The sequence below is a fragment of the Salvelinus namaycush genome, chromosome 13, assembly GCF_016432855.1.
Source record: "Salvelinus namaycush isolate Seneca chromosome 13, SaNama_1.0, whole genome shotgun sequence".
Classification (NCBI taxonomy): Eukaryota; Metazoa; Chordata; class Actinopteri; order Salmoniformes; family Salmonidae; genus Salvelinus; species Salvelinus namaycush.
This window is the reverse complement of record NC_052319.1, coordinates 14,929,552-15,195,465: the sequence shown is the minus strand read 5'-3', so window position 1 is coordinate 15,195,465 and position 265,914 is coordinate 14,929,552. Positions and strand designations below refer to the sequence as shown.

Below are 265,914 nucleotides of genomic sequence, written 5' to 3'. Positions count from 1 at the left end.
TTTTCAGTAAAGCCCGGGCCACTTCACTTCCTCCGCACCGACCCTATGACTGTGCGATCAACCTTCTCCCAGGCACCACACCGCCCCGGGGATGACTGTACTCTCTGTCGGGTCCAGAGACCAAGGCTATGGAGACCTACAGTTGAAGTCAGAAGTTTACATACAGTCATTGAAACTCATTTTTCAACCACTCCACAAATTTCTTGTTAACAAACTATAGTTTTGGCAAGTCGGTTAGGACATCTGCTTTGTGCATGACAAGTAATTTTTCCAATAATTGTTTACAGACAGATTATTTCACTTATAATTCACTGCATCACAATTCCAGTGGGTCAGAAGTTTACATGCACTAAGTTGACTGTGCCTTTAAACAGCTTGGAAAATTCCAGAAAATGATGTCATGGCTTTAGAAGCTTCTGATAGGCTAATTGACATAATTTGAGTCAATTGGAGGTGTACCTGTGTATGTATTTCAAGGCCTACCTTCAAACTCAGTGCCTCTTTGCTTGACATCATGGGAAAATGAAAATAAATCAGCCAAGACCTCAGGAAAAAAATGTAGACCTCCACATTTCTGGTTCATCCTTGGGAGCAATTTCCAAACGCCTGAAGGTACCACGTTCATCTGTACAAACAATAGTACGCAAGTATAAACACCATGGGACCATGCAGCCGTCATACCGCTCAGGAAGGAGACCTGTGGGCAGAACTGAAAAAGTGTGTGCGCGCAAGGAGGCCTACAAACCTGACTCAGTTACACCAGCTCTGTCAGGAGGAATGGGCCAAAATTCACCCAACTTATTGTGGGAAGCTTGTGGGAGGCTACCCGAAACATTTGACCCAAGTTAAACAATTTAAAGGCAATGCTACCAAATACTAATTGAGCGTATGTAAACTTCTGACCCACTGGGTATGTGATGAAAGAAATAAAAGCTGAAATAAATCATTCTCTCTGCTATTATTCTGACATTTCACATTCTTAAAATAAAGTGGTGATCCTAACTGACCTAAGACAGGACATTTTTACTAGGATTAAATGTCAGGAATTGTGAAAAACTGAGTTTAAATGTATTTGGCTAAGGTGTATGTAAACTTTCGACTTCAACTGTATCTATCTTTATGTGCTAGAGCTAAATAGCTGCAAATTGCGCTGTGCTGTAGTTGCTCGCCCCCGCCTGGCTCATGCAGCAACGCTGCTCAAAGAACAAAGGAATGTTTGGTAGGAAAGCACTGAGTGTTATGCTAATTATCGCCATCTATGTATACTGGGAGATGTGAATTGCAGAACAATCATCACGTGCTATGTGATCAGGTAGAACACATTAGCAATAACCATTAGTCCAATCAAAGAAAATATGTTTCAAAGTTGATACATGTGCATCCAGGTACACTACCGTTCAAAAGTTTGGGGTCCCTTCAAAATTTCCTTGTTTTTGAAAGAAAAGCACATTTTCTGTCCATTGAAATAACGTCAAATTGATCAGAAATACAGTGTAGACATTGTTAATGTTGTAAATTACTATTGTAGCTGGACACTCTAATGTACTTGTCCTCTTGCTCAGTTGTGCACTGGGGCCTCCCACTCCTCTTTCTATTCTGGTTAGAGCCCGTTTGCACTGTTCTGTGAAGGGAGTAGTAGACAGCTTTGTATGAGATATTCAGTTTCTTTGCAATTTCTCATATGGTATAACCTTCATTTCTCAGAACAAGAATAGACTGACAAGTTTCAGAAGAAAGTTCTTTGATTCTGGCAATTTTGAGCCTGTAATCGAACCCACAAAAGCTGATGCTCCAGATAATCAACTAGTCTAAAGAAGGCCAGTTTTATTGCTTCTTTAATCAGAACAACAGTTTTCAGCTGTGCTAACATAATTGCAATTGCCACGCCCTGACCTTAGTTTTCTATGTTTTCTGTATTATTTTGGTCAGGTCAGGGTGTGTTTTTGTCTTGTCTAGGGTTTTTGTTTATCTATGGGGATTTTGTATGTCTAGGTAATGTAGGTCTATGGTGGCCTGAATTGGTTCCCAATCAGAGGCAGCTGTTTATCGTTGTCTCTGATTGAGGATCCTATTTAGGTTGCCATTTCCATTTAGGTTTTGTGGGTTATTGTCTATGTGTAGTTGCCTGGTTCAGCACGCTTTGGTATAGCGTCACGTTTAGTTAGTGTGTTCTGTGTTATTTCTTCATTAAAAGAAGAATGTATACATATCACGCTGCGCCTTGGTCTCATCACTACGACGAACGTGACAGCAACAGGGTTTTCTAATGATCAATTAGCCTTTTAAAATTATAATCTTGGATTAGCTAACACAACGTTCTATTGGAACACAGGCGTAATGGTTGCTGATAATGGGCCTCTATACGCCTATGTAGATATTTCATAAAAAATCTGACGTTTCCAGCTACAATAGTCATCTACAACATTAACAATGTCTACACTGTATATCTGATCAATGTGATGTTATTTTAATGGACAAAAATGTTGCTTTTCTTTCAAAAACAAGGACATTTCTAAGTGATCCCAAACTTTTGAACGGTAGTGTATACTCCGAGTCACAATTCACATCAATAACAAGTGGTTCAACCATCTGCACCCATTCAATTTATCCTAGATGTACGTAATTATTACTTCTAAACAAAAACACTTTTTGGGGTTCTCATATACTTCCAATTTTTGATTATTGCTTGAAAGGTCGCTAGGATAATAATATTTGGTTGTGATCATTGCACAATACATATTTTGGATGCAGCAGTTGTTAGCTAAAATGCTAGCACCCGTTGACATAGACTGTAGCAAAGCTACCTAAAGAGCCATTTTACTGGTTGAAGTTGAAGCGTTGTTTAAGTATAATGCAGTTGATTTGCGACGATGATACAACCATTAAATTAAGCAGGACATTCATACTAGCCTTACAATCCAATTATTATCAAATAGTAGTGTGATATGCACTCCTAGCAACATGTAAAAAAAACATTTTTGCTGGCAGTCTCAATCAATCAAATGTATTTATAAAGCCCTTTTTACATCAGCCAATGTCACAAAGTGCTATACAGAAACCCAGCCTAAAACCCCAAACAGCAAGCAATGCAGATGTAGAAGCACGGTGGCTAGGAAAAACTCCCAAGAAAGGCAGGAACCTAGGAAGAAACCTAGAGAGGAACCAGGCTCTGAGGGTTGGCCAGTCCTCTTATGGCTGTGTCGGGTGGAGATTATAACAGTACATGGCCAAGATGTTCAAATATTCATAGATGACCAGCAGGGTCAAATAATAGTAATCACAGTGGTTGTGGAGGGTGCAACAGGTCAGCACCTCAGGAGTAAATGTCAGTTGGCTTTTCATAGCCGATCATTCAGAGTTAGAGACAGCAGGTGCGGTAGAGAGAGAGAGTCAAAAACAGCAGGTCCGGGACAAGGTAGCATGTCCGGTGAACAGGTCAGGGTTCCATAGCCGCAGGCAGAACAGTTGAAACTGGAGCAGCAGCATGACCAAGTGGACTGGGGACAGCAAGGAGTCATCAAGCCAGGTAGTCCTGAGGCATGGTCCTAGGGCTCAGGTCCTCATAGAGAAGAGAGAAAAGAGAGGAAAGAGAGAAAGAGAGTTAGAGGGAGTATACTTAAATTCACACAGGACACCGGATAAGACAGGCCCCCCAACACATAAACTATTGCAGCATAAATACTGGGGGCTGAGACAGGAGGGGTCGGGAGACAAATCAAATCAAATTAGTCACATGCGCCGAATACAACAGGCGTAGTAGACCTTACAGTGAAATGCTTACTTACGAGCCCCTAAACGACAGTGCAGTTTTAAAAAATGCGGATAAGAATAAGAGATAAAAGTAACAAGTAATTAAAGAGCAGCAGTAAAAAATAACAATACATACAGGGGGGTGCCGGTACAGAGTCAATGTGCGGGTGAACCAGTTAGTTGAGGTAGTATGTACATGTAAGTAGAGTTAATTAAAGTGACTATGTATAGATGACAACAGAGAGTGGCAGTGGTGTGGAGAGGGGAGGGGGAGGGGCAATGCAAATAGTCTGGGAAGCCATTTGACTAGATGTTCAGGAGTCTTATGGCTTGTGGGTAGAAGCTGTTTAGAAGCCTCTTGGACCTAGACTTGGCACTCCGATACCGCTTGCCGTGTGGTAGCAGAGAGAACAGTCTATGACTAGGGTGGCTGGAGTCTTTGACAATTTTTAGGGCCTTCCTCTGACACCGCCAGGTATAGAAGTCCTCGATGGCAGGAAGCTTGGCCCCAATGTACTGGGCATTTCACACTACCCTCTTAAGTGCCTTGCGGTCAGAATCCGAGCGGTTGCCAAACCAGGCAGGGATGCAACCAGTCAGGATGCTCTCGATTGTGCAGCTGTAGACCCTTTTGAGGATCTGAGGAACCATGCCAAATCTTTTCAGTCTCCTGAGGGGAAATAGGGTATGTCGTGCCCGCTTCACGACTGTCATGGTGTGCTTGGACCATGTTAGTTTGTTGGTGATGTGGACACCAAGGAACTTGAAGCTCTCAACCTGCTCCACTGCAGCCCCGTCAATGAGAATGGGGGCGTGCTCCGTCCTGTTTTTCCTGTAGTCCACAATCATCTCCTTTGTCTTGATCACGTTGAGGGAGAGGTTGTTGTCCTGGCACCACATGGCCAGGTCTCTGACCTACACCCTATAGGCTGTCTCGTTGTTGTCGGTGATCAGGCCTACCACTGTTGTGTCATCGGCAAATTTAATGATGGTGTTGGAGTCGTGCCTGGCCGTGCAGTCATGAGTGAACAGGGAGTACAGTAGGGGGCTGAGCATGCACCCCTGTGGGGCCCCTGTGTTGAGGATCAGCGTGGCGGATGTGATGTTACCTACCCTTACCACCTGGGGGCGGCCCATCAGGATGTCCAGGATCCAGTAGCAGAGGGAGGTGTTTAGTCCCAGGGTCCTTAGCTTATTGATGAGCTTTGAGGGCACTGTGGTGTTGAACGCTGAGCTGTTGTCAATGAATAGCATTCTCACATAGGTGTTCCTTTTGTCCAGGTGGGAAAGGGCAGTGTGGAGTGCAATAGAGACTGCATCATCTGCGGATTTGTTGGGGCGGTATGCAAATTGGAGTGGGTCTAGGATTTCTCGGATGATGGTGTTGATGTGAGCCATGACCAGCCTTTCAAAGCACTTCATGGCTACAGACGTGAGTCTTTAGGCAGGTTACCTTAGTGTTCTTGGGCTCAGGCACTATGTTGGTCAGTGCATGCTCGCAGTACACGTCCTGGTAATCCGTCTGGCCCTGCGGCCTTGTGAATGTTGACCTGTCTAAAAGTCTTACCCACATCGGCTGCGGAGTGTGTGATCACACAGTCTTCCGGTACAGCTGGTGCTGTCATGCATGTTTCAGTGTTATTTGCCTCGAAGCGAGCATAGAAGTAGTTTAGCTCGTCCTGAAGGCTCGTGTCACTGGGCAGCTCTCGGCTGTGCTTCCCTTTGTAGTCTGTAATGGTTTGCAGGCCCTGCCATATCCGACGAGCGTCTGAGCCGGTGTAGTACTACTCAATCTTAATCCTGTATTGACGCTTTACCTGTTTGATGGTTCATCGGAGGGCATAACGGGATTGCCGGGTTAGAGTCCCGCTCCTTGAAAGCGGTAGTTCTAGCCTTTAGCTCAGTGCTGATGCTGCCTGTAATCCATGGCTTCTGTTGGGTTATGTATGTACGGTCACTGTGGGGACGACATCATCGATGCGCTTATTGATGAAGCCAGTGACAGATGTAATGTACTCCTCAATGTCATTGGAGGAATCCCGGAACACATAGCAAAACAGTCCTGTAGCTTAGCATCTGCTTCATCTGACCACTTTTTTTATTGATCTAGTCACTGGTGCTTCCTGCTTTAATTTTTGATTGATGAAACTATGGTCAGAACTATGGCCCCGTCCGACGATACCCCCAGACAAGGCCAACCAGGCAGGATATAACTCCACCCACTTTGCCAAAGCACAGCCCCCACACCACTAGAGGGATATCTTCAACCACCAACTTACTACCCTGAGACAAGGCCGAGTATAGCCCATGAAGATCTCCCCCACGATACTAACCCGAGCGGGGTGCCAACCCGGACAGGATGATCACGTCAGTGACTCAACCCACTCAAGTGACGCACCCCTCCTAGAGACGGCATGGAAGAGCACCAGTAAGCCAGTGACTCAGCCCCCGTAATAGGGTTAGAGGCAGAGAATCTCAGTGGAGAGAGGGGAACCGGCCAGGCAGAGAGAGCAAGGGTGGTTCGTCGCTCCAGTGCCTTTCCGTTCACCTTCACCTTCCCTGGACCAGACTACACTCAATCATAGGACCTACTGAAGAGATGAGTCTTCAATAAAGACTTAAAGGTCGAGATCGAGTCTGCGTCTCTCACATGGATAGACAGACCATTCCATAAAAATGTAACTCTATAGGAGAAAGCCCTGCCTCCAGCTGTTTGCTGAGAAATTCTAGGGACAGTAAGGAGGCCTGCGTCTTGTGACCTTAGTGTACGTGTAGGTATGTACGGCAGGACCAAATCGGAAACATAGGTAGGAGCAAGTCCATGTAATGCTTTGTAGGTTAGCAGTCTATGAGAACTCCCCCGTGTTTTCCCAGAAGGTGGGGAAATTGTGGGTGTACTTATGTGGGTGAGTCAACTTATTTGAATGACATTATTTCATATGATTTAATACATGTTATTACTGTTATTAAGTCTGCTCCATTTGAAGTAGAAATCGAATATAAAGTTTATTACATGAAACAAAACGTTTAATCATTTTTAGACTACAGGAAATAGGCTGAATTCTGTGTTAAACAACTGCAGTCAGGCTGCTTTGATTGTCAACAGCCTTGTGGCTATTGTAGTTTTTGACTGTAGAAAAACAGGTATCTCTATTGTTGCCCCAGTTGAGGCAGGCATGTGAGAGAGGGGCATCTGTGATGGCGCAATGAACTGTCTGAGCAGGGGAACATTCTGTTTATATGTTCATGATGATGATGAGGATCATCGTTTTGATAATTTTGATTGATTTTTAACAATGGTACATCATTGTTTATCATCAGTAATTATTTCACCTGCTATTTAAAATGACAATAATTCAAAGAATGATCACAGGACCACCTGTTTACTTTTCTTTATCAATCGACCTTTCACTTATCTGAACGATATGATTCGGCTCACAGACAGACGTCAGTCTCATAAAGATAAAGACAAGATGGAGTTTTCCTTGCTTTATCTCAATGATCAGTCTCACATTTTTTCAGACTCAAAGGTCATGTGAGGGTCTACGCAACAAACGTCCTGTATCACCACCAGTTTTGAATCTTGTTAGAAACACGTAATAACCAGCCTAAATGCACTTAATCACACTCTCTCTCTGTTTCTTTGATTGCAGACCAGCACAGCCCAGTGATTAGGCCTGCCATGCAATCTCACTGATACTGTAGGGTAGAGTAGGCATACGCATGTCTGGTGGGCAGAGAATGAGGATGAGTGATATAACGTACCTTTGTATTTCTTCGATTTTATTTTCATCTGATAAAGCCCTCAAACTCAACTCTGGACCTCGAAGCTCGTTCCACTGCATTTTCTAATCAGGGACCGATTTAGACCTGGGACACCAGGTGTGTGCAATTAATTATCAGGTAGAAGAGAAAAACCAGCAGGCTCCGGACCTCGTAGGTTAAGTGTTGAGTACCCCTGTGATTTACCATGCATGTTTTTTTGTCAGAAGCAATATTGTAGTTTATTATAATGCCTATGTGTCTTAGAATTTCCAACACTGTATGTCAAAGACTGTCAAAGACACACACGCATACCCAAACAACAACGTCATTAGGTTTATCTGTGTCTGTACTTTTCCCTGATAAACTTATTCAAAATAATGATAGTATACCAACTCAAATCAGGTTAGTGTTACAGCATTCTAATGGTATATCTTTTAAAACAAACTCTTCATCAGGTTAATCTGTATTTGAACAATTAGTGACATGGGAAGGGCATGTACTGTAAGTCTAACCAGGGCCACCTCTCAAAAGAGACATAGAGCAAAGTGTATATTATAAATGTGATGGCATACGGACAGTGGTGTGTGTGTGTGTGTGTGCAGTGTCAAAGCAAAGTGAGAGGGAAGGAAGTGGATAGGGCAGAGAGAAGGCACACTGACCCTGAGGAGCAGGGGTGTTTATTTTGACTGGAGTACATCGCGTTCAGCAGCATTGGTTGGAGGAGGATTAGGAAAAGTATCAAGGGTCGGGTGCACTTTGACAGCCGCAACACCACAACTTTACTGGTGGGTCTGGTGACAGAGTGGGTCGAATGGAAGGACTGTGTTCTTAACTTCACTGTCCCTGTATTAGCCTTTGCAGTCAACATGGCAGAATGGAACTGGTGCCCATTGATTTGTATCTAACAGACCTGGGTTCAAGTACTATTTCTAATATCGCAATTACTTTCACATACATTCAAAGTAAGTATTCAGATGTATTTTATTTGAATAGACAAGTAGTTGAATGTTTCAATGTATTTGGAAATACACTTGGAAACTATTTGAAAATAGTCAAATACACTGACTCAAATACACTCCCATGCATATTACCCAGGTATTTGAAATTAGTATTTGAAATTAGTATTAGAAAATCATCTCAAATACAATTTGGTAGACTATTTGGTTTTTACAAATAACCATTCACTCAAATAAAAGTTATTGTTTTGGGCTGTGTATTTGAACATAATCAAATACACAGAAAGAAGTATTTGACATAACAGATACTCAAATACACATGTATTTGAACCCAGGTCTGGCATCTAATGCTGATCACTATGGATGCTCACCTGCTGTTCCCGTGCCTGATGATGCTACTGGCTCTGTGTATGGATTATCACTGTGCAGATGCAAATGAAGACCAGGGCAATCAACTGCGAGGCCTCTGGAGGTTGTCAATGAAAGACTCAAAGCAGAAAATGAAAGGTGAGAACAACATGAGATGAAATGTTGTGTCTTCTTGCATCATGCTGATATAATATTACTAGGGCCCAGAGTTTTCCCTATAAACTCTTGGCCCTACTTACTGTAACATAATGACCTCCCAACCGGCTGCTGGTGTTTGTTGGATGTTTGTTCATTAGGAAGTTAAAACGTTAAAAAAACACCTGTTGTGAAGTTCCTATGCCAGACCGCTTTAAACTGTTGTGACTGAGGTCACTTTGTTGAGATAAATATTTTCTTCTTATGTAATTGTTTTCTGGGCTAGCCTGCCCTGATCAGCTTGAAGAATACATTAGCCTTTGATGTCACCTTGAGAGATAGGACACTACCTAATACTCTTACTGTATAACAAACTTAAATAAAAGAGAAGAAAAGCAGACCTTTAGTTCCACTGATAAGATGCACGTGTCCACAGTTTTATTTCTTACACCCACGCTTTTTATCTCTCTCTCTCTCTCTCTCTCTCTCTCTCTCTCTCTCTCTCTCTCTCTCTCTCTCTCTCTCTCTCTCTCTCTCTCTCTCTCTCTCTCTCTCTCTCTCTCTCTCTCTCTCTCTCTCTCTCTCTCTCTCTCTCTCTCTCTCTCTCTCTCTCTCTCTCTCTCTCTCTCTCTCTCTCTCTCTCTCTCTCTCTCTCTCTCTCTCTCTCTCTCTCTCTCTCTCTCTCTCTCTGCAGGTGTGCCACCTCCTCATCCAATCAGAGGATTGGTCAAACAACAGCTGCTTTACTGCCGTGTTGGGATAGGATACCATCTCCAGGTCCTGTCCAATGGAACTGTAGGAGGAGTGCACGAACCAACTGAACATAGTAAGTTCTGCTGAACTCCCTTTAATTGATGACAACAATATACAGTATATCAGTTGTTCTGTATATCAGTTGTGTCAGAGGAACTGTTCATTTCAGAGAACAGATATGAAACAGACCTGGAAGCCCTTGATGTAAGATCATTAACCTGTTGCGTGTGTGTGTGTCACTCTGCGTTAGACTGTATCTCACCATCCCTTGCATCCTGCAGGCTTGCTGAAGGTGTTTGCCATGAAGCGTGGTGTTGTGGGCATCAGAGGCATCAAGACTGGCTTGTATCTCTGTATGAGCCAAGAGGGCATCGCACACGGAGCAGTGAGTACAATTGAGTACATCTAACATGACTCTAACGTGACTGTTATAAATGGGGTATAGTAATGCAATAAAGACATTTGCTTTTCTGATCATGTCATCTTGTCCACCCGCAGGTACAGTTCTCATCTGACTGTCTGTTCAAGGAGAGCCTGGAGGAGAACCACTACACCACCTTTTCCTCCCTGTCTCACCCAGGCATCTACTTGGCCCTGTCCCATAAAGGAGAGGCCAAGAGGGGGACCAGCGTTGGGAGACTCCAGCCCTGCACACACTTCCTCCCTCGCAGAGCTCCATAAGTAACCCCTGTGCAACCCTTTTACAACCTTTCTACAACCAATGACCCCAACCCAGGAGTCACAACTGTAACTGTGAGGAGAATCCTGTAAATCCCTACAACGTTGAAATAACCCAAACGGTTGGGCATTTCACCCTTTTACCCAGTGTGACTGATATACTTGAAATGACATTGGAAACAGTGTAGCAACTGAAGAAAAGCAAATTGACATATAATGGTAGACTAACTCTAAGGGTCAATGCACACACGGCTCTTGTGATGCTCTGTTAGCATAACTGGATGTAACTGGACTGGACTGGATTTCGAACATCTGTTTGAAATATGAGGATATTTATGGACAAAAATATTCGTTTTTTAAGTCTACAGTTTCAGTCGGATTGCGTTGTGATCATTACACTTGCCTTTTTTCAACTTTTCACATTATTTATTATATTTATCAGGGTTGGCCCTAGCCTTTTGGGGGCCCTAAGCGGGATATGTTTGGTGGACCCCCCACCTCACGGGCAAAACATTTTAGTGGCCCCCCTTATGATGGTTGAAAGAAAAGTTTATTTCCTGCAATTCTACACATTTTGCCATCAGAAGTAGAGAAAATATTACAGTTTTAAAGTACGCTTTCTCCAATTCTACACATTTTGCCATGAGGCGGAGAGAAAATGTTGCCATTTTATTTTTTTAAATTATGTAATTCTATACATTTTGAGAGAAAAAATTGCAGTTTTAAAGCACATTTCCTGAATATCTACCCATTTTTCCATGACTTATGCCATGTTAATAATATCTGAGTGAGAGTGACTAACAAAATCAATGTGGGCCCCCTGGAGGTCAGGGCCCCTGGACACCTTCCCTGCGTGCCTGGTCACTATTCGTCCATGATTACTAAGTTAGATAGCTGGCTAGACAAACTTACCAATCAAAACATTTTTGTGACTGTCGGTGACTGACATAACAAGAGAAAAACTGTTGATGTACAACCCAATTTTGTTTTTTTGGGGAAAAGCAGCCGGGGGCCCTACGTGACCACTTATGTTGCTTATGCCTGCAGCCGGCCCTGATATTTATTACAATCTACTATGAATATCACTTCCCTCTGTATGTATTTGGACAGTGTTGCAAAAATAAATATTTGTTTGGCTCTATGCTCCTGCAAAAAATGTACACTTAAAAAGTAGTCAAAAGTTTAGTATTTGGTCCCATATTCCTAGCACGCAATGACTTCCTCAAGCTTGTGACTACAAACTTGTTGGATGCATTTACAGTTGGTTTTAGTTGTGTTTTGGGTTATGTTTTTGCCCAATAGGAACTGAATGGTGAACGATGACTGCAGTAATTGAATTCTATGCGAGAAGATACAGTAAGATGTTTCTGAACATTTCTACATTTCTAAATCTGAGGTCTTGGCTGATTTCTTTTGATTTTCCCATGATGTCAAGCAAAGAGGCACTGAGTTTGAAGGTATGACTTGAAATACATCCATAGGTACACCTCCAATTTACTCAAATGATGTCAATTAGCCTATCAGAAGCTTCTAAAGCCATGGCATCATTTTCTGGAATTTTCCAAGCTGTTTAAAGGCACAGTCAACTTAATGTATGTAAACTTCTGACCCATTGGAATTGTGATACAGTGAATTATTGTAACGCTCGTCGTCAGAAGGAGTGGACCAAAGCGCAGCGTCGTAAGTGTTCATGATTTTATTTAATATCAAAAACACTCGAACAAAGTAACAAAACGAAAAAAGCGAACAGTTCTGTCAGGTGCAGACACTAAACAGAAAATAACTATCCACAAATTAAAGAGGGGAAAGGACTGCCTAAGTATGATTCCCAATCAGAGACAACGATAGACAGCTGCCTCTGATTGGGAACCACACTCGGCCAAAAACAAAGAAATAGAATACATAGAAATAAAGAAACTAGAATGCCCACCCTAGTCACACCCTGGCCTAACCAAAATAGAGAATAAAAACCTCTCTATGGCCAGGGCGTGACAATTATAAGTGAAATAATCTGTCTGTAAACAATTGTTGGGAAAATTATTTGTGTCATGCACAAAGTAGATGTCCTAACCGACTTGCCAAAACTATAGTTTGTTAACAAGAAATTTGTGGAGTTTTTGAAAAACGAGTTTTAATGACTCCAACCTAAGTGTATGTAAAACGAGTTTGAATGACTCCAACCTAAGTTTATGTACATAGGGAACTGTACATGTACATAGGTTATGAGGTCTATTCCTCTACTTATTCTACACACACTCTGACCCCCGCCCCCTACCCCTCTCTCTCAGGGACTGATGCACACCTCACTGAATAAGACATATGTGCTTGCCAGTTAGACGTGGTGAGGAGAGAGATTCACCACCCAGGATTTCAAGTCACCTCAGACCTCTCACTGGACCTTCAGTATGAGAGAAAGATTCCACCACAATACGCAATAAACATAACAAATTTACTTGGGGTCATATTCCTTAATGTCCTTATTAATGTTATTGTGTTATTCCTTCTTCATTCTCGTTCTTTTTATTTTGTACAGTTTTGTTTTTTCACTACATCTGACACATTTATTATTATTTAAATCCATATTAATACACTGATCATGACTTAATCATAAATTATTAATAAGAGTGACTATATTTTTGTTGGAGATTACTTTTCTGGGAACATCTGAGTGATCTAAACTCTATAGACTAACAGACTGTCAGCTGGCCATTATGTTCGGCCTAGACTGTAAGGACAGGTGACCACGTCACCCCCTATGTCCGTATCCTGTGGTCCGGTCCAGGGAGAGACACACACCCCGTGCCACGTGTAACCCTACCCCTGATTGGGGAGGCTTGGGATCATTTGATCCCCTCGCTGAGTGGCAGGCCTCTTCGATCAGAACTCGCCTGCTCAGGTGTCCCTTTGTGTCTGAGCGGTGAGCACGGGTTCAGGCAAGGCAGTAGATATAAGACCTCCCATTAAGGGAGAGAGAAAAGGATAGAACTGTGTTTTCATTTGGTATCAGGATTGGAAGAAAAAGACTTGATGGTGGAGAGGATCAAGATAATTACTACCGGCATCTAATGGTCACTCGGTTGGTCAGAAAAGTAGCTGGTCATCTTAGCGGCAATCTACAGATTGGTTTGCTCAAGCCTTCCTTCTCTTATCTATTTGGGTCTTCGCCTTTTCACCTCTTTTCTTTTGTCTTTCCTCTTGTCTATCCTGTACTTTGCGCTCTCATCCGTCTTTCTTCTCCTCTTTCTCCTCCGCTCTTTCATTCCATGCCGTGTTTCTGTCAACTGCTCTGAGATGGACTGTACAATAGATGACAGGGTGTGAGCGGAGACATGGCAGACCAAGAGAACACTGAGGAGCTAGCAGCTCCTTCTGCTGAGGAGAGCACAGCCACTGTCACGGTAAGAATCTTACCAACCTGTGTGTGTCCATGATTGGTATAGTGAATAGTTACCTAGTTCAGTTCAGATAAGTGAATGAGCTTAGTCCTACACTCTTACAAAAAAAAGGTTATATCTAGAACCTAAAATGGTTCTTCTACTGTCTCCATAGGAGAACCCTTTGAAGAGCCCTTTTTGGTTCCAGGTAGAACCAATTTGAGTTCCATGTAAAACCCTTTCCATAGAGGGTTCTAGCTGGAACCAAAAAAGGTTATCCTATTGGGACAGCCGAAGAACCGTTTTGGAACCCTTTTTTCTAAGTGTGTATGCATGTTCAGAAATTACTTCAGATTATGTAAAAGTTATATTAGCAAGCCATATGGTCAAGAGCTTTGGTTACATGTCTATGTTAGCTATTCACGTGGCTCTATACTATTGGTCGATGAGTAGTATAAGCGTTGGGTAAATATCCATATCATCCCATAGGCCCCTGAGGCCGAGCAGACAGACACATGGAGGATAGAGGTGGTGTCTGTGACTGATGAGGACCTCCCGACGGTCGATACTCCGACCACATTGAATGTCAGTTCCCTCGACAGCCCCAATGACACCCCTCTACCTGAAACTGCCAAACCTGAACCCACCACTGAGCCCAAAGCCCCGGCCCCTGCCCCACCAAGTCCAGCCATGCCAATCACTAAGGTCCAGCCTTTCATGAATGGTAAGAGACTGGGACTCCTTACCTGTACATTTTCTGACGGTCTCTCAAAGAGAGGAGTGTGAGGTGTAATAGGTAAGAGTTCACCATTGTGGATTATAGGATTCTATGCCGACATTTGAATGAACATGAAAAAAGTGTTCCAAAATGGTTATTTGCGGAGGGTGTTCAACCAAGAACCGTTTTGATCAGAGAACCCATTTTGGAAGACAAGGGTTCTTGTAAGGCAAAGGGTTCTATCTAGAACCTTTAACATCATAAGAAACGTTTTTGGAAGAAAGGGTTATTTGATGATTCTTTGGAAAGCAAGAAGGATCATTTGAAAAGCAAGAAGGGTTCTACATAGAACCATATATAACATTTCCCGTTATGCTCAATTGCAGGGAGATTTTCATAATAGTTTCTTTTACTGTAATATTTGTGTTTTTGCATGTACATTGATTGGTTGATACATTTTATGCTATACGAAGACAAATAATATACAGTTTTCTAAACTAATCCAATCTGTTAGTAATTGGATTTAGTGCACCTGTTACTGAGATGGTTGTTCCAGTTTAGATGATTGAGGTGGTCTCAGTATTCAATCTTCCGTACCCTGGCAGTCATTCTGAATGCAGGTTGCGGGTGACTAACAATTCCACTTGTTGGATATCCTAATTCTGGCTGGATTCCAATTACACATCACTTTGCAAGCCAGCATAATGTGACTTGCAGGCTTGATTTGGCCCTTAAACCAGGATATTCCTAACACCAATGTGTGTTACTAGGTCCTCAAAAAAAGGCCTTATGATATATGCAATCTATTGTCTTAAATAATTACATTTTAAAGGCTAATAAGGGTGGTAGAACTGTTTATAGAGGGTTCTAGGAAGATCCTTCCAAAGATAAAATGGTTATTGGTAGAACCCTTCATAGAGGTTTAAAAGCAGAGCCCTACATAGAGGGATCTAGGTAGAACTATATACAGGGGGTTCTTTGAAGAACCCTACACAGAGGGCTCTAGACAGAACCCTCTGCAAAGGGTTCTACCCAGCACCAAAAAGAGTTCCCCTATGGGGACAAACCGAAGAACCCTGTATGGTTATACTAAACACCTTTTTCTCTAAGAGTGTAGTGGTTGGCCCTGAAAGGCTCTTTGAATTCTAAATTCCTTTGTCATGATCCCTCAGAGGAGAAGACATGGTGTGGCCGGTTGGTGGCTCGCAGGATGGAGCTGCTGATCGGAGCGTTGGTCCTCATGGTGGTTATTCTCATGCTGGGCATTGGGCTGGGAGGTGAGCACTAACGAACATAGTCCATTTGTAATTAATTCATTATGCCACTTTCCTCAGCTCTTTAAATAATTAATGCACCCTATCCAGTTATACAACTTGGGTCCCATCCTGCTTTAAAGTCAGTCATTGCCTGGAACCCCGGTTGCACAGTAAAGACAGAAACAAGTGTTGTTGTCTGGTGTCAGTTTACAACCAACAGCATGTTAAAGGGAGTTTCATGTCTCCACAGTGGGTCTTAGCTGTGTGGGTAAGTTCCGCTGTGGTACGTCCTCTCGCTGCATCAGTGGCTCAGCGCAGTGTGACGGGGTGATGGACTGTGAGAATGGGGAGGACGAGCTAAGCTGTGGTGAGCAGAGCTAATGTTTTATCTCAACATATACAAGGACAAGCACACATTAGACTATTGAGACGCAGCCGGTCAAGGGACTCATTCAGTAGAAGCCTATATTCCTCACTCTCTCTACCTATATCTCTGCTTCTGTCTCCTTCTCGACCTGACTGTTTGTACAGTGCGTTTGAGTGGAAAGAGTTCAGTGCTCCAGGTGCTGAGTGGAGGTGTGTGGAGGACTGTCTGCGCTGAAGACTGGAACCCTGCTCTGGGCCTTTCTGCCTGCAAGCAGCTGGGCTACTCCAGGTACGACTAGGGTATTTAACATGATATGCGTTACTGGCCTTCTTGAGCCCTCTTTTTCATTGCCCTTGTGTGTTCCAGGATAGAGCTTGCCTTGTGATAATAGATGCATTTTCGGAGGGTGTTTCTGATTAATTGGCAATAACTTATTCTATTCACCCCTCAGGTATGTGGAGTCCCGCTCCCTCCCCCTCGCTGCTATAGAGCAGGACTTCCAGCATAACCTGGTGTCAATCAACCTGAGCCAGTCGGGCCAACAGGCCATCAAGATTCACAACGCCACCAGCCTCAGGTAGCCCCCTGTCACCACACCAGAACAAGAGAGTTGATAGGGACTGCTGCTGAATTATTTTTCAATCAATATTCTGATCATCTCTGTCTTCTGCTCTCTCTTCGTCTTGCTCTCCCTTTCCTCTCTTTCTCCAGTAAGACTCAATGCAGCTCAGGGACGGTGACCACAATCAAATGCCTGGGTGAGTGAATATTTAAGGAAGTGGGAAACGATACACAAAGGTAATACTAGTATTGTAAGCGCATATTGTGCATGTGTCTGCAGAGTGCGGCTCCAGACCCCAGTTCAGCAGTCGTATTGTTGGGGGTAATGTCTCAGCACCGGGCCAGTTCCCCTGGCAGGTGAGCCTACACTTCCAGAGTGAACACTTGTGTGGAGGCTCTGTCGTAGCAGACAGCTGGATACTGACAGCTGCACACTGCGTGTATGGGTGAGTCGAAAGTGAACAAACACACACACACACAGAATCATATGCAACACACACACATACACATACCCACACACACAAACACATAATCATATGACAAACACGCACACACACACACACACACACACACACACACAATCCAACACATCTCATACTGTTCCTCCTTTCTCAGGTTTGCGTTCCCCTCACTGTGGGCAGTGCATGTAGGGTTGACAGAGCAGCCGGTGAATGGGGCTCAGGCTCTGGCAGTACAGAAGATTATTTACCATGGCCGCTACCGGCCCAAAGCTCTAGACTATGACATCGCTCTGATGAAGCTGGCTGAGCCACTCACCTTTAACGGTAGGTAGGGACCCCTCTGTCTTTTAACATACTGTACATCTCTGATCTCCCTCCATTTGTCTTTATGAATGGAGGGAGGGATGGAGGCAGATGCGAGGCTCATAGTATATCCTATGCTTTGTTTCTATAACTCATTCTTTATCCACCTCAATCATCTCCCTCCATTTCTAATTTTCTCACACTGTCCACTCTTTCTTTTCACCCCGATACACCACGTCTTCTCTCTGGTCACCTGGCTGTCTCTCTCTCTCAGGTTTCACGGGCTCTGACAGCAAAATGTCATGATGTGTGTGGTCTGTCTGTGGTTGAGGCCACAAGGCTCACCCACACCCCTACTACTCTTGTTTTCCTGCAGTCCTGCATCTCTACTCTAGCTCACTTTTCATTACTGAATGCGTTGTTTTCTCGCCATTTGTTAGTTGCTCCAGGAATAAGAATCAGGTTGATTGTAGATTGTCTCAGTGAACTCTTACTTTATCACTATTTTTAACCCAGGTGTTTCTGGGAAGTGTAGTTTGTTTCTGTGACCTGTCCTCCTTTCCTGCTTCAGGTCTAGTGGAGCCCATCTGCCTACCTAACTTTGGGGAGGACTTTGAGGATGGGACCATGTGTTGGATCTCAGGCTGGGGGGCCACTTCAGATGGGGGTGAGTCTAGGGTGTTAAGCATCTCACATGCTGTTTCTCTATTCCCACTAGTGGTCAGTCTAGGAGTCATATAGTTTTAAAATGTTTTTCTTTGTAAATGTATACTTTGTCTGAGTGTATTCTGCTCTTTGCCAGGTGACGCTAGTGATTCGTTGCTCTCTGCCCGGGTCCCACTCATCTCCTCTAAGGCGTGCAGCACGCCAGGGGTCTACCAGGGCTACATCTCCCCCGGGATGATCTGTGCAGGTTACCTGGAGGGAGGAACAGACTCCTGCCAGGTACTGTAAGCTGATGGTGGTGAGCCTTAATATAGAGTGAGACCTTTTGTGATTGTGTAAGTCTACATGGGTTAAATATGCATGTGCTGATATGTTTTCACTGCTGTTAAAATATTAGCTGTGTCTAGGGACTTTCTGTGTGAGCCTGGGGTTTTACTGTTGTGTTTGTGGCCCCCAGGGAGACAGCGGGGGACCTCTGGCATGTGAGGACTCTGGTGTGTGGAAACTGGTGGGGGCCACTAGCTGGGGCCAGGGCTGTGCTGATAGGAACAAGCCTGGGGTGTACACCCGCGTCACCCAGTCCCTCAAGTGGATCCACCAACAGATGGAGGTTAGGAAGGGGAGCAGGGGTTGGGGATTGGGGCTGGCAGTGATTGATGAGCAAGTATTTTAGGGTTTATGAGAAGGGCCAAGAGTTTTGTTCTGACCAATAAAACTTCTTATCATGGGTGCCATTTATCAGGGGAGTTAGTGGAGAGAGAGCCAGTGAGTCAGAATGAAAGAATGAATTAATGAATGAATGAACGAGGACGTGATTCCTCAGTGTGTGTCCAACAAAGCAGAGACGATTAGAACCGCAGTGAAGCAGAGAGACTTCAACAGCTGTTGGGGGAGAGAAAGGGTACGATGCTTGAGCCTCCCCTTCTGTCCCTCGTGTGTCTTTTCTTATTCTGTTTCACAAGCCCAGCTGTTCTCCTGTCCATCGATTCACAGAACTAAGACCGACAGCAGTGTTCTATTCACGTAGTGTGCCTCCCCTCCCCCAAATCCAGCAGCTGGCTGTACAGTAGAGTACAGGGTTGCGTTCAGATATGAAATATGACATGCCTCTCTGACACATAGAGGAAGAAATCAATTCAGCTCGATTCATCACAGTTGTGTCTGCAACATTCAGTGTGTTCACTCTTGTGAACGTTACCCAGTGCTTACGCTATGCTTCCTCACTGACACCTAGTGGAGATGAAGTATAACTCAAACCCATGTCAATGTTCCTCTTCTCCTGTGTCTGTGTTTCTACATCTCTAGAAAGAAGAGGAGCTGAACCCCTCGGAAGTTAGTACGGACAACTGAATTAGTAGAGAACTCTTTTTATACATGTTACTTCTATCAAAAGTTTATAATCTTGTACATTGCCAGGGACTTAAGAGTACTGCCAACGAACCAAATGTTGAATGTATAGCACAGGCCAGGGTTGGATGGCCTAACAGTGACAGCAGCCCTCACAGGAGAGGCAAGGGCAAACCACCCCCCAGAACAAGACACAGTAACCTTATAGACATTTTGGATGCTCAGAAAAGGCTAGAAAAGCATCTGGATCAGAATACGGTATAGTACACTAAACCTTTGTCAGTTTGTATCCTACAAACCATGGCTACAACCAAGCACAATGAAGGCAGTGGCACACTCAACAGTAGAGGTAAGGCATTGTTTATTCCAAAATAAAAAGCTCGAAGGCAAACAGAGAAAAGTGAACAACAGTAGATAACAAGTGACAGCGATGGTAGAGATGTGAGAGACAGAGTGTGCAGCTGAGTCCCACCTGAACCCGAGCCAGAAACACTCAGTGGGGATGTAAGTGCATCTCAGGTTGTTTGAATGACATCCCAAGATAAGAGGGAAAATTTGATGGAAACTATACAGTACATTGGGGCAGCTTTTCCCAACAACAAAGGCCCTGACTTGGGCAATGATATTAGAATAGAAGATGGAGAGTTCGGAAAACATTCTTAAAACTGTCCCTAGATCAGCCAGAGTACAAGTCCTCCAATCCTTCTCAAACAGAGGACCAATGTGCTGCCTGTGAGGTCTGAGGATCCCAACTGCTCTCTCTCCACTTTTAATACAATCATATGTATGTGTACATAAATAAAGATTAACGTGTGCAAAATATCATTTTTAGACTGTGATCTACTTTGTACTGTATCTATGTATTGTTGATCTGACTGCCTAAGTACTATTTCAGTTCCTCGTGATTGTGTTATAATAAACATTGTGCACTTGAAAGAGTGACGTCTGTGCTATTATTATAAATGATTTAAAAAATGTGACATGCTGTATACACTGTGACAAAACTGGACATGTCTGTATAAAATCAGGGTACTGCAATCAATGAACTGTGCAAGACCAAGTATATCTCAGTATATTTGAATTCAAACCCCAACTGTGATTGATAATGTAACATATTACTATGTCGTAGCTACTGTAAGTCAGTGACCTGCAGTTTAGCGTCCTTTGACTAATTTAACTATGGGTTAGTTAGGCTTTCTGAGCTTCTTGGCTATAGTTAAAGGGATAGTTAACCCAAATTACAAAATTACATATTGATTTCTTGACCCTCTAAGCAGTCTATGGACAGAAATCCATGTACGCAGTCTGTAAGCAGTCTAGGTGTGACAGCAATCCATGCTTTGGTTTTGTTTACCTGGCCACCATTACAAATGCTAGCATTGTAGTATTTGTGGCACAAATCAAATGCAAATCAGTGGTAGCTATAGCATTTTCGCGCCTCATGTCCAAATCATCCTAAAGTACATGAAGTGCATAATTGCTGATATACTGTAGGTAACATTGACTTGCATTGGATTTGTGCCACAAATGCTAAAAGTTAGCATTTGAAACAGTGGCCAGATAAACAAAACCAAAGCATGTATTACTCTCATACCTTGTCCATAGTTTTTAAAGGGTAAGGAAACCCATAAGTCATTTTGTAGTTTCAAAATAACATAAATAAATATTTTTCGTATCTTTTGTTAAAACCAATTGACATATCAATTTGTTTCTTATTTGTCATCTTGAATATATAGACAACTTAATCGGACCATGGAAAACAGGGCCGCTAACTTGAATAACAAACCTTTTATACATAAATATTTCATACAAAGCAAGAGAACATAAAACAAACAACACATACTTCTCATGTTCGTATATAAAAATCTAGTTTCTTATTTTTTTCTCATGGGGCCTATATGGCCATGTGTAAGCCTTGGAGTCAGTCATAATCAGAATGGGAACATTGTGTGTGTGTGTGTGTGTGTGTGTGTGTGTGTGTGTGTGTGTGTGTGTGTGTGTGTGTGTGTGTGTGTGTGTGTGTGTGTGTGTGTGTGTGTGTGTGTGTGTGTGTGTGTGTGTGTGTTTGTGTGCGTGCGTGCGTGCGTGCGTGTGTGTGTGTGTGTGTGCCCACAAGAAGCAATTGAGTTAGTCATCATGCCAAGTTGTTGATTGGCTTAAGCTTTAACTAAGTCCTATTAGCTACACGTGGAGTGAGATAATTATCCTGTTTACCAGCAGCATCCTCCTCGCCAGCAAGTTGATCCATCTGACCTAACACATAGATAAAATGTGTCTGTAGACTAGACTATTACCTAACAACAATTATTCTGGTTACTGACTGGGCTCTGAATTACCACTTGTGAAGTAATACAGATACAGGTTTAACTGATACAGTTAAACCTACTTTTAAATACAACAAGCATCGATTTGTGTCATGTACAACTTACACATGAGCCAGGGATTGTGTGTCTGTGTTGTCAGTTGAACTCCTGATATTTACTGAAAAATGCACAACTTGTAGCATTTATCATGTCAAGAGGCACAGTTGGTTCTTTAGATGGGATCAGAGAAGGGAAAAATAGTTAGTTTTAAATAGAATTCATACTCATTAGGCAGTTATGGTTGTATCCAGCAGAGGGAAGCACATGCAATGTTAAAATTGTATTTACAGCTTCAAGAGACGTTTCAAAAGAACCTCAATAACAGCTTCAAGTAATGTACCTATGCTTCATTCTGATGGTTCAAAACTGATAAGACAAAGGTATCATACATTTTGTAATAGGCCTACATTTCTGGCAGTGTTGGAAAAATTACCCAATTGTCATACTGAGTAAAAGTAAAGATACATTAAAAGAAAATGACTCAAGTAAAAGTGAAAGTCACCCAGTAAAATACTACCTGACTACAAGTCTAAAAGTATTTGGTTATAAATGTACTTAGGTATCAAAAGTAAATGTAATTGCTAAAATATACTTCAGAATCAAAAGTAAAATTCCTTATATTAAGCAAACCAGATGGCACGGTTTTCTTGATTTGTAATTTATGGATAGCCAGTGACACTCTTCAACACTAAAACATAATTTACAAACGAGGCATTTGTGATTAGTGAGTCTGCCAGATCAGTGGCAATAGGGATGACCGGGGATGTTCTCTTGATAAGTGCGTGTATTAGACAATTTTTCTGTCCTGCTGAGCATTCAAGATTTACTTTTGGGTGTCAGGGAAAACGTAAGGAGTAAAAAGTACATTCATTTGATTAGGAATGTAGTGGAGTAAAAGTAAAAGTTGTCAAAAATATAATTAGTAAAGTAAACCACAAATACCACAAAAAACTTAACTAGTATTTTTACTTAAGTACCTAACAACACTGATTGCTGGCCACATTGCTTGAATCTGTTTTATAAAAATGGTAAAGATCCTGATGTTTCCATGTTTTCCTCAAAATCCAAGGCTACAAGGTGTGTGTGATTGTGTTATCATAATGTGATTTGATACAGATATAACCCCAGGATAATTGGTGTATGGGGACCAACACCAACAGGAAGTGACAGTACAGTACTTGTGCCCTTAAGAAATAACTACCCATGTAGACTCATCAAATCAATTTTTGTCACTAAAACTTTCTCATTGGTTTTTCCATTGTGGTTGACTCATAGAGAATAAGGATTGACAGCACTCATATTGGAATAGGCTACTGTACCAGCACAGCTTGATTGGTATCTCAAAGGACCCATATTTCCATTCCACCATTGTGACACAATACCACCTCTAGTTTCCCCAAATCTTTATGACCATCTGAGTTTAGTCATCTTGTTATTTTATTGTTGGCGTTGGCAATTTCTATGGTGACAAAGCTGACCTGTTTACTGACGTTCTCACTTCTCCCCAATTCTGACCTTTACTTGACAGCCAAGATAAGTGAGAAGCATTCAGACACAGGACTTGGACTCAAACATGAATTTGTGTTTGTCAGCCTATGCCGATTGCTCACACATCCTCTATTTACTGTGATGTGATTTTTTCCCCCTCTTATATTATTTTTACGAATGAAATTGGTTCAAATAAATTCCCACTGTATTCTTCCATCCTAAGAAGGTTGAACTCCGTCTGCTCAGCCTGCTCTCATAGACTAGACGTAACATACTAAACACTCAAATTAAAATGACATGTTATTACATTGGTATGGTTACACAAGACTGAAGGTAACTTCCGGCAAATAACCCGAATGTCTAGCAACTCAAAGGTTGCTTACTTGAATCTCATCACAGACAACTTTAGCATTTTCGCTAATTAGTTACTTTGCAACTACTTAGCGTGTAGCTAAACCTTTCCCTAACCCTAACATGAACCATTTAACCTAACTCCTAATTCTAACCTTAACCTTAACCTTAACCCCTAGCCTAGCTAACATTAGCCACCTAGTTAATGTTAGAGTTAGCTACCAAGCTAACGTTAGCCACAACAAATTGAAATTTGTAACATATCATACGTATTGTACATTCATAACATATTGTACAAATTGCAATTCTTAACATATCAAACGAAATGTAATTCATAACATATCATACCAAATGGATGATGGACATCCACAAATTAATACATACCCTACGAAATGTAACATACCATACTAAATGGAGGGAGACAGATTTTTGAAAATGTGCTCCTTGCAGATGTCAAGTAATTCAAAGGCACAATTAAGACTTGTCTCTTCCAGTACAATGGAGGCTGGTCTCTGTTGAGGCAATGGTGCTTTCTGCTCTGCAGCTGATTGTGTTCACCAACCAACAGACCTATTCCTCCCTCATCTGTATTCCCTGGAGCCCCATCTGCACTCTCTCTCCATATATACTGTAGCTTCATCACCTTGAAAGGCGATTGTTGTAACACTCACAAATTAGTCTTTTTCAATCATTTCTCACCTCCACTCCTCTCTCCTGTTGAGTAATAACACAGCTCTAACATGACAAAGATCCATATATCTTCATGGCTCATATATTCTCATTGATTGGAAAATACACGGTTGCATCTTATTTGTAGCCTGGCTACAAAGTCCAACTTCGTTCAATTACAAATAAGATTTGTCAAGCAAGAAGATACATGCTGTAGCTTAGACGTTCTTGAAATTCTGTAAATATAACAACTAAAACATTATGGATGGAGAACCTCTACCCCCAGTTTTACAGAAGATCAACAGTGATCTGTTGTCCTCCTATCTCTGTAGGCCTAGATTCTTGTTATCTCTTTCAAGGTTAATACTGCAGCCTTTTGAGAGTGCAGTCCACTATAGCAAAGCTACTCGTTTCATTGGAAAAAGAGACTGCATGAAACTTCAAACCTTAGACAAGACACAAATTCAGTAGTGTAAAGTACTTAAGTAAAAATACTTTAAAATACTACTTAAGTCAATTTTTGGAGTATCTGTACTTTACTTTACTATTTATATTTTTGACAACTTTAACTTTTACTCCACTACATTCCTAAAGAAAATAATGTACTTTTTACTCCTTACATTTTCCCTGACACCCAAAAGTACTCATATATTTTGAATGCTTAGCAGGACAAGAAAATAGTCCAATTCACGTACTTATCAAGAGAACATCCCTGGTCATCCCTACTACTAGCCTCTGTTATGGCGGACTCACTAAACACAAATTCTTCATTTGTACATGATGTCTGAGTGTTGGAGTGTGCCCCTGAATATCCGTGAATTTAAAAAACAAGATAATCGTCCCATCTGGTTTGCCTAATATAAGCAATTTGAAATGATTTATACTTGTACTTTTGCGTTTGATGCTTAAGTATATTTTTGCAATTACATTTACTTTTGATTCTTAAGTATATTTAAAACCAAATACTTTTAGACTTTTACTAAAGTCATATTTTACTGGGTGTCTTTCACTTTTACTTGAGTCATTTTCTATTAAGGTATCTTTACTTTTACTTAAGTATGACAATTGGGTAGTTTTTGCACCACTGCACAAATTCAACAACACTCAACCTTATCTCTACTCAAACAGACTCATTTACTGACTCAGGCACACATCCTCATACCCACAGAAGTTGTACCAGATGTCTTTATCCCAGAACTGCACAATAACACATCAGTCATGATAGTCTCATAGTATGACAGGTATGGATTTTGCATCCTGAGGTGACTCGCAACCCGAAGAACTCTATATCACCAGAGATCATTGTCATGTACTGGGTGTCCATAGTTATCAGAGTGTCATTGATTTTGTGGAGATGTGGTTAACTCCTGTTATTTTTCTCCATGGCCTAATTAAAGATTCAGAAGGGACCTTGTCTCTGTGTTGATGTTGTGTCCCAGGGGGTGGTGTAATTCTGCTAACAGACAGGAAAAGGCCCTGTGTCAACCAGGATGCTGAGGTGGCACTTCAATGCTGGCATCCATACAGACGAGGGTCGCTTCCTTCATCTGACCGCTGTGAGTTAACTGTACCTCCATCTCTAGGACTCCACACGACCTGTAAATGAACTCACCGCTTTACATGCATATGGCACACCCCAGCTGTCAATTTATGCTAATGCCCCTCGAATTAGCCATGGAAAACAATTAATTCTCTCAGAGAGTTGATGCGGAGTTTTCACAAGGAGCCTTACCACAGTCTTTTGTGTCAGAACACTTGCTGACTTTGTGGGTAGTGAGGCAGAGGCATGGATAGAATTCAAGTGAAAAAGTGCCCAAAATTAAAACAAGGTCTTGCAAGCTTAGTTAATATTCCAGCAAGTAATCACTGGAGTTGGTTAGTTCATTGATCTGACAGTAGTTTGTATGTCTTTCTTTTGACACCTGTTTGCAGAAATGGTCTGGCCGTTTGGGCAAATTCCAAGTGGGCCGGTCCATCTCATGGGAGATTTTGGTTTGTGGTCCTGTTAAGAAATATTATTGTATTTTTTGTGCGGAATTATCATAATTTAGGTAATGGGTTGCCGTTCCATTTCACAGACACCGGCCCAAAGTAGTTTAGTGGGCCGACCCATTTGCCCCCCGTGAGCTGGTGTGTCAAAAATGCCCAGGACGATGTATGGTCCCAGTCCGCCCCCTGTTTGTGTATCATTAGCTGGCTGTCAATGTGGTTGTGCTTGGTGGTTACCAGAAAAGTATTTATTACTATTTTATTTGGCAACTACTTGTTTTACTTTACTATAGTTTCTTATAACATAAGTCTAACATAATAAGGGATTTTAAAACACATGTGATGTGTCTTATTTGGTATGCCTTGCTGTGCTTTGGATGACATGGCATCTTGTGTGAGATTAACTGTAACAGCCTATTGCTCCGCTATCTTCTGCAGGTAAGTGGCTGCTCTGGAATAAGCTTTTTGCTGAGTCTTAAAGTCCTACTACAGTCTCCTTTTCAGCTCATTATCACCTGATTTACTTAACAAAAGGCACATCTCAATAGGTGTTCCAGGTATCCTCATGATATGGCACAAGTGGAGGGGTGGGCCTTTCCTCTTTTGTTCTCTATTGCTCCTCCACTATTCGTTAAGCAAGGTGGGAGGCCGATGACATCACGATTCCCCATCAAACCAAATCAAATCAAGGTTTATTGGTCATGTTCACAGATTTGCAGGTGCAGTGAAATGCTTGTGTTTCTAGCTCCATCAGTGCATTAATAATACCTAGCAATACAAAACAATATGCCCATAATCCCAAAAGTAAAAATAAAGAAATAAAGAAATATCAGAACGAGCAATGTCCGAGTCAGAATATAAATATGTACACTGAGTGTACAAAACACTAGGAACACCTTCCTAATATTGAGTTGCACCCCCTTTTGTCCTCAGAACAGCCTCAATTCGTCGGCGCATGGACTCTTCAAGGTGTCAAAAGCGTTCCACAGGGATGTTGGCCCATGTTGACTCCAATGCTTCCCACAGTTGTGTCAATTTGGCTGGATGTCCTTTGGGTGGTCGACCATTCTTGATACACACGGGAAATTGTTGAGAGTGAAAAACCCAGCAGCATTGCAGTTCTTAACACACTCAAACCGGTGTGCCTGGCACCTACTACCATACTCTTAAATCACTTCAATATTTTGTCCTGCCCCTTCACCCTCTGAATGGCACACATCCACAATGTCTCAAATGTCTCAAGGCTTAAAAATCCTTCTTTAACCTGTTTCCTCCACTTCATTTACACAGATTGAAGTGGATTTAATAGGTGACATCAAAAAGGGATCATAGCTTTCACCTGGATGTACCTGGTCAGTCTATGTCATGGAAAGAGCCGGTGTTCCTAATGTTTTGTACACATTTAATGGTGCATGGACAGTATGGATAGTATATGAATAGAAAAGGTGTGTACAGCAGTAGTTATATAGGATGTGTCATGCCTGCTCCCGCTCCCCCTCCCTGGTGCTCGAAGGTGCCAGGCTCCCCACGCGCATCAGTGAATTATTGGACTCACCTGAACTCAATCACTCATATTACCTCCCCTATATTTGTCAGTTCCCCAGCTCTGTTCCCTGCTGCTGCATTAATTGTCTTATGTCCTTATGTTACTCGGTGCTAACGCTGTTCCTGTCCTGTTCTATGTCTGTTCCAAATGAAATGTTGACTCCCCGTATCTGCTTCTCATCTCCACCATCGGTCCTTACAGAATGCAGCAGCCATCAAACAAAGCATCGAGGAGTGCTGGCATTCCGGTTGGTCGGGTCTGGGGGCCGCCGCCGCCGATGGAACCGGGGGTGCCTAAGCCAGCTCGTCGGGCTTCCACGCCCTAGCTGGCTCGAGAGGTTTTCTTGTCCAGGTTGGCTCGGCAGGCGCCCATCCCACGTCAGGCCTCAGCTGGATCGCCAGGGTTTTACACCAGCTAGCTTGCCAGGCGTCTACGCTTCAGCCGGCTCATCAAGCTCCCATGGTTCAGCGGGATCCTCAGGCTGTCACATCTCAACCGGGTCGTCAGACTCCCACGCCTCAGCCTGTTCGTCAGGCTCCCACACCTCCCACGCCGGTTCATCGGGCTTATACGCCCTAACTGGCTGATAGTATATGAATAGATAAGGTGTGTACAGCAGTAGTTATATAGGATGTGTCATGCCTGCTCCCACTCCCCTTCCCTGGTGCTCGAAGGCGCCAGGCTCCCCAGCATTACGCACTCCTGCCACCATCATTACGCACACCTACCTTCCCCCGTCAAGCGCATCAGCGAATTATTGGACTCACCTCTCAATCACCTGTTTTATTACCTCCCCTATATTTGTCAGTTTCCCAGCTCTGTTCCCTGCTGCTGCATTAATTGTCATATGTCCTTATGTTACCCGGTGCTAACGCTGTTCCTGTCCTGTTCTATGTCCATTACAAATTAAATGTTGACTCCCCGTACCTGCTTCTCATCTCCAGTGTTGGTCCTTACAGGATAAGCCACGAGAATAGAGTATATGTATACACATGTACTGTCTCCTCCTTGTAGATGGTGGCAGGGTGAACAGCTCGTGGCTCGGGTGGCTGAGGTCCTTGATCATCTTCTGGGCCTTCCTGTGACAATGGGTGCTGTAGAGCAGGCAGTGTGCCCACGATGATGCGTTGGGCTGGCTGCACCAATCTCTGTAGAGTTCTGCGGTTGCAGAACAGTGCCGTACCAGCCCGAAAGGATGCACTCAATGGAACATCTGTAGGAGTTTGTGAGGGTCTTAGGGGCCATGTCAAATTTCTTCAGCCCCTGAAGGTTGAATATTCACTGTTGCGCCTTATTCACCACACTGTCGGAGTGAAGGGACCATTTCAGGTTGTCAGTGATGTGCACACTGAGGAACATGAAGTTTTTGACCCTCTCCACTGCGACCTCGCTGATGTGGATGGGGGCGTGCTCTCTCTGCTGTCTCCTGTAGTCAACGATCAGCTCCTTCTTTTTTTTGTTGACGTTGAGGAAGAGGTTATTATCCTGGCACCAGTCCTCCAGGTCTCTCAGCTCCTCAGTGTAGGCTGTCTCATCATTGTTGGTAATCAGACCTAACACTGTTGTGTTGTTAGCAAACTTGATAATACAGTTAGAGATGTGCGTGGCCACACAGTCATGGGTGAACAGGGAGTACAGGAGGGGCCTGAGCACACAGCCCTGTGGGGTGTCCGTGTTGAGGTGTTCTTGCCCACCTTCACCACTTGTGGTCGGCCCGTCAGGAAGTGCAGAACCCAGTTGTACAGGGAGGGGTTCAGACCCAGGGCCCTGAGCTGAGTGATGAGCTTGGAGGACATTATGGTGTTGAAGGCTGAGCTGTAGTCAATGAACAGCATTCTTCCATAAGTATTTATCTTGTCCAGTTGGGATAGGGCAGTGTGCAGTGCGATGGGGATTGTGTCGTCACTGGATCTGTTGGGGCGGTATGCAAATTGTAGTGGGCCTAGGTTGTCAGGTAAGGTGGAGGTAATATGGTCATTAACTAGCATCTCAAAGCACAACATGATGACAGAAGTGAGTGCTACGGGGCGACAGTCATTTAGTTCAGTTACCTTCGCTTTCTTGGGTACAGGAACAATGGTGGACATCTTGAAGCAGATGGGGACACCAGACTGTTTTTGATTGATTTGATTTATTATAATCCCCATTAGCCGATATCAATGGCAACAACTAGTCTTACTGGGGTCCGACATATAACGAAAAAAACATTACAGATAAAATACTTTACAATTTACATACTGTACATATGGGATATGGAGCGAATGAATATGTCCATAAACACTCCAGCCAGCTGGTCTGCACATGCTCTGAGGATGAGGCTTGGGATGCCGTCTGGGCCGACAGCCTTGTCAGGGTTAACACGCTTAAATGACTTACTCACGTCAGCCACGGAGAACGAGAGCACACAGTCCTCGTGTGCGGAGGGGGCGGCTCGATGTTGTTTTCCTCGAAGCAGACGAAGGTGTTTAGCTTTCACCTTTATAATCCGTGATTGACTGGAATCCCGACCACATACAGTACGTCTCGTGTCTGAGCCATTGAATTGCTTCTCCACTTTGTCCCTGTACTGTTGTTTGCCTCTTTGATTGCTTTTTTTAGACCGACTCCTTGAATGGCCTACCCTAGTTTGCAGTTATGTCTAAAAACACTCATTTGCTCAAAACATATTTGTTTACACTTTAGTGTGTGTATGTTACTGTATTTCTACTTGGAATATAGTTTTCCAACAGTCAAAGTAAAACCAATTGCTGGAGGCGGTCTTTAAGTAGAAATCAAGGCACGTTTATAATACCTTTTGACAGCCTCCTCATACCTGGAGTTGCCTCTTCATCTAAACGACGATTAGAACCTCTCTTAGATCAGCAACAGGCATGTCAGGTTGAAAATATCAAGCTGCTTGACATGCCTATGATTAAGTAAATATATTGTTATGTTACTTGTGATCTTTTCCTTTTTTGATTTGTCAAAGATAAGCAAAATGGAATTGGGTGTCCATCCAAAGTAAATCTTGACTATTCTTTGTGAAGGGTTCTTTCTGCTCTCAATCTATTTTCTGCACCATTCTTGTACCTCTTTTGTGTCTCCCAAAGCAGTCATACCCACAAAGGAGGTTCAAAACCTGTGATTTTTTTGTCAGGAGAGAAGTAACTGTCTCTTTTGTATGGTGTGCAGTGTTGCAGAGCAAAAATCAATGTGGAATTACAGAGGCCCAGACACTGATTAGCAATGGTAGGTTGGCTAAAAATGACTTTTTAATGACCAAAATATCACATATTTAGGATTGTCTGTTTGTAGCACATTTTGTAATTGCAAGTAAATAGTGAGTGTGTTTGTGTGTGAGAGAGAGTGTGTAAGTTAGTAATGATAATACACTGTTGCAACTATATTAAATCAGATGACTGACCAGTCGTGTTAAGGCATGTCCACGCTGACTGAGGTTCTATTGGTTGTAGCTCCTACTGTCACCTGTCTCTCACACCCAGCTAGGCTCTGTAGGGAGACAATCGCTGTCTATCTCTGGCTCACTAACCTTCCTCATTCTTTTTCATCTGTTCAACTGACTTCCAGTGGGCCTGCCAGTATTCCTAGATCGAACTGGCAGAGATTCCAGCTCTGTTGATGTTGATGCACCAACTGCTCTCAATTGCTATCTGGCCTGTGACAGTCAGGAGGGAGACAATTCCAGCAGGAGTATCATAGAGATGATGGCAGGGGTTTAGCCTGTGAAATGACTGTCCTGGTAAGTCCAGAAACCCTATGAGATTTTTATATTCACCATTGGTAATGTAGATCCTAAACAGTGGATTTTCAACCATATCAAATAGCTCTGTACAGGATCTAATACAGCAGCTGTCTCTGTGGAGCTGTGCCTGGCTGATGCACAGTGTTAGGGAACATCAAGTCTTGTCTCCTGAACGATTTCTAAGAGGTTCTCTGGTCGAGATGAAATTGGCTATTCGCTCTGGACTGAATGCTGGAGAGGCCACGTGGGGCAAATGACGGGCAGACATCTGTGTGCATTTTATCTGCATTATACGGGGTAAAGCATTCAAAGTGTACCATCTGGGCTTGTGCTCAGCTTTATAGAAGATAATGACAGGGAGTTGTGCTGATATTCCAAATCCATGGCTTGGTGGGAATAATATTTTCCTCTGCAGGTAACATGTAGAAATACTGGATAAGGGACATGAAGTTTAGGTTAAATCTCTAAACCATTACAAATATCTCTCAAGTCAACCTGACACTTGATTAAACTGACAAATATAGTTTTACAATACATTTGAACGGATACACTTCACCATGATACACATTTCCTTTGCTTAAACTTTATTGTGCATTTCCACACCACTGCCGCTCTCTGTTGTCATCTATGCATAGTCACTTTAATTAACTCTACCTACATGTACATACTACCTCAACTAACCGGTGCCCCCACACATTGACTTTGTACCTGCACCCCCCTGTATATATTGTTATTTATTTTACTGCTCCTCTTTAATTACTTGTTACTTTTATCTCTCATTCTTTTCTGTATTTTTTGAAACTGCACTGTCGGTTAGGGGCTCGTAAGCATTTCACTGTAAGGTCTACACCTGTTGTATTCGGCACATGTGACTAATACGATTTGATTTGAATTAGTTCATATTTTTATACACAATTTAGTGTGTACTTAAACATTTTCGTGCTGGTTGATTAGCTCTACAAAGCCCACAGCACAATCATTTCCAGACTCTCCATGTCTCTCAAAGCAACAACCCAGTGCAGTCAAATTAGTGAGCTTCCCTTTGCCACATTATCATTATTCATTTGAGCTCCCCCAGAGAAACTAACACTGCCAGAGGACAGCGCAGCTGGAGCATCAACAGCCAGAGGGTACAACCATTATCATGAAACCCAACTAACACCTCGAGCAGCACAGTGTGGGTTCCTTGTGAAAATTGCTAAACAAGTTCTGTTGGCAGAGTGTGTTATACTATTTGATTATATGGTGAGGCTGATAGAGCAGAGGACAGCTGGCATGAAGAGGATTGAAAAGAATCACTCTTCACAGCTAATGCTACAAGGACATAGAGTGGTCCTTCCCCACAGGGTAAAGACGTCAGATAGACATTCAGTTTGGGTTGAGATTGAGTTGTCAACTAATGGTATTTTTGTATAATTGTGTAACTTTATCTATCAATGATTTGTGATATCTAGGTTATATTTATGTTGATGTTGATGATTAGTTAGTCATGTTTATGCAAAGTGATCATATTGAAGTATGTTGGAATGAGATTTTTTTCAGAACAAAACAAAATCAGGTCAAAATAATGATAATAATGAACCAAGTCTATCAATAACAGGTTGAATTAGATTGAATGCTTGTATTTGATGGAAAACGTAAGTGTTATGTGCATGTACATTGAGTAGATAACATGAGTAAAAAATATATTTTGTTTGACCAAGCATTATTGTGTTTCCCGAAGTGCTACTGAAGAACTCTGTCTTACGGCACAATGAATTATACCTCGGGCAAATGAACGGTGGTAAAGACCACTAGGCTGCTCAGTGTAATCTGTGCCATTAAATAAAACAGATGCTTATTTGTTTTCCCTTGTAGGGAAAAATAGATTAGTACCGGATTGACATGATAAAGGTTAACTTGAATTACAGAAGCAATTTTCCAGCCTTTTTTCATCTGTTTGAAATCTGTTAGGCCAATCGTCAAACACAAGCAAAAGATATTATTAGGCAAACATTAGAACAGGTATTGAAGTGTCAGTAAGTTTTGGGAAGCATTGTCCGGAACGGAATGATATCACATCAATAAACTTGTTGAAAAGTAAAGCCATTATTCTCTTATTTCTTAATGACATTATATGGGTATAAAAACACAATGGCTGGAAGTGCTCTAGTTTGTGAGTGCTAGGGAACAGATTTATGTCTGTGTGCCCCCGTGTTAGATTACTTTTTCGAAAGCCATCAAATTAGTCATAATGTTGCTTTTAGAATTTCCATGAACACCTGCCAAACCACCCCAGCTTAGCAACTCAGTGGGCTTACCATGTTTATAAGACATTGCCTTTGAGGTATTGCCATCAATCACAGCTGCTGCAATATATTGTCATGTAGCCTACCCAAGCCCTCTGCACCCATTCATGGTCTAGTCTAGAGACAGACATGAGCCAACAGAGCATTGAATAGTAACACAAAACGTTCTCCAAGAAAAGGCATGGCAAAACTGAAATGTACAGTATACTTTATACCTCTGGTGAGGCATCTCATTTCAGCATAGTGGCTGTTCCATGATTGAAGCCTCAACGACGGGCTTAGCTTTATCTCACTGGAGGCAGATCACAAATCTAGAGCTAACTTGAATCAAAGGACTGAGGAAGTGGAGCTTGCCTTGCTGCTGTACTGAGCTCAAAAAAATTACTTCCCTTCCAGGACGTAAGCCCTCTTGAGACAGGCTCTTTATTTGAATTCAATCCCAAACTTCTCTAACAGCAAAATATCATCTGCCTGCCACATTGTCACAGGAAAGTGACAATGTGAGTAGGTATACAATCCATAGGCCTACTCCCCAACCAGCTCAGAATGTTGCTGGCATCTATGTTCAAAAGCAGGAAGTGAAAAGACAGGAAGTGTTTCATAATCCTCTGACAGTTTCAGCTGTTTTAACTCAGCACTGTGTACTGTAAGCCTCTGACTCACTGAGGGTTGGGATATAATAAAAGGGAGATATATTGTCAGCTAAAATGACATAATATTGATTTCCTGCATGGGAATCCAGGGAGAGGAAGAAGTATGGGGCCTCTTAGCAGGTTCTTATTAATTAATAGGTTGTCTCAGGGGGTGAAGAAGTTATGTAACACTGTGGTGATTCAGTCCCATGGCGGAGACAGGGAAGCACTATAGGTGTCTCACAGGATGAGCCTAACTAGTGTGTTCTATGATGAAATTCTTCACTCAGATACTGTACGTATAGCAAAGACCATCTGCACAATAACAGCAATGAATCATGTGGCTTCAATTGAATAACATTGGATTCTGTCACCAGAGCCTCTCAAAGGCCTACAATTGAAGTGATTTTTGATTTTTATGATTTTTATTAGGATCCCCATTAGCCGACAGTTTGTCTTTTTGGGTTCCAACACATAACAAAAATACATTACAGACAAAAATACTTTACAATTTACATACATTTAAAACATTCACATTACAGATTTACATATAAAAATGTATAATAATACAACTAAAGACAATTTTAAATACATTTAAATAATACAACTAAAGAATAATAATGTGTTTACTGTGTGTGTGTGTGTGTGTATGTGTGTGTGTGTGCATCTATCAGTTACACATGTCAGTACATACAAACAAAAATTTGCTCACATGGGAGAGAGCCGTTGTACCGTGAGGTGTTGCTTTATGTTACGGTTTCTCTCCTCCTCTTCGTCTGAAGAGGAGGAGTAGGGATCAGACCAAAATGCAGCGGGTTGTGAAGACATAATGAATATTTATTAACAGAACGACAAAACACGAAAACTCTTTAACAAACTACAAAACAAATAAACGACGTAGACTGACCTAAAACATGAGAACTTACAAATACACGAAGAACGCACGAACAGGTACAGACTACAAACCAACGCTACAGTCCCGTGTGGTACGAACATACATACAGACACGGAAGACAATCACCCACAAACAAACAGTGAGAACAGCCTACCTTAATATGGTTCTCAATCAGAGGAAACGTCAAACACCTGCCTCTAATTGAGAGCCATATCAGGCAACACATTAAACCCAACATAGAAACACAACACATAGAATGCCCACCCAGCTCACGTCCTGACCAAAAAACAAAGGATAAACACAATAACTAGGGTCAGAACGTGACAGTACCCCCCCCCCCCCCCCCCCCCCCCCCCCAAGGTGCGGACTGTGACCGCACCACCTAAACCTATAGGGGAGGGTCTGGGTGGGCATCTGTCCGCGGCGGCGGCTCTGGCGCAGGAAGTGGACCCCACTTCACCCTTGTCTTTGTCCGCTTCTGTGGCCTCCTCAAGGTGGCGACCCTCGCCACCGACCTTGGACTGGGAACCCTAGACATGGGTCCCGCTGGACTTAGGGGCAGCCCCGGACTGAGGGACCGCTCCGGACTGGCTGGCTCTGGCGGATCCTGGCTGGCTGGCTCTGGCGGATCCTGGCTGGCTGGCTCTGGCGGATCCTGGCTGGCTGGCGGCTCTGGCGGATCCTGGCTGGCTGGCGGCTCTGGCGGATCCTGGCTGGCTGGCGGCTCTGGCGGATCCTGGCTGGCTGGCGGCTCTGGCGGATCCTGTCTGGCTGGCGGCTCTGGCGGATCCTGGCTGGCTGGCGGCTCTGGCTGCTCATGGCTGGCTGGCGGCTCTGGCTGCTCATGGCTGGCTGGCGGCTCTGGCTGCTCCTGGCTGGCTGGCGGCTCTGGCTGCTCCTGTCTGGCGGAAGGCTCTGGCTGCTCCTGTCTGGCGGAAGGCTCTGACTGCTCCTGTCTGGCGGACGGCTCTGACGGCTCGGGACAGACGGGCAGCTCTGACGGCTCGGGACAGACGGGCAGCTCTGACGGCTCGGGACAGACGGGCAGCTCTGACGGCTCGGGACAGACGGGCAGCTCTGACGGCTCGGAACAGACGGGCAGCTCTGACTGCTCTGGACAGACGGGCAGCTCTGACGGCTCGGGACAGACGGGCAGTTCTGGGCAGACTGGCAGTGCAGGCGGCTCTGAGCAGACGGGCACACCTGTAGGGAGGAGACGGAGAGACAGCCTGGTGCGTGGGGCTGCCACAGGACCCACCAGGCTGGAGAGACCTACAGGAGGCTTGATGTTAAGAGGCACCTGAAGGACCGGGCTGTGAGGGAGCACTGGAGCTCTGGTGCGCAGCCTTGGCACCACTCCCCCAGGCTGGAGTACTACTCCAGTCCGTACCCTCCAGAGTGCAGGCACAGGTTGAACCGGGCTGTGGATGAGCACTGGAGATCTAGTGCCTACTACGCGCACCTCTCCCTTAGGCTCCACTCCCACATTTGCCCGGTACGAGCGAAGCGTAGGCATAGGACGCACTGCACCCTCCCAGCGCCCCGGAGACACAGCACGCAGAGCCGGCGCAGGATACCCTGGACCGAAACTGCGTACCGGAGACCAGACGCGCTGAGCAGGCACAATACGTCCCGGCTGGATGCCCACACTCACATGACACTTTCGGGGGGCTGCCCTATAGCGCACCGGGCTATGGGCACGCACTGGCGACACTGTGCGCTTAACCGCATAACACGGTGCCTGACCAGTGACGCGTTGCTTATAATAAGCACGAGGAGTGCGCTCAGGTCTGCTACCTGGCTTAGCCACACTCCTCTCTAGCCCCCCCCCCCCCCAAAAAAAAAATTATGGGGCTGCCTCTCGTACCTGTCGCGCTGCCGTGCTGCCTCCTCATATCGCCGCCGCTCAGCTTTCGCTTCCTCCAGCTCAGCTTTGGGGCGGCGATACTCCCCAGCCTGTGCCCAGGGTCCTTCTCCGTTCAAAATCTCCTCCCATGTCCAGGAGTCCTGGGATTTCTGCTGCTGCTGTCGCTGCCCTTTTTCCCGCTGCTTGATCCTTTGTGGGTGGGTGATTCTGTTACGGTTTCTCTCCTCCTCTTCGTCTGAAGAGGAGGAGTAGGGATCAGACCAAAATGCAGCGGGTTGTGAAGACATAATGAATATTTATTAACAGAACGACGAAACACGAAAACTCTTTAACAAACTACAAAACAAATAAACGACGTAGACTGACCTAAAACATGAGAACTTACAAATACACGAAGAACGCACGAACAGGTACAGACTACAAACCAACGCTACAGTCCCGTGTGGTACGAACATACATACAGACACGGAAGACAATCACCCACAAACAAACAGTGAGAACAGCCTACCTTAATATGGTTCTCAATCAGAGGAAACGTCAAACATCTGCCTCTAATTGAGAACCATATCAGGCAACACATTAAACCCAACATAGAAACACAACACATAGAAAACCCACCCAGCTCACGTCCTGACCAAAAAACAAAGGATAAACACAATAACTAGGGTCAGAACGTGACACTTTATTTGTTTTTGAAACCAGGATTGTTGTTCATTTGCACTATGTGAGATGGAAGGGAGTTGCATGCAATCACAGCTCTATATAATACCCCTGAATGCATGTCTGGTGGGGTAAGTATATCTGTCAGAGCTATATGTAAGTTGATTATACAGACAATTTTGAATTTTCAACCCATTACATTTTCTCACAACAACAAAAATAATTAATGCAGTCAATCTCTCCTCTACTTTCAGCCAAGAGAGACTGACATGCATTCTGTTGACATTAGCCTGCTGTGTACATTGAAGGGCAAGAAGTGTTGCTCTGTTCTGGGCCAGCTGCAGCTTTTCTAGGTCCTTCTTTGCAGCACTTGACCATATCACCGGGCAAGAGTCAAGATTATATAAAACTAGAGCCTGCAGGACTTGGTCGACTGTGATTAGAATGCTGAGTATCTCTTTATCACAGACAGAACTCTCCCCATCTTTACACCAATTGAATTAATATGCCTTGACCATGACAATTGACAGTGTAAGGTGACTGAAAGAGAGAAACCCGGCTCTAGGTAATGTATTTGACTGGTTTGTGATTCACTGACACCGCCCCCGGGGAATAAAGCAGCCCAAGAGTTAACACACAGGAACTTTATTTCAATACACTGAGGAGGATGAACATGGGATGTACATAGGGGTGAAAAATGGGAAAGGTAGTAGAAAGGTAGCAGTTCTGTAATGGACGGAAACAGAGGCAATAAATACACACATGCCAAATTAATACACCAAGGCACAAATGCACAGATACACAATCTTACACAATATAGCAGTAATAAATGGCAAAGGACTGTATAGATTGCATATGCCACCTGCAGTGTATGTTTCCCCTGCAGAGGGGCAACATACAAAAAATGTCTCACAACTCACTTTGGGCATGCACACCATTCCACAAGCACAGAGATATGAGTGAGTCCAGTTGTTGATGGGCAGCGACAGATATGTTGCTCTCTGTCACTGCTTGATGGAGACTGCAAATATTGTGCAGAGTCAAGAGAATGGACAGATGTCTGGCTCCCTAGCAACCTCCCTAGCAGCCTATCAGGTTACAGGTCACACAGGTTAGGGAGAGTTTGAGAGGCAAGTTTATGGTACCCTTTAGACTCTTAGGCTCCGGTCGCGGAGGATGGGGTGTGGAGTGTGAAGCTTAGGGTTGTGAGGTGCTGATAACTGTCACCGGCAGAGCATTTGTAACAGTGACACCAAGAAGTGCAATTTCCCTAACTTGCTCAACAGCCACATCAGTCATTACCAGATTCAGTTGAGGTCTAGAACTTAGGGACTGATATTTACCAAATACAAAGCTTTTAGTTTGAGATACAGTATGTTCAGGACAAGTTTATTAGTAGCCACCTATTCCAAAACTGACTGCAACTCTTTTTTGGGGGGGTTGCAGTGAGTTCACTAGCTGTGTTTGTTGACGTGTATAATGTTGAATCCTCAGCATACATAGACACACAGGCTTTGTTAAAGGCTAGTGGTAGATCATTAGTAAAAATAGAGAACAGAAAAGGACCAAGACAGCTGCCTTGCGGAATAACACACTTTACATGTTTTACATTAGAGAAGCTTCCATTAAATAAGACCCTATGTGTTCTATTGGATAGATAACTGTCAATCCATGATATAATAGAGGATGTAAAGCCATAACACATACACTTTTCCAATAACAGATTATGGTCAATAATATCAAAGGCTGCACTAAAGTCTAACAATACAGCTCCCACAAATCTTCTTATTATCAATTTCTTTCAGCCAATCATCAGTCATTTGTGTCAGTGCAGTACATGTTGAGTGCCCTCTATAAGCATGCTGTAAGTCTGTTGTTAACCTTTTACTGCAATGGGCTAAATCAGGATCACACTAAGTGATTCTCCGTAGTCCTAAACAAATCTACTTTGAAACAAAAGTATACACCTCACACACATATTTATGGGCAAAACAAAAAGAAGACACCTGTACCATTTCAGATATAATTTATTCAATTTTGAGTTTGCAATCTCAATATTACACTTTATATACATCACAGAAGACTGAAATATAACAAAACTGTTTGACATAGAAGCACCAGATTTAAAAAAAAAACTTTATTAACTATAAAACTATGAAAAATATTAATAACATTCCACCCATGAGGCCAAAGAGGGAACTTTTGGTCATTGAGTAAAAAAAATATATATATATATATATATTTCACCTTTATTTAACCAGGTAGGCTAGTTGAGAACAAGTTCTCATTTGCAACTGCGACCTGGCCAAGATAAAGCAAAGCAGTGTGACACAGACAACAACACAGAGTTACACATGGAGTAAACAATAAACAAGCCAATAACACAATAAACAAGTCAATGACACAGTAGAAAAAAGAAAGTCTATATACAGTGTGTGCAAAAGGCATGAGGAGGTAGGCAATAAATAGGCCATAGGAGCGAATAATTACAATTTAGCAGATTAACACTGGAGTGATAAATGAGTAGATGATGATGTGCAAGTAGAGATACTGGTTTGCAAATGAGCAGAAAAGTAAATAAAATTAAAACAGTGTGGGGATGAGGTAGGTAGATTGGGTGGGCTATTTACAGATGGACTATGTACAGCTGCAGCGATCGGTTAGCTGCTCAGATAGTTGATGTTTAAAGTTGGTGAGGGAAATAAAAGTCTCCAACTTTAGCGATTTTTGCAATTCGTTCCAGTCACTGGCAGCAGAGAACTGGAAGGAAAGGCGGCCAAATGAGGTGTTGGCTTTGGGGATGATCAGTGAGATATACCTGCTGGAACGTGTGCTACGGGTGGGTGTTGTTGTCATGACCAGTGAACTGAGATAAGGCGGAGCTTTACCTAGCATAGACTTATAGATGACCTGGAGCCAGTGGGTCTTGCGACGAATATGTAGCGAGGGCCAGCCGACTAGAGCATACAGGTCGCAGTGGTGGGTGGTATAAGGTGAATTGGTAACAAAACGGATGGCACTGTGATAGACTGCATCCAGTTTGCTGAGTAGAGTGTCGGAAGCTATTTTGTAGATGACTTCGCCGAAGTCGAGGATCGGTAGGATAGTCAGTTTTACTAGGGTAAGTTTGGCGGCGTGAGTGAAGGAGGCTTTGTTGCGAAATATACTGCTCAAAAAAATAAAGGGAACACTTAAACAACACAATGTAACTCCAAGTCAATCACACTTCTGTGAAATCAAACTGTCCACTTAGGAAGCAACACTGATTGACAATAAATTTCACATGCTGTTGTGCAAATGGAATAGACAAAAGGTGGAAATTATAGGCAATTAGCAAGACACCCCCAATAAAGGAGTGGTTCTGCAGGTGGTGACCACAGACCACTTCTCAGTTCCTATGCTTCCTGGCTGATGTTTTGGTCACTTTTGAATGCTGGCGGTGCTTTCACTCTAGTGGTAGCATGAGACGGAGTCTACAACCCACACAAGTGGCTCAGATAGTGCAGCTCATCCAGGATGGCACATCAATGCGAGCTGTGGCAAGAAAGTTTGCTGTGTCTGTCAGTGTAGTGTCCAGAGCATGGAGGTGCTACCAGGAGACAGGCCAGTACATCAGGAGACATGGAGGAGGCCGTAGGAGGGCAACAACCCAGCAGCAGGACCGCTACCTCCGCCTTTGTGCAAGGAGGAGCAGGAGGAGCACTGCCAGAGCCCTGCAAAATGACCTCCAGCAGGCCACAAATGTGCATGTGTCTGCTCAAACGGTCAGAAACAGACTCCATGAGGGTGGTATGAGGGCCCGACGTTCACAGGTGGGGGTTGTGCTTACAGCCCAACACCGTGCAGGACGTTTGGCATTTGCCAGAGAACACCAAGATTTGCAAATTCGCCACTGGCGCCCTGTGCTCTTCACAGATGAAAGCAGGTTCACACTGAGCACGTGACAGACGTGACAGAGTCTGGAGACGCCGTGGAGAACGTTCTGCTGCCTGCAACATCCGCTAGCATGACCGGTTTGGCGGTGGGTCAGTCATGGTGTGGGGTGGCATTTCTTTGGGGGGCCGCACAGCCCTCCATGTGCTCGCCAGAGGTAGCCTGACTGCCATTAGGTACCGAGATGAGATCCTCAGACCCCTTGTGAGACCATATGCTGGTGCGGTTGGCCCTGGGTTCCTCCTAATGCAAGACAATGCTAGACTTCATGTGGCTGGAGTGTGTCAGCAGTTCCTGCAAGAGGAAGGCATTGATGCTATGGACTGGCCCGCCCGTTCCCCAGACCTGAATCCAATTGAGCACATCTGGGACATCATGTCTCGCTCCATCCACCAACGCCACGTTGCACCACAGACTGTCCAGGAGTTGGCGGATGCTTTAGTCCAGGTCTGGGAGGAGATCCCTCAGGAGACCATCCGCCACCTCATCAGGAGCATGCCCAGGCGTTGTAGGGAGGTCATACAGGCACGTGGAGGCCACACACACTACTGAGCCTCATTTTGACTTGTTTTAAGGACATTACATCAAAGTTGGATCAGCCTGTAGTGTGGTTTTCCACTTTAATTTTGAATGTGACTCCAAATCCAGACCTCCATGGGTTGATAAATTTGATTTCCATTGATAATTTTTGTGTGATTTTGTTGTCAGCACAATCAACTATGTAAAGAAAAAAGTATTTAATAAGAATATTTCATTCATTCAGATCTAGGATGTGTTATTTTAGTGTTCCCTTTATTTCTTTGAGCAGTGGATTGGAGATGTTTAATATGAGTCTGGAAGGAGAGTTTACAGTCTAGCCAGACACCTAGGTATTTATAGTTGTCCACATATTCTAGGTCGGAACCGTCCAGGGTGGTGATGCTAGTCGGGCGGGCGGGTGCGGGCAGTGAACGGTTGAAAAGCATGCATTTGGTTTTACTAGCGTTTAAGAGCAGTTGGAGGCCACGGAAGGAGTGTTGTATGGCATTGAAGCTCGTTTGGAGGTTAGTTAGCACAGTGTCCAAGGAAGGGCCAGAAGTATACAGAATGGTGTCATCTGCGTAGAGGTGGATCAGGGAATCGCCCGCAGCAAGAGCGACATCAGTGATATATACAGAGAAAAGAGTCGGCCCGAGAATTGAACCCTGTGGTACCCCCATAGAGACTGCCAGAGGTCCGGACAACATGCCCTCTGATTTGACACACTGAACCAGGCGAGGCAGTCATTAGAAAAACCAAGGCTATTGAGTCTGTCGATAAGAATACGGTGATTGACAGAGTCGAAAGCCTTGGCCAGATCGATGAAGACAGCTGCACAGTACTGTCTTTTATCGATGGCGGTTATGATATCGTTTAGTACCTTGAGGTTTATTATTATTATTGCTAAAGGTACTGCATAGGTGTAAACATTTTTTTGTTGTTGCAAGAGATAGCACTTGTATAGCCTAAAAAAGTAGCAGAAATGTGCAGAAAGTAGTTTTGAATGCATTTTATTGAAGGGCAATAATAACTTTTTTGGCAACATTGTCACGTTCCTGACCTTATTTCCTTTGTTTTGTCTTTGTTTATTTGGTCAGGACGTGAGCTGGGTGGGCAGTCTATGTTATTTGTTTCTATGTTTAGGGTTGTTAACTAGCCTGATATGGTTCTCAATCAGGGGCAGGTGTTTTACGTTTCCTCTGATTGAGAACCATATTTAGGTAGGCTGTTCACACTGTTTGTTTGTGGGTGATTGTTGCTGTGTCTGTGTTTGTTCGCCACACGGTACTGTTACGTTTCGTTCGTTCGTTCGTTTGTTCCTGTTCGTGCGTTCATTTTTATATGTTCTCAAGTTCAGGTCTGTTCACGTCGTTTATTGTTTTGTAGTTTGTTTAAGTGTTTTTCCGTCTTCGTTTAATAAACCTTAAGTATGTATTCAAACCACGCTGCATTTTGGTCCAATCCTTGCTCCTCCTCAGATGAGGAGGAGGACGAGCGTTACAAACATAGTGATATATTCTTATATACTGTACAATGAAGAATTCAACTACAAAATACTAGTCTTCTCCCATTGTAGTCTTCTCTAGTCTTCTCCCCACCCACAAGGTGTATAAACAACAACAATAAATAATTTAAAAAATAAGATAGATACAAAACAAAAACGTGAAGAACATAAATCATTCAACTCTAATTAGCACATGTAGGACAGTATGCAAGTGTGTGTGCATGGACATTGCAGATGTATTTCTCACATGTGCAGCACATAGTGTTTGTTTTACAATCCTTCTTTGGTGGGGCAAAATTGGCAACTCCTCCTCTTGCCTGCCCCAGCTGCAGCCTCAGGTGGATCAGGACAAGATTCAGCCCCCTGAACAGCTTTCAAAAGCGCTGCAGTGGCTGCTGTGCGGGGGAGGCGCTCCCTTTGAATGTGTGGTGTTTCAAGTGCCTTTCCCAGCTTCTCCAGGAACATCCTCCTCTTGTTCCGCTTATCAGACATCCAGGTAGGGTTGATCTTGTTCCATATCACAAAGGCATTGTATGAGGACACCTCAATGATGTTATGGAAGATGACCAGGGGCCAGCAGGCAGTCATCCTCCTGCAACTGTAAGTTCCAATCACCTTGTCCAGGTTGTCCACGCCTCCTTTGCTGTGGTTGTAGTCCAGAATGATGGCTGGCTTCCTGTCCTCACGATCACTGATCTCAGCCATTTTGTGCAGTGTGCTCAGGAGGACCACATTCTTGTTCCTCTTTGGGAGGTAAGAAACTAGAGTGGTGGTGGTGAAGGCAAACTTTGATGAGAAGGCCTCTCTCCCCCTTGTTGCCAGGATTGCAGGAGGGAGCTCAGGCTCGTTCTTTATAACTGTGCCAGCCATGGTGAACTTCCTCTTCAGGAGCTGCTGGCTGAGTTCATAAGAGGTGAAGAAATTGTCACACGTGACATTGTGTCCCCTCAGTCCATCTGTCACATCAGATGGACTGAGGCACCCACTTCTCCCAGACCTCTCTTATGGCCGCTAGTTTGTCTCTCACACGTCTGGCAGGTCTTGACTCACAATTATCAAATGGTAGCATTCTTGAAAAAGTGTGAAAGACTTTCAGTAGCATCGTGGCACGGAAAATCTCCCTTCCACTCTCTCCATCCCAGAGACTACATGTAGCCTCGCCTCGGGACCTATACACACCGCTAAGATTAGCAGCCCTATGTAGGCACGCAGGTCATTCTCCTCCATCCTTTTCCAGTTGTCTCCATATTACGGAAACCCTCCAAATTTGTCATCTCCAGGATGATTCTTTTGATGGCTGGTTTGATGAACATGTAGAATGTTGAAGCGATGTCCTGGGCAACTGCATGTCTTGTGGGCCCTGGGGTCATCCTTATGACATGTTGTGCTGCCATCCTGCCCTGGTTGTCATATGGTGACAAGGACCATGTTATTTTGCTGTTCTTTGACAAAAATGTCTCTCTTTCAGCTTGGTAGATTTCTTCTTCATCTGAAGATGATGCATCGTGCTCTGGGTTATATTCTTCCCCATCTTCTTCTTCAGATACCTCCTCCTCTTCTAAGTCATTGTTCTCTTGTTCCTCCTGGACATCTGAAAAAATCTGATCTACGACCTGTTGGGCACTGAAACTTGCACGCATGGCTTCAGCAAAGAGAGAACTGGGGAGACTGTCATCTGCAGCACCTTTACAGCCTCTAACTGCATTCCCCATTAGTAAACAATGCTTTTAATAAATGTTTATTTTGTCTGAAATTGTGTTTATTTTGTCTGAAGTTGCTTTTATTTTGTCTGTGAACTTGAGTCATGTGTGGGGCTGTGGAGGGGAGATGCTGCACATGCACAAGAACGTTTTAGTTTTGTCTGAGTTCAATCAGTAGCACACAATCTCAATTTCTCATTGTGTGTGTGTGTGTGTGTGTGTGTGTGTGTGTGTGTGTGTGTGTGTGTGTGTGTGTGTGTGTGTGTGTGTGTGTGTGTGTGTGTGTGTGTGTGTGTGTGTGTGTGTGTGTGTTTGGTTTTTGTGGTGTGTAAATTATATAATATCTGCCGGGTCAAAAATGACCCTAAGACAATCTTTGTTCCCTGGTGGTGTACAGCTTTCATGGAAATATGAACAAAGGCGATGTTTCACTTTTTCTAATGTTGCGGTCTCTCTAGGAAACGTCATCAAATTTCAAGTTGAAAAAAATATAATTTAGTGTGTTTTCTCTGCTGTTAAACATAGTGGCGGGTCATTTTTTACCGTTAAGACAACACAAGGGTTAAGTTGTCAATACCAGGTGGTTTCTCATTATTGATGGACAACAATAATTATTCCACCTTTACTACACTAAAAAACACATTTCATTGTTAGGTATTTAATGCATAAATATGATGGCTCACAGTTTGTGTTGGCATTTCATTTCTGAGCTATTCCTTTTCACTTCATTCCTTTTCATGGAGGTGAAACTGTGATTTTATTAAAGTGTCAATGCAATTGTTTCTAGTTCTTGCTCGTTTAAAAAAATTATATTTGAAGCAGCTTGAAGAAAGAGAGTAGCACAGCAAATCAGATCTGAAAACTGCTAAGGCAGAAAGTCAGTCCCATTAGACCACTTTTTTCTCACACTGAAATCGGAGCTAATGACAACTAATGTATGTTATCCAAATTTGTTCATGCATAAACAATCCGGCTAATGGACTATATGAAACCTTTATGAAACTCCTCATTCTATCTGTCTCATCAGACCCTAAACTCCACCAAGTTAATCACATAATTCCCACATCAGCGTGTGGTTCCGCTCTGAGCCAGTATTACACGGATTACAATCAGATGCTCTGTCTAATTACTCAGCATTAATTTGAACATCAAACTTCAGTCTTATCCTCTCTGGAAATGTACAAAGTAAAGCTGCAAGCAATAATCCGTCCAACCATCTTTATTGAGGTGGTGAATTTACGGTTTGACCCTGTTTGTCAGAAGATCAAATTTCTTGTACTCCTGAAGGCAATGTCGAACATGACAGCGGGGGCAAACCCCATTTAGGCTGACATCACCAGAAGTGCTTTTACCAATCATGTAATTTCCCTGATATCTAAGTCTTATTTCCTAAGAGAATTGAGCTGATATCTATTTCTATTTATTGCACCTTAAAAATACTAGCAAGATGATTGAAAACACTTTATCATGCACAACATAGATCTGTGAGTGTTGCATTTGGGTTTCTGCTTCAAAGTACATAGATTTGGGTTTTATGTCATGCACCAGCATAGACCTGTGATTCCAGTGTTATTATCCTGTGATGCTCTCATAGATCCACTTCACACTTCAGGGAAGAGGTGAGTGGTGCCTCAGCCGCATGGTCCCCTCCACAGAGCCCTGTGAAGGTGGGAGACAGGGCCTACTGGTCTCAGACAGTTTTGACACTGAACATGGGATGGCTATCAGATTGGATGCTGGAAGGAGTTCAGTCTAGTCCTTGAGAGAGACTGCCATCACCGTGGATTGGGTCCGTTTCTGTGATGGCTGCTCAAAGGGTTACCTGGCTGTACCTGTTCCAGGTTTGGATCTTTGGCTGTGTCCCAATCGACAAGGACCCTGCCTTTTGAGGCATAATTTGAAATGTTTTAAAATAAATAAATATCTAATTAATATCTAAGATATCTAAGATAAAGTAAGATAAATGTATCTTATACTGTATCTCTTATATCTCTGGTGTAGGATATCCTGTAACTTAGCAAAGATATTTTTAACAATTATGTTAAATTAATTGTCCGCTTCAGAGACTATTTTCCAGAAGAATGAGCAATAACTTTGTGAAATGTGAGTGTTATGTTTATTTATTCACAAATTGTGGACATACAACGCTGTGTTTGCTGTTATCAGCTCGCCCTCCTGGACACCTACAGCACCCGATGCCATAGGAAGGCCAAAAGCATCAAGGACATCAACCACTGCCTGCTCACCCCGCTATCATCCAGAAGACGAGGACAGTACAGGTGCATCAAAGCTGGGACCGAGAGACTGAAACACAGCTTCTATCTCAAGGCCATCAGACTGCTAAACAGCCATCACTAGCACATCAGAGGCAGCTGCCTATAGACATAGATTAGGAATCACTGGCCACTTTAAGGAAATTAAACACTAGTTACTTTAATAATGTCTCCTTATCTTGCATTACTCATCTCATATGTGTAAACTCTACTCTATACTATTCTACAGTATCTTAGTCACTGTAATTGTTTGTAAATATTGCATCACACATCTCATATGTATATACTGTACTCTATATTATGCCACTGCATCTTAGTCTAATGCAGCACTGACATGTATGTATATATTCTTAGTCCATTCCTTACTTCATCTACCATTCCAGTGTTTAATTGCTATATTGTAATTACTTCGCCACCGTGGCCTATTTATTGCCTTAACTCCCTTCTTACCTCATTTGCACTCACTGTATATAGACTTTTTGTTTTCTTTTGTTCTACTGTATTATTGACTATGTTTTGTTTATTCCATGACGGAACATGGAAAGGTATGCAGTCACTTTACGTGGCTACTGTAATGTGTTTGCTTTCGGAAAATAACCACAAATGCATTTTCTCAGAACTGCTAATATTTGAACAATAATACAATTCAAAGATGCACTAAGTATTATTAGAGAATGGTTGTAAATCACCAGTATTTCCCACTAAACAACTATCATGTGGATATCCCTCTTAACCTCTGCATTTCTAGAAGCACTTTAGTTGTCAACCTGTAAAGGGAGCTACTCTGACATAACCTTGGTCCCTGTCAGTGTTCCAGGCATTGACTTAATGAAGCTGGGTGCAACTGGCAGCATCATTTTGGTAATGGACCAAGTACACATCATTCAGCTATCGCTTTTAATAAACCACATAGCCGTCATATTTTAGCCCCACAAACATGAATTTAGCTGGATATTAGTGTAAAAAACACTAATAGAAGATATTCCTTCAAAATCCTCTTGGCCTTTCACTTGTCTTGGGCTATGTGTGTGTGCTCACTTTAATAAATAGTGCTGCCTCAGTCAGTGAAAGTGTGTTGCTGACCACTGGTCAGACTCACACCTGTGTTCTGGTTCCAGCTGTATCTAAATCCTAACCCTGGTCCCAGCCACTTCTCCAATCCATACTGAAACCCATGCCTGGTACGTAAGCAATTTTGGCAATGGCTTACAGAAGTTATGTGTTCATTAAGCATTATCCTTCTATAACTGCTTTTTAATTGACATAGCCTAGTTAGTGCAACTGCTGAGCTGAAGGTAATGTGACTATTACACATTCATCCTGTTTCCAGTCAGCAATTCCTTCCAAATTCATTTGGCAAAAATACTGTCTTACATTTTCAAGAGTGGTATGCATTTCAAGTGGGCTATACTTCTGAAGTATGCAGTAGGAAAAAAACGACAGTTTGTATATTCTATGGTCTGTGTTGTTTATCTGCTACTTATTACAAAAAACGAATTGGCATCTGAACTCTGTGACGTAACATTGAATGTTGTTTAAGTTTTTGTCTGCCTGGCGAGAGGACAACTTGATGACATTATAATACCACTATATAAATGTGAGTCAACAAATCATGAGGATAACACACAGTGTAACTTCTGAGCCCAGCACTTAAATGCAGGGTTATGTACTGTAACGAAAGAAAAGCATGAGTTCCAACCATCCTGATACACTTAAGAATACAAAGTCTTTGGCCCTATTTCTCTGCTTGGATAAAGATGTGGAAAGGAAAATCAGATTGTTTATGTATTGCTTTGTTGTTGTCCAAGCCTGGATGAATGTGTGTGACTTCTGAATTAAACATGATGCTATTTTATTCATTTCCTAAAATGCAACAAATATGCCCCAGAATAGGGCCCCTCAACCAATTAAAATGCCTGACCATACACATAAGCTTAGAACAGTGGAGCTGACAGTGGCTTCAAAACTTGTCAAACAGAATCAAAGATTCCTTGAGTTTTTTCACATCTTTCTTCTCTTTCATTCTAAGTTTTTTTTAAATTTATGATGTGAGCAGTCTGAAGTCTGAAATTGGATCTGTTATTGATGAGGGAAACTGGAAATTGTCCAACTGTCAGATCAGCACTATTATCTGCCTTTAGGTTTGAGGCAAATTAGACTTGGGGTCTCGGAGGTGCTGGGACCCTTACAGGCTGGCGGTGCGGCGCAGCACTCACAGAGCCTGGCACTTCCTTGATGGAATTCTCTTTAATCGGGAGAAGTTTCAGCGTCCCCTCTTGACTTGTTCACATCAGTTTGATTTGTTTTTCTGGGCAGACAAATGGCTCTGTATTTCACAAGGCACACTGGCAACATCTCCAGGTTGGTCAACAACAACAAACTGAAAAGTTATGCATATTTACTAAAAATGGTTTGTTTAGGAAGCTTTTGGAGCATGCAAGGATCACTGTTATGAATAAGGAAACATTTGCAGAAATAACAATCCCACCATGAAAACACATATCTAACACTAAGAAATATACTATACATGTGTCAAAATGCGCTAGGCATATCTCTTGGTAGATAACTTTGGGTTACAATAACAGTCCAAACCTTTTTCCGTACGGGCTTTCAGGGAGTGGTATTTTTCTGGCCTTTTGTGTATCAAAGAAGGATAAACATTTTATTGTGCATCACAGTTGTCTTGTGGGACAGCTCTTTCAATACTGTATGTCTCTGGTGAAATGGCTCTGAAACTGTAAATATATACCAAAAACCATTCATCCAAATAAAATGAACACTATACTTTTACAATGGGATGGCAGCATATTATCAGTCATGACTGGAGGAGAGTTTTAGCTTTCTTACTAATTTAACACAAGGCACAAATCTTTACACCAGTGTCTTTAAAAAAAATCAGTAGTGAAGTTGTTTTTGGTTCAGTGTAGCTACCTTCATTGGGTTTCATTTCCCACTAAGGTAAACTATTGTCTCTTATTTTCAGATGATTAGCCCAAGTTTGTAAGTTCACTGAAATCTAGTCATCACACTCAACTTCTTGAACTTGAACAATCACACTCATGCAGGCATGTACGTACTCACATACACACACAACCATATGCCTGGGCACCTTTAACAGCACCCATGGATGGGAATTCTCTGCTCCTGTGGGAACTCTCCCCCTGAACCACTTTGATGATGCCTTGTATAATATATCATCCATATCCGGTCTACAAAGCAGGGGCAATAGGCACATCCTCCCCTGCAGGGTTTAGAGTTAGTTAATGGATCACAGAGTTAATCAACCAAGGAGGGCACCTCTACAAAGTAAATGAGAGGAGAGCTCCATTTGACTGTTATCATTTGAGATTACTGGATCAGACATAGCATTTTAAACAAGCCCCAGTGATTCCTGCTCATTCCCTTCTGTCAGATATACTCAACTGTTATTACAAAATAAAATAAAAGTTGATTGGTCGCGTACACAGTTCAGCAGATGGTATAGCGGGTGCAGCAAAATGATTGTGTTACTTGCTCCTAACAGTGCAGCAAAAAAAAAATCTAACAAGTACACAAATAATAATCAAAAACTAAAAACAAGAAATCACGAATGTCAAAACAAATCCAGTTAACTGCTGAGGGGAGGACGGCTCATAATAATGGCCGGAACGGAGCAAATGGAATGGCATCAAACATCTGAAAACCATGTGTTTGATGTATTTGATACCATTCCGCTGATTCCCCTCCAGTCATTACCACGAGCCCGTCATCCCCAACTGAGGTGCCACCAACCTCGTGTGGAGCGTACAGTCGTGGCCAAAAGTTTTGAGAATGACACAAATATTAATTTCCACAAAGTTTGCCGCTTCAGTGTCTTTAGATATTTTTGACAGATGTTACTATGGAATACTGAAGTATAATTACAAGCATTTCATAAGTGTCAAAGCATTTTATTGACAATTACATGAAGTTGATGAAAAGAGTCAATATTTGCAGTGTTGACCCTACTTTTTCAAGACGTCTGCAATCCGCCCTGGCATGCTGTCAATTAACTTCTGGGCCACATCCAGCTGAAGAAGAGCGACGTCACACTAACTGTGCCCCAGTCCCCCAACTTTTCTGACCGTTTCCGCATGTGATGGCTGAGGGAAAGGTTTCGTGTGTGTGTGTGTGTGTGTGTGTGTGTGTGTGTGTGTGTGTATGTATGTCTGCCTTTTTTATTAGTTTGCCCATTCCCAATTTGCCCAAGCCCATTCTTGCATAATCAATGCTTGGAGTTTGTCAGAATTTGTGAGTTTTTGTTTGTCCACCCGCCTCTTGAGGATTGACCACAGGTTCTCAATGGGATAAAGGTCTGGGGAGTTTCCTGGCCAGGGACCCAAAATATCAATGTTTTGTTCCCCAAGCCACTTAGTTATCACTTTTGCCTTATGGCAAGGTGCTCCATCAGCCTGGAAAGGCATTGTTCGTCACCAAACTGTTCCTGGATGGTTGGGAGAAGTTGCTCTCGAAAGATGTGTTGGTACCATTCTTTATTCATGGCTGTGTTCTTAGGCAACATTGTGAGTGAGCCCACTCCCTTAGCTGAGAAGCAACCCCACACATGAATGGTCTCAGGATGCTTTACTGTTGGGATGACACAGGACTGATGGTAGCGCTCACCTTGTCTTCTCCAGACAAGCTTTTTTCCGGATGCCCCAAACAATCGGAAAGGGGATTCATCAGAGAAAATGACTTCACCCCAGTCCTCAGCAGTCCCATCCCTGTACCTTTTGCAGAATATCAGTCTGTCCCTGGTGTTTTTCCTGGAGAGAAGTGGCTTCTTTGCTGCCCTTCTTGACACCAGGCCATCCTCCAAAAGTCTTTGCTTCACTTTGCGTGCAGATGCACTCACACCTGCCTGCTGCCATTCCTGAGCAAGCTCAAGCCTTCTTCACAACAATTTAACTGCTCTCCTTGAAGTTCTTGATGATCCGATAAATGGTTGATTTAGGTGCAATCTTACTGGCAGCAATATCCTTGCCTATGAAGCCCTTTTTGTGCAAAGCAATGATGACGGCACGTGTTTCCTTGCAGGTAACCATGGTTGACAGAGGAAGAACAATGATTCCAACCACCACCCTCCTTTTGAAGCTTCCAGTCTGTTATTCGAATTCAATCAGCATGACGGAGTGCTCTCCAGCCTTGTCCTCGTCAACACTCAAACCTGTGTTAACGAGAGAATCACTGACATGATGTCAGCTGGTCCTTTTGTGGCATGGCTGAAATGCAGTGGAAATGTTTTTTGGGGAATTCAGTTCATTTGCATGGCAAATGAATTAATTGCAATTAATCTGATCACTCTTCATAACATTCTGGAGTATATGCAACTTGCAATCATACAAATTGAGGCAGCAGACTTTGTGAAAATTAATATTTGTGTCATTCTCAAAACTTTTGGCCACGACTGTACATACCAAAAAGCTATACTCAAAATTATATGCACAGCAGTAGCGCAGGAGGCTGGTGGCACCTTAATTGGGGAGGACGGGCTCGTGGTAATGGCTGGAGCGGAATGGGTGGAATGGCATCAAATACGTCAAACACATGGCTTCCCTGTGTTTAATTCCATTCCATCAGCTCCGTTCCAGCCATTATTATGAGCCGTCCTCCCCTCAGCAGCCCCCTGTGAGCAGTAGATATATTACAGTGAGCTAAGTCAAGAATCCAGGGGATAAATAAACAGTGTAGCAAAATGCAATTTACTGTAGTAGATATATTAGAATAAGCTATGTGAAGAATACAGTATTTAAATACACAGTGTGAAAAACTGTATAAAAGAAACAGTCCAGTTTTTAATGTCTCTATATACATGGGACAACATCATTGACTGTGTGTGTGAGTATAGGCATATGCATATGTGTGAATGTATATGTGAGTACAGAAGTCTGCGTGTGTATGAGGTGTGTGTGTGTTTTGTGTGATTGAGTCTATCTTTGTCTCTTACTATAGTAGATTGTGCGGTGGCTGTTCAACAGTCTGATGGCCTGGAGATAGAAGCTATTTTTCAGTCTTTCGGTCCCGGCTTTGATGCACCTGTACTGTCTCTGTCTGTTAGATGGTAGCAGAGTGAACAGACCGTGATTCGGGTAGCTAGAGGTCCTTGATGATCTTCTTGGCTTTCCTTTGACTCCGAGTGCTGGAAATGAATCCTCTCAATGGTGCATCTGTAGAAGTTTGTCAGGTTCTTAGGGGCCATTCCAAATGTCTTCAGTCACGGTGAGGTGAGGGAGTACAACCACTCACATGAAGAGTATCACCTGTTTTTCTTACACTAGTGTGGCTGATTGATATTACTGTAGTTAGGTACAATTTTGCTGAAAAATACCAGTGTTCTATGGAGAACAATGGGTATTTTCACACTTACACTGTACTGTTCACACATGGGTTATTATTTAGGGATTGTAGGTCTTTTCAACACACAATAAGGTCTCCAGTACAACACAACTGATCATACAAGTCTGTATGGGTGTATACCTAGCCTGACCATGGCGATAGTATTACTCCTTAAATCTCTGCATCATCCATCTTCCCTTATCAGTGTTTATACGCCATCAGGTGTGCAGTGTCCTACACAGTCCCTCTGGTAATTTAACTTGCAATATGTTTTCAGAGTATTTTCTGAGTGCTCCAAGTCATTATTGTCTCTGGTGGGTACCTAGAGGGAGATTAAACTAGAGTGGAGAGCCAGTGAGGATGTCAGGTGAGGGTCTGCTGTTTTATTTACAATCTCCACTGCCTCCAGTAGCAGAACCAGAGCGTTCAGCCCAGCCCCAGCCCCAAGGAGAGAAGAAGACAGCAAGGAAAGGGATATCAGCAGCAATGCCAACCTGATCCTCTTCCTCCTCCGCCTCCCGTCCTCATCTGCAGGCTCTCTGTGTCCACCATGGCAGAGTGATTGACCACTGGCTCTAGATTAGAATTGATTGCATCGGCAAAATAACAAAAGAAGCCTATTAGTATTCAAGCAGCGGACAGGTAGTGTGTGTCACACTGTGGGATCTCTGCTGACAGCAGACCTGGATCCATTATTAACAACACATTGTCTAGCAAGCTGATGCTAAAGATGAGAGTGGGGCCTTTTGATTTGAGTAATGCAGCGGTTCTAATTGGGTTGTATCGATCCATCCACACGCTCCTGTTCATGACTGAACGAGCAGGATGGATGCCCTGCTGGTCGAAGTGAGTGGAAGGGTAAAATACCGGGGAAACCTGAGAAAAGTTTTTATGTGCTGTTAGCTCATGTAGTGTGTCTGTGGAGGTATCGGAAATGTTTTTGCTTAAGTTGCCATGAGAATGGATTGGAAGCAGTCATGGTCTCCTTTAGAGGACAGTAGAGGAGAGCATGCTGCTCTTGTATATGTGTCTCCGTGGGGGATTGGGTCTGGCAAAATCATGGCTGGGCCTTAATCCCGTCTCTTTGCCTATAAAGGGATTTTGAGTGTGTCAAAAAGAGACATACAATAAAGCTATCATTGCTACGTATTGTCATGGTAAAATCTGTTATTGTATTGACACTGCAGAATTCAACGGTATTTTTTATTCCAAGTCTATACAATGTAATAAAGTGGCTGACATTTTCTCTGGGGTTCTTCCAATGGCTACATCTGTTATTCAGCCATTTTACAGTATATAGGTCTCAGGTGCAGCTAAACCACTTGGCTACTCGTCCTTGCTCTTGACTGGGAGACGCCAGAAGCTTTGCCTTTCTTACAAACTGATGTTTTTAACATTTACCTCTACATGCATTGAAGTGAATGGGCTACATTATGAGTAATTTCCTGGTCTTTCACTCTGTATCGAACATGTCGTTAATTACTAGTTGTCACAGCTAAAAATGAAATTCCAAATATAGTCTCCCTCTTACAGCAAATACCATTTTTAAATGTTCTTTCACCTCATGTGGCTCAGTTGGTAGAACATGGCGCTTGCAACGCCAAGGTTGTGGATTCTATTCCCACATGGGGACCAGTACGAAAAAGGTATGAAAAAGTACAAAAAAGGTATGAAAATGTATAAACTCACTACTGTAAGTCACTCTGGATAAGAGCGTCTGCTAAATTACTAAAATGTCACATTTAAAATATCCGAGCATACTCCATCATTCCCCTTTTCCTGGTGTCTATTTGAATGGGAATTACTGTAAAACATGCTGACTACGCATTTCAGAGCATGCATAGACAGATATGACAGAGAAGGAAATAGTGTGACGAGGGAAAGGGGGGGATCAAGCTAATCTTTATCTAAAGCCTATTGATCTTAAACAACGTAATGTTTTATTGTCCTGACATTTAAATATGATTGGTGTGAGCACCAATCCCTTCAGGATTATTACAGTACTGATATTCTTGTTGCTGCCTTAAGCAATCAGTCAGCTGGATAACATGTCTGCGTCAACTCAGATGACGTTTAAAACAACAGCTTAATTCATTAGTACACAAACCACATACTGTAAACAGTAAATCTAGAAGAAATGTACTAATAAATGTTTCAAGATTTCAATGTTTTCTGGTTGATATGGACAACTGTTATGAGCAAATCACCCAATGGTAGTAGAGATTAATTTGACTGTGTTGTTTGATGCCAATGTGATAAGTTAAACATGGTATTCACAGCTTAAAGGCTCTGGTCTTGCTACTTGAACCTCCTACATGTTAAACCTGTCCTGTTAAACATTCATGCAAATCCAATGGCAGAGACAAAGATATCAAAGAATATGAATGTTCACTGTCCATTCCCTCTGTCCATGTCTGGAGAAAGCGAATGATACAGCGGTTCAATGTAATACTGCGGGAAAGGTAAAGGAAGAATAAAATGGTAATTCCCAGTGACTGAGGATATAACTCCGGGAGCAGAATATTTCCTTTGATCATGCATTGAACAGGCAACCTGTTGTCATGCCTACGATGTCAGACACCGTCACCTGTCCATTACCCTCCACTGGTCACCAGATGTATTAACACAGTTGAAGCTCTTTAAAGTAGTGTGCAGAGTGCCACTACTTGAACAGGCCACCCCTCGGAGCCTAGACCCTCTCTAGGTTTCTTCCTAGGTTCCTGCCTTTCTAGGAAGTGTTTCCTAGCCACCATGCTTTTACATCTGCATTGCTTGATGTTTGGTGTTTTAAAGCTGGGTTTCTGTATAGTACTTTGTGACATCTGCTGATGTAAAAAGGGCTTTATGAATATATTTCATTGAATGATTGATATTGCCTCTTCTGCAGGTTGTCTATCAACATTGTAATTACATCTGCTCAATTTGATAACTGCCTGTAACTGCCTTGAGGGCGCTCATCAGGAGATTGATCCCAAGTACAGTATATTCGGAAAGTATTCAGACCCCTTCACTTTTTCACATTTTGTTACGTTACAGCCTTATTCTAAAATGGATTAAAGAAAACATTCTCCTCATCAATCAACACATAATAACCCATAATGACAAAGCAAAAACAGGTTTTTAGAAATTTAGAAATACCTTCTTTACATAAGCCTTCAGACCCTTTCCTATGAGACTTGAAATTTAGCTCAGGTGCATCCATTTTGCATTGATTATCCTTGAGTTGTTTCTACAACTTGATTGGAGTCCACCTGTGGTAAATATAATTGATTAGACATGATTTGGAAAGGCCACCCACTGTCTATAGAAGGTCCCACAGTTGACAGTGATTGTCAGAGCAAAAACCAAGTCATGAGGTCAAAGGAATTGTCCATAGAGCGCTGAGACAGGATTGTGTCGAGGCACAGATCTGGGGAAGGGTACCAAAACCTTTCTGCAGCATTGAAGATGCTGTAATCGCTGCCAAAGGTGCTTCAACAAAGTACTGAGTAAAGGGTCTGAATACTTATGCAAATGAAATATTTGACAAAAAACAGTTTTTGCATTGTCATTATAGGGTATTGCGTGTAGATTGATGAGGGGGGAAACAATTTAATCAATTTTAGAATAAGTCTGTAATGTAACAAAAAGTGAAGGGGTCTGAATACTTTCCCGAATGCAGTGTCTCACGTCTCACGACTTCCGTGCTTGGGAAAACCAGCAACACTTATCCTGTACAAGCCTTGCAAATGTTCTCAATTCCCTGAAAATAGGGTCCCCATCTGGATCATAGCTGTTAGACGTGATGTAAAATGGCTTTTGTCTTGAATAGATCAAGTGGCTACCTCATTTGAAACCAGAATAAATGCATTTAGGGTCTGAAATGAACAGTGCCACAATGTTTCCTGTATATTAATTCAGCAGATTGCTTACATTGCCATTTCCCTCACACTCTGCCCTGTGTCTGATCCACAGGCATCATTCACAAGGCACTCAGAAATCCCCTAATGCCAGAGGATGAGGAGGTCAGCAGTGCATATTGACCTGTTACATATTAACATTGCAGTAAGAGTTCAATGAACGCTTGGTCCTGGCTTTAATCCTGGAGGACTGAAAGTGACACATAACAAAATGAAATCTAGTCATTTGCCAGAGTGAGATACGTTTGGTCCCAGAGCTTGATTAAACCCACCAGGATATTATGTTGATGGGCGGAGTAAGTCTGTTGAGATCAGGGTATCATCCATCTACTGAAGATCTTAATCAATGATGTATATAAACCCTGGATTGCTGATATGCATTGACCATTGAGAGGCTTTGAAGCCACCGGTCGGCCATATTTGTAGAATGGCGCCAGAGGGAATGGCTGACTTTTTAAGTGCTCCTAACCAACTGTGCTATTTTGTTCATTTTGTCGCATTGTTTGTAACTTATTTTTAAACTTGTTTTGTACACAATGTTGCTGCTACCGTCTCTTATGACCGAAAATAACTTCTGGACATCAGAACAATGATTACTGACCTCGAACTGGAAGAATAATTTTTCTTAAATGAGTGCGACGGTAGGGATTATACTGCTGTCTCGGGAACGGGCCCAAATCCCCATCATTTGCGTGAAGAAAAGACAAAGAAAAAGGGGGCTGATGTCGGGCTGCCTTCTGAGAATTTGTAGGCAAGTGAGTAAACTCCTACTGCCATCCATTCTATTGGCCAACGTGCAATCATTGGAAAATAAAATGTTTGACCTACGATCAAAAACGGTAATATCTCATGTTTCACAGAGTCAAGACAACGACGACACAAATAATATAGAGCTGGCGGGATTTTCCATGCACCGGCAGGACAGAGAAGCTACCTCTGGTAAGACGAGGGGCGGGGGTGTGTGTCTATTTGTCATTAACAGCTGGTGCGCAATGTCTAATATTAAATAAGTCTTGAGGTATTGATCGCCTGAGGTAGAGTACCTTATGATAAGCTGTAGACCACACTATCCACCAAGATAGTTCTCATCTAAACTCAGCAAAAAAAGAAACGTCCCTTTTTCAGGACCCTGTCTTTCAAAGATAATTCATAAAAATCCAAATAACTTCACAGATCTTCATTGTAAAGGGTTTAAACACTGTTTCCCATGCTTGTTCAATGAACCATAAACAATTAATGAACATGCACCTGTGGAACGGTCGTTAAGACACTAACAGCTTACAGACGGTAGGCAATTAAGGTCACAGTTATGAAAACTTAGGACACTAAAGAGGCCATTCTACTGACTCTGAAAAACACCAAAATAAACATGCCCAGGGTCCCTGCTCATCTGCGTGAACATGCCTTAGGCATGCTGCAAGGAGGCACGAGGAAGGCAGATGTGGCCAGGGCAATAAATTGCAATGTCCGTACTGTGAGATGCCTAAGACAGTGCTACAGGGAGACAGGACGGACAGCTGATCGTCCTTGCAGTGGCAGACCATGTGTAAGAACACCTGCACAGGATCGATACATCCGAACATCACACCTGCAGGACAGGTACAGGATGGCAACAACAACTGCCCGAGTTACACCAGGAACACATAATCTCTCCATCGGTGCTCAGACTGTCCGAAATAGGCTGAGAGAAGTTGGACTGAGGGCTTGTAGGCCTGCTGTAAGGCAGGTTCTCACCAGACATCATTGGCAACAACATCGCCTATGAGCACAAACCCACCGTCGCTGGACCAGACAGGACTGGCAGAAAGTTCTCTTCACTGATGAGTCACGGTTTTGTCTCACCAGGTGTGATGATCGGATTCCCGTTTATCGTCGAAGGAATGAGCGTTACACTGAGGCCTGTACTCTGGAGCGGGATCAATTTGGAGGTGGAGTGTCCATCATGGTCTGGGGCGGTGTGTCACAGCATCATCAGACTGAGCTTGTTGTCAGTGCAGGCAATGTCAACGCTGTGCATTACAGGGAAGACATCCTCCTCCCTCATGTGGTGCCCTTCCTGCAGGCTCATCCTGACATGACCCTCCAGCATGACAATGCCACCAGCCATACTGCTCGTTCCGTGCATGATTTCCTGCAAGACAGGAATGTCAGTGTTCTGCCACGGCCAGTGAAGAGCCCGTCTGGGACCTGTTATATCGGAGGGTGAGGGCTGGGGCCATTCCCCCCAGAAATCTCCGGGAACTTGCAGGTGCCTTGGTGGAAAAGTGGGAAACATCTCACAGCAAGAACTGGCAAATCTGGTGCAGTCCATGAGGAGGAGATGCACTGCAGTACTTAATGCAGCAGGTGACCACACCAGATACTGACTGTTACTTTTGATTTTGTCCCCCATTTTGTTCAGGGACACATTATTCCATTTCTGTTAATCACATATCTGTGGAACTTGTTCAGTTTATGTCTCAGTTGTTGAAGTTTGTTGTGTTCATACAAATATTTACACATGTTAAGTTTGCTGAAAATAAACGCAGTTGACAGTGAGAGGACATTTCTTTTTTTGCTGAGTTTAAATTATTTGTAGCCGTCTGTTTACCACAACAACCCAATGCTAGCACTAAGACTGCACTCAACCTGCTGTATAAGGCCATAAGCAAACAAGAAAATGCTCATCCAGAATTGTCGCTCCTAGTGGCCGGGGACTTTAATGCAGGCAAACTTAAATCCGTTTAATCTCATTTCTATCAACATGTGCAACCAGAGGGGAAAAAAACTCTAGACCGCCTTTACTTCACACACAGAGATGCATACAAAGCTCTCCCCTGCCCTCCATTTGGCAAATCTGACGATAATTCTATCCTCATGATTCCCGCTTACAAGTAAAAACTAAAGCAGGAAGTACCAGTGACTCGCTCAACACGGTGGTCAGATGAAGCGGATGCTATGCTACAGGATTGTTTTGCTAGCACAGACTGGAATATGTTTCGGGATTCATCAAATGCCATTGAGGAGTATACCAACTCAGCCACCGGCTTCATCAATGAGTGCATCGACGGCGTTGTCCCCACAGTGACCGTACGTACATATCCCAACCATAAGCCATGGATTACAGGCAACATCCGCATCGAGCTAAAGGCTAGAGCTGCTGCTTTCAAGGAGCAGGACATTAATCCGGATGCTTATCCCACTATGCCCTCAGACAAACCATCAAACATGCAAAGCATCAATACAGGATTAAGATTGAACCCTACTACACCGGCTCTGTCGCTCGTTGAATGTGGCAGGGCTTGAAAACTATTACTGACTACAAAGGGAAACTCAGCCGCGAGCTTCCCTGTAATGCGAGCCTACCAGACGAGCTAAATGTCTTTTATGCTCGCTTTGAGGCAAGCAATACTGAAGCATGCATGAGAGCACCGGCTGTTCTTGACGACTGTTTGATAATGCTCATGGTAGGCGATGTGAGCAAGACCTTTAAACAGGTCAACATTCACAAAAGCCGCGGGGCCAGATGGATTACCAGGACGTGTACTCAGAGTATGCGCGGAACAACTGGCAAGTGTCTTCACTGACATTTTCAACCTCTCCCTGACCGAGTCTGTAATACCTACATGCTTCAAGCAGACAACCATATGCCCAAGGAAGCGAAGGTAACCTGCCTAAATGATTACTGCCCCGTAGCACTCATGTCGGTAGCCATGAAGTGCTTTGAAAGGCTGGTCATGGCTCACATCAACAGCATCCTCCCGGATACCTAAGATCCACTCCAATTCGCAAACCACCCCAACAGATCCACAGATAACGCAATCTCAATCACACTCACATGGGTCCCCAGATCCTCAAAAATTCGACAGCTGCAACATCGAGAACATCCTGATCGGTTGCATCACCACCTGGTATGGTAACTGCTCGGGCATCTGACCATAAGGCGCTACAGAGGGTAGTGCGTACGGCCCAGTAGATCACTGGGGCCAAGCTTCCTGCCATCCAGGACCTGTATACTAGGCGGTGTCAGAGGAAAGCTCAAAATATTGTCAAAGACTCCAGTCACCCAAGTCACAGACTGTTCTCTCTGCTACCGCACGGCAAGCAGTTCCGGAGCGCCAAGTCTCGGACCAAAAGGCTCCTTAGCAGCTTCTACCCCCAAGCCATAAGACTGCTGAACAATGAATATAAATAAATAAATATTTTCTCTTTCTTGAACTGCACTGTTGGTTAAGGGCTTGTAAGTAAGCATTTCAGTGTATGGTCTACACATGTTGTATTCGGCGCATGTGACAAATAAAGTTTGATTTGATATTGGCAACTCCCGTTAGGCGTAGTCCTCCACAGGAATGAATGGAATTTAAATTAAATGTTGAGGACAAAATTACATGTATTTTAGTATGTTTTTGTTGTAGTGGAGAATCTAAATAAAATAATCTAAATAAAAGTATACTTTAAGGAATTGTATTTTCTTACTATTTGTTTCATTTTTTATTTGTGACAATTCGGTCTTTGAGGAACAATGGGAAAGTAATTCTGCTTTGAAAGTTGAAAACATTTAACCCCACTTTTGAGAAAATGCCCCTTGAATATTTTTGGTACACCTACTGGAGAGCTCTTCTTTGTCTAAACCCATTCGGCATTGTTCACACCTTCTTAAGCCCTTCTCTTTAATGATTCACATGTGCCATGTGGTAAACACACACTATATCAAATCTAAGTTTATATGTCACATGCATAATGTCACGAACGTCGTCTGTAGAAAGAGGTGAGGACCAAAGCGTAGCGTGGTATGTGTTCATCATGAATTTAATAGACAGAGAACACTGAACGAACTATACAAAACAATAAAACGAACAACGAACGTGAAGCTATAATAAGAATAGTGCTGACAAAAGCAACTGACATAGACAAACGAACATAGATAACCCACCCAACTCATGCCCTGACCACACTAAAACAAAGAAATAACAAAAGAACTAGGGTCAGAACATGACACATAGGATACATAAGGTGTCAACAGTACAGTGAAGTGATTACTTGCATAGTAGCAATATCCAAAAAATGTCCAGATAAAAATATTTTATAAATATTTTATCATTATTAGATGACGCTTACCCGCTGGCTAATTTGGTGGGTCGTGTAATATTCCGGCTGAAGAGGAGTCTTTTGTTAAGACATGTATCTAGTTAGGTAGCTAGCTAAACAATGAACCGGCATAATCCCAAGTCATACTACTACTATTACAAACATTTTCATAGCTGTAGTATGAATCTGCAAGTAGCTAAAGCTAACAAACTAGGTTCAATGTTAGCTAGCTAACATTAGGCTATAACTAGCATTGCAAATGGAATTTAATAATATTACATCACAGATCATACACGTAACGTTAGCTAGTGAGCCAACAAGCTAATGTGTGCTTGCTAACTAAACAGTACGCTTTAACTTGCAATAAAAATTACTTTCTGACAAAATTAGAAACATCTGAAAATGTAGCTAGACTCTTACCCGCATACACAGAGGAGTGCTTCATGGTAGACTGGAACCATTTAACTCCTTTTGGTTTGTAGCTACATCTTGTTTGGCCAGTGTCGTGTCATGTCACTCCGGTTCACACTGACCGTGGCGTGTGCAAAAAGTAGCCCATCACTTTTTCCAACTGATCTGTCGATAGCACCTGCTAAATTCAGGTCATCAATGTTGTTGAGAAAAGTAGCATACTTCTGTAGTTCTCGATGGCTAACGTTATATCTTTCAAAAACAGCGACTGTCAATACATACTGAACAGCTCACGTTATAGACAGAAGCCCACTGCATGGCAGACCAATCAAAACTCATCTCCTGACAAGTCCAGCCCAGCCATTACCCCAGCCAATCATGGCTGGCATGAAGGTTCTTGGCTTTTTCCGTGGCTAAACCAACGAGGCTCGTAATTTAACCATTTTATACGTATTTATGGATGGAATACAAGTTTGCTATAAAGGCACATGAAAGTTCAGATGTTCCAGAAGGCATTTCTGCCAAAAAATGCATTTTGTTTAAAAAAATGTTTTACATTCAAATGGCACTCTTGTGAAGTAGTGAAGTGCGACATACGCCGAGTTTCCTGAAACGAGTCACATTTGTATGTTTAGCTCACCTAAAGTAATTTAAAAGTATGCAATAAAGTGTCTGTAATAGAATAAATATGGATAGAATAAATGTTTTACAATGGTGGGCTAATGCCAAGATGGAGGCACGATGGTTTCAACACAGCGCATAACAAAAGTTATTTAGTGGAGATCATGAGATAATCAAAAGTACCTTACATCATCAATTCATTTGTTCAGATGCACAATAACCACTTCATCAAAGAGCCCTTGGCTGCTTTGATCACAATGCGTGGCATTTAAGCCCTGAACAATGCCTGGCAGGCAACCCTGTCTCCAAGGCTGTTTGCCGCCCCAAGACCACAGCCAATCGCATGCAAGGAACAACACAGCTAACCTTGCTAGTCTTGTGAGCTAGCTAGTTGGCTATGTAGGCGTGTTAGCTAGCTAGCAAGATAGCTTGTTATCTGTGCTGGTTGTTAGCTTGCGTAACTAATATATGTACAGTACTTATCAAAGGTTTGGACACAGCTACTCATTCAAGGGTTTTTCTTTATTTTTACTATTTTCTACATTGTGGAATAATAGTGAAGACATCTAAACTATGAAATAACACATACGGAATCATGTAGTAACCAAAAAGTGTTAAACAAATCTAAATGTATTTTATATTCTAGATTCTTCAAAGTAGCCACCCTTTGCATTGATGACAGCTTTGCACATGGCATCTTGGCATTCTCTCAACCAGCTTCACCTGGAATGCTTTTCCAACAGTCTTGAAGGAGTTCCCACATATGCTGAGCACTTGTTCGTTGCTTTTCCTTCAGTCTGCGGTTCAACTCATCCCAAACCATCTCAATTGGGTTGAGGTCGAGTGATTGTGGGGGCCAGGTCATCTGATGCAACCCTCATTCACTCTCCTTCTTGGTCAAAAAGCCCTTACACAGCCTGAAGGTGTGTTGGGTCATTGTCCTGTTTAAAAACAAATGAGAGTCCCTCTAAGTGCAAACCAGATAGCATGGCGTATCGCTGTAGAATGCTGTGGTAGCCATGCTGCTTAAGTGTGCCTTGAAATCTAAAGAAATCACTGACAGTGTCACCATCAAGCACCCCCACACCATCATACGTCCTCCTCCATGCTTCATGATGGGAACCACACATGCAGAGATCATCCATTCACCTACTCTGCGTCTCACAAAGACACAGAACCAAAAATCTCAAATTTGGACTGATCAGACCAAAGGACAGATGTCCACCGGTCTAATGTCCATTGCTCGTGTTTCTTGGCCAAAGCAAGTCTCTTCTTATTGGTGTCCTTTAGTAGTGGTTTCTTTGCAGCAATTCAACCATGAAGGCCTGATTCATGCAGTCTCCTCTGAACAGTTGATGTTGAGAGGAGTCTGTTACTTGAACTCTGTGAAGCATTTATTTGGGCTGCAATTTGAGGTGAAGTTAACTCTAATGAACTTATCCTCTGCAGCAGAGCTACCTCTGGGTCTTTCTTTCCTCTGGTGGTCCTCATGAGAACCAGTTTCATCATAGCGCTTGATGGTTTTTGCGACTGCACTTGAAGACATTTTCTGGATTGACTGTCCTTCATGTCTTAAAGTAATGGTGGACTGTCATTTCTCTTTGCTTATTTGAGCTGTTCTTGACATAATATGGATTTGGTCTTTTACCAAATAGGGCTGTCTTCTGTATACCACCCCTACCTTGTCCCAACACAACTTTGATTTGTTTAACACTTTTTTTGGTTACTACATGATTCCATATGTGTTATTTCATAGTTTTGATGTCTTCACTATTATTCTACTATGTAAAAATACAAAAAACAATGGAATGAGTAGGTGTGTCCAAACCTTTGACTGGTCCTGTATAGTTATAAGGTGAACTTCATGTTTTGTGGATAATATGTACATATAGAGTGGGTGAGCTCCATTCCTGACAGGCTGATTACATTCAATGGCAGTCTCAGAAGCTGATGTCAGGATGTGGCTTTGTAGGCACAGCTCCTGACAGGAAGATTAGTTGTCAGCGTGTTATAGGCTGATGCATATCATCCAGAGTGAGTGAGCTCTATTCCAGGCAGGCTGATCAGATTCATTAGAAGCCTCAGAGGCTGATGAATCAAGAATGCTGCCTTGTCCATAAACATGAATTGTCCCTTACAATTATACACATATCAGCTAACAACCAGCAAATATAACAACCTAGCTAGCTAGCTAACAAGACTTGCCAAATTACAGTGCCTTCAGAAAGCATTCGCACCCATTTACATTTTCCACATTTTGTTGTTTTCGAGCCTGCGTTTTTGTCGCTGGTGAACACACAACACCCCATAATGTCAAAGTGGAATTATATTTTTTCAATTTTTACAAATTATTTAAAAAATCTAACCTGAAATGTCTTAAGTCAATAGGTATTCAACCCCTTTATTATGGCAAGCCTAAAAATGTGCTTAACAAGTCACATAACAAGTTGCATGGACTCTGTGTGCAATAACAGTTTTTAACAGCGTCCTTCCTAACTCAGTCGCCAGAGAGGAAGGAAACCGCTCAGGGATTTCACCATGAGGTCAATGGTGACTTTAAGGCAGTTACAGAATTTATTGGCTGTGATAGGAGAAAACTGAGGATGCATCAACAACATTGTAGATACTCCACAATACTAACCTAATTCTCAGAGTGTAAAGAAGGAAGCCTGTACAGAATAAAAAAAATCCAAAACAAGCATCCTGTTTGCAACAAGGCACTAAAGTAAAATAAATGTGGCAAAGCAATTAACTTTTTGGCCTGAATACAAAGTGTTATATTTGGGGCAAATCCAATAAAATGCATTACTCTCCATATTTTCAAGCATAGTGGTGGCTGCATCATGTTATGGATATGCTTGTAATCGTTAAGTACTGGGGAGTTTTTCAAGATAAAAAAGAAACAGAATGGAGATAAGCACAGACAAAATCCTAGAGGAAAACCTGGTTCAGCCTACTTACCCTGAAGAAGGCACAGTGATGCCAAAACATTGGTGATTTACCCAATAAATGACTGGGAGTTTATATATAGAGTGTGCGACTCTCTTTATTTTTTATAGCTTATAGTTTATTCGCTGTTAGTCAACACCACATAAAATAATTTTCTCTGGGTGTGTGCCAGCTCTTGTTTTTTATCAGTCTGCTTTCCACAAGACACTGGGAGATGAATTCACCTTTCAGCAGGAAAATAAACTGAATAAAAAGGCCAAATCTACACCGGAGTTGCTTACCAAGAAGATAGTGAACGGTTGTCTAGCAATGATCAACAACCAATTTGATAGAGCTTGAAGAATTTTTAAAAGAATAATGGGCAAATGTTGCACAATCCAGGTGTGGAAAGCTCTTAGAGACTTACCCAGAAAGACTCACAGCTGTAAGTGCTGCCAAAGGTGACTCTACAAAGTATGACTCAAGGGTGTGAATACTTACGTACATGGGATATTTCTGTATTTCATTTTCAATACATTTTGAAACATTACTAAAAACATGTTTTCACTTTGTCATTATGGGGTGTTGTGTGTAGATGGGTGAGATAATTCAGGTCACTAAAGACCCTGCTAACCCTGTTGTCCTGGCTAAATTCCTAATCTGGCCCTCATACCATCATGGCTACCTTATCATCCCCAACTTCCTATTGGCTCATTCATCCCCATTCCTCTCCCCTGCAACTAATCCCGAGGCCGTTTCTGTAAATGAGAATGTGTTCTCAGTAAACTTACCTGGTAAAATAGGGGTTCAATAAAATAAAAAGCCATCGTTCAGGGTTTAAATGGAGAGCTCTTAGCTCAAGGTAAGCGACATTTAGCTTGCTAACATTCTAACCTATAAACTGACAATGAAAGCATGATGTTAGCATGAAATGAACCATCCCTTAGTGTAGCAATCAATAAAAACACATTCGCTGATCCACTGTGGGCTCTGCTGCCTCAGCTATACTGTTAATCTGTCATCAATGAGTCCAATCCTATTTAGAGTTTATCTTGTGATCTCGACAAAACAACGTTTGTTATGTTGTGATCATGAGATAAATAACATGTGTTCTCAACATGACAAGGGAAATGTATATTTATTAATATGTCCCCTCTGAACTTCCATGCATATCAACTTGTCAACCAGTTAATTAAAAAAAAAATGACATGGATTCACATCTCCAACTCAATCACATAAGTATTCAAAACCTTTACTCAGTACTTTGCTGAAGCACCTTTGGCAGCGATTACAGCCTCGAGTCTTCTTGGGAATGACGCTACAAGCTTGGTGCACCTGTATTTGAGGATAGTTGTAGTTTCTCCCACTCTTCTCTGCAGACCCTCTCAAGCTCTGTCAGGTTGGATGGGGAGCGTTGCTACACAGCTATTTTCAAGTCTCTCCAGAGATGTTCGATCAGGTTCAAGTCCGGGCTCTGGCTGAGCCACTCAAGGACATTCAGAGACTGCCACTCCTGCTTTGTCTTGGCTGTGTGCTGGGCGTTGTGACCTGAGCACTCTGGAACAAGTGTTCATCAATAATCTCTATGCACAATGCTTCGTTCATCTTTCCACCAATCCTGACTAGTCTCCCAGTCCCTGCCACTGAAAAACATCCCCACAGCATGATGCTGCCACCACCATGCTTCACCGTAGGGATGGTGCCAGGTTTCCTCCAGATGTGACGCTTGGCATTCAGGTCAAACAGTTCAATCTTGGTTACATCATACCAGAGAATCTTGTATCTCATGGACTAAGAGTCCTTTAGGTTCCTTTTGTCAAACTCCAAGCGGGCTGTCGTGTGCCTTTTACTGAGGAGTGGCTTCCGTCTGGCCATTACCATTAAGGCCTGATTGGTGGAGTGCTGCAGAGATGGTTGTCCTTCTGGAAGGTTCTCCCATCTTCACAGAGGAACTCTAGAGCTCTGTCAGAGTGACAATCGGGTTCTTGGTCACGTCCCAGACCAAGGCCCTTCTCCCCCGATTGCTCAGTTTGACCGGGTGGCCAGCTCTAGGAAGAGTCTTGGTGGTTCCAAACATTTTCCATTTAATTTTGATGGACACCACTGTGTTCTTGGGGACCTTCAATGCTGGAGAAATTATTTGGTACTCTTCCTAAGATCTGTGCCTCGACACAATCCTGTCTCGGAGCTCTACGGACAATTCCTTTGACCTCATGGCTTGGTTTTTGCTTTGACATGTACTGTCAACTGTGGAACCTTATATAGACAGGTGTGTGCCTTTTCAAATAATGTCCAATCAACTTAATGTACCACAGGTGGACTCCAATCAAGTTGTAGAAACATCTCTAGGATGATCAATGGAAACAAGATCTACCTGAGCTCAATTTTGAGTTTCATAGCAAAGGGTCTGAATTCTTATGTAAATAAGGTATCTGTTTTTTAATTTTTAAAACATTTGCAAACATTTCTAAAAACCTGTTTTCGCTTTGTCATTATGGGTATTGTGTGTAGCTTGATGAGGGAAAAAAATATTTTGTCAATTTTACAATAAGGCTGTAAAGTAACAAAACTTGGAAAAGTAAAGGGATCTGATTACTTTGCGAGTGCACTGTACATCTCCTTTAAATGTTTGGTTGCATTGTCAAAACACAATTCAATATTACTTTTGTAATAGAGTAAATATCCTAAAGTTAAGTCTATTTTACAAACTAATGTAATAGTATTTATTCAACCTTAAAATGAGCAACACATCCATGGCCACATGTAATCATAGAAAGTGTGCATTTTCAAGATAACATGCAAAAGTTTGTGGAGATCTTCACAATTGCTAAAATAATTTTTGCAGAATCTTGAACGGCTTTACTTTTAATGTAATCTCAACTGCAATCCAGGTAATTTGGTTGTGCTTTAAAATATACATTTAAAAAAATGTGTATATCTGACGTATTCCCATTTGAACTTTGTTGTGCTTTAAAATGGTGTAAAGCAGATTTAGGTGACAACTAAACCAACATTCTGACATTGTTCTTCCTTTGGAATTTGGTTGTGGTTTTAGATGGTTGAAAGCACAGTGATAACACATTGAGAATTCAACAAACTTTTGGCTGTCTTTTTGAGTGGTGAATATAGGCTGTAATCGCATTGATCAATGTCTCAACCAAATATTAAGTGTTGTGCCCAGTGGGTATTCTGTTGAAGCGTCCATAGCATACATGATCACATTTATACCACAATAAAGTTCTTCACAATATCTAATTTCAAGAGATGCTATTGAAAGATTTGGCAAAATTACACAATTGTCTTGCAAATTCACTTAATTCAATTCGATCTAATCCAACTGATGTCCAACATATTAATGTGTAATTCTCTGAATTTTTTAACCTTGCATTGCTTGTCATCCTTGTTTCAACCTTGCTCCAGATAAGTCAACAAGAGATGCACAATAGGATACAAATGTGAAAGATGAAAATCTTGAGGAGCAAACATAAACTAATAAAAAGTTTAATTCCAAAACACTATATATACATTTTCAGAAATGTTGGTAAATGAGCTTTTATTGTGCGTCTTTTTACCATCTAATCATGGCATGGGGTTGTTCAATGACAGACATGTATTTGTTTGAAATCTATCACTTGATGGTTTCATTTTGGAGAAACAAATAATCATGTCATTTTCTTTACAAAATTCTATATATCAATCAATCAAATGTATTTATAAAGCCGTTGTCACAAATCAGTTGTCACAAAGTACTTATACAGGAACCAAGCCAAAAACCCCCAAAGAGCAAGAAATGCAGATGATATATCCGCCTCACGCTCAGAGAAATAATTAGTACTGCTAGGTTTTACACAGTCACATGTAACAAATAACTTCATTTTTAATAAAGAACTGTACAAATGATAGATTGGTGACATCAATATATATATATATATAAAATGTGTAAAACATTCATATGAAATTTGTATTGAAAACATTTACATTTGACATTTTAGTCATTTAGCAATGCTCTTATTCAGAGTGACTTACAGTAAGCGCATTCATATTAAAGATATGCTCCGGAACTTTGGTGACTACTAAGTTTTTTTTTAAAAACCTCCCGCTTTGGGCTGGATGTGTCAATGTGTAGTTCATACGTGCATAATCTATGAGCAGAATTACTGTTTTACCTCAATTACCCAACAAAATCCCTAGATTGAAAGTGACTGTGAAGTACAGTAGTATGTAATTTTCCGTGACCGCTATCAGAACTACTGGCTAAAAAGTATACCAGAGTACCATAGAATCTCTTTAAGATAGCTTGGCGGAACAACCACATATCACAGCCAAATATGCAAGATACGAACATTCCATTCCAGTTAAACAATGGATATATAGCATTTTGCAATAAAAAATAAAAAAAAGATCATGCACATCTAAACTCTATTAATTAAAGTACCTGTCACGCCCTGACCTTAGTTACCTATATTTTCTTTATTATTTTGGTTAGGTCAGGGAGTGACGAGGGTGGGTATGCTTGTTTTGTGTTGTCTAGGGTTTTTTGTATGTCATGGGGTAAGTTGGTAAGTCTAGGCAAGTGTATGTCTATGGTGGCCTGAATTGGTTCCCAATCAGAGGCAGCTGTTTATGGTTGTCTCTAATTGGGGATCATATTTAGGTTGCCATTTTCCCTTTTGGTTTTGTGGGTTCTTGTCTATGTGTAGTTGCCTGTCAGCACTCATTTTGTATAGCTTCACGGTTCATTTGTTATTTTGTTAGTTTTGTTAAGTGTTCGTTATTTTAATAAAGAAAAATGTACGCATACCACGCTGCGCCTTGGTCTCCTCCCTACGACGGCCGTGACAGAAGAACCCACCATAAAAGGACCAAGCAGCATGTTAAGGAGGAATGGACATGGGAAGAAATTTTGGACGGAGCAGGACCCTGGACGCAGGCTGAGGAGTCGCCTAGGAGCAAGAGAGGACAGCAACGACGTCGGGGAGGTAGGCCACAGAAACCCCAAGAAAATGTTGGGGGGGGGCACATGGAGCAGTCGGCGAAGTTGAGGGGTGAGTGGGAGACTACGGAGGGGAGATTATGAGACCTTCAAGTAGTTGTTGATTAAATTGGAGGAGAGTGAAGAGAGAGAGAGCTGTTGGTTTGGCGTAGTATGCATGGCATTCGCCCTGAGGTGCGTGTCATCAGCCCGATGCAACCGGTACCGGTCCCACGCATCAGTTCTCCAGTGAGCATCCACAGTCCAGTACGTCCTGTGCCTCCTCTCCGCACTCGCCCTGAGGTGCATGTCATCAGCCCGGTACCACCAGTTCCGGCACCACGCATCAGGCCTCCAGTGCGCCTCCACAGTCCAGTACGTCCTGTGCCTCCTCCCCGCACTTGCCCTGAGGTGCGTGTCCTCAGCCCGGTACCACCAGTTCCGGCACCACGCATAAGGCCTCCAGTGCGCTTCCACAGTCCGGTACGGCCTGTGCCTCTTCCCCGCACTCGCCCTGAGGTGCGTGTCCTCATCCCGGTACCACCAGTTCTGGCACCACGCATCAGGCTTCCAGTGCGCTTCCATAGTCCAGAGCTTCCAGGCGACAGTACACAATCCAGAGCTTCCGGCGACAGTACACAGTCCAGAGCTTCCGACGACAGTACCCAGTCCAGAGCTTCCGGCGACGTTTCACAGTCCGGAACCTCCAATGATGGGCCACAGTCCGGAACCTCCACCGACGGGCCACAGTCTGGAACCTCCGACGGGCCACAGTCCGGAACCTCCAACAGCGGGCCACAGTCCGGGGTCTCCGGCGAGGGTACCCGGTCCGGGGCCTCCGGCGATGATCCGCAGTCCAGAGCCTCCGGCGATGATCCACGGTCCGGATCTACATAGGCGGAGGGATCTGTGTAAAGAAGGGGGGGCGGCGTCCAGAACCAAAGCCGCCACCCTTTTGCCATTTTCCCTTTTGGTTTTGTGGGTTCTTGTCTATGTGTAGTTGCCTGTCAGCACTCATTTTGTATAGCTTCACGGTTTGTTTGTTATTTTGTAAGTTTTGTTTAGTGTTCGTTCTTTTAATAAAGAAGAATGTACGCATACCACGCTGCGCCTTGGTCTCCTCCCTACGACGGCTGTGACAGTACCTTGCAAAAGTATTCATCCCCCTTGGCGTTTTTCCTATAGTGTTGCATTACAACCTGTAATTTAAATGGATTTTTATTTGGATTTCATGTAATGGACATACACAAAATAGTCCAAATTGGTGAAGTGAAATGAAAAAAATGATTTGTTTCAAAGAATTCTAAACAACAACAAAAAAACGGAAAGTGGTGCTTGCATATGTATTCACCCCCTTTGCTATGAAGCCCCTAAATAAGATCTGGTGCAACCAATTACCTTCAGAAGTCACATCATTAGTTAAATAAAGTCCACCTGTGTGCAATCTAAGTGTCACATGGTCTTTCACATGATCTCAGTCTATATACACCTGTTCTGAAAAGCCCCAGAGTCTGCAACACCATAAAGCAAGGGGCACCACCAAGCAAGCAGCACCATGAAGACCAAGGAGCTCTCCAAACAGGTCAGAGACAAAGTTGTGGAGACGTACAGATCAGGGTTGGGTTATAAAAAAATATCTGAAACTTTGAATATCCCACGGAGCACCATTAAATCCATTATAAAAAAATGGAAAGAATATGGCACCACAACAAACCTGCCAACAGAGGGCCCCCCACCAAAACTCACGGACCAGGCAATGAAGGCATTAATCAGAGAGGCAACAAAGAGACCAAAGATAACCCTGAAGGAGCTGCAACGCTCACAGCAGAGATTGGAGTATCTGTCCACAGGACCACTTTAAGCCGTACACTCCACAGAGATGGGTTTTACGGAAGAGTGGCCAGAAAAAAGCCATTGCTTAAAGAAAAAAATAAGCAAACACGTTTGGTGTTCGCAAAAAGGCATGTGGGAGACGCCCCAAACATATTGAAGAAGGTACTCTGGTCAGATGAGACTAAAATTGAGCTTTTGGGCCATCAAGGCCAACATTATGTCTGGCGCAAACCCATCACCTCTCATCACCCCGAGAACACCATCCCCACAGTGAAGCATGGTGGTGGCAGCATCATGCAGTGGGGATGTTTTTCATCAACAGGGACTGAGAAACTGGTCAGAATTGAAGGAAGGTTGGTACTAAATACAGGGAAATTTGAGGGAAACCTGTTTCAGTGTTCCAGAGATTTGAGACTGGGACGGAGGTTCACCTTCCAGTAGGACAATGACCCTAAGCATACTGCTAAAACAAAACTATAGTGGTTTAAGGGGAAACATTTAAATGTCTTGGAATGGCCTAGTCAAAGCCCAGACCTCAATCCAATTGAGATCCAATCTGTGGTCCAATCTCAAGCCAATCTGTGGTATGACTTAAAGATTGCTGTACACCAGCGGAACCCATCCAACTTGAAGGAGCTGGAGCAGTTTTGCCTTGAAGAATGGGTAAAATTCCAAGTGGCTAGATGTGCCAAGCTTAGAGACATACCCCAAGAGACTTGCAGCTGTAATTGCTGCAAAAGGTGGCTCTACAAAGTATTGACTTTGGGGGGGGGGGGGGGGGGTGCTAGCTATTTTTTTTGTTTTATTTCTTGTTTGTTTCACGATGAAAAATATTTTGCATCTTCAGAGTGGTAGGCATGTTGTGTAAATCAAATGATACAAACCCCTCAAAAATCCATTTTAATTCCAGGTTGTAAGGCAACAAAATAGGAAAAATGCCAAGGCGGTGAATACTTTCGCAAGCCACCGTAAAAATCAGAGAACAGTAATATTTTATACACTCATGAAGGTACCCATAAGCAATGATTTCTGATGAAAAAAAACTAAACAAATGTGAAAATGGGTGGATATAGTGTTTTGGAAATGATCTGTTCATGTATTCTTTATCCACCAGGTTTTTAGATGCTCAGGCTTATGGTCATTGTCTCCTTATGTAAAAAAATATATAAAATGTGTTGCGTTGCAGGCTTTTTTAGTTGAGACATTTCCATCCTTTCCCCCAACCTTTAATCTTTGAAATAGTGGTTGACTATCACAGCTTTACAGATAAGATGTTTTTTTGGGGGTGTGTTGCAGTGCATATAAATTCCCAACAACAACAACAGTAGAAAACTAGATGACAGACTTGCAACCCAAATAACAGCAATCTTCTGTGAAACAGTAATGGTGTCTAGACTACCATCCTTGAACGATAGTATAACAATTTCAGCCATGACTAAATTAGACTATCATATTCCAGACCCATATACTCCAGAGAGATCAATCGAAATGGTCAAGTGCAATGGCAGTGCACTTACTTTTATTTCCTAATCTACCCAGCTTTATTGCTTCACCGGGCTGTTTGCTGATGGTTCATAGGCTGTGTCAGGTGAATTCCCTGCTCAGGGTGGGCTACATTCCGATGATCCTGCTATGCTATCCCGCTAATTGGGGTTTCTAAGTTAAAGTGACAGGCCCTGGGTATGAGTTTAGATTGAGCTTTTAGAAAGGTCAGAAGGGGTAATGATTTTTAGCACTTGTCATAACAGATCTCAATTGCCAATCTGTCCCTTTCTCTTTGACAACTAAACCACGGTTTCCCACTGGTGTGTGACTATGTTGAAAAGAATTGTTCTGCTATTGAATTAAAATCAAAAGCTAGAGTCTGTCAAGGAGAAAATGAATACAGTTGTTATTGCTCGCTATATTTGCATAATGTAGCTTTTTGTTGTTGCTTTTGCCATTATTCAGTCGATTAATCTCTCAGAGTCAGCATCAAAAATACCCCAAAGACATGTTTGTCTCTGACACAATAAGCCATTGCTGAAAGTGAGGGCAGAGAGAGCAATGTAAATGTATTTTGAGTCTTCTCTTGCCTCAGGCATTTCAGAATGTAATGTATGTGGGACCTTTCTGACCATGCCTTTACACTCTTATTCTATGTGGAACTACTCTTCCAGGAAGAGACAGAGCAATTGTCTTTGACATTCGATTAATATATTCAGCAGACCCCCATATACATTACGGCGTACATTTTTCCATCTCCCATATTTTACGATAAGATTCCTGTCATTACTGTTTCCAAACAAACCTTGAGACCTCTTTGTTAAGTTTTGTAAATAAGCTGGAGGGGATAGCATACGTCCCACGTGAATTAAATCAGCCTGGCCTCAGAGCCATAAGAAACATACTTTACGTATTTCTGAGCACCTCCAAGGCTTATATTACCTACTATTGGTCTAGTTACTTTAGACTGGCCTCAGAGCCATAAGAAACATACTTTACGTATTTCTGAGCACCTCCAAGGCGTATGATACCTACTATTGGTCTAGTTACTTTAGACAAAAATGAAAGTAGGTATGTTGGTCGGGGGAATGTGGGTGGGAGTTATCCTCGACTGTCTAGCAATACAAAAGGTTGCGTGTTCAAGTTATGCCGGAGATCTCTGTGTGTATTTAGCTCTGCACTGTCGGAAAAGGACCCGTAAATAAGCATTTCACTGTTGGTCTTCACCTGTTGTTTGTGAAGCATGTGACAAATACAATTTTATTCAATTTGAACTAACATTTTCCCTAACCCTTATTCTAAACCTAACCCAATTCACAGAAATTCACCCTAACCTTTCACGTAAATTATCCTAACCTTTGTCGTTAGTTCACCTTACCAACAACTTATATTCTCCACGTAATTGTTCTTTGTTGTTTTGACACAACAAGCAACCTGGTTTCACAGAAAGACTCATAATACTAAACGTCCTCCAAGACAAATGATAACTTAAATCGTCCAATTTGTTTTCTATTGTATGATCGCTATTCCATTTATAATTTAACCTAACGTAACATTTCATACTAAATGTAGTATGTGTCACAGATTTACATACAAAATAATATGAATTGCCCTGAGACCACATTGATTAAATAAATCATGTGTCTTATGCAATATGTGGCAAAGCCAAGGTATTTTAGAATACTACTGTACCTACTATTGAGTTCTATAGTAAACTGTAGTATACTGTAGTATCCCTCGATCATGTGTAGTACTTACTATAGAATGTTGTAGTATACTGTATAATACTATAGTAATTACTACAGTATTATCCGAAAAAAAAGCATTGTAGAAAATACTACAGTAATATCTGCAAAAACACTACAGTCCGCGTAAACACTACACCTTAACTTTAACTATAGTAAATATTACAGTATTTAATTAGCATATACCCTGCCCATTCTCCTCTTCCATATTTCAATTTGTGCCACCCATAAATGAGAAACCTACTAGCCAAGTACAGACCATATATTGTGTTCCCTACAGTTTATAGAAAAGAGCAAGAGCTCTAAACTATTAGTTCAGACCCCAGTCCTACCGACAGGTTCTGGAAAATAAAATTATTAGTATTTATCCAGTAGGTAGAAAGCCGCCACTTCTATGTAAACTCAGCAAAAAAATAAACGTCCTCTCACTGTCAACTGCGTATATTTTCAGCAAACTTAACAAGTGTAAATATTTGTATGAACATAACAAGATTCAACAACTGAGACATAAACTGAACAAGTTCCACAGACATGTGACTAACAGAAATGGAATAATGTGTCCCTGAACAAAGGGGTGGTCAAAATCAAAAGTAATAGTCAGTATCTGGTGTGGCCACCAGCTGCATTAAGTATTGCAGTGCATCTCCTCCTCGTGGACTGTTCCAGATTTGCCAGTTCTTGCTGTGAGATGTTACCCCACTTTTCCACCAAGGCACCTGCAAGTTCCCGGACATTTCTGGGGGGAATGGCCCTAGCCCTCACCCTCCGATCCAACAGGTCCCAGACGTGCTCAATGGGATTGACATCCGGGCTCTTCGCTGGCCATGACAGAACACTGACATTCCTGTCTTGCAGGAATCACACACAGAATGAGCAGTATGGCTGGTGGCATTGTCATGCTGGAGGGTCATGTCAGGATGAGCCTGCAGGAAGAATACCACATGAGGGAGGACGATGTCTTCCCTGTAATGCACAGCGTTGAGATTGCCTGCAATGACAACAAGCTCAGTCCAATGATGCTGTGACACACCGTCCCAGACCATGACGGACCCTCCACCTCCACCTCCAAATCGATCCCGCTCCAGAGTACAGGCCTCGGTGTAACGCTCATTCCTTCCACGATAAATGCGAATCCGACCATCACACCTGGTGAGACAAAACCGCGACTCGTCAGTGAAGAACATTTTTTGCTAGTCCTGTCTGGTCCAGCAACGGTGGGTTTGTGCCCGTAGGCGACGTTGTTACCGGTGATGTCTGGTGAGGACCTGCCTTACAGCAGGCCTACAAGTCCTCAGTCCAGCCTCTCTCAGCCTATTGAGGACAGTCTGAGCACTAATGGAGGAATTGTGCGTTCCTGGTGTAACTCGGGCAGTTGTGGATTCCATCCTGTACCTGTCCCGCAGGTGTGATGTTCGGATGTACCGATCCTGTGCAGGTGTTGTTACACGTGGTCTACCACGGCGAGGACGATCAGCTGTCCGTCCTATCTCCCTGTAGCACTGTCTTAGGCGTCTCACAGTACGGACATTGCAATTTATTGCCCTGGCCACATCTGCAGTCCTCATGCCTCCTTGCAGCATGCCTAAGGCACGTTCACGTAGATGAACATGGACCCTGGGCATCTTTCTGTTGGTGGTTTTCAGAGTTAGTAGAAAGGCCTCTTTAGTGCCCTAAGTTTTCATAACTGTGACCTTAATTGCCAACCGTCTGTAAGCTGTTAGTGTCTTAACGACCGTTCCACAGGTGCATGTTCATTAATTGTTTATGGTTCATTGAACAAGCATGGGAAACAGTGTTTAACCTGTTTGGGATAGGGGGCAGTATTTTCACGTTCGGATGAAAAGTGTGCCCAGAGTAAACTGCCTGCTACTCAGGCCCAGAAGCTAATATATGCATATTATTAGTAGATTTGGATAGAAAACACTCTGAAGTTTCTAAAACTGTTTGAATGATGTCTGTGAGTATAACATAACTCATATGGCAGGCGAAAACCTGAGAAAAATCCAACCAGGAAGTGGGAAATCTGAGGTTTGTAGTTTTTCAAGTCATTGCCTTTTGAATATACAGTGTAAATGGGGTCATATTGCACTTCCTACGGCTTCCACTAGATGTCAACAGTCTTTATAACCCTGTTTTGGGCTTCTGCTATGAAGGGGGAGTGAATAAGAGCTGTTTGAACCAGGTGTCTGGCAGAATGCCTTGAGCTAAGTCTCTAGCGTGGCCGTGAGAGCGAGCTCTGTTCCTTTTCATTTCTAAAGACAAAGGAATTGTCCGGTTGAAACATTATTGAAGATTTACGATAAAAACATCCTAAAGATTGATTCTATACATCGTTTGAAATGTTTCTACGAACTGTAATAGAACTTTTTTGACTTTTCGTCTGGACTTTCATCTGGACTTGCCCGCGCCTTGTGAATTTCGATTGGTGAACTAACAAAAAGGAGGTATTTGGATACAAAGATGAACTTTATCGAACAAAACGAACATTTATTGTGGAACTGGGATTCTGGGAGTGCATTCTGATGAAGATCATCAAAGGTAAGTGAATATTTATAACGCTATTTCTGACTTTTACTGACTCCACAACATGGCGGGTATCTGTATGGCTTGTTTTTGTGGCTTGGCGCTGTTCTCAAATTATTGCATGGTGTGCTTTTTCCGTAAAGCTTTTTTAAAATCTGACACAGCGGTTGCATTAAGGAGAAGTATATATTTAATTCTATGCATAACACTTGTATCTTTTATCAAAGTTTATTATGAGTATTTCTGTAAATTGATGTGGCTCTCTGCAAATTCGCCAGATGTTTTCGAGGCACAACATTACTGAGCATAACGCGCCAATGTAAACAGATTTTTCGATATAAATATGAACTTTATTTAAAAACATACATGTATTGTGTAACATGAAGTCCTATGAGTGCCATCTGATGAAGATCATCAAAGGTTAGTGATGAATTTTATCTCTATTTCTGCTTTTTGTGACTCCTCTCTTTGGCTGGAAAATGGCTGTATGTTTTTCTCTGACTAGGCGCTGACCTAACATAATCGTATGGTGTGCTTTCGCTGTAAAGCCTTTTTGAAATCAGACACGATGGCTAGATTAACAAGAAGTTAAGCTTTAATTTGGTGTATTGCACTTGTGAATGTATGAAAGTTAAATATTTCAACAAAAAAAAGAATGAATTTCGCGCTCTGCCATTTCAGCGGATGTAATCTTAAGAATTAAACAAATTCAAATATATGTTATATTTTAGATTCTTCAAAGTAGCCAACCTTTGCCTTGAAGACAACTTTGCACACCCTTGGCACTCTCAACCATTTTCACCTGGAATGTTTTTCCAAAAGTCTTGAAGGAGTTCCCACATATGCTAAGCACTTGTTGGCTGCTTTTCCTTTACTCTGCGGTCCAACTCATCCCAAACCATCTCAATTTGGTTGAGGTCGGGTGATTGTGGAGGCCAGGTCATCTGATGCAGCACTCGTCCACTCTCCTTCTTGGTCAAAAAGCCCTTACACAGCCTGAAGGTGTGTTGGGTCATTGTCCTGTTGAAAAACAAATGATAGTCCCACTAAGTGCAAACCAGATGGGATGGTGTATCGCTGCAGAATGCTTTGGTAGCCATGCTGGTTGTGTGCCTTGAATTCTAAATAAATCACAGACAGTGTCACCACCAAAGCACCCCCACACCGTCACACCTCCTCCTCCATGCTTCACAATGGGAACCACACATGCAGAGATCATCCGTTCATCTACTCTGCGTTTCACAAAGACGTGGTTGGAACCAAAGATCTCAAATTTTGACTTATCAGACCAAAGGACAGATTTCCACCGGTCTAATGTCCATTGCTCGTGTTTCTTGGCACAAGCAGGTCTCTTCTTATTATTGGTGTCCTTTAGTAATGGTTTCTTTGCAGCAATTCGACCATGATGGCCTAATTCATGCAGTCTCTTCTGAACAGTTGATGTTGAGATGTGTCGGTTACTTGACCTCTGTGAAGCATTTATTTGGGTTGCAATCTGAGGTGCAGTTAACTCTAATGAACTTATCCTGTACAGCAGAGGTAACTCTGGGTCTTCCTTTCCTGTGGCGGTCATCATGAGAGCCAGTTTCGTCATAGAGGTTGATGGTTTGTGGGACTGCACTTGAAGAAACTTTCAACGTTTTTCAAAATTTCTGTATTGACTGACCATGTCTTAAAGTAATGATGGACTGTCATTTCTCTTGACTTATTTGAGCTGTTCTTGACATAATATGGATTTGGTCTTTTACCAAATAGTGCTATCTTCTGTATACCACCCCTACCTTGTCACAGCACAACTAATTGGCTCAAACTCATTAAGAAGGAAACAAATTCCACAAATACATTTTTAACAAGGCACACCTGTTAATTGAAATGCATTCCAGGTGACTACCTCATGAAGCTGGTTGAGAGAATGCCAAGAGTGTGCAAGCTGTCATCCAGGCAAAGGGTGGCTACTTTAAAGATTCTCACATCTAAAATATATTTCGATTTGTTGAACACTTTTTTGGTTACTACATGATTCCATATGTGTTATTTCATAGTTTTGATGTTTTCACTATTATTCTACAATGTTGAATGGAAACCCATTTAACTTATAATTTTTATTTGGTACATGGGAATTTAACCGCAAAAAGTATATTTATTTGCACTACGTCATCACGCACAGACTTTTGTCTGCAACATGTCAATTTGATCGAAAATGGTGGGAAAATGTGCATATTGTTTTTGTGCTGAATTTAGAATGTTCACATGAATATTGACACCAATTTGATGGAAACATGGCTATTTTCAGAAATCCTATATGTAGCACTTTTTAATAACCTTCTGTCTTATGTAACCATACCAAATCATACTAATTTGAGTGTCCAGGATTTGAATTGACTATGTTATGTCTAGTCTATGAGACCAGCCTGTTACTGTTTCATTCAGACTGGCTGGTACACAATGTTCAGGGGTGTTAATACAGCAAACTGTAACTTACATCAGTACAGTTACAGTGACCAGGCTTTTTCCTCCAGTGATGATGAGCCAAAATGTGACATGATAACCAAATACTGTATTACTGATCTTTTGGGGGTGATGGCCAATTGTGGATATTTGAAAGTAAATCCTTCCCAATTGGTAGTTACAGTCTTGTCTCATCGTTGCAACTCTCGTAAGGACTCGGGAGAGGTGAAAGGTCGAGAACCATGCGTCCTCCAAAACATGACCCTATCTGTTTATCCATGTATGAAGGTGTAATTCAATATGTTTCTATGGGCTAAATAGCAGTAAGACCAAATTTGATGTTTCATCAAATAATATTCGTATATATTTTTGATACCTTAATAAGGGGTCGTAAACTTAAAAAACAAATAGCTAAATGATCCTTGGTATGACCTTAAGGATTTAATCTTAAGGATTTACTTTCAGATATCCACAATTGGCCATCACCCCCAGATGATCAGTAATACAGTATTTGGTTATTATGTCACATTTTGGCTCATCATCACTGGAGAAAAAAGCCTGGTCACTGTAACTGTAAAGATGTAATGATGCCAATTAGATTTTTGAAAAATAAACCCTCCTCCTCGCAGCTGCAATGATGTAGGTTACAGTTTGCTGCATTAACAAATATAACAAAAATTATGTAATTTTCAAAATCAAATTGGCAGACATCCAAAATATATAAATATAAAAATATTATTTGATGAAACATTAAATTTAGTCTTACTGCTATTTAGCCCATAGAAACACAATGAATTCCACCTTCATACATAGATAAAGAGATAGCAAAAAATAATATTGGTGTGTAGCTAATGTGGATAAAGAGTTACTTGTCTAACAGAACACAGAGTGTTCTTTAATGGAAGCCTATCAAATATAATCCAGTTAGAATCAGGAATTCCCCAGGGTAGCTTTTTTCAATTTTTACTAACGACTTGCCACTGACTTTGAGCAAAGCCAGAGTTTCTATGTATGGGGATGACTTAGCCCTAAATATTTCTAATACTAAAAGCATTGTATTTGGAACAAAACACTCACTAAACCCTAAACCTCAACTAAAACTTGGAATAAATCATGTGGAAATTGAGCAAGTTGAGGTGACTAAACTGCTTGGAGTAACACTAGATTGTAAACTGTCATGGTCAAAACATATTGATGCAGTAGTAGCTAAGATGTGGAGAAGTCTGTCTATAATAAAGCCATGCTCTGCCTTCTTAACAACACTGTCAACAAGACAGGTCCTACAGGTTTTAATTTTGTTGCACCTTGACTACTGTTCAGTCGTGTGGTTAGGTGCCATAAAAAAGGACTTGGGAAAATTGCAATTGGCTCAGAACAGGCAGCACGGCTGGCCCTTGGATGTACACAGAGAACTAATATTAATAATATGCATGTCAATCTCTCCTGGCTGAAAGTGGAGGAGAGATTGATTTCATCACTATGTTTATTTATGAGACATGTTGAATGCACCGAGCTGTCTGTCTAAACTACTGGTACACAGCTCGGACACCCATGCATACCCCACAAGACATACCACAAGAGGTCTCTTCACAGTCCCCAAGTCCAGAACAGACTATGGGAGGCACACAGTACTACATAGAGCCATGATTACATGGAACTCAATTCCACATCAAGTAACTGACGCAAGCAGTAAAATTAGATTTAAAAAACAGATTAAAAACACCTTATGGAACACCGTGGACTGTGAAGCAACACAAACATTGGCACACACACACACACACACACACACACACACACACACACACACACACACACACACACACACACACACACACACACACACACACACACACACACACACGGATTTAGTACTGTAGATATGTGGTGGAGTAGGGGCCTGAGGGCACAGAGTGTGTTGTGAAATCTGTAAATGTATTGTAATGTTTTAAAATTGTATAAACTGCCTTAATTTTGCTGGACCCCAGGAAGAGTAGCTGCTACTTTAGCAGCAGCTAATGGGGATCCATAATAAATACAAATACCTGTCTCTCCCCGTACTTTATTTAAAGGGGGAGATCTAGCTGATCCTAACTGTTATTGGCCAATTTCTATTTCGCCCTGTTTATCAAAAGTGTTGGAAAAACTTGTCAATAATCAACTGACTGGCTTTCTTGATGTCTATAGTATTCTCTCTGGAATGCAATCTGGTTTCCGCTCAGGTTATGGATGTGTCAATGCAACCTTAAAGGTCCTAAATGATGTCACCATTGCCCTTGATTCTAAGCAATGTTGTACTGCTATTTATATTGACTTTGCCAAAGCTTTTGATACGGTAGACCATTCATTCCATTCTTCTGGGCCAGCTAAGGAGAATTGCTGTCTCTGAGGGGTCTTTGGCCTGGTTTGCTAACTACCTCTCTCAAAGAGTGCAGTGTATAAAGCCAGAACATCTGCAGTGTCTCAGCCACTGCCTGTCACCAAGGGAGTGCCCCAAGGATCGATCCTAGGCCCCATACTCTTCTCAATTTACATCAACAACATAGCTCAGGCAGTAGGAAGCTCTATCGTCTATTTATATGTAGATGATGCAGTCTTATACTCAGCTGGCCGGATTTTATACTCAGCTCCCCGGATTTTGTATTAAACGCTCTACAACAAAGCTTTCTTAGTGTCCAACAAGCTTTCTCTGCCCTTAACTTTGTTTTGAACACCTCCAAAACAGAGGTCATGTGGTTCGGTAAGAAGAATGCCCCTCTCCCCACCGGTGTGATTACTACCTCTGAGGGTTTAGAGCTTGAGGTAGTCACCTCATACAAGTACTTGGGACGGTAGACTGTCCATCTCTCAGCACATATCCAAGCTTCAGCTAAAGTTAAATATAGACTTGGTTTCCTCTATCGTAATCGCTCCTCTTTCACCACAGCTACCAAATTTCACCATGCTATATTATGGAGACGTAATTTATAGATCGGCAGGTAAGGGTGCTCTTGAGTGGTTAGATGTTCTTTACCATTCGGCTATCAGATTTGCCACCAATGTTCCTTATAGGACACATCACTGCACTCTATACTCCTCTATAAACTGGTCATCTCTGTATACCCGTCGCAAGACCCAGTGATTGATACTTATTTACAAAACCCTCTTAGGCCTCACTCCCCCCTATCTGAGATAACTACTGCAGCCCTCATCCTCCACATGCAACACCCATTCTGCTAGTCACATTCTGTTAGAGGTCCCCAAAGCACACACATCCCTGGGTTGCTCCGCTTTTTGTGGAATTTACTGTAGAATACTGTTGTATTTACAGTGAACAATATTATAAATACTGTACTAAAAGAAAATGGTAATATATACTATAGTAATTAATTTAGTGTTTTTGCAGATTGTGGTATGTATACTGTACTATTTACTAGTGGTTGGAACCAAAATAATTTCCCAATCCTTTCGTTCTGAACAGAAATATTATTTTTGCTGTTCCGACCAGCAAAATAAAGTTCTGAACCGGTTCGAACCAAACAAAAGTAACGGTTTATTTTGTTTCTTTCTGTTCCTTTTTAAACCTATGAAATCACCATTGTTTTAAATTTAGCTCAACATAACATTTCTTCACCAATGGATAGAGCAGCTTGCTATGGAGTGGGCAAGCTAGTGTGAGATGTGACTGACATTTTGCTGGTGAGGAGAACGCTGGGCATGAAGTGCTGGGCATCTTGTTGTTATGAAATGCATTATCTGAATTAGGCCCACATAATTATACCTACGGAGGAGTGGATTCTATGATTGAACTTTGAACATCTTTGAGCCCTTGATCATGACTCTCAGTTCCATTACATTACACATAATGGCGCCTACAGTTTTCAAGAGCTAGACCAGAGCTAGCTAACAAGCTTGTGTGTGCAGAGCTGCACCAGAATTAAAATAAAAACACGTATTACCTTTTTTGTAGTTAATAAATTCAATGTGAAATGTGATAACTATAGTGTCCTTAACTAGCATTGAAAGTTAATCTATTCTTCTCTAATTAAAAATATCTCTCCCTATCTTTTGAATCATGCTTCTAAGGTAGACTATGCTTCAAAGGGAGGGGGAGGGGCATGGGCCTACACACATACACTGGCTAAGGTTTTCAGCTGGCAGTCAGACACTGGAATAAGCTTCTGAGTGACAAAGTGAGTGCATTGCATAGGCGCTTCGTTGCTTTTTTTGGGGGACTGGAGAAAAAAAATGCGCGGAACGTAAAATAATGTTAATCCCCGCTTCCCATGCTTTTAAAATAATGGTTCTGTTCTGGAACAGTATAGATCAGTTTTGTTCTCGGTTCTGATCCTTAAAAATGTTCTTTATTCTACAATTTTCAGTTCTGTTACCAGAACCAGTTCCATCCCCTGGTATTTAATGTAGTATTTTTGCGGACTGTAGTATTTACTGTAGTGTTTTTGCAGACATTAATGTAGTATTTACTATAGAGTGTTTGTTTTATAAACTCAGCAAAAAAATAAACATCCCTTTTTCAGGACCCTGTCTTTCAAAGATAATTCGTAAAAATACAAATAACTTCACAGATCTTAATTTTAAAGGGTTTAACACTTTTTTGGTTACTACATGATTCCATATGTGTTTTTTCATAGTTTTGATGTCTTTACTATTCTACAATGTAGAAAATTGTACAAATAAAGAAAAACCCTTGAATGAGTAGGTGTGTTCAAACTTTTGACTGGTATAGCGAGTGTGCCCACTCCGGTATTGGCACATGCGCTCTAGAGCTCAAGTATAGCCTACATGATGAGATTATCATGGACAAAAGAGCAAGATTATTTCTACTTGTCAAACGGCAGCCAAGCATCGATGATCATGTCACCATAATAAGACCCTATTACTATAAGTTAATATTATATTAGACGTGATTACTAGAATTTGTTTAATTTTGCAGTAAAGGCTACACAAATGAAGTACCAAAGACATTTTAAAATCAGTTTTTTTCTGCTATGTGTAGTATGCGGTATGCTATGTATTGTAAAACGACACAATCATTATTTGAATTCAGCTTTTTTTCCATGCTTGGGCTCATATTGAATGCATTCAGTGTACAACTGACTAGGTATCCCCCCTTTCCCTATATAGGCCTATGCATATGCATAAACTCTAATATGCGTATGGGTGTTTTGAATTAATCATCGCCTTAGAAAACCCTGTCCATTTTGTTATGTTAGGCTTTGAGACAATATCCACAATGTTTTCCCCTCAGTTTCAACCTATTGATGAACTCCTTTCTTCAAATGTATCAATCTGAGTGAGGTGAGTTTTAAAAGCACCATACTGTTTTGATGATGTGTTTGATGTGATTTTCGGTTGCATTTGCATTGATGTCAGAGTGGTTAGAGGAACAATAGAGCCCTGAGTACCAGGCCATTAGTGACCTGATGGTCGTTAGTGAGTTGGGTACTACCAATGCTTGTCCAGAGTGCATAAAAGGTGATTACCATGACTCAATGCTGTTGTACTGCATACATTTTTATTTATTTTTTACCTTTATTTAACTAGAACAAGTTCTTATTTTCAATGACAGCCTAGGAACAGTGGCCTGCCTTGTTCAGGGGAAGAACAACAGATTTGTACCTTTGTACCTTTCTGTTACTAGTCCAGCACTCTGACCACTAGGCTACCCTGCCATCATGACTCATGATTGCCAGTGTGGCAGTAATACGGACACCGCAACACCCCAAGTTCTGGACTTCCTGACAAGCCGGCCCCATGTGGTGAAGGTAGGCAACATCCCCTCCGCCACGCTGATCTTATTCTAAAATTGATTCCTGTGGCTGTCCTCATGAGAGACAGTTTCAACATAGCACTTGATGGTTTTTGCGACTGCACTTGAAGGAACGTTAAAAGTTCTAGAAATGTTCTGCATTGACTGACCTTCATGTCTTGATTAAAGTAATGATGGACTGTTGTTTCTCTTTGCTTAATTGAGCTGTTCTTGACATAATATGGACTTGATCTTTTACCAAATTGTCAGAGCCGTGTGTATAGGTGGCAGGGAAGTCAGGCGCAGGAGAGTTAAACTGAGTGTAAATGGAGACTTTTAATAAACGTCCACTTAACATGCTCCAAACACGAAAATGTACATACATAAAATAAACATGGGTACGAGGACCCGTCGCGCACCTATACACCAATAAACAACAGTTGACATAAAACAATCCCTGACAAAGACATGAGGGGAAACAGAGGGTTAAATACACAAGATGTAATGGATGGGATTGAAAACAGGTGTGTGGGAAGACAAGACAAAACCAATGGAAAATGAAAAATGGATCGATGATGGCTAGAAGACCGGTGACGTCGACCGCCGAACACCGCCCGAACAAGGAGAGGCAACGACTTCGGAAGAAGTCGTGACAGTACCCCCCCCCCTGACGCGCGGCTCCAGCAGCGCGTCGACACCGGCCTCGGGGACGACCCGGAGGGCGAGGTGCAGGGCGATCCGGATGGAGGCGGTGGAATTCTTTTAACATGGAAGGATCTAAAACGTCCTCCACCGGAACCCAGCATCTCTCCTCCGGCCCGTACCCCTCCCAGTCCACGAGGTACTGAAGGCCCCTCGCCCGACATCTCAAATCCAAAATGGATCGAACAGAGTACGCCTGGACCCCCTCGATGTCAAGAGGAGGCGGAGGAACTTCACGCACTTCAGCCTCCTGGAGCGGGCCAGCCACCACCGGCCTGAGGAGAGACACATGGAACGAGGGGTTAATACGGTAATTAGTGGGCAGTTGTAACCTATAACATACCTCGTTCACTCTCCTCAGGACTTTAAACGGCCCCACAAACCGCGGACCCAGCTTCCGGCAGAGCAGGCGGAGGGGCAGGTTTCGGGTCGAGAGCCAGACCCTGTCCCCTGGTGCAAACACCGGGGCCTCACTGCGGCGACGGTCTGCGCCAATTTTCTGGCGCCTTATGGCGCGCTGAAGGTGGACGTGGGCTGCCTCCCAGGTTTCCTCAGCGCACCGAAACCAATTGTCCACCGCAGGAGCCTCGGTCTGGCTCTGATGCCAAGGAGCCAGAACCGGCTGATACCCTAATACACATTGAAAAGGAGTGAGGTTAGTGGAGGAGTGACGTAGCGAGTTCTGGGCCATCTCTGCCCAGGGCACGAACTTCGCCCACTCCCCCGGCCGGTCCTGGCAATAGGACCGCAAAAACCTGCCCACATCCTGGTTAACTCTCTCCACCTGCCCATTACTCTCGGGGTGAAAACCTGAGGTAAGACTAACCGAGATCCCCAGACGTTCCATGAACGCCTTCCAGACCCTTGATGTGAACTGGGGACCCCGATCAGACACTATATCCTCAGACACCCCATAGTGCCGGAAAACGTGTGTAAACAGGGCCTCTGCAGTTTGTAAGGCCGTTGGGAGACCGGGCAACGGGAGGAGACGACAGGACTTCGAAAACCAATCCACAACGACCAGGATCGTGGTGTAACCCTGTGAAGGTGGAAGATCAGTCAAAAAATCCACCGACAGGTGCGACCACGGCCGTTGAGGAACGGGTAAAGGTTGAAGCTTACCTCTGGGCAGGTGTCTAGGAGCCTTGCACTGGGCGCACACCGAGCAGGAGGAAACATAAATCCTCACGTCCTTGGCTAAAGTGGGCCACCAGTACCTCCCATCAAGACAGCGCATCGTCCGACCTATCCCAGGATGACCAGAGGAGGGTGACGTGTGAGCCCAATAGATCAATCGGTCGCGGACAGCAGACGGAACGTACAGACGACCAGCTGGACACTCAGGAGGAGAGGGCTCTGCACGTGACGCCCGCTCAATGTCCGCGTCCAGCTCCCACACTACTGGCGCCACCAAACACGAAGCTGGGAGTATGGGAGTGGGATCCATGGACCGCTCCTCTGTGTCATACAGCCGAGACAATGCGTCTGCCTTGACGTTCTGGGAGCCTGGTCTGTAAGTAAGGGTAAACACAAAACGAGTGAAAAACATGGCCCACCTTGCCTGGCGAGGATTCAGTCTCTTCGCCTGCCGGATGTACTCCAGATTGCGGTGGTCAGTCCAGATGAGAAAAGGGTGTTTAGCCCCCTCAAGCCAATGCCTCCACGCCTTCAAGGCTTGTACGACAGCTAACAGCTCCCGGTCCCCCACATCATAGTTTCGCTCCGCCGAGCTGAGCTTCTTCGAAAAGAAAGCACAGGGGCGAAGCTTCAGTGGCACACCCGAACGCTGAGAGAGCACTGCTCATATCCCAGCTTCGGATGCGTCCACCTCCACTATGAATGGCAAAGAGGGATCCGGATGAGCCAACACAGGCACCGAGGTAAACAGAGTCTTCAGGTGTCCAAAAGCCCTGTTCGCCTCAGCCGACCACTGCAAGCACACCGGGCCCCCCTTTAGCAGTGAGGTAATGGGAGCAGCCACCTGACCAAAACCCCGGATAAATCTCCGGTAGTAATTGGCAAACCCTAAAAAACGCTGCACCTCCTTTACCGTGGTTGGAGTCGGCCAATTACGCACGGCTGTAATGCGGTCGCTCTCCATTTCCACTCCTGAAGTGGAAATCCGATGCCCTAGGAAGGAGATGGATTGTTGGAAGAACAAGCATTTCTCAGCCTTGACATATAGATCATGCTCCAACAGGCGACCAAGCACCCTGCGCACCAGGGACACATGCTCGGCGCGTGTAGCGGAGTATATCAGAATATCATCGATATACACCACTACACCCTGCCCATGCAGGTCCCTGAAGATCTCATCTACAAATGATTGGAAGACTGATGGAGCATTCATCAACCCATATGGCATGACAAGGTACTCATAATGACCTGAGGTGGTGCTAAATGCTGTCTTCCACTCATCACCCTTCCGAATACGCACCAGATTGTACGCACTCCTGAGATCCAATTTTGTGAAGAAGCGTGCCCCGTTCATTGACTCAATAACTGTATTTATCAGAGGTAACGGGTAACTATATTTCACCGTGATTTTATTGAGACATCGATAATCAATGCACGGGCGTAAACCGCCATCCTTCTTCACAAAAAAGAAACTCGAAGAGGCTGGTGAAATGGATGGCTGAATGAACCCCTGACGCAGGGATTCAGAGATATATGTATCCATAGCCACCGTCTCCGCTTGCGACAGGGGATACACGTGACTCCTGGGATATGCAGCGTCTACCAGGAGATCTATCGCACAATCCCCCCGTCGATGGGGTGGTAATTGAGTCGCCTTCTTTTTACAGAAGGCGAGAGCCAAATCGGCATATTCAGGGGGAATGCGCACGGTGGAGACCTGGTCTGGACTTTCCACCGTAGTAGCACCAACGGAAACCCCTAAACACCTACCTGAGCACTCTCGCGACCACCCTGTGAGAGCCCTCTGTGGCCAAGAAACAGTGGGGTTATGACAAGTTAACCAGGGTAGGCCTAGCACCACAGAATACGCAGGAGAATCAATAAGGAAAAGACTAATCTTCTCCTTGTGACCCTCCTGCGTTATCATACACAAAGGTGCGGTGACCTCCCTGATAAACCCTGAACCTAATGGTCGACTATCTAAGGCATGAATAGGGAAAGGCATATCCACAGAAACAATAGGGATCCCTAAACTATGAGCTAAATCTTTATTAATGAAATTCCCAGCTGCGCCTGAATCTACTAGCGCCTTATACTGGGAATGCAGGGAAAAATCCGGAAAAGTGACAGAGACAAACATTAGTGCGACAGAGGGCTCTGGATGAGAATGGTGCCTACTCACCTGGGGTGATGCCAGAGTGCCCTGCCTGCCTTCTCTATTCCCAGAGGAACCAACCCGGCACCGACCAGCAGTGTGATCTCTGCGACCATAGATGGTGCTCGAGCGGGAACCCCCTCCGGTCTCCCTGCGCACCATCCCTCCCAATTCCATAGGTTCGGGAGAGAGGGTGCGGGAGGATGGAACAACCAGACCCCGATCTAGACGTCCACGAGTAGCCAGCATGTTGTCCAGCCTGATGGACATGTCCACCAGCTGATCGAAGTTGAGGGTGGTGTCTCTACAGGCCAGCTCCCGACGGACGTCCTCGCGTAGACTACAACGGTAATGGTCGATCAGGGCCCTGTCGCTCCATCCAGCGCCGGCAGCCAAGGTCCTAAACTCCAAAGCAAACTCCTGTGCACTCCTCGTCTCCTGCCTCAGATGATAGAGGAGCTCACCCACCGCTCTGCCTTCGGATGGGTGGTCGAATACCTTCCGGAAATGGCGGATGAACTCCTCAAAATGGTCCAACGCCGCATCCTCCTCTCTACGCACAGCGCTGGCCCACTCCAGGGCTTTCCCGGTGAGGCATGAGATGAGGGCGTAACTCTTCTCACGGTCCGATGGTACTGGAGAGACCATGGCCAGATACAAGTTCAGTTTTAGGAGAAAACCCTGGCAGCTGGCAGTATCTCCATTGTATCCCGTGGGTAGGGATAAATGGATTTTGTTATGTTCAGGAGGAGAAAAAGCGTTCGACGGAAATACCGGTTGTGGTGGTAGAGGCGCTGGAAAAACTCCCTGTCTCTCCAAGCGATCCATATTCTGGACAATGCGATCCATGGCAGCGCTCAGACTGTCAATCTCCTCCGCTTGTTCCATGACGCGTTCCTCTAGCTCCATGAGCGAAGTGTCTCCTCCTGCTGACTTCATAGTTAGGGTCAGGGATTCTGTCAGAGCCGTGTGTATAGGTGGCAGGGAAGTCAGGAGTTAAACTGAGTGTAAATGGAGACTTTTAATAAACGTCCACTTAACATGCTCCAAACACGAAAATGTACATACATAAAATAAACATGGGTACGAGGACCCGTCACGCACCTATACACCAATAAACAACAGTTGACATAAAACAATCCCTGACAAAGACATGAGGGGAAACAGAGGGTTAAATACACAAGAGGTAATGGATGGGATTGAAAACAGGTGTGTGGGAAGACAAGACAAAACCAATGGAAAATGAAAAATGGATCGATGATGGCTAGAAGACCGGTGACGTCGACCGCCGAACACCGCCCGAACAAGGAGAGGCAACGACTTCGGCAGAAGTCGTGACACAAATAGGGCTATCTTCTCTTTACCACCCCTACCTTGTCACAACACAACTGATTAGCTCAAACGCATTAAGAAGGAAAGTAATTCGACAAATTAACTTTTAACACACCTGTTAATTGAAATGCATTCCAGGTGACTACCTCATGAAGCTGGTTGAGAGAATGCCAAGAGTGTGCAAAGCTGTCATCAGGGCAAAGGGTGGCTACTTTAAAGAATCTCAAATATAAAATATATTTTGATTTGTTCTTCACTTTTTTGGTTACTACATGATTCCATATGTGTTATTTCATACTTTTGAAGTCTTCACTATTATTCTACAATGACTATCCTACCGATCCTCGACTTCGGCGATGTCATCTACAAAATAGCTTCCAATACTCTACTCAGCAAATTGGATGTAGTCTATCACAGTGCCATCCGTTTTGTTACCAAAGCGCCTTATACCACCCACCACTGCGACCTGTATGCTCTCGTTGGCTGACCCCCGCTACATATTCGTCGCCAGACCCATTGGCTCCAGGTCATCTATAAGTCTATGCTAGGTAAAGCTCCGCCTTATCTCAGCTCACTGGTCACGATAACAACACCCACCCGTAGCACGCTCTCCAGCAGGTATATCTCACTGGTCATCCCCAAAGCCAACACCTGCTTTGGCCGCCTTTCCTTCCAGTTCTCAGCTGCCAGTGACTGGAACGAATTGCAAAAATCGCTGAAGCTGGAGACTTACATTTCCCTCACTAACTTTAAACATCAGCTAACCGATCGCTGCAGCTGTACATAGTCCATCTGTAAATAGCCCACCCAATCTACCTACCTCATCCCCATTGTTTTTATTTACTTTGCTGCTCTTTTGCACACCAGTATCACTACTTACACACCATCATCTGATCATCATCATCTGCTCATCGATCACTCCAGTGTTAATCTGCTAAATTGTAGTTACTTTGCTACTATGGCCTATTTATTGCCTTACCTCCTCATGGAATTTGCACACACTGTATATAGACTTTCTTTTTTTCTATTGTGTTATTGACTGTACGCTTGTTTATTCCATGTGTAACTCTGTGTTGTTGTTTCTGTCGCACTGCTTTGCTTTATCTTGGCCAGGTCGCAGTTGAAAATGAGAACTTGTTCTCAACTAGCTTACCTGGTTAAATAAATAAAAAATTAAATAAATGTAAATGTAGAAAACAGTGAAAATAAAGAAAAGCCCTGGAATGAGTAGGTGTGCCCAAACTTTTGACTGCTACTATATGTAAAGGAGGTATTTCTATTTTTAATTTTTAATAAATGTACAAAAATTCTACCCTTTTTTCACTTTGTCATTATGGGGTATTGTGTGTGGATTGATGAGGATTTGTATTATTTAATCAATTTTAGAATAATACTGTAAAGTAACAAAATTTGGAAAAAGTGAAGGTCTCTGAATATTTTCCGAATGCACTGTACATTTCTTAGTCAGCAAGCTGAATAGCTACTGTACAGCTTCCCATCATTTCCTCCTTCATCCTTCTATCCAAGTTAGAAGATTTCTGCAAAAAAAGAGAATCAATAATTGAAAAAGGCAATTGAGAGGTGTAACTTTCGATTGAGTATTGATGGGGGACAGGCAAAATGTATTGTATTGTCAAATACAAAATACACAAAAACATAAGGATCCCTAATGAATCAATAAAAACTTTACATCCATATTAGGGGGGAACACGTTTCAAGAATTAGACTAGCTTACCATGTCTCACACACCCAATCAATGTTTCCTATATTTGTATTCATCAACCATCTCACACACTCTCTCCCTCTCTCTCTCTCTCTATAGATTATATATATATATATATATATATATATAACCATATATATATATACACACTGTATCTCTCTCTCACACACGCACACGCACACGCACACGCATACGCACACACACTCACACACACACACACACACACACACACACACACACACACACAGAACATACAGACACAAACACATACACACAGGTAGCATCACAGCTTTGACATGACAATGTTTTCTAAAGTTTTTGTGATCATCATCTATCTCTGTTTCTTTCTCTTTCTCCCATTCACATACACACACACACATGTTTGTTTTACTATTCTTGTGGGGACCAAACAATTGATTCTCATTCAAAATCCTATTTTCCCTAAACCCTAACCCTAAACCTAACCCTAAACCTTAACCTAACCCTTAACCCTTACTTCTGACCCTGAGCAAGGCAGTTAACACACCGTTCCCCGGGTGCCGAAGACGTGGATGTCGATTAAGGCATCCCCCTTTCCCTTTCCTAACTCCTAACTCTTTTCCCTAACCCCTAAAGCTAACACTAAACCTAATTGTAACCCTAAATCTGCCTCCACTATTCCAGCACCATTTCAACTTCAGCATTTCAACAGCATCAAATCACCTATGCTTAAGTCTAATAGTGACAACTAAAAGATTCCAATAACAATTTAGTTCAATCAACGTAAGCTAAGTATCAATTGGCTGTCCATGGTACTGATTTCTCTCTCTGTGTGTGTGTGTGTGGAAGTGTGTGGAAGTGTTGAACTATTCTTGTGGGGACCAGAAGTCCCCACGAGAATAGTAAACAAGAAAAATTGGAACAACTGACAACGATTAGCCAACTAGTTAACATTAGCCTTCTACATCTAGCTACATATTGGAACTTCCATCCTCTCAGGCCAGAGAGGAACAGAATCACTGTTATAATCATTGGCCAGTACAGATAATTAAGTAAAAGTCCAAATCCCTATCTCCATCCATGGCTAATTTAGGAAAGGGACAATTTAGCTAGCCACTGTAACTAGCCATTGGAGTACAATAACACAAGTTGTTTTTCTGTCAATGACGTTTGGCTTCTGATGTGATATGATTGGTGTTACTGGCTTCCCTTGACAATTTTATTTGGTGTGCTAGGACCATTCACAGTTGAGCTCACTCTGTTTAGCTTAAAAGGGATTGGCTATTATTGTATAATTTTTTATTAAGGGAGGCTAAATGCTCGCTGGCTTCCCTTGCATTCAATGCTACGGGCGGCAACAATGTCATACTCTCTTTGACCAGACAGCATCAGATAGATGGGTTACACATACAGCGACAGAGGGGTTCTGTTTCCCTCCCTCGGATGCTTTCTCCGGTGAGGTACAATCAGCCTTGTCCAAATTGAAGGAAAATTATGAAACATAGAGATAAAAGATAAATTATTTTATGTTTTTTCTTTTTTCATTGTAAATGTTTTGGGGAAGCCTGGCTTCCCTTGGCATCCATGAATACACACACACACACACACACACACACACACACACACACACACACACACACACACACACACACACACACACACACACACACACACACACACACGCACCCCAACACACACACACACGTATTGTTTTTAACTAAGCAGATATCAACATGTCAAAACGTTAGTAAAAAAAAAGTCTAAATTAAAACTTACCATGTCGTACCAGAATTAGCTAGAGAGTTAACGTTAGCTAGCTAAAATTTGCCAGCTAGCAAAACATTCTTTGCCGTTCTTCTCCCCAACAAACCGCCGCTTTACTTACAAAAGGAAAACAAGAATGCAGGAGAACAAGGACTACCACTTAGCAATGAAATCTTTAAAAAAAAAATGTGTTTCCAGAAACTGCCCTTGTATTTGTAAGAGTTATTGTTACATATGGAGGTAGATATCACACTATTAAACAATAGACAAGTGTACATTAGAAAATGGGAGAAGGCAGATATGAGTGAATGGATACAGGCTGGTAAAAATAGGAAACCAAAGATAAAACAGATAGTAAAATGGCCGAAGCCATACGTGCTTTAAAGTGCATTTATGGAAAGACCAGGACACCATTATGAAGATTAAATAGAGAGGAAAGGCCATAAGTGCTTAGGGTAAAGGCCATGAGTGCTTAGGGTAAGATAGACATATATTAATTTTAGGAGACAAGAGGGTCCTGCCACCATTATAATCTAATCAAGAGCGGATACAGGCGTTATTGGGCGTAAACAAGCAGGAAGCCTGAAATGAAGGATAATAGTGGCAGATGACCTAGGAGAAGTAATTTAATTAAAGTATGTAATGCTCTCATGTGTGTGTGTGTATAAAGACAGAGCCAGTGCTCTGGGAAGGGGTGTGATCCGCGGATCACCCCGGCTTGTGATACATTGTATTAAAAGTCTTTATTGATTTTACAAGTTCTTATAAGAGTGTTATATTTCTGAGACGATTATCCACGACATATTCCAGCTGTGTTGTTGTGTAGTCTACTGGGCACTCTGACCCAATGGATGGCTGTATGGAATGTTGTTACTTGACATAATATCATAATTTCATTGTACTGCAGTTTTACTGCATTTTAACCGCAGTGCATTTTAGTAAAGGTATCCTGTGTTATTGTACATGTTTATCTTACATGATGGTAGCCTGGAACAAATGTTATGGAAGTGAATGGGCACTTTTCAATTGTAGTCAAATCAAAAGCTTTATGACATCAGAGATTCTCTAAATTAGGGACCATCTCTGATAGCTATAGGACCACAGACAGTCACACATTTTTGCTTGCTAACGACCTAAGCTAAGCTGAAAGCAGAAATGGCTGAAATGGACTCAGCCCGAGTACCATTGGCCGGAGCCCAGAGTAATATGATTCTGCTGTAGTCGGGAAGTGCTCGGCCCGCATGAAGCCCCCCAAGTCTGAGTCCATGGCGTGTCCTCCCTGAGTATCATACGGAATAGGCCCGAGCCCAGAGCGTTCATTGGGTATGCCATGAGACCCTAACCCACTTTGGTGCACTCTGCCATCTGCTGTTTGCCAATAGTGGCGTGTATTCATGGATGCCAACAGAAGCCAGGCTTTCCCCAAAAAATATACAGAGAAGAAAATGAAAAAATATAACATAATTTATCTTTCGTCAAGAGGCTGAATTCCCAAGAGGCTGAATGTATTTCACCGGAGAAAGATCCGAGCGAGCGAAACAGCGCCCCTCTGTCTCTCTATATGTAGGTCATCTATCTGATGCTGTCTGGTCCAAACAAGTTTGAAATATTTGCCACCCCTGGCATTGAATGCAAGGAAAGTAAGCGAGCATTTGGCCTCCGTTGATAAAAAAGTATAACAAATTTGCCAATCAGCGTTGAGCTAAACTGAGCGAGCTCAACTGTGAATAGTCCTGGCGCACCAAAAAAAGTGTAAAGGGAAGCCAGTTTGGATTTTGGCGTAACTCCGATCAAATCACATTGAGAACATACAGTACGTCATTGACAGAAACAACTTTAAATGTTGCTTCTCGTTGTGTTGTTGTCCTCCGGTGCCTAGCTAGCTAGCTAAAATTGTCCCTTTCCTAAATTAGCCATGGATGGAGATAGGGATTTGGACTTGTGGTTTTACTTAATTCTCCGTACTGGCCAATGATTATAACGGCGATTCTGATCCAACCATTAATTCGTACATTGTTGTGCCCCTGGCCTGAGAGGATGGAAGTTCAATACATGAACTCAGCAAAAAAAGAAACGTTCCTTTTTCAGGACCCTGTCTTTCAAAGATAATTCATAAAAATGCAAATAACTTCACAGATCTTCATTGCAAAGGGTTTAAACACTCCCATGCATGTTCAATGACCCATAAACAATTAATGAACATGCACCTGTGGAATGGTCGTTAAGACACGAACGGCTTACAGACAGTAGGCAATTAAGGTCACAGTTATGAAAACTTAGGACACTAAAGAGGCCTTTCTGATGACTCTGAAAACCACCAAAAGAAAGATGCCCAGGGTCCCTGCTCATCTGCATGAACGTGCCTTAGGCATGCGGCAAGGAGGCATGAGGACAGCAGATGTGGCCAGGGCAATAAATTGCAATGTCCGTACTGTGAGACGCCTAAGACAGCGCTACAGGGAAACAAGACGGACAGCTGATCGTCCTCGCAGTGGCAGACCACATGTAACAACACCTGCACAGGATCGGTACATCCGAACATCACACCTGCGGGACAGGTACAGGATGGCAACAACAACTGCCCGAGTTACACCAGGAACGCACAATCCCTCCATCAGTGCTCAGACTTTCCGCAATAGGCTGAGAGAGGCTGGACTGAAGGCTTGTAGGCCTGTTGTAAGGCAGGTCCTCACCAGACATCACCGGCAACAACGTTGCTTATGGGCACAAATCCACTGTCGCTGGACCAGACAGGACTGGCACAAAGTGCTCTTCACTGACGAGTCACGGTTTTGTCTCACCAGGGGTGATGGTCGGATTCGCGTCGAAGGAATGAGCATTACACCGAGGTCTGTACTCTGGAGCGGGATCGATTTGGAGGTGGAGGGTCCGTCACGGTCTGAGGCGGTGTGTCACAGAATCATCGGACTGAGCTTGTTGTCATTGCAGGCAATCTCCACGCTGTGCGTTACAGGGAAGACATCCTCCTCCCTCATGAGGTACTCTTCCTGCTGGCTCATCCTGACATGACCCTCCAGCATGACAATGCCACCAGCCATACTGCTTGTTCTGTGTGTGATTTCCTGCAAGACAGGAATGTCAGTGTTCTGCCATGGCCAGCGAAGAGCCCAGATCTCAATACCAGATGCACTGCAGTAGTTAATGCAGCTGGTGGCCACACAAGATACTGTCTGTTACTTTTGATTTTGAACCCCCCTTTGTTCAGGGACACATTATTACATTTCTGTTAGTCACATGTCTGTGGAACTTGTTCAGTTTATGTCTCAGTTGTTGAATCTTGTTATGTTCATAAAAATATTCACAAGTTAATTAAGTTTGCTGAAAATGAACGCAGTTGACAGTGAGAGGACGTTTCTTTTTTTGCTGAGTTTAGCTAGATGTAGATGGCTAACGTTAACTAGCTAACATTACACATGAATGGAAGTTATATATATATATATATATATTAACCTTTATTTAACTAGGCAAGTCAGTTAAGAACAAATTCTTATTTACAATGACGGCCTACACCGACCAAACCCGGACGACGTTGGGCCAATTGTGCTCCGCCCTATGGAACTCCCAATCACAGCCGGTTGTGATACAGCCTGGAAGTAAACAGTGAAGAAGCAATTTAGCCTGGTAGCCTAAGACAACAAAAAATGTAAGCGTGTACTGTATGACAAAGTGACCTTCTCGTCAACACGAAAGAGCGGAGTATGGCATTGGGTGAGTCAACATAGTTTTCTACTTGCACGAACACGCACGAACACGCACGCACACACATAGAGAAATCAGAACCATGGACAGCCACATCATGTTTAGCTCACGTTGATTGGACTACATAGTTGTTGGCATCTCTTAGTTGTCACTGTTAGACTAAGCAGAGGTGATTTGATGATGTTGAAATGTTGAAGTTGAAATGGTGCAAGAATAGTGGAGGCAGCGCCTGTTCTCTTTGCGACTTGTGGTAACTCTCTGTGGTTTTAAAACAATTGTTGTTAAGTGGTCCGAAAATGTTGGAAACATTAACTTGCTTGACCATGCTGTAGATCATGTAACTGTCCGTGACATGCAAACATGCATTGTGAACTTCACCGGACAGAGGTTGCTATCCGTTTTTGTGATAAAACAAAGGTGTGCTTGAATTTATTCATCCACTGTGTCTTATTGTCTCGGCCTTTTGGCCCATATATCATGGTCGCGTATGCATTAACAGGTTATAGAGCAAACAACGCAGGTAATATGGGTTTCTTTCTGGCTTCCCCAGTGATTTTACCCATGCACCACTACTGTTTGCTAACCCGTTCTAAAATGAATCATGCAAATCCTGCTGAAAATAAAAGAACTTGTCAGGGGTGAAGCATCCAACTGGGACTGGTTCCGGACGGGACGGGTAGAGGTAACCCCGGTTGCGCTGGTCGAGGCACTGGGGAGACTTCCTGTCTCTCCCAGCGGTCCATAGTCTGGACAACGTGATCCATCATGGCACCAAGATGATGTAACATAGCAGAATGTTCCTGGATGCGCTCCTCGACTCCTCTAACCGGGGTCCCTGCTCTTGCTGACTCCATGGTTCGGTGTGTAATTCTGTCAGGGGTGTGTACGAAAGGCGAAGTCAGGTGCAGGAGAGCAGAGTGTAATAAACAGGCGCACTTTAATTCCGTTCCAAAAATGACAGCACATGAACAATAACGTGCCAAAAACACGGAACATATCAAAAGTATAGCGCCTGACAAAATCCACATAACAATAAACAATTACACATAAAGACATGGTGGGGAACAGAGGACTAAATACATGCAGTAATTATGGAATGAAAACCAGGTGTGTAATGGAACAAGACAAAACAAATGGATAAATGAGAAATGGAGCGGCGATGGCTAGAACAAGGAGAAGAGCCGACTTCGGTGGAAGTTGTGACAGAACTCAAATTGTATTAATTGTAATGGTCTTATACCCAATGGGTGTAATGGCCCACAAACACTATGCACATGTTTATGTACATAGATTGGGGTCTATTAATTGAGTAGCATTTAGATAACATTTAGATATTTTAATCAGATTTCAACCAAAAAACAGATCAACCAAAATAAGAGATCTTTGAAAAAGACATCTTAATCTGGTTGTGATTTAGTTATGTGACGTCCCGACCAGATTTCAACCAGAAAAATATGTCTTTATTATATCGTATGCCCACTGAGTATTTTCCTTTTTTCGGTTCTGTTCCCTGAACCGGTTCCAACACCTGCATGTGACCAAATCGTATTTGTGTGTGTTCAGACAGCAGTCATTTGCTGACATGGCTACGCTAGTTGTCATAGTAATGGCGGGTGTGTGAGCAATGGTGTAAGCTGACTGCACTGTTGGTTAAGGACGTGTAAGTAAGCATTTCACGGTAAGGTCTATACATGTTGTATTCGGTGCATGTGACTATAAAGTTTGATTTGATTTGTTTTGATTGATGGTGGTGCTCATGCTTCCTACCACTCAGGAGTTATGTAGCAAGGTAAGGGGACAACAATGCCTGCCATGGACGTTTCCCAGTTTCTTTGAATGTTCAACATTATATTGTAAGAACACTTTTAAAGCCTCAAAAGACAAGATGATCCAACATTCAAAACGAGTCATTTTTGTCTAGCCACAGCAGTCAACTAGCTAGCCAGGTAGCTGTTTAGCTCTCTAGCACATCACTCATTTGTTTGTAAACCATTAACAAGCAAACTAGCCACATGTTCTTGTCAAAACTGTCAACTGATTAGCTAGCAAGCAACACGATATGCCAAATAATAGTCTAAAATGGTGGTTTGAAATGTTGCTTGAAATATCTGATTCCATGTGCTTTTTGGCTGTTCAGACTGCAGGAAAAATAACAGATTCAAATCAGATATGCAAATAAATGTGAGTCACTTCAAACTGCCAATGTAAACAAAGCTTAACAGAGGTGGAAGTGTAGCATTCACCACCAACCCCCGCCTTGTATAACCGTGTTATTGCAGCCATGATGATAATCCACTGTTGATCTACCCTGGACTAAACTGCTCGAAAATCAATAAAGCACTGAAATGTTCAATAATGGTCTCCACACAACACAGCCCAATATACCAGTACCACATAGGGATACTTAATCTCATTGGACTCTCAGTCACAGCACAGCTGTAAAGAGGTTAGTTATTCCAGAGGTTTTATTTCTGATAATCAATGTCAGGTTTGACTAAAAACCTTCTCTGACAATATACTCCACTCCGTGTTTTCGCGCCCGCTCTGTGCATCTGAGCACATAGCGGTCTCCTCTCCAGTCCTCAGCTTTTCGACTTTCTACAGTAATGTATCCTCCCCGACGTCGCTTTCTTAGTGAAGTTGAGTGAACACGTTGAGGAGCCCGCTCTCTGTTGGATCCATGTGGCTTTGTGGCTTTACCTGGACTCACTACACACATTCTCTTTTCTGCCGCAACGCGGGACTCTCAGCCACGGTTGGTGGCAAAATAAACAGACGTTGATTGAGAAAGAAGTGTTGATGCACAGTTGTAGAAAAGTGTCAACCACTAAACGTTGAGTTGTTTGAGGCTACCTGCGTATGCACTGCAGTGGAGTTCCTCTCTAAACTGGAATCAGCAGAGGATAAAAGAAGGATTAATCACAGAAGTGCACGATGCTGAGATACCAGACCGTCCTTTGGACTTTCTCATTGCTGTCTGTTGCAGCTGGATCCGATTTTAAAGCACGTAACTGCAGTGGGGTTAAAGAAGCTTCTATTGCAAAAGGCTTCAGCTTTGAAAATGTTCCTCTCCAACAAATGTCAGGTAAGAACGGAATGATTTGAGTGCTGCCTATCAATACGTAGGCTAGGCTATGTAAACTATTCAACACAGTCCATAGTTGCAAAGTGAGTAATATTATTGCATAATAAACCATATCATCTGGATAAGAATTTGCTTTATGAGCGAAACTCATATACGGTATTATTCAAATTGTAAAATGTAACTACCGACACTGACTGCTATGGGAGTAATTTACACTGATCAAGTAAAGGTGAAAGAACATTTTGAAAACAGGTGCCTTTACACTATGAAGCACATTGATGGATTTTATTGAGGGATATAACTGTTCATTATGATAATGCAATATATGTTAAAGTAGCCTTTATGAAAGTAAGGCAGATTCAGATGAAGGCTATACTCACCTGTCATCCATAAGTTGGGGTTGATTTTTATTTATGAAGGACATGTATTATGATATAAATGTAGCCTAATAATAATTTTAAAAAGTTATTCTATTTTCTAAATAATACCAATTAGCCTAGTACAACTTAACACACACTGTTTTAACACTGTCCTTATCTAGGTTACTTCAACGGGATGGCAGTAAATATTTTTTTATGACCATCCAACAATACGATCCCTCATAAATCAAACTCTTTAGCAATTTAAACTCAAAGTAGTCTAATTATGCAGATATATCACAATAGCCAAGTGTATAACATTCCCATTCTCTATGCTTTCGTTCATTGGTTAAAAGTTCATCCTAAATATATCCGCTACACTAAAATAGAATATAAGTAGTCCTTGACATATTGCTATTTTAATATTTGACTGAATAAAGGGATTTCTTTATTCCTCTAACATGCTGCATAATATGTAAATGACAGCAGCAGAATAATCTTGGTGGTATTAGATTTGCTGGTGTGACCAGTAGAGGTCTCTGTGTCTGCTATGCGCCTCTGTGTCGAAATAATGCATCCTCAGGCATGCACTGGATTGATTTCTGTCCTGTTGATAAAGTGACAATGACACTGTCATGTAACGATCCCTCAAGTCAGTGCAATTCAATTTCCATCCAATATCCATTCCACTTCACATATGTGTCAACCATAGGTTAATGCTGGCATGATGCTATTATTATAGTTTTTGTAAGATGTATGTAAATATTATGATAACCAGCTGGTCTTCAGAAATATTTATATGGACTTTCCCTACTTCAGGCCATGGAGGCTTGGATTTCTCTGACCCACCCAAGTCAAGCTGTGGCTGGCTGGCTGGCTGGCTGGCTGGCTGGCTGGCTGGCTGGCTGGCTGGCTGGCTGGCTGGCTGGCTGGCTCAGTCAGAAACAACATTATTGCTTCACTGTTCTGATCAAGCATTCACAAGGGTACATTTGCGCAAGAGAGTTGTCAGGAGGAATATTTCAACAATTTTGTGTAGGTATTGTTAGGTTGATGCATGAAGTGAATCAAAATGTTATTTTTAGGATGTTAGTTGTTTCCTCGTTCCCTCCCCATATGAATATGCACTTTGTCTGCCCAGACCATTAATGTCATCATGGCTTAGATCCTATAATTCTGTAGTTACAGACAGAAATCTGGCACAGGTAAAAAGGCTGCATATTTGATAACAAGCACACCTGTTCATAGACAGGCTTGAATAACTAACTGATTAAATCCCTCAGATGTAGGCACGCTCCTGTCGTTGACATCTACTCTCCAATGAATGAAAACCTCAGTGTCTCTCATCTCTGAGTGATGCAGCTGTATGGCACTGCTTTGATGACATCCACATGGGTGTTGACCCCATTTGTCTTCAGGAATGGCAATGACTGACTATATGATTTATGCAATGTCAACACCTCAGCAGCGGATGGCTGAAAGAATTTATGTGTGTTTAGCTGACACAATTGTGTGCATATCCTTTGTTTATTCATACTAGCGATGTTAACATTCCTGTGTCACTACCACCGTGTGTGCAATAAACTCAGAAATGTTGCCTCATCTAAGGTTCTTGTCAAGTTTCAATAGTATACAACCAGCATGCCAGTCGATAGAAAATGCTGATCTGAGTAATGCAATCAATGTAGTTCCAATGTACAATTGAGGTGGAAAAAAACAAGTCTATCTGCTGCATAATCTGTCGAGGTTGACATTTTCATTGCTGCGAAGCCAATCCTTAAAATATTTAACATGAATTCTAACCGTGATATAGGGCAAGTAGCTCTATGCATTGCTTACTTTTTGTTTGCCTTGAATCACAATGTGTTATGATTAAATCCTATTCAAGGATCTTCACTGAATAATCAGTTGAGTTGAGGTCTGTTGCTTTTGGCCATTTCCCCAAGAGGAGGGCCATCAACCTCTAATTGTGGTCAAAAAGAGATGGGTGTGCCAGCATGACTTTGATGTCGGATGCCTTAGAGACTAAAGATGTTGGACATCGTCAAATTAGATGTAAGGCACTGGAATTCCTCTCATATCCTTATGGAATCCCTTTGGCTTCATGTTGTCCTTTTTTTTTTTACTCAATAGGCACCATCTCAACCCTTTTCTATGTATCTCACACTTAGTTCAAATTCATTAGGGGTTTAAATAGAACTTCATTGGAATGTAATGCCTTCATATAACGCGGCATTAAAGCAGTATCAGAGGAACCAACTGCTGTCGCATATGCCAACATAAGAAAGTTGTCAATCATAATTTAGGCTTATTGAAGCTTTCTCAAAGCTACTTTCAAGAGAGTCCATCCTCCAGTTATATGCATGCTACACCCACTCCTATCGTTTGAGACCAGTAGTTGATATTGAACGGCTGAGCTAGAGCAGCGTGTGTGGTCAGCATCGGCCAGGTCAGGTGGAATGTCAGCTGTGGTGTCAGCGTTACTGATAGAAGTGCTGCAATGAGTCAGTGCCTGCAGGCCCAGTTGGTACAGTAATACTCCGGGACCTGGCCTGTACATTCTGAAGAGTCCCTGGGCCAAGTTGTCAGCAAGTACAAGAGTGACTGGAAAAGTGGACTGGCTGCATAGTGCATTGCTTTACAACAGGGGTGACAAACATACGGCCCACGGGCCAGACAAACTCAATATACGAAACTTGATAGAAATTATAATGGACCTACATTGGTACAGTTTCTTGACTGTGTACAGCTCACTAATAATCACCGAAATGAAAGCTAGACAGTCAAGAAGCATAGAACATTTTTAAAATAATAGATAGAGGACTATTTGTTGCAAAATTTGACAGCGAGGAAATATAACAGAATGCGGCCCCGGGGAAAAATGAGTTTGACACCGCTGCCTTACGCCCTAAATCAGTGGACTGTCAGCGCAGCAAAAATTGTCCGGTCCTCCTCCATCTCCTCCACAAGTTCTTGCCTCTGTATTTAAATAAACTGTCAGTGAGTTCCTTACATACCGGCCTCCCTCATCCAATCCCATCAATGCCCTGGTGAAAGACTAGACCTGCATGCAGGCTTGTGAAAGATCTATCTCAGGTTCCATTTACTGACCCAATGAATTAACCAATACGCAAGATGAGACGCGACGACGGGGTGACTTGGAAGATGAGTCAGACAGACTGCTAGACCCTTCCTGGTAGATGTGTGTTATTAGGAACACAGACACACACACACCCCCGAGCTGTGTCTGTGGAGCTTCTCAAGATGTCCCAGCTCGACCCTATCATTTCATGTCCAGCTCAGCCTCCCTGTTCCCAGCAGTGGAATGTGACCGAAATAACGGTGCTGATATTTGATGTGGTCCATGGCTGCGTACACAAGCAGTCAAATTATCTCTGCTGAGCCGTGTAATGTGCACAGGTCCTCATCCTGACTTAAGTTGTGGAATAGATTGAAAAGGGCAAAATGGGAGCAGAGAGAACGGCCAAGTGAATCTGTTGGCCTCTGTGGCATACATCCGTATTACTATGATGCATTATCAGATTATGATGACCTCCCCACTGACACACACAGATGAGGAGAAGGATCTGTGAGGGGAATTCTGGCAAGGATCACATGTGGTGGTGGTATGCCTCTGTATTTTAATGTCCAGCTGATAAAAAGGATGGTGATGGAATTGTAACTAATTGAACTGTTGGGATTGGCAGTGATTGAAATTGATGTAAATAATAGCAGTGGTGGCGGTTGTGGTGGTGGGGGCTATAGTCTGTTGATTTAATCGGAATGTTTCCTACCGTGACACACACACAGGAGGTATCATCAGGAAAGCCAGGGACCCAAACACTCATCTCTTTTTTTCCATGCCAAAGTGGATTTCTCAAATGCCTCTTCCAGCTCCATGCGATTAATCATGCTCATGAATACTAAAATGGGCTGCATGATGGGGTTTCTCAACAGGAGCTCCCTCTTGGAGCAGGAGGAATGACTCTGGTTTGCCTGCTAGTATTTCAGCCTCTCAGGGAGAGAATAACAGTGCAGTCGCTCAAAGCATATCAACAAGCTCCTGCAGAGTATAGACGCTGGTGCTGCCAATATCTTTTGTCAAGAAATTAAGTTGACAAGAGGATACACTTTTTTTGTCCCCTTTTGTGTTTAGTTATTTTATATTGGATAGAAATTTGTAATTGAGCATTTATCTTGCTGTGGATAATTAATCTAGGCTATTCCAATGTTCCTAGTTCATTCTTTGTTCCTTGTTGATATAACTCCCTGTGTGTTCACACTTGGCCCACTGTTTTGATTATCTTCCCACCAATACAATTTGCACATTTCATCACACGTGCCGTCAAACTAATTGCTGGAAACATGTAATGCATAGTTTCCATGTAAGCAGAATTATATTTGACTTGACAAAGTGCTTTTTATCACAATGTGTTCAGTTCTACCATCTCTCTAGATACAGTATAGTGTCATTATAATTCAAGCCATAGAAGGGAGATGGATTTCGAGGCGAGAGCTTGGAAGATTAAATGCTAATTCCTATACCATTACACCCTTGTGATTGATTTTAGCACTAAGTGGTCTCTAGTTTTGAGTGTTGCCATTTTTCATATGCACGCACATCTTTTTTTCTTTATGTTTAAGCCTCTCTGTACACTTCTTGATTTTAAATTAGTCTCTTAAAGCAATAAAGACTGTAATTGCCTTGATTTTCAATGGCGATGGATAATAGTTAAAAACTTGTCAAGGTAAAAGTCTCTCCATGACTTTATTTATTTATTTATTTTTTCATTGTCCCTTGTCCCTGTTTGAACTTGAATGTCTTGACAGATAGTGTAGAATTGTGTGACGGTTTATTTAATTATTTTCATTATTATTTAAATTAGGCTTGTCAGCTCTCTCGTGTAATCTCAGAGAAGATGGCACACATTGTCACATAGGCAGGGCATCCTCCTTGGCACTAATAATGAGAAATTATTAATAAATAATACATGTCTGAAAATCTCATCACTGTTGAATTAACTATATAGAGCATACATATTTACAAGAAATACCAATAATTCTCATGAGACTGTAAACAATAAATGTTTTAAAACGCAAGTCATCATTACTTTGTGTTGTGTGAAAGAATATACTTTCACTGTCAGAATGGATTCTAGGTCTTTAAACTGTCAGAGATATCCAATTAAAATATAACTGTATATGTTATTTCATTGATTGGTGATGTTAATATAACCTGACATTAATATCTTGTTTGGGTTAGGGATGTTTTGTAGAAGATGATTTGATTGTAGTGATATGAAACCTATGTGAAAGACCAATATTTTAGGAAATTGAAAGTCATGAATAATCACCTTTGCCCACACCAAATAAAATAAAGTAAAATGTAATTTTTCACATGTGCCAAATACAATAGGTGTAGACCTTACAGTGAAATGCTTACTAACAAGCCCTTAACCAACAATGCAGTTTTAAGAAAAATAAGTGTTAAATAAAAAATTAAATAAAAACATAAATAAAAAATAGAAAATTAAAGTAACAAATAATTAAACAGCAGCAGTAAAATAACAATAGCGAGGCTATATACAGGGGGTACCGGTACAGAGTCAATGTGCGGGGGCACCGGTTAATCTTATGGCTTGGGGGTAGAAGCTGTTAAGAAACCTTTTGGACCTAGACTTGGCACTCCGAGTCTAGGTCCATTGTATTTGACAATTTATAGGGCCTTCCTCTGACACCACCTGGTATAGAGGTTATGGATGGCAGGAAGCTCGGTCCCAGTGATGTACTGGAATGTACACACTACCCTCTGTAGTGCCTTGCGGTCGGAGGCAGAGCATACCTGCCATACCAGGCAGTGATGCAACCAGTCAGGATGCTCTAGATGGTGCAGCTGTGAAACCTTTTGAGAATCTGAGGAACCATGCCAAATCTTTTCAGTCTCCTGAGGGGGAATGGGTTTTGTTGTGCCCTCTTCACTACTGTCTTAGGGTGTTAGGACCATGATAGTTTGTTGGTGATGTGGACACCAAGGAACTTGAAGCTCTCGACCTGCTCCACTACAGCCCCGTCGATGAGAATGGGGGCGTGCTCGGTCCTCCTTTTCCTGTAGTCCACAATCATCTCCTTTGTCTTGATCACGTTGAGGGAGAGGTTGTTGTCCTGGCACCACATGGCCAGGTCTCTGACCTCCTCCATATAGGCTGTCTCATCATTGTCGGTGATCATCACTGTTGCGTCATCGGCAAACTTGATGATGGTATTGGAGTCGTGCCTGGCCATGCAGTCATGAGTGAACAGGGAGTACAGGAGGGGACTGAGCACGCACCCTTGAGGATCAGCATGGCGGATGTGTTGATACCTACCCTTACCACCTTGGGGCGGCCCGTCAGGAAGTCCAGGATCCAGTTGCAGAGGGAGGTGTTTAGTCCCAGGGTCCTTAGCTTAGTGATGAGCTTTGAGGGCACTATGGTGTTGAATGCTGAGCTGTAGTCAATGAATAGCATTCTCACATAGGTATTCATTATGTCCAGGTGGGAAAGGGCAGTGTTGAGTGCAATAGAGATCATGCATCATCTGTGGATCTGTTGGGGTGGTATGCAAATTGGAGTGGGTCTAGGGTTTCTGGGATAATGGTGTTGATGTGAGCCATGACCAGCCTTTCAAAGCACTTCATGGCTACAGACGTGAGTGCTACGGGTCAGTAGTCATGTAGGCGGATTACCTTAGTGTTCCTGGGCACAGGGACTATGGTGGTCTGCTTGAAACATGTTGGTATTACAGACTCAGTCAGGGACAGGTTGAAAATGTCAGTGAAGACACTTGCCAGTTGGTCAGCGCATGCTCAGAGTACCACGTCCTGGTAATCCGTCTGGCCCTGCGGTCTTGTGAATGTTGACCTGTTTAAAGGTCTTACTCACATCGGCTACGGAGAGTGTGATCACATAGTCGTCTGGAACAGCTGATGCTTTCATGCATGTTTCAGTGTTACTTGCCTCGAATCGAGCATAGAAGTAATTTAGCTCATCTGGTAGGCTTGTGTCACTGGGCAGCTCGTGGCTGTGCTTCCCTTTGTCGTCTGTAACAGTTTTCAAGTTCTGCCACACCCGATGAGCGTCGGAGCCGGTGTAGTACGATTCAATCTTAGTCCTGTATTGGCGCTTTGCCTGTTTGATGGTTCGTCGGAGGACATAACGGGATTTCTTGTAAGCTTCCGGGTTAGAGTCCCGCTCCTTGAAAGCGGCAGCTCTACCATTTAGCTCAGTGCAGATGTTGCCTGTAATTTATGGTTTTGGGTCTGGGTATGTATGTACGGTCACTGTGGGGACGACGTCATCGATGCAATTATTGATAAAGCCAGTGACTGATGTGGTGTACTCCTCAATGCCATCGGAAGAATCCCGGAACATATTCCAGTCTGTGCTAGCAAAACAGTCCTATTATTTAGCATGTGCTTCATCTGATCACTTTTTTATTGACCGAGTCAAAGGTGCTTCCTGCTTAGTTATTGCTTGTAAGCAGGAATAAGGAGGATAGAATTATGGTCAGATTTGCCAAATGTAGGGCGAGGGAGAGCTTTGTACGCGTCTCTGTGTGTGGAGTAAAGGTGGTCTTGAGTTTGTTTTCCTTATGGTTGTACATTTAACATGCTGGTAGAAATGAGGTAAAACTGATTTAAGTTTCCCTGCATTAATGTCCCCAGCCACTAGGAGTGCCGCCTCTGCTCATTGAGTGCCGTCCTAGAGCCAGCATCGATTTGTGGTGGTAAATACAGATATGAAGAATATAAATGAAAACGTTCTTGGTAGTGTGGTCTACAGATTTTCATGAGATACTCTACCTCAGGCGAGCAAAATCTTGAGACTTCCTTAGATTTTGTGCACCAGCTGTTGTCTTACCAGAGGCCGCTGTTCTACCCTGCTGAAAAAGCGTAAAACCCACCAGCTGTATGTTATTCATGTCGTCGTTCAGCCACGACTCGGTGAAACATAAGATATTACAGTTTTTAATCTCCCGCTGGTAAGATATACGTGATCGTAGTTCATCTATTTTATTATCCATTGATTGTACGTTGGCTAATAGGACAGATGATAAAGGGAGATTACCCACTCGCTGTCAGATCCTTGCAAGGCACCCAGACTTTCGTCCCCGATATCTGCATCTCTTTCTCCTGAGAATGACGGGGATGAGGGCCTTGTCGGGCGTCTGAAGTAAATCCTTCCTGTCCGACTCGTTAAAGAAAAATGATTCCTCCAGTACGGGGTGAGTAATCGCTGTCCTGATATCTAGAAGCTCTTTTCGGTCATAAGACACGGTGGCAGAAACATTATGTACAAAATAAGTTACAAATAACACGGAAAAACACAAAATAGCACAATTGTTTAGGGGATCGTAAAACGGCAGTCATCTCCTCCGGCGCCATTATTCACTGTTACACACATTGAATGTGTGTAACTTTTAGTCAACTCCTAACTTTTCAAGCCACTCTGGAAGCACTGATCATTTACATACCCTCCTTGGAGATCAGTGGATCTTCTTGTATTGATATAAAAGACCTGGCCCGTGTCTGCTGCAACAAGGTTCAGTCATACTTTATAGCTCCCTATTTCCCCTCAGCCTGTCACAACAGTGAGCCATCAGAAAACAAAGCTCCCTTGAATACCTCGTCGCTGCCGTTGGATCTATCTTTAGCCCCATGTCTGTCACGTCAGTCCTGTTGACAACATCAGACTAGACATGTGCACCTGTAGGAGTGCTTTGTCTTTTCACGGCTCCTGGGAAGGGGCCAACGAGTTTGCATGTTGCGTAAGGGGCCATAGGGGAGGTATTGAGCGCTAGAAGTGTGTCCTCTCCCCTCTCAGGCCACTTGGCCACTGAGTGGAGGGTGGAGGTATACCAGAAGTGTAACAAGCCACCAGGCACTAATGAAGCCCAGTGCCTTGGTAGTAAGCTGTAAATGAGGAGTGAAAGGTAATGATCAGTACAGGCCTTAGGGCCTTCCTAGTATCTACTCTCAGCCACCAGCTGCTACCTGTAAGTCCTTTGCCATGCTCCAGTTAGCAGGTTGACGCAGAAGAGAGTCACTCGCTAGCAGCACGTCGTTCTCTGGGGCTTCTAGGCCCACTGCCCATGTATATCAAATGCCCTCAGCAATTTTCCCATTCCTCCTCCACTCATTTTATTACATAGTCCCCAATAAATATCAAAGCCAGACATGGTCGTATGTATGCTGATTATGCGTTGCTTTTCATTCCACACTGTAGTGTACATGGTCTTTTGGTATTCTTTACAGGATCGTCTATAGGTTTACCATTTCCAATATATGCCCTCTTGTCGTGTGCATCATCATTGTTGAAGGTACCTATTCTGGTACAGTATCGAAGGTATCATCGTAGACATTTTCATCCAATGAGGTGCTATCCCAGTCACATTGCCGCTATTGGCTCTGAATCCAACTGCTGTGACATTTAATTGCTTTGAAGTGACTTCCACAATACTTTTGGAAAGCAATTTTTAGACTTTGAACCTTTAGCCTTGAATTTTAAGGGAGTCCACAGTAGAGTGATCTGATATGATGTACAACTCACCTCAGCTGCAGCATGAGGGCCTTCGAAAATGGAATGTTCCAGATTTCAAATGTCATTGAATGGCTATTTTCTGTGTATGGCAGGATCAACAGATCCTGAAAATGCATTATATTGGCTAGAGAGCCCGTTTACCCACAAGGCTTTTTCAACTTCTCTCCGGAGAATATGGCACAGTTTTTGAAACAGCATTTCCTTTCAGTAGCAGAGGGAGTAGCCGAATACAATTTTTTTTCTTCTTTTTGTCTTGTTTGTGTAAATTCCCTTAGGATATTATTTTTTTCTTGCAATGAAACATCTTAGTATAATAAGAATGAATTTGCTCACAAATCAATTATTCTTGCCACAACCCTACGAGTTGCGAGTTTTTGGCCCAATTTGAATTGCAATGACAATGACATTTAGATATTAACATTTGACAGTCCAACATCTCCTTTACATTTGACTCTCCTGAGGACGCAGACCAGACCACCATGTCATTATGTTGAAGGTAAAACATGACACAATCATCTGTAGGCCTACTGTGCTGCTTATTTGAACATTTGCAAATTCATTCAAGGACATTTATCAGCATATAACGTTATTTAAAAACATGGGGCATCCCTCTAATTTGGAGTCCTGGCATGGTGTAGTATGCTAGGGGAATACAGTGTCATTCCATATTGATTGATGTAAGTCCTAGCTAGAATCTGCTGTTCCAAATAACACCTGTTGGGATATTCTTAAAAGGATGATGCCTCCGGTAGTGAGGAAAACACAGATGGCAATTTTCAGATCAATGTTGATATTTTTAACTCTCCTTGAGCTACCACTCAAAAAGGCACGATCAAGTTCCTTCGTAACCTCAATTACTTTATTTAAAATAGTGTGATATCTCAATAGTATTCGTGTGGACACATTTTAAGTTGTAAAGTGTGAATATTAAAATAAGGAGGAAAAGGTACACTGACATTGACGGGAGGGATGGGTAAAACTCCTCTCTCCTTCTTTCTGTTTTGACCATAATAACACCTTTACTGTCTCTGTGACTCATAAATATAGTGCCACAGTAACTATGTTTGTTCTGACTTGGCATTTGCACAAATATTTATAGTATCATTTTCTCAGGCTCCCCTTAACCTCTTAAATGTAACTAAATGTAATCGAACATGTAATCTACCCTTAAAGCACAGTAGATAACTACTTTGGGTGTGTCCCAAAGACAGAGCAGAGCTTTCCTCTGACCTGGATCAATGCTGGCTATAACTCAGTCATAACTCTTTAGCCATGATATGAATCTTAATCAGGCAGTGGAATGAGTGGGCAGATTAAATCAATGTCCAGGGCCAAAGCGCTTTAGGAATTTTTTGAATGTTCCTATTGCCTAACCTTATGCAGTAGTTCTGTGAAATTGATTCATTTATAAAGCAGCTGGACATTTTGACATCATGAGTACCTCTTGACCCTTCCTGAAATGACTAATATGTCACTGATGGCTATGTTGTTTTAGTTCTATAAGATGTAGCGTTTGCTCTAAGCATCAGGCCTGTAAACGTATGGCAGCAGGAGCCATGGGAGGTATACCAGATGGCAGTGCACATATGCTTTGGGTCTGTTTGGCCAGGTACACTGATGAATACTTCTGAGAGTTGGCCTACCTTTTCTGGCATGGAAATGTAACTTGAACACCTTTAATTCCCAAAGCTGGCTAATCCCAGTTCCGGGATAGGTAGAGTAACCGGAATAGGTAGAGTAACTTTTTCTACAGTGGTGGTGGTCCTAATGTTTGATATGTCAATTGAAATAGGTCCCTGTCAGTGTAGGTTGTGAATGTGAAATATTGTGATAACACTTTTTATATTACACAGTGGCTTGCAATGACTTGATTTAGCTGTACAATTGTCTGTCCTTTTTTACTGATTGTTTTAAACCATTTTCACAAGGGTGTTCATGTAGATTACAGGATGATTAGCAAGCCTAATAGCTATCGAGGGTCAGGTGCTTCGAACATGACAGACTTGCCCTGTGCTACTCTGAACGCTAAAATCATAGCACAATTAGAATCAGTCCATGAGTAAATTCACATCTAAGTGGCAGTAAGAAGCTTCCTTTCTACATGGCATTGAGTATGCAAAGTAAAGACAAGCACACCTTAGTGGGGTAGTGTGTGGAATATGAATGTCTTCCTGTATTAGGCCCAGGGAAAGGCTTCATCAGGACAGATAATGGGAGAGGTGATCTGACTGACACTCTGCTTGATTACAGACACTGGAGTGACAGGAAGTAATTGCGACTCACGAAGGCAGCTCATATATCTGTTGATAAAACACTGAATGCATGCATAAGCCTCATTACCTCGCAACCGCATTTGCACATTTTCAGTATTACAATGAGATATCTGTATGCCCCCACACATCTTTAGTTTGTGCCTTTGAAGAAACATAGCAAGTATAGGCTATTGCCCACACACACATATCTCCAGTCTGTGAACACCATTGTTCATACTCTGTCTCACTCTCACCAGTATACTAATCACTGCAACAATATTCTATATATTTTTTCCGATTTAATTCGCTGACATGACAATGTGAGGACAAGCATATGCTTGCATTCATGTGTAAATGTGCTGTGTCTGGGGAGGGAAGAAGGAGTAGAGCCCTAGTTCTGCATCCTGACAACTCTGATAGCCGAGAGGACAGGGACGAGGCTGGGGATGGGCTGGTGCTGCCGCAAGGTTGCGTTGGGACACTTCTCTTTATTTCACCCTCGCAGCCTTCTTAATAGTAGATGACTCGCCAGAGGCCCACTTTGATACTAGGATATTAGCAGGAAATAATGTCCCCCTCAGCCATTACAGACCAGGTCCAAGTCCAGCTGACAATACACTGAGCACCATGTTAGGCAAAACTATTGTATGACTGGTCAGGGCCAGAGCTAAGGAATGGGGGGCAGTAGTGCACTGCTTTGCACCCTACTATGAGAGACCAGGTACCCTGATATACAGTGTTCTGCACTATATCACCAGAATGGAATTCGTATAAACAGTGCAATAAATGTTTATCGTGTTGCGGGCATTAGCTGTCGTTTTCTAAAGATAGGCCTTTTCAAAGCTATTTAGCGATTACACAACATTTAGGTTATTTTTAGACGTCGATTCAATTATTTGAGTTTGGGTATTTCTGTGAGCTCAATGCTCAGTTTCTGTAGAAAAATCATATCCAGCCTGAACTGTGTGATTTAGTAGGGAGTGGTAGATTCCAACAGGCCAATTTTCTACATCAGAGATGGGAAACTTTTATGGGGGTGGGGGCCACAAAGAATCTGAACTTGTCATGATGGGCAGCAGTTGCTTGCAGGGAACAAAATCAATGGGGGCCCCCCATCAGGTAATTTGGCCAAGTTTAGATAGCTAGCTGCAAAACTATCTTAGCATTCTAAATACATTTTGCTGACATGGACTAATTGACTGACAATCAGTGACTTACATAACAAGAGAAAAACTGATTATGCACAACCACATTTCGAAATGGCACCTTGTGTATTCTACTATTCTAACTCGCAACAGTAAGTTGAGACCCCGACTGAGTTCCTAAAAAGTTTAATAAATAAATACAATTTTGGGGGCCAGTTGCCCATCCCTGTTCTACATAGTTTAGTGCAGAAAACGTGGTAATTAACTACAGTGTCCATAATCCATTGCTCACCAGCTTGCCCGGTCTGTGTGGAGCACACACGGAGACCTTGTTGACAGCAGTCATAAAAGTATGCCTTATTTACTTTGAAGAACTACTAAAATAGTGATTTTGTCAGACAACATAGAGATGAGATGATGACTTGGAATAAAATGTAAAAAGTCAGCAAATAAAACAAATATTTTATTAAAGTAAAGTAATGTGAATAAATGATGGTTACTAAGTGATAAGCAGTAATGGGCAATCACTACCATCATAGGACTTGTATTCATTGTTTTATTACGTGTTGTTAGATCATTCAACCCACGTAATGCATAGTGCATCTAATGTAAAAAAAAATCATCGAAACTGAAATTGAAAACCGTGATACATTTTTTAAATAATCGAACCGAAACCTACCCGACCTCAAAAAGCACTAATCGCTCAGCACTAAAGCTATTCAAAGAGTATGCTGTGTGAACCACTCTCTTTCTTCTCTGCCTAATGGGGAATTGTATTCCATTGTGTACCAACAAAAATATATCTGTGTGTCCACTGTGCTGTTTTAACCTTGGACATAAAGGATATACAGGCTACCTTGGTTGAGTGGAGAAGTTCCTTGAAAGCCCCTTATGGGATGTTGATGTACGAGAGACTCATTTTAAGTGATGTTTTGCTCTGTTGAGACTGCGGGAACACTCTGCAAGGTCTAAGTGTCAGTGCGGAGGAGCTCTTTGTGTGTGACACGTCTGATGGAGAGCTGCACTCAGACCTGTGGCCAGTGGGACCTCCCTGACTCCTTCCAACCTTTGGCCCATTAAAGTGTCCGCTAAACAACTGTCTCTCAAACTTTTCCTTTATACACAGGCAGTGACCTACCTAAAGCTTTTGAGTTTTCTTTTGACCTGGAAACTAAACAAACCTGTGTTTAAGGTGCAGGCAACAGTCATAAGCTGTGATAAATAAGAGAGTTAGCTGCGAACAAACTGTGTGTGGGTTTCAACCTCCGGCCCTCACATCACCTCCTGCCCTCACTGGTGGGTGTTAATTCTCTACTTAATGGCTGAGTTCAGCTCAGATGAAGCTGAACTGATTCTCAAAGTTTGGTTAGCCTTCAGGTGTCTGAGTAAATTACATCTCAATTCTATTTGGGTAGTGAGCGAGAGAGAGGAGACTTCGGAAATTAGGTCATTTTTAGAGGGCTGTTTGGGCGACATGGTTGGTTGCTTTTAGGTTTTAACAAAACATGAAGCCTACATGATAAACACACTTAACATAGCAATTTTTATATGTCACGAATCATTGGTTAGTCATAACGTGATCAGATTATTTAGCCACATCATTGGTCTTCAAAGTGATATTGCATTTGGGCTAGTGTGTGGAGACTACTAAATGGAGAGAGAGCTGAATCAGCGTCCATTGCCCTACAAATGGCTGTTTGGGAAAATGGAATGATGATGTCGATCATTAACTTTTAATTCAGTTCAGTGTTTCATGGATGTCATCAATTGCAATGTGATTTCCTTCTGAATGGTAGGCTATATCATAAATCGTATTTCACGCTGTTCTCCCTACTGGCTACACTGACGACTTATTGGCAATGTTACACTTTCCATTATAAAAATGGTAGGAAACAGAAGCCAGAAAGACATGGAAGGTGTTCATTAATACATTATGATCCATGGACAACTTCCAAATATTATGAACTGATCAGTCATTGTTCCAAACAAATGTTAATCCTACAGCCATTGTCAAATCAAAATTTCCTCATGTTGTGTCTCATGATTCCTTCATTTACTGTAAATGTTTGGCAAAAACCACCATGAATGTTTTTGAACACTCAGTAGGAGAGAGGGATCATAAACAGCAGAGAAACACATGTCTTTGTCCTCAAGTGGAGCTGGGCATGAATTTCATCTGTGGGCTGCTGGCAATTTTAATTTCATTTTGTTCGTAGGGAGCTGGCTGAATGTTGGGAGAACGGAATGATTGCATGGGGAGAGGTAACAACTCTGACACACATTTCTATATGTGTGTGTCTGTGCGTGTATGCGTGTGTGTGTGTGTGTTTGAGGAAATGCTGTCTGCCACTGTCTCATCCAACCAGATTTATGATTACTGTTATAGGCTATTTCTGGCATATTGCTATGATGTTTTCAATGGCTTTACTTTGTGACACTAGCTAGCGCTCATATCTGATCCAAATACTGGATGTATTAATGCTTTGGATTGATGGATGCTGCAACATGTTTTCATGCCTGACTTCACAGTCACACACCACGGGTAATTCATATGTAGGGATTCCTCCCATCAGGCACAAGTGACTTTGTTATGCAGCAGAATGTCATACAGTACATTGCACAGGCACACCCTCATACACCCCCCTTTTAATGGTCGGTATTGAAAATACAGTAACATGTAGAGTCAACAAAAACACACACTAGAGTAATCAACGCCTCTAGATATCTGATGGTTGTATTATTATTCACTGTCATAGCTACCTGTTAGAACCAAAAAACAACAACAACCAATGGCATTCTCTTACCGGTAGACCTGAAAATATCTGTCAGTTTTACAACAATGGGCTCTTTAATTAAATTCAGTAGTGGTTGCATGCAGAGACTGGTTCAAAGTGAGACAACAGTGTATTAAAAAGCTGTTACTAGAATTGATCCAATCAGGTTCAGCAGCTAACCCCTAGCTTATGTGAGAGATTTTGATTTTGGCCCCCATTTGTGTTAAAGGCATAAACAGCACTTTGTTATCATGTTGTGAGCAGCACAGCTTGACAAATATGCCTTTAATAATTAAATAGGGAAAGGCGACTGCATATTGACAGTGAGCGAGGAGTGCAAGGCATTGTTAGACCACCAACAATACTGTAAATGTCCTAAAGATAATGATTGATGCTGATTTTAGTCTGACATTACTAATATGACTCTAAAAATATTCACATCAGCAACCCTTCTGTCACAGCAAAAGCGTAGGTTTATCAACCATCCTTGTGTTAGTTGGATCAGAATATGAGTATAACTGTGTTCTAGTTTTGGGTCTGCTGTTTATTACATGGGGGCAATGTTCCCTCTAAGCTGCACACATGCAGGGCGTGCAGCTCCCCTCGGACTGCCGCAGAAGAAGCAGAGGAACACAAGATTGGACTTCACTCAACTTTCTACAGTTTTCCCCTTTAGTTATCACTATCGACGTTTCACTCTACTGAAGGAATTGTGGTCGAATCAAAGCAATATTAGCCACTTTCATGTAATATACCGAAACAAAACTAACTATTTAAGATTTATTATGCAAATCTAGCTGTGCAAGAGATTTTCTTGTAGGCTGAGCGCATTGGATTAGGATTCTATTGCATTGACATGCATAACTCTGTCACATCCTGACCATAGAGAGCCCTTATTTTCTATGGTAGAGTGGCGTGACTGGGGGTTGGTCTAGTTTATTATTTCTATGTGGGGTTCTAGTTTTGTTTTTCTATGTTGGTGATTGGTATGATTCCCAATTAGAGGCAGCTGGTAATCGTTGTCTCTAATTGGGGATCATATTTAAGTAGCATTTTTTCCACCTGTGTTTATGGGATATTGTTTTGAGTTAGTGCACATAGCACCTTTGTAGTCACGGTTCGTTGTTAGTTTATTGTGTATTTGTTTTTGTCTTTGCTAAGTTTCACTTTATCATTAAATTATGTGGAACTCAACATCCGCTGCGCTTTGGTCCGATATTTATTCCAGCGAACGTGACAAACTCATGCTGCGGTTGGCCTATATGCAAATAGCCATTGCCATATATGGATCTGTGCCATTCACTTTGAACTGGACTGTGTTTAGGCTACAGCGGTCATGTGTAGATGCGCTTGTTTTGAGATCAAAGTGAGAGCTGCATTTAGCCACGTGCATGTGTTCATATTCGTTCCTAGTTACTGAGTTACTGAGTTATAATCCCAGTTATAGCTAATTTCTAGTCAACAGTGGTTGAGTGGTTGCTTCCAACAAGAGCACAATAAGTAGGCATTTCTAGTCAACTTTGGAAAGTAAGTCAGGTAAAGAGCTATTTTATTAAAAAAATAAAGGAGAGCCGCACACTCTAGGAGCTCAGATGCAAAAATATTTATGTCCAACAGACAAGACAAGCTGTCTTCATCGGGGTATAATAAAGAGCTATTTTATGTCTTAAAGGGAAAGTGTTGTACTTTAAGACGGTCTTGAATAAGCTAAGTAGCCAATAGGCAGAGTGGAATATAATTTGTCTGATTCTCTGTAATAATGGTATGGGATTAATAAAGCATTTTATTTTGTAAAGTGGTTTCTTGCATCAAACACAACATTTTCATTCACCTCCTTATCTTAAGGTGGATTAACAGGTTAATGTCAAGCCCTGCATGTTTTAAAAAAAATGTTCTCATGGAATGTAGGCATTGAACACCACACATTGGCTGCTACTGTAGGCTGAATGACAAAACAGCAATTTCCTTGTTAAAATGTTATAAGTTTTTCTCCATTGTTTTTTATGGTAGGCCACTCTGGTAGGCCTACATTATGATCAAATAGCCACAGTAGCCTACTTCACCACTGTTAAAACTGTAACCTAAAAGTGGGTACAGCCTCAGTGTTCACAGTAAACGCACGCCGGAAGCTGCACAGAATTTTCACAACGTTCGAGTTTGCACACAGCAGACCTGAAATTTGCTCAGTGCCCAAAGAAATTAGAGGGAACATTGCATGGGGGTCATGAGGAATCTGTGTGACTGAATACCATCTCTGTTGTTTGCAGGTGACCATCTCCGGGTATGTCCCCCGGGCAATACCTGTTGCAGTTCAGAAATGGAGGACAAGTTTGGCCAACAAAGCAAGCTGGAGTTAGAGAACCTGGTTGATGAAACTAGTAAAGAATTGCGAAGCACCTTCGTCTCCAGACATAAAAAGTTTGATGGTAAGAGACGCTCTCTTTCAATTATTTGTTTTGATATCTCACAAGTGGGATTCAACAGAATCTCTACGTAGCTTGAAGAACCAATCATAGACGATGTTTGTCGGAGACAGACAGGTTGAGTGGCGAATGAGGGAGTCCCTCCCCTCATACTAAAGAGCCACTCGCCGACCCTCTGATCATTCTCACCTCTCTTTGTCACAGAAGAGTTTTGCCTAGCTTTCCTTAGCATGACTTGATCTGTTTTCCTATTTAACTGTTCACAGGTGTGCCGTTAAGGTTATGCTGCCGCTACACTCTGCCTATTGTGGCCACAATTTGTGGCGTTCCTGCTTGTGGGCATTCCTCTTTTTACTTCTATTGGTAAATTTTTAAGCTAGGACTCCAGTACACATGTGCGAGGCGGGTGTGCTCCATAACGTTGGATGCCGACTGCTGATAAACCCACAAGAAGAACAACAGGCGGGGCAACAATGGTAGCCATCTAACTAGGACACCGGTAGACAGTGTCCTTTGCCCCTGCCTGTCAGGCACTGCTTTCCCGCAGTTCTGTTAACAACAGTGAGGGCAGGTGTTCGGCAGGCGGGAGTGAAGGACACTGTGTTATAGCTAGCTAGGAGGATGCCGGTAAACAGCAGGTGGGAGGCGGGGGCGACACCAGCAGCTAGCCATCTAGGACACTGGTAGACAGGCCCTGAAAACCTCTGATAATACTTTTACTTTTGACCCACTTAATCGTATAGACAATCAGGGGAAATTCAGAATATCAAAAGTGTCACACAAGCATGAAGATGGTGTGCATGGAGTGGGGCGTACATGCAGGAACCAATGGGATGCTCGAGGGAGGGCGTTCATGTATTTGCAGGAATGCCCACATGCAGGAACACCCCGCATTCCGAGTCACAATCACACATTATTGGGTTTTTCAGCTTTCGTTTTTTGTGTTGGGTGACTTTACCGAAAGCAATGTTTCCGTTTCAGGTAAGAATTATCTTCACTGCTTTTCTTCCCTCGTCTCCTTTCGTAGCTAGCATCACACAGCTAGCTACTGAGACTTGGCTAGCTCGCCACAATGCTAGCTATCCTACCGACTAACTTTTCGACTTGAAAGGGTAGAATTGATAGCTCGCTTTCTTGTTTAGCTCAACCCACTACTGACTGTCCGAGAGTCACTGCTTATCGATCGAGAGCCACGCTTTTGTTTGTCGCAACAATAACAAAGAGCTATCTTCCTTTCTCTAACATTGTGCTAACTAACTAGGCTGCTAGCCCACTTGGTAAGCCCAGAGACTTGGTAAGCCCACGCTGCAAGGCGCAAGCTAACTTGGCTAGCTCGTTGGAAAGCAAGCTATCCACATAAGCATTGCTTGCTAGCTCAGACTGACTTCCCTACCTGCACATATGGTAACACAAGCACTGCTTGCTATAAGAACCTAGCTAACTCCTACACAAGCCCACCACGGCTATAGCTTTTATACACAGTTCCCGCCCCAGCTAGCCATTAGGCACCTAATAAGCTAGCTCACGCCTGTCAAGGCTAATTTGCAGCAGGCGCTATCAGGCTAGCAGGCCTTTTTCCACAAATTAGGAACAAAGGAAGGGTAATAGTGGATTAACAACAGCCTAACCTGAATCCCCGGATCAATAAATTATGTCCACTGCTACCCCGCCTGAGGCAGGCACACAAACCACCTTGCTCTTGCGCTGGCAGCTCGACGATGCTGGGATGCTGGCTGCTACTGGCTCTCCCACCTACTGTGGTATTACCAGCTTGCTCTCTCATTTAGTATGTTTAACTTTCAATCGTTTCATTGGCTGATCGGATACACCACACCGTGCTACGGTCAAAATACATTCTCTAGACCGAAGAAGCAATGCTACTGGTGCATATCTCTTTGGCTAACGAGGTGCTAGCTATAGCTAGGTTATTACCCCACTGGGTGAACACTGGATGGCTAACACAAGAGCCTTGCGGCTAAGCGTTGACTATCTCACGCCTAACCCAGTTGTCAAAACTTTTTTCCCAGAGTTATAATGGGACCTACACTCCATGGGAAATGAACATGCTCAGGCAGCATTCTAACGAGTCCTGCAAGTTTTATAAGGTTTTGACCAAGTTCCCGGCCCATGCTAACTTAAGCTATGCCACTAGCCATCACGGTTAATGCTAACTACCACCACCTAGCTGTTGTTAGCTTAGTTCCCGTTTTCTAGTTCGCCTAGCATTAACTTGCTTAGTGCTTACTAACTGAACCGGTCCCTCTACGCTGTGATCCGGTCCACAAGACGGCCTCTGATAGGCTAGCTAACGCGACAAGGCTGGCTGTACCACTGCTAACCTATGCTGGGCAAAACGTTCAGCAGCCTACCTCAGCTAGCTCACCGCTACCTTAGCTTGCCTTGCCACCACCTGCCTGGCAGACCCAGATATCGTGGCAACCTGGTCTCCACTCTACCTCTCTACAAGCTAAGGCTCCGCATCGGGGAGATGGGCAGTTCTGTAGCGCCAGTGCTACTGAGCGACCAAAGACAGAGCATACAGCAAACCTACGGTCCAAGTTTTAGTACAGAGTCAGACAGTGGGGAAGCGGCCCTTCGCTTCAGCCGCATCGAGGTCCCGTCCAGTTGATTTTCCTGTAGGAAAGAAGGGGCGCCCGCCTCAGCGGCAGAGAAGGACAGCCAACAGATCACTCTGTGTTCTAGTCTCCCACCTTTTGGGTGGAGCACACACCACAATGGGGGAGAGGCACATCTGTGCTCCTATTCCCCTTTCCTTTGTGCAGCGACCCATTCTCATGCGTTCGCTCTCAAGGAAGATGGAGGAAGCCCACTCTAACCCTGAGTGCCCTCCGTGCCACAGCTCTCCCCTCAGCTCTTTCTCAAGCAGCTGAGGCAGGAAGACAAACTGTCACTAGCCACCTAGCACTGTCCCCATATCTCAGTGTTTTTAACGCTGCCCTTATCAATTAATACAAAGAAGGGGTGACTCGCTCTAATGCTACCAGAGGGCGCTCCGGCACCACTGGTGAGCGTGAGTCAACCAACCTGTGGGCTACTCACCGCAAGAGCAGGGAACTGGCGCACAAGCACAGTCCAGCCCTGGGTCTTGTCCACAGTTCCAAAGGAGTACAGACTGCAGTTTTCTCTGAGACCACCCTTGCAATCAATAACGACTGGCGACTCGACACAGATACTAAAGCAGGAAATCTCCTCTCTATTAAGCGAAGTGGACGGCCAGCGTAATACCATCGGCAGAGAGCCATCTAGGCTTCTACTCCCGGTACTTCCTGGTTCCCAAAAGAAAGTTGCGCCCATTAAGCTTAATGTGCTGTCTCGCTCTATTCATCTAGGCGACTGGTTCATATCAGTCGACCTGCAGGAAACTTTTTTCAAATAAACTGCCAGCACACAGGAGTTTTCTAAGTCTTGCTTGTCAAGGCACAGCCTAAGACTACCTCGCTGTCTTATTTGGGCTAGTGCTAGCTCCCTGAACATTCAGCAAATGTGTAGAGGCAGCTTTCACACTCCTGAGAAACACATCTACATATACGATTACCTGCTTTGCTCCCCATCCCTGGAGCAAGCGGTATGGTAGTAGTTGATGTTATTCTTTAATAACACAGACCCCAAAGCAAATCAGGGGGAGGAAAATAGGGTTATTCAAAGCGGACAAATCATGTTTGGAAGTAGATGGTAGATGTTCATGCTCCCCTGTCCTCAGTGATTCTCCCCAGTGATTCTCTTCAGTGATTCTCTCCACAGAACAAAGGGATAGGATGTAGTTTTATAACCCAGCCCTAGCCTGTGGTTGACCGTTAGTACTCTGTTGTCACGATCGTTATAATGAGTGGACCAAAGCGCAGCGTGATCTGGGTTCCACATCTTTTTATTACTAGGTAAAACTCACAGCAAAACAAAAACAATAAATCTCAAAACGAACCGTGAAGCTAACAATAGTGCTAACAGGCAACTATACATAGACAAGATCCCACAAAGCACAATGGGGAAATGGCTGCCTAAATAGGATCCCCAATCAGAGACAACGATAAACAGCTGCCTCTGATTGGGAACCATACCAGGCCAACATAGATCATTATTCACCTAGATAACCCACCCTAGTCACTCAATCACATACACTCAATTAGTATTTGGTAGCATTGCCTTTAAATTGTTTAACTTGGGTCAAACGTTTCGGGTAGCCTTCCACAAGCTTCCCACATTACGTTGGGTGAATTTTGGCCCATTCCTGCTGACAGAGCTGATATAACTGAGTCAGGTTTGTAGGCCTTGCTCGCACACACTTTTTCAGTTCTGCCCATACATTTTATATAGGATTGAAATCAGGGCTTTGTGATGGCCACTCCAATACCTAGACTTTGTTGTCCTTGGAAGATCCATTTGCGACCAAGCTTTAACATCCTGACTGATGTTTCTTCAATATATCCACATAATTTTCCTGCCTCATGATGCCATCTATTTTGTGAAGTGCACCAGTCCCTCCTGCAGCAAAGCACCCCCACAACATGATGCTGCCACCCCGTGCTTCACGGTTGGGATGGTGTTTTTCGGCTTGCAAGCCTCCCCCTTTTTCCTCCAAACATAAAGATGGTCATTATGGCCAAACAGTTCTATTTTGTTTCATCAGACCAGAGGACATTTCTCCAAAAAGTACGATCTTTGTCCCCATGTGCAGTTGTAAACTGTAGTCTGGCTTTTTTTATGGCGGTTTTGGAGCAGTGTCTTCTTGCTGAGCGGCCTTTCAGGTTATGTTGATATAGAACTCGTTTTACTGTGAATATAGATACTTTTCTACCTGTTTCCTCTGGCATCTCCACAAGGTGCTTTGCTGTTGTTCTGGGATTGATTTGCACTTTTCACACCAAAGTACGTTCATCTCTAGGGGGCAGAACGCGTCTCCTCCTGAGCGGTATGACGGCTGCGTGGTCCCATGGTGTTTATATTTGCATACTATTGTTTATACAGATGAACGTGGTACCTTCAGGCATCATTGCTCCCAAGGATGAACCAGACTTGTGGAGGTCTACAATTGTTTTTCTGAGGTCTTGGCTGATTTCTTTTGATTGACCCATGATGTCAAGCAAAGAGGCACTGAGTTTGAAGGTAGGCCTTGAAATACATCCACAGGTACACCTCCAATTAACTCCAATTATGTCAATTAGCCTATCAGAAGCTTCTAAAGCCATGGCATAATTTTCTGGAGTTTTCCAAACTGTTTAAAGGCACAGTCAACTTAGTGTATGTAAAACTTCTGACCAAATGGAATTGTGATACAGTGAATTATAAGTGAAATAATCTGTCTGTAAACAATTATTGGAAAAATTACTTGTGTCATGCACAAAGTATTGTCCTAACCGACTTGCCAAAACTATAGTTTGTTAACAAGAAATGTGTGGAGTGGTTGAAAAATTAGTTTCAATGACTCCAACTTAAATGTATGTAAACTTCCGACTTCAACTGTAGGTGTAATGCTGTATTCTCTCACTTATCAGGCAACACTCTCGGACAACTGCACCACGTCACTCCGACAGTGCCTCTTCCTGTTACACAGGGGGTGCTCGGTCACGCTCAGAATATGTCTCTGAGTGCTGGGATTGATTGCGTCCACCATCTCAGTAGTAGCACTTGGCCTACTGAGGATGAGAGACTTCCAACGTTGGGGGTCTGCCCAACGTCTGTGTGCACGTGTCACATCAATCGTCAGATAAGGTGACCTTCGCATGTATCTCAGCTCTCCGTCACTGGAAGAGCCCCTCGATCTTCGTTTCTGTCACTCCCTTAGGGGTAGTGGCAACGAGGAAGGTGGGGGCGACAGACGAGCTGGGGCACAGTTCACGAGGTGAATGCAATAAACGAAGTTACCTTGAATTTAAATTACCTTGAATTGCTGACAGCATTTCTTTCACTGAAACACTTTCTACCCTCCCTGTCACATTTTGATCAGAACGGACAATACGGCTGTGAAGGCATACATCAACCACCAGGGCGGCACTCGCTCACTGCGCTTTTTAAGGGAAAGGGAAGGGAAAGGGGGATACCTAGTCAGTTGTAGAACTGAATGCTTTAAACTGAAATGTGTCTTCCGCATTTAACCCAACCCCTCTGAATCAAAGAGGTGCGGGGGGCTGCCTTAATCGACATCCACGTCTTCGGCGCCCGAATGTCAATTATAAAGACTATACGTCAGGATTATTCTGGGGAGCAAAGCACACCTTCTTTCACTACTCGTGACTCATGTCCGAAGCGTACTAAATGTAGGAGCTGACTTATTGTCCACAGGGAATCCCCATCATGGGGAATGGAAACTCCATCCCCAAATGGTGAAACAGTTCTCCTCTGAGCCTCGTATTCCCCACTAGTCCGAGTGCGGGAAGTCCCTCAATGGCCAGGCAGGCTCTGGTTAGCGCATATCATTCTTCTGCGGTACGATGAGCCTTGGCAACTCCCGTTATGCAGGGATCTGCTGACCCAAGTGAACGGAGAGATTTTCCACACTCTCCCGAACGCCATCCTGGCCCGTGAGAGACAGGCCTGCCTCTCTAAGTCATTGAGACTATCCAGAGAGCTAGGGCCTCTTCTACATGCTGTATGGAAATAAGTGGTGCATATTTGAGAAGTGGTGTGACCAAAAACGGATCATTTCTTCTGCCGGACCTTTTGGACAGAGGGAAGGCTTTCTCCACGGTTCTATCTAGCCGCTATCTCGGCCTGTCATATAGGCTTTGACAAGAACACGGTGGGAAAACACCCCTGATAAACATCCCTTGTTATGTTGTTTCATGAAGGGGGCGCGTCGGTTACGACCAGTTCACAACGCTTTAGTCCCACCATGGGAGTGGTCTATTGTGCTTGAGGTTATTTCACAGCAGCCTATTGAGCTGCTGGAAAGCATAGAGATTAAACATCTCTCCTTTAACACTTGAACCGCTGGGCCTTTCAGCATATAAGTATCCGCTAGAGAACGTTGTCAGCCGTCGCCGTAATCATACGCATCAGATTCCTATACTGTGTTATCAACCTAAATAAATACCGTTTAAAAAAAATATTGATTGATTGAATGTCTTAAGAATATTTAGGTTATTTTGAATAATTGTATATCGTATATTTTGAAGTAAATAACATTTATGTAAGGATATGTTTTATAATACAAAGGAAACTACAACACGTAGGCCTCGCCTATTTTAATTTCTCTGTCAATAAACATTACAGTGTAATACATTTGTTAAATTTCATTGGTAGATTTTATTTGTACTCGAGTTATAGTAAGCAATAGAGTCCACTTACCCAGTTACAGCTTATTTTGACAAAGTAGAAACGAAAAAGAGATTATCAACCAGCAAGGCGCGCAGGTCAAATTATTTGCCATAAAGGTAGGCCTAAGCAGTTTGATGAATAGCCTAATACATAAATAATTGTATGCATAAACAACAAGTAGACTAGAGTTATAGTAGGTAATACAGTACAGTAAAAGCTTCTTTTGTCAAAGTAGAATGAAAAAGAGGCGCAGGTCAAATGCGCTTTTGTCGCTCTTTTCTACCCAAACCGTGCCATCCCTCCCAGACTCCTGTCTCACTGCCCGGTTGGGATCACCTTCTCAGTTGGCCCTGTTCTGTTTTTTTCTGCGGCCAAACTCAGGCATCGGAGGTGGTGGCTCGAAGTCAACATCTAAATCGGGTGAAGACCCATTGTCATCAGCAAAGTCGATTTCGGGCTCAATATCCGATCCTCCATCCGACTCCAGCTCATCTAAATTCTGCAGCATCTGCAATGCTGTCAGTGTGTCCATTGTGAACTACACACATTGTACTCTGAACTCAGTGTCTGATTTGACTCTCACCGAGGGGAGATTTATATACCATTTACAGCCTTACAATAAAAACATTACAGTGTAATACATTTTATTTTTAGATTCGATTAGTAATAGCAGTCAAATGATTTGCAGTGAAGGTAAGTACCAACATTTGATAAATAAGTTTTATAAACAGTGCATAAACAATTGTAAAGGATACATTGCATAAAAAAATATTTATGAAAGTATTGCATAAAGAAAGACACGTATTTGTTTAAATAAATTGTTTAAAGTAATAAAAAAAACAGAGTCAAGGCTATATTTTGCATTATTCTACAAAGGCATACTGCAACATGTAGGCCTCGACTATTTTCGTTTTTCTTACAAGAAAAACTTTATAGTGTAATACATTAGATACATTTGTTTTGTAGATTCCATTATAACTAGAGTTAAAGTAAGTAACAGTGGTGTAAAGTTCTTAAGTAAAAATACTTTAAAGTACTACTTTAATAGTTTTTTTCAGTATCTGTACTTTACTATTTCTATTTTTGACTACTTTTACTTCACAACATTCCTGAAGAAAATTATGTATTTTTTACTCCATACATTTTCCCTGAGGCCCAAAAGTACTTGTTACATTTTAAATACTTAGCAGGACAGGAAAATGGTCCAATTCAAGCACCTATCAAGAGAATATCCATACTCATCCCTACTGCCTCTGATTTGGCGGACTCACTAAACACAAATGCTTAATTTTTAAAGGATGTCTGAGTGTTGGAGCGTGCCTCTGGCTATCCGTAAATTAAAAAAACAGGAAAGTGGTGCTGTCTGGTTTGCTTAGTACAGTTTTTCCCAATTGTTTACTCACTAAAACTGGCCCATGAGGCACAATTACCCAAACCTGTAACTCATTTAGCAGAACCATACACCAAATCTGCAATACTTCTAGCACATGTTTTTCTTTACACTCCGATTGCAATTCTATAACAAACAACATTGCAAAACACAACACACAATTCTCTACCTTTGGCACCACCATCACAACTAAAATCTATTGTATTCAAGAGCTAAGCTCAATTAAGCTCAATTACCAATTCATCACTTTACATTTACATTTTAGTCATTTAGCAGACGCTCTTATCCAGAGCGACTTACAGTAGAGTGCATACATTTTATTACATTTACATACTGAGACAAGGATATCCCTACCGGCCAAACCCTCCCTAACCCGGACGACGCTATGCCAATTGTGCGTCGCCCCACGGACCTCCCGGTTGCGGCCGGCTGCGACAGAGCCTGGGCGTGAACCCAGAGACTCTGGTGGCGCAGCTAGGACTGCGATGCAGTGCCCTAGACCACTGCGCCACCCGGGAGACTTTCACTCTTGACATGTGCAAACACTAATTGCGTAAATGTTCACTTTGCAATCAGACCGTGTTGAAATATAAAACGAAATGTTTTGCATTTGTGTTCCTCTCTTGTTTGAGTACACACAAAAAGTATACAGTATAACAACAACATCTTAGTCTTTACACAGAAATAGATTCTCATAGTAGTGTTTTGAATGTCACATTAGTGTGATCTCGGTTGTCAGTAAGTTAGATTCATTTGACGTTTGTGTGTCTCATTTGTATGCAGAGTTTACAGTTTTTCCCAGTTGTTTACACACTAAAATTGGAACTTGAAACGCAATCACTGAAACCTGAAACTCATGTACCAAATCCCTAAAACAATTCTGCAAAATTGCAAGCACATTTCCTGCTTTACACTCAGTTTTCAATTCTATATCACACATTTTGCAAAACACTACGCACAGTTCTCTACATTAGGCACAATATTCAAAATTAAAATCTATTTAGTCCCTTCACAATGCCAAACACAATGCCAAGCTCTATACATCAATTGGCAACACCCACTCCTCACAGGTGTAAACACTAGTTGCTCATTTGTTCACTTAGAAATCAGAGCTTTAAGCACTATAAAAAGCCACAGCTGAGCTCTCCTGTTCTGGAGGAAAATGGAAGTCAATGGTGAAGCAAGAGCTAGAGGTGAAGGAGTGAGAGGACGAGGAAGGACAGTTGTCTCAGATGAGATCAGGGCCACATTGGTTGACCATGTGCTCAACCATGAATTGAGTATGAGGGAGGCTGGGCAGAGTTCAGCCCAACCTGAGCCGCTATACGGTTGCATCTATCATCTGTACATTCAGAAATGAGAACCGGTAGGTTACCTACCATCTACGCTATGCTTTTTATGTATGTACCCTGCAGTCCGACATATCAGTAGGCCTGTGTTACTCAGTGATTGTTGGCCAATGTTACAGTAATGTCATTTCATATTGAAAGAAAATAGATTATTTTAGCCTACTGTAACCAATCATATTGGTGGATCTTCTGCAGAACTGAGAGACGGCCAGGCCATGGTGGAAGACACCGGCTGTTCACAGCAGAACAGGAGACCGCTATTGTGAACACGGTGGTGGCAAACAATACCATTAGACAACGAGAAATCCAGAGCCACATAATTGCAGACAACACAATATTCAATAACATTCACCAGGTGGGCTTATCTACATTGGACCGTGTATTACAGCACAACCGAATCCGGATGAAACAGGTCTACAAGGTGCCATTTGAGAAACTCAGAGGGTTAAAGAACAGCGCTATGAATATGTGCAAGTAAGTACTATACCAGTGAATTTACTATCATATCAGCACTGTATAGACACATTACAGTACTGTAATCCAGTGTATTGTGTCTCACCATATTGACTGCTCTAGGTCTATGTCACATATCTTGTTGTCTGTTTCAGAGTCTTGGAGCTGGATGCTGCTGCAATTCAGCACTTTTATATTTACATTGAGGCTGGCTTAAACCTAGCCAAAAGGGGACAGGGACGGAACATTATTGGCCACTGTGCCATTGTGAATGTCCCTGGACAGCGTGGAGGGAATATCACCATGTGTTCAGCCGTTAGCCAGCACAGCGTCCTCCATCACCATGCCAACCTTGGTCCCTACTACACCGCCCTTCCCATCACATTCCTGGACACACTACATAGCATCCTCATTGCAGCCGAGCAGAGGACCAGAGCAGCCCAGGTATGTTGTCAACTTGAGTTTCACGGGCTGCTCTGGTCCGCAACTGGTTCATCGACCACACACAATTTATTGTTCTATACCTCCCACCATATTCCCCATTCCTAAACCCAATTGAAGAGTTTTTTTTCGTCATGGTGATGGAAGGTGTACGACCGCCATCCCCTCGCACACATGCCTCTTCCCCAGGCAATGGAGGAGGCATGTGGTGAAATTGATGCGGGGGCTTTCTTCGGCTGGATCCGTCACGACCAGAAGATTCTTTCCCTGCTGTTTAGCCAGGGAGAACATGGCTTGTGATGTAGATGAGGTGCTGTGGCCAGACCAAAATAGGAGGCAGGATGCAGCCTAATGTATTTTTTCTTACATTTTGCGTGTGTTTTTGTCTTTTGAAAGAATGAGCCACTTTCATTTTTTTTTTTGTACAGAAAACCCTTTATCTTACTGAATGTTTTCTCCTGTTGAGTATGGAAAGTGTTACATACTAAACAAGTGTTAAAAAATACTGCATTTTGGAAATAAATGACAATGTTTTTGTTTTTTTACTGTATTGCATTTGTGTGTGAATTTATGTATATTTGAATAGGTATACATTACTGTAACAATCTTTTACAACCGGCTACAGTGTAACACTGAAAATGCAAAAGGCATAAACCTACTGATAGGATATTCATACTGTAGTAGTGTTTTTTGTTGCGCACATTAGTGTGTTGGTTGGTAGACAGATCTATTAATTTTGATGCAAAAAATAACATTTTGGAAAGAACAGTTTTGAATGCAGTATTTGCTTTTGGTAGAGTTTTGCGTTTGGTGTCTAGAGTTTTGGGAATATGGCCCAAAGATTAAGAAAACGTGTGTAAACAATTGTGAAAAACTAATTTTGAGCAGGGAGTACATGATTTTGATTGCTGTGTTTCATTTTATATGATGTCTGTGGGGTTTGTAAATTAGCTAACTGTGTTTTGAGTACCTGAGATGTCGTTTCAGCAAACGTGTGTTAACATTTGGGAAAACCTGTAAGGAATTTGAAATAATTTTTACTTTTGATACTTAAGTATATTTAAAACCAAATACTTTTAGACTTTTACGCAAGTAATTTACTGGGTGACTTTTACTTGAGTCATTTTCTGTTAAGGTATCTTTACTTTTACTCAAGTATGACAATTGGGTGCTTTTTCCACCACTGGTAAGTAATACATTCCAGTTACAGCTTCTTCTGACAAAGTAGAAATGAACAAGAGGTTTCTTTTTCCTGGTTGTGAGTTGTGAGTTGTGCGCTTGGGGAAGAGCTGGAGGCTCTGCTGCCACAATTCTTACACTATTGTTCTAAATTCAATCACCCATCTTCACCCCCCTCCATCCTCATCATTCAGTTCATTCAAATTCAATCATGAAGTTACAACCATCAGTTTCTAGTGGTTTCTATCACCATTCAATGAGGAGAGAGGCATACTGTATTAGAGCCTGGGTACCAATGCCTTACACTTCAGTTGTCTTTGTCCCTTAAAGGTGCACAATGCAGAAATTGCTTCGTTATTTTCTGGTTCCGAAAATTCTAATAGTTTGCCTAATTTCACGTTATGTGACAAAGCAAGCATGGTGTAGATTATCATTGTACCATCTAAGCCACTGTGAAATACACTATATATACAAAAATATGTGGACACGCGTTCAAATGTACTGGACTATGTACAGCTGCAGCTGTACATAGTCCATCGGTATATAGCCCACCCAATTTACCTACCTCACCCCCCATACTGCTTTTATTTATTTACTTTTCTGCTCTTTTGCACACCAGTATCTCTACTTGCACATGATCATCTGATGATTTATCACTCCAGTGTTAATCTGCTAAATTGTAATTATTCGATTTATTGCCTACCTCCTCATGCCTTTTGCACACATTGTATATAGATTCTCTTTTTTTTCTACCATGTTATTGACTTGTTTATTGTTTACTCCATGTGTAACTCTGTGTTGTCTGTTCACACTGCTATGCTTTATCTTGGCCAGGTCGCAGTTGCAAATGAGAACTTGTTCTCAACTAGCCTACCTGTTTAAATAAAGGGTAAATAAAAAAATAAAAAATGAGTGGATTCGGCGATTTCAGCTACAGCCGTAACTGACAGGTGTACAAAATGGAGCACACAGCCATGCAGTCTCCATAGACAAACATTGGCAGTAGAATGGCCTTACTGAAGAGCTATGACTTTATATGACGCCACCTTTCCAATTAGTCAGTTCGTCAAATTTCTGCTCTGCTAGAGCTGCGCCAGTCAACTGTAAGTGCTGTTATTGTGAAGTGGAAATGCCTAGGAGCAACAACTGCTCAGCCGCAAAATGGTAGGCCACACAAGTGGGAAGCGTGTAAAGATTGTCTGTCCTCGGTTGCAACACTCACTAGCGAATTCCAAACTGCCACTGGAAGCAACGTCAGCACAATAACTGTTTGTCTGAAGCTTCATGAAATGGGTTTCCATGGCCGAGCAGCCAAGCATTGGCTGGAGTGGTGTAAAGCTCACCGCCATTGGACTCTGGAGCAGTGGAAACGCGTTCTCTGGAGTGATGAATCATGCTTCACCGTCTGGCGGACGAATCTGGGTTTGTCGGATGCCAGGAGAACACTACCTCTCCGAATCCATTGTGCCAACTGTAAAGTTTGGTGGAGGAGAAATTATGGTCTGAGGCTGTTTTTCATGGTTCTGGCTAGGCCCCTTAGTTCCAGTGAAGGGAAATCTTAACACTACAGAATACAATGACATTCTACATTTACATTTAAGTCATTTAGCAGACGCTCTTATCCAGAGCGACTTACAATTCTAGACGATTCATATTGAACTCTACAGCCCTACCTATGGATTGTGCACCCATGAAATGGGGAATCAGCCTACTCAGTGACACCCACAGAACACAACTATTTAGAGTTTACATACATATTAGCGTCACTAAGTGGGCTAATACCCCATGTCATAAGTGCACAATCCATAGGTAAGGCTGTACAGTGCACTATGAATGTTCAATACTCACAATAGGCTGACTGGGAAGGTGAATTCCCTTAGTCAAAGTCCTGCAATATGAGCTAAGATGCAAATTTTTATGTAAACTCTTGAGAATTGTTTTCTGTGGGTGTCACAGAGTAGGATGATACCCCATTTCATGGGTGCACAATCCATAGGTAACGCTGTACGGTGCATATAAGTATGCCCAATGCAATTATGCAGTCTAATGTCCGCAGTTGGATTTCAACAGTTTTTCTGTTTATTGTCAAACAAATTAATTATTGTATTTAATTTTAAATGATGTAACAACATTCCAACCTTGTTTAGCATTATATAGTCCAAATATAGCATAATTCCACTATTTGTACCCATTTGCATCACTTTCAATTAGGGACTTTTAATTTGAAGGTGAACTGCTAATTTCACTATTGTGACTCATCCTTAACGTGCCTAGCTTCACATAGGTAGGGACAAGCGGGTACCAGGGCCATTGGCCAATGTTCAGATAGAAATGTATTATGTAGAACAGGGGTCTTCAACATTTTCTTACCCAGGGACCCCCGCCCAAGCAAACCAGCGGCCCATGTTTTCTTCCACGTATTTGGATCTTAAATTCTTTAGTGATTTGGACACCAATGGATTTGAAGCTCTCAACCTGCTCCGCTGCAGCCTAGTCGATGTGGATGGAGGCGTGCTTACCCACCCGTTTCCTGTAGTCCACAATCAGCTCCTTGGTCTTACTGACGTTGAGGGAGAGGTTGCTGTTCTGGCACCACACCTGACCACTTCCTCCCTGTAGGCTGACTCATCATCACCAGTGATCAGGACTACCACCATCGTGTCGTCAGCAAACTTGATGATGGTGTTGGAGTCATGCGTGGCCATGCAGTCGTGGGTGAACAGGGAATACAGGAGTGGACTAAGCACACACCCCTGTGGGGACCCTGTGTTGAGGGACAGCGTGGAGGAGGTGATGTTGCCCATCCTCACCATCTGGGGGCGGCCCGTCAGGAAGTCCAGGATCCAGTTGCAGAGGGAAGTGTTCAGACCCAGAGTCCTAAGCTTGGTGACGAGCTTGGAGGGGACGATGGTGTTGAATGCTGAGCTGTAGTCAATGAACAGCGTTTTTACATAGGTATTCCTCTTATCTAGGTGGGTGAGGGCAGTGTGGAGAGCAATTGAGATTGCGTCATCTATGGATCTGTTAGGGCGGTATGCAAATTGGAGTAGGTCTAGGGTGTCTGCAATGTTGGAGTTAATGTGTGCCATAACCAGTCTCTCAAAGCACTTCATGATTACAGAAGTGAGTACTACAAGGCGGTAGTCATTGTGGCATGAAGCCTTAGTCTTCTTGGGGACAGGAATGATGGTGGTCATCTTAAAACATGTGGGGATTACAGGCTTGGACAGTGAGGGGTTGAAAATGACCGTGAATATGCCTGCCAGTAGTTACCGTCGGGCTCAGTGGCCTTGCGGGTGTTGACCTGATTAAAGACCAATGGTGCTTCTACAAAGTATTGACTCTGGGTGTGAATACTTATGTAAATGCTGTATTTCTGTGTTTAATTTTCAAAAAATGTGCAAACATTCCTAAACACATGTTTTCACTTTGTCATTAAATGAAATTGTGTGTAAAAACGATTTTGTCCATTTTGAATTCAGGCTGTAACACAACAAAATGTGGAATAAGTCAAGGGGTATGAATACTTTCTGAAGGCACTGCATCTTCTTATGAAGTTATATAAAAAGTTGAACCCCCCCTTCTCCGAAAATAAATGTATTAAGCCGATTATGCCGATTAATATACAATAATTCTGCCAGCCTTTATTCAAAAACATGTTCACTAATAGCAGTTGTTTAGCTGTTAAAAAAAAATGTTAGCCATGTGTTGGCAAAAATGTATGTCCAAGTCAAGAAAGTTTACCAGCAGCCAGCGTCACTTGCCACAACTGGTACTCGTGGGTGCTATGTCATCTCCTTCAGTGGGTCCCGTGTGGCTCAGTTTGTATAGCACAGCACTTGCAACACCAGGGTTGTGGGTTCAATTCCGATGAGGGAGCAGTATGGGAAAATGTATGCACTCACTACTGTAAGTCACTCTGAATGAAAGCATCTGCTAAATGACATAAATGTAAATTACGTGAGAAATAAAGTTGACGTCATTAGAAGGATATGACCATATTTACTACAATGAGTATATCATTCAAAATTGGTTAAGTATGTTGTTGCTAGCGATATTCATTCAAACATATTTTTCTAATATGTATTTGCGGATCCCCTGCAGTACCTCTGCGGACCCCTAGGGAGTCACGGACCCCCAGGTTGAATAGTCCTGATAGAACAAATATGCCTCTCTGATTCTAAGGAATCATGTCAGGTATATTCATGGAATTTCTATCTGCATAGTTCCCCCAAAAAATGGTACTTAACATACCCAGGTGAACCAATTGAGCTATACAGTATACAAACCCGCTTGCTTGTCTGTCTGGAAAGCCTCCGCAAATGAAAACGTGGGCACCCACTACCGCCCACGCCCCGTTCCTTGTGCCGCGGTGAGGGGCTTTTAAGGTAGTAATAGCTGTAAATACAACAACAGGTAAATATCCTCTAAATAATTTTCCGCTTGTGATTTAAAAATGTAGAAATGTAAAATACAAATATTAAGAAAAAGTCAAGGAAGGAGCAGAATGGTGCTTTTTTTGGGGAGCTGAAAAAAGCCAAAAAAGCTGTTGGCCTATGGCGGTTCTAATGTTTAGATCGCTTTACGGGTCACCCTTACATCCACAAAATGAGTGAGTGAGCTGCATATACTGTCAGTTCACCATTCGTGACTACAGTTTTCCCGGGGCTTTTCCAAGGTTACCTTGTTGCCCAATTACTAAGGTTAGCAGCAATTACATTGTCTCGCCTTGGAGCTTGTGGCTTTCCACCCGCCGCCATTTCCTTCTATGGATGAGGAGAAATTCCACCGTTTGGGTCCAGTACACGTGTTGCACATATTCTTGGATAGAACGAGAGTCTTGCGCAAGAGCTTCCAACCTGCAAGGGGAGGCCCCTTTCTCGTCAACGGTTGTCACATTGGATTGTGGAAGCTATTATATTGGCCTGTAATAGCAAGGGGTTACAGCCTCTGGAGGGCCTGAGGACTCACTCCCCCAGAGGTATGGCTACCTCTTGAGCACTGTTCAAGGGCATCTCCTTACAGGAGATTTGTGATGCGGCTTGTTGGGCATCCCCTCATACTTTTGAGGTTCTACCGACTAGACGTGTCTGTACCTTCATTGGTGCAAATTGTCCTCAGTGCCAGGGCCTCTGAGGGTTGATACGTGAGACCGCTTGGCTTCGGAGAGCATGTGCAATACGATAGTTGGCCATATCCCACTTGTGAGATATCGAAACTAATAATTCAAAGATAACTTAAGGTTACTTGCGAACCCCACTTCTCTGATATTATGGATGCTATATCTCATCACATTCCCCTACTCACAAGAGTGTGAGGAAGTACTCCATACTCGAGAATGATCAGAGGGCAGGCGAGTGGCTCTTTAGTATGAGGGGAGGGGCTCCCTCATTCGCCTCTCGACCTGTCTGTCTCTGACGAACATGTATAATGAACATTGCTTCTGAAGCTAAGCAGGGTTGGTCCTGGTCAGTCCCTGGATGGGAGACCAGATGCTGCTGGAAGTGGTGTTGGAGGGCCAGTAGGAGGCACTCTTTCCTCTGGTCTAAACAAAGATCCCAATGCCCCAGGGCAGTGATTGGGGACACTGCTCTGTGTAGGGTGCCGTCTTTCGGATGGGACGTTAAACGGGTGTCCTGACTCTCTGAGGTCATTAAAGATCCCATGGCACTTATCGTAAGAGTAGGGGTGTTAACCCCGGTGTCCTGGCTAAATTCCCAATCTGGCCCTCAACCATCACGGTCACCTAATAATCCCCAGTTTACAATTGGCTCACTCATCCCCTCCTCTCCCCTGTAACTATTCCCCAGGTCGTTGCTGCAAATGAGAATGTGTTCTCAGTCAACTTACCTGGTAAAATAACGGATAAATAAAATAAAAAATAAAAATAAATAATTGGTTCTTCGAGCTACTTAGAGATATCAGAGATCCGGGGCTATGCAAGTAACCTTCCATATCTGGTATTCTAACAACTCTGCTTTTGTTTATCTGGATGCCCTCTTCTTAAGTGTTTCTCACGCAATACTCTTTCATTTGATCTACTTATAGCCTATGCGCTCCTTGAGTGTACTTGAGTTTTGAGGATCCTTGATTAACAAAGTTTGTATCAGTTCTGTGGCAGTTTAGCTTACTGTTGTGTTTGCAATTTAGTCAACTCGCTCAGGAGTGCTTTTGAATTCTAAATCCTCATGAAGAGTCTGAGTACCTCCTTGGATTAGACAAGCATGGCCCCTTGCGCAGCAGATTGACAGCTGGAACCAGGAGCAGGGTGCCTCGTCCTCCTCAAATAAAGCTCCTATAGCAGGTCTGCTGCTGCAGTATGTGTGATCCTGACTTAACCCCACACCGACTACTGACTACCTCTCCTGGCCCCCTCGGCTCAGAGAATGGATCTTCTATTTGCAGAGATATATTCTTTTTTACACCTCGGCCTCGACTTTCACACTTTCTCCTGATCCTCCTCTTCCCAGTGAGCCCATGCTAGTTATGGTTTAATGAGCAATAACACTTTCCAATGGCAGCAGCTGCTCATCAGGACTCTTTGGAGGAGATGGAGAAGAAAATCATGTCAATTATCAGATCCATTTCCACAGCCATCCACCTCATTTCACTCAGCTGCTTTTTATAAAGTTGTTTTAATATATGATTTATGTTAGAGAAGCTCTGTAGAGAAAGTGCCTGTGTGCTGCCTCTCCCTCTCCCAGATGGGTGCTCTTTGGCATAACTTATTTTGTTGAACCAAAACCATATTGTGCTTCTGTTTGGGTTGGATTTGCTTCAGTTGGTTCGCTGTTAACACAGGGAATTCAGGGAGTTTGTCAATGTTAAACCAAGCAGTGGCCTTGATTCAACAGTGCTCTCTCCAGTGTGTGGAGCTATGGGCTTTCACAGATTAGTTAGGGCCCTTCTACCCCTTCCCCTCTGCACATTTACCCTGCCACCACCCCCCAATGGACATTTATCATTGTTATAGTTATAAATATGTAGATATTATTATTATTATTATTATTGTTGTTTCATTCACATCTCTTTTTGACCTTGACTGTTGGAGCTTGGAGCTTAAGATTTTCACTGTACCTGGCAATTACATCTGCGACCCTGTGCATGTGACTAATAAACTCATCGAACCATCTAATCCAATCTCTCTCTATCTCTCTATCTCTCTCTCTCTCTCTCTTTCTGAAGTGGAACGTAACTGGAAAGCACAAACACCTCACCTATAGTTTCTCAAAAAACTAAGAAATGCTTGAATTCAAGATTGAATAGTATTCAAGTTTTGACTGTTAACACTTGTAAAAAAACATATACAATTTAGCTAATGTCAAGGGCAAACATGCAAACACCGCTTTGATGTTTAATGTGTGAGGATGTGAAAAATTAGCAGTGCTGATAAAGTATATTTTGAATTCATTTTGTATGCCCCACAATTATTCAATGGAGAGCAGTGCATATGTTAAATCCTGCAGTCACCTGCAGCTGAGATTTAAAGCAGAGTCATTTTTCATGCAGTATGATGCACTTGGCAGACATGCCTAGGAGTATTACTACAAATCTTCAGTAACAACATTAGGGCAATTACAGAATGATCATGAATACGCTAGTAAAACACTAGGCGAATCTTGTTAATCGACCATTGACAAATGAAGATGAACATGTTTTATTACCAAGTCATTACAAGTTTACTGTAGCTACTCTGTCAAATGACTTTTATTTGGCAAGGGGACACAAAAAGGTTTATTAGTAAGCAAATGTTTAAATTTATGGTCATGGTGATTATTTAGCTGAATATTTTAGTCCAAATGATGTATTTCCTTCTGCTTCTGTTTTCCTAAATTTATTGGGATACGCTTATGCTGTTGATATTGTTCTCGCACTGTCATCACATACTCTTAATTATAATACACAAAGTTGAATGCCTCGCTACCTCTTCACAAACCAATAACAGGCCAATCCTATTTACCTAAATCCAAAAGAACTGCAATATTTCTCAGAGCTCAGAGGTTACATTCTTGACCCACCAGGCTGAGCTTACTTAAGATGATAATATGAATTATTCATCCGAGATATCCTCATTAAACCTGCCTCGGCACTGCTCGCACTGTCCGTAGTAAACTGCAACCCAGGTAAAACACATCTGCATTAAACTCAGCATTTTGAGCCTCTAGCACCTCATTATGAAGACCAGAATATACTTTCATGTAAGACAAATGTCACACTTTTTACACATTTTACAATACAAACATACATGCAACATCACACAACTCTTGAGTGTTTTGAACTTCAACCTAATTCCCAGCAGCAAGTGGCATGATTCACCATGCCCACTCCTTCTAAACGTTTCAACGTATCTGATCCGAAAACTGTGGGCTATTGAATTACAGCCTATCAAATGATTGCATAGTTGCTCAGAAACTCAATGTCAGAACGTCGGTGTGTTCTTTTTTCCAGGAAAACAAAATCTTTAGCACACATGCCGTTCCTGGAAGCAATCATGCATAAATAAATAAGTATTATTTTGATCGGTCTCTGTCAGGGAGAGTGAATGTCATGAGAGGAGAGTAAGTCTCCACGGATGGGGATGGGGGAAGTAAATTGAGTTTGTCCAGCAGCACTTACATCCATGGCACCAGGCACCCCTGTTCCTCTATGGGCCCTGTGCCACTCTCCATAATTTCATCAGTGTCAGGATGGATGCTGTATGAAGGTTTCCATGCTGCAGCTTTCTGCTGGCTGCAAGCTTTATAGGAGACACAGAGTCTGGAGAGGGTCTCTGCTGACTAGCAACACAGGAAACATGAGACATTCCTATTTGGACTCTGATTTCCTTCATGTGTCGGTTATCTATAATTTCAATCACTTTGGAGAAATGTAAAAGCCTGAAGAATTCTAGAGTTGTTTTAGCAAGGTCAGCCTTCACCTTCCTGGCCAAGGAATATTAAGAATATTTTCAACATCTATATTGGATTTGGGTTTCATCAGTTAGTATTAGAAGGATGGAATCAGAGGCCAACTATACCATACAGTATTTTATGCTTTACATTTGATAAAAAAATCTACTTTTTTACTGTAGCCGAGTTAAACCAGACTGCTAACCATTGTTTGAAGTGAAACAATGGTGAACTTAGTGTTTAACCAGGCTACACTTATTGTGCCCATAACATTGAGTAGGACACCACTGAGGTATAATAAGAACTGGAGAATGCGTCCAAGATGTCTTGTTTTCAAGGTAATCAACTCACACAGGGAGCAGCGCGAGCAGTGACATCATCACCTCATCCAAAAACATGGTAGACATTGGATGAATATAAAATGTTAATATACTCGGCTGTGAGTGATGAAGAAAAAAAAATTGGCCTCCGACAGTTATTTGAATAGTTCAATGTAAGTTTTGTGCACAAAGGTGATGACTAAAGTGTCTTATTAGGAATTTTGAAATCGGACTTCTCTATTTGGTCGTGTATGGAAATTTGCTTTCTGGGTCATGTGTCAATTAAACTGCAGTATCGAAGCAAAACTGTAAAAGCAGTCGAAACCATGCTTCTAGACTGAAACCCTGGCCCTTTGGCGGACACTGGACAAGTAAACCTTGTTACCTAATGTTCAGTGCTAGCTGTCTCATTTAAATGTTATTTACCATGTATTTAGCACCTGTTTGTAGAGTCCCACCCACACAGGGTGAGCGTTCAGGTATTTCCTACACTCCGTGTGGAGTGGGCCATGAACTTTCTGCAGCTGACAGAGCAGCCCACACATACCTGACACCACTGCCTACGTGTCACTACCACAACAGTGAGAGAGTGCACCGTCGCCATCCTCTGCCAAGATGTTCCTGGCAGAAATATCCCACATCGCCCCCAAAGATCTACTCCATCAGCTAGGCAGCTGTAACATAGACCTACAAGAGAAAATAGAGGCCATCATCTCAACTACCAATGTCAATAACACGGCTTCTATTAGTGTGATTTATTATGATTTTCCTATGTTCTGGTGGATAATTTATGCATAGCATATTTTTCAGTGGCTTGGCGCTAATCCATATCCCAGGACCCTGGGAAACAGTACTGTTGTGCTCTGAGAAATGTGAAAAATAACAGGCCCTCAGATTTCTCTCCCGTTTAGCTCATTAAATACTGAGGTGGGGGTCTTAATTACTAATCAATGTCCTAGCCCTCCACTGACCACTAACACCATGGTGCTGCCGATATACACAGAATATTAATGTAGTGAGACCGGCATTATCGATTCTTTCTAGAGCCACAGACTCTTAAACAGCGCCATGCCTGTGGTGCAGTGCTTTTAGACTAATATTTGAATTGTTTTGTTTTTCACACACAGAAATAGCATCCTTCCAAACTGCCTTTTCATGCCTCTGACAGAGGTCTGTCTGATCTGTGGTAATTGTCTTTGCTCTGATTGTTTTTCTCCCCTGCTTTAATTCCCATTTAGACATAATGATGTGTTGTCTTGATCGTGGTGTTAAGAGTTCATGACTATCCCAATTCTATTTCCCTTCCACACTAATAGGCCAATGTGACTTGCATTGAGCTTCCTAAAGATTAAGAGGCATTTGTCGATATCATATTACTTGCCGAGATCATATTGATTTCCGTTGCCCCTCATACGGATGAACACTATGCCATAACAATTACACCCGTTCAAGGAGAAGAGGGAAATGGAATTCAGTTCCTTTTTCTTCTCCTTTTTTTAGCCGGTTGTCGATTGACAGGGCCCACGCCAACAGCCCTCTCACCCCAGCCAGTAGAATATGACTCACAACAGCAGCCCCAGAGGAATAATCCCCAGGCATGCATGGTATAAAAGGTCAGGCTGTCATGTTCTCCACAGTAACGGAGGCCTTCCTCTCAGACTCATTCCCGTCCCTCAGACAGCGTCCTCCCCATCGGGCCGATGGCAGGCTCCTCTCCTCTCGGTAATGCAAGCCTCTGATTGACAGGTGGATTTGGGATTATTTTCCCCGGGGCAGGAAAAGTGCAGGTTTCAAGCAGAGGCATTAAAGATAGAGGAGATGCTTATATATGCCGAGGCGAGCATCCTAAATCCATGCAGCCCTGATAAACACACGAGAGAGGGAGAGATAGAGTGAGAGAGGGAGACAGGAGAGGAGAAACAGAGAGAGAGAGATGGAGAAAGAGGAGGGAGAGAAAGGGAGTGTGTTCTTCTGTGGGCTGGCTTTATCCCTGCAGGATAGCACCCAGAGTAGCATGGATGGAGATAAGATGGTGTGTGTGCTCTGCTCTAGGAGAAATCACAGGCAATGTCATTTTTATGATGTGAAGCACAATGGGGAGCTTCGCTGATACAGTACTCTTGAATTGCTTACTTGTATGAACGAGTGTAGCTTTTAATCTATGGATGGGGTATGGATTTAGTGATCTCTCACTTGATAGGGAGTTTTTCCGAGCCACTGTGCTTCTACTGTACATCTGCATTGCTTGCTCTTTCGGTTTTTAGGCTGGGTGTCTGTATATGCATTGGGCTCCAGAGTGGCGCAAAGGGCTAAGGCACTGCAGCTCAGTGCAACAGGCGTCACTGCAGTCCCTGGTTTGAATCCAGGCTGTATCACATCCGGCCGTGATTGGGAGTCCCATAGGGCGGCGCACAATTGGCCCAGCGTCGACCGGGATTGGCTGGGGTAGGCCGTCATTGTAAATAAGAATTTGTTCTTAACTGACTTGCCTAGTTAAATTAATAAAATAAATTGCGCTTTGTGACAACTGCTGATATAAAAAGGGCGTTTAAAATACATATGATTTGATTGATAGAAAAACCAACCCAAAACTGAATTCAATCCCCAGCTGTTTACTCCGTCGATAATTTCCAGATCTATCAAATTCAACATTAATTTGAAGTCTATATTTTAAATCAGGGGTTGGAAACAAAATGATTTTCCAATCGTTCTGTTCCAAGCAAAACCCCTACTTCTTTCATTCCGTTCCAGTGTTCCGACCAGCATAATAAAGTTCTGAACCAGTTCGAACCCCCTATCTCATCCCCATATTGTTATTTATCCTCTTGCTCTTTTGCACCCCAGTATCTCTACTTGCACATCATCATCTGCACATCTATCACTCCAGTGTTAATGCTAAATTGTAATTATTTCGCCTCTATGGCCTATTTATTGCCTACCTCCCTACTCTTCTACATTTGCACACACTGTACATAGATTTTTCTATTGTGTTAGTGACTGTATGTTTGTTTATGTGTAACTCTGTGTTGTTTTTGTCGCACTGCTTTGCTTTATCTTGGCCAGGTCGCAGTTGTAAATGAGAACTTGTTCTCAACTGGCCTACCTGGTAAAATAAAGGTGAAATAAAATAAAAAAACATTTTAAAAAAGTAACAGTTTATATAGTTCCTTTTTGTAAAATAAAATCCCAGTGAAATCAACATGGTTTTTACATTTAGCTCATTAATTTACTCCACCAATTAGTGTGGATAGAGCAGCTTGCTATGGAACGGGTAAGCTAGTTGTTTACATGGTTGATGCACAGATACTGTAAGTGCAGGTGTGAGATGTGACTTACATTTCACAGGTAGGGTAAGAGCGAGAGAGAGAGTGGACATGAGTGGGGTTGGCTTGAAGTGCTGAGCATCATGATAGGACTTGAATTGGAATGTGTTTAGGATATTACTAGCGTTATAACTTCACTGAATTACAGAATTATATACTAGACATTAGGAATATTTTTGGAACAAAAAATAACATGATGAACCGGTTGTCAAAATTTTAACATGACGGTTCTGTTCCCGGAACACTAGAGATCACTTTTATTTCCGGCTCTGTTTCCGTTCCTAAAATAATTACGTTATTTTTTGGTTTTCGATCCTGAACTGGTTCCAAGCCCTGATTTAAAGGATGATTATTTGATCGTTTTGGTCTACTGATCTACTGATTTATACTGTAAAACTATTTTATTCCCATGCTGTGAGTGGATATCATGAGGTTCAATCAAATTGATCTGCTTTGTAAATTCTTGCATGCTCAAACCCTGATGCTCAGGGCTGCAAAAGGATGATCACGTAAAGTCAATGTTGAGGTGGCTGCATCTTTAATATTGACGCTGTTATAAATGACCTACCATATGGTGATTGATGGCAGCGTTTAAATAGTCTCCTGTTACCACAGGATGTTTCCTTAATTATGTGACCTCCACATTTTTACTGTCGGCTTGAACGTTCCTGGCGTTGTGGCTTTGCTTGAAGTAATCTCTCACACCAGCAGCATCAGAACGTTCTCGGTTGCCTTCAGAATCCACAATGTCACTGGGTGAATGCTTCAACTGTCAAGTGTTGCCTTGAAGACTGGGGACATTTTTTTTTTGCTTTTGTGGAAAAGCTTTGGATCACTGTGAATCTCTGTAATTTTGATTTGTCCCATAGCTTTCATGGATCACAAATATTTTGGCTTCTGTGTTGTTTTAGAAAGCCCTGTAGTGTGTTACTGCTGGTAATGTCTCAGGGGACATTGCTATAATTAACTATAGCCCACAAGGACCCACTTTACACTGTGGCCCCTGAACAGGCCCCAAATGACCCAAATCAATTATCTTCAAAAAAATTATGATCAAGACACTGGAGTGCCCCACAAAATAAATCTTAGTTCTCAAAGAGTTGTCAAGAACTTGTTTTGCCTTTTCTCTTTGTGGACGTTCTCATACACAGATACTTACATTTTGTTAGAACAGATAGACTTCTGACCGCTCTGGTCGACCTCAGTGAGAGAGTGACTGCATCCTAGAGAAGCAGTGACGTAGCTACACTTTGTCAAAGTGAGAATGGCTCCATTTAGCCTCCTCTCCTGTGCTCACTGTGAGGAATGGCGGACATATTGAGCTTTATCTGCTGAAAGTAATGAACTCTTTGCCAGTTAGGGGTATTAACATCGCTCTTGTCCAACATTTCTGCCTCATTGTCCTCTCGGCTCACAGCTTTCGCAGCCAGTCATTTTGGGCAGACCTCTTAATTACGGCGATGTATTGAGGCCTTAAGTGAGCTCTACTTGTAATTGGCAGTTTCTGACATAATTCCTTAATACCTGATTGTAAAATATGATCCTATTCATGGATTTGCTGTAATTATATTAAGTCGTCTTTTTTACTAAATGTATTATTCACTGTATTGAGGTCACCCATAATGTGAGTGATAATTATTCATCCTAATTGTACTGGAATAAAGCTTGGAATGGTATCAAATATTCTGACTATATAAAAAAAAATATTCCGCCTTAATTATGTTGATTATATTCGATTAATAGCCGTGCTGATCCGAAAGGGAGAAGAATTGACTGCACACAGATATTTTCTTATCCTCAGCTGCACATTCTTAATCAAATTAGTTTCAAAGCTGTCATTAATCAGAAGAGATATCACTGGGTGCCATATTTAATTTTTAATTAATGAAGCGAAGTTGATTAAGCACAAGACGAGCTTGAAACACACTGCAATAAGTACAAATCTTTGCTTAAATAATTCAATATATAGTCTTCCATTGTGTCTCAATTCTCTCAAGGGTGCTAAAAAATGACCTTATTTAAACAAACTTCACTAAAGACAAAACTTTACTTTCTGGAAGTTGTTTGGAAGTACATAACACGTGCTAACTTCTTTCTGGAAGTGATAAGTACGTTTACTAAATTAAAGGATGACAAATTATTTGTCATTGGTATTTCTTCTGAACGCATCACACTGGTAAAAGACAAAGGTGTGGAAATGTAATTTGATGCTATTATGTCCCACGGGATGCAAACATGTCACTGGAGTCCAACAACAGCAACATTAAAGAACAGGTAAAAACAGAAATAGAATCCGGAAATGGCATGCCAATTACACCCCATAATGCAAACACCCAAATGTTGAGACATTTCAATCTGTCACGCTTCAGAGAAGTGTAAACAGTGAACCGCCACACTCTTCCAGCATAATGTATTTCTAAGCATAACGAAAGCTCTTTTAATACACTTTTGGATGAAAATAACAACTGTTTGCCTCGTTAATACAGATGAGTGAACGCACTGTCCTGTGTTCTCTATGAAATAATAAAGTACTGTACTTGGATATCAGTATTTAACGCTTATCCTCTCATCTCAGTGGGCTTTAGATGTCATAAATACTGAGCCATGTTGAGTAGAAAACCAACTGCTGGTAAATCTGAAGCAACCTATCTTCAACACTGTCTCTAAGGGATAAGGATGTAAATAATCAAGGTTACCTTCCCAGTCACATGTAGGCAGGTGTGAGAGATTGTAATGAAAGAACAACCAAGGTGTCTGGTGGTGGTGCTACTGCACCAAGGACATAGTACAAGCAGTTTGATGAAGCTAGATTATGCTGGATTGCATATTAAGTTACAGTATGATGTCTTCAGGTAGGATAATTAATGGAGGGAGAAAAACATACTGAGCAAGACAAGACAACTTGAGCATTTACTTAAATGCAGCCGCCTTGCATGCAGATAGCACGTATTCTAGCAAAAGACGGATTCAGTATTAAAGCATTTCAGATCATATTTCCCAGGGATCGTTTCTCTCTGGTGTTTAGATTCTCGCTAATGTGTTGCTCCTAATGTAATTTAATTTCACTAGCATTGCAGAGCGCTAATGAACAGTTAGAGCCATTGCAATTTTAACAAGGCCCCTCTGATTCTGGCCTGATAAGTGATTGAAATGCACAGCTCCATATTGAGAGCAGTACGGCTCTGGGCTCTTGGCTAAACAGCATGTGACCCAACATGAACTGCACAGAGACCGCCCAGGGTCTTACTTTCTATATCATACCCTGTTATATTTATGAAGATAGGAGCGTCTTGATCTCTTGGCTTTTAAAGTATGAGTATCTGAGACAGGAGTAATAGATTTAATCCAAGCTCTGATACCTTCCTTGGTTTAGTATGGAAGTCATGGAGGTGTCTGCTATGATTAGTCCTGAATTGTCACACCCTGTGCTCCTAATTTGGAGGAAGTGGCATGAACCCTATTCAAATTTAATCTGGTTCCTTGAGCGGCAAGGCTATCATCATTGATAGCAGATGGTGGGAGACATTATCACCTCATTCCAGTTACTGACGACCCATATAGGTCATTCAGTAAACAATAAGCTGTGCGTAGGAAGTGAATAACGCAGGAAAGGAAGACGTTGAGAAAGGCAAGCATACTTATTGTCCTCTATAGTATCACTTCAAAAGTGTTTTCGTAATATGTAGGGGGAAAAAATGGAATGTGTCCGTGCTGTTTGTACTTGATGTGTTGTCATTCCCATTAATGTCCAACCGAGTGTTTTTGAGGATGGCAGGTGTCATCTAGAGAAATAAAGATCTACCTTCACCACAAATACAGGCCTTATTGCTTTCCAGAATCACACCAAGAGAGCGTCCTTTGTCATTTCAAAAGGTAGTTTATATTGGAGTTGAAAAAAATCCCCAAAATGTGTGGATTCATATCAGAATGTAATCAGAGCAACAAACAATGGGCCTTTTGACAGGTAGTCTTTGTTTGGCAAGGATCTTAGTGAATTAACTTCTGAAATTACAATGGAGGATATCCTGCTGTCTGTTACTTTGATATGCACATTGCCTTTTTCTGCACCATATGTATTCCACTTTCTTTGCTAATTGCTTCTCAGTCACAAGCTTGATATCACAGCATGGTCACGATTCTAGTTATTCTGGTGTGTTATCCACAGCAGATGCTATTTATTCCCTAAACCATGCTTTTGGAGAAAGTCCATTGTGCCTTTTGACAACTTAAGAAATAGAGATACCATTAAGTATAGAGATTTGCATGCAATAACCTTTAGATGTATCACATACAGTGCCTTCGGAAAGTATTCAGAAGTTGCTGGTCTTGCCACCTGAGAGAAATAAAACAAACCACATTTTATTTTCTGAAATAAATGACAACTTGTAGAGTCCATGCCCCAACAAATTGAGGCTGTTATGAGGGCAAAAATAAGGAGATGCAACTCAAAATTAGGAAGGTGTTCCTAATGTTTGATACACTCATTGTTCTGTACAGGGCATTTGGAAAGTATTCAGACCCCTTGACTTTTTCCACATTTTGTTATGTTACAGCCTTATTCTAAAATTGATTAAATAGTTTTTTTTCATCATCAATCTACACACAATACCCCATAATGACAAACCAAAAACAGCTTTGTTATTGCTTTGACATGCACTGTCAACTGTGGGACCTTATATAGACAGGTGTGTGCCTTTCCAAATCATTTCTAATCAATTTAATTTACCACAGGTGGACTCCAATCAAGTTGTAGAAACATCTCAAGGAGGATCAATGGAAACAGGATGCACCTGAGCTCAATTTCGAAGTCTCATAGCAAAGGGTCTGAATACTTATGTAATTAAAGTATTACTGTTTTCTCTTTGTCATTATGGGGTATTGTGTGTAGATTGCTGAGGATTTAAAAAAAAAATCAATTTTAGAATAAGGCTATACCAACAAAATGTGGAAAAAGTCAAGGGGTTTGAATACTTTCTGAAGGCACTGTATAATAGCACTATTGAATGGTATGAATATACAAACCTCCACTGCCAAGTCACATGTATTTCCACAAATCAAACCTGAGCAAAACAGATTGTCATAGCTAAAGCAAAATGGACTCTAGGAAGTCCATGTGTGCTTGAATAGGGCCAGCCTATTAAGAGTGACCGGCAGTATAAAATTACTAAATCATAAACACTTCTGAAGTTTATAGGAGAATGTGAAGATAGACATAGTATCAGTGTGACTAGACACTCAGTGGTAACCTGAAAAACGTCCATCTCTTCACTGTTTAATTTTAGCAACAGGGTGTCTTGTGAAAATGACATGGAAGTGTGCCAATCTTACACTCAGACAACCTTCATCATCAAAAGACAAACTGGTGTACAGTGCCTTTACTTTTAAAGGATGAAAATGTAAAAATGTTAACTCATGTTAAAAAGTCAATAGATATACCATTAGCATATACACAGCATGAAAGTCAATAGATATACCATTAGCATATACACAGCATGAGAGCACGTACAGCATTTGTAGACATATATATATATATATATATATATATATATATATATACATACAGTTGAAGTCAGAAGTTTACATACACCTCAGCCAACTACATTTAAACTCAGTTCACAATTCTCACAATTCTAGTATTTTATAGTAAACTGTATATTGTAGAATACAGTCACACCCTGATATGTTTCACCTGTCCTTGTGATTGTCTCCACCCCCCTCCAGGTGTCACCCATCTTCCCTTTTAACCTCAGTGTATGTACAGTTGAAGTCGGAAGTTTACATACACCTTAGCCAAATACATTTAAACTCAGTTTTTCACAATTCCTGACATTTAATCCTAGTAAAAATTCAATGTCTTAGGTCAGTTAGGATCACCACTTTATTTTAAGAATGTGAAATGTCAGAATAATAGTTGAGAGAATGATTTATTTCAGGTTTTATTTCTTTCATCACATTCCCAGTGGGTCAGAAGTTTACATACACTCAATTACTATTTGGTAGCATTGCCTTTAAATTGTTTAACCTGTCTAGGACTGGGGTGCCGCTAGCGGCACTCCCCCCCCACCCCCACTGAAAAACCAGTGCCGCGAAATTCAAAAAAAATATATTTTTTAAATATTTTACTTTCACACATTAAAGTCCAATACAGCTAATGAAAGACACAGATCTTGTGAATCCAGCCAACATGTCCGATTTTTAAAATGTTTTACAGGGAAGACACAATATGTAAAGATGTAAATCTATTAGCTAAAAACACATTAGCATAATCCACCATCTTTTATTTGTCCACCAACACCAGTAGCTATCACCAATTCGGCTAAACTAAGATATTTATAGCCCCTAACCAAGAAAAAAACTCATCAGATGACAGTCTGATAACATATTTATGGTATGGGATAGGTTTTGTTAGAAAAATGTGCATATTTCAGGTAGCTGGCATAGTTTACAATTGCACCCACCGTCACAAATGGACTAGAATAATTACAATGAGCAACGTGTTTACCTAACTACTAATCATCAAACATTTCGTAAAAATACACAGCATACACTAATCGAAAGACACAGATCCTGTGAATACAGACAATATTTCAGATTTTCTAAGTGTCTTACAGCGAAAACACAATAAATCGTTATATTAGCATAGCACATAGCACATAGCAGCCCAGCATTGATTCTAGCCAAAGAGAGCGATAACGTAAACATCGCCAAAATATATTATTTTTTTCACTAACCTTCTCAGAATTCTTCAGATGACACCCCTGTAACATCACATTACAACATACATATACAGTTTGTTCGAAAATGTGCATATTTAGCCACCAAAATCATGGTTACACAATGACAAAAGTAGCCCAGCTGGTGAGAAAATGTTGGTGCGCCATATTAGACAGTGATCTACTCTTATACATAAATACTCATAAACGTGACTAAAAAATATAGGGTGGACAGCGATTGATAGACAATTTAATTCTTAATACAATCGCGGAATTACATTTTTTAAATTATCCTTACTTTTCAATACAGTTTGCGCCAAGCGAAGCTACGTCAAAAAACATGGCGTCCTAAGCCACTAACATTTTTCGACAGAAACACGATTTATCATAATAAAAATGTCCTACTTTGAGCTGTTCTTCCATCAGTATCTTGGGCAAAGGATCCTTTCTTGGGTCTAATCGTCTTTTGGTGGAAAGCTGTCCTCTTGCCATGTGGAAATGCCAACTGCGTTCGGGATGAACTGGAAGCGTGCCCAGAGATTCACAGCGTCTCAGAAATAAATGTCCCAAAATCGCACTAAACGGATATAAATTGCTATAAAACGCTTTAAATTAACTACCTTATGATGTTTTTAACTCCTATAACGAGTCTTAACATGACCGGAGAAAGATTACTCCCAACACTAATGCTTGGAACAGGTGCGGGTCGGTGTCCTCCACCCGCATGACGCACCAAGAAAAGAGTTGCTAGCTACAGGGTTTTTTAATTTATAGTGCCTGTGAACGCGCAATCGACCCCATTCAAATCGTCATCACGTAAAGGCATCCAGGGGAAGACGTAAGCAGTGTCCGTATACTCATAGCAATAACAGTGGCCTTTTAACTGACTCCAGATCAGGGGCCAACATTTCTGAAATCTGACTCCATGTCAGGGAAATTGCTGTAGAATGGGTTCTGTTCCACTTAGAGACAAAATTTCAACTCCTATAGAAACTATAGACTGTTTTCTATCCAATAATAATAATAATATGCATATTGTACGATCAAGAATTTTGTGGGAAGCCGTTTCAAAAATTACACGATTAGCATAAATAGTGACAACAGCGCCCCTAGCCTTAACAGGTTAACTTGGGTCAAACGTTTCGGGTAGCCTTCCACAAGCTTCCCACAATAAGTTGGGTGAATTTTGGCCCATTCCTCCTGACAGAGCTGGTGTAACTGAGTCAGGTTTGTAGGCCTCCTTGCTCGCACACGCTTTTTCAGTTCTGCCCACAAATTTTCTATAGGATTGAGGTCAGGGCTTTGTGATGGCCACTCCATTACCTTGACTTTGTTGTCCTTAAGCCATTTGCCACAACTTTGGAAGTATGCTTTGGGTCATTGTCCACTAGGAAGACCCATTTGCGACCAAGCTTTAACTTCCTCAAATCAAATTTCAAATTTTCAAATCAAATTTTATTTGTCACATACACATGGTTAGCAGATGTTAATGCGAGTGTAGCGAAATGCTTCCTGACTGATGTCTTGAGATGTTGCTTCAATATATCCACAATTTTCCTCTCTCATGATGCCATCTATTTTGTGAAGTGCACCAGTCCCTCCTGCAGCAAAGCACCCCTACAACATGATGCTGCCACCCCCGTGCTTCACGGTTGGGATGGTGTTCTTCGGCTTGCAAGCCTCCCCCTTTTTCCTCCCAACATAACAAAGGTCATTATGGCTAAACAGTTCTATTTTTGTTTCATCAGACCAGAGGACATTTCTCCAAAAAGTATGATCTTTGTCCCCATGTGCAGTTGCAAACTGTAGTCTGGCTTTTTTGATGGCGGTTTTGGAGCAGTGGCTTCTTCCTTGCTGAGCGGCCTTTCAAGTTATGTCGATATAGGATATAGTTTCCTCCAGCATCTTCACAAGGTCCTTTGCTGTTGTTCTGCGATTGATTTGCACTTTTCGCACCAAAGTACGTTCATCTCTTGGAGACAGAACGCGTCTCCTTCCTGAGTGGTATGACGGCTGCGTAGTCCCATGGTGTTTATACTTGCGTACTATTGTTTGTACAGATGAACGTGGTACCTTCAGGCATTTGAAAATTGATCCCAAGAATGAACCAGACTCCTGGAGGTCTACAAGTTTCTTTCTGAGGTCTTAGCTGATTTCTTTTGATTTTCCCATGATGTCAAGCAAAGAGGCACTGAGTTTGAAGGTAGGCCTTGAAATACATCCACAGGTACAACTCCAATTGACTCAAATGATGTCAATTAGCCTCTCAGAAGCTTCTAAAGCCATGACATAATTTTCTGGAATTTTCCAAGCTGTTTAAAGGCACAGTCAACTTAGTGTATGTAAACGTCTGACCCCCTGGAATTGTGATACAGTGACTTATAAGTGAAATAATCTATCTGTAAACAATTGTTGGAAAAATTACTTGTGTCATGCACAAAGCAGATGTCCTAACTGACTTACCAAAACTATAGTTTGTTAACAAGAAATTTGTGGATTGGTTAAAAAACTAGTTTTAATGACTTCAACCTAAGTGTATGTAACCTTCCGACTTCAACTGTATATATATGTAGGATATGCTGTACATCAGAGATGGGCAACTTTGAATGGGGTGGGATTCACAAAAAATCTGAAGTTGTCATGAGGGGCCGCAGTGGCTCGCGGATCTGCATCCCCACATCCATACCCACACATGCAGTCAGAGCCGGCCCTAGCCTTTTGGTCCCCCACCCTGCGAGCAAGCAAAACATTTTATCGGCCCCTCCTCTTGACAGCAGAGAGAACAACATTTATTTCCTGCAATTCTACATATTTTGCCATGGCCCGTACAATTTTTGGTGCAGTTTTAAAGCAAGTTTTCTGCAATTCTACACATTTTTCCATTGGGCATAGAGAACATTTTGCCGTTTTAAAGCAAGTTTGCTGCAATTCTCCACATTTTGTCATGGGGCGGAGAGAATTTTTTCAAATTCTATAACTAATTTCATGCAATGTGCAATTTTACAGCTAATTACTTGCAATTCTACTTATTTTGCCATAGGGTGAGAGAAATGTTTGCCGTTTTAATATGATATCTGACTGAGAGTGACTAATAAAACAAATGGGGGTCCCCCGGTCGGTAATTTGACCATGGTTACTAGAAGTTTAGATAGCTGGCTAGACTAATTTACCAATCTAAAATGTTTTTGCTGACATCGGCTGTCAGTGAAAAGCAGAAGAGAAAGACTGCTGATGCACAACCAAATTTAGAAAATTGCACCTGGTCTATTCTACTATTCTAACTCTTAACATTAAGTTGAGACTCCGACTGAGTTCTCAACAAAAATTATTATTATTTTTATAATACATTATTTGAATTGTCTCTCTCTTTCTTCTCTTGACCAAGAGTTCTTCCTGGAGCTGCTGGAGAACACGGAGAAGTCCCTGAACGAGATGTTCGTGCGGACCTATGGCAAGCCTTACATGCAGAACTCAGAAGTCTTCCAGAACCTGTTTGCCGAGCTGAAGCGCTACTACACTGGGGGCAACGTGAACCTGGAGGAGATGCTCAACGACTTCTGGTCGCGGCTGCTGGAGCGCATGTTCACGCTGCTCAACTCCCAGTACGTAATCACAGATGACTATCTGGAGTGCATCAGCAAGTACACAGACCAGCTCAAACCCTTTGGAGACGTGCCCAGGAAGCTCAAAGCTCAGGTTACAAGGGCCTTCATTGCAGCCCGCACATTCGTCCAGGGGCTCTCGGTTGGTCGAGAGGTGGCCAACAGGGTGTCCAAGGTAAGCCAAGGAAATGAATGTGCCCTCATAAAAAAACTATTTTGCAGATATTACTAGGGTATACTGTAGTATTTACTATAATAATAAATAGGACTTATATAGTGCTTTTCAAGGATCCAAAGTATGTGATTTCTCTTTGCAGAAACCTACTGGACAAATAATAAAATAACACATTTGACATAACCTGTAAGTAGGTAGGACAGGAGTCTTAATGGCAAGGTTCAACATTTCTGCTATTTTCTATAACCTATAACCTACTACAGTTTACTACAATGTAGTACATAATTATATAGTACCGTAGTATTATATAGTCAATTATAGTATTTTTTCCATTTGGGTATGAGGGTGTTAACCATGACTTATTTCCGTAATAAAATAATCTTCTTCATGCTATGATTACCAAGTAAAAATTGTTATGGGACAGTCTATTGCCATGAAGTACAAAATTCTATAGAAAGTGCTATTAATGAATGAAAGGTCCTACAGTGCGTTGTGTATTCTACAGTATACTACAAAATTCTACAGTAAGTGCTACATGATCAAAGGATACTACAGTGTGTAGCATACAGTGCATTCGTAAAGTATTCAGACCCCTTGACTTTTTCCCCAAAAATGTACACTACTGTTCAAAAGTTTGGGGTCACTTAGAAATTTCCTTACAGAAGCCCATTATCAGCAACCATCACTCCTGTGTTCCAATGGCATGTTGTGTTAGCTAATCCAAGTTTATCATTTTAAAAGGCTAATTGATCATTGGAAAACCCTTTTGCAATTATGTTAGCACAGCTGAAAACTGTTGTTCTGATAAAAGAAGCAATAAAACTGGCCTTCTCTAGACAAGTTGAGTATCTGGAGCATCAGCATTTGTGGGTTCGATTACAGACTCAAAATGGCCAGGAACAAAGAACTTTCTTCTGAAACTCGTCAGTCTATTCATGTTCTGAGAAATGAAGGCTATTCCATGTGAGAAATTGCCAAGAAACTGACTATCTGGTGCAACGCTGTGTACTACTCCCTTCACAGAACAGTGCAAACTGGCTCTAACCAGAATAGAAAGAGGAGTGGAAGGCCCCGGTGCACAACTGAGCAGGAGGACAAGTACATTAGAGTGTCTAGTTTGAGAAACAGACGCCTCACAAGTCCTCAACTGGCAGCTTCAATAAATAGTACCCGCAAAACACCAGTCTCAATGTCAACAGTGAAGAGGCGACTCTGGGAAAGCCATATCTCAGACTGGCCAATAAAAAGAAAAGATTAAGATGGGCAAAAGAACACAGACACTGGACAGAGGAGTGGCCAGCACAGTCACCGGATCTGAACCCTATTGAGCTGTTGTGGGAGCAGCTTGACCGTATGGTACGTAAGAAGTGCCCATCAAGCCAGTCCAACTTGTGGGAGGTGCTTCAGGAAGCATGTGGTGAAATCTCTTCAGATTACCTCAACAAATTGGCAACTAGAATGTCAAAGGTCTACAAGGCTATAATTGTTGCAAATGGAGGATTCTTTGACGAAAGCAAAGTTTAAAGGACACAATTATTATTTAAATTAAAAATCATTATTTTTAACCTTGTCAATGTCTTCACTATATTTCCAATTCATTTTGCAACTAATTTCATGTATGTTTTCATGGAAAACAATGACATTTCTAAGTGACCCCGAACTTTTGAACGGTAGTGTACGTTACAGCCTTATTCTGAAATGGATTTACTAAATAATAATTCCCATCAATCTACACACAATACCCCATAATGACAAAGGGAAAATAGGTATTTAGAAATGTTTGCAAAAGTATTACAAATAAAAAACAGAAATACCTTATTTACATAAGTATTCAGACCCTTTGCTACGAGACTCAAAATTGAGCTCAGGTATATCCGGTTTCCATTGATCATCCTTGAGATGTTTCTACAACATGATTGGAGTCCACCTGTGGTAAATTTAAATTGATTGGACATGATTTGGAAAGGCACACACCTGTCTATATAAGGTTCCACAGTTGACAGTGCATGTCAGAGCAAAAACCAAGCCATGAGGTCGAAGGAATTGTCCGTAGAGCTCCGAGATAGGATTGTGTTGAGGCACAGATCTGGGGAAGGGTAAAATAATACTTTCTGCAGCATTGAAGGTCCCCAAGAACACAGTGGCCTCCATCATTCTTAAATGGATGAAGTTTTTGAACCACCAAGACTCTTCCTAGAGCTCGCCGCCTGGCCAAACTGAGCAATTGGGGGAGAAGGGCCTTGGTCAGGGAGGTTACCAAGAATCCAATGGTCACTCTGACAGAGCTCTAGAGTTCTTCTGTGTAGATGGGAGAACCTTCCAGAAGGCCAACCATCCCTGCAGCACTCCACCAATCAGGCCTTTATGGTACTGGCCAGTCAGAAGCCACTCCTCAGTAAAAGGCACATGACAACCCGCTTGCAGTTCGCCAAAAGTCACCTAAAGACTCTCAGACCATGAGAAACAAGATTCTCTGGTCTGATGAAACATAGATTGAACTCTTTGGCCTGAATGACAAGCTTCACATCTGGAGGAAACCTGGCACCATCCAGGATCATGCTGTGGGGATGTTTTTTTCTGCGTCATAGACTGGGAGACTAGCCAGGATTGGTGGAAAGATGAATGGAGCAAAGTACAGAGAGACCCTTGATGAAAACCTTCTCCATAGCACTCAGTACCTCAGACTGGGGCGATGGTTCACCTTCCAACAGGACAGAGACCCTAAGCACACAGCCAAGACAATGCAGTAGTGGCTTCAAGACAAGTCTCTGAATGTCCTTGAGTGGCCCAGCCAGAGCCCGGACTTGAACCCGATCAAACATCTCTGGAGAGACCTGAAAATGGCTGTGCAGTGACGCTCCCCATCCAACCTGACAGATCTTGACAGGATCTGCAGAGAAGAATGGGAGAAACTCCCCAAATACAGGTGTGTCAAGCTTGTAGCATCATTCCCAAGAAGACTCGTGGCTATAATCACTGCCAAAGGTGCTTCAATAAAGTACTGAGTAAAGGGCCTGAATACTTATGTAAATGTAATATTTCAGTTTTTTTAATGCATTTGCAAAAATGTGTGAAAACCTGTTTTTGCTTTGTCATTATGGGGCATTGTGTGTAGATTGATGAGGGGGAAAAACTATTTAATACATTTTAGAATAAGGCTGTAACATAACAAAATGTGGAAAAAGTCAAGGGGTCTGAATACTTTCCGAATGCGCTGTACACTGAGTGTATCAAACATTAGGAACACCTTCCTAATTTTGAGTTGAATCTCCTCATTTTTGCCCTCATAACAGCTTCAATTTGTTGGGGCATGGACTCTACAAGTTGTAATTTATTTCAGAAAATAAAATTTGTTTTGTTTTATTTCTCTCTCAGGTGGCAAGACCAGCAACTTTATTTCTTTCTCTTTTCTTGCCTTAGGCGGAAAGCAAATGGGCCAAGCAAATGAAATATGACTGAGGTATTTCACGTAGAACAAAATGTGAAATGTTCAGTGAATCTAGTAGAATTCATGGCTAAAATAAGCAGAACTTCATTTGATTATTTCATGCTAAAGGAAAAGGGCTGAATTACAGGAGTGGAAAGGTGCTGTACCTATAGAGATTGATTGCTCGTAGGAGGTCATGGCACTGTTGTCATACAGATAAAATATCATGATATCAAAATATATAATATTACAAAATCAAAATCTGTAATAAATTTAAATATATATATATATATACAGTGGGGAGAACAAGTATTTGATATACTGCCGATTTTGCAGATTTTCCTACTTACAAAGCATGTAGAGGTCTGTAATGTTTATCATAGGTACACTTCAACTGTGAGAGACGGAATCTAAAACAAAAATCCAGAAAACAACATTGTATGATTTTTAAGTAATTAATTTGCATTTTATTGCATGACATAAGTATTTGATACATCAGAAAAGCAGAACTTAATATTTGGTACAGAAACCTTTGTTTGCAATTACAGAGATCATACGTTTCCTGTAGTTCTTGACCAGGTTTGCACACACTGCAGCAGGGATTTTGGCCCACTCCTCCATACAGACCTTCTCCAGATCCTTCAGGTTTCGGGGCTGTCGCTGGGCAATACGGACTTTCAGCTCCCTCCAAAGAATTTCTATTGGGTTCAGGTCTGGAGACTGGCTGGGCCACTCCAGGACCTTGAGATGCTTCTTACGGAGCCACTCCTTAGTTGCCTCGGCTGTGTGTTTCGGGTCATTGTCATGCTGGAAGACCCAGCCACGACCCATCTTCAATGCTCTTACTGAGGGAAGGAGGTTGTTGGCCAAGATCTCGCGATACATGGCCCCATCCATCCTCCCCTCAATACGGTGCAGTCGTCCTGTCCCCTTTGCAGAAAAGCATCCCCAAAGAATGATGTTTCCACCTCCATGCTTCACGGTTGGGATGGTGCTCTTGGGGTTGTACTCATCCTTCTTCTTCCTCCAAACACGGCGAGTGGAGTTTAGACCAAAAAGCTCTATTTTTGTCTCATCAGACCACATGACCTTCTCCCATTCCTCCTCTGGACATGCACTGGCTTGAGCAGGGGGACCTTGCGTGCGCTGCAGGATTTTAATCCATGACGGCGTATTGTGTTACTAATGATTTTCTTTGAGACTGTGGTCCCAGCTCTCTTCAGGTCATTGACCAGGTTCTGCCGTGTAGTTCTGGGCTGATCCCTCACCTTCCTCATGATCATTGATGCCCCACGAGGTGAGATCTTGCATGGAGCCCCAGACCGAGGGTGATTGACCAGCATCTTGAACTTCTTCCATTTTCTAATAATTGCGCCAACAGTTGTTGCCTTCTCACCAAGCTGCTTGCCTATTGTCCTGTAGCCCATCCCAGCCTTGTGCAGGTCTACAATTTTATCCCTGATGTCCTTACACAGCTCTCTGGTCTTGGCCATTGTGGAGAGGTTGGAGTCTGTTTGATTGAGTGTGTGGACAGGTGTCTTTTATACAGGTAACGAGTTCAAACAGGTGCAGTTAATACAGGTAATGAGTGGAGAACAGGAGGCCTTCTTAAAGAAAAACTAACAGGTCTGTGAGAGCCGGAATTCTTACTGGTTGGTAGGTGATCAAATACTTATGTCATGCAATAAAATGCAAATTAATTACTTAAAAATCATACAATGTGATTTTCTGGATTTTTGGATTTTCTGGATTTCTGGATTCCGTCTCTCACAGTTGAAGTGTACCTATGATAAAAAATTACAGACCTCTACATGCTTTGTAAGTAGGAAAACCTGCAAAATCGGCAGTGTATCAAATACTTGTTCTCCCCACTGTAAATATATATACAGTACCGCACATTTTTTGTCCATTAAAATAACATCAAAATGATCAGAAATACAGTGTAGACATTGTTAATGATGTAAATGACTATTCTAGCTGGAAACGGCTGACTTTTTTATGGAATATCTACATATGCGTACAGAGGCCCATTATCAGCAACCATCACTCCTGTGTTCCAATGGCACGTTGTGTTAGCTAGTTTATCATTTTAGAAGGCTAATTGATCATTAGAAAACCCTTTTGCAATTATGTTAGCACAGCTGAAAACTGTTCTGCTGATTTAAAGAAGCAATAAAATTGGCCTTCTCTAGACTAGTTGAGTATCTGAAGCATCAGCATTTGTGGGTTCGATTACAGGCTCAAAATGGCCAGGAACAAAGAACTTTCTCCTGAAACTTGTCAGTCTATTCTTGTTCTGAGAAATGAAGGCTATTCCATGCGATACATTTTCATGAAACTGAAGATCTCATACAACGCTGTGTACTACTCTCTTCACAGAACAGCGTAAACTGGCTCTAACCAGAATAGAAAGAGTGGGAGGCCCCGGTGCACAACTGAGCAAGAGGACAAGTACATTAGAGTGTCTAGTTAGAGAAACAGACACCTCACAAGTCCTCAACTGGCAGCTTCATTAAACAGTACCCGCAAAACACCAGTCTCAACGTCAATAGTGAAGACTCCGGGATGCTGGCCTTCTAGGCAGAATTCCTCTGTCCAGTGTTTGTGTTCTTTTGCCCATCTTAATTTTTTATTTTTATTGACCAGTCTGAGATTTGGCTGTTTCTTTGCAACTCTGCCTAGAAGGCCAGCATCCCGGAGTTGCCTCTTCACTGTTGACGTTGAGACTGGTGTTTTGCGGGTACTATTTAATGAAGCTGCCAGTTGAGGACTTGTGAGGCATCTCACACTACTGGTCAAAAGTTTTAGAACACCTACTCATTCAAGGGTTTTTGTTTATTTTTACTATCTTCTACTTTGTAGAATAATTGTGAAGACATCAAAACTATGAAATAACACATGGAATCATGTAGTAACCATTTTTTTTTTTATTTGAGATTCTTCAAATTGCCACCCTTTGCCTTGATGACAGCTTTGCACACTCTTGGCGTTCTCTCAACCAGCTTCATGAGATAGGTAGTAAAACAATAGTACAAATAAAGAAAAACCCTTGAATGAGTAGGTGTTCTAAAAACGTTTGACCAGTTGTGTGTGTGTGTGTGTGTGTGTGTGTGTGTGTGTGTGTGTGTGTGTGTGTGTGTGTGTGTGTGTGTGTGTGTGTGTGTGTGTGTGTGTGTGTGTTTATATATATATATATATCAAAATATTAGTACAGTAGCTAAGAAAATGTTACCAGGAGTGATAGCATTGAATATCATTTTCAGAGGCTTTTGTATATGCGTACCTGCCTGCAAATCAAACATACACTTGGGGTACAAAACATATACAAATTTCAGTACAGTAGCCAATAAAATGTTACTAATATATTTCCAGACTAAACCAGGTGTTAAATGGTATCAGATTAAACATTACAGCATTGAAGATCATTTTGTAGTATTCTACAGTATACTACAAAATTCTATAGTAAGCACTAAACGGTCGAGGGATACTACAGTGTGGAGTATATTATTCTACAGTATACTACACAATTATATAGTAAGTACTACAAAGATTGGAGGGAAAATACAGTGTGGATAATAGTATTCTATAACGATACAGGGCGAGACGCAGATGCAGACAAGGGAGGCAGATGGTTGGAGTCTTTGCAGGTTTTCCTACTTACAAAGCATGTAGAGGTCTGTAATTTTTATCATAGGTACACTTCAACTGTGAGAGACGGAATCCAGAAATCCATAAAACAAGGGGCAGGCAAGAGACAGGTCGTAGACAGGAAAAAGATCATAAACCAGGTCAGAGTCCAGAAGGTACAGAGTGGCAGGCAGGCTCGAGGTCAGGGCAGGCTGAATGGTCAGGCAGGCGGGCTCAGTGTCAGGGCAGGCAAAGGTCAGAACCGGGAGGACTAGAAAAACAGAGACTTGGAAAAAGCAGGAGCATGGAAAAACAAGCCGGTTGACTTGACAAGACGAACGGACAACAGACAAACAGAGACCAGGGTATACAGTTGAAGTCGGAAGTTAACATACACTTAGGTTGAAGTCATTAAAACTCATTTTTAGGACATCTACTTTGTGCATGACACAATACATTTTTCCAACAATTGTTTACAGACAGATTATTTCACTTATAATTAATTCACTGTATCACAATTCCAGGGGGTCAGAAGTTTACATACACTAAGTTGACTGTGCCTTTAAACAGCTTGGAAAATTCCAGAACATTATGTCATGGCTTTAGAAGCTTCTGATAGGCTAATTGACATCATTTGAGTCAATTCCTTCAAACTCAGTGCCTTTTTGCTTGACATCATGGGAAAATCAAAAGAAATCAGCCAAGACCTCAGAAAGAAAATTGTAGACCTCCAAAAGTCTGGTTCATCCTTGGGAGCAATTTCCAAATGCCTGAAGGTGCCACGTTCATCTGTTCAAACAATAGTACCCAAGTATAAACACCATGGGACCACGCAGCCGTCATACCGCTCAGGAAGGAGACACGTTCTGTCTTCTAGAGATGAACGTACTTTGGTGTGAAAAGTGCAAATCAATCCCAGAACAACAGCAAAGGACCTTGTGAAGATGCTGGCGGAAACAGGTACAAAAGTATTTATCCACAGTAAAAAGAGTTTTATATCTACATAACCTGAAAGGCCGCTCAGCAAGGAAGAAGCCACTGCTCCAAAACCGCCATAAAAAAGCCAGACTACGGTTTGCAACTGCACATGGGGACAAAGGTCGTACTTTTTGGAGAAATGTCCTCTGGTCTGATGAAACAAAAATAGAACTGTTTAGCCATAATGACCTTTGTTATGTTGGGAGGAAAAAGGGGGAGGCTTGCAAGCCGAAGAACACCATCCCAACCGTGAAGCACGGGGGTGGCAGCATCATGTTGTAGGGGTGCTTTGCTGCAGGAGGGACTGGTGCACTTCACAAAATAGATGGCATCATGAGGTAGGAAAATTATCTGGATATATTGAAGCAACATCTCAAGACATCAGTCAGGAAGTTAAAGCTTGGTCGCAAATGGGTCTTCCAAATGGACAATGACCCCAAGCATACTTTCAAAGTTGTGGGGAAATGGCTTAAGGACAACAAAGTCAAGGTATTAGAGTGGCCATCACAAAGCCCTGACGTCAATCCTATAGAAAATGTGTGGACAGAACTGAAAAAGCGTGTGCGAGCAAGGAGGCCTACAAACCTGACTCAGTTACACCAGCTCTGTCAGGGGGAATGGGCCAAAATTCACCCAACTTATTGTGGGAAGCTTGTGGAAGGCTACCCGAAACGTTTGACCCAAGTTAAACAATTTAAAGGCAATGCTACCAAATAGTAATTGAGTGTATGTAAACTTCTGACCCACTGGGAATGTGATGAAAGAAATAAAACCTGAAATAAATAGTTTTCTCTAATATTATTCTGACATTTAACATTCTTAAAATAAAGTGGTGATCCTAACTGGCCAAAGACATGTAATTTTTACTAGGATTAAATGTCAGGAATTGTGAATAACTGAGTTTAAATGTATTTGGCTAAGGTGTATGTAAACTTCCGACTTCAACTGTTCATACACTGAGGGTAAAATGGAAGATGGGTGACACCTGGAAAGGGGTGGAGATAATCACAAGGACAGGTTAAACATATCAGGGTGTGACAGTATTCTAGAATATACAGTTTACTATAAAATACTAGAATTCTATAGTAAGTACTGTAGTATTCTTTAGTAAATTGTAGTATTTTTTTATGAGTTTAGTTTTTTTTTAGCTTTTGCCTAATTTGCTACTATTGTGCAGCGGTGAAAATGCTAATTCTGATAAGGAATACACCACTTCCCATTGCAAAGGGAATTTTCTCCTGAATCCTTTGACCCAATTGTTTAATGTACAATTTTTATTGTATTGATTTATATCAAAACTTTTCCCAGAATTGAACAATGGACTGATTGTGTTGGATCCATCATTATCACATATAAATATTTAATTCCAAAACCTGAGATCATAAAACAGAGCAATTTGTTGGTGTTGGAGTTGGTGTTGGAATGGATTTTACCGGTGTGGAAGAAGTAGGCTTTTAACAGAATCCAACACATTCTTGAACAAGCTGAAGGTGTTATAATTTACTTTCTGGGTGAGGTTTTGTTCTCTTCCAGAAGATCCCCTACAGTATAATATTACTGACTTACCACCAGCACCACCTCTTTGTATGGGCCTATGGGCTTTTGGGTTGAGGCTCAGGGCTGCCCTCTCGAGTACTCTATAATGACTACTGATGGGGCCTCCCGTTATTCACAAGGAATTCTTAAGCATAGGAAGAGTATCTGTCTCCAAGCTACGAGGAAATATTATTTGCTATGGATGTTTGTATCTCTATCGTCCAATATTTGTTAAGTCTGTATACCGTCCCCATTAATCTTGCTGTAAGTATTCTGTTTGATGTGATGTAATCTTAATGCAGCTAGCTGTTGCTGCAGTATATCACTGCCTTAGGAGTGTGTCTAGTTTCGATCCAGTACAAAGGAAGATTAAAGGCATAGCAAGAGATGTATGCTTGGTATTAGCTCCACTCAACAACAAAAACAACTGCTTTCTAGATCGTGTTCACAGTTAATATCAACATTAAAACACTGGCTTTATAGATACAATTTGCTTCCCCTGCTTCGGTGGTCACAAGCAATTTATCGGAATTGCATGCGTTTGTTACCATTATTGGTATTGATAATACTGTGTAAACTGTTCTGCGTAGTCCGAGGAGAAGCCTGGACATCAAGGCTAGAAAACAGTTAATATCCTGTTTGGAAATTGAGTCCTTATGCAACTGTTGCTGGTCAATGGGTTTATGTTCATCATAATTCATGATAAATAGGGTGTGCGTCATGGGGATTTTAGCGCAGCTACAGTATTATACGGTCAAAGGCACGAGGAAACCCAAGGTGATTTAGCTGCCTGCGGAGAATCAGATGTATAACCCATGAACATCCAACAAACTCACCCTTTCCACTGCGGGCCATTCATTACCAGCAAGCATGATGAACTCCGTGAACCACAATCATGTGATCACTTCATGCACCTCCAGGCCATATCAGTTCCCCATTTCCAGCCAGGGCTGCCTGATGAAACCCTCTCTATGAGCAAACCCTGAGGATGAGTTGTTAGCATCTGTGGTATTGACACACATCCTGGGTTCCCTGGCAGCCGCCATGTCCCCACCTCACCTCTGACATTACCCAGGGACCTGAGACACAGGTCATGTGGCGGGGGTAAAGGCGCGTTGATCCACGGGGCCTCAACTCATCAGAAGAGATTGGGTGTAAGCATAATGGAATAAGACACCCCAGAGGAGGTGTCCTGGCACCCGGCTACAGTGAGATGTGACATCTATGCCGAGTGCTGCTGGGGGACTTTATTGAGTTAAAGGAGCTGGTGTAGTACATCACATCCCAGCAGTTCACAGTTTTTGACTGAGACACTCAGCTTTTGACTGGAGGCACTGCCTGAGTAACTATAGACACACGTTTGTATATCGCCTGGCAGTTTAGTTTACCCATGATCAATCAGAGTTTGGCATTCAATTACACTTATTACAGCATAAATACCAGCGTAGGCTTGGTGTTTACCCATTTTTCTAAACCTCTGATATGAAAAGATATACCCAAGGATATATCAAGGCTCAAGGCTCCAAAATGTTCTCAAAGTATCAAAGACTGCATTCTCATTATGGGTACACTGTGTATTTCTGTTATTCAGTGTTGCAAAGCAGTGATGTGGCTATTGATTGATTCTAATAATAGGATGCGCTTAGATGAGCCTGTATCATTAGAATAATACCTGCTCTGCAAATGGTGTAATGCGCTCAAAGAAGCAAGCAGTCCAGGGAGAGATAGGGGAGAGTCGAGCAGACATTATGGCAACATACTAAGTGCTGGTCTGCACCAAAGCCATTTGTGGAGAAGAGTGGCATTTGTCAGGTGTCAGTTCTGCAAATTGAAAAAGGGGGGAAGCAACTCTATACCATGTCTTACTGTACGGAAATGCACATGAAGGATTCTTCCAGTGGAGTATTTTAAAATAAAGTGGATTTCGGGTTCAAATGACCCTTTTAAGATCTTAGAATCTGAAGAATACTTATTTTTATCGCATCCATATGAAATGAATGAATTGTATTCACCAACAGTTGCTATGCAACTGCAGAACAAAGCAATCTGAAATGTCACAAATATTGAAGGCACATACTGTATAGCCACCACAGGTAGCAGAGAATCTAAATAAACGATTACCCCCTTGATATCTTCAACTCGCAGCCCCCACACCTGTGAGTTCCTTTGGAAGGCAGTGGGTACATGACATTGTTTGAGTGATCAGCATCAGACTGTTGTGATAAGTCAAGCCAATGGCGGAGGAAGCTAGCAGTAGATGTTTGAGGCGTATCAGTCAGTCAGCGTGTGTGTGTGTGTGTGTGTGTGTGTGTGTGTGTGTGTGTGTGTGTGTGTGTGTGTGTGTGTGTGTGTGTGTGTGTGTGTGTGTGTGTGTGTGTGTGTGTGTGTGTGTGTGTGTGTGTGTGTGTGTGTGTGTGTGTGTGTGTTTGTTTGATCCTTGTCTTCAAGCCTGACTCTGTGGAGGCTGTTGATGCCTCCGCCTCTCCTTCCCCTCAGCAGATCCTCACTGTTGGGTTGAGAGAGACAGGGGTCCAATCACATCAAACATGAAGACAGCTCAGAAACCACTCAAAACACAGACTTCCAGCCGAGATGTGCCTCTTCTCTCACCTCATTCATGCAGTGTCTGGGTACTTTGGGAAGTTAAGACAAGTACATCTGCTCACACTGGAAATACACAAGATATTTTGGGCGTTGTGTAAAATTATACTTCGCTCAGAATGTATTTTCAATTCAGAACAGAGACTGGGTGTTTTCTTTATTATTTTAAAGATGTTGAGATTAACCTGACGAAATAGGAATGTGTTATTTTATCTACAGTATACAGTATATACAAAAGTATGTGGACACCCCTTCAAATGAGTGGATTCGGCTATTTCAGCCACACCTGTTGCTGACAGGTGTATACAATAGAGTACACAGCCATGCAATCTCCAGAGACAAACATTGGCAGTAGAATGGGCTTACTTAAGAGCTCAGTGACTTTCAATGTGGCACCGTCATATTAAGAGCTCAGTGACTTTCAATGTGGCACCGTCATAGGATGGGGAACAGTATGGGGAAGGCCCTTTCCTGTTTCAGCACGATAATGCCCCTTTGCACAAAGCAAGGTCCATACAGAAATGGTTTGTCGAGATCGGTGTGGAAGAACTTGACTGGCCTACACAGAGCCCTGACCTCAACCCCATCGAACACATTTGGGATGAATTGGAACGTCGACTGCGAGCCAGGCCTAATCACCCAACATCAGTGCCCGACCTCACTAATGCTCTTGTGGCTGAATGGAAGCAAGTCCCCCGCAGCAATGTTCCAGCATCTAGTGGAAAGCCTTCCCAGAAGAATGGAGGCTGTTATAGCAGCAAAGGGGGGACCAACTCCATAATAATGCACATGATTTTGGAATGAGATGCTCAACGAGCACATGTCCACATACTTTTGGTCATGTAGTGTATTTTGGCCAGAGTAACAAGAAGCTCAGACTCTACTGCAATAAAATGCATAAAACATGTAGGCATCCACTTACACACACACACACACACACACACACACACACACACACACACACACACACACACACACACACACACACACACACACACACACACACACACACACACACACACACACACACACACACACACACACACACACACACACAAGCAAACTGATGCCCTGACAGAAATGGTGGTTAGGGAATTGCTTTTTCACATAGGCCTGAGATGCAGTAACAAGGTTAAGAAATTATTATTAAGGGCCTGTCTGTGTTGGTGTTTGTTAAATAGATAAAGCCATTAGCCATTACCCGGGAGCCTTGACTTCAAACAAAAATATGTTGATATTTGCATTATTGACCAAACAAATCTAGTGCTGTATTTTTCACATATTTTCAATTTCACCAGCTACAACTGTTGTTCATGTCGTTCCTGTTTATGTATGCTGAGCTTCTGTTGAGCGCCATAGATGTCAGGACAGTGGCGCAGCCGGCGTGTCTTTTTGCATTTTAAACAGTGTCTTAAGCCTGACATTCTCGAACTCCATTTGACCTCATGAGAATTGTTTTGTAGGGCTCTGTTGAAAACAGAAAGCACAGTAGAATGCTCCTACTGTTCTCCCGTTCGCTCACTGTGCTGTGATCCTGGTAAAAGGCCCTCAATCTGGACACAAATGTTGCCTGGGAGGAATCATACTGGTTTATGTAGAACATAGTTTTACTTCCTGTTAGCTTTCTTAGCCAGCTAGTATCTTATTATTCATCCAAGACAGGAAGTTACAGTTTTCTGTATCCTATGTGTAAAACAGTATATCGTATCTGTTATGTAGCTGATCTTTATTCTGACGCTATATCCACCCACTAGGTGAGCAGCACCCCAGCGTGTATCCGAGCACTGACCAAGATGATGTACTGCCCATACTGCCAAGCCATGCCCTCCGTGAAGCCCTGTAACAACTACTGTCTGAACGTCATGAAGGGCTGCCTCGCCAACCAGGCCGATCTGGACCCAGAATGGAACCAGTACATCGGTAAGACCCCTCCCTTTGCCTTTGTATAAAAAATGCATGCTGTGTTGAATTGTTGGTCGGTGTTTTTCATTTTATGGTGAGATGTCATTCATGTTTTATTTGTCTGTGTTTAGTCCCGTGGACACAACTTGGGCACTGTGATAAGAAGGTACATTTCCGTTTTACTGTTTGAATCTTCATTTTTTCTTTGACAATTTATACTGGATGAAAACGCCATAACTCATTGGCTGGTGGGCTCATGCTGTGTTAAATGGGGACTTGCAGTGGGATAGTAGCACACTGTGGGAAACGCTGAGCTTTGTGGAAAGCAGTTCAACAGGAGCTCGTTTAACTTGGGGAGATTACAAACATGAATATAACATGGCAGTTATTTTTTTAATAGACTGCCTAATTCAGTTTGGAGCTTTCATTTAGAAATGCCAAGACTGCTGAAGTGAACTAAAGCTGAGCAGGCTAGCTGCGATCTGCACTTTAGAGACACATGACAAGCATGCTGCTGTCAGAAACAAGCAGCTGAAATGGGGCCACAGCTCTCTGGATAGTTGTTCCATGTCAGAACATCGGAGGCCCAATGTAAAGTACAGCGCATCGAGGTGTTGGTGGAGCAGTGTGACATCTGTCAGATTAATATTCAATGGTAGCATCAGGTTGACTATTAGAGCCTTGTTACCCAGGACTAAATGTAGAGCTGATGGTGTGTGTTTACTGTATATGCACTGTATGATTCGCTATTACAGAGCTTGGCCACTTCAATGGCTCTCTACTGTAGGCTACATCAGTCACTACAGTAAATGTCCAGTAGTACAAGATTTATACGATTTATCTAACAGTTTTATGTTTTATGTCCTTCTATTTGATAATTGGGTGGTACTGTGTTTTTTCTAGATGTCAACATTTCCGTACTTTCAATTGGAGAATTGTTCCAGGGGTGGAGATTAAATGTCACTTCATATATTTTGGCTCTCTGACATTTCATATTCATTATAGGCTGAAAGATTTTCAATTAGCTCAAGGTCCAACCGCACAGAGGATATCGATTGGGCTTTCACAGCCTACAATAGTGATTGCGTGTCTGCCAAATGTCCCCTGTGCTTCTCACTGTTCTTTAAGTAGTTGAGAGGAGGATAGACCCCGTGAAAATGAACTCCAACCTCTAATAACACGCCTTTTTTCTTTCACATGTGCCGGATGATCGTACATAGGCTTTGCTTTGCAGCGTAGGGCATTGGTGGTTTTTGCCGTGATGGTGAAATCCATTGAGTTTGCATACAAGCTCACAAACCAATATAGGATTATCATACTCTTGAACATGTCTTTTCATCCACGTATAGGGCTACATTATAGTAATATACTTTAACTCACATGAAAACCTTTAGCTATTCCAGTTGCTGTGAATAGAAAGGGAGAAGCTGGTGACTACAGGGCTTTAGAGTGAAATAAAACACAAAAGCCTGGGAGACTGACATGGAACTGGCACCAGAGCTTAAGTAAAGATATTCATCTTGATTCCAGTGGCATCTATCTAGCCCAACAGCGTATGTCTGCTCCGCTGACCAGAGAAGACGAGATACCGGAAAGGTGAAAAGCTAATTCAACCAAGGAGTGAGAAATCCTTTACAGCTGGAAGCTGAGCTCCCGATAGCAATGATTTTTCCCTCAGCACCTCCTCACTGCTAGAGCTCCACTAGCAGAAAATAACACTCTCTGACAGTGCATTGGAACTTCTGACAAAAGTTGGACAAAAAGGCAGCCATTCACATTACCCTCAGCCTAACCTTCATTTATCCTCAGTGTGAATGTGTGGGGGGCAGAGGAGGGACTCTGGTGCCACTGCCAAAAGCAGCCAAAACAGATGTTCATTCAGTGCAGCTGTGCTTCTGCTTCCATTCATTCAGTCTAGCTAGCGAAATATGGAATGCTCCTAAACATCCATCTCTTCTTATAATAGCTGTGTGCCAATGCGGGGCTTCCGTTTATGCATAGTCGAAGACAGGGGTGGAAATACGAGAGGCTGTATAAAGCTCCCATTATATTGGTGTGTCTGAATGTTCTTATTCCTCTCTGAAAGGGTTTCAATATGTTATTTATGAAAATAGAGTTGAAGCTTGGTACTATGTACTACGAGCGATGGAACTATTAGTATGTGCCACTACAAATCAGTTGAGTTCTGTGTGTTTTTGTATATTTTATTGTACATATAGCTATTATGTAGCCCATAGCCAGACCCCACTGCCAACCCAACCCAAATGATATACCCTTGCAGGAACTTGCTTTCAGTCATTTATTTTAGAAAATAAAATATGGTTTGTTTTATTTTATTTCTCTCTCAGGTGGTAAGACCAGCAAGTTTGTACTTTTTTTTCTTTCTCTTTTCTTGCCTTAGGCGGAAAGCAAATGGGCCAAGCAAATGAAATATGACTGAGGTATTTCACGTAGAACAAAATGTGAAATGTTCAGTGAATCTAGTAGAATTCATGGCTAAAATAAGCAGAACTTCATTTGATTATTTCATGCTAAAGGAAAAGGGCTGAATTACAGGAGTGGAAAGGTGCTGTACCTATAGAGATTGATTGCTCGTAGGAGGTCATGGCACTGTTGTCATACAGGTAAAATATCATGATACCAAAATATATGGCATAATATCAAAATCTGTAATATCAAAATATCAGTAGAGTAGACAAGTAAATTTTAATAACACATTTTCAGACTAAACCAAGGGTTAAATGGTATCAGATTAAACATTACAGCCTTGAAGATCATTTTCAGAGGTTTTATCTATGCATACCTGCCTGCACATCAAACATGAATCAGACAGTATAAAGGACCCATGTTTAAATATGCAAATCTGTCAGCTGAATTCAAGCAAAATGGGTTTTGTTTTCCCTCCTCAAGTATTCATGTAATTAAAATAGAAGGAATAAATCATGGATTATATTGGTTCCACTGACTAGCCAGTCTCTAATCCATTTGTTCCCATTGGAACCATTTGTTCTGACCTCTTGCTATTTTGCATGAAAAAACAACACAAGTGGCTCAGTCTATGAATTATGGAAACAGGTGGCCGACATCATCCTTTATTCAACCTGCGTTCTGCATTCATCCCTGCAACAGAATTATGGCATGCATGTGAATCAGATCACTCCAGGGTTTGTTTTGTTTTACAAAATGTATGTTCATCTTATATACAAGTAATAGAAAAGCAGTAGATGAATGTCATGTGAAGTACGATTAGATGAGAAGTCAGATGTTTTTTAATGGGATGAATCATCTGAAGCGTTGGGTAGGCTAACTGATGAACATCTGTCAGTTCACACCTGAACACTCATCACTGAACATACAGTATGCTGGATTCACCAACTCCTCCAGGGTTTTGTATTACATGATGCATTAGGCTTGAAATATGCATCGAATCTCAGTTTGTACGATGGCTGTTTATATTTACATGTCTTTGAGGTGCCTTTGAAGAGTTTTCATATTGGGAATCGTACTTTTTTTATTGAATGATGTTTTAAAATGTCATATATCTGAAACACTTTTTAAGAGGTTATGTATTTGGCTGTCCTAGAGAATTGATGTCTCGATCACCCTATGGCGTTTGAACATCCGTCACATGCTGTGGTGATATATGTGGCCCTCTCTAGTTTACACCCCACGTGTCATTATCATTTTTTGTGTTGACAGGTGAAAGAAAGCGATTTTCCTTCTTGCTTGACTACCGCAATGCACACAAGACTAGGCATACCCATTTGCTAATACTCTGGGACAATCCAAAGGTGTATTATACAATGGTATCACAGCTTTTTCTTCTATTATTTGGCTTCATTGCAATACTGACTAGTATCGTTCTCTCTGGAGGCCGTATGTCACCACAGTGTAAGTGATCTGCATTGATTTTATTTGCTCATTTCTTTTTAATTGCGTGATTTGTTTCACTGGGGTAACTGGAGACAGTCACAACCTCACAATTCATGAAAAACATTTCCTGTCCTTTGTGAAGATTTCCTCATTAATAAAATATAGAAGAGGAAGGAAAATAAATACTCCCAGCAACACACCACTAGAGGACTGCTTGTGGCTGAGAAGGAGACAACTGGGCCAAAAGTTTTCCTCTTCTGCAAGGGCACCGCACTAAAGGAAATGGAAATAGTGATCATATTGTTAATTAATTGTGTGTCCTTACATATGTTTAAACATGGATATAATGAGTTGCCACTTATGCCTCAACACCACAGCAGCTAATGAAGTCAGTCAGTAGGGACCTAACGCAACAGCGTTTTATTAAGCTATGTCCGTCTCTCTCTCTCATAGACATAGGAATCTAGGTGTGCACCAGTGACTTGCATGGGGTGCTGCTTATTATTTGTGATTATCATGCTTTTCTGTCTCCAAAAATAGGATATAATCACTTATACTTTGAGATGGAACTCTCTGACTGAAATACAAAAGCGGCAGATACATCATTCGAAGCGACATTTCATACTCCGTCTTGGATCTGCAGTACTAATGGATCATTATGATGGATGTAATTGGGTTTGTATCAGGTAGACACTGACATTTTATGACAAAAGAAGTGAGTTTGAAAAGACTAATAAAACATGTAGCATCCCTGTCTGGATTCTCTTTAGTGATAGTCTGCACAGCTTACCTCTCTTCGTTGCTCACTCTTTAGCTTGTGTAAGTCCTGACTTTATGCTTAGAAGAAATGCCGGAGTTGACCTGAAATTTGATCATGTATCTAATAATAAAAGTGAAGGTGCAATCAGGGGTAGTGTGGGTGTCAAAGAGAGAGAGAGAACCATGTATCTTCAGCAGTAGACCCAGGCCAGGTGCCATGAGGTCTCATTCTAGAGCTGGGATTTAGACAGCATCATGTAGGTGTAGAGACTCTTACCACCCACTCCTGAGGAAACCCAAGAATTCATTGAATATGAAGATTCATTTTGATAGCTCATCTGACTGTCAACATCAGTTTCCTTGCCCTGAAATTGTATTGCATCCCTTTGTGATGCGATGTAGCAACGGAACCGACCTAAAGTATAAAACCATCTATTCCGTTCCATTAGATTGTTTTAGTTTTCTTCTCTGCCTATAGCTAAATCAGTGAGGTCTGAACTCGCCCCTCCTGGTGATGCACGCAGACCTCTGAGCAGGAGCGATTTAGCATGGTCTCCCAGTGCTATTTCACCCCACCACTGGAATGGATAAATGGGTTTATAATGGTTGTTTGCTCTCGGACTAATCTTTGTGGCCACTTCCACCACACAGGGACACGGGGTTAAGCAAATACAAATAAGTAATCTTATATCCTTTGTGATATGTGACCACAGTTGATAGAATCCTGGAATCCATTAATGTCCCTAGCTGTGGGGAAAGGTGAGGGTTGGATAGTCAAAGCTGTTAGAAGAAATTGCTTCTTTAATGAGCCCTGCCTTGCTAGAACACAAACCCAAACACATTAAGAATACATTCCTGATGTACTGTAGGTAGAGCCTGTGAAATAATGTCTTTACCTAATCTGTCGCCAGATTGAAGTCAGACATCGCAGCAAGAAAGCATTTGCTTTGTGTGTTTTATCGATGAAGTAAGGCAGCAGTGTGTGAAAACAGTGGTTGTGAACCTGTTACTCAGACATAATCATAATTCACCTGAATGGAATAACTTTTTCACCATAATTTTGAACAAGATTTGTAAAAGAGTTGCCGAATATAGAGAGAAATGGGTGTCATAATGCCTGCTGGAGTCATTGCGTCGTCACATCCATTCCTTTTCTGATTTCAGAGCGGTTCAGCAGGTGATACTTTGTCCAGATCATGTTTGGGTTTTGTGGTAATCATGTGTTACCAACTTCTCAAACATGTGGTTTTACGAGGAGAAAATTGATGTTGACTGGAAGCAAGGATTTCCTCTACATATTTGTGGACAAAATCGTTGAAACACCCCTGTCAGCCTGCATTAGAGATCATTGGACAGATGCTCGGTTCAAAGACAATCCCCATGACATCCCTCACCCCATTAGTAACGGGATCCGTTGGAGAACGCCTCACTATTGGGTTCTGCTGCAGAGTTTCATTAGGACTAGCTGCTCTGTACAATCACTGGTGCCCCTGAGAACGTAGGTTTTCTATAGCTAAAAATACATTCTTATTATGAGCTATTATACAGTTACAACTGATAATTACATGTAGGATATGAAGAAAAATCTGATTAACACTTGCATTTATCTTCCTGTTTAGTACGTAAATTCAGTATAGGTTGCTATTCTGTGTTGCTGAAGGCAATGAACACTCATGTAGGTTTAATAAGCAAGTGGAAATGCTAGATAATTGGCATAAACTATAAATGGATAGTTTCTGTCCAAACAGGATTCATGCCAGGACTCAAGTTTTTTGCTTTGAAGAACTACATCAGAATAGTGGTGCAGCTCAAAGGATATAATCAGTTTCTACCGATGTAATCGTTTCCTTCTATTTGTCTATTATCAGATAAAACACAATTGTCATAAATTATGCCTAATTGCTAGATACATTTTTAATCAAACCCCAGTGAATTTGATCCTACTTTACAGCGGCGCTATTTCAAAAGTTTCAATGGTATACTTTTAATGCACTTCAACAGTCTTTTGAACAGTGTGCAAGAGTTGTCTCTCCGATCCATATCCTCATGAGACTCATAGGATTACTGCTAGTCGCGAGGGGCCTTATTTTTGTCGTTCGACTGGGGAGGACGTCTTCTATGCAGATCGTTTTATCTGTCAATTAAATATTCATGAGGGTGTTTTAAAACGAGTCTATTTCCCCAGTGTTATCCCGAGATTAAAGGCAACCTGTGTCAGACCTCATCCAGTTGTAGACCTGAACATGATAGAAGTGCCGGTGGCGTCAGCGTTTGGGTTCACGCGATCAGATGTGCGCATTTAAATCTCCTCCAGACATACATTCAAACCAGCAATAACTACCTTCTTGCATGTTACATTTGATTTAACTATATTTGTATGCATTTCAAGTCAAATAGCCTGTCTGATCTATGAATCAGACAGAAAATCAAGTGTCTGTTGTTTTGTGTTTCTGCACAGCCAGAAAGAACAAAAGAACAAGTCTCCACAGAACATTGGTATCAGGAATGTGCTACTATCTGGTGTGGTGTGGCCATTTGAAAACTCTGTGAATGAATAGAGAGCTTTTAGGAAATAAATGGGTGTTTGGAAAGGCAATTACCATGTGCGCAAAGCTTTTATGGCTTGATAGAAAAAGATTTAACTCAGCCAATCTTGGAAGGTCTTTTTTTATGTGTATCATTGCTATGAATATTTCAAAAGAGCTGTGGATAGTCTCATCTGTTTCTCTCTGGTGTCTGTGTGTGTGTGTGTGCGTGCATGCGTACACGCACACCATGTGCATGCGCTCGTATGTGTGCTCAAGGACTTTTTTATCAGGACAAATTGTGACCAAGGAACAATATGCTTTCCCCTGCCCATTTTTTTCTACGGTGTCATATAACACCATTAGTTGGCTGAGTGAACCACAGATGAGCTATGCTTTACAGAATCCAAATTACATGAGAGCCATTTTTCATCTCAGGGATCTCTTCAGAGGTAAAGAGCCATACATGGGCCTTTTCACTTTCCTTATTTGTCCTTGTCTGCTGGAGCTTTTCTAGCAGATAGCCTCTATTTTAGGGGCAACAATTTCGATAGCTGAAAATAGGAGATTGTCTGAAGGACAGGGTTTTCCTTTTTGTGTGGTTGTATTACAATTTACTGTAATAGAGTGTTCAATTCAAATAAATGAACATGCCTCTAAAAAATTCTATGTTTATATTATTCAATTTCAGGAAAATACTGTCTTTCCTTTAGTGTGTTCATTTTGGAAGAAACTACTGTCACTAACAGCTCCCTCATCATCATTTTTGGCCTCCTGTCTCAAAATAGGACAAGATGGGCGCTATTTTCATGGCTGTGTGGTGATGATAACCAGATTTCATCCTGTTGGCCGGTGGCCTATCTCCATACTACAAAAGTGAAGCAGGGAGAGCTGAGCTTGGCACGCAGGAGCAGCAGCCCAGTCACAGTGGACCAGACTCTGTGCTCTCCTCATAAATGAGACTCATTAATTCTCCATGTAGGTAGAGAGCGCTACCGCGTTCCTCCTTCTCCTCAGAGACGCAGCACTGTGGCTAACTGCAATTTGACTGCCCTGTCCTGCCCTGCCCTGACTTGACCCAATCAGCATCACTGTCTTGGCTCCTTGCTAGCAGTACACACTACACCAGTCTCTCTCTCTCTCTTCACTCCTCTCTCTCTCTCTCTCTCTCTCTCTCTCTCTCTCTCTCTGTCTCTGTGTCTCTGTGTCTCTCTCTCTCTCTGTCTGTCTGTCTCTCTGTCTGTCTGTCTGTCTGTCTGTCTGTCTGTCTGTCTGTCTGTCTGTCTGTCTGTCTGTCTGTCTGTCTGTCTGTCTGTCTGTCTGTCTGTCTGTCTGTCTGTCTGTCTGTCTGTCTGTCTGTCTGTCTGTCTGTCTGTCTGTCTGTCTGTCTCTCTGTCTCTCTCTCTCTCTCTTTGGGGATTGTGTGGGATGAGGCGCTGCATCCTGTGCTCCCTGTGTTTGTAGTGCCCATCTGATAAACATATCTTAACTCCACATGGCTGGAAAAGATTGCCATCTTCCCTTGTGCTGCTGAAGGCAACTCCATTCACTCTCTGCATGGGAGATCTGTGGAGGAGCTCACCACTGGCTGCTCTGACCTGGATTGTCACTTTTTGAACATTTGAATTTGAGTGTGTGACCGTTATTTTTCTCTACATCATACCTGAGACCTGCTGCATGCATTCAGATTACATTTACATTATTAGCTTGGATACTGACATTGTTAGATTTAGCAATGTGTGTACGTTAAGCTTTGTTGACATACTTTCTTTGAATGTAACGTGTCATTGCCTTAAGACATCCGAATCCACATCCTATGAAAATATAAGGTGAACTTCATTTTGCTTGTGGATACTTCACAGACTGCAGCTAGGAAACCAAAAGAAACCTAGTTAGTCCCTGACCCCTGACCTTAGCCAGTGTGATGATGGATTTCTAACCCAGCATCACAGGCTATCTGCCGCCCAAGTGTAAACAAACACAAGTGCTCTTCAAAGGGCCGGCTTCAGACATAATTGGAAAGGAAATGGCACCAGAGATGACTGAGGTAACGTTGCCCAGCCAGCTCTTCTCCTTACCATTAGTAATAGCAGGTCCCCAAAGACCACTGTGGCCTCATTCTGCAAACATCTAAAGTAGTTATGGGAGACTGGGAATTTCACGATTAAATCCAGAGAAATCATCAAAGCTTCCCTTTTTACATAATTTTATACAAGTAAGCAATGATTTCCAAACCAGTAATTTCAATGTTTATGGAAAATAATGTGTCAACAAATTGTTCATCTTGTTATGATTACAGTCTATTGTAGTTCTGCCATTTGAGCATGGTAATCAACAAATGTTCTCAAAAACAGCTTATTGAATGATGAAGAGGAGACTGTGGCAGCAAGCCAAAGGATTTGTATTACAACACAAAGCCGCATCATAGAACCAATGTTTAATGTATTTTAACAACAAATGACCTGTGATGTTGGGAAGGTTACACACCTGGGAAAAACATCATGGTAATGCATATCAATTTATGACTTGTGGTCAATGGTTTTCCATGCCCTAAATTAAATGATTACTTTATTCAGTAGATAGGTAATGACAGAGTAATTATGACAGTGTGTGGGTGGTGAGGTCCTATCCTGGGAGGTCTACTGGCTGAGACTGCCTGGGCATGACTGAGAAGTTCTACAAGAGCCCTAGAGCAGTGTTACCCAGGCCTCGCTGTTCCTCTTTGGGGCTGCTAGCTGGCCAGGTCCCCATATGCCTGTGGATCTCCACTCCCACTCCAAACTGTCATTACACAGAGACAGACAGTCCCAGTCCCACATTAACATGGATATCCCCCCAAGATAGAGCACAGCAGCTCTGTTCCATGACAACAACAATTAGCCCATGGTTTTGTAAAGGGCAACTCCGGAGGGCTAAGACCGCAATGAGAATCAGGAAATGTTCTTATACAGTATAATTAATAAGAAAGACAGTGTGATACTGTATGTGTGGCAATACTTCTGAATTGGACATCATTGATCTCTTGGTTCAAGGATCATATGATATTATTACAATTCCAGACCAGTGTGGGGTGATTAATATGCTGTAAGTAAATGCGGTGTTGTGATAATCATATACAGTACAGACATTGCCGTATGGTTTTAGTCTACACAGTGATATTAATGAGGTGGTGACCTTATAGCATCCGTGCCCGGAGCGAAAGTAAATAAGGCCTCAATGTGCTTCGCTTTGAGAAATTCCATTAAATCAACGACTAATCATCACTGTTCTTTTCATTTCGTATAACTCCATTTATATTGAATCTATTGAGTTGATCTACATAGAAATTGAATATACCCCCAGAAGCATTCATGATACATAATTATGTATTGCTGTGATTGGATGCGGTAATTTATTTCAAGTGCCAAACACATACAGTATAACAATTTGTTATGATGAGACGCTGTAATGAGATGCTGCTTCTTCCTTAGACAAGTATGACAGTTAATGATGAATATTGACAAATAGCAAATTATAAAGGTGTTTTGCATGTTGCATAAATATACAAATACATTTTGCTGAAGTGATACATGAATTGTCTTAGTGATACCAAGGCAAAGCATTGAATACAAATGGAAGATAATCTGCTTTCTCTGGACACATAAGTCTTCCAACTCAAGCCTTTGGCAGTCATTGTGGCTAAATTCCTCTCTTTCTCTCTCTCTCTCGCACGCGTGCGTTCAATCTCTCGCTCTCACTCTCACTCTGTCTCTCTCTCGACAGATGCCATGTTGCTGGTGGCACAGAGGCTGGAGGGACCCTTCAACATCGAGTCTGTCATGGAACCCATTGATGTCAAGATTTCGGAGGCCATCATGAATATGCAAGATAACAGTGTCCAAGTCTCCTACAGGGTATGTCAACCAAATTAGTCAAACTTATTCCCAGAAGCCAACAAGGTGTCTTCCCAGAAAACCAAAACTGTTTCTGTGAAATTCCCGAACGCATTTGTTAGGAAAAAGTTCTCATAACCCAAAAACTGTCCGGTCGTGCTGATGACTGTATAAAAAATGTGTCTGATGTTGCAAGAATGTTCCAAGAACACATTTAATCTGTTCTTCAAAGAATTCCCAGAATGAGATACACTACCGTTCAAAAGTTTGGGGTCACTTAGAAATGTCCTTGTTTTTGAAAGAAAAGCACATTTTCTGTCCATTAAAATAACATCAAATTGATCAGAAATACAGTGTAGACATTGTTAATGTTGTAAATGACTATTGTAGCTGGAAACGACTGATTTTTTTAATGGAATATCTACATACTGTAGGTGTACAGAGGCTCGTTATAAGCAACCCTCACTCCTGTGTTCCAATGGCCCGTTGTGTTAGCTAATTCAAGTTTATCATTTTAAAAGGCTAATTGGTCATTAGAAAACCCTTTTGCAATTATGTTAGCACAGCTGAAAACTGTTGTCCTGATTTAAAGAAGCAATAAAACTGTCCTTCTTTAGACTAGTTGAGTATCTGGAGCATTAGCATTTGTGGGTTCGATTACAGGCTCAAAATGGCCAGGAACAAAGAACTTTCTCCTGAAACTAATCAGTCTATTCTTGTTCTGAGAAATGAAGGCTATTCCATGCGGGAAATTGTCAAGAAACTGAAGATCTCGTACAACGCTGTGTACTACTTAAAGGTTAAAGGTTACCAGAACATTTACATCATTAGGTTGTGTGAACAGTGGAACATTACAAGAGACACGTTACGAAAACACAAAATATGCTCAGTTGTGATGACATTCATACAATGTTTTAAGTTAGGTTGCATAGGACAATCCTATAATGTTGTGAGAAGAACACCTGTTCTAAGTTATTTAAAGGTTCCCACACCATTTAAAGTATGGGAGTTGTCTGGGTATTTTGCAATAATATTATTGTGATATTTGCATAGGTTGCACAGAACATTCCCACAATGTTGCACGATGTTCCACAATTTCCAAATAAGTCATTTTATATGACTTTCATAGCATATTTGTTTTAGGTTTAACATAATATTCCATTTCAATAACTCCCGGGTGGCGCAGTGGTCTAGGGCACTGCATCGCAGTGCTAGCTGCGCCACCAGAGTCTCTGGGTTCGCGCCCAGGCTCTGTCGCAGCCGGCCGCAACCGGGAGGTCCGTGGGGCGACGCACAATTGGCATAGCGTCGTCCGGGTTAGGGAGGGTTTGGCCGGTAGGGATATCCTTGTCTCAGTATGTAAAATGTAATAAAATGTATGCACTCTACTGTAAGTCGCTCTGGATAAGAGCGTCTGCTAAATGACTAAAATGTAAATGTAAATAACATTTAGAAAATGCAATATTTAAGTTTGACCTAATATTACCAAAACATTCTCAGCATGCAAATCTGTAGCTCCCTATAGCAGATTGGAACACATCCCCATGATGTTTCTCTGCAGATTTAATGGCAATTCTCATTTGAGGACTGTGTTGTAGGTGATATAGACATATGGCATTTTCATTTCATTCATAGGACATTTGAAGAGCATTTAATCATACAAACACCTACCGTATTTCTTACACTTCATATATTTTCAATCTGCACATGTGGAGTACTTGGAACCTGCAATACTTGGATCCCAAGCCAGGTCTTTTATTCTCTACGCCACCAGGGAAGCTTTCTTACATATTTTTTTCATTATATAACCTTGGCAGTATGGTCAATAATGAATTCCTGTCACGTTCCTGACCTGTTTTCTCTTGTTTTGTATGTGTTTATTGGTCAGGGCGTGAGTTTTGGGTGGGCAGTCTATGTTTTCTGTTTCTATGTTGGTTTTGGGTTGCCTGGTATGGCTCTCAATCAGAGGCAGGTGTTTGACGTTTCCTCTGATTGAGAGTCATATTAAGGTAGGTTGTTCTCACTGTTTGTTTGTGGGTGGTTGTCTCCTGTGTCTGTATGTATGTTCGTGCCACACGGGACTGTAGCGTTGGTTTGTAGTCTGTACCTGTTTCGTGCGTTCTTCGTGTATTAGTAGTTCTCATGTTTTAGGTCAGTCTACGTCGTTTTGTTGTTTTGTATTTTTTCAAGTGTTCTTCGTGTGTTTAGTTTCGTTTTGTAAATAAATTCATTATGTCATCCTACCTCGCTGCAAATTGGTCTTCCGATCCCTCTCTCCTCTCCTCGTCCGAGGAGGAGGAGGAATTAGAGTTCCGTTACAGAACCACCCACCAAATTACCAGGATCAAGCAGCGGGGAGAAGGGCAGCGACAGCAACCGCAGAGATCCCAGGATTCATGGACATGGGAGGAGATCCTGGACGGCAAAGGACCCTGGGCTCAGCCAGGGGAATATCGCCGTCCCAAGGCGGAGCTGGAGGCAGCGAAGGCAGAGAGGCGCTGGTATGAGGAGGCAGCGCGGCGACGCGGTTGGGAGCCCGAGAGTCAGACCCAAAAATTTCTTGGGGGGGGGCACACGAGGAGTGTGGCAAAGCCGGGTAGGATACCTGAGCCAACTCCCCGTGCTTACCGTGGAGTGAGAGGGCGTCGTACTGGTCAGACACCGTGTTATGCGGTAAAGCGCACGGTGTCCCCAGTACGCGTGCTTAGCCCAGTGCGGGCTATTCCACCTCGCCGCACTGGTAGGGCTAAGTTGGGCATCGAGCCGGATGTCATGAAGCCGGCCCAACGCATCTGGCCACCAGTGCGTCTCCTCGGGCCGGCATACATGGCACCAGCCTTACAGATGGTGTCCCCGGTTCGCCAGCATAGCCCAGTGCGGGCTATTCCACCTCGCCGCACTGGCAGGGCTACGGGCACCATTCAACCTGGTAGGGTTGGGCAGGCTCGGTGCTCAAGAGCACGTGTCCTCCTTCACGGTCCGGTATACCCGGTGCCACCTCCAAGTACCAGTCCACCGGTGGCAGCCCCCCGCACCAGGCTGTCTCTCCGGGTTCTCTCTCCAGCTGCTCCCACCTGTCCAGCGCTGTCAGAGCTTTCCTCCTCTCCAGCGCAGCCAGTGCCTATACCACGCACCAGGCTGTCTCTCCGTCTCCTCCCTACAGAACTGCCCGTCTGTCCCGAGCTGTCAGAGCTGGCCGTCTGCCCAGCGGCGCCTGAATTGCCCGTCTGCCCAACGCCGCATGAACTGCTCGTCTGGACTGAGCCGTCGTCCAGCCAGGACCAGCCAGAGCCGTCCAGCCAGGACCAGCCAGAGCCGTCCAGCCAGGACCAGCCAGAGCCGTCCAGCCAGGACCAGCCAGAGCCGTCCAGCCAGGACCAGCCAGAGCCGTCCAGCCAGGACCTGCCAGAGCCGTCCAGCCAGGACCTGCCAGAGCCGTCCAGCCAGGACCTGCCAGAGCCGTCCAGCCAGGACCTGCCAGAGCCGTCCAGCCAGGACCTGCCAGAGTCCCTCAGCCCGGAGCTGCCGTCCCTCAGCCCGGAGCTGCCGTCCCTCAGCCCGGAGCTGCCGTCCCTCAGCCCGGAGCTGCCGTCCCTCAACCCGGTGCTGCCCCTTATCCCGGTGCTGCCCCTTATCCCGATGCTGCCCCTTCATTTAGGTGGGTTTAGTTGGAGGGTGGTCATTGGGAGGGGGATACAGAAGCGGGGAGTGACTATGGTGGTGTGGGGACAGCGTCCGGAGCCTGAGCCACCACCGTGGTCAGATGCCCACCCAGACCCTCCCCTAGACTTTGTGCTGGTGCGCCCGGAGTTCGCACCTTAAGGGGGGGGTTATGTCACGTTCCTGACCTGTTTTCTCTTGTTTTGTATGTGTTTATTGGTCAGGGCGTGAGTTTTGGGTGGGCAGTCTATGTTTTCTGTTTCTATGTTGGTTTTGGGTTGCCTGGTATGGCTCTCAATCAGAGGCAGGTGTTTGACGTTTCCTCTGATTGAGAGTCATATTAAGGTAGGTTGTTCTCACTGTTTGTTTGTGGGTGGTTGTCTCCTGTGTCTGTATGTATGTTCGTGCCACACGGGACTGTAGCGTTGGTTTGTAGTCTGTACCTGTTTCGTGCGTTCTTCGTGTATTAGTAGTTCTCATGTTTTAGGTCAGTCTACGTCGTTTTGTTGTTTTGTATTTTTTCAAGTGTTCTTCGTGTGTTTAGTTTCGTTTTGTAAATAAATTCATTATGTCATCCTACCTCGCTGCAAATTGGTCTTCCGATCCCTCTCTCCTCTCCTCGTCCGAGGAGGAGGAGGAATTAGAGTTCCGTTACAATTCCATGCTTCCTGTTTAGCCTTCTTAGACATAACTAACCCAGGGAAGTACTGGTAACTGGGTTATTCACCATCACTTCTGCCATCCTCTGGGTCACTATTTACAAGACTATGAGTGCTGATCTAGGATCAGTTTTGCTTTTCAGATCATGAAAAATAAGACAGGGGGGTCATATCAGGCGTCTCAAAGTAGGAATTATAACGGGTGCGTTTTTTAAAAGTTTAACAGTACATTTTTAGACAATATTTGATTCATTACAGTTAGTCTAAATTCTGCATTTCTGACTGGATTGCCCAAAAGTTATCATTAGGTTTCCAGGTAATGTAATAACACAATGTACCAGTAATGCAAACATCAGGTGAATGTTTTATACAAACATTGTGTAATCATCAGCACGACTGGACAGTCTTTATGTTATGAGAACATTTGCCATAACTTAACAAATGTTCTGGGCACTTTCACAGACCCAATTTTGGTTTGCATAATTGGTACATTGTCTTATTACTGCTCCCGAGTGGCACAGCAGTCTAAGGCACTGCATCTCAGTGCAAGAGGTGTCACTATAGTACCTGGTTCGAATCCAGGCTGTATCACATCTGGCCGTGATTGGGAGTCCCATAGGGTGGCACACAATTGGCCCAGCGTCGTCCGGGTTTGGCCAGTGTAGGCTGTCATTGTAAATAAGAATTTGTTCTTAACTGACTTGCCTAGTTAAATAAAGGTTAAATACATGTTTTTTTTTATAAATGTATTACATTACCGGGAAACTTAATGAGAACTTCAAATCATCAAATCAAATCAAGTTTTATTGGTCACGTACACATATTTAGCAGATGTAATTGTGGGTGAAGCGAAATGCTTGTGTTCCTAACTCCAACAGTGCAGTAGTATCTAAAGTAAAAGATTGGAATTAAGCAATGTTTTGAGCAATGTTGGAGTGGCATTGACTAAAATACAGTAGAATAGAATACAGTATATACATACGAGATGAGTAAAGCAGTATGTAAACATTATTTAAACATTATTAAAGTGACTAGTGTTCCATTATTAAAGTGGCCAGTGATTCCAAATCTATGTATATAGGGCAGCAGCCTCTAAGGTGCAGGGTTGCGTAACTGGGTGGAGGCATGGCTAGTGATGGCTATTTAACAGTATGATGGCCTTAAGATGATTGATGATTGATGATTGAGTTGGAGGCATGCATGGCCACGCAGTCATGGGTGAACAGGGTGTACAGGAGGGGGCTGAGCACGCACCCTTGTGGGGCACCTGTGTTGAAGATCAGCAAAGTGGAGGTGTTGTTTCCTACCTTCACCACCTTGGGGCGGCTCCTCCAGGACCCAGTTGCACAGGGCGGGGTTCAGACCCAGGGCCCCGAGCTTAATGATGAGCTTGGTGGGTACTACGGTGCTGAATGATGAGCTATAGTCAATGAACAGCATTCTTACATAGGTATTCCTCTTGTCTAGATGGGATAGGGCAGTGTGTAGTGTGATACCGATTGCATCGTCTGTGGCTTTATTGGGGTGGTAAGCAAATTGAAATGGATCTAGGGTGTCAGGTAAGGTAAGGGAGAGGTGATATGATCCTTAACTAGGCTCTCAAAGCACTGATACGGGGCGATAATAATTTAGTTCAGTTACCTTTGCTTTCTTGGGTACAGGCACAATGGTGGACATCTTGAAGCAAGTGGGGACAGCAGAATGGGATAGGGAGAGATTGAATATGTCCATAAACACTCCAGCCAGCTGGTCTGCGCATGCTCTGAGGATGCGTCTAGGGATGTCGTCTGAGCCGGTAGCCTTGCGAGGGTTAACACGTTTAAATGTCTTACTCACGTTGGCCATGGAGAACGAGAGCCCACAGTCCTTGCTAGCAGGCCGAAGAAGGTGTTTAGTTTGTCAGGAAGCAAGACGCCGGTGCCCGGGACGTGGCTGGTTTTTCCTTTGTAGTCCGTGATTGTCTGTAGTTCCTGCCACATACGTCTTGTGTCTGTGCCGTTGAATTGCGACTCCACTTTGTCTCTATACTGACGTTTCGCCTGTTTGATTGCCTTACGGAGGGAATAACTACACTGTTTGCATTCGACCATATTCCCAGTCACCTTGCCATGGTTGCGGTGGTTCGCGCTTCCAGTTTTGCGCGAATGCTGCCATCTATCCACAGTTTCTGGTTTGGGTAGGTTTTATTAGCCACAGTGGGTAGAACATCTCCTATACACTTCCTGATGAACTCAGTCATATCCCTGTATTCGTCCATTTTATTCTCAGAAGCTACCCGGAACCTATCCCAGTCTGCGTGATCAAAACAATCATGGAACATGGATTGCGATTGGTCAGTCCAGCGTTGAATAGACCTTAGCACTGCAAATGGAATCATGATCAGATTTGTCAGAGGGAGGGCAGGGGGAGGGCCTTAGACTTTTAGAAAAGTTGAGTAGCAGTGGTCCAATGTTTTACCAGCGCAAGTATTACAGTCAATGTGATGGTAGAACTTCGGTCGTGTTTTCTTCAAATTTGCTTTGTTAAAATCCCCAGTTACAATAAATGCGGCCTCGGGATATGTGGTTTCCAGTTTGCATAAAGTCCAGTGTAGTTATTTGAGGTCCTTCGTCGTATCGGCTTGAGGGGGAATATACACGGCTGTGACTATAACCAAAGGTAATTATCTTTGGAGGTAATACCGTTGGCATTTGATTGTGAGTTATTCTCGGTCGGGTGAACAAAAGGACTTGAGTTTCTGTATGTATCACAATCACTCCATGAGTGTTTAATCATGAAACATACACCCCCGCCTTTCTTCTTCCTGGAGAGTTCTCTAATCCTGTCTGCGCTATGTACTGAGAACCCAGATGGCTGTATGGACGGCGACAGTATATCCCTAGAGAGCCATGTTTCCGTGAAACAGAGTATGCTACAATCCCTGATGTCTTTCTGGAAGGAGATCCTCGCCCTGAGCTCGTCTACATTATTATTCAGAGATTGAACATTAGCGAGTGATATACTTGGAAGCGGTAGATGGTCTGCATGCTTCCTGAGTTGGAACTTTTGAGGTATGTTCTGTGGTGGTTTTTACAGATGTTGTGCACAACATTTTAGTGAATGCTAGATAGAGTCCATTAACACACTAATTAAACGTTTATGGCATTACAGACTTAATGTGGGAGTAGAGAACAAGGGAAGGATGGCACATCTGTATTCTGTCACGTACAGTTCATATTTGAAAACCAACTGGATCATGTTTTAGGTGTGTATTGCTACCCATTCTAATTATATCACATTTTAGGTCTTTGTATTTGAATTACATGTTTCCCTATGGTCAGATAATCTTAGTTCAACTAACAGTAGTTAATGTGTTTCCAGTGTTTTACTGTATTTTACTTTGCCCACAAAATTGTAGTCATTGCAAAAAAAATGAAGTGGTTGTGAAGAGATTCTTCAGCCTACGCAATGTGGGGTGCTTGCTCTCGTTCAAGGCTAAATGCTCTGTTGGCTTTCTCACGATGCAGATGCAGCTTTGTTTATCTTTAAAGTATATGTGGTGAATTGCCCATAATCCATTAAAAAGTTAACTCCATGATATTATATATGGCTGGTCTTGCACAAGTTGAAAAACCTGTTGGCTCTGGTTAGATCAATGTGACTTTGAGCACTGTCATGTTGGTAATATGGGGGCTGTAGGATCCACAAGGCCTTAACAAAACATTGTGTTTTCCCTCTTTTCCACATCCCAAGTAATTCTAGCTCCTCTTGCAATCCAACAGTTGGATGTCCTTCTCTGTGTAATTGCAGGTTTTTCAAGGCTGCGGCCAACCAAAGCCCTCAGGAATGGGCGGCAGGTCTACTCGGGGCGTCTCGGACGTGTTCAACGCCCGCTTCAGGCCCTACAGCCCAGAGGAGCGGCCCACCACTGCAGCTGGCACCAGCCTGGACAGACTGGTAAGGAAAAGCAGAGACACACACAGCCCACTCACAGCCCACAGGACCACTGCTTCAGAGTAAACATCATTTGTCTTTCTGCCTTGACACTGTTTATTAAAGCTGGTGATTTGCCATGGTAGGGCCCCCGGAGCCGGAAATTAATTATTTGTGCTCGTCCTCCGTTCAGGCCTCACTCACTCTCTCTATATCGATCCGTGTTTGTTAACAAATCATCAGCTTTACCCGGGAGGGCAAAGAGAAGTGTGCAGCATCCTGTGCCCTTCCTGTCTATGTGTACCTTACAAATAAGACAGAAAAGATTAATGGAATTTGTGAGATTGACAAAGTCAGGTGTTTGCTGTATAAAGTAAACCTTTGCTTTCGATCAGATTAGCTTTGTTTTGTTTCATTAGATCTTGTTTTTCCGATTTTCATCTCATACAACCTTGACAGTGACACCTAACTTGATGTTTTGCTAAGGGTAGAGGTCAACATATAGCTGACAGTCCAATTCAGGTGAGGGACATTTCTCATCATGGATTATCCTTACTACAGTCCCCCCCCCCCCCCCCCCCTCTCTCTCTCTCTCTCTCTCTCTCTCTCTCCCCCCCCCCCCCCCCCCCCCCCGCTCTCTCTCTCTGCATGCAGATGGTAATGTGAGAGCCAGGAGTTAAGGCTTGTCAAATTGACCGATTTGAAAAGTCTGTCACTATCATGCAGTGCAATATTTGTAGGAGACCAAAAACCAAGGTTAAATATGTCTCTCTCAATAATCCTCAAACACTTCATTTTGAATGTATTCAATATTATTTGACCAGTTTCTCACAGCAGAAAAATAATCCTGCTGCAACAGGAAATGTGAATTATTAGGTGGATTATAATTAATGGACATTTTTGTAGGGGTTGATACATTTTTTGTTAGGGCAAATCAACTCTGACATTATTTAAAGGAAATTATAAACTTTAGAAGCCTTTTTAAACTTTGAATACACCATACGTTTGCATTTCCTGCTGATCATATTAAAATCCTACACCTGTATAATATTCAACCACATACAGTACCTTCTTTTCATTGGGACCGCACTATTTTAATTATGGACTCAATTGAAAGTCAACACATTATTTTGTAACTCAGGAAAATAATATCCTTAAATGAATTGAGAAAATAATGTGCTGCGTGGCTTCGGGCTAAAGCCAGAATCCCATTATAAGAAAATATAAATGTTCTTCCATCAATTTCATTAATGAATAGTAATTATGATTTCCCTTAACTTTGTTCCTCCTCTTAGCTCTTTTTGAAGGACTCTGATGTCTTTGGATGTATGCATTTGGATGTAATGTCTTTGTGTACCTCCCTCTTTCCTCCTCCACTGTCTTACTTTATTTAATTAAAATGCTTCTCTTTCCCATTGCTATGCTGCTTACCAGAGGACTGTCTGGAGTGCAATGCAACACAGTGTAAGCTTTATGAATTCTACTCTTAACCTAAATCATTTTGTGTGGGGCCCTTTCGTCACATCTTGTCTCCTATGCCATACTCCCTAATGTTTTGTCACTAAATAAGAAGAATTACAGACTCATAGTTTCCATAGACGAGGTATGGTTGTATATTACCTGGCAACTACTGTTGTAAACAAGTACAGTGACATCCAAAGCCCAACGGTAAACCTGATATATATTCCATCTCAGCCACTGTCTCAGATACTACTCCCAAAAGAGTCAACTTTCAAATAACCTTTTTATGTTATTACGGAGTAGTCTGTGTTTGATTTACAAAGCAATGTATTTGTGGAGCTGTTGAGACCTTGATCATGGCCTCAGTGTTTTATGGTCTTCCGTAACAATATTGGCTGTTAAACATTGTATTAGTAGTCAGGTGTACCACCAAGACCGGTGCTATAGACGAGGGAGTTGAAGGAGCTGCGGTTCCTTCAGGTAGTGAGGACTCTTCCCTAGAGGCCGGTCCATGTTTTTCCTCCCTTACCCACTATATCTATACAGACACATCAGAGACCTCACATTGCCTTAGCTAATGGAGTCAACTCCTGGAGGAGCCCAGGCAATAACCAGGTGACCTACTCCATCAGAGCTTGGCAGAGGAGAACTCTGAGAGGGGTGTTGGTTGGTGGTGGTGGTGGTGGTGGTGGTGGTGTCTGGGCGGTTGCTCAAATGGCAGACAGAGTGAAATGAGGCCTCCAGACTGCCTCATGAATAACTGGGCAATTAGCCCGCTTGGAGATTCCCTCTAGATGTTGAGTTGAGTGACAGAGGTTGATTATGGACATCTGACGGCTGGACAAGGACACCTGATGAGGGTCTCCGTTATGAGGATCCATGTGCACTGTAGTCAGGGGGTGTCGAGTTCTCTGCTGTGCTGGCTGGTTCACAGTCGGTTTCTACTGGCTCCACAAAAAGTTGCTAGAGTACAGTAGCTTTCTAGAGACAGCCGTCCTCTCTCAGTTTCATGATACCATAGAGTTCTTTCAATAATAAAGCTGTGAACTGTAGTGGTGGTGGCGAGAGGCTGAATGTTAAAGTAACTGCCCAATGAAAAGTTCTGTTAACTCATATCCAAGTAATGTTGTTGACTCGTCCTATACTCGTATTTGTGGCCAAAGCATAAATTGGAGGAAATATTGTTCCAAAACCCCACCTCAAACTTGTATCTCAAACAGACAGTTTAAAAAATGCTTGGCTATTTCCTCATAGAACATGATGTCATCTCCCTGAGAAGGATGAGCTGGCCAATCAGCGGTCTAAAGTAGGATGAGCTTGCCAATCAGCGGTCTATTTGCATTCATATTTTTAACCGGTATACACCCAAACCATTCTATTGTTGGGGTACACCTACACCATTTCAACAGAGAAAAGCTGATTTTTAACAGTCGGAAGTTTACATACACTTGGGTTGGAGTCATTAAAACTCGTTTTTCAACCACTCAACAAATTTCTTGTTAACAAACTATAGTTTTGGCAAGTCGGTTAGGACATCTACTTTGTGCATGACATAAGTCATTTTTCAAACAATTGTTTGCAGACAGATTGTTTAACTTATAATTCACTGTATCACAATTCCAGTGGGTCAGAAGTTTACATACACTAAGTTGACTGTGCCTTTAAACAGCTTGGAAAATTCCAGAAAATTATGTCATGGCTTTAGAAGCTTCTAATAGGCTAATTGACATCATTTGAGTCAATTGGAGTTGTACCTGTGGATGTATTTCAAGGCCTACCTTCAAACTCAGTGCCTCTTTGCTTGACATCATGGGAAAATTAAAAGAAATCAGCCAAGACCACAGAAAGAAAATTGTAGACCTCCACAGTCTGGTTCATCCTTGGGAGCAATTTACAAATGCCTGAAGGTACCACGTTCATCTGTACAAACAATAGTACGCAAGTATAAACACCATGGGACTACGCAGCCGTCATACCGCTCAGGAAGGAGACGTGTTCTGTTTCCTAGAGATGAACGTACTTTGGTGCGAAAAGTGCAAATCAATCACAGAACAACAGCAAAGGACCTTGTGAAGATGCTGGCGAAAACAGGTACAAAAGTACCTATATCCACAGTAAAACGAGTCCTATATCGACATAACCTGAAAGGCCGCTCAGCAAGGAAGAAGCCACTGCTCCAAAACCGCCATAAAAAAGCCAGACTATGGTTTGCAACTGCACATTGGGACAAAGATCATACTTTTTGGAGAAATATCCTATGATCTGATGAAACAAAAATAGAACTGTTTATCCGTAATGACCATCGTTATGTTTGTAGGGAAAAGGGGGATGCTTGCAAGCCGAAGAACACCATCCCAACCGTGAAGCAAGGGATCATCAGGGAAATTATCTGGATATATTGAAGCAACATCTCAAGACATCAGTCAGGAAGTTAAATCTTGGTTGCAAATGGGTCTTCCAAATGGACAATGACCCCAAGCATACTTCCAAAGTTGTGGCAAATTGGCTTAAGGACAACAATGTGGAGTGGCCATCACAAAGCCCTGACCTCAATCCTATAGAACATTTGTGGGCAAACCTGAAAAGCGTGTGCGAGCAAGGAGGCCTACAAACCTGACCCAGTTACACCAGCTCTGTCAGGAGGAATGGGCCAGAATTCACCCAACTTATTGTGGGAAGCTTGTAGAAGGCTATCCGAAACGTTAGACCACGTTAAACAATTTAAAGGCAATGCTACCAAATACTAATTGAGTGTATGTACACTTCTGACCCACTGGGAATGTAATGAAAGAAATAAAAGCTGAAATAAATAATTCTCTCTACTATTATTCTGACATTTCACATTCTTAAAATAAACTGGTGATCCTAACTGACTAACTGATAGGGAATTTTTACTAGGATTAAATGTCATGAATTGTGAATAACTGAGTTTAAATGTATTTGGCAAAGGTGTATGTAAACTTCCAACTTCAACTGTAATTAATTATCATTATTTGGAAGGAAAACTATTTCAGTTATATTGTAAATAATTACAGGTCATATTTAATAGAAATCTGGAAACACTGGGCAGTTACTTTAAACAGACACACTGGTGTGCGTTTATTTGTGCAAAGCCCATCATTAGGATGTAATGGGAAGCTGGACTGTCTTAAAATAATCACACTGGCCACAGAGAAGGGATTTTCTGAATACAATAATACTTTTGTCTGTCAGAATGTTGTTTTCATTGATCTGTGAGTTATAGGTTATATAGTTATGAGTTACAGTGAAAGTATTCAGACCCTTTGACTTTTTCCACATTTAATTACGTTACAGCCTTATTCTATAATTTATTAAATATTTTTTTCCCCTCATCACTCTACACACAATACCCAATAATGACATAGCAAAAACAGGTTTTTAGAAATGTTTGCAAATGTATTATAAATAAAAAACAGAAATACCTTATTTAAAAAAAAAAATTATGTATACATTAGTCATTAGTCATTAGTCAATGTTAGAATAAGGCTGTAACGTAACAAAATGTGGAAAAAGTCAATGGGTCTGAATGCTTTCCGAATGCACTGTATATGCTTTAATAAGCAATGTAAAAACAGTAAGGATATAATGTCTTGTAAGTTAAAGGCTTTGGGAAAACAGAGAGTGCAGACATATTGGCCCAGTGCATGGTAGTGTAACCTTATCATTCTTTAACTTTAACCATCAATAGTCAGACAACTGAAATATCCATCCAGAAGCGGCCGTGATAAATGTGATAGCCCTAAATTCATTTATGAACCGCTATCTCCAAGGCAGTAGGTTGCTGCAGTTTGCATTAGGCTTGGGATTGTGGGGGTGTCTGCTCATCCAGATACCTTAAACATGTATTTCCCTCATTGAAGCAGCCTTCTGCCAGGTAACTGACAGTTATTAACCCGGATCCTGTGGTCTCTCATACAGTAGCTGCAGTCCCCACAGCTGCAGCAGTTATCAATGTCACTGTTCCCATCTGTTTATTCACCGTCAGAGGTGTCTGATACCCAGTTGGAGGCCTCCTCTTTCACTTCCGCTGCTTTGTCGTCCCACTCACTGTCTTCCTTTAACTTCCATAACATCATAATTATCAGTGACACTCCCAGTGATGTTGCTAAGGAGTCCTTTGATTTGGAGTTAGTGTCTGACTTCAGTGGTGAATTAGCTAGTCAAAGGATGCAAGCTGAGCCAGGGATGGCAGGAACTCAGGAAGGGTCTGTCGTCGTCTGGCTGTGTTGCAGTGCTTATGGGGAAGCCCTGAAGAGCCGGTCCACCTCCAGGCTCCAGCTCCATGAGCCATGACTGCTTAATTTCCTGACATCCTGTCACCATCCGCCATCACAGTCCTGTGGGAGGAATGGATCTTTGAACGTCCTAAGGGAGATGAAGGCACTACAGAGTGTCAGGCAGAGAGGGCCTTTAACGGCTGGTGTTTGATGATAGGGCAGGCCTTTAATGTGCCATTTAGTATAAGTTGTTTTATTCATTGTCTTCTCCTGGGGCGTCCTTGTCATGAAATCTATTCCAAGGTCATTTTTCAATCACAGGAAAAAACAGGAAGCAAAAAAGTTATTTTATTGAATTTTAAAATAATGTTTAGTTGCAATTTACAACCTTTTAGTTGGAAATGTATATTGTACGTGATACAACATGGATTTAGCATACTATTGCTTCGGCGTCAGCATAAATCGTTGCACAACTGAACGTGGATGTTGCAAGAGGTTGGTTAACTACATTCAGTGGATTATTTCTGTGTAATTATACTCTTTGCTTCATATTTTGGTAACTCGATAGGCTGATGTCCATTTCCATGTACTTGCAGATCCGTGCGCTCGCCAGCCCTAATTCAGTTGTGTGGATGTAAATGAATTGTGCTGGCCTCATTGATTGCTTTTGGGAGACTGAAGTCCTCTAGCTGTGCATGGATGTGGCGCCTAATGTGCAGTAAAGGAAATTGGATAACTCCAGAGCAGTGCCATAGAAACCAAGCTACAGTCTATCTTCATTAGCTAGATGAGCATCATCTTGGAACACAACAACAGTCTGTTGCAGCTTCTCTTGTATGCTGCCCTTTGAATTTGGTCTCATGCTCCATCTCAGTAGTTTCTACGCTGCGTTATATTTGTAATTACTTTTATTCATAGTCTGACTTATATTTATAATATGTTTAATAATATATATAATGTTTACCTATTTCTCTCTGGAGCATAATAGATGTAGGTCTCGTAGAATCGGGTCTCATAGAAAGAAGTCTCTCATGCAAGTGAAACCTATTGTACAGATCCCTTGTGACTTGCAGCCATGCGCATGAGAACAAATGTGAAATGCCGCTGTGGTGGCTGGGTCATACTGCGGCCTGGAAACCTTCATTCTATCCTTTTTCTAAGTCTTGACCCATACATAAAGCGCCTGCAATGCAGAATCACTTTAAGCCTCTGAAACATTCTTGTTTTAGATACGGCTTAATGGGAGTAAGTAGGCCTATCCACATATCCATTCTAGCCATGCTATTACGTAGATTCCACAGATTCTAACATAATTGTTAGTTTCCCCCAAAACCACATGAAAACAAATAGTCCTATTATTTGACAGTGTATTTAGGAATCTCTGAACAAAGGGTGGTACTCAAGCATACAAATGTAATGGTTGAAAATGGTAGCCTGACAAATTCAGCAAATGCCAACAATCTTGGATAACCACCCGAGACTACATTCAGAATGTTCCCGAATCACAATGGGTTTGATACAAACGGTTTAGTGTTTCCTTCTACTTCAAGGTCTCTAGAGCTACATGTATGCTAAATCATTTGCCAGGCTGTTTCAAGGGAAATGAGGATGAACAAACGGATGACAAGTTAGCAAATGTCTCTATTATCATGCCTCCATCACAGGATATCTCACTGAGGAGATACTAGTCTCTACTCTCTCTCGTTGTAGAATTAGTCCAAAAATAGACGTCACACATTCTATAATACTGCCAGATATTTGATGTACAGTGCCTTCGGGAAGGTATACAGATACATTGACTTTTTCCACATTTTGTTACGTTACAGCCTTATTTTAAAATTGATTAAATGTTTTCTTTCCTCATTAAATCTACACACAATACCCCATAATGACGAAGCAAAAATAGGTTTTTAGACAGTTTTGCAAATGTATTACAAATAAAAAACTGAAATATAACATTTACATAAGTATTCAGACCCTTTACTCATTACTTTGTTGAAGCACCTTTGGTAGCAATTACAGTCTTGAGTCTTCTTGGGTATGACACTACAAGCTTGGCACACCTGTATTTGGGGAGTTCCTCCCATTCTTCTCTGCAGATACTGTCAAGCGTTGTCAGGTTGGATGAGGAGCGTTGCTGCACAGCTATTTTCAGGTCTCTCCAGAGATGTTCGATCGGGTTCAAGTCTGGGCTCTGGCTGGGCCACTCAAGGACATTCAGAGACTTGTCCCGAAGCCATTCCTGCGTTGTCTTGGCTGTGGGTGAACCTTCACCCCAGTCTGAGGGCCTGAGAGCTCTGGAGCAGGTTATCATCAAGGATCTCTCTGTACTTTACTCCGTTCATCTTTGTCTCCCAGTCTCTGCAGCTGAAAAACATCCCCACAGCATGATGCTGCCACCACCATGCTTCACCATAAGGGATGGTGTCAGGTTTCCTCCAGAGGTGACTCTTAGCATTCAGGCCAGTTCGATCTTGGTTTCATCAGACCAGAGAATCTTGTTTCTCATGGTCTGAGTGTCTTTAGGTGCCTTTTGGCAAACTCCAAGCGGGCTGTCATTTGCCTTTTACTGAGGAGTGGCTCCCGTCTTGCTACTTTACCATGAAGGCCTGTTTGGTGGAGTGCTGCAGTGATGGTTGTCCTTCTGGAAGTTTCTCCCATCTCCATAGAGGAACTCTAGAGCTCTTGCAGAGTGACCATCGGGTTCTTGGTCACCTCCCTGACCAAAGCCCTTCTTCCCCGATTGCTCAGTTTGGCCAGGCAGCCAGCTCTAGGAAGAGTCTTGGTGGTTCCAAACTTCTTTCATTTAAGAATGATGGAGGTCACTGTGTTCTTGGGGACCTTCAATGCTGCAGACATTTTTTGGTACCCTTCCCCAGATCGGTGCCTCGTCACAATCCTGTCTCGGAGCTCTACGAACAATTCCTTTGACCTCGCGGCTTGATTTTGCTAAAATAAAATAAACTGTTTTTGCTTTGTCATTATTGGGTATTGTGTGTAGAATGCTGAGATGTTTTATTTATTTAATACATTTTAGAATAAGGCTGAAATGTAACCAAATGTGGAAAAAGTCAAGGGGTCTGAATACTTTCCAAAGGCACTGCATCTCACCTTGTAATCCAAGGATCAGTCATTCACCAACAAGTTGTGGTGTTTTATTCTATTTCAGTTCTTGAATTAGCACTTTCTATCCACAAATAGTTGATATTGTGAAACAATGAGCTGTGTGTCAGGCAGCAGAAGGATGGTAAAGATGGCATGGCACCAGGCTCTTTCACAGCTGTGTTTAGTTATAAAAGGAAGGAAGTCATTTCTATTCCTGAAGATGTCACGATATCACTCTGCTCTGCTTGCAGCGGTACAGCCATGGTACAAATAGACAGTTTTGCTCTCACATGAAAGTCACTAAATTACACATTCTCTCCCATCACCAGACACACATGCACACACACACCACAACCACAAGCAACACCACCGCAAGTTGTTATCTCATAATGAGTCCTGGCACTCTGTACCACTCACCTCTACGTATAACTTGAAACTAACTGCATGTTATTTGAAAAATAAATATGGCTATTCATATGGCTATTATACGCCGATATTTGATGTTTCACTTGGAGGAACAGCGCTGTAATCATCAAGGGATTTGATATGAATAATTTCAGGCAGCTTCACACCAAGTTCCTCTTCGTCTCTTGTTAGCAGGGTCTCCTTCCATAGATCATTCCTTCATCCTAACTAATGGTGTTGCCATTAAGGCCCTGCTCCTCTTCATATCTGTCAATACATTAATGAGATACATTGGCCCCATCACACCCGGGCCTTTGCAGGCTTCCCCGGAGAGCCGGGCCAGCCGGGGAAGAGCAGGCCCCCGATTGCTCTGTTCTTCTGAACAGCATGGAGCTTCCCTTTAATCATCTCCTCTCACTCAACCACTTCTCCAGTCCTAGCCTAGGGCAAATCACTAGCACAAACTTAGAACCATTTCATCAATATTCTGTCATTTTGCCCCACCAAGGCATCCCTGTTTGATAAATTGAGCGCACCATGATCAAGTGTATTGCTTAACTGCTAGTCGTTGAGGGACTGATTCCAGGGTATGTAAAAAAGGGTTACTCTGATTACGGCACGCTGGGACAATTTGACTGCGTGTTAAAGGCTGTTATAACAACAACTAATTGAAAGAAGCCACTTATTGTTGGACCTTCTTCAACCCCTTCGTTAGTATACTGTACTCCCACTGGAATCTGCATGCAAGAGTTAGTAAAAGGTTAAAGATCTCACAACTACTGCACAGTGACATACTGTATGCTAATGCAGTATGTTTGGTGCTATATTTCAGAGCACTATAATACTGTATTTCTTTAATTAGTTGAACATGGTACGCTATAACACACTTACTCCTCCTTGTAAAGCATTGGTTTCTTCAGGTATTTGGTCTTGTCCTGTCCTCTCAATGTTACTATCTATCCATGGGGGTTTAAATTAGAAATTAGAGAGAAGTGGACTGATTTGCCTGTGATGGAACTTGACCAAATTATCCCTCTGAGAGAGAAGCCATTAACAGGTAATTATGCGTCCCCTGAAACAACACTATTATACTATTTAAGGACCTAGAGAAGTGAGAACTAAGATAAAATCCCAGACACGTAACGTATAGTACATGAAATGATGTGCATGTTGAAGGATTTCTCTCATGCAATAATACTGTTGGGTTGAATTGTGTAAAACAAAACTACATATCCTCAAGGGATTAAAAAAAATATAGGCTACAATTCAATATATATTTGGGAAATAGTCAAAACAGCAGTTTATTGTCCACATAAACAACATATGACACCAACCATAACTGTTTGTTCTACTGTACGTGAAGCTGCACTGGATCAAGATTAAAGTCGCTCATCATTATGCACCAGCATTACAAGAAGAATTTCCAAGTAAAAGTACTGTAGATATGAATATTGTTTCATCATTGCTCTATGTACGTGTTATTCCCTTGTCTAATATGAGGCTTGAACATTTCAAACACTTGATATATGGGGAGCCTTCTGAGTGGTGATAAATATTCATTGCCATTGTTCCCGTAGCCTTGCTTGCATCTGTCATGCCTTCAATCTCTGCCAACCATAACACTGGGGAAGATCCTGCCACATTTCTCTCACTGTTCCAAAGTTAAATCAAACTAACCTGAAAATAATAGTCACATTTGAATGACAATAAGACTTTCACCTCGCGTCAATTATGTGCTGTGCCAGGAAACATTGTAATAACAGTCACGAAGACAGGGCTTCACAGACATATGGTGCCATCACTCTTGGGTATTGGAATGATATACAGGCAGGACACACCACCACTATGCTGAGATCTCTGTGTTAAATCATAGCCTTCCGCTCCGGCAGATTTAATGCAGAGACATAATCAGGACTCTAGGGAACCAAGCCAGGGCTGCATGGGTCTGGGGCTGCATGGGTCTGGGGCTGCATGGGTCTGGGGCTGCATGGGGCTGGGGGTAGGGCTGGTGCTACTCGGGCTTAGGGCTGCTGGGGTTAAGGGTTAAAGCTGCGGCTGAGGCTGGAGTTAGCTGTTGGGGCTTGGGCTGATGTTAAGGTTGGCGCTGAGGGTAGGACTTTGGCTGCTGATACTGAAGCGTGAGGCTGTGGCTGGGGCTGGGGCTGGAGCTGCAGGATGATTGGCCTTCCACCTGTTGTGGAATGGATAAATAGTAATTGGCTTCCAAACGTTTATCTTGTGGCCATTGAAATATACCACAGTAGCACAGATATTTCACAGTTCGCCACTGATTCAACCACTTTATTCAAACTCAATATCAGAGTGCTGCTGATACATGTGACAGGTTCAGAACGCTGCTGACAACTTCAGAGGGGCTGCTGAAGACAATGTGACAGCTTACTTTCTGCCAGTTGTTCACTGAAACACAGTTGCTTTGTTACTCATGGAGATATTCACTTAGAGTCTGTACAATCATGTATGGCCGTTTGCCAATGCCATCAGGGTTTGTGTGTTTTGGAAGTTGCACTGCAGTAAGCTAGTTTTATAATACAAACAACACATTGAAGTTACTGTAAAGACCGACTGTGTCATTGACCTGAGTTTGAAGGAGGAACTGCTCAGGTATATCCGTCCCGTCTGTGCTTAAACTGAAAGGATTAACAGTTGTTTGATCTCTTTTAGGGGTCGCCCAATACAGCATCACAAAGGGGAAACATGTTTGTACCTACCCTCTGTTGATTGTTATTGATTAGGGTGAAATGAGACAACACATCCATGTGCACTACACTAGCTGCTTTATGCAGTAACCCCGGTCCCCTCTCAGAGTTTAGCTTCTTCCAAGGAAACACACACATTTCAACGGTCATGCCATTGTGGAAAGTCTTATTCAAAACACAATCTCAGAGTTAATTTACTTAGTATGTGTTTCTTTTGTGTGTGGGGGGGGGGGGGGGGGGGGGGGGGGGAAATATTCTTTTTTGGAGATTTTTAATATGCAGAGTGGGTTTTGGGACAGATGGTGTGTCGTGGTTGAGAGGCTGTGCTGTTTATGAGGAGACCCAGGCCCAGGAGGAAGGGTTTATGAGGTGTTAGACACCAGTGATTAAATAGCCGTGTCGAGGGACAAACACCCACAGGGGCTCACTCCACCGCCACCATTCTCCACACTGGAGCTGGGGAACAGGGACGTCTGCAGTCTTTAAAAACATAAAGGATAGGTAAATAGTCTTATTTAAGATCAAAATCAAATCAAATTGTATTTGTCACATGTGCCGAATACAACCGTGAAATGCTTATTTACTAGCCCTTTTCCAACAATGCAGAGTTAAAACGTGAGAAAAAATAGCAACAAAAAAAGGATATAGTAACACAATAAAATGACAATAGCGATGCTACATACAAGGAGTACCGGTACCGAGTCAATGTGCATGGGTATGAGGAAGTTGAGGTAATTGAGGTAATATGTACATGTAGGTAGGGGAAAAGTGACTGGGCAATCAGGATAGACAAGCAGCAGCATTTGTGAAGAATGTGAAGGAGTGTGAAAAGATTGTATGGATTCCACCAACCTTGACAAAGGGCGGGAATGTCTAATTCACCCACTATCACAGGTGTGAATCAGTCTCTACTCAGAGGGTTAGGATGACAACCAGCAGTGTTGCCCAATGGAGTAGCCTAGGGTCTGGATCTACTGTAGCAGACTGAAATATCCCTGTTGCTGTGGACTCCGATGAGAGAAGAGTGTCTGGTGTCAGGGTCATCCATTCCACCTCACTGTTGGTCAGAGTCAGACATATGGAGTATGGCAGGAGTTTGCTGCAGGGAGCAGACTCCTTGAGCTCTGTACTGTAATTGAGATGCAGCTAGAATACAGCATTCATATCAAATGAAAACCTATTTTAAAGCAGGCAGTAGTGACTGTTGCCAGGGAAAATAGGTTGATCATGGAGTTCTCTGCCCCTTGTGGTTTTGTGTGGCCAGACCTTCTGTACAGGCTATGATTAGACTGAGCTCAGCCTGCACTCATTTAGTAGAGACTTGTGACTGAAGGATACTTTTTATATGCAGCAGCGATGACATCCTTTGTTATTAATTTAGAAACCCATAATTAACAGTTGATGAATCATCATAATGTACTTTGTGACATAGAACATGTGTACCTTTTAAAACTATATTTTCCAAATCCACATTAACGACGCTCTGAGGAAGTGACACCTTGCCTTAAATAAAAAAATGGAAATAAAATATGTTTAATGAAAGCAGTGCTGAATCAAGTTAGGGCACGCCCCTTTTTATATACAGTGTCTCACCTCTGCAGTCTGACAGCCAACGGAAGTTGGTATTAGTCACCTTGGTGCTCATCCCGTAGTAAGTTGATAGAGTTTGGTCTCCGGCCCCTGGCAGCATTGTAGAACAGCCAGGAGGTTGACTTTGGCTTGAAAGCCGGTAACACGTCAGCTTTTGATCTGGAGATTGGCAAGGGCAACACAGATAGAAGGACAGAGGGACGAGCAAAAAAAAAAGGTCATTTTATCACTGCACACAGATATACTAGGTTAATTTTTTACTACAAATAAAGACATATATTTTTCTGCATAAACTATTTGCTTAGAGTATATAAAATGCATTGTACTCTTGTAGCCTAGGCAGATGACAATCATCTGTAAATACTCTGCCCATGTATTTGTCTATTCCGAACTACCCAATTATTTCCCACAGTGAGCAAATATAGTGTGCATGGTAAGTTTGCTTTGGAACGAACTGCTTTGAATTTGAAGGCACTTTAGTCGATCTGAGTTGAAAAGTAAAGTCGTGATGTCCGCTGTATGACAGGTAGTGTGTGTGTAATTTATGGTGGCATTAGCACATAACTAATGATGTTTACAGCTGGATTAATCCCCAGTACTGCCTTTTACATCCATTAGTTAGACCTGCTGGTTTCCCATTGGTAATCCCCTTGCAGACAGCTGCAGACAGAGGGGAGAGAGAGAGAGAGAGGGAGGGGAGAGAAAGTGAGAGAGGTGGAAAGGGAGAAATCGAAAGAGAGAGAGAGAGAGACAGGGAGAGAGAGAGAGAGCGAGAGATGTACCTGTATCAGGACAGAGAGAGAGAGACAGGGAGAGAGAGAGCGAGAGATGTACTGTATGGCTCAGGACAGAGAGAGAGAGAGACAGGGAGAGAGAGAGCGAGAGATGTACTGTATGGCTCAGGACACAGAGAGAGAGAGAGAGAGAGAGAGAGAGAGAGAGAGAGAGAGAGAGAGAGAGAGAGAGAGAGAGAGAGAGAGAGAGAGAGAGAGAGAGAGAGAGAGAGAGAGAGAGAGAGAGAGAGAGAGAGAGAGAGAGAGAGAGAGAGAGAGAGAGAGAGAGAGAGAGAGAGAGAGAGAGAGAGAGAGAGAGAGAGAGATGTACTGTATGGCTCAGGACAGAGGGAGAGAGAGAGAAACAGGGAGAGAGTGAGAGCGAGAGATGTACTGTATGGCTCAGGACAGAGACAGAGAGTAGGCAGAAGGCTAGGCTGGACTCTGCTGCAGAATTTGATCCTCTCTGTTTAATTTCATGTTAAATCTTCAATGTTTTCACACATTATTCCATCCAAACCATAGCACTTTTTTCCCCCATAACCTTTATGTGAAAAGCTTTGTCACAACGATATGTATTTCATTATGAATACAAACAAGCATTGAGACTGGAAATGTCATTTGAAGCTCAGAAAGCCTCAACCCCCAGCAATCCTGAAACAATTTCACATTTCCTAATTACTTTTTGCCCTGTTTGTCAGGTTCTGTGGCCGTCCCTGCATATCGCTGCCTAGTGGCAGTCATTCTAACGCAATCAGCAGGCACGCGTCCTCTGGAGGTATTCTAAATATTCTGTCATTAGCCTAAAGGACCGCTCCGTGCTTTGAAGAGAGATGGATTATAGATGGCATGATCCATTAAACAGAATGTAGATATGACTTCAGAAGCAGAAACACAAGCCCATGCTCTTTGATTGGGTAGTCCTGGGTTTAAACTGGAAAGACTCCATTGTGAGATTAGCTAGTCAAATACAGAAACTCTGAGCAGTGCTCTCTTGATAGCTATTATGATATTCTCTATCGAATATCCTTAATATTATTACTAACATTATTTCTACAGTGATTTGTACTGTATTTATTTCCTCAACAGTGAATGCTAGTGAATAGGATTGAAAGCTACCTATTTAACACACAGCTCATATAATGGCACATTTTCTTGTTCCTGTGGTGCAACATGTAATTTGTCCAAATGTGCATTAAAGTGGCACATGAAAGGAAATGTCTTCATTCTGTCTTCACGGTGAAGACTTCTCGTGTCAGCATTACATTTAAATTGTTTTGCATTTTAGTCATTTAGCAGACGCTCTTATCCAAAGTGACTTACATTAGAGCCCTGTGTTCTCTGTCTTGATATATATATAAATATATATATATGGATATTAACCATGGTTAATAACCATACCTTTAATGTCCTGTGGCTTCACATTTGTCATTATCACCCAATCAGTGTGGATGTTAGAGTAAACAGGAAGTGGTGTTCATTTCTTTGGAGTATTTGAAGGATGTTTGGGATTTTAATGGAAATACCTCCTATTGTCTGACAGCTGTTTAGAGAGATGATCAAGGTCATGAACATAATCTCAGTTTCCTCTCTCTTCTCTCTCTCTCTTTCTCTCTCTGTCTCTTTCTCTCTCTCTCTCTCTCTCTCTTTTTCTGTCTCAGTCGTTCTCTTTTGCTCTCTCTGTCTTTCTCTCTTTCTGCCTTCTCTCTCTCCTTCTCTCTCTTAGTCTTTCTTTCTCTCTCTCTCTCTCTCTCTCTCTCTACTCTCCGTATTCCCTTCTCATTTACACCCTGCACATACTGTACCTGTCTGTCAGTGCTGCTCAGCCTATGTACCCTCCACTTCTTATGCATACATGCATGCACTAGAGAATTCAAGTAAACTTCCTCTCAGTAAAAGTGGCTCTATCGAGAGCTGAGATTATAAGGTTCTTTACATTTTGAGAATCTCTATGTATCTTTCCATGTTTTTTTTACCTTGAAGATTTTTTTTTATGATAAAAAAAAAAATTAAACTTGATTTAATTAGGCGAGTCAGTTAAGAACAAATTCTTACCTACAATAACGGCCTAGCCCGGACGACGCTGGGCCAATTGTGCACCGCACTATGGGACTCCCAATCACGGCCGGATGTGATACAGCCTGGAATCAAACCAGGGACTGTAGTGACACCTCCTGCACAGAGATGCAGTGCATTAGACAGCTGCGCCACTTGGGAGCCTTGCAATATCTTGTAAATGTGTAAAGCATTTGTTTGTATATATAGACTTATGTAACTCATTTGTATTATCACTTGCTGGTGCAGATACTTCAAATCCCATGGCATATTAGCACAGCAAGAAGCAGCATAGTTTAAAGTATGACCTTGCTACTTTAATGTTAAGTATTAATTATGGATACCATTTGCATGATCCATACTTACATTTTTTATAGAATGTGTGTGTGCGTGTGCTTGTGTGCGTGGATGTCGGTACACAATATACATTAATGTATCTATTATACACTGAGTGTACAAAACTCTTTCCACAACATAGAGTGCCTTCAAAAAGTATTAACACCCCTTGACTTTTTCCACATTTTGTAGTGTTACAGCCTGATTTGTTTACACTGTCCTACACACAATAACCCATAATGTCTAAGTGGAATTATGTTTTTAGACATTTTTACCAATTCATAAAAAATGAAAAGCTGAAGTGTATTCAACCCCTTTGTTATGACAAGCCTAAATAAGTTCAGGAGTAAAAATGTACAAGTCACATAATAAGTTGCATGGACTCACTCTGTGTGCAATAATAGTGTTTACCATGATTTATGAATGACTGCCTAATTTCTGTACCACACACATAAAAGTATACGTAAGGTTCCTCAGTCGAACAGTGAATTTCAAAAACAGATTCAACCACAAAGACCACTGTTTTTATTCCAGTACCTTTCGAAGGAGGGCATCTATTGGTAGATGGGTAAAAATGTAATAAAAAGACATTGAATATCCCTTTGAGCATGGTGAAGTTATTAATTACACTTTGGATCAATATCAATACACCCAGTCACTACAATGATGCAGGCGTCCTTCCTAACTCAGTTGCCGGAAAGGAAGGAAACCACTCAGGGATTTCACCATGAGGGCAATGGTGACTTTAAAACAGTTACAGAGTTTAATGACTGTGACAGGAGAAAACTGAAGATGGATCAACAACATTGTAGTTACTCCACAATACTAACCTAAATGACAGAGTGAAAAGAAGGAAGCCTGTACATAGTAAAAATATTCCAAAACATGCATCCTGTTTGCAATGAGGCATTGAAGTGAAACTGCAAAATATTTGGCAAAGAAATTAACTTTATGTCCTGAAAACAAAGTGTTATGTCTGGGACAAATCCAACACAACACATCACTGAGTACCACTCCTCATATTTTCAAACATGGTGGTGGCTGCATCATGTTATTGGTATGCTTGTCATCTGCAAGGACTAGGGAGATTTTTAGGATAAAAAGAAACAGAATAGAGCTAAGCACAGGCAAAATCCTAGATGAAAACCGGGTTCAGTCTGCTTTCCAACAGACACTGGGAGATTAATTCACCTTTTATCAGGACAATAACCCAAAACACAAGGCCAAATATACACTGGAGTTGTTTACCAAGACAACATTGAGTGTTTCTGAGTGGTCTAGTTACAGTTTTCACTTAAATAGACAAAAAAGCTATGGCAAGACCTGAAAATGGCTGTCTAGCAATGATCACCAACCAACTTGACAGAGCTTGAAGAATAAAAAAAGGGCAAACATTATAAAAGAAAGCTCTTATAGGCTCTTAGAGACTTACCCGGAAAGACAACAAAACAAAGGAGATAATCGTGGACTTCAGGAAACAGCAGAGGGAGCACCCCCCCCCCCCCCCCCCCCCCCCCCCCCTATCCACATCAAAGGGACAGCAGTGGAGAAGGTGGAAAGTTTTAAGTTCCTCGGCGTACACATCACAGACAAACTGAAATGGTCCACCCACACAGACAGTGTGGTGAAGAAGGCGCAATAGCGCCTCTTCAACCTCAGGAGGCTGAAGAAATGTGCCTTGTCAACCAAAACCAACAAACTTTTACAGATGCAAAATTGAGAGCATCCTGTCGGCTGTATCAAAGCCTGGTACGGCAACTGCACCGCCCTTAACTGCAAGGCTCTCCAGAGGGTGGTACCGTCTGCACAACGCATCACCGGGGGCAAACTACCTGCCCTCCATGACACCTACAGCACCCGATGTCACAGGAAGGCCAAAAAGATCATCAAGGACAACAACCACCCAAGCCATTGCCTGTTCACACCTCTACAATCCAGAAGGCAAGGTCAGTACAGGTGCATCAAAGCTGGGACCGAGAGACTGAAAAACAGCTTCTATCTCAAGGCTATCTGACTGCTAAACAGCAATCACTAACTCAGAGGCTGCTGGCTACATTGAGACCCAATCACTGGACACTTTAATAAATTGATCACTAGTCACTTTAAACAATGCCACTTTAAATAATGCCAATTTAATAATGTTTACATATCTTACATTACTCATATCATATGTATATACCGTATTTTATACCATCTATTGAACCTTGCCTATGCCGCTCGGCCATCGCTCATCCATATATTTATATGTACATATTCTCATTCACCCCTTTAGATTTGTGTGTATTAGGTAGTTGTTGGGAAATTGTTAGATGACATGTTAGATATTGCTGCACTGTCGGAACTAGAAGCACAAGCATTTCGCTACACTCGCATTAACATCTGCTAACCATGTATATGTGGCCAATAAAATTAGATTTGATTTGAGCTGTAATCGCTGCGAAAGGTGATTCAAACATGTATTGACTTAATTTTAAATAAATTTGCAAACATTTCTAAAAACATGTTTTCACTTTGTCATTATGGAGTATTGTGTGTAGTTGGGTGAGCAATTCAGACTGTAACAAAACAAAATATGGAATAAGTCAAGGGGTGTGAATACTTTCTGAAGGCGCTGACCAGGTGAATCCAGGTGAAAGCTATGATCCCTTATTGATGCCACATTTAATCCACGTCAATCAGTGTAGATGAAGGGGGGAGACAGGTTAATGAAAGATGTTTAATTCTTGAGACAATTGAGACATTGATTGTGTATGTGTGCCATTCAGAGGGTGAGTGGGCCAGACAAAATATGGAAGTGCCTTTGAACAGGGTATGGTAGTATGTGCCGGCACCGGTTTGAGTGTGTCAAGAACTGTTTTGGGTGGTCCATTACCCAGAGGACAGCCAGTCAACTTGACACAACTGTGGGAAGCATTGGAGACAACATGGGCCAGCATCCCTGTGGAACGTTTTTGACACCTTGTAGAGTCCATGCCCTGATGAATTGAGGCTGTTTTGAGGACAAAATGGGGTGCAATGCAATATTAGGAAGGTGTTCCCAATGTTTTGTGCACTCAGTGTACATTAATATACATTCATGTATAATGTAATACATTCATGTATAAAGGCTGGTACACAGTGTTGAATTTGCAGTTGAATTTGCAGTCTCTCTCTTTCTCACTTACTCACACCATACACACGCACTCCCTCAATTTCTAAGAGATGTAGTGCCATCTAGTGGTCATAGTATGCCATACTGCCATCCTGCCTGTATCAGCTTGTTGATGCAGTCATCATACCATTTGATTTATTCATAGGGAATGCACAATGAAGAGGGGGACTGAGATTCAAAAACAGTTTATAGAAGTAAATTGCATTTGGTCTACTTATTTTTTTTTTAAAGCACATTCTCCCTTCTCCTCTTTCTTTATTCTCACTCCTTTGGTGTGCTGAAAGTATTTGAGATTGAGGTAGAAAGTCAAATTCCATTTGGATTCCATTCAAAGTATATTTTCTCTCTCTGGAGATGGTCTTTGTTCACTCTGTAGGAATATAAGTTATATATTTAAATGTTAAGAATATGGGATATAAAGAAATATATATTTAATATCTATTCACTTATTTTGGAATGAATTTTGAGAATGGATCCCCCTTAATATGATCAATGACAATATGGAGCGACGTAAGATAACACAACCTGTTGAGTCTAGAGCCCCATCACAATTTCATGATAACATCATTAAAGTCACATTAAACACAACTACCATTACAGTGCATTCGGAAAGTATTCAGACCCCTTCCCTTTTTCCATATTTTGTTACGTTACAGCCTTATTCTAAAATGTATTAAATATGTTTTCTCATCAATCTACACACAATACCCCATAATGACAAAGCTAAAACTGTTTTTAAGAAAATGTTAGCAAATCTATATGAAAAAAATACCTTATTTACATAAATATTCAGACCCTTTGCTATGAGACTCGAAATTGAGCTCAGGTGCATCCTGTTTCCATTGATCATCCTTGAGATGTTTCTACAACTTGATTGGAGTCCACCTGTGGTAAATTCAATTGATTGGACATGATTTGGAAAGGTACACACCTGTCTATATAAGATCCCACAGTTGACAGTGCATGTCAGAGCAAAAACCAAGCCATGAGGTCGAAGTAATTGTCCGTAGAGCTCCGAGACAGGATTGTGTCGAGGCACAGATCTGGGGAAGGGTACCAAAAAATGTCTGCAGCATTGAAGGTCACCAAGAACACATCATTCTTAAAGGGAAGAAGTTTAGAACCACCAAGACTCTTCCTAGAGCTGGCCGCCTGGCCAAACTGAGCAATCGGGGGAGAAGGGCCTATGTCAGGAAGGTGACCAAGAACCCTTCTAGAAGGACAACCATCTCTGCAGCACTCCACCAATCAGGTCTTTATGGTAGAGTGGCCAGACGGAAGCCACTCCTCAGTAAAAGACACATGACAGCCCACTTGGTGTTTGCTAAAAGGCACCAAAAGGACTCTCAGACCATGAGAAATAAGATTATCTGGTCTGATGAAACCAAGATTAAACTCTTTGGCCTGAATGCCAAGCTTCACATCTGGAGGAAACCTGGCACCATCCCTACGGTGAAGCGTGGTGCTGGCAGCATCATGCTGTGGGGATGTTTTCCAGCGGCAGGGACTGGGAGACTAGTCAGGATCAAGGGAAAGATGAACAGAGCAAAGGACAGAGAGATCCGTAATGAAAACCTGCTCCAGAGCGCTCAGGACTTCAGACTGTGGCGAAGGTTCACCTTCAAACAGGACAACAACCCTAAACACACAGCCAAGAAAATGCAGGAGTGGCTTCGGGACAAATCTCTGAATATCCTTGAGTTGCCCAGCCAGAGCCCGGACTTGAACCCAATCTAACATCTCTGGAGAGACCTGAAAATAGCTGTGCAGCGACGGTCCCCATCCAACCTGACTGAGCTTAAGAGGATCTGCAGAGAAGAATGGAAGAAACTCATACCCAAGAAGACTCGAGGCTGTAATCGCTGCCAAAGGTGCTTCAACAAAGTACTGGATAAAAGGTCTGAATATTTATGTGAATGTGATATTTCAGTGTTTTTTTGTTTTTTTTAGCAAAAATGTCTATAATCCTGTTTTTGCTTTGTCATTATTGGGTATTGTGTGTAGATTGATGAAGGAAAATGCATGAGAATGCACTGTACAAAAGCTCAAGCCCACATTTATTTCTCAAAGCTCTGTAAAGCAGACTGCCCAAAATGAATCTCTTGAATGTTCTTTTAAAACCATCCACCAACCAACAAAGCCACCCCTGCCTTCTCTAGCTGCACAGTACAGTATGTTTTATTCCTCAGATCACAAGGTAATCAGGGAACGTATCGGATAAAGGAACTTATCGGACGTATAAACGTATAAAGGAACGTATCGGAGTTGTGTCAGTCTAATCTTTGTATTTGTTGATGGTGAGATCACATGGATCCATATTTCCCGGTGTCATCTTAGCTCATATAATGGTAGGTATATTATACAGAGTCATATGGGCCTAGTTGAAAGTAGTGCACTACATAGGCAATAGGAAGCCATTTGCACCCAGTGTATCCCCAAAGAATTGAATCTTAGTGCAGTCAGTTGTGTGGTTTAGTGAAACATGGCCGGTGATGTTAGTGCACTGAGTGGTATCCTGGCCCCTCTGGGCAGCAGCATCAGAGCTGCTAACATGCTTTGGCATCCGTGTGACAGGATTAACACATCAAAAGCAGTGGCAGTGGCCTACAGCAGCGACCCCACTGTCAGTACTGCACCTTTCATGTTCAACTACAGGTTCACTACAATTTCCCCTGCTGCTCATAGCATGACAAGGGGAGACAGATAAGGGGGACACTCAGGTTTCCCTTCAACTTCTGTGAACGACGTAAATCCAAACTTTTAAATACAACATCCAGGTTGATGGTGCAAGTTGCCAGGCATGTTGTGGTTGTGATGCGTGGTTGCTAGGTAAATGTGTCTTTGGAGGGCTCTGCTGGTCTGGACTTTTCTCTACATCAGCCTTCATCCCATACGTTCTCTATAGGGGACAGCTTCATTGTCTCCTTGAGCTACGAGTGAAATAGATTTTTAAACGTGTATACTCTCAGAATGTACATTCACAATTTGACCATTCTTTTAGCTGCAATATCTGTGTTCAATGTCTTGATAGAGTGTCAAGTGTACACTACAGTCTTTCTAGCAAAATGAAGTATCACTCGATGATGAGGTTATGGACCATTGAGTCTCATACCCAAGTCAATGCTGTCAATTGGTCTCCCTTTACTTCACATGCTCAGGTGATTGACATCAAGGAGAAACTGAAGCTGTTCAAGAAGTTGTGGTCCAACCTGCCTGAGGACATCTGCCAGCCACACAGGGTGACAGCAGGGAATGCCACCGATGACGACCAGTGTTGGAATGGGCACACCAAGGGCAGGTAAAACTGGACTACAGAAATCTGTAGTCGCACCCAAACACAGGCTGCTTACCCTGAACACTTAGGTAAACTAACACTAAATGACTTCCATTATATGTCTGATCCCTGAATTAAGTACCTCTTTTATTATGTATTTTTCACTGACCCAAATACGACAACTAACTATTGGAGAGCCTTGACATTTCTGGCAGAGGCATGGCAAAACAAGTGGAAGACAAATTGCTGTGCACTCCAAAGTCCTCCGAGGAGTTGGGAAACATTAAAGCGTCAGAACCAAACTGAGCCTTCCCTGGAGAGGGCCTTTAATATTTGTTTTCATTTGCTTTGATGTCTTTTTATAACCCGCATGATGCCCCGTTGCTGGAACTAATTGCATTAGCAACCAAAATGTTTGACAATTGAAGTTAAATGCTGCTTTGTCCCAAAAGGGGAGACTAATAAACTACTGTTATTCCAAAGTCATAATCCACTTTAACATGTGCATATTGACTACTTGCTGGGTGACTTCACTTGAATAATAATAGCATAGCTCATTTATGTTGTAATATTTTGAATGTAATATTTTGTTGTTTCCTAAGTATATGCTAATTACATAGAGGTTGCATTTATTCAACAATTGTGATTGTGTGTGTTTCACAGGAGGTTGGTGGCACCTTAATTGGGGAGAACGGGCTCGTGGTAATGACTGGAGCGGTTTCCATGTGTTTGATGCCATTCCATTTTTTCCGTTCCAGCCATTATTGTGATCCGTCCTCCCCTTGGCAGCCTCCTGTTGTGTGTTTCCTACTGAAAATCTGTTTCCCGTCTTTCTTGATATGCCAGGTTGTCTGGTAGAAACATACTGCCTCTACTGGTTAGCCCTCGTTTAACATCCAAAGGTTGAGATAGAAACATAACTAAAGATTCCGAGGAAGGTGAGGCTGGTGGGAGGAGCTATAGGAGGACGGGATCATTGTAATAGCTGGTATGGAATTTATGGAACGGTATTAAACACATCAAACATATGGAAACCACATGTTTGACTCCATTCCAAGTTTTGTTCCACTTACTGAGCAATATAACCGGTGATAGGTCTTGTGGGTATTCCAAGGATAATAGATTGGCAGATAGATTTTTACGCTGGTAAATGGTAGGAAATTGTTTTTTTTTGTAACAGCTCAATGTCTATTATTTGTGAGTTTAGTATTTCTTGTTTTGATGACCAAGAGGTCCTGATTTCAACTATGACTCGTACAAAAATTGTACTTCTTGGTGTGTTGGTGTGCTGCCAGACTGTTTCAGACTAGCACGGATAGGTGGATGTAGGAAAACAAAGTTAGTATTGGAGATTAAATATAACATAGCACAGCCCCTTGTGGGTGGCAGTGGCAACTGAGTTGTGAAAAAAAAACAGAAAGTGACCCCTGTAACATTTTCCCGGGTGAAATATATTGTGATGTGTAAACACATTCCGAGACATGTGCAGTTCAAGAGTTCACTCTACTCACCCTGGTGACCCCTAACAGACCTGTGCTATTAATGCCTGTCAGAAGGAAAGCAGAGGACAAAAATAACATGGTAGAGAGCTACATGGAGGGTCCAGCCTTTGTCTCTGTCCTTTCTTATTCAACTGGCGGGTGCAGAGCCCACAGCCTGTTCTGGAGAATTCTGTGTAACAGACACAGCATGCAGGGGAGGCCAGAACAGACTTTAAACCCTCTAGAGTCTAAGCCCTGTCTAAGCTGGGGGAGGGCTTTTAAGCTAACATATGGAATTGTTTTAAGATGGTCATACCAAGGACCATTTAGCTCTTTGATTCAGAATTTTAAGATCCCTTAAGGTATTAAAATATATATATATATAAAACAATTATTTGATGAAACATTGAATTTGGCATTACTGCTATTCGCCAATAGAAACACATTGAATAACAGATTCACTACATGGAACAGACAGTCCGTAAAAAAAATCGAAACGAAGTTTGTTCTGAATTGTCTGTCCTATATCTAAGAGATATAAGAAAGATCAGGAAACTATTTGTATGTATTTTACATGTATTTAACCCCTTATTTTAGGCACTAAACTATCTCCATATATACTGTACTTCCATTCATTGTTTTAACTGGTACCGGGAACCTTCAGAGGACATATTAGTGTGTAGCCCAAACCGTTCAGACGTTATAGACAGAAGTTGGCAGAAGAGGCTGTACCGACTTTCAGACGAGTCTTGTGAAGCCGATTGCCAAACCGTTCGGACACTACAGACTTTTTTGTGAGAGGAGCCCTTTTTCTGGATGTCTCATGGCCTGACTGTCAAGTGTGCTCTCTCTCTGGCCTTTAGGTCACCAAGCTGCTCGTTATGAAGCACACCTGTCACCATCGTTACGCGCACCTGCGCATCATCAATCAAATGTACTTATAATAATCAAGCCAGGTAGTCCTGAGGCATGGTCCTAGTGCTCAGGTCCTCTGAGAAAGAAAGAAAGAAAGAAAGAAAGAAAGAAAGAAAGAAAGAAAGAAAGAAAGAAGAAAGAAGAAAGAAAGAAAGAAAGAAAGAAAGAAAGAAAGAAAGAAAGAAAGAAAGAAAGAAAGAAAGAAAGAAAGAAAGAAAGAAAGAAAGAATTAGAGAGAGCATACTTAAATTCACACAGGACACCGGATAAGACAGGAGAAATACTCCAGATATAACAGACTGACCCTAGCCCCCCGACACATAAACTACTGCAGCATAAATACTGGAGGCTGAGACAGGAGGGGTCGGGAGACACTGTGGCCCCGTCCGACGATACCCCCGGACAGGGCCAAACAGGCAGGATATAACCCCACCCACTTTGCCAAGCACAGCCCCCACACCACTAGAGGGATATCTTCAACCACCAACTTACCATCCTGAGACAAGGCCGAGTATAGCCCACAAAGATCTCCGCCACGGCACAACCCAAGGGGGGGCACCAACCCGGACAGGAAGATCACGTCAGTGACTCAACCCACTCAAGTGACGCACCCCTCCTAGGGATGGCATGGAAGAGCACCAGTAAGCCAGTGACTCAGCCCCTGTAATAGGGTTAGAGGCAGAGAATCCCAGTGGAGAGAGGGGAACTGGCAAGGCAGAGACAGCAAGGGCGGTTCGTTGCTCCAGTGCCTTTCCGTTCACCTTCACACTCCTGGGCCAGACTACACTCAATCATAGGACCTACTGAAGAGATGAGTCTTCAATAAAGACTTAAAGGTTGAGACCGAGTCAGCGTCTCTCACATTGGTCGGCAGACCATTGGAGCTCTATAGGAGAAAGCCCTGCCTCCAGCTGTTTGCTTAGAAATTCTAGAGACAGTAAGGAGGCCTGCATCTTGTGAACTTAGCGTACGTGTAGGTGTGTACGGCAGGACCAAATCGGAAAGATAGGTAGGCGCAAGCCCATGTAATGCTTTGTAGGTTAGCAGTAAAACATTAATCAGCCCTTGCCTTAACAGGAAGCCAGTGTAGGGAGGCTAGCACTGGAGTAATATGATCAAATTTGTTGGTTCTAGTCAAGATTCTAGCAGCCGTGTTTAGCACTAACTGAAGTTTATTTAGTGGTTTATCCGGGTAGCCGGAAAGTAGAGCATTGCAGTAGTCTAACCTAGAAGTGGCAAAAGCATGGATACATTTTTCTGCATCATTAGACTCACCTGGACTCCATCACCTCCCCGATTACCTTCCCTATATGTCACTCCCTTTGGTTCCTTCCCCAGGCATTATTGTTTCTGTTCCTGTGTCATGTGTGTGCGTTGTTCGTGTTTCTTATTTTGTATTATGTTGTGTTTATTTATTTAAACACTCACTCCCTGAACCCGACTCTCAGCGCACATCGTTACACTGACAAACACAGCTCTAGCTCTGCCACCTTTCACCGCAGATGCAGAAGGCTGATTTCTGTGGACTGAGACGCAGCCCATGCAAAAAAAATATCTCTAGCTTAAACAGATGGATTTTGATGGGGATTTTTGTATTATGTAAATTTGACTTCCGCGGGGCTGCGGAAATTGTAGGCTAAGGGTTAATGAGGCTGTCGAGTGTCATTAACCGCTCTGGCATTACTCTCGTTCACCCCAGTGTGTTGCTCCAATGTTACACATGAAATGTTCTGCTAATTGCCTAATGAATTGGTTTCTCTCAGTGTGCTTACGACATGATTTCTATCAAAAACAGTTCCAGGGGATTTCAGTGGTAACTATGGTAACTCTCTTTTTAGTACATATGAAATGAAGTCATCTTCTTTTTGTCCTGCCTGGCAGGTATTTCCCAGAGGTTATGAAAGACGGATTGACCAATCAGGTGAATAACCCGGAGGTGGGCGTGGACATCACCAGGCCGGACACGTTCATTCGCCAGCAGATCATGGCTCTGAGAGTGATGACAAACAAGTTAAAAAATGCCTACAATGGCAATGATATCTACTTTCAAGACTCAAGTAAGTAACTCCACACATTTTTTTAAATATATATTATATTGTTAAGAAATACTGTAGCTATACAGTTTTTCCCAGTATACCTACTGTACAAGTATAGAAGTTTTTGTTTTTTGTTTTTATACTTCACCTTTTCATGTTCAAAAAATGCAGTAATTATTTCTAAATTCATGTGATCACTTCAACGTTGAAAGTGTATTTTATATCAATAGTCCTCTCTCTGTCAGTTACTTTCTCTGTATGTTTATTGACTGCGTACTGTGCCCTCTATGTTCCTGTGCTGTTGTCCAGGTGATGAGGGCAGTGGCTCAGGCAGTGGCAGCGGCTGCACGGAGACCTGCGTCACTGAGTTTGACTTTGCCAGCACCGAGGCACCGGTGGTGGGAGCAGACCGGAGCGGGAGCGGCCCGGTGGAGGATTCAGCAGCAGCCACACATCCTGCCCCCTCAGCAGCCCTGCTGGCCAGCCTGGCCCTCTCAGTCCTGGCACTGCACAGGCTATGGAGATAATGCTGGGGGAACTCACCCAACGTGGACAGAAGGATCTCTCTCTACGGTGTGTTTTTCTACTCAAGCAGACTGGAGCTACAGTCAAGCAGACAGTATTCAGGCAGCCTTGGCCTCTCGGATAGGTAGAGGGGTCTTCTCTGCTCTGGAGACAGCAGTCATGCATCCTGGATCCCCCTTCCTCCTCCTAAAGTGTCTGGTCATTGGTGCCATCCTTAGGCAGGACTTCACATGACTCCCGTCACTCCAAAATAGAAACAGATGATCCACCGTCAAACATTGTTCAAGAAGGCCAAAGGAATTACTTTTTTCTGGCATAAGGCAGATGTTATTAGGTCTCCATGAGAAGAAGTAATTGCACTTTTGGTCAATTTTTTTTATGCTATAGAAGATTATTATGTTGTACCACTGTGAGATTGTGGAGAGGATGCACCAAGAGGTGATCAGAAGTTAGAACTAGAACATGTCTACTATGGTGTAAGGTGATCTCAGCTGGCAGGTACTTTACTTGTTGACAGGTCAGCAGTGCATTTCTTCATTCACAAAACAAACCCGAATTCCCCAAAATCACAGAAAAATACCATAGATACAGTATGGCTTTCACATTAATTGTTGATTTCTTCCTTGGTTCATCTGCTTTAAATATTATTGAATATTTTTCTACATTGACAGAAAATTATACATATGAAACATGTTTAATGTTAATCAGGTAAAGTAAGATATTGTATAACTCATACACTATATATACGAAAGTATGTGGACATCCCTTCAAATTAGTGGATTTGGCTATTTCAGCCACATCCGTCGCTGACAGGTGTATAAAATCGAGCACACAGCCATGCAATCGTCATAGACAAACATTGGCAGTAGAATGGCCTTACCGAAGAGCTCAGTTTGTCAAATTTCTGCTCTGCTAGAGCTGCCCCGGTCAACTGTAAGTTCTGTTATTGTGAAGTGGAAACGTCTAGGAGCAACAACCGCTCAGCCGTGAAGTGGTAGGCCGCACAAGCACACAGAACGGGACAGCTGACTGCTGAAGCGCATAGCGCATAAAAATCATCTGTCCACAGTTGCAGCACTCACTACCGAGTTCCAAACTGCCTCTGGGAGCAATGTCAACTCAATAACTGTTAGTCGGGAGCTTCATGAAATGGGTTTCCATGGCCGAGCAGCTGCACATAAGACTAAGATCACCATGCGCAATACTAAGTGTCGGCTGGAGCGGTGTAAAGCTCGCCCCTCATTGGACTCTGGAGCAATGGAAACGCGTTCTCTGGAGTGATGAATCGCGCTTCACAATCTGGCAGTTTCGACAGACGAATCTGGGTTTGGCAGATGCCAGGAGAACGCTACATGCCCAAATGCATAGTGCCAACTGTAAAGTTTGGTGGAGGAGAAATTGGTCTGGGGCAGTTTTTCATGGTTCCGGCTAGGCCCCTTAGTTCCAGTGAAGAGAAATCTTAACACTACAGCATACAATGACATTCTAGGCGATTCTGTGCTTCCAACTTTGTGGCAACAGTTTGGGGAAGGCCCTTTCCTGTTCAGCATGGCAATGCCCCCGTGCACAAAGCAAAGTTCATACAGAAATGGTTTGTCGAGATCGGTGTGGAAGAACTTGACTGGCCTGCACAGAGTCCGGGCCTCAACCCTATCGAACCCCTTTGGGATGAATTGGTGAAATAAATCAAATAAAAATTGGAACGCCGACTGCGAGCCAGACCTAATCGCCCAACATCAGTGCACAACCTCACTAATGCTCTTGTGGCTGAATGGAAGCAAAGGGGGGACCAACTCCATATTAATGCCCATGATTTTGGAATGAGATGTTTGATGAGCAGGTGTCCACATACTTTTGGCCATGTAGTGAATCTAATATACGTTTTTACCATTTACTGCATTCTGTTGTTTTGAGTGCAGATGTTATCATACCACAAAGAACCTCATCAGAATGATTGCTTTAGGTTATGTTATATGGTGATATCCACTATGTCAGATTTTGCCATAATTGGAGAGAATAAGAGAATGTCCAACCATTTAGAAAGGATCGGCCTGCATTTATTGGTGTGAGGTTATTGAAAGTTTACATAATTTTTCCCCCTTATATTTTTTATATCCTCAGATATTAACCTTTACCTGATAACTCAGGATTGAGATGTTTTTAATGTTAATTCAACTTTTTTTGAACTGCACATGCTTAACTTCATAAGCATATGTTCATCTAGTGTTTTCATTACCTGCAATGTGATGTCTAACTTCCCATCTGTCATTATGAAGGCAAATTTAGATACAGTAAGACACCATGTTCTAACAATTCTAGCAAGCACTTCTTATGAACTCAGCTGAGGCCCTCAGATTTCAAGATTTCCAACATTTATTGACAAGATCATTAATTAATCCGTTTTATGGAAGATAAATGTGCAGTTAAAGTTAATGCTAAGTGAGCTAATGTCAACATCTGTATTTAACTGTAACCACTAATGTCTTTATAATTCACAAGTAGATCTGACGAAATTTCAGTACACATAACATTGATTCAAACCAAATGTTGTTTATATGTAGTTATTCATTCATTACTAAAAACAAGAGAGAACGAATGAGGATCAAGATGAGGTGTCAAATTGTAGTAGGTAAAAACATAGCACATTGAAGACAAAAAAATGCCAAAAGAAAAAAAGGCCCCTTCATTTATCTCTGGCGCCTGAGTGGTTCTGTGTGCAGAGACAGGCTCAAAGCCGACTACAGCCACCTGTGAAATGAGAATCTTAGAAGGTGGAGAGTGTCTAGACAGGGTTGAATGCTCCAGTGAGGATAGGCAGTAGAGCGTACCTACAGAGACTGGGAAAGGATTGGCATTACTGAAGGGGGCGTACTGTATTTCCCCCCTCAAATGCTAGCCAACAAAACCAGCCTCAAGTAGTATGGTGTTCTCAGAGGGCCGGCCGGTCAACTCAGTAAACCATGAAGGCCAGCTAAGCTAAGCATACATATCAAGGGCGTTAGCCAGTATTTTATTAATATCCTTCAGCTCTTATTATCATCTCTTATTGGCCTTGTTGCAGCATATCATTTGTGAGCTTGCTTCGTTGCCTCTTGATAAACCAGTATTAGTGTTCACCTTGGCAAATGATGATGATGATGTGCAAGATAATGGAGAACAAACATTTTTGTCTCTTTGTCAGTGTGTCCTTAAAATAAGATTCTTTATTATGAATAATGATCTCGCAGGATGCAGATTAAATTTGTTTGTATTATTGCACTTTTAATGGTCATATTTGTCTTATATTTTGTCTAGTACTGTATGTTCATGGATCAGCAAAAGTCATGTAAAAAAACGAATGTTTCAGAAACCTTATTCATCAACATTTCATACAATCAAATACATTCTATTGTAACAAAAAAAATACGATCATGATAACATCTTGCTTGGAGTTGGAAAACAGTTTCAAGCCAATAAGGTTGATGATCTAGTTAACATAAAGACCGTACAAACAAATATGCCTTACAGTTTTTTAATGCAATTAAAATGGTTGCATCTGTGTTTTGTTACTCTTTCATGCAAATAAATATTTGTTAAAAAGATAATAATAGCTTTGCAATTTTTGAAAATGTTATTTAATAATAATTTTTTTATCGATAAATTATAATGGATTCTTCAGTTAGGGACAAAAACTGGATAATGTCAATCTTAGGTAATAATGGATACAGTATAGGTGACAATATCATCATATTATTAAATAATTTCACATAAACAAAATGTCCTACTGTATGCTCTGTTATTTTTTTAAACAGAACAAGAAGAGGGTTAAAGAAGAAGCAAAGCACTAATACATTGTACTGTAAATTCCCATCAACAATGTCTGGTTTGACAGAGCGCGAGTAATTTAGTACTGAGGTACATTTCAACATGAGAAGCAACAAGGATATTAACCCAAAGTGTACAGTACATACTGTTTAGGCTTCCTCTGTGTACTTTTTGTTGGTGAACTGTGCATTGATAAGGGGTTCAAAGCCACGTTTCCTGCGCTGCTGCAAGTAGAGGACCAAGACAAGTAGAAGAACCAGGAGACCCAGGAAAACACCGCCCAGAGTGGACCCCAGCACAAACACAAATCCACTGTCCGAAGCTGAGGAAGGGATATAAGAAGAGAGATTTAATTCAAACAAGACCTTTATGAGAGCTTTCTTATTTCATTTTGACCTGATAATAAAATAAGAAAAAGTTGATGACGATTCATTTTATTGCAAAGACGACTGCGAAATCACTAACCATCCAGTTCAATGGCATAAGAATATCCCAATTGATCAGAAGCCACGTAAATCTCTTCATTGGTCACAGGAGGGAAGAATGGCACCATGTTGTAATCTCTGTTGTGACCAATGGGGGCCATCTCATCAGGGAAACTGGAGTTTGGTGGAACAGATTTCCTCATCCACTCATCAAAAATGGCATCAGTGAAAGCATGGAGCACCTTTAAAGAGACAGAGAGTTATGTAATTTTAAAACATTTGGTAACACTTTAAATTAAGTTGCCAACACTACATCAAATTGCCCTTTATTACTAAGTAACAGCACAGTATTAACTGTAGTAACAATAAAGTAACCACATAGTCATTGCTATGCATTTACATTGTAATAGGGTTTAGCGGTATCAGGTATTACACAGTTGGAACAAGGACTGTGTAATTCCACATCCACTTGTTGAAGGTTATCCCACATGGAAAATTATTCATGTTATTCCACATGTTATTGTTCCACTATGTAACTACTGTTTTGTAATTACACATTTGAAAGTCCCCTGTGAATTACAATGTTAATAATTAGTCAAACCAAAATATGACCTTGTTACATGTAACTACACTGCCATCAAATTCAAGTGTAACTCCAGGGTTGATACCATCTTGATCTAATGATGTAAATAGACTAGGACATGAGAGGCTGTTACATGCTAACCACATAGTAATGAAATGCATTATTACCTACTGGGTTTCCCTTCACATTAAGTAGCTTGGTCCTGGCTGGGTACATGATAATTACAAGTGTATCCCATTCAACTACGTTCTTCTTACATTACTTTTTATTCGGTATAACCTTAGAAGCAGGTAATAACACAGACAAAAATGTATTTAAAATAACCAGTAGTTAATGAGAGGGTGTGCCTCGTTACAATTGTTGTTACTAGGTCTTAGCCTATTTACACAATTACATCAAGACGGTATCAACGCTGGGATTACCTGTGGATTTGATGGTAGTGGCACTGTATAGTATAGTAACAAGGTCATATATTGGTTCAAGTTATTAAAATGATCATTCACAGGTGACTTTCAAACGTGTTATAGCAAAACTAGTTGCATAGTGGAACAAGAAAATATTTAATAACATCAGTGGGATAACCTTCACCAAGTGGATGTGTAATTACAAAGTCCGTGTTCTAATTGTGTAATAACTTAAACCGCTATAACTCTAGTATCATGTAAATACATAGTAACTACTATGTTGTTATTACAGTTATTACAGTTAACTACACTACTATGTGTAGTTACATAGTAATAGGGAAAACTTAATATAAGGTGATATCAAACATTTAAGCATCTTCTGCACAGAAAACGGCTAACTACAAAATAGTTTACTTTATCCCACATGACAGTCAAATACAATACTGCAATACATGGACTCATAAGCAATTGTACAAACTAGATCATTACTAGAAAGATGGGGTCATTGGCTGCAGAGTGAGACAGAGCACTGGTTCCATTGAGGAAGGAGTGGACCAGGTTGTGCAGGTTGTCCACTGAGGAGTCAAGCTCTGCCTCGCCATCTGGCTTGTCATAGCCTTCAAGAGAATTCCTGTATAGAAAACAAATTACAGTTGGAAGTCAGAAACAATGCAATTTAGACAGATTACTCAACGTTACTTTTATTGGATAATACCATATGTGTAAAGTCCCAGGTCAGTGTCAATAGATTAGGTCACCTGAAGCTGAAGGTAGAGTTAGTGTAGAAGGGGGCGTTGTCAAAGTCTCTGATGTTTAAACAGCTCCTAACATCATTCATGGTGGGCAGACTCATGTCGGTCCTCGCGCCACCCAGCTGACCTCTCCTAATGCTCCCCTCACTGGTCCCATTACAGAGAGTGACCAGGCGGTTATATTCATCCAGGCTGGGGAGGGGGGGGGAATTCAAGCAACATTTTAGGACAGTGAGTCTGGTACAAAATAAATGATGAAAATGTACCCAGTAGTATCAAAACCATCATAGGCCCACAAAGCATAAACGGCACAGGTATAGTACATACAGGGCATGGTTTCCCAGACATGGATTAAGCCTAGTCCTTTACTTTCAATGAAACTTTTTAATTGAACATGCTTTTTAGTCCAGGACTAGGTTTTGGGCTAGATTCAATCCGATTGACATAGCGTTGTTTTGGCGGTGTCGAAGGTGGAACTACTTTAGATCTGTCAAATCCACAAGTGTCTCGTTGCGTTATCGCAGAGACTGCCATTGGATGCAACAAAACCACACTCGACTATAATCTGACAAATTCCATGCAGCCCACAGTTACAAGTTAGACTCATAGGCATAAATCCCCCCAGCCAAATGAACATATAAACATGCGTTAGCCTAACCAGTGGTGACTCTACCTGTTTAGCTAAAAAATATATAATATTTATATACATTACCGTTCAAAAGTTTGGGGTCACTTAGAAATGTCCTTGTTTTTGAAATGCCCATTAAAATAACATCAAACTGATCAGAAATACAGTGTAGACATTGTTAATGTTGTAAATGACTATAGTAGCTGGAAACGGACAGTTTTTTAATGGAATATCTACATAGGCGTATAGAGGCCCATTATCAGCAACCATCACTCCTGTGTTCCAATGGCACGTTGTGTTAGCTAATCCAAGTTTATCATTTTAAAAGGCTATTTGATCATCAGAAAATCCTTTTGCAATTATGTTAGCACAGCTGAAAACTGTTGTTCTGATTAAAGAAGAAATAAAACTGGCCTTCTTTAGACTAGTTGAGTATCTGGAGCATCAGCATTTGTGGATTCGATTACAGGCTCAAAATGGCCAGAAACAAAGAACTGTCTTCTGAAACTCAGTCTATTCTTGTTCTGAGAAATGAAGGCTATTCCATGCGAGAAATTGCCAAGAAACTGAAGATCTCGTATAACGCTGTGTACTACTCCCTTCACAGAACAGCGCAAACTGGCTCTAACCAGAATAGAAAGAGGAGTGGGAGGCCCCGGTGCACAACTGAGCAAGAGGACAAGTACATTGGAGTGTCTAGTTTGAGAAACCGACGCCTCACAAGTCCTCAACTGGCAGCTTCATTAAATAGTACACGCAAAATACCAGTCTCAATGTCAACAGTGAAGAAGCGACTCCGGGATGCTGGTGCAATTTAGATTTTGGCCACTAGATGGCAGCAGTGTATGTGCAAAGTTTTAGACTGATTCAATGAACCTATGCATTCTGTTCAAAACGTTGTATCCAGTCTTCCCAAATGTGCCTAATTGGTTTATTGATACATTTTCAAGGTCATAACTGTGCACTCTCCTCAAACAATATCACGGTATTATGTCACTGTAATAGCTACTGTGCAGTTAGATTAACAATAATTTAAGCTTTCTGCCCAGATATGTCTATGTCCTGGGAAATGTTCTTGTTGCTTACAACCTCATGCTAATCACATTAGCCTACGTTAGCTCAACCATCCCGTAGTGGTTTACAGCTTCTACCCCCAAGCCATAAGACTGCTGAACAGCTAATCAAATGGCTACCCGGACTATTTGCATTGACCACCACCCCTTTTTTTACGCTGCTGCTACTCACTGTTCATTATCTATGCATAGTCACTTTACCACTACCTACACGTACGTGTACAAATTATCTCAATTACCTCAACTAACCTGTACCCCCGCACATTGACTCGGTACCCCCTGTATATAGCCTTGTTATTGTTATTTGATTTGATTTGTCTCACCCTATAAATTTGGTCCCTCTCCCCCTCAGAACTTCCCCAAATCTCACACATCCCTGGGTTGCTCTTCTTTTCAGTTAGCTGCAGCTAGCTACTGGAATGAGGTGCAAAAAATACTCAAACTGGACGGTTTTATCTCTATCTCTACATTCAAAGACTCAATCATGGACACTCTTACTGACACTTGCGGCTGCTTCGCGTGATGTATTGTTGTCTCTACCTTTATGACCTTTGTGCTGTTGACTGTGCCCAACAATGTTTGTACCATGTTTGTGTTGCTACCATGTTGCGCTGCTGCCATGTTGTATCGCTACCATGTTGTTGCCATGTTGGCACGAACCATGTTCTGTATTCTGTCGCTGTCCATTTCAAAAGTGCTGAACAAATAGGCATATTGTCCATCTGAGTTTGTTCATTAGTCTTAATCGATATTACAGCTTGTCTCTTATCTGTAGAGGTGCGTGGGTAAAATCACTGGGGAAGCCAAGCCCCCCCCCCCCCCCAAAAAAAAGCCATATTACAACCTATGTGTTGAGATAATTGCGTTGTTTCTCTATAACCTGTTAATTCATATGCCTTGCCACCATGATATATGGGCCTAACGACAATCCATTCAACCACACCTTTGTTTTATCACAAAACTGGATAGCAACCTCTGTCCATAATGCATATTGCATGTACAGTAAGAGACATTTACATGACCTACAGCATGGTCAAGCAAGTTAATGTTTCCGACATTTTCGGACCACTAAACAACTATTGATTTAGAACCACAGAGAGTTACCAGGGATTGTGAAGAGACACAGGCACAGAGACACATTCACATGATAAGACAAGCACTCTACATTTTTTTACATTTACATTTAGTGACATAAGAACAGATATTATGAATCTACTGAACATAAATGTAATAATGTTTGTGCATGGTTTAAAAGTCAAAACCGATGTCGGCATTAGATATTATTGAAGGAGAATGCAGTTTTTATCGAGTTACACAAATCCACAAGGAGTCAGTAGAAACCATATTTATTTAAGCAAGTCAGCCATATCAGCCATTGTTTTTTAAAAAGGCTGTAAATGAGGCTGAATGAACTTCTTCGCTGCCAGATGAGGCTACGCTGATAGCCAGATGTAGCGGTAATAAAGATTCATTCCATGATGCTGAAAAGAAAGCTCCTCTGTCGGGACAGATTTATGTAGGCTCTAACAGTTTGTGGGCAACGTTTGTCACCGTTATAGTTTAACTAATGTATTGTTCAGTGTTGTGTTGTGTTGTGTTGTGTTGTGTTGTGTAGTGGATTTGCTGGCATGGATCTAAAAAAAAAAGTTTGCCCCACCAAGATTTACATGCTAAAATTGCCACTGAGCCTAACACATCAATGGTTTGATATTTGAGAGTCATTATTTCGAATATCGATAATGGCTGCACTTTCTAGCGCAGGTTTGAACCTCTAACACAGTAGGGATAATAATGAAGTGGTTTGTGACACACAAGAGCAGACGCTCACCGATATGTCAGCTCATACCACAGTTACACCTCCAACCCCGCCAAAACAATGGTGGTTAACACTGGTTAACGCACGATCTGATTGAATCCAGGCCTTAATCTGTTTCCGGGTACCCTGCCCACAATGTTTTTAACTCGTTTCTGTCCAAAAACGCACCTGTCGCACACCACCCCCCAATTGGAGAACCTGGACTGGTTACTGATGAGAGAGGGGTTGTCTGGGTTGCGTCCCCCCAGGAGAGAATCTGTGCAGACGTCACACTCAGTCTGCCCTGTGGCAAAGTTCCAGTATGGAACAGCAAAGTTCTCATTGCCAGTCAGTTTCTGCAGAATTGAGGAAAGGTTTACTTTTATTCTCATCAATATTTGAAGCAGTTTTTCACGTCTTTCTCGTCATCATTCAAACCCACTCTTACCTGCAGGTCTCTCTCCAGACTGAGTAGGTGGTATCTGTGCCAGGTGACGAAGGCTGGTCCTTTGTGGGAGAAGTCAATCGCCTTGAAAGGACGACCTGGACCTACAGAGAAACACAAGGTTTTTCATGAGCAACTTCTGAATGTTCTCTTCTGCTATCTATACAATACATGGAGATTGGAGAGTATTATATAAACATATAACTAGTAAATAAGTAACACAGCAAGTGAGTCATTTATAACATTTGTCTTTCATTTATGTTCCAACCAAGAAGGGATTAGGTTGAAGGTTGAATGTCATTTAATATACACTGAGTGTACAAAACATTAAGAACACCTGCTCTTTCCATGACGTAGACAAGCTATGATCCCTTATTGATGTCGCTTGAAAAATCCACTACAATCAGTGTAGATGAAGGGGAGGAGACAGGTACAAAAAATGTATTTTATGACTTGAGACAATTGAGACATGGATTGTGTATGTGTGCCATTCAGAGTGAATGGGCGAGACAAACTATTTAAATGCCTTTGAACAGGGTATGGTAGTAGGCACTGTTTTATGTCAAGAACTGCAACGCTGCTATATATTTAAATATATTGAAATTATTATTTAATCTATAAATGTATGAAATTATAAAATAATCAATGGGTGTTTTACCTAGAAGTGTGTCTCTGACAGAGTAGTAATGCTGCCACACAAAGAAGTCGTAGATGGAGATGTTGGAGAACTGGGGCTGGGTTCCATTGGGCCCCAGCAGGCCCAGCCAGTGCTGTGTGGCAATGACATAGTCTGGGTGGGTGGTCTTCTTGGCAAGGTCCAACACATCCAGAAACTCCTGAAGCTCAGCTGGAGTCAGAGAGTGGATGTTCTTCCTCACCACCGGGGCTTTACGTACGTCACAGTTTGGTCCTGTCCAGCCAAACTTACACTGGCCACAGTCGAAGCCACCAAAGTTACCTAGACACATGAAGGGAATATATATAAGGTAAATCAAGTATATGGGAACAGTCAAAAATGTGGACCGTTCCATATACTTATGGGGACAGTTCAATTATCACAATTCCCAATTATCACAATTCCCACCTAAAGCGCAACTCCGCAACTTTTCAACCTCACATTCATTATCTCCAGCACCAAACTAATGTCTACATATGTGAAAATGGCTAATTTCGATGTTTTGCATAAAAAATACAATGTTAAAAGTTCTACCTAATGACGTCATCAACATTTTAGAAATAGTGACATGGGGAGCAAGAAAATGTATTATTTAACATTTCTTTAAATAGGCATGTCAGTTAATTACTAATTCTTATTTACTACCCCGGCCAAACCTTAATCCGGACGACGCTGGTCCAATTGTGCACAGCCCTATGGGACTCTCAATCACGGCAGGTTGTAATGCAGCCTAGAATCAAACCAGGGTCTGTAGTGACACCTCTAGCACTGAGATGCAGTGCCTTAGACCGCTGTGGCACTCGGGAGCCCTCCCCCTGGCTAGAAAATACCCTCCCTCTGGCTAGAAACTCATTGCAGGTTTTGAAAATCCCTGTTTTTCTTACTTTTAATCGTACTATGTCACAGAGAAGCATTTTTTAGAACCTTCTCATCTTATCTCTTTAACCACAGATCATATAAACATTCCGTTTTCATTTGTAGACACTGGTTTGGTGCTAAAGATAATTCATATGTGGATGAAAAGTGGTGAAGTTACCCTTTAGCAATTTTCAATTGTTGTTTTAGGTTCTAATGTGATCCAAACAAAAACCTATATTATTCAATAGTGAACACTGATTTGCTGAAAACATTTACTTAAGACTTAAAGGCGCAATCAGCAGTTGAAACAATAACAAACCCACACCCGCCCCCGATTCGATAAAAAGCTGAGGGATGGGGCTGGAGAAATGTAACCACTCTCAAATTCATAGACAGAGTTTAACCATGTTTTTAGGCTATATAGTGTTTGTTTATATTAACTTTGTTTACAAACAAAGGAGTAAAACAAGCTTATATTTTGGTGTCTGATGGGATACAACAGTTGAACTAAGCTTATGAGGCATTTATAAGTTATTTTCTTCAATAATCAATGCGTACATATCATTAATTTACAATTTCAAAAATGTATGTAGCAACTGCACATTGCCCCTTTAAATGTAACACTTCATTTTAATTTGACTTACCAAAGCACCTGCATGTCCGATTGAAGAATTTGATAGGCCACCTTTCTCGATCATCAACATTTCTCAACCTATACGGTCCGCCCCAGGGTTTGGTACTGACTCTGATGTCGGAGCAGTTTCCTCGTCCAGATAAAGTGCCACAGACATTAGCAGGATCAGAGCCGAGAGCAGGGCAGCACTGCTTTGAGACGATCCCCTCCACCGTGCTGCAGACTCGAGGAAACTGAGCCTCTGTAGAATCGGGCCATGTCACAAAACAAACCAAACCTAGCAACAGCACCTTGATCATCTTCAATACCTCTTGTCCTCTTCTGGCCACTCACAAACCAGTTTGTACACCAGCACACAGCAATTACGTGCTCAATTATTTTCCCCTAAAGGGTATGGAATCACATTTGTAACGCTCCTCAGTTGTGTATTCAACATTTGGCTCCAGTCATAAATGTAATTTCATGAGGGACAGCCTGAGAGAAAGTACACTGTGATCCAGTCAGTCTCAGGAACGTTAGAAAGGCCAATGTATGTGCCCTCTATAAGTATGTTCAGAAAGGATTAAGATCATGGTCTCGTGGTAATCACCTGACACACGAGGACTATGAGCTGGACTCATACCAGTGACCAGTGAAACGCCTCAGGCCAAATTACATGGGCTGTTGGGTAGTCAACAGAATATGGTACCTTTCCATATACTGTGAAACTCACAATATTAGTCCCATGAATAATCAAAAAAAAGTTCACACAATTTAACAACAGATATTGAAATCCGATCACTTTTGCAAGTCTGATAACCTACTAACTATAATCCAGTCAGGCCTCCCGAGTGGCGCAGTGGTCTAAGGCACTGCGTCGCAGTGCTAGCTGTGCAAACTGTGCAACCAGAGATTCTGGGTTCCAGGCTCTGTCGCAGCCGGCCGCAACCGGGAGACCCATGGGGCTGCACACAAGTTGTCCGGGTTAGGGGAGGGTTTGGCTGGCAGGGATATCCTTGTCCCATCGTGCACTAGTGACTCCTGTGGTGGGATGGGTGCAGTGCACGCTGACACAGTTACCAGGTGTACAGTGTTTCCTACGACACATTGGTGCGGCTGGCTTCCGGATTAAGTGGGCATTGTGTCAAGAAGCAGTGCGGCTTGGTTGGGTTGGGTTGTGTCGGAGGACGCACGGCTCTCGACCTTCGCCTCTCCCGAGTCTATATGGGAGTTTCAGCGACAAGACTGTAACTACCAATTGTGGAGAAAAGGTCATAAAGAATCCAGTCATCAGTTCTGCTTAGTGTAATTTATAAGATTGTTTTTGCCATTTTATCGCATGACATTAAATCGTTTAAATCATGATAAAACATGGCTCACATAGTTCATGCAAGAAATCTTCATCTGAACACAAAAACTAAAGAGACTCCCGAATCACACAAGCTACAACTCTGCATCGGGAAAAACAGATTAAAATACCTTGATCAGATTGTGCTAATTTTGGCGTATGGAGGCCACGCGGATTAAGAACATGCAGGCTGAAATGTTATACTTTGACCAATCATTTCCCTTTTCTCTGATATAATCTAAACTATGTTCAGACGTTTCAGTCTAATGCTGTACTTCTGGTGTATTACTGTACCAAATCTCCTTTCCTTTTACGTATTTCAACAAGTCCTCGGGTCATGAGATATTTGTCCTCTGAGATTTTAGTGCAGAGCTTGCTGAAAGGGTCACCCTTGTGACAAGAAAGTTCCCCAACCACAACCAAACTCTTACATTTAGACGGTTAATGTAGGCTACTCTTGTAGGGTTGCTTCTATGGACCGGGAGAGTTAAATGACATGTTAGCCTTAAGCAACATCATGAACAAGTAGGCTATATTGTATAATGGAGTACTAAGAATTTTTTCTTATACTGCGCTGGAGAAAAAGTCATCAAATGATGTTTGAATCTTTCTGAGAACCAAGCATTCTTTGTTCTGTGGGAGGAGCTCCAAAAACATCAATGAAGGTAAATGATGCTTGGTACGCCAGTGCAGAAATGTCTGATGTCATATGCTTTGTGCTCGTGGGATTAGCTAGATTTTCCCTTCCACCTCTTACCTATGACCTGGCATGTGACTGTTGAGGGAAAAGTCACATGAATACCTAAACTCAGCAGCAAAAAAAGAAACGTCCTCTCACTGTCAAGTGCGTTTATTTTCAGCAAATTTAACATGTGTAAATATTTGTATGAATATAACAAGATTCAACAACTGAGACATAAACTGAACAAGTTTTACAGACACGTGAAATGGAATAATGTGTCCTTGAAAAAAGGGGGGGTCAAAATCAAAAGTAACCGTCAGTATCTGGTGTGGCCACCAGCTGCATTAAGTACTGCAGTGCATCTCCTCCTCATGGACTGCACCAGATTTGCCAGTTCTTGCTGGGAGATGTTACCCCACTCCTCCACCAAGACACCTAAAAGTTCCAGGACATTTCTGGGGGGAATGGCCCTCACCCTCACCCTCCGATCCAACAGGTCCCAGACGTGCTCAATGGCTTCGCTGGCCATGGCAGAACACTGACATTCCTGTCTTGCAGGAAGTCACGCACAGAACGAGCAGTATGGCTGGTGGCATTGTCATGCTGGAGGGTCATGTCAGGATGAGCCTGCAGGAAGGGTACCACATGAGGGAGGACGATGTCTTCCATGTAACGCACAGCGTTGAGATTGCCTGCAATGACAACAAGCTCAGTCCGATAATGCTGTGACACACCGCCCCAGACCATGATGGACCCTCCACCTCCAAATCGATCCAGCTCCAGAGTACAGGCCTCGGTGTAACGCTCATTCCTTCGACGATAAACGCGAATCTGACCATCACCCCTGGTGAGACAAAACCGTGACTCGTCAGTGAAGAGCACTTTTTGCCAGTCCTGTCTGGTCCAGCGACAGTGGGTTTGTGCCCATAGGCGACGTTGTTGCCGGTGATGTCTGTTGAGAACCTGCCTTACAACAGGCCTACAAGTCCTCAGTCCAGCCTCTCTCAGCCTATTTCGGACAGTCTGAGCACTGATGGAGGGATTGTGCATTCCTGGTGTAACTCAGGCAGTTGTTGTTGCCATCCTGTACCTGTCCTGCAGGTGTGATGTTCATATGTACCGATCCTGTGCAGGGGTTGTTACACGTGGTCTGCCACTGCGAGGACGATCAGCTGTCCATCCTGTCTCCCTGTAGCGCTGTCTTAGGCGTCTCATAGTACAGACATTGCAATTTATTGCCCTGGCCACATCTGCAGTCCTCATGCCTCCTTGCAGCATGCCTAAGGCACGTTCACGCAGATGAGCAGGGACCCAGGGCATCTTTCTTTTGGTGTTTTTCAGAGTCAGTAGAAAGGCCTCTTTAGTGTCCTAAGTTTTCATAACTGTGACCTTAATTGCCTACCATCTGTCAGCTGTTAGTGTCTTAACGACCGTTCCATAAGTGCATGTTCATTAATTGTTTATGGGTCATTGAACAAGCATGGGAAACAGTGTTTAAACCCTTTACAATGAAGATCTGTGAAGTTATTTGGATTTCTACAAATTATCTTTGAACGACAGGGTCCTGAAAAAGGGACATTTCTTTTTTTACATATAATGCTAGTGAGGACATGAGATAATTTTTTACAAATAAATTAGAATCCCCTAATAAAAATAAAAAACTGAATCCAAGAAAAAAAATCCTGAATCCCAAAATACATTTTTAAATTAAAGAAATACTATTCTGTGAAGGTTTGTAGAAACAATGTGCTGGTATTTTAACACTGTCCATTATTGTCATAAAGAAAGATACACTAATATGTTGTTTATTTAATGGACACAATCATATTTTCTCTCTGCAAGTCTACGCAGTTTTTGAATTATTCAAAAGCCAACATTTTATGGACCTAATGTAAGAAATCAACAGAAAGAGTCAGAATGTAGTGTGGTTATCAAGAGTGAAAATAGCCCCTGAGAAAATTCCCTTTGTGTGACCATACCTCTTAGATAGGGTTAGATGTTAAGTCCCCTATTTAGGGGACTGTGAGCTTTTCTGGACCGGTTCTGACTGATGAGTGAACGAGGCAGGGTCCAGTGCCTTATAGTGCCAGAAAGCTCCATCTATCTGCTTTCCACTATGACTCTGTCAGTGGGGCTGACTTGATGTCTCAGGTTTCAGACCCACATTTGCATAGGGAGTGTGTCACATTTTCTGACCTATCCAGACAAAGAATCTCTTTTATTTTTATATTTTCGTAAACTATGTACTTGAGCTTGTGTACTTAAAAGTGACTACACCACAGTAATTTATAAATATTTTACCCGAAAGGTGAGATCTAGACCTTTCTAGAAGGATGTAGCATTAGTAGTTATTGTATATGGCAATCTCATGAAAAAAATATTGCTTATGTGAATGTCTATTTGCAGGTTGGCATTTATTGTTATGAATCTTGACCTGGAGGCAGCTCTACAGAATGGTCACTAACTAGCACAGCCACAAAGTTATAAAATCAGATTTTAAACTTGACCCTAACCTTAACCCTAACCTTAACCGCACTGCTAAACCTAATCTTAAATTAAGACCAAAAAGTAGATGTTTGTTTTCATGAATCTTTACGATATAGCCCATTTTGACTTTGCAGTTGGCCCATCTAGCGGAAATAGCTCAGTTCTGCCTCCATGGCAAGATTCATGACAACCATAAACTTACTGTCTATTTAGGCGGTAATATACATTTTGACATAACATTCAAGAGGTATGTAAATTCTATGCATTCCTAGGGGTTAGCAAACATTTTGCTTCATGACCTACCAGGGTTAAGCAGTGAAAAAAACATACCCAGACCAAAATAATAAGTTAATAATTGATGAATAAAACCCTCTTCTTCAAAACATTTAACTGGATGTGGATTTGAGTAGGGGCTCTTGTAACCAATTTTAAGAAAACGACTGTATAATAATGACATTATTTGTACGTACAAAAAATGCGTCCCACAAGTGGGTCCCGACACACAGTATGGGAGCCATTGCCTTATACAACGGGTACTATAAGGTTCACTGCACTTAACAGGATTAGCCAGTAGGATTACTGGAAAAAGCCAAATGGAATGTGTTATAGAAATTATAAAGAAGAAGTGAATTGAGTAAACCATGGAGCTATAATATATTTCAAGTAAAACTTAATGCACACAATTGAATATCTATTTGTATTTATTATGGATCTCTTCCTGGGGTCCAGCAAAATTAAGGCAGTTTATACAATTTTAAAAACATTACAATAAATTCACAGATTTCACAACAGACTGTGTGCCTTCAGGCCCCTACACCACCACTACCACACATCTACAGCACTAAATCCATGTGTATGTGTGTGTATAGTGCATATGTTATCGTGTGTGTGTGTGTATAGTGCATATGTTATCGTGTGTGTGTGTGTATAGTGCATATGTTATCGTGTGTGTGTGTGTGTATAGTGCATATGTTATCGTGTGTGTGTGTGTGTATAGTGCATATGTTATCGTGTATGTGTGTGTATAGTGCATATGTTATCGTGTATGTGTGTGTATAGTGCATATGTTATCGTGTGTGTGTGTGTATAGTGCATATGTTATCGTGTATGTGTGTGTATAGTGCATATGTTATCGTGTGTGTGTGTGTATAGTGCATATGTTATCGTGTGTGTGTGTGTATGCATGTGTCTGTGCCACATTATCTAAGATTTAGTTGAGGTTTACGGTTTATTGAATATTTTGTCCCAAATACAATGCTTTTAGTTTTGGAAATATTTAGGGCTAACTTATTCCTTGCTACCCATTCTGAAACTAACTGCAGCTCTTTGTTAAGTGTTGCAGTCATTCCAGTTGCTGTAGTAGATGATGTTGATAGTGTTGAGTAATCCGCATACATAGACACTCTGGCTTTATTCAAAGTAAGTGGCATGTTGTTAGTAAACATTTTAAAAAGCAAGGGGCCTAATTGAAAACAAAGGATAGGAAACATAACTGGAATCAGAATCAAAGGGTGTACAAATATTTATTCTCAAACATAAACTACATTTTTGTCCAAGACACAGAATCAAACATTGAAGAACAGGAACTGAAAATGGGCTCTCAATAAATGAATAAATATTCAGTAAGTGTTCATTATTCTGTATGGGTTCATTCCTTGTGAGGTTCTGATTGGCTGAATATAAATATTACAGGTCTCAAACATTCTACCCTCAGGATTTTATGTTGATGAAATAAGTACTTATCTTGAGTTACAGTATGTTTCAATTGGTCCTATAAGTATGACTGTGTATTACGTTAATATGAACATTGCATACAAGCTTAATCAGATAAACCGTAGGCTTTCTTTCAGTTACTGTAGACTTTCGCTCAAGAAATGTTCAAGAGTTGTCTATGTACTTCCTATTGTATTGTATTAAGGGTTCAAAGCCATGCTTTCTTCGCCGGTGCAGCATATAAACCACGACTACCATGAGCACAGCCAGTAGGCCCACGAAAACGCCTGTCAAAGTAGCTCTCACGACAAATACAGGATTACCGTCATTCTCTGAAAGACAAATAGAAAGAAAGCAAACTCTGAAATGAATTGGTGCTTACTTCATTTTCTTGCCATTAGCGTTGAATGCATAGTGCAAACGCCTGTTGAAATGTTGAATCACTAACCATCCAGTGCGATGGCATAAGAATATCCCAGCTGGTCAGACGCAACGTAAATCTCTTCATTGGTCACAGGAGGGAAGAATGGCACCATGTTGTAATCTCTGTTGTGACCAATGGGGGCCATCTCATCAGGGAAACTGGAGTTTGGTGGAACAGATTTCCTCATCCACTCATCAAAAATGGCATCAGTGAAAGCATGGAGCACCTATACAAATACATTTCTCAGTTATACAAACTAAGTAAAAACACATTTCTATTATTATGAAATGTACATGTACTTGTTTTGTTTTATTTAATTAAATTATATCTTATTTATTTTATTTTTCATTACTAGAAAGATGGGGTCATTGGCTGCAGAGTGAGACAGAGCACTGGTTCCATTGAGGAAGGAGTGGACCAGGTTGTGCAGGTTGTCCACTGAGGAGTCAAGCTCTGCCTCGCCATCTGGCTTGTCATAGCCTTCAAGAGAATTCCTGTTAATAACAGATCATATTTTATCGTTAGCGTACACACATAACACTTTTGCCAAGAGAAAAAGTGAGTTATCGAAGGAAAATGACCTGAAGCTGAAGGTAGAGTTAGTGTAGTAGGGAGAGCTGTCAAAGTCTCTGAGTCTGAGACAGCTCCTGACGTCATTCATTGTGGGAAGACTCATGTTGCTCCTCCCTACCTGTCCTCTCCTTATATGTCCCTCACTGGTCCCATTACACAAAGTGACCAGGCGGTTATATTCATCCATGCTGGGAGAGAAGATAGATGTTATTTAATTATGAATAGAGATGCTATCCCCTGTACACATAAGTGAAGGTACGCACTTGTGTGCATGTGTGCACACACACACAAACACACACGCTCCTGTGCATGCATGCACACACGCACAAAGGCGTGCAGGCACAGACACAAACACTCATTCACCTATGCTTAGCCACATACACTCAGCATTTTGACATAAATTGCTCCAGACCTGTTACACACCACCCCCCAATTGGAGAACCTGGACTGGTTACTGATGAGAGAGGGGTTGTCTGGGTTGCGTCCCCCCAGCAGAGAGTCTGTGCAGACGTCACACTCAGTCTGCCCTGTGGCAAAGTTCCAGTATGGAACAGCAAAGTTCTCATTGCCAGTCAGTTTCTAGAGAAGAGAGGTCATTCTGCTATACACATTCTGTAGACATTTCCCATTAACGTACATACTCGTGAGAAAAATAAGGCCACAAAGAAATGACCTCCTCACTCTTACCTGCAGGTCTCTCTCCAGACTGAGTAGGTGGTACCTGTGCCAGGTTATAAAGGCAGGTCCTTTGTGGGAGAAATCAATGTGTTTGAAAAGACGTCCAGGTCCTAGAAAAGATTAAACGTACTGGTCACATATATGTAATAGATATTCAATTGTTTAACATTGTGCACATGTAAATGTTCATCATTATACTTTCTTGTTTGGTTGTTTGTGTGGTACATCACATTTACCAAGGAGCGTTTCTCTGACAGAGTAGTAATGCTGCCACACAAAGAAGTCGTAGATGGAGATGTCGGAGAACTGGGGCTGGGTTCCATTGGGCCCCAGCAGGCCCAGCCAGTGCTGTGTGGCAATGACATAGTCTGGGTGGGTGGTCTTCTTGGCAAGGTCCAACACATCCAGAAACTCCTGAAGCTCAGCTGGAGTCAGAGAGTGGATGTTCTTCCTCACCACCGGGGCTTTACGTACGTCACAGTTTGGTCCTGTCCAGCCAAACTTACACTGGCCACAGTCGAAGCCACCAAAGTTACCTAGACACATGAAGGGAATATAGATCATAATGTAGTTATGCTGTACAACATACTAATACACTTTTTACATGTAATTTTAACCTAAAGTTAGATACTTATACAGATAATAGAGATCCCTTAGAGGAAGTCTGCAGTTTAACATTTTCAATATTATAACTTCAATACTTACCGAAGCACCTGCAAGTTTGATTAAAAAATGTTGTTGGCCACCTTTCACGGTCATCTCGGTTTCTCATTCGATACGGTCCGCCCCAGGGTTTGGTACTGACTCTGATGTCGGAGCAGTTTCCTCGTCCAGATAAAGTTCCACAGACATTAGCAGGATCAGAGCCGAGAGCAGGGCAGCACTGCTTTGAGACGATCCCCTCCACCGTGCTGCAGACTCGAGGAAACTGAGCCTCTGTAGAATCGGGCCATGTCACACAAAAAAACAGCCCCAGCACCAGAGCCCTCATCTTTCACGCAGCTGTAATCTTCTGCCTTCTCCCTAAAAATGGATTTGTACACCTGTTCACAGCAATGATGTGGTCAATAAGTTCGAATAAGACACAGAGATGGAACTAATTCAATGTCATGGTCTTTGTCTTTCCCATTTAAAAAATAAAATAAAAATTCAAGGCCACTTCGTAATTTCCAATCCATTCAGCACAATTACAGACAGCATTGACAGTGGGCTACAGGCCTCCAGTAAATTCAACCGTTCTTCCCAGAAATCATAAACTAAGATTTCTGGGGACAAGTGATAAAAATACCCACCCTGTGTCTTTTAAGAACCCAGAGAACAATGATGTTCGTATGTTTGCACAATGCTTGCCCTCAGTTAAAGATCCCATGGTAGCAGATGAGAAAAAAATAAAAAGTATTGGGCCTCCAGGCAATTGATCATTTGACAAGATAAGCCTCTGTTTTTTCTCCTACCGTTCATCTGATGCTCATTCCCAACCACAGAAGTACCACAGTAACTGTAACTATTTGACATTATTCACACCACTTTCAACTCTACCATTGCTTTCTAAAACTGCCCTCTGGCAGAAGGCATGAATTTCAACTTTGGTGCTTTTAATGCAAAAAGCCATAGTTCAGTAGGTGTTTCATCTCCACAGTCATGAACAATTTGAACATTTGAAATTTTTATCATCATGCGTCTACCTTTCTCTGTTTACTGTTTATTAACCTTTCATGTACTCTGACTATAGTCATACTGGTGTCATCTGATCGACCCCTAAGGACCTCTTTCAAATCATGTGTTCAACTGAATGTTGCCCCTCCCTCGGTGAGTATGCACTTTTCAACAAAACAACTTTAGAATTTGTGCATATGCTTCTCATCATGTACCACAAGCAATCATATTTTCTTAGACTCAAACATCCTTATGGTTAACCATTCATTTCAATAGATCTTTAGAACACCTTCAATGAATTACATTATATCCTAAGTCAAGCTTTTGCATTTCATGGAATGTGAAATCTGTCATATAGAACCCCAAAGCCTCCATTGAAACGCATGGTGGTGCTAGAGAGCCATCTTTGAAATACAATGGCGGCAAGTGTACTGGAAAATAAGTATTTGAGGGTATGTACACAGTTGTATAAGTTACTTCTTATGTGCAGCTTGTCACTCTAGTCCAGCACTCCAACGTTACATGGTACATTTTCTTCCTGCTTTAGCTTTAGAATGTACAAGCATTACCAGATAAATGGGCTGTAGCTGGGTCGTCCCACGAAATGAGTGCCTTTTGGGTCCCTTTGATATTTTAAATAGAAATTGTGCACAAATATATAATTGTTTAAGCCTGTTATATTATATGAAGTTCCCTTTAATATAGACCACATGGAAAATGCAATAAATCAGCATGTTGATATTTCCCTCTGTGCATCCTCTGTGACTTCTAAGGAGATTTAAACCCATTTAACCCTGAAATGTGTTCAAGTGTTCACCGTCATTGTAAAGCCCTAGTTAATCTGTTGCTTTGACAAAGTCATTTCTAAAGATTATTATTGATTTCATGTGATTAGGGATTCATTTTAAGGTTAAAAAAAAACAACCTGTCCCTCATTTTAAGGTCAACCATTTTACGTGAACTGAACTGAACTCTAGTTTTAATATGGTGATACTATTCCTTTTTACATCTTTTTTTTCCAAAAGAATTTAAAGAAACATTGAACATCTAATAGTCAAATCATAGTGTAAAGGCAGGTGAGCTGGTTCTACTCTTTTTTTCTAGGCACTGGTTTTGCGGTGGAAAACTGAGTGGGTTGAGTGTAACACGTCAACCCTGTTACCCATAAATAGACAGGCTAGACATTTTTTCACAATTACAATTTATTGTGAAGCTTGCATTCAATTGCCCCTCCCTGTTGCACACAACAGTCTTCCATTCCCCCTGTCACAGGAGGATTTATTGCTGATTTAAGATGAAATAGTCAACACTGTTACTTTATTTAGCTTAATAGGCACTTACTATAGTCCCTTTTTTAATTTAACCTCTTGAGATGGGAAAATGTTTTTTAATAAATTGAACATGTGCTCTTAATGACAGAACGCTAAAATTAGGTGAAATCAACAACAACAACAAAAATCCCCAAGTTACACTACTCAAAAGGCACCTAATTGGTGGAACGACACAGTTATTCAGACGTATAACGTATTTGTTTTTTTCCTGAGATTTGGCACCTACTGATACCTAATCTGGCCCTGATGTCCTGAAGTTATATTACATTCTAAGAAAACACAGGAAATACTCAGAAATAGGCATAAGCCTTTCGGGGCCCTAAGCGAGATTTGGTTGGCCCCCTGGAGCCGGCCCTGCATATTAGCATAAACGTGACATCAGTCAAAACACCTCAATACAAAACATGGTATCAAGAACAAGATAAAACTAGCTGAAACGAGGCACCAACGATTCCCCATATGGCAGCTTCTTGTCATTGTTTCTAGCTATCTGGCCATCCAGAATCTCAACAACACATGGCCTTCTGACCCATTAAGCAATGCGCATCGTTTTTGTGATGTTGTCAGCTAACCCGTCTATTGTGCCCGGTAATGCTTTTATCCACTCCATTTGTTTCACCTCATCCCCATTATCATTTAAATTAATGTATTATTACCCTTTGATTTTGCACTGAGTGGTTGACCACCGTAGGAGAACAATTTGAGTGCTGTTGATTTTTGAGCTGCTAATTGAACCAGTGTGGAATATGCATGCAGTGTTGTCCTCTTTTGTTTTTGTTTGAGACACAATATTGCCCGGTTGTGTTGAGAGTCCTACCCGTATCAGCCTCAATGGAAGTGGCATTGTTCTAAAATGGAAAGTTCCAAATGAAAGGCCAGCATTACATAAAGGGAAAGTGCTGCTCAGCCTTTGAAGTGCTGCAAATGAAAATTCTCCTTTAATAGCATTTCAAAGAGATATCACAGAAGGAGGTGATGCTTAATTTGTGAAATGATCTACTTATTACCATGTTGATGGCAAAATGCATCAATTTCCTTAATGGCTAGGTGAATATTCTGTTCAGCGCGTTGTGCTCTGTACACATTTGGAGGAATATAATGTGTTGGTTGGAAGAAAGAGGGCCTTTTCAAATTGTAATCGAGAGTACTTCAGTTTCATTCACTGAGAACCGAGCTCAGTGGTCTGAAAACGGGAAGAACTGATTGGAGGAGCAGCTGAATCACCTGATTTTAAACCAGCACTCTAAGCCACACTCACAGCACCTCAGTCTAATTGATAGAAAGGCATCTTTTGTCCTCTCAGATCACGATTGATAGCCTGCTGAGGCAATCACACACTGTTAAAAGTGAACGGGACTGGAGTATGGTGGATGCTTCCACTCTTATTCATTGTTGCCCAAGAAAGACCTTGCCTTGTTTATTTTGTGATGTTGGGTATGAAAGCCATTCAGATTCAATACGTTCAGCTGAAAGGATGCTTTGACCTCTGCTTATAACAGAGGTACAGTGTAAACCCGATTACCCATGCTAGTGTTAGAAACCTTGATTTAGAATTATAGAAGGTACAGTTCAAATGCAAATATGAGGTTACAGGTGTGGCCCCCTTTCTACTTTTGGGTTATATTTCATGATAGTTCATGCCACCAGCTCTGTATATAGTCACCTTTCTTGATAGGTCATCACCTGTTGAATTACTTTACATTTACATTGTATTATAGGAACTTTTAGAGAGAGAGAGAGTGAGAAAGAGAGAGATGCAGTATGTTTAAATGACATCAGGGGGGCAGTATTGTTTTGGTTGTGGTCTTTGTTCAGGGGCATGATTGACCAAGCCACCTACTTTGCCTTCATGATGCTTTCCCAAAAACACCATAAAAATAGTCTAGGTATGGAAATTAACTGCCACCATTTAAAATTCCAACCATTCCAGGCAATAACTTCCTGTATATTGCCTTTACATTGGTCTGGGTGGTGTAGCCTATAGATGTAAGCCTATTGAGTGTCCCAGTATACTGTCTTAATCCTCTATAAGACTTCTATATCCACCTTCAAACTAATAACTAGAGGCAACATGTCCTCAACAAACTAGTTTACCAACTTCTGTCACAAACTGGCCTAATTAGTCACTGGAAAATAAGATTAGTAGTTGCCGTGAAATAATGCTTCGGGTCAATTATTTAAAAGATTCCCATGATGTTATCTTCAAATTGTAAAGCCAATTCAAGGACAAGCAGCATGAAAAACAATGTTCTTAGATAAATTGCCATTAAAAGTCAACATGCGTTGAAATTAATCGAGACGCTATCCATGATCATCAACATAAGGTTTATATGGGCAACCTACAGTACAGTACAACCAACACTTATTACATGCATTTAAAGGGCCCTGGCCTAATTACTAATCTCTCCCCTTGTACCATTAGAAATGGAAATTAGAAGTACAAAAAAGACCTTGGGCACTTTTCAATCAGAATACATTAAAGTTGCATTATAGAGGGATAAAAAGAGCGTTGAGTGTTTAAAGTGCTCGGCTGTTCCATGCTCTTCTCACAAATCCTGTCAAGAGCTATAATGCAGGATCCTCTTTAAGTGAGTATTTCCAGTGAGCACCGTCCGACACCGACGTCCCTGGACGTTGAAAAGACATTGAAATTTGATTTGGCCTAAACCTAGATGTCCAAGTTTCACAGGTTTGGAGCACAGTACAGCACAGTAGATCACAGCAGAGTACATTAAAGTAGAGTATAGTATATTTCCGTACAGTACAATAGAGTAGAGTACAGCACAGTAGAGCACAGTAAAGTATAGTATAATGTACTATATTGTACTGCACCCTACTGTACTGTACTCTACTGAACTAAACTCTACTGTACTGTACTGAACTTAACACTACTGTGCTCTACTGTACTGTACTGTGCTGTCCAAACTTGTGAGACATAGATATCCAGTCAGCTTAGATATCTGGTCCAACCAAATTTGGTCTTGTTTGGGCGCCCGAAGCTCACTTGAATAATACCCAGCATGCTTTGAAAGTGTTTCTTTTCACATTTACAATTTGTCCTTTTAGCACACGCTCTTATCCAGAGCGACTTAACAGTGCCTTCAACTAAGGTAGAGAAACAACCACATATCACTGTCAGAGCAAGAAAAACTTTTCTGATACCGTTACTGAGAATGTTATTGTAGTTTAAGTGTTCTGTTGTTTTTTTCTATTGGTCTAAAAACTTTTAACATGATCACTACAAGTTTGAAAGCCTTTGAGAAAGCGTTGTCCTGTGTGGTATCATAGTTTGAAAGCCTTTGAGAAAGCTAACCTAAGTCCATGTGACAGATGGGAGGAATAATACATATTCCATACTGCAATCTTTAGTGTGCTCTATTTTCCTATTTTAATTGTAATAAAGCATTTCAATGTGATATATAGTGCTTTCTTCATTGACATGTAGACATAAGTGAATGTACATACTGTTGAAATTTGGCCATAGAAACAATGACCAAAATAATTTATTTTCAACATCCGGAAAATATTATTTTCAACATTCATTAATAACCGAAAATGTACCTAATTTCAGCACAATTTTGCTCACTGGGTTTACCCTTTGTTCCTCTGTCCCGGATCTCAGGATCTCCAAATCACAGACAGAATTGTTCAACAATTACAGTATAACAAGGGAATAAAATATGGTATATTGTTGTGGAACTGGCTGCTGAAAACAAAACTGCTATTTATTTTTTGCTATGCCAAAATCAGAATATTGGCTAGACCATTCAGTGATTCTTTCTCCAGTGCTTCCCGCCCACCTCTCTGGCAGCTTACCGATTTACATTTGAGCATAATGCAGGCATTAGAGGAGGCACAAGGCAGCCCTGATAAGTTACAAAGTGCTCCAGGGGTAAACCTCGTAAGAAGAGGTTTTGGAGTTATTTACAGCGTTCAAATCCTTCAAAATGCATGGCTGGAGGAAGAGATTTGTTTTGCAGTTGATGCTTTGCACACAAAGCAAACACAATGCATATGGAGGGTGTTAAGCTGTAAATGACCAGACGACAGTCTATGCTAATAAACTGATCCCATCACATGACCTGGGTGGAGACTATGATACCACACAGGACAACAAGGCTGCTGTCGGAGGTTGCATACAAGCACCTCATTGAAACACAGGTTCTGGATTCAAAATAGAGGGAAAATATGGGACGCAAATTATTTTTCCAAACACAATTTAATTTTCAATGAAGAACTATTTAAGTTGTATGGTGTTTTCTCCACAAAGATATGTTTTTGATTGTGCAATTCACATAATAAAAAACGCACTCCAAAATGCAAAACCCTAACAAAGGAGGTTAAAAAGCAATGGATTTCTCTGTTATCAGAATTGCTTTCTGTACAGTTGTTCCATTTGAAATGCATTTAATTGCAAATAGAAAAGAAGAGAGAGAAAGCCAACAATGCAAAGGCTGAAGAATTTTCTCATCTGCAGCGAGTGAGAGTATTCAAATGTAAGGGGGCAGACAATGAATGAGAGGAATCGTGCTCTGAATAGCCCTCTCTTTCACTCCCAGGCCAATCCAAGGCCTTTTCCTTCCCTACTCTGAGGGGCGGGCTTTTCTCTCTCAGCTCAAACTTCCACACCACAACACTGTAGAACAAACACAGCCACCTGAAAGCCTGGCTATATTTGACATGTAGCTGGGTACTATTGAATGTGTCACTTTTCTAACAAGTGTTATAGAGCACATCTGTTATTTTGACAGTATATGTTGTGACACTATGCCAACGCTGAGAACCATGTTGTTGAAGTGTGCTCTGTTCAGTGGATACCTTGAGGTGGATACTTCATCATGCTGCTGAGTCTTTACCAATCTGACTCAGACCCAGAGCATCTCTACTCCGTCACAACACTGAGGGGGGAGTACTGGGGGGCTCACGGGACACAAAGCGGTCCATGCCTGTGTCTTTGTGGGGCCAGCCCAGGGAGCACCCCCCAGTGTGTCTATCGTAAGTTTACTGGGGGAGCAGGGGAACAAGTTGAGGGAAGAAAGTGCACCCTTCAAACTTTCCACAACAGCTGGGAATTCTATTTTTTCTCAACAAAGATTTATACATATTTATACAAGCCCAAATGCTGATAGGAAGGTGGTAAAAAAAATCTTAGAATTGCAGAGGTAAACTATATGTAAATGCCATAAAGTAATAGACTTGTAGTGCAAATCACACCATTTTATCTTTAATTTTGCTTTCGTACCCCCCTCCCTTCCCCCCATCCTCTTTCCTCTGGCTTAAAGGTGCATCAGAGATATGCATTTAAGCATATTCAGAACACGGGGCGTGAAATTAAATGTGTGGCAGAGTGAGAAAAATATACAGACGCTGGAGATGCCTTAAAAATAGTCATTTATGCAGATGGAGAGGAGTGAAATCATTTGCAATGGGATGACCCTCTCTCCAAGCATTTCTCCCCTCACTGTTCTTCCCTAATCTTGCACTGTATCTTCATTTTTCATTGAACTCGCCAGTTTGCTGCTAAGCAGCCTTGTAGATAAGGCAAAGTGCTAAAAGGAGACGACAGAAGGAGCTCAGTGGGCCCGTTTCTATTGCACTTTCACCCAAGGCAATGGGCAGAATTTAACGGATTCCTTCCAACATATGTTTTTGCCAGATAAGTAAACAGTGTGTGTCGGAAATGAAAAAAAAGCATTTGCAATTTAATGACATTACAGCTCCCAGCTTAGCCCGCCGTGCTGCGAGGCGAAGAGCAGAGAAAGGGGAGAGCGGAAGAATGGAACCGGGTGTCATCAATGTTTTTTTTCTCTTTTCCCTTGCAAGAAGCAGCACTGAATTCTCCTTATTCTTTTCATAGCCCTTCACTTCTCCATACCTTCCTGCTATTTTCTCCTCTTGTCCATAGTTTCCACTCCTTTGTCGGGATGAAATTATCTATTATTTTATTCAGATAACTTGTCATTTTTCCTGCCAACCAGACCCTCTCTAACATCAGATTTCTGGAGCTAGGAAAGATCCACCCTGGTTTGGAGTCCTCCTCTCTGTCTCTCTCTTTCTCTCTTCTTATTCGTCTCTGTCTGGCTTCATCAAAGCACAATGGCCTGTCTGCACAATAAAGCAGCAATGTCTCTGTGTTGTCATAACATTCAGACTTAATACCAGCACAGCAAGTGGGAAAGTAAGAGCGGGAAAATAACATTAACTTCTACATTTCAGAAGAAGTAAAAGATCCTCGCCTGTAAAGACTCAGTGATTTCCCTTTTTTCTCTTTTCATCCTGTGGGCTGTCTGACAGCTGCCTTATTATAGAAGGCTAATTGTGCAGGAAAGCAGATTATGAGAGTGGTAGGATGTACTCCTTGACCATGTGCTAATGTGATGACAAGTTTGGGGACCCTCTAAGCGAAAGGCATTGCATGCCAGGGCACTTTTTGGCACTGGCTTTAATCTGCCTTTGGTATTAACTCAGCAAACCGGTTTGTTTGAGTACGGATCAATCGCTCGCTCATTATTTTTACAAGAAAGCTTTATATTCGAGACGCTTTCCTGGTGTTGATCTCTCATTAACCATGCTATGTAAATGCACTGGCAATCCCTGTGTAAGGGATACGATGTCACCCCCGGGCCCAGGTTGCAGAAGCACGTTACCGAAAAGAAGGGGCAGGAAATTTGGGTCAGCTTCCTTCGCCAAAACTTGAATTTCAGGTTTCTGCTTAAACCCCCTGCTCTGCCATTCTCCTTTAATGTGTTTTTTGTTTGGTGATGTTATGTTTTAAATGTCAGCCCTGGAGCTGTCCAGTAATTCAGGAGAGACAAAAAGAGCCCTGTGTCTCAGAATCTGATCCAAGTGTTCATGTTACCTCTGTAATCGCTGCTGGCTGCAATGTATACACCCTCCATTCACTCCTTGTCTCTTCTACCGCCTTCTCTATATTTACTGTATAGGCGCTGGGTGAGGAATAGGTTCGATAGGGATAGAACTGGGTGGTACAGATATGGGACTAAATAAAAATGAGTCAATGGATCACTAAGTCAAAAGGGTCATCTTGATAGCATAATGGGCTGTCTACTACCCATTGTGTAGGCTACGTTGTTCATGTAGAGGGAAATGAAACTGCATGAATAACTGACTGTTAATAACTGAAGGATCCAGCTACCTGAAATACCCAAGCAGTCAAGATGCATTGTACATCAAATTAGGGATACATATTCCAGCATGTCTACTTGCTGTTCACCAAAAAACAAAAAATATATATGAGAGACATCCAACAATGTGAGATATTCAAATATCTGTTTGCATGTTTGTGAGAACAAGATGTCTGTGGTATGAGACATAGGTGAGAAATGTATTTGGCAAAAATATACTCTGGCATGGTGAATGACGCAACAGTAAAATTAAGGTGACAGCCCCAGTCATTGACTTTGCATTTCTAAAGCGCCCTACATCCATAAATCTATGTCTCATTAGTGCTCTATGTCAACTATATGTATTTTTACACCTGCCTTCCTTAATCTCTTCAGTAAAGTCTGGAGCTGGTTTGAACTCATTCAAGTTCCTAGTGTGTCACCTATGACAATTTCTATGGGTACCAGTCATAAGGAAAAGTTAGGGCGCTGGTGAAAGCTCTAGCCTTCAACCCATTTTGAAATAGCAATTCAAGAAACACTTTTCCACATGACCCATTTCAGATTATAACAAACAACTAGATTTCCTATTTGCTTGAACAACTTTGTGTGCAGGCAGTTTCAGACCTTTTCCACCTAGGAAAGTTTAATCTGTGGCCTCATTGACTGCAGAAGCAGTGCTGCCACTCTATACCATTGGCCCAAATAACTAGCCTTTCCATTCATGTTACTTTTGGCAGCTTTATATGGGAGCTATTTTATATGCACTTTAAGGCAGCACTTGGGCAAAATGAGACCATATAAATTAAGTTATATAAAAAAGCATGAACATTATTCAGCACACTCTTCCAAATGAAGGGCCTCTGACTGAGGAGAGAGATCTCAGAATAATGAATGTCCACATGTCATGCCTGGCCTTGTGATGCTTTTGTTAGTCTATAGTCATCACAATGAGAAAAGGAAGTACGGACGGACCTCTGATTACGGCCCTGCTCTCTCTCTCCCTCCCTCCCTTTTTCCATCCCTCTCTCCAGTCCTCCTGCTGACTTGTGCTGAATCAATGAAGATGTGAACATGTTACCTCAAAACAAAGCCAATACACATACTTTGTTCAAGAGTCACTACTACTGCTCTATACAACTCTTTTATTCAACCTTTATTTAATGACAAGGAACAGGCAACGTTGAGAACAGAGCAACTGTTGTAATGTGTTCACACAGCAAAATGTGAAATCTGACTGGACCATTCCTAATAGATTTGCTCTGAAGATCTTTACATTATTTCACAATTAAGGTATGAAGTCACGCTCTTAACAAGTACAACGAATGGCACGTTTCATATGCTGACCAAGTATAAAGATTGAAAATGTGCATTTGCTGCTGAATATGTCATGGGTCCCATAACAATTATGCCTTTGTGACAATCAGTACACCAGAACAGCACAGGCAGGGTATACAGAGGTAGCTACATACAATTTTAAGTCTTGTAATATATCAATTATGATTCACACTGTTTCCATATACACTATATGAACAAAAGTATGTGGACACCTGCTCGTCGAACATCTCATTCCAAAATCATGGGCATTAATATGGAGTTGGTCCCCCCTTTGCTGCTACATCAGCCTCCACTCTTCTGGGTTGGACAAGATTGCTGCGGGGACTTTCTTCCATTCAGCCACAAGAGCATTAGTGAGGTCGGGCACTGATGTTGGGTGATTAGGCAAATTCATCAGGTGTTCGATGGGGTTGAGGTCAGGGCTCTGTGCAGGCCAGTCAAGTTCTTCCACACCGATCTCGACAAACCATTTCTGTATGGACCTCGGTTTGTGCACGGGGGCATTGTCATGCTGAAACAGGAAAGAGCCTTCCCAAAACTGTTGCCACAAAGTTGGAAGCACAGAATCATCTAGAATGTCATTATATGCTACAGTGTTAAGATTTCCCTTCACTGGAACTAAGGGGCCTAGCCCAAACCATGATTCCTCCCCCGCCAAACTTTACAATTGACACTATGCATTGGGGCAAGTAGCGTTTTCATGGCATCCGCAAAACCCAGATTCATCCGTCGGACTGCCAGGTGGTGAAGAGTGATTCATAACTCCAGAGATCATGTTTCCACTACTCCAGAGTCCAATGGCGGTGAACTTCACATCACTCCAGCCGATGCTTGGCATTGCGCATGGTGATCTTAGGCTTGTTTGTGGCTACTCGGCTATGGAAACCCATTTCATGAAGCTCCCGACAAACAGTTAATGTGCTGACGTTGCTTCCAGAGGCAGTTTGTAACTCGGTAGTGAGTGTTTCAACCGAGGACAGACACATTTTATGCGCTACACACTTCAACACTCGGTGGTCCCGTTCTGTGAGCTTGTGTGGCCTACCACTTCGCGGTGGAGACGTTGTTGCTCCTAGACATTTCCACTTCACAATAACAGCACGTACAGTTGACTGCGACAGCTCTAGCAGGGCAGAAATTTGACAAACTGACATGTTGGAAAGGTCATATGACGGTGCCACGTTGAAAGTCACTGAGCTCTTCAGTAAGCCCATTATACTGTCAATGTTTGTCTATGGAGAGATTGCATGGCTGTGTGCTCAGTTTTATACACCTGTCAGCAACGGGTGTGGCTGAAATAGCCGAGTCCACTAATTTGAAGGGGTGTCCACATACTTTTGCATATATAGAGTACGCAAATATGTTTTACTATGTAAAGAGACAGAGTAAAGGCAGAAGATAGTTTGAAAGTGTTTCTGACACAGTAAACATAGGGTTGTTGTTGATGATGCCATGAGCGATTCAAGATTAAATTTTAAAAAATAAAAAATAAACAGACATCAGTAAACTGGGATTAAATTCACCTTTTGCTTTTTAGAATCCAATGTTGACTGCAGCTCTCCTGCAGAGGAACTATGTTAACCAGGTGGTGCACCTCCTTCCACTGATAAAGCCAAAGTTGTCATCCACTAAAGTGGGGGCTGAGGATTCAAAAATTTCAGGACATGGAGATTAGTAATGGAACAACATATCATTTGGCAATGATCTATTTTGCTGTTGTTGTTAATTAAAGCAAGTATGCAGAATTTGTGTGCAAAACCATGATATCACAATGCACAGAGTGAATCCCAAATCAAGCTTTGCATATTATAATCCGGTTGAAATGTGAATAAATAAAGCCTATGAATTAATGTGGGCAAGATTTCATTTTAATGTGCTGGGAGAAATTGAGAAAAAATGAGCATTACATCTCACTTACTTCAAGTAGTTGTGGAGAGTGTGGGAAGGAATCATTCCTTCTCATTAAAGGTGCAATCTAGAGCCCCCCAGATCTCCAATGTAATAACCAGTGAAAATAATCTGTTTTATTGATAGGCACATGTAGCAGTGTGTGCCAACTGCCAGGTACTTATCTTTTGCCTGTGTCCTGTCTTATAGAAGGATATAATTCTTTGTGACTGCTCCTCGGGGCATCAGCTCTTCAAGTTCATTATTTCTCTTTCCGATAGATATATTTTGCCCTAAAAACCTGAGAATTTAATATGAGAGCTGACAATCTCTGCCAGCGGTCATTTGGAAATGGAACAAAAAAATGTCATGTCAGTTGACAGAATATTTTTTAAAGCTGTACACCTTCCATCGTATTTTAATTTATTGATGGATTCACAAAGTAATCCTACACATGCCACACACTTTGGTTTTTTTGAAGGGGAGAGTGGATGCTCTTACTTCACACTGAGCAGTATTAGAATGGAATATTTCAACAAAGTCTAATTTTGTCAATGTATATATTGTTTGACTGTGCTGCACAATAGGTTAGTGTCTACATAATTACACGTTTGGCTTATGAGAGTAATCGTATTTCTTTCCTTCAACACAGTAGGGGAGATCGGGTTTGGTTGTCACACTTTTTACTCCTCTGTATTTCTCAGCTCTGTTATATCTTTTCAACATGAATAGAAAACCAAGATCTTGGGTTGAAATAGGGACCCTTTTATCCTCATATCTTATTCCAACATGAAGTTTTAACCCCTCAAACGCAATCTGTCCACTTATGACAACAAGCCCCATCGCGGGGTTGGTTGTCACACAGTATGGGGTTGGTTGTCACAATATTTGCTAGTTACTTATTCCTTATGCAACAGGAAATTAAACAATATAGCATACAGTGGTAGAAATAGCCACGCCTTTCTTTGATCAAATAATATTCCTAACAAAATTCTGCATTTTATGCCTTGAGAACAACATATTTGTGTGAGTATGCGTTACAGAAAAAATGTGTGTGTGAGAGATAGGCAACAAAGCCAGATAACACAGATACCTCTGCCCAACCAATGTATACATGAGGCATCGGGAAAATGCAGTTTTGACATTGTTTGCTAATTGGCAAGACATATACAGCTGAAGTCGGAAGTATACATACACTTACAGTTGAAGTCGGAAGTTTACATACACTTAGGTTGGAGTCATTAAAACTCGTTTTTCAACCACTTCACAAATTTCTTGCTAACAAACTATAGTTTGGGCAAGTTGGTTAGGAAATCTACTATGTGCATGACACAAGTAATTCTTCCAACAATTGTTTACAGATTATTTCACGTATAATTCACTGTATCACAATTCCAGTGGGTCAGAAGTTTACATACACTAAGTTGACTGTGCCTTTAAACATCTTGGAAAATTCCAGAAAATTATGTCATGGCTTTAGAAGCTTCTGATAGGCTAATTTACATAATTTGAGTCAATTGGAGGTGTACCTGTGGATTTATTTCAAGGCCTACCTTCAAACTCAGTGCCTCTTTGCTTGACATCATGGGAAAATCAAAAGAAATCAGCCAAGACCTCAGAAAAAGAATTGTAGCCCTCCACAAGTCTGGTTCATCCTTGAGAGCAATTTCCAAATGCCTGAAGGTACCACGTTCATCTGTACAAACAATAGTACCCAAGTATAAACACCATGGGACCACTCAGGCATCATGCCACTCAGGAAGGAGACGTGTTCTGTCTCCTAGAGATGAACGTACTTAGGTGCGAAAAGTGCAAATCAATCCCAGAACAACAGCAAAGGACCTTTTGAAGATGCTGGAGGAAACAGGTAGAAAAGTATCTATATCCACAGTAAAAGGAGTCTTATATCGACATAACCTGAAAGGCCACTCAGCAAGGAAGAAGCCACTGCTCCAAAACCGCCATAAAAAAGCCAGACTACGGTTTGCAATGACACATGGGGACAAAGATCATACTTTTTGGAGAAATGTCCTCTGGTCTGATGAAACAAAAATAGAACTGTTTGGCCATGATGAACATCTTTATGTTTAGAGGAAAAAGGGGGAGGCTTACAAGCTGAAGAACACCATCCCAACCGTGAAGCACGGGGGTGGCAGCAGCATGTTGTGGGGGTGCTTTGCTGCAGGAGGGACTGGTGCACTTCACAAAATAGATGGCTTCATGAGGAAGGAAATTTATGTGGATATATTGAAGCATCTCAAGACATCAGTCAGGAAGTTAAAGCTTGGTCGCAAATGGGTCTTCCAAATGGACAATGACCCCAAGCATACTTCCAACGTTGTGGCAAAATGGCTTAAGGACAACAAAGTCAAGGTATTAGAGTGGCCATCACAAAGCCCTGACCTCAATCCCATAGAAAATTTGTGGGCAGAACTGAAAAAGTGTGTGCGAGCAAGGAGGCCTACAAACCTGACTCAGTTACACCAGCTCTGTCAGGAGGAATGGGCCAGAATTCCCCCAACTTATTGTTGGAAGCTTGTAGAAGGCTACCTGAAACGTTTGACCTAAGTTAAACAATTTAAAGGCAATGCTACCAAATACTAATTGAGTGTATGCAAACTTCTGACCAACTGGGAATGTGATGAAATAAATAAAAGCTGAAATAAATAATTCTCTCTACTATTATTATGACATTTCACATTCTTAAAATGAAGTGGTGATCCTAACTGACCTAAGACAGGGAATTTTTACTAGGATTAAATGTCAGGAATTGTGAAAGCTGAGTTTAAATGTATTTGGCTAAGGTGTATGTAAACTTCCGACTTCAACTGTATGTATTTAGAATACCTACATTTTAAATTCTACAGCTCTACATCATTTATATGTCTGCCAGGCATCAACATTATATTCTGATGTCTCGGCAACGACTTCCCAATGTGTAAACGCTCTCCACACCAAATATTCCCAACACATTTTAATATGTTGCCCAAAGGTGTTCGTGTTTACTGGGAAGGGAGATATTTATAGCAACAGCACAAAAGAGCTTGGGATTTATTGTATACTAGTGGCAATGTGACAACCAACCCCACATTGATAGTGACAACCAACCCCACTTTCCATGTGACAACAATCCCCCACATGGCTTGACCTAGAAACTCAGAAATAGGATGGGAATGTAGCACTCTTTCCTCTTTTCAACAAACATCATTTTTCATGTATACTTTCATAATTCAAACATTTATAATGAAAATACCAATCCATTTTAGAAAAACACATACATTCCCCTCACCTCAATGTTTAAAGACCTCTAAAGTTTCAGTTTGTGTCATGCTGAAATGAATTGACCAGGCTGGATGAGTTCTTTCAAAGAATTCGTACATTTTAATCTTACATTTCTTACACATTAATAAGCACTGTGACAACTAACCTGTGAGACAACCAACCCCGGTCTCCCCTACTTATCTGTCATGTCTCCACCATGTTTCCATGTTAAATGATTCAGATCCGAGTCATATCTAATCTCGTCACATAAAAGACTTAATCCAAATCACACCTTCGATTTGACGTTAAATGTCTTAAAATAAAATACAGTAAGAAAAATAAACAATAAATACCTCTCCATAGATGTTCCACATGTATTTCTGTAAACACATTCTACTGAACCAGGGATCAATCTTGAACATATTAGAGTTATTCTATCGTTGAATTGACAATTCCCAGTAATCCTAGACATTGACTAATCGATCAGTAATCCCTACAATGAAGCAGTACAGTGAGTACTCACTGAGTAGAAGGACTCACATTGTGTCAGTGGGAAGCTTTCATACTGCCCCCTGGACCAAACCACTAGGATTCATGAACTGAAATGACACAATCTAGAACCATCAAGCAGCTCCACTGTTTCTTATCGTAGAATGTTAGTGTAGTAATGTCTTTCAAACAGTAGTGGGAGCCTTAGTGTTAGACAGCCTATTACAGTAAGAACAGAGGAGAGTCTGTGCCTCACGAAGTGTTGTTTACCAAGTCCTCAATGTGTATTTAAGAAGGGATACAAGTGTACAGTCATGGCATGAAGACAGTGGAGTAGCCCTGGTCCTAGCTGTATCTTACACCTACATGCCTCCAACACCTATGGCAATTCGATTCATGTTCGAATCCTCTTTCTCCTAAGAGTAATTTGCAATTGATGTTGACAGTAGACATGATACTGATAGAGTTAATAAAGACACCATTTTGAATTATACACTCTGTGATATACCACAACTACATACGAAAGGCACGGAACACTTTCTACAGGAAGTCTAATCTTGATACTGTCAATAAAGACAAGTTATTCCCTAGAAATGGCTCCTAGATTACCTAGCTAGCATTGTCTGGCAGGCTACAGAACACAAGAGCTGACCACTGAGTCAACTGCTGCTGCTTTATCTACTGCAGATCAACATTTTTGTTATTTCGTGCGAAGATCATAAGGAAATCCCAGTCCTCTCCCTCATAATATCTTGTGTAACTGCTTGACTTCTTTGGATGAATTCTTGGCCTGGGGGAAAACGGTGACTCATTTGATGATCACACAAAGGCTGAACAAACCTTCCCTGAATAATTGTGTACAGTTATGCCAACAATACTTACAGACGATCACAGATATCATTCCTCAGTGACTCCAAAGCATGATGTTCCACAAACACAAGAACGAGGAAATAGTTTGACAAATTCCTCCTGGACCAACAACAAAAAATTTACCACAGTGACAGTACAAGCGTACATATGTAAAGTTGTTGGAGTTTCACCCAGTTATTTGAGTTAAACATGTATCCTCTTGTGGTGGCTTTTAATAATATGGATTCCTAAAAGTACTATTTGGTAAAAGACAAAATCACCACTTCAAATATTTCCGAGATATCCAGGGATAATGTTTGTGGAAATGTGATAAATACATTGGTCTCAACCATGCTCTCACCTGGGCATGAAGAGACACCTTCAACTCACCCAGCAGTTCCTATTTGCAGCATGCCTTCCTGAGCCCCAGCAGAGTCCATACACCCATTGCATTATGTACTTTTAAACAAACTTGGACCTCCTAAAAGTGGAGCCAGACTTCAGAGGATGTGGCATGTTTATGGGAATGTACTGCATATAGAAATGTTCTCATTTCTTCTGGTCACCTTGGGCATAGTGACATGTATGGTTTGGAGCCTTTGATTTGAGACATGGAGGTGTGGTGGAAAAGGTGCAAAGCAAGATAATTTTTTTGCCATTTTCACCTCCTGGGAGCATAGAGAAGCAAGAAATGTAGCCGGTCCTTCCCTGGAGATTACAGGTAATACGGCACATAGCCTTCATAAACATTCTTGATACAACCTGGTGATGGAGAGATTGCTTCAGGAGAGAACTTTTCACATTTTGATTTGCCTAAAATGAGCTGGAGAAGTCAGCGATCTCTTTGAGGTTCTTAAGAGAGAAACGTGCCCTATAGCAGTAGCTCTCTGACTCCACACATACTAAATTAGAATATACAGGTGATTCCCAAAAAACATGCCCCAAGTAAATGCATAATATGTATATAATGTATATACTGTATATAAATACAAAAAAACAACAAAGACCTGATGATGGTTTATTATTATTCACCTCAGAAAAGAAATGCTAAATGTGATCCATCTAAGCCAGGTTTTAATCCAAGCCCTTTTGGGGTAGCCCCGAGCGAATTAGGAATGTAGAAACGTCTGTATATCCATCTGAGGTCAACATAGAGTTGAACCAGCGCTACATATGTATGATAATTTGCCTAATCTCCCCTCTACAAATGTCTTACAGGCACATAAAGGCTTTAACACTCAGACACTAATGATATCAGTGCATCAGAAGGGGTTTATGAAAATCTGAGACAGCCAAAGCTTGAAATCCTATGAGAGAACCCTTTACATTGCCGCTCAATATGTAATTGATGTAGATGCAGATGGAAGTTTTTTTGCTTTTTTTGCTGAAATAATGTGAAACTAGAAAAAAACATTTGCATATGTTGACAATGCTGAGACTTCTTTCTCAAATACACTACATTGTCTTTTACAGTACACTACATCTTTGTTTTGAGACTTATTTTGATCATTTATTCTGTAACTGGAAATAAATTAACTTTAAACATCAATTTCCAAAATTATTCAATGAATTCAGAGATGACTAACTATTGAGTAATTTAAAATTAATGACATATTGCCTTATGTAATCTATGGGAAAATACAGTGCTTTACTGCATTGATCTTGTGTGACCCCCCTCATCTGAAGAGGGATTGTCATTTCAAATACACTGATAAAATTACGTAAATACAACTCCTCTAACCAAAGGTGATTGTGTAATTTTGAGTAACAGGGGAATTGTTTTACCCCATAGGTTTACCATCCAAGATAATGACAAAAACGTTGTTCCCTGCAAAGATTTCCACAGCCATTACTTAACCACAAGGTCCAAGACATAATGGTATAGACAGCATGAATCGCCAACACATGATATCTTTGTAGACCTCTACTCCTCAGTTGAATTACTGATAAATGGTGTCCTATAGTCAGTGAAAAATAAAGCTGACTTTCTAGCTTACTTGACCTATTATGGCTCCATTAGCAGTAACCCACACTAAACAATGTGCTGAATAACACACATGTAGTGTTCATTGAGTCAGTATGTAATAACCAATTCATTAAACATGGGAAATATGTTTTGTCTCTTACAGCAGGTGAAAACAACACAGAGCTGCCGACGTGGGCCCTCGCCACTCACGAGGACTGTGTGCTTCCGATCTCTGTGGCCTACGTAAGACATTCAAGCGTGTTAACCCTCGCAAGGCTGCCAACCAAGACGGCATCCCAAGCAGCATCCTAAAAGCATGTGAAGACCAGTTGACTGAAGTATTTACGGACATATTCAATCTCTCCCTATCCCAGTCTGTTGTCCCCACTTGATGTTCACCATTGTTCCTGTGCCCAGGTAACTGAACTAAATGACTACCCACCCCGTAGCACTCACTTCTGTCATGAAGTGCTTTGAGAGGCTAGTTAAGTATCACCTCCACCTTACCCAACACCCTAGACTCCACTACAATTTGCATACCGCCCCAACAGATCCACAGACGATTGCCATTGCACTGAACACTGCTCTATCCCACCTGGACAAGAGGAATACCTACAGTGTGTAAGAATGCTGTTCATCGAATACAGCTCAGCCTTCAACACCATAGTTCCCTCCAAGCTCATCACTAATCTCAGGGCACTGGGTCTGAAACCCACCCTGTGCAACTGAGTCCTAGACTTCCTGACGGGCAGACCCCAGGTGGTGAAGGTAGGCAACAATACAGTACCCCCGCCACGCTGTTCCTCAAAACGGGGGCCCCACAGGGGTGCGTGCTCAGCCCCCATCTGTACCTCCTGGTCACCCATGACTGCATGGTCATGCACGTCTCCAACTCAATCATCAAGTTTGCTGACAACACAACAGTGGTAGGCCTGATTACCAACAGCGATGAGACAGCCAACAGGGAGGTGGTGAGATCCCTGGCGGACTGGTGCCAGGAAAATAACCTCTACCCCAACTTTAACAAATCGAAGGAGCTGATCGTCGACTACAAGAGAAAGCAGACAGAGCACGCCCCCATCCACATGGACGGGCTGCAGTGGAGTGTCAAAAGCTTCAAGTTCCTCAGCATGCACATCACCGAGGACCTGAAATGGTTCCTTCACACTGACAGCGTGGTAAAGAAGGTGCATCAGTGCCACTTCAACCTCAGGAGGCTGAAGAAATTCGGATTGATCCTTAAGATCCCCAGAACTTCTACAGATGCACCGCCAAGAGCATTCTGGCTGTATCACCATCTGGTACGGCAACTTCACCGCCTACACCACATGAACAAAAGTATGTGGACATGTGCTAGTCGAACATCTCATTCCAAAATCATGGGCATTAATATGGAGTTGAACCCCCCTTTGCTGCTATAAACAGCCTCTACTATTCTGGGAAGGCTTCCACTAGATGCTAGAGCATTGCTACTGGAACTTGGTAGTGTTCTCCTGGCATCAGTCAAACCAAGATTCGTCCGTCGGACTGCCAGATGGCGAAGCGTGATTCATCACTCCAGAGAATGGGTTTCTACTACTCCCTAGTCCAATGGTGGTGAGCTTTACACCACTCCAGACGATGCTTGGAATTGCACATGGTGATCTTAGGCTTGTGTGTGGCTGCTCGGCCATGGGAACCCATTTCATGAAGGTCCCAATATATATACTGTACTATATATACACACACACTGTACCAGTCAAAAGTTTGGACACACCTACTCATTGAAGGGTTTTCTTTATTTTTATTATTTTCCACATTGTAGAATAATAGTGAAGACATCCAAATGATGAAATAACACATATGGAATAATTTAGTAACCAAAAATGTTTTAAACAAATCTAAATATATGTTTGATTCTTCAAAGTATGATGTAGCATTCCATCACTCTGCTTGGTCAAATAGCCCTTACACAGCCTGGAGGTGTGTTGGGTCATTGTCCTGTTGAAAAAACAAATGATAGTCCCACTAAGTGCAAAACAGATGGGATGGCGTATCGTTGCAGAATGCTGTGGTAGCCTTGCTGGTTAAGTGTGCCTAAATAAATCACTGACAGTGTCACCAGCAAAGCACCTCCACACCACCTCCTCCGTGCTTCACGGTGGGAACCACACATGCGAAGATCATCCGTTCACCTACTCTTCGTCACACAAAGACACGGCGGTTGGAATCAAAAATCTCCAATTTGGACTCATCAGACCAAAGGACAGATTTCCACTGGTCTAATGTCCATTGCTCATGTTTCTTGGCCCAAGCAAGTCTCTTCTTCTTATTGGTGTCCTTTAGTAGTGGTTTCTTTGCAGCAATTTGACCATGAAGGCCTGATTCACGCAGTCTCCTCTGAACAGTTGATGCTGAGATGTGTCTGTTACTTGAACTCTGTGAAGCATTTATTTGGGCTGCAATTTCTGAGGCTGGTAAGTGTAATGAACTTATCCTCTGCAGCAGAGGTAACTATCTCTGGGTCTTCCTTTCCTGTGGCGGTCCTCATGAGAGCCAGTTTCATCATAGCGCTTGATGGCTTTTGCGACTGCACTTGAAGAAACTTTCAAAGTTCTTGAAATGTTCTAGATTGACTGACCTTCATGTTTTATAAGTAATGATGGACTGTAATTTCTATTTTCTTATTTGAGCTGTTCTTGCCATAATAAGGACTTCGTCTTTTACCGAATAGGTGTATCTACTGTATACCACCCCTACCTTGTCACAACACAACTGATAGGCTCAAATGCATTAAGTAAAGAATTTCCACAAATGAACTTTAAACACCTGTTAATTGAAATGCATTCCATGAAGCTGGTTGAGAGAATACCAAGGCAAAGAATCTAAAATATCAAATATATTTGTTTAACATTTTTTTGGTTACTAAATGATTCCATGTGTGTTATTTCATAGTTTGGGTGTTATTTCATAGTTTGGATGTCTACACTATTATTCTACAATGTAGAAAATATTACAAATAAACACCCTGGAATGAGTAGGTGTGTCTAAACTTTTGACTGGTACTGTAGAGTTTGGACACACCTACTCATTCAAGGGTTTTTCTATATTTTTTATATTTTCTACATTATAGAATATTAGTGAAGACATCAAAACTATGAAATAACACATATGGAATCATGTCGGCAAACTAAAAAAGCTAATCGAAATGTATTTTTTATTTGTAATTCTTCAAAGTAGCCACCCTTTGCCGTGATGACAGCTTTGCACACTCTTGGCATTCTCTAAATCAGCCTCATGGGGTAGTCACCTGTAATGCATTTCAATTAACAGGTGTGCCTTGTTAAAAGTACATTTGTGGAATGTCTTTCCTTCTTAATGCTTTTGAGCCAATCAGTTGTGTTGTGACAAGGAAGGGGTGGTATACGGAAGATAGCCCTGTTTGGTAAAAGACCAAGTCCATATTATGGCAAAAACAGCTCAAATAAGCAAAGAGAAATGAAAGTCCATCATTACTTTAAGACCTGAAGGTCAGTCAATCTGGAAAATGTCTAGATTTTTGAACGTTTCTTCAAGTGCAGTCGCAAAAACCATCAAGTGCTATGATGAAACTGGCTCTCATGAGGACCGCCACAGGAAAGGAAGACCCAGAGTTACCTCTGCTGCAGAGGATAAGTTCATCAAAGTTAACTACTCCTCAGATTGCAGCACAAATAAATGCTTCACAGAGTTCAAGTAACAGACACATCTCAACATCAACTGTTCAGAGGAGACTGCATGAATCAGGCCTTCATGGTCGAATTGCTGCAAAGAAACCACTACCAATAAGAAGAGACTTGCTTTGGCCAAGAAACACGAGCAATGGACATTAGACCAGTGGAAATCTGTCCTTTGGTCTAATGAATCCAAATGTTAGATTTTTGATTCCAACCGGCGTGTCTTTGTGAGACGAAGAGTAGGTAAGTGGATGATCTCTGCATGTGTGGTTCCCACCGTGAAGCATGGAGGAGGAGGTGTGGGGGTGCTTTGCTGGTGACACTGTCAGTGATTTATTTGGAATTCAAGACACACTTAACCAGCATGGCTGTCACAGCAGTCTGCAGCAATACATCATCCCATCTGGTTTGCACTTAGTGGGACTATCATTTGTTGTTCAACAGGACAATGACCCAAAACACACCTCCAGGCTGTGTAAGGGCTATTTGACCAAAGAGAGTGATGGAGTGCTGCATCAGATGACCTGGACTCCACAATCACCCGACCTCAACCTAATTGAGATGGTTTGGGATGAGTTGGACCGCAGAGTGAAGGAAAAGCAGCCAACAAGTGCTCTGTATATGTGGGAACTCCTTCAAGACTGTTGGAAAAGCATTCCTCATGAAGCTGGTTGAGAGAATGCCAAGAGTGTGCAAAGCTGTCATCAAGGCAGCTTTGCCTTGATTTTTTAACACTTTTTGGTTGCTACATGATTCCATATGTGTTATTTCATATTTTTTATGTCATCAATATTATTCTACAATGTAGAAAATATTTAAAATAAAGAAAAACCCTTGAATGAATGTGTCCAAACATTTGACTGGTACTGTATATACTGTATTCTAGTCATGGCTCATCATATATAATAGTAGTTTAATAAAAATAGTGTTTAACATGATTTTTGAATGACTACCTCATCTCTGTACCCCACACATATGCACTTACATATGTAAGGTCCATTAGTTGAGAAGTGAATTTCAAAACACAAAGACCAGGGAGGTTTTCCAATGCCTCGCAAAGAAGGGCACCTATTGGAAGATGAGTAAAAAAAAAAAAAGCAGACATTGAATATCCCTTTGAGCATTAATTATATGTTGGATGGTGTATCAATACACCCAGTCAATAAAAAGATGCAGGCGTCCTTCCTAACTCAGTTGCCAGAGAGGAAGGGAAAACCTCAGGGATTTCACAATAAGACCAATGGTGACTTTAAAACAGTTACAGAGATTAATGGCTGTGATAGGAGAAAACTGAGGCTGGATCAACAAGATTCTAGTTAGTCCACAATACTAACCTAAATGACAAAGTCAAAAGAAGGAAGCCTGTACAGAAGAAAAATATTCCAAAACATGCACCATGTTTGCAATAAGACACTAAAGTAAAACTGCAAAGAATGTGGCATAGAAATGAACTGTATGTCCTGAATACAATGCGTTATGTTTGGGGCAAATCCAACACAACAAATCACTGAGTACCACTCTTCATATTTTCAAGCATGGTGGTGGCTGCATCATGTTATGGAAATGTTTGTCATCAGGCAAGGACTAGGGAGTTTTTTTTAGGATCAAAATAAATGGAATTGAGCTAAGCACAGGGAAAATCCTAGAAGGAAACCTGGTTCAGTCTGCTTTCCAACAGACACTGGGAGACAAATTCACCGTTCAGCAGGACAATAACCTAAAACACAAGGCCAAATATACATGAGTTGCTTAGCAAGACGACACTGAATTTTCCCGATGGGCCTAGTTACTGTTTTGACTTAAATCGGCTTGAAAATCTATGGCAAGTCTTGAAATTGGCTGTCTAGCAATGATCAACAACCAACTTGACAGAGCTTGAAGAATTTTTAAAAGAATAATGTGCAAATATTGTACAATCCAATTGTGCAAAGCTCTTAGAGACTTAGGCAGAAAGACTCACATGTATTGACTCAGGGGGTTGAATACTTATGTAAATGATATATTTCTGCATTTCATTCTCATTAAATTTGCTCAATTTTGGGGTATTGTGTATATATGTGTGATAGAATAAAAAAACATTTAATACATTTTGAATTCAGGCTGTAACACAACAAAATGTGGAATAAGTCAAGGGGTCTGAATACTTCCTGAAGGCACTGTTGCTCCATGCTGTCTATACACACCATTCACATACATATATATTTATTTATGTTCCGGACTACCATATTGCTAGTTCCAATATGTCTTCATTTCTTGTTCTTTCTTTTTGGTGGGGAGGGGTGGGTGGGAATTGTGTGTGTATTGTTATTGTATTGCCAGATTTTGCTGCACTGTTGGACCTAGAAACATACGCATTTCACTATATCTGCAATAACATATGCAAAACTGTGTACATGACCAATACACTTTTATTTTATTTGAGCAGGGGTTGCAAAGTTCAGGGAACTTTCAATACATTCCCTGGTTTTCCAGAAATCCTGGGTGAGGGATTTCGGATGTCCTGCTACCCGGAATCCTACAACTGGGATTTCGGATGTCCTGCTACCCGGAATCCTACAACTGGGATTTCGGGAATTCAGGAAAACCAGGGAATTTTATTCTAAGTTTCCAGAATTTTGCAACCCTATGCCTGAGCATGGGCAAATAGAAATCATCATTATTTTGTTTAATGATTTTAAATTTGAGAGTCATTATATATATTATGTATATATATAACCTCCACTTTCTCGTTCTGAACTTCTAACGCTAGTGGGATGGGTGTGGCATCGACACAATGATCACAAGAGCAGCTGCTCAACGATTTGACAGCTCCGACGTAGTTCCACTTCTGGTTAGTGCTTGATCTGATTGAAGGCCCTAGTTCCATTTTAATTTCCCTTATCTACACGCAAGTGACCATCTGCCAATTACAGCGAGACAGAAAGCTCGTATTGCCACAAGGCTGCTTGACCACTGTTCACTTAGAGCACGGGTGTCAATCTCATTCCATGGAGGGCCGAGTGTATGCTAGTTTTCATTATTTCCTTTTAGTGTTGTGTCCAATTAAGACCTAGACACCCAGATGAGGGGAGTTCCTAACTAATCAGTGACCTTATTGATCAGTCATGTACAAGGAAGGAGTGAAAACCCCTAGATTCTCGGGCCTCCATGGAATGAGTTTGACACTTATCTTAGTTAGAGCCAAAGATTCTGTATTTCTAATTTTTATCAGAATCATGCGGTTTATTTACAGAGGGGTATTAAAATATTTAGTTTCAGACCTGAATAGAATTATACTGGTAGATGTAAGTCTGGATGAAAAGTGTAACAGCATAATCAACTGCAGACAAGCCGTTTCCTTCCATGCTGATCTGTTGGCTATATTCACCTCAGCAGGGTCAAAGTACAACCCTTCATTCCCCACGGGATGAATTTGACAGACAGGGATGACCATCTCAAACACTGCCCTCAGTTCACATGCCTACATTATGCCATTTCAAAAAAATATGGTCAAAGCTTGATTTATGCTGTACACCCTACAATATGTTTTGGACTGTCACATAACAGACATACCACCGCAGCCATTCTGGATTCTACAAGTGTGAGCCTGCATGACAGATGGTGTTTTTGCGGCCATGGTTTTGGATATGAGACTGAGTTTGGTTATGCTGAAGTAATCAGAGACATTAAATACAATTTTGAGCTGTGATTGAGGGATTTGATGAAGATCCTCAGTCAGTCTTGTGCATTTAGTTTTAAGAATTGTTTTCTAAATGAAATTATATTTAAATCCAATCTTGTTTATGAGCATGATTGTTTAAAGGATTTTAGGCCTTTTCAAT

At 42.0% G+C, this 265,914-nt stretch overlaps 4 protein-coding genes across 4 annotated transcripts; 2 read left to right on the top strand and 2 right to left on the bottom strand.

Annotated features, from left to right (window-relative positions):
- Positions 1-13,735: 13,735 nt before the first annotated feature.
- LOC120057793 (transmembrane protease serine 3-like) lies at positions 13,736-19,462 on the top strand. Its single transcript, XM_039006258.1, has 13 exons — positions 13,736-13,804; positions 14,270-14,504; positions 15,671-15,775; positions 16,005-16,121; positions 16,286-16,409; positions 16,573-16,698; positions 16,833-16,879; positions 16,963-17,128; positions 17,298-17,467; positions 18,018-18,113; positions 18,249-18,391; positions 18,570-18,722; positions 19,418-19,462. Exons 1-13 carry the CDS (start codon positions 13,736-13,738, stop codon positions 19,460-19,462), a joined length of 1,596 nt encoding a protein of 531 aa, XP_038862186.1.
- Positions 19,463-103,356: 83,894 nt separating this feature from the next.
- Positions 103,357-218,538, top strand: LOC120057792 (glypican-6-like). Its single transcript, XM_039006257.1, has 9 exons — positions 103,357-103,507; positions 121,883-122,041; positions 156,752-157,143; positions 171,067-171,232; positions 182,134-182,264; positions 190,352-190,498; positions 213,464-213,603; positions 217,857-218,032; positions 218,321-218,538. Exons 1-9 carry the CDS (start codon positions 103,357-103,359, stop codon positions 218,536-218,538), a joined length of 1,680 nt encoding a protein of 559 aa, XP_038862185.1.
- Positions 218,539-221,780: 3,242 nt separating this feature from the next.
- On the bottom strand, positions 221,781-231,131 carry LOC120057891 (L-dopachrome tautomerase-like). Its single transcript, XM_039006368.1, has 8 exons — positions 230,624-231,131; positions 229,104-229,403; positions 228,449-228,549; positions 228,190-228,356; positions 224,511-224,696; positions 224,242-224,383; positions 222,806-223,007; positions 221,781-222,662 (listed from the first exon to the last, which is right to left on the bottom strand). The coding sequence occupies exons 1-8, from the start codon at positions 230,910-230,912 to the stop codon at positions 222,490-222,492; spliced, it is 1,560 nt and encodes a 519-aa protein (XP_038862296.1). The 5' UTR covers positions 230,913-231,131; the 3' UTR covers positions 221,781-222,489.
- Positions 231,132-236,987: 5,856 nt separating this feature from the next.
- Positions 236,988-239,488, bottom strand: LOC120057890 (L-dopachrome tautomerase-like). The gene is made up of 8 exons (XM_039006367.1): positions 239,203-239,488; positions 238,734-239,033; positions 238,507-238,607; positions 238,232-238,398; positions 237,828-238,007; positions 237,599-237,740; positions 237,271-237,472; positions 236,988-237,154 (listed from the first exon to the last, which is right to left on the bottom strand). Exons 1-8 carry the CDS (start codon positions 239,486-239,488, stop codon positions 236,988-236,990), a joined length of 1,545 nt encoding a protein of 514 aa, XP_038862295.1.
- Between the last annotated feature and the right edge of the window lie 26,426 nt (positions 239,489-265,914).

What these genes read in the sequence shown, in the direction of transcription:
- LOC120057891 (XM_039006368.1), bottom strand. Translation starts at nt 230,912, where the DNA reads ATGATCAAGGTGCTGTTGCTAGGTTTGGTTTGTTTTGTGACATGGCCC. An exon ending in AACTCTACCTTCAGCTTCAG is followed by an intron (nt 224,384 to 224,510) that starts GTGACCTAATCT and finishes TTTTCTATACAG; the next exon opens with GAATTCTCTTGAAGGCTATG. An exon ending in CCAATGACCCCATCTTTCTA is followed by an intron (nt 223,008 to 224,241) that starts GTAATGATCTAG and finishes GTCTCTTTAAAG; the next exon opens with GTGCTCCATGCTTTCACTGA.
- LOC120057890 (XM_039006367.1), bottom strand. Translation starts at nt 239,488, where the DNA reads ATGAGGGCTCTGGTGCTGGGGCTGTTTTTTTGTGTGACATGGCCCGAT. An exon ending in CCAATGACCCCATCTTTCTA is followed by an intron (nt 237,473 to 237,598) that starts GTAATGAAAAAT and finishes GTATTTGTATAG; the next exon opens with GTGCTCCATGCTTTCACTGA. An exon ending in TTATGCCATCGCACTGGATG is followed by an intron (nt 237,155 to 237,270) that starts GTTAGTGATTCA and finishes TTTGTCTTTCAG; the next exon opens with AGAATGACGGTAATCCTGTA.
- LOC120057792 (XM_039006257.1), top strand. Translation starts at nt 103,357, where the DNA reads ATGCTGAGATACCAGACCGTCCTTTGGACTTTCTCATTGCTGTCTGTT. An exon ending in CAGACATAAAAAGTTTGATG is followed by an intron (nt 122,042 to 156,751) that starts GTAAGAGACGCT and finishes CTCTTGACCAAG; the next exon opens with AGTTCTTCCTGGAGCTGCTG. An exon ending in TATCTACTTTCAAGACTCAA is followed by an intron (nt 218,033 to 218,320) that starts GTAAGTAACTCC and finishes GCTGTTGTCCAG; the next exon opens with GTGATGAGGGCAGTGGCTCA.
- LOC120057793 (XM_039006258.1), top strand. Translation starts at nt 13,736, where the DNA reads ATGGCAGACCAAGAGAACACTGAGGAGCTAGCAGCTCCTTCTGCTGAG. An exon ending in GGTCCAGCCTTTCATGAATG is followed by an intron (nt 14,505 to 15,670) that starts GTAAGAGACTGG and finishes ATGATCCCTCAG; the next exon opens with AGGAGAAGACATGGTGTGGC. An exon ending in GCTGGGCATTGGGCTGGGAG is followed by an intron (nt 15,776 to 16,004) that starts GTGAGCACTAAC and finishes ATGTCTCCACAG; the next exon opens with TGGGTCTTAGCTGTGTGGGT.